General features: G+C 32.2%; 13 protein-coding genes and 1 long non-coding RNA gene across 39 annotated transcripts; 9 read left to right on the top strand and 5 right to left on the bottom strand.

Moving 5' to 3' along the window:
* Positions 1 to 4,660: 4,660 nt before the first annotated feature.
* On the bottom strand, positions 4,661 to 32,522 carry LOC148620767 (allantoicase-like). The gene is made up of 13 exons (XM_088574569.1): positions 32,446 to 32,522; positions 21,924 to 22,008; positions 21,304 to 21,366; positions 19,491 to 19,605; positions 18,885 to 18,980; positions 17,472 to 17,560; positions 17,075 to 17,195; positions 16,347 to 16,417; positions 14,162 to 14,296; positions 13,689 to 13,743; positions 10,909 to 10,958; positions 8,104 to 8,161; positions 4,661 to 7,624 (listed from the first exon to the last, which is right to left on the bottom strand). Exons 2-13 carry the CDS (start codon positions 21,996 to 21,998, stop codon positions 7,386 to 7,388), a joined length of 1,167 nt encoding a protein of 388 aa, XP_088430695.1. The 5' UTR covers positions 21,999 to 22,008; positions 32,446 to 32,522; the 3' UTR covers positions 4,661 to 7,385.
* LOC148620768 (uncharacterized) lies at positions 25,986 to 31,092 on the top strand. Its single transcript, XM_088573927.1, has 4 exons — positions 25,986 to 26,097; positions 29,738 to 29,929; positions 30,302 to 30,583; positions 30,896 to 31,092. The coding sequence occupies exons 2-3, from the start codon at positions 29,824 to 29,826 to the stop codon at positions 30,532 to 30,534; spliced, it is 339 nt and encodes a 112-aa protein (XP_088430053.1). The 5' UTR covers positions 25,986 to 26,097; positions 29,738 to 29,823; the 3' UTR covers positions 30,535 to 30,583; positions 30,896 to 31,092.
* Positions 32,523 to 32,566: 44 nt separating the features above from the next.
* Positions 32,567 to 41,357, top strand: LOC148620766 (4-hydroxyphenylpyruvate dioxygenase-like protein). The gene is made up of 5 exons (XM_088574568.1): positions 32,567 to 33,287; positions 34,319 to 34,476; positions 35,251 to 35,402; positions 36,715 to 36,827; positions 39,177 to 41,357. The coding sequence occupies exons 1-5, from the start codon at positions 32,638 to 32,640 to the stop codon at positions 39,334 to 39,336; spliced, it is 1,233 nt and encodes a 410-aa protein (XP_088430694.1). The 5' UTR covers positions 32,567 to 32,637; the 3' UTR covers positions 39,337 to 41,357.
* Positions 41,358 to 44,699: 3,342 nt separating this feature from the next.
* LOC148620765 (poly [ADP-ribose] polymerase tankyrase-1-like) lies at positions 44,700 to 74,127 on the bottom strand. The gene is made up of 27 exons (XM_088574563.1): positions 73,896 to 74,127; positions 70,744 to 70,968; positions 68,787 to 68,882; positions 67,317 to 67,429; positions 66,249 to 66,343; positions 65,457 to 65,523; positions 63,797 to 63,983; positions 63,154 to 63,269; positions 62,547 to 62,638; positions 62,167 to 62,245; positions 61,644 to 61,815; positions 61,053 to 61,132; positions 60,562 to 60,713; positions 60,110 to 60,176; positions 59,418 to 59,516; positions 58,493 to 58,712; positions 58,111 to 58,220; positions 56,606 to 56,728; positions 56,258 to 56,323; positions 55,487 to 55,608; positions 54,437 to 54,762; positions 53,009 to 53,100; positions 51,856 to 51,924; positions 50,241 to 50,424; positions 49,787 to 49,895; positions 48,836 to 48,992; positions 44,700 to 47,520 (listed from the first exon to the last, which is right to left on the bottom strand). Exons 1-27 carry the CDS (start codon positions 74,086 to 74,088, stop codon positions 47,446 to 47,448), a joined length of 3,486 nt encoding a protein of 1,161 aa, XP_088430689.1. The 5' UTR covers positions 74,089 to 74,127; the 3' UTR covers positions 44,700 to 47,445.
* Positions 74,128 to 74,283: 156 nt separating this feature from the next.
* On the top strand, positions 74,284 to 91,755 carry LOC148620764 (trans-1,2-dihydrobenzene-1,2-diol dehydrogenase-like). 3 transcript variants are annotated; one of them, XM_088574566.1, is made up of 8 exons: positions 74,284 to 74,354; positions 77,477 to 77,593; positions 80,670 to 80,784; positions 81,368 to 81,531; positions 83,977 to 84,226; positions 85,232 to 85,359; positions 85,925 to 86,072; positions 89,590 to 91,755. In XM_088574566.1, exons 2-8 carry the CDS (start codon positions 77,486 to 77,488, stop codon positions 89,682 to 89,684), a joined length of 1,008 nt encoding a protein of 335 aa, XP_088430692.1. In that variant the 5' UTR covers positions 74,284 to 74,354; positions 77,477 to 77,485; the 3' UTR covers positions 89,685 to 91,755. The 3 variants fall into 3 exon arrangements, with proteins under 3 accessions (XP_088430692.1, XP_088430691.1, XP_088430693.1); XM_088574565.1 differs by having other exon boundaries at positions 74,316 to 74,404; XM_088574567.1 differs by having other exon boundaries at positions 74,333 to 74,386.
* A 15,183-nt stretch (positions 91,756 to 106,938) lies between these two features.
* On the top strand, positions 106,939 to 119,951 carry LOC148620763 (trans-1,2-dihydrobenzene-1,2-diol dehydrogenase-like). Of its 3 annotated transcripts, none has more exons than XM_088574562.1 (8): positions 106,939 to 106,962; positions 112,133 to 112,280; positions 113,219 to 113,330; positions 113,637 to 113,800; positions 116,526 to 116,775; positions 117,671 to 117,798; positions 118,987 to 119,137; positions 119,754 to 119,951. In XM_088574562.1, exons 2-8 carry the CDS (start codon positions 112,176 to 112,178, stop codon positions 119,849 to 119,851), a joined length of 1,008 nt encoding a protein of 335 aa, XP_088430688.1. In that variant the 5' UTR covers positions 106,939 to 106,962; positions 112,133 to 112,175; the 3' UTR covers positions 119,852 to 119,951. The 3 variants fall into 3 exon arrangements, with proteins under 3 accessions (XP_088430688.1, XP_088430686.1, XP_088430687.1); XM_088574560.1 differs by lacking the exon at positions 106,939 to 106,962 and adding an exon at positions 108,928 to 109,014; XM_088574561.1 differs by lacking the exon at positions 106,939 to 106,962 and adding an exon at positions 109,337 to 109,479.
* Positions 119,952 to 123,207: 3,256 nt separating this feature from the next.
* LOC148620762 (trans-1,2-dihydrobenzene-1,2-diol dehydrogenase-like) lies at positions 123,208 to 138,409 on the top strand. 5 transcript variants are annotated; one of them, XM_088574558.1, is made up of 8 exons: positions 123,208 to 123,281; positions 128,316 to 128,464; positions 130,252 to 130,363; positions 130,753 to 130,916; positions 132,991 to 133,240; positions 135,524 to 135,651; positions 136,241 to 136,406; positions 137,735 to 138,409. In XM_088574558.1, exons 2-8 carry the CDS (start codon positions 128,351 to 128,353, stop codon positions 137,830 to 137,832), a joined length of 1,032 nt encoding a protein of 343 aa, XP_088430684.1. In that variant the 5' UTR covers positions 123,208 to 123,281; positions 128,316 to 128,350; the 3' UTR covers positions 137,833 to 138,409. The 5 variants fall into 5 exon arrangements, with proteins under 5 accessions (XP_088430684.1, XP_088430681.1, XP_088430682.1 ...); XM_088574555.1 differs by lacking the exon at positions 123,208 to 123,281 and adding an exon at positions 125,719 to 126,138; XM_088574556.1 differs by lacking the exon at positions 123,208 to 123,281 and adding an exon at positions 125,720 to 126,138 and having other exon boundaries at positions 136,241 to 136,391.
* Positions 138,401 to 166,546, bottom strand: LOC148620760 (enolase 4-like). 6 transcript variants are annotated; one of them, XM_088574548.1, is made up of 16 exons: positions 166,194 to 166,546; positions 163,104 to 163,148; positions 162,362 to 162,445; positions 161,212 to 161,405; positions 160,567 to 160,710; positions 160,203 to 160,226; positions 157,691 to 157,856; positions 156,685 to 156,813; positions 154,003 to 154,065; positions 153,367 to 153,441; positions 150,280 to 150,444; positions 147,820 to 147,885; positions 143,441 to 143,566; positions 142,721 to 142,916; positions 140,590 to 140,657; positions 138,401 to 138,812 (listed from the first exon to the last, which is right to left on the bottom strand). In XM_088574548.1, the coding sequence occupies exons 1-16, from the start codon at positions 166,338 to 166,340 to the stop codon at positions 138,582 to 138,584; spliced, it is 1,923 nt and encodes a 640-aa protein (XP_088430674.1). In that variant the 5' UTR covers positions 166,341 to 166,546; the 3' UTR covers positions 138,401 to 138,581. The 6 variants fall into 6 exon arrangements, with proteins under 6 accessions (XP_088430674.1, XP_088430676.1, XP_088430675.1 ...); XM_088574550.1 differs by lacking the exon at positions 147,820 to 147,885 and adding an exon at positions 145,854 to 145,871; XM_088574549.1 differs by lacking the exon at positions 160,203 to 160,226.
* Positions 161,401 to 165,682, top strand: LOC148620761 (uncharacterized). Of its 2 annotated transcripts, none has more exons than XR_015920951.1 (3): positions 161,401 to 162,054; positions 162,958 to 162,992; positions 165,272 to 165,682. It is a non-coding gene; the product is annotated as an uncharacterized LOC148620761 (long non-coding RNA). The 2 variants fall into 2 exon arrangements; XR_015920950.1 differs by having other exon boundaries at positions 162,958 to 163,195.
* A 2,244-nt stretch (positions 166,547 to 168,790) lies between the features above and the next one.
* LOC148620759 (kinase non-catalytic C-lobe domain-containing protein 1-like) lies at positions 168,791 to 220,664 on the bottom strand. Of its 9 annotated transcripts, none has more exons than XM_088574538.1 (24): positions 220,425 to 220,664; positions 216,134 to 216,467; positions 205,831 to 205,851; positions 196,751 to 196,806; positions 195,196 to 195,942; positions 194,140 to 194,254; positions 192,838 to 192,974; positions 192,253 to 192,411; positions 191,147 to 191,239; positions 188,490 to 190,231; positions 186,661 to 187,333; positions 185,697 to 185,829; positions 185,201 to 185,295; positions 182,190 to 182,395; positions 181,632 to 181,742; positions 180,976 to 181,123; positions 179,258 to 179,398; positions 178,591 to 178,611; positions 177,219 to 177,422; positions 176,795 to 176,898; positions 175,902 to 176,052; positions 175,551 to 175,733; positions 174,388 to 174,545; positions 168,791 to 173,340 (listed from the first exon to the last, which is right to left on the bottom strand). In XM_088574538.1, exons 2-24 carry the CDS (start codon positions 216,423 to 216,425, stop codon positions 173,118 to 173,120), a joined length of 5,913 nt encoding a protein of 1,970 aa, XP_088430664.1. In that variant the 5' UTR covers positions 216,426 to 216,467; positions 220,425 to 220,664; the 3' UTR covers positions 168,791 to 173,117. The 9 variants fall into 9 exon arrangements, with proteins under 9 accessions (XP_088430664.1, XP_088430668.1, XP_088430669.1 ...); XM_088574542.1 differs by having other exon boundaries at positions 220,437 to 220,664; XM_088574543.1 differs by having other exon boundaries at positions 191,156 to 191,239; positions 220,425 to 220,662.
* Positions 220,665 to 221,835: 1,171 nt separating this feature from the next.
* Positions 221,836 to 231,658, top strand: LOC148620758 (uncharacterized). Of its 4 annotated transcripts, XM_088574534.1 has the most exons (3): positions 221,836 to 222,083; positions 227,455 to 227,588; positions 230,668 to 231,658. In XM_088574534.1, exons 2-3 carry the CDS (start codon positions 227,574 to 227,576, stop codon positions 231,235 to 231,237), a joined length of 585 nt encoding a protein of 194 aa, XP_088430660.1. In that variant the 5' UTR covers positions 221,836 to 222,083; positions 227,455 to 227,573; the 3' UTR covers positions 231,238 to 231,658. The 4 variants fall into 4 exon arrangements, with proteins under 4 accessions (XP_088430660.1, XP_088430663.1, XP_088430661.1 ...); XM_088574537.1 differs by lacking the exon at positions 227,455 to 227,588; XM_088574535.1 differs by lacking the exons at positions 221,836 to 222,083; positions 227,455 to 227,588 and adding an exon at positions 229,010 to 229,100.
* A 1,932-nt stretch (positions 231,659 to 233,590) lies between these two features.
* Positions 233,591 to 238,472, bottom strand: LOC148620757 (uncharacterized). Its single transcript, XM_088573926.1, has 4 exons — positions 238,407 to 238,472; positions 236,590 to 236,919; positions 235,791 to 235,962; positions 233,591 to 235,089 (listed from the first exon to the last, which is right to left on the bottom strand). Exons 2-4 carry the CDS (start codon positions 236,911 to 236,913, stop codon positions 234,809 to 234,811), a joined length of 777 nt encoding a protein of 258 aa, XP_088430052.1. The 5' UTR covers positions 236,914 to 236,919; positions 238,407 to 238,472; the 3' UTR covers positions 233,591 to 234,808.
* Positions 238,473 to 242,214: 3,742 nt separating this feature from the next.
* LOC148620756 (actin-interacting protein 1-like) lies at positions 242,215 to 259,530 on the top strand. The gene is made up of 16 exons (XM_088574533.1): positions 242,215 to 242,331; positions 242,628 to 242,749; positions 243,033 to 243,123; positions 243,481 to 243,628; positions 245,380 to 245,560; positions 246,551 to 246,628; positions 246,957 to 247,034; positions 247,585 to 247,676; positions 248,072 to 248,213; positions 250,153 to 250,234; positions 251,001 to 251,154; positions 252,204 to 252,285; positions 252,958 to 253,068; positions 254,022 to 254,192; positions 255,462 to 255,606; positions 257,856 to 259,530. Exons 1-16 carry the CDS (start codon positions 242,313 to 242,315, stop codon positions 257,954 to 257,956), a joined length of 1,797 nt encoding a protein of 598 aa, XP_088430659.1. The 5' UTR covers positions 242,215 to 242,312; the 3' UTR covers positions 257,957 to 259,530.
* A 3,713-nt stretch (positions 259,531 to 263,243) lies between these two features.
* Positions 263,244 to 278,767, top strand: LOC148620755 (TBC1 domain family member 14-like). Its single transcript, XM_088574532.1, has 12 exons — positions 263,244 to 264,620; positions 268,414 to 268,641; positions 270,301 to 270,383; positions 271,908 to 272,025; positions 272,388 to 272,494; positions 272,853 to 272,936; positions 273,627 to 273,721; positions 274,371 to 274,442; positions 275,097 to 275,225; positions 275,762 to 275,871; positions 276,542 to 276,645; positions 277,455 to 278,767. Exons 1-12 carry the CDS (start codon positions 263,584 to 263,586, stop codon positions 277,634 to 277,636), a joined length of 2,349 nt encoding a protein of 782 aa, XP_088430658.1. The 5' UTR covers positions 263,244 to 263,583; the 3' UTR covers positions 277,637 to 278,767.
* Positions 278,768 to 285,572: the final 6,805 nt, after the last annotated feature.

Raw genomic sequence — 285,572 nt, 5'->3', positions numbered from 1 at the left:
CTGCTTGTTAAAAATAGTCTCTCTCCGTCACTCAAAATATTATTATTTGCACTTCGAGCAAATTTTAAAAATGCGCCGAACTAATGAAATCTATAATTGTGCACATCTACTTAAAAATATCAAACTGACAAACTACACGGTAAATGTAAAGACTGCGGTAATAAAACTGTAATTTAAAAATTAATTTTACGTTTTATTCGCTTATTTCAAAGAAACTTTAGCTTTAAATTTCTCAATTTGGATCCAAATTTTATACAAAGTGAAAATAGTAAAAGTATCCCTAAAAGCAGGAAACTAGTTATAAGTATATGATCAAATCAAAAACAGAGAAAGTTAGTAACCAGAAAGGAATCAAATCTCACAACAACACCAAAAATGGAACATCCTATATCTTGTTACAGCCTAATGAATACCCATAAATGATTGCTAATTCTCAAAAGCTCACTTGACTGTCTGAATACGTATTGAAAACAATTGTGCTTTTTAGTAGTATCAAAACTCTTAAATAGCTTTCAAACTGTATTGTACCATCTATGAAAGCGGCGACACGTTTTTGTTTTTTTTTGTATGTCCAGTTCAAGTGAAATGAGGACAAAAACTTTCAATATACACACACCCTTTTAAACCATTCTGACAGTCCCTACACCTGCAGTAACTCTTGAAATAAATAAAAGGGAAAATAATAGTAAACGGAACCGGGATTCGAATAAAAAAGCAAAATAACAGAAGTCAAGGATAACGACTAGACGGGAAAATAGACACACGCAAAAAATAACATGAAATAACTAAAATATATGTAACACGTACAAACAAACTAAAGTAAATGAGCAAACAGGACTCCAATAAAGCTAGAAGCATGGAACGGATTCAACGGTAAGGTTCGTATCCTCTTCTTTTCTAGAAGCTCCCATTGAGTTGCTCATAAAATGTCACGACAAGGGTAGTCATACAGGGCGCCGAATGGGACTCTTGTGGTTTTGTACTCAAAATTCAATTTTGTACAGACATAAGTGAATTTTGTTCAACAAAAACGAATTTAGATTAACGAAATTTATAACATATTACAAATTTTCAATTTTGTGTCACAAAAGTCAATTCTGTGTCACAAAATTCAATTTCGTGTCACAAATATCAATTTTGTCAGACAAAAGTCAATTTTGTGTCACAAAAGTCAATTTTGTTTAACAAAATCAATTTTGTGTTTAAATCAGTTTATATAATCCATTGAATATGCAAATGAATTCTCTCATCACGATTTTGTAAGAATGTTTCTCGCATTGGATATAGTAACCCGCAGGTTTCCGATTACTTTGAGCAACGCAGGACGGTTAAGGCCGTTTTAAGTGAAACTGAAAAAATCTTTCTTAAAAATTTGCATTCTACAGTAAAACTGTTTTGAAATGAGTAAAATTGCTATTATACGTTTTCTATGAGATTTGTCTGATAAAACAGGTTTTAAAATACGCGATTTTTCTACTTTCGATTTAGTGGAATTTTCCCTGGCGAATCACGTCATCATTTCTTGATTAATCGCAACTAAAATGTTAATGTATTTGGCCCAAATTTTGTTGGAAAAAGAAATAAATCGTCAGATTAGCCAAGAAAATCATATTAGAAATATATTGTGCGGTGAAATTTGTCAATCTGTCAAAGTCGGCTAAAGATTATTTTGTTCCACTATCCCTCACGATTTTTTGCCAGATACAGATAGATTCCTGATTTCATTGATGTATGACACAAGATATTCGGTTGAGTGGAACAGGTCGGGCGAGATGAAAAACCGACATAGCACGTGTCTAACTTTCGTTTCCCTTTTGTTTACAAATGCTCAAATGATCTATCTTTAGATTCAAGAATAAGTAACACATTCGTAACTTATCCACTGTATTGCAGTGAATGCTTTAAGTTTGTAATACCTGTGTACATGATCGATGCTGCACATTTTGAATTCATATGCATATCCAAAGAATTCTGTAAACTATTTTACATACTAAATTGTCTTTTGTGACACAAAATTGAATTTTGTGGTACAGAAATGAATTTTGTGACACATAATTGACTTTTGTGACACAGAACTGAATTTTGTGACACAAAATAGACTTTTGTCTCACAAAATTGATTTTAATCACAAAAAGATCAAGTCCCATTCGGCGTCCCGAAAGTCAAAAGAAGAAAGAAGAAGGAAAACTTTGGCACAATGGACGAATCGGTTCTCATGGTGCAGACGGATACACCATAACGAACTACGAGTTCATGATGACGACCATAAAAATTTTGTAGTGTTGTCTTTAAACTTGTAGCAACTTAATATAGTCCCAGAACCATAATTGTAAGAAGTCGAGTATGCACAAAAAGTCCGCATACTATCGGCAACCTCTGGCATAACGTATGGGTTGTGATATGAAAACTCTTTGCGCAGTTACCACTGATGAAAGAAAAGTTGACATACGAAAGATGTGTTTATGAAAGGGTTCAACTTGACATGTACCGATTGGAAACCCGGTTTTGTTAAGAATGACAAAGTATTTACCGGTATACCGTAGTTAAACACTTTACAGAAAGGAGAGAACCTACATATACTATTATGATACAGATCTAGTATTAATAAGTACTAATAAGTACATACACAAGGAAATGGAGTGTTTGATAGGTTAAATCACAGGCGCTTGTTTTGTATAAAAAATAATAAGTACAAAGTACTTTGTACTTAATATTTTAATTTTTTTATACCAAACAAGCGCCTGTGGGTTAAATGTTGACATCAATAATTTCAGGTAACTGTAGGTAGCTATAAGGAAGTGTGAAATGTTGGGAGTTCATGCTCACTTGTCAACGGGTGCTTTGGATGGAACAGACCATATTCATTCTTCTTCAGCGTATGATGTCGCTCCCCGTTTTCCGTTGTTCACATTTTAAGTGATTTAGTATTTTGTTTGCTGTCATGTTTCCACAAATTCAGTTTTTACATGAACACGTAATTGTATTATTCTGTTATCTACATTATGTAAAAGCCAACTGAAAATTATATTATACAGTGTATTTGAAAACTATCAGGTCAGGTTCAGCAATTACCAGTCTATAGCTGCAACAAAAGGTGTGTTTGAATAGTATGACTTCAGTGTTTTCAGTTACCAGAGAAATGTAAAAATAAATAAGATGCACAGCTTCCATCATCTCTTAAAAAGTAAGATCTAGGATTAAAGATGTTGATATTAGAAACAATATAACACTTGAGGACAAAATAGAAAAAAAACATGAAATACATCCCACTTATAATTTAATATGCAAAATATAACATACACTGATTAACAGATCTACAGTTTATTTAGCAAATATATAAAGGTTGAAACAAAATATGGAATAGAGATCAAAAAAAGAAAACTAAGTCTTAACATTTAACATAAAAAATATCCTACGACAAACAAAAATATTCTCAAAAACTACACTTTGGCTTTAACAAATGGGACTTGTTTCTAAATTCTTATTTAAGTAAATATTAATAATACTGTCAGGATTTAATTTGTGTTAACCAATCAAAAACACTGAAACTTATCTTTAATAATGTACAGGATAGGACCACACTTAAAATGTAACAATTACACAAATGTAACTGTTTCATCCAGACCTAGGGTAAGGGACTTAACTCTTGAAATCAGTGATATGATTGTATCATATTCAATTTCACCAAATCCTATTACACTTTCATTTAAAACAGAATGAAACCAGTCTAAGTTACTTTGATGCTTACATAAGATTGATGTAAAATGCTGAATACAAACATTACAATGATCTGTAAGAGCTGTGTCCCTTACCTTAGGTCTACCTTCTCAAGATAAACCAGGTGAAAAATTTTAATAACTCCAGTTTGCCGTACACATTAATTTTATGTGAGTAGTTTTGAAATCCTGATTTTATGAGGTCAACAAGCAAATAGGAAATGAGCAAAAATGGAAATAAATGTAAATATACATTTAAAAAAAATGAATCATTGGGATAATATATGCAGAGAGTGGACATCCAACATACAATCAAGTCTGGATTTTGTACCATTTTTCACAATAAAGCTGCCCACTTTTAAAAAAAAGTTAAAATTTACATACAAGTACAGCAAAACTGGGTGGAAATTGTCCTTTAAATTTAATTCAATACACTATTTAGATTGGTAATGAGCACATTCTATTATCAAATTTCCCAAATTTCAAAGACACAAGCAAACAAAGCCAAGAGACTTGTCTTTCTGCAAAGAACTACTGTCACCCTCATCTGGATGATAACTTTAACAATGGATACAACCATAACAATTGTGTTACAACTACATTTTTGTGTGTAACTCTACCCAGTACACATACCATTTAAAAATTTGAGGAGTTCACCAGATGACTTCATAAATTTCATAAAGACATATGTCTATAATTATAAAATAAACTTTCCAAATAAAAAAACACAAAAAATATTATATTTAAGGAGGTAAACCTAGGGTAAGGGACATAACTCATGAAATCAGTGATATGTTTGTATCATATTCAATTTCACCAAAGCCTCTCAAGCTTTCGTTTGAAGCAGAATAAAATGAATCCAAGTTGATTAGATGCTTACATAAGATTGATGTAAAATGCTGAATACAAACATTCCAATAATTTTTAAGAGTTGTGTCCCTTACCCTAGGTCTACCTCCTTAACTAAGTACTGAATGCCTGACAGAAAGAAAGCATAACAAGTAAAGCATTAAAATGAATAATAAAGCTACATGTATATATAAATGGAATTCAAAATTATATAAAGCATATTTTTGGCAATGTAGTTGTACATATAAAAAAAAATTGAAATGTCAGATTAAGACATATATGTACATGTGTATATATATTTTCAATGGCAGATAAAAAAATTCAGAAAAGGGTGTGAGGAGGGGGGTGTTGACTGCTCTACAATAGAGGGCCCATCCAATTTTTTCTCAGTAATTTTCTATTCAACCAAACTTTTTTTAAAAATATGGGGGAACCTTGGACTCTCCATCCCTCACTTTGATCCAACTGTGATATTATCCCAGGTAGATTATCCACATAATTGGATGATAAATTTTGTTAGGTGAAGTGAGATGTATGAAGAGTGTAAACAATCTGAGAATTAAATAAGATATATTCCCGGTGATCAGGATTTATTTTTAATTTTCATCTTTGTCCCCTCCTAAAAAAGTGATTCCCTCATTGGATTTCTCCGAAAATAAATCCTATTAAAGATTTGAAGGTAATTATTTATAAAGGGTTGACATAAAAAATAGTTAGATATACACAAAATTAATTAAAAAGAGTTGACATAAAAATGTGGATATAGGCAAATTTAGTTAAAATGTGTTGACACAAAAAATGTGGATATAGGCAAAATTACCTGGTAGTTGCAAAAATACAATAAATAATATTTGGGTGGTGAAAGCTTAATCCTTTTTTAAGAGGGCGAAAATTCTGAAGATTGTCACTAAATTCTACTGGCTGAAGGGCATGTTAATAAATCATACAATAAAATTGAGCAAATAAAAACAATACTTATTATCACACTCTGTAAAAATATCTGTTTTTTTTATGTACTTTTGATGTATGATTTACTGATAAAACCAACAACACTAATTATACAATTATTTGAGCTTTTCATAGTATACATGTACTAATAAAGCAATAAAATGCTTAGTACTACTAAATATGAGAATCAGGAAGAAGTTGCCACATCTTTAATTTTAAACTCTTTTAATGTAAAAAAAAATACATTCAGAGCACCTGAAATGCACACAATTTAGAGAAAAAATTTGACTTAAACAATTTACTTAATTTTGCATAACTTTAATCAAAACCTAAATTTAAAAACCTAAAATGCCCAGATATAAATATAACACTTTAAGGAAATAAAATGTCTTGTAAGAATATTTTCCTTGACCCTGCCTGATACAGATATAAAGTAGTACCTACAAGTAATACATTGTAACAGACCAATGTAGAATGAATGATTGAAAATATTGAATACTGGCTTATATCTAAAATATTCTGTTCCAAAAGACATAAAAACAAAACTCTGTATGTATCTGAACAAATTCTAAACACTTAAGAGGGTGTCCACACCAGGCAGTGGGTGGCACATGATGAATTTTGTTTTCCAAAACTTTTCATCTATTTCATATTGCAAATGCATTTTTTTTTAAGTTGAATATTGGTTTTTGATTAACTGCAACAGTCAAAGAGAAATAAATTACATGAAAACTCATTGAAATTCATTGAAAAAGGGAGATAATTCTTTCATTAAGTGCAAAATTTAGTTGCTTTCTTAAGGCAGTGTAAAATCATTCTCAGAGCTATCCATTATCAATTTAAAAAAAAGTCTTTGTACTAATGAACATATATGTAATATAAACATTACTTAGGAAAAAAGAATTCCATGGAATAAAATTTACCATGTGTCATCCATGTCATAGGGAAATGCCTGGCTTCTAAATGGACAATCTAATCAAAAACATATAATGTATAATCATACCAATAATTTTGTCCTTGTAGAAACTTGGAATTCAAGATCAAGTTTTGGAAATTCACAATTACACAAAAAAACAAACACTTTAGTAATTAATGTATTTTTTTGCAATACATGTAACACACATCTAACAAAGTTATATAATATCATGTGATTAAAGTTTTACATTTTTAAATATTTATCGGTGTAATCACATATAAATGGATTTCCCTGAACCTTTAAAAACACCATAGTAAAAATACTATAATTAGGCACTCATTTACATTTAATTTTGGGTAAAATTTTCATTTTAATTTGTGACACAAAGTATGGCAAAACAAAATATAAAGTAATAAACTTACAAAAATGACTATAAAAAAAAAATAAATATTTTAGATCAATATCTTTTTTGAAAAACAGGTTTACACCAGCATAGCAAACACCAGTACTGGTAGACTTAAGTATAAAATAGAGAAGTTATAATGATAATGAATAGAAGAAAAAAAAATATTTTCAGGCATATAGGCAGCAGGGGTTCAAATTTGCTTTTGACAATGGAAGGTCCAGAACCTTTGTAGATTTCAAATCAAAAGTACACCTGATGTAAACCATAGATCCTCAATAAATGTTCAACTTAATACTTAATCCCTGACTTTAATGAAATTGAACAATCCTAGGTAAAAAATGGAGAGCACAGGACCTCGAAACTACACTAATTTGAACCCTAGGAAAGCAGAAAGTCCTTTTCAAATGACCCTTTCCCTAAAAGGCACTGCTTAATAAACCTTTGATAATTGAATTGAAAATGGTGGTGAACTCTCATTGCAGTTAATAACATAAAGCACCCATAACCATGAAGATGAATCCAATTTACTCTTCTACTGTGCATATAACCTTCACAATTTAGCTTGTCTATTTGACTGTTTATATCCCAGAAGTCTCATCCTGCTAATACCACCATCTGGTGCCATAGATAGTCTAACATGGGAGATAACTCCACAGTTATTGAGGTCATTTCCTGAGTAATAATGCCTGTGGTGAGCTCTTAGTTTCTTAGGTGGTAAGAGTGTTTTCCATGGAAGACCATTATGTATCTGTTTGACTTCCTCTTCCTTTTCTTCATCAATGTAACAAGCTAAGAAAAATAGGATTAAAAAAATAAAAATCTCCAAGTTTTGCCTGTACAATTATATGAAATTATATGACCATTTCATACATGCTCTACCTACAACTCATGAGAATTTGAAAACATTTATCAGGTGTCACATACAACCCTGCATTCCTAATTTATTTTAGTGAAACCATGCAAAGTGCCATAACCCACAAGCAGTAAAGGAGACATATATTGTAACTGAACTTAACCTGGTTTTTATGATCGATACTACTGTGTAAAATTTGAAAATATTTGTTTGAGAAGTTAAAGTATTTGTGGGTTTTGTATAATTAGCATTTTCAAAAGGTATCTATTTTTGTGACTTAAACGAATATCTAGTGTTTCACAGATGAAAAAATCAATTCGGGTATAATTTTTCTTTTTGCAATTATTGATCCCCTATGGCAAAATTTAGAATTCACAGCAAGTGCTAAGTTATTAAAAATCCAATAAGGACTTACCCTCAATTCTACAGGAGTCAGGATAGTTTCCTTTAAAATGATTGGTGTCAATTTCAATCTGAAATGATTCATCATTGGAATTACGAGTGCTATCAATGTCTTTTAGTGCACAATGCAAGTAAATATTGTACGAGTCTAAGCAGCTCTTCAGATATGAAAAAGTGCAATATTATCTATATTGTACACTAAACTGTATCATAACCTATTCCTTACAAAGCTATTACCAAAAAAAATTATAATTTGTCCTGTCACACAAGTCCCAGGCATTTACATTTTTTGTAAGTTCAACTTTTTGAGCGTATAATGTCAAATTCATATCTATAGTTCTGGATTGCAATAACTTAGGTTGTGTATACCAAACCTTTCATCTTGAACTTTAAATGACTATTTGATGAGAAATATTACTGAAGGATAATTTAAGTAGTAGTCTTTGTAAGAATCATGCAAATTCTGTAAAATGTGATACACCCATAAAAAGGCTACAAATTTTTATTTTTGTTATTAAGTTGCTTTATAGGTCTATATCATAAAATGTTTAATTATTCATTCCAATCTTTCTGACCTTTGCAGGTAATCCACATTGAAAAGACATCAGTTTCTATAATATTTTAGTGTCATTTGCAGAGTTATCTCTTATAATTTTGAATTCTACAGTACATTCTATATATTTTTTTATCTCCAAAGAACAGGGGTTATAAGAAAAGCCACATGTTAATTTCTGTTTACTATAACATTTTAAACAAAATATCAAAAATAATGATAAGCTTTCCAACCATGAATCACATTTTGCATGATTCTTACCTGGAGTGCTACTTAAATCATATGTAAAAGGGGGCAGAAATGCTAGTTAAAAATTCTAAATAAAATAAATTAAGGAGTGGAAAAATAGAATATAAAATTAATCATAACACCATCACCAGAATATGAATTAAGAAGTCTACCTGCAGAGCAACACCATGACTGGTGGATGATAGCAAAGCTGGATACCAGAGATAAGAAAGCAGTATTTCCAAACAATCAAAGTGCTTTCAAATCTCTAAGAAACTGATGACAGCAAACAGCAGAGGAGAATAAAAAACTATGAAGAAGAAGACAAGAACTGGATAGGCAAAGACAAAAATAAGCACATTTTTTTTCAATTTGGTATAAAAATGAAATACAAAATGCATTTACAGAGCTTACAATGTTGATGTTCATGAGATAGAACAGGTTTTCCGTTGATTAAATCACCTGTTAAACTTCCTTAGATAGTTGAATTGACCCAATTGAGAAGATGATTTAAACCTTCAATCATTCCATTGGTATATAAATCTTTGTCTTCAACTCTTCTCCTGAACATAATTATTGTATGTGCTGTAATTTGTGGATACTATCATGCATTTCAATGTTATTCTGTACATTTGGCCATAAAGCCTTAATAATTACATAAATAGCATATAGGTAAAAAGGTAATAGAGCAGCTTGTTCACCATTGAAAATCATGAGGCTATATCCCATTTATATAGTTCAAATAATAACAAGACATTGCCCCTAATAGGACTAATACTCTGGCAGTCTGTTGAACCCTGTATATTTGGGGACCAATGTGGACATACTATTCATTTGGGACACAATTCTCAATGGTAGATAGACTACACACTATTGACACAGACTGTGCTGCCATTTCTAAAACACCCAACTCCAAACAGCAATCAGTATTTTTTGTTGAGAACACAATAACAGAATATGACTAATTCCTGACCATATGCACACCTCCAAATGGTAATCTAACACTCCATTGAGTTTCATAACAATCCTGCAAGTTGTTAAAGAGGAGTTGTGAACAAAGTATTAGACCAGGTTTTGCCAATAAAAGTTCCAATGTTCATCATTTCTACAATTATAGTCCAAATATAATTTTCTGATAATATGTACATCCCAATATGGTAATTTAATACCCCATTAAGTTTCATAACAATCCTGCAAGCAGTTCAGGAGGAGTTGCAGACAAAGTATTAAACCAAGTTTTGCCAAAAAATGCTTAAATTACAATGGTCATTTCTACATTTTTTGTCCAAACATCAATTTCTGACAATATGTACATCCCAATATGGTAATTTAAAGTTGTGGACAAAGCATGAGACAATGTTTTGCTGAATGCCACTGAAGTGCAACAGCCATCATTTCCACAGTTTTTGTCTAAACATTACTGGTAATTCTTGACAGTATGCACACCTCCATGTGGTGATATTACACCCCACAAAGTTTCATAACAATACTGCAAGCTGCTTAGAAAATAGTTTGGACACACGGCATGACTGACATTAGCGTGGGGTATAATAATTTGATATGTTAATGAATATGAACTTCAGCAAAGTTTTGATAGTAAACTGTTTTATGTAGAAAATAGGAAACCAGGCCTTGTCTGTTCTGGAAACATTCAAAAGTTTAATATTAAAATTGAAATATAGTCTTTTCTAAAACAAATTTAACAAAGTAGGCTCATACCCCCCAAATTAGCAAATGACGTACTGTGATCGTCCTTTTGTTAGTAAGTATCAACTTTCATGGTTTCTGACAAGTGAGTTAGTTGGTGAGTTGTTTTAATTTGTAAGTTTTGCAAATTCATAACTGCTGTCAATAAAAACTTTGCCTTTTGTTGGGAAAACAAAGAAAAACTTGTACCCAAGAGAAATAGCTCTTTTACGTTTTTTCTAAAGGATAAATAAAAAAAAACTTTCAACTCAAGCCTGACTTCAATAAAAGATGAGCAAGAGAAGATAAAACAGGTGAGCAGAGAAACTAAACAAAATCATTACTCATTACTTTAGTTATGACTCCTGGATGGCCTAGTCTGAACATACTCCAATCCTGACCTACAAAATAAAAATAATAAATCTTACAAGTAGGGGTATATGACTTGCATGACAAAATGCATCAAGAATAACTGTAAGCAAGTTGAGTGTCAAGTCTCTGTAAAAATCAGGCAGTGGGTGAAATTTGGTATGGAAAAACCCACAATTTTGAAAGTTTAATTAACTATTTGTACCATCAGAATCAAGGAACAAAGACAAGATTTTCTACATCGTTTTGGCAGATTGAGTTATAGTTTGATTGAAATGCAATGAAAATGAACATTTCAAGGGCAGATAACTCTGTCAAAAACCTCATTCTTCCAACATTCTACTGAAAATTTTCTGAGCAAATCCAGTGATACAGAGATCACATAATGGTCTTTTAAAACAGAAAAAAACAACCTTGAGTGAAATTATATTGTCAGATTGGTGGGTTTTTGATGTGCATGCTTCCCAATTTTCCCATTTTGTCTGACTCGAACAAAAACTTTCACTTAAACAAGAGGCTCCCAGGAGCCTGAATCGCTCACCTGGTTGAATTTTGTCTTTCAAGGGCAATAAATTTAACAAGAAGTTGACCAACAATTTTGACTCAAGAAGACTTTGGTAGGACTTATCATAAGGACCATTTCAGCAATTGAAAGTTCCTTTCTATCTATCATAGTATTCAATTTTGGCTGAAAACTGTTAAGGGCAAAAACTCTTACAAGGACTCGTCTCACAACTTTCATGCCTGAAGACTTTTGTAGTCCTAATAATAAGGATCATTTCAGCTACTGAAAGATCTCGGCTAAACCAAACAGATTAGGATATATATGCGAAAAACTACTGTCTTACCCCTATGTTCTATTTTTAGTAACAGCTGCCATGTTTTTCGACGTATCGAAAATCCCCACTTCAGTTCTATTAAGGATACCCTGAGAAACATTCATACCAAGTTTGGTTTCAATTGGTAAAGTAGTGTCAGAGGAGAAGATTTTTGAAAGAAATAACATTAAAAATAGCAAAAAACGTTGAAAAAAGGCAATAACTCCAACATGGCTCAACAGATTAAAACGGAAATTAAGCGCACATAGATCTCATCATGCTTAACACTTTTACCTGTGTCAGAATTTAGCTAAACCTAACTGTTTAGGAGATATATGCTAAACAACTACTGTCTGACCCTTATGTTCTTTTCATAGTAATGGCTGCATGTTTTTCAACAGATTAAAAATCCCCACATCAATTCTATGCACGATACCCCTAGGAACATTCGTACCAAGATTGGTTTCAATTGGTAAAGTAGTGTCAGAGGAGAAGATTTTTTAAAGAAATTACATTAAAAATAGCAAAAAATATTTAAAAGGGGCAATAACTCCAACATGGCTGAATAGATTAAAACAAAAATTTGACTGCAGGTAGATCTCATCATTCTGAACACGTTTATCCTCATCAGAATTTAGCAAAACCTAATGGTTTTGGAAATGTATGTGAAAAACTACTATCTGACCCCTATGTTCTATTTTTAGTAACAGCAGCCATGTTTTCATACCAAGTTTAGTTTCAATTTGTCAAGTAGTATCAGAGGAGAAGAGTTTTGAAAAATTGTTAACAACGACGGACGACGATGACGGATGCCAAGTGATGGCAATAGCTTACATGGCCTTTGGCCATGTGAGCTAAAAAGAAAACCCCTACTTAGACTTGTGTAAACCCTTTAGTTGACTTATCACCCCTTATAAGCCTGACCAAATATTATCTTCGTCCATGCAAATCTACATTTATTTAAATCTACATTTATTTAAAGTTTCGTTAACTTCCATTGAACTGTTAAGGAGTAGATGTATTCTATACATGAAAAGCCCTTACCATACATGTCACAAACAATGAAAAATGTATATTGACTGATAAGTTGTCCCACATGGGCCAGAATGGCACCTGCAGAATTTTTAAAAAAGCCATGGTAATTTAATCAGGAGGTAGCCTCAAATCATAGAAATCGAATCCCTGATTCACCAGAAAACTAGTATGAGCAAACAAGGTTTTGGTAGTGATTAATTATGGTACAGTCAAATCTCGGTAGCTTGAACTCCAAGGGACCATTCGAGTTATCGGAAGTTTGAGAAATTGACGTTCGTATATTTCTTGATATTTTTCGTTGCCAATCTGAGTTTGACTTCATCATTAGAAATTGCTTACTTCCTTTAAAATTTTTTGTTAGTTCATGGATCTTTTTTATTCACTTTTGGAAGATTACGTTGACTTGTGGACATTAAAACTGCTGTGTTTGCCTTTAAAAACATTCAGAGTTCGAGTTCCTTGGTCAATAATTTATTTTCATCTGATTTTCTTTGATGCTTTCATCATGCCGACTTCGGAACATTCTCAAACTTCAATCAGTTCTATGTTAAGATCAAAACTACCTAACTAGTGATGACTTAAATATTACCTGCAATTAACTAAAATGACACTAATTAATGATAGTGTTTAAGTTTTTCACACCTTTTATTACCCAAGTTGACAAAATGGCTGACGAGTCCGAGTAAGTGATGGTTATTCTCTAAGATTTAATCCTGAACGGACCGACTAGTCAGTTCAAGTGTTCCAGAAATCCAAGGTTATTTATACTGATTGTAGAGGAGAAAATTTTGGTACTTTGAATTGTGTTCAAGAAATCCTGGTTTTTCGAGCCAACCAAGTTTGAGCAAGTGAAGTTCTGTATTACTAATTCATCAGTCCTAAAGCCCATATATGTTATTATTCACTTACCTGGAACTTGAAGTATCCCTTTAGAGTCTGCTTCTAAAATAGCTGGTCTACCAGGCTGCAGAAAATACATGAACATAGTCAAGAAAATCAATTACATTTTCCTTACAATTGATCACTAACTGATAAATCATGTTTCATGCATCTTAAAATAGCTCTCATTTTACATTTATAAACAAATGATTCTCTTTTAACGTGTGCTTTCACATTCTCTACCCTTCAAATCGACAGTAAAATATGACCTATTGTTTGACCTAGATTTGAGATAACCTCATGATCTATCTTGACCTCTGACTTGCCCTTCCTAGTATCCCAACCTTCAACAATGTTCTCTGCTTTTCCAAGTTGTAAAGATTTCTAGTGTGATCTTTTGACCTTAGATCTACTTTTCATAGCAGTTTCAAGTCAATATCCATAGTTCCTGCCCTACTGCATTGTATAAAATTTCTACCGTGATCATTTGGCCTTTGACCTACCTTTCTGGCAGTTTCCCATCCATCAGCCATAGTTTCTGCCCTACCAGGTTGTATAAGATTTCTAGCATGACCAAAATGAACATTACTGTATCCAACACAAATACCACCATTCTCCATAGCTGCTAGATCTATCATCTGAAAAATAAGACTTGTACAAGAATATTGTAAAACAGTACATTGACACAAAAAATAAAGACTTAGGAACTTATTTTGCTTTTAAAGCCCTATATGTTTAAATTTAAAATGAAAAATATGATAGCTATGTCAATAATAACAGAGGCCCTTTAATTCCTTTGCTTCATAGATATCTGAAATGACAGTACAGTGAAACTTCTTCAAACGGCCACCATTGGGACAAGAAAAAATGGCCAGTTTATAGGGGTGGCCTGTTTTGTGAAAAATAGCAATGCATTCTTAGAGCTGCTTCCATTAATGTGTTCTATAACCCTACACCTTGTCAATTTGTTGGTTGAGACATGTTTAATGCCAATTCAAAGCCTTTGGCCTTTTCTTACATTTCAAAGCTTGCATCATTTGTAAATAATTTGATTTTACAAACAGCACTGCCGACAAAATAATGTTCATGGTTTTGAAAGAGTGTGTATTAAAGATCAAAGGGCTATTGATGGTAATTAACTATTTGTATTGTATTTGTAAATTACCTATCAACAATGTCTAATAATTTCGCCCCTATGTTGTTTTGGCTTGGGTACAGGTCACATTAATTGACATTTAAAAGATTGTAGAGATCGTACCATCAAATGACCCCGTTTGCCTGAAGTGTGTACACACCAACTAACAGCCAACCAGTGACAAAATGTAATGTCTAGATTAAATTTGTTGTTTAAACTACTCTTCCCCTTCAATTATCATCTGTCCACTGATGAAATGCAAACTGGTCAGTTAATGAATTATTAATTATGTAATATTACGTAATCATTTACAGTTTTGTTGACACATTTATTACAGGTGAACAATTACCGGGCGGCCGGAATTGAGAGGTTGTTTTTATTTGAAATATGTAACTAAAAGTGTGAAAAACCGACCGATGTACAGTTTTAGGGGGTGGCCGGTCTATTGAAGACAAAACACACAGGATTTAAGGTATATCGACCGGGACTTTTGAAAACGGCCAGTTTGAATGGAAGACCAGTTTTTTGAGGGTCTGGTTTGGACAAATTTCACTGTATACCATATTATGTCTATGAAAATATTGAAAAAATAATGCTTTTAGTTGATGTTTATCGTAAGGGACTCAGACCTTTTGAATTGATTTTTAAGTGTGTAATGTGTTTTCCACAATGGTCAGATATTAAAGGGGAAGGGTTGTGAACTCTAACTCTGCCACATTTTTTGCACCTGTCCCAAGTCAGGAATTTCTGGCCTCTGTATGTCTTGTTTCGTTTTTGCCTTTAGTTTATTTTTTTTTATTAACTCTTTTGCTGTACCTATGTATAAAACAGGAGTCTTGATTCCCAGATGAATATATCACATAGATAATTTCATTCCTAATAAAAATTACTGATGTATGAAGGAACGCCTTTTAAATGTCAGTTGTGAAATGCATACATATGGCAATGTATGCAAAAACAAAGATGCTTATGTAATTTTTGTTTTTAATTTTTCTTCTTACCACAAAAATTGATACCCATGCAAAGAAATAAATAACACAGTTTTTGAAATTCGTCTTTGCCAGATCAAAGGGCAATAACACCTCAATGATAAATCAAAACAATACCACACCTTCATTCAAGGCCATTCAAAGTTAATTTCTTCGATCTTAGGCCAATTGTTAACAAAAAATTAGGAAAAGCATTTGTTTTTAGCATTTCATTGCTCCAAGAAAAATTAAGGAGCTTTTTACATAGTTCAGTAAGTTAACAGTAAAAAATGAGAGAGCAGCTGTTTTATTTTCATTTTATTGATAACAGAAAATAACAGAAAAAAGATAATGTGGTAACCCATAGGTGGATCAAAAGAGGGGCCCAGGGGACCCCCACCCTTTAGATAGGAAAAATATTGTTGATTATATAGGAAATCACTGAGCCATGACAGAGCCAGCCCCTCATTTGAGAATCTCTTGATCTGCCTCTGTATCCTCTGAAGAGAAAAAAAGAGTGCCTGAGAATGAAGAAATTATTTTGAGTTGGCCTATCATGATATTCAAAATGGCTAATTGACTTACTTGTTGATACGATATTTTACTCCAGTTAGGTGAAGCTCTTCCATATACTCTAAATCGAGCAATACCACCATCTACAATTATAAACATTTACAATTACAATTACAAACATTTACAATTACAGTTACAAACATTTACAATTTTATTTACAATTACATTAACAATTATAAACTAGATGAGATCTCAGTAAGTTACATGTTGGTGAAAAAATACAATATTTTTACAACACAAAAGATAAGGATGGACAGAAAGCTGTTAAAAAACAACTTTAAAAGTCTTTGTTTGCAATACATATACCAGTAAATAAAAAATAAGTATCATCATACCTAAACTTGCCTGACAGCAGGCAGTTTAGAGGTCTAAAAGATAAGACAATGTTGGGTTTAATCTATAGTGTTCAATGTTCATGTTTCAATGACTTGCAGAATTTATTTTTTCATAGCCACTTGAAAATTGAAAAGGACATAATTCCTACTGAAAATCAACCGCTTCCACAGACCTAGGCTATCAGGACTTCCTAATTTACTAAATATCACACTGCTATACAGGATGTGAAAAATATCACAGCCACATCCAATAATCATTAAAAATCAGTGAAACTTAACTAATTTGCATAAAGAGGCAGGGTTTAGTACTGAGTATGGGAGAGGTATAAGTCCGTTAAAATACCTCAGTGCAGGTGATAGAGTGCAAATTCAGTAATATATTATGTGTTATATACTTGTATGTACCTGGAAACATATTTAGCCTTAAGTGTGTGACCCTCTTGTTGTATTTTATGTTAAAGAAGTTATGACAGGATGTCTTGTAGCCTGGTCTGAGATCTGTCATTGGTAATATTTCATCCCAGTTCTGGAAGGAGAAATATTTTAAAAAACAAATCATAAAAGCCACTATCTCAATACAATTCTGGAACAAGAAATGTGAAACATTTCTCAAATGACTAAGTCTCATTCTTGAATTCTTTATTTGGTGCCTCTCTTGGAGGTGCAAACTTAAACATATCAAAATATAATGTAATGTATGCCAAAATTGTGAGTTCAAGAAAAAACAGAAAACCAGAACAAAATGTGCATAAAAAAGGTTGCTTATTGAGCAAAACAAAACTATGTTATGTATGCTTCAAACCTGTGAGCCTAGCCTTTTTATAATCCTGAGTTGATTTTCTGTTGCTGCAGTCCCCATTTGGCCTTTTCTGTCTGGTAATGACGGAAGATCTACAATGATTTTCTTTAGGTCTCTATCAATTTTTCACCATGGAAATGCAATAACACACAAAGTCTAAATTTTGTTTTACTAATCTATCAGTATCCATTGTACTTTTGTGAAGATTCAATCAAATCTTATTTTAATAAAATGTTAAAACAAGTTGGAAGGTATAGGGAGAATTACAGCAGCATGAAATGGAGTGATTCCCATTTCAATACAAACCTAGGTAGGATACTGAGTATTTAAATAGCTCTCCTCTGGTAAAAATATGCCCTACATTATACTAATGTGTCCTTTTTAATTACCACTGGATATATGTGTGATATTTTGGACACTGTTTTAAAAGTTGGAATAGCTATCAATAATGATGACCTTAACCTCTAAATTACCATCTACCACTGTGTTTGGGTAGCATGTACTCTCATGATTTAGTGATTTAAATTACTCAGTAGTCTACCTTGATTTTTATTGGGATTTGAATCATTCAATTTCAAGCTGCTGTAACTCATCAATAGACAGACAAAACCAAAACAATATGTTTCTTTTATCAGCCGTCCACAACTTGTAACACTGAATGAAAATTCCAAGTGTGACCACAACAATAAAAGAACAGCGTTCCAATGTCCCCCGCTAAATAAAAAAGTGTGGAAAACTTAAAATTCACTGAAATTTTCTAAGTCCAAGGGCCATAACTTCCATAAAAATCAATCAACCACAACAGTCGAACTTCACCTGTAACTTCTAATAGTAATACTACATACAAAAGGTAAAATCAATTGGTAAAAGCATTACAAAAAATGTGCAGAAAACTGTAAATTACCTGAAATTTTCTAAGTCCATAAAAATCATTCAACCGTAACCATGGCCGAACTTAATCTGTAACTCTTCATAATACGGCCACATACCAAAAACAAACTTATTTGGTAACAGATTAACAAAAAAAAAGTGCAGAAAATGCTGACGGACAGACAGCATTTCCATGTCCCCCGTGACATGTCACGGAAGACAATAATCCCTGCAGTACGTGGTATTTTTGGATTTAGTGCTGAGCTCTTGTGGCTTCACACACCATAGTTTGGGTAGTGTTTTCTTTTTCCATCTTAGTGATATTTTAAGAATTAAGTGTGAATTCTCATCTGATTTAAGGGTTAAATATTTTTTTTAAAAATACAATGTTATTATGACAACCCATGAAACAATCAGTTATTAAGCCACATATGAATTTTACGCAACAAAAAATATGTTCTGGCCTGACTCTATAAAATATCATCATAAAAAAAAAAGCTGGGTTTTTTATTTTTTTTCTAAACATAACTAAATCAACAAACTTACTTTCTAAACAAGCTGCCTGTATAGAGGCTTGAGGTGAATAGTTTCCAGTAAAAAAAGAGGTGTCGATATCAACGCCATAAATAACACCTGGAACTCCTGTTAAAACAAAAAGCAAAAAATAATTATAATTTGCTTTTTCCAGTACTTAGCAGCAGGTTAGATATTTCCTCCAAGTGAAAGCCTTTTTTCCTAACAACTAAGATTTTCCTTAGAAACTTTACTATAAATAAGGTTTCTTATATTTATGGTAATGATTCTTGAGAATTTAATACATAATAAGTATTTGCTGTTTGACAATTTGCCTGCTATAATTTCTCAAAATAAGTGAATTATAATACTTTTGATACATATTCACCCAAAACACTTTGTCATTCTCCCATAATAAGACTGAGTCCAGTTTATCTTCAATTTTTTCAGTTTGAATCATTCTTATTAAATTTCTTGCTAAAACTGTTAAAGTTTACTAGGGTTCAGTTGTAAAAACAAAAGTTACAAACATTTTTGTCAATAAAAAATCTTTTACAAAAACACTTTTCCAGATCATTTTTACACAATGTTATGATAAAAAAAACCCAGATTTTTGTGTAATTATTGAATTCATCTAACCTAATTGTATGATACACCAATCATGGCCTGGTATCCTTTTTCTCCTGGTTTCCCAACCATCCATCCATTTACCATATTCAGTAAAGACACCAACTTTAAATACAGGTTCATCTGTCTATTATGTAAAGTAGTAAACATTGAAATAATGAAAGTAATTTATCAGCAATCAATGAACTTTAATACTTCATCTTTTAATCTTTTTTTTTTACTTTGTGTAATAGGTAATTTTTCTGCATCTGAGTTCCAAAGTTGGAGAAGTAACTCTGAGATAATATGATGAAGGTGAAACCTATTAACGCTCCCAAGGAAACATTAATAAAAACAAATTTTTGTCAGCTCTTATTTGATATGTTATACCTTCAAGTATGGTAAATTTTGTAATGATATAAATTTGCCCTAAAGCATTATACTAATTGTCATGGTCTGATATGTCTATTGGCCAAAATGTCCGGCATTCATAAAGAATTATCAGTTTTTGTGGTACGAAATGTCTTTGGGTCGAACTGTCTGGCATTGGTTAACATCATGGTTTTTAAAATTTGCGAAACGTCTTAAAAGATTTCTTTTACTGTATTTGGTTTCGCTGCATTCTGTTTAATTTAGTATAGTTTACTTATGTTTTTGTAACACTTTGATTCATTTTATCGAATTATTTCGTTTCAATTTTTTCTTTTATCGATTATTTCGTTTCCTTTTGCTTCGTTTTTGTTTCACAATTTTTATGACCCGAGAATTATGGGTAATATTGATGATGTAATTTTCGTAAACATCCGGGAGCTATATTGCAGACTATAATGACGACCCTATCTTGGAAAAACTATGATTCAATTTGTTTTTAATTATCGAAACTAGCAAATATTTTCCAAGACTGGTTTGGCACTCAATCGCAAATACACAAGTATACGCAAATGAAGCTGCCATTATGCTGTTTTTCGGCTCCTGAAAATGCAGGTACAAACCGGATATTGATGCATTTTCTTGCCATAAGTATACAGAACCAAGTTGATAATATAACCATAAACGCTCCCTTTGGGAGCGTATTAAATATGTTTCTTTCTAAAAATAAAGCAGGGGTTGATTCATCATATCTCAACAAAATCAATGAAACTGTTCAAATACATTTGTTACGTCTTAAAAACAACTCTTCCTATGTTCATTTCTTTGAATCTGCCATATATAGTGAGATATTTTTGACAACTTGTAGTGTGAAAATTCTGGCAGGAAATTTTTTCTGCTTTTCTGTAGTAGAATGTAACCAAATTTTAAGTGTTAATATCTCCAGTGGGCAACTTTCATTTGCACTTTTATTTTTAAATACAGTTTCCATGAAGCCTACTGGAGGATTTGGGACTAAAAAATGCAAGAATCACTAATCATAAGCTTCTGCCTGGTTTTAAGGCAGAGCTGTACTTAAGATTTGAATTTGGCAACCTTTTTAAAATTTCCAAAAGCCTGGTGAAAATTTACTACCACCAAGTGCTCTAGAATTTTTATTCTGCCTTCTTGTGCATGATAATTACTTCAAAACTTACAAAAATAACTCTCCCTTATCCTTTTTCCTTACCCTACCGTTGAACCTTGTCAATATTCCCAGTTTTTAATGGAATCCGAGTTGCTCACTTGCTTTTGTTACTTTGTATGAATGAATTTAGTTACTTTATGTTCTTTGTTGTGTATGTCTGTTTTCCATGTCTGGTCTTTGTCCCTGGATTACATTCTTTTGATTACCGCTATAACCTTGGTTCCATTGATTACTAATTCCTACCTTTCACATTTTTAGTTTTGTTGACATTCCACAGTAATATAGTCTTACCTTTAATAAATTTTCAGCAACAGCAAACCAATCGTCTGTTGAAAATAATATTTTGGCCCCAGTCTGTCAAATAAAAGGAGTCAAGCATTTTAAAATATCGATTACACTTTATCAAAACCATACCTTAAAAAGAGCAACATTCAGGTTATTTCAAATAGCCTTAGACTTTTATCTTTTTTTATCTATTGTAATTTCACAATCCTTGTTATTCTTAAGTGAACTGGCAATCATCCTTAACATTCTGTTCATTGTGATGCTCTTATATGTCAATTATTATGTAATAAATGAAGAGAACAGTTCCTGTAATTACAGTATTCATAATCAATATTTATTTGTATTTTTGTGTTAGCAGAACCTCACATGCTGAAGTGTACTTAGGCCAAATAAATCATACCTACCCTATTCATATGTGCATACCCAAAACATTTTTTGACCATTTGGCTCGAAGAAAGTTAAAGTATTGATTGTTTATCTATTGTCTAAATGTAAAATATTTTTTTGAAAAATAAAGTAATTTCCTTAAAGCTACCTACCTATCCTATTTTTTTCTTACTGGTAGCAGAAAACAAAACCATTTGTTTTTTGGCCTTAAAATAAAGAAAAAAAGGGGGGTTACAAACCTGTTCTGCTATAAGGTTGTTGAGATCAGTAAACTGAGGAAAGCTCTGTTGCTGACTGGAAGGAGGATCTGCCATTCTTCAATTTCTGGAAAAGAAAGTAAGAACTTAGAACACACTGCTATCCAAATGAAATCTTTCATTTTAATCCAGAGATTCTAAAAAGGTGAAGTGTCCACAAAAAAGGAAAGTTCAGGGTTATTATTTTGCACAAATTATGCTCAAAATTAACATAATTTTCAATATAGGGTGGTTATAACCATCAGTGCCCATGGATCTACCTCTGACATTCTTCACCATGTACATAATACTGTGCATAATTGTTCATCACCAACAAACTTACAAGGTTTCTATCAGATGAAACACAAATTTGAATACATATATGATAATCAAAATATACAATTGAACTTAATTTTTTCTAATCCATGACAAAACTAACATTTAAGAAACACAGAACTTCCGCAGGTAAAAATAAAGTTAACTAGCAATTTATTATGAAATGTTATCTAAAAATGAAGAATGTAATTTCAAAACTTGTTTTCACTTTGCAGTGACAATTTTGTCACATTGCTTATTTACCTACAAGTAAATTTTACAAAGTAGCACCTGTAGGGCAATACAAACACAATACTTCAGTGTCATTATGATAACTTATTATAGTAATATACAAAATGTCTACAGTATAGCATACATTCAGGACTATACATGCCTATATGCCACCTCCCCATTGACCTTTAGCTATTCAACTTAATCATGAATGGTAAGTTAATAAGAATGCAGGTGTAATGAATGGTGAAAAAATTGTAACAAATCCACATGGTAAAAAATAAAGTTTTCTCGAAATCAAAATAAACCTTAATCTCTAGTACTTGTATTTGACTTGACACACACACAAAAAAAAAACAAAACAAAACCACCGATCTGGTTAATTGAAACTTTGGTAAAATAAATTATCAACCAAAATGCACTGCACATGAAAATTTTCAAGGGCAGATAACTCTGTGAAAAATCTCAATTTTCTAACATTCTAATAAAAAGTTCTTAAACAAATCCAGTGATGCAGAGATCTAACAGCAGTTCATATAGAGTAAACCATATTATGGTGGTACCATTTCTTTTTATTGGAAAATTTGTCATTTTTATGTGTAAAATTGATAAAAAATGGGAAATATTGTCCTAGTACCCCCTTTTTTCTGAGGAACCCCTGATGGCACCCCCTCCATTCCAAAGCGTCTGGATCTACCGCTGTATTATCAAATTGGTGGGTTTTTAGACCTCAGATTTTTTTCCATTTTGCCTGATTCTTATAATACAAAGTATCATACTAAACAAAAAACAGGAAGGCATTACATAATAGTTACAGATCTGTAATTCTTGAGTTATCATACATTAAGGATGATAGATGGATAGGCATAATTATACCACATTATATACTTCAAAATGAAGGTCTATAAATATTTTTTTCATCACTATAAAAAGAAATCAATTTACCAACATTCATGTATCAGCATTATCAAGCCCTTCATAAAAAATATCACTTTTTAACAAAAGGAACTTATATTGCATCTTCACATTCCTAAACCTTATCATTTGTTGTTTATATTGTATTTGAAATTTTGGTGGTTTATATGTCATGCCTTGTTTTTTTTTGTACAAGTAACATTTCTGTAATTTCCGTAATTGTTAAATACTGCACTTCATGCATTTGCATACAAAGGTCAGAAATAAGAATGTCAACAGCTTTCCATTACTAAAAATATTAATGGCCTCCAAGAGACTCTCTTTATTTCAGGTCAAATTATGCATTAAGTAAAGTTGTCTATAGCCCTGAAGATCATTCTTTTTGTATCAGGACTTTTTTTTGGTGATTTATGATGGCATGTTAAGTTGTCCATTAAATGGAAAGATTTTTTAGATGGCACTAGGACAAGTTTTTGCTACATTCTCCTTGAAACAAAGTATTATGGATATGTTTCACTTGTGTTTTGTAATCCAACTAAACTTATCCTTAGCCATGCTGGCATGACTAACCCCCTTTGTAAGAGTGAGTTTTTCTAATTATTTTTTCACTCATTTTCTTAATTGAAAAATAATTTAAAATTCAAATAATACCTTGTTTGAGGACATTTTCAATACATGTCAAAATAAATGCATGTCATTTGTATATAATAGAGTGTGCAATAATAAGATGAACATCAATGAGTGTATCTTATAACTTTAAGATAAGTAGTCTCCGACTTCACTTTTTTTATAACTATCGACACGAAGTTCAAACCTTTGTTCTTCAAAAATGACTTCCCTCATTTTTGTGGCAATGAAACCATAAATTAGACATTATTATTTTTTTTCCAGTGAGCATTGTAAAAGCACCCTTAGCATACATTTTTTTAGGTGGGAGAGGGTAATAGAGTAATAAAATGCTTCACAGAGCGCAGCTTGATACCCTCACAGATGAACAAATGTGGACACAAAATTCAAGCTTGACACAACTCTGATCTTGAATTGTAATTAAATATTTGGCAATAAAAAATACAAGAATAAAAAGACCAAAGTTACATTAACTCAACAAAGTTTCATAAAAATTGCTTGAAGCATTCTAAAATTATTGTGCATTAATAAAAACAAATTTATGAATACTGGTCAAAATCAATGAAAAGGAAGCTTATTTATCAATATCAATAAATTATATTCCAAAGTTTCATGAAAATGTATACAACCAGTACTGAGTTACAGTCCAAAAAAATGTGAAATCCCACCTTTTTTTATGAAAAAGACCCAAAATTCTAAACCATAAATTTGGAAATTTACATTTAGAAGAGAAATTACATCAATATAAATAATCAATTCACGAAAGTTTCAATGAAGAGATTTTTGAGTTATAGTCTGAAAACAGAAAATTTTTGAATGAATATACAGTATCTAAACTTAACCCTTAAGAAGGAAGACCTAGGGTAAGGGACCCAACTCTTAAAAATCATTGGAACATTTGTATTTCACATTTTACATTAATCTCATGTAAGCATCTAAGTAACTTAGGTTGATTTCATTCTGCTTCAAATGAAATTTTGAGAGGTTTTGGTGAAATTGAAAATGATACAAACATATCACTGATTTCTAGAGTTATGTCCCTTACCCTAGGTCTACCTCCTTAATTGTCAGTCCCTGTAAAAATCAGACAATCGCTGAATAATGGTATGAAAAAAAAACCCAGCATTTTGAAAGTGTAATTTGACTATTTGCACCATCAGAATAAAAGAAAACAGACAAGATTTTCTATATCATGCTGGACCATTGAGTTATAATTTCATTGAAATGCACTGAAAATGAACATTTCAAGGGCAGAAACTCTGTCAAAAACATCCTTTTCCTAAGATTCTATTGAAAATTTTCTCAGCAAAGCTAGTGATGCAGAGATGAAATAATAGTCTTTTCAAACAGAGAAAGTATCCTTGAGTGAAATTATGTCAACAGGTTGGTGGGTTTTGACATGCATGGTTCTGATTTTTCCATTTTGCCTGATTCTTACAAATACTGACACTTAATTATTCTAAAACCAGTTTAACAAAACACTTTTTTAAAGTCATTTTATACCAATATAAACGTGTTTTGGACCTGGATAAATTGACCACCTGTCTAAACTGAACCAATTCTAAATTCTAAAAGGGGTTCAGCTTAGACAGGTCTCACTGTAGTATCATATCTTAAAAAACAAAATAATTTGAAATTCATAAAATTAAAAATGGAGCAGCTCATATCAATAGTAAGAAATAATTCACCAGAGTTTCACAAAAATTGGAGATTTATTGTGGGAAGTGTGGATCTATAATTTTGAAAGGAAGGGCCTATAAAACTAAAATATCTTAATCTACTGCCAAAATTTTTGGGAGCAGAATATTTATTTTAGCAGTTTAGAAAATTTACTTTCAACCACATTATTTAATACCAAAAACTGCCAAAAACCTTATCCAAACATCTGCATATTAAAGAACATAAATTTAAGTTTTTGTGCTCTTACTTGACAGACACATACATGCAATACCATTTGTAAAAAATGGTTTAACTTGTGAACTTACCGGGTATCACAACGTGAGGAGAAAGTTAAATAACATTTGAATAATTTATATGTTCATTGAACTTTGACCTAATATACATGTAAAAATAAGTTCTTATAACTAAGGTAAGCATTTTATCAACACACGTTTCTTCATGCAGGCCTCGTATGTGTCCGTAAAAGTTACATAATACATTGTATCGATATGTAAATAAATTTTACTATGTACATGTATTCAAGTTGAATTATATTGTGTGTATTGTATGGACATATTCCACTTTATGGTAGATCATTATACATACACGTCATATTTTTATCATTTGATTTTTCTTACATGTGACATTGGATAGACATATTTAAGTACTTAGTTTTACAAATTTCAACAAACTTGACTCTGAGATAATGGATGACAGTGAATTCATATAGAGATTTCTCAAACAGTTAAAAAAATGGTGAATAAAATTTATATAATATTTCAAAAAGTACATTATCATAGTTATTTAACATACTTTCACATGAACTAAAATTATTAAATGAAACTTTGGGTTACACAACTTATTACCTCCTGATGTTTACAAAAAGCCAAAATTTATAAAAAAATAAATTTCAATACAAAGGTTTCCTGTCAATTACCTCCCATTGAAAAGTTTTTTTTTGTAATTTGAACTATGCCATTCCAAATGTTTTTTTTTAAAATGCTTTTAGTATTACATATAGTACTATTTTCTCCTTGAAAATAAGTACTCAAATTTGCAAAAATGCTTAGTACCGGTATAAGATGGCGCATTCACGTTTTCATTGACTTCTTTTAAAAAGAAAAGTCAAATAAGCTAAAGTGTTGGAATCTGGTGCCCTATAATAGGCTATAATTTAATTTTTGTATCAGTATTCAGTGAAAACATGTTATTCATTCACTTAAATTCACTTATACAACGTTTCCTGTGAATAATTTTATTTTGAACCTTATCCCACATCTCTCAAATATTATTACAAATATAAAATAATAAACAATGTAGGCAGGTGTTCAAATTTTATTATTTAATTTTATTAATCGCTAGACTTCTTAAAATTAGGCTTCTGGAACAGAGTTATGTTGTTACAAGATTGAAGTCATCACTATAGAAGTTTTATGGTCATCATCATGAACTCGTGGATCATTACAGTGTATCCATCTGCACAATGGAACCTGATTTGTTCAACATGTCATAGTTTTCCTATCGTCTTTCATCTACCCTGGACTTGACTTTTTATGAGCAACTCGGCCAGTATTTCTAGAAAAGCAGAGGACACCGACCCTACTGGTGCACCTGGTCCATGCTCCCAGTTTTCAATGGAGTCTGAGTTGCACATTTACTTTTGTTACTTTGTATGTATGATTTTAGTTACTTTATGTTCTTTGTTGTGTATGTCTGTTTTCTATGTCCAGGATTTGTCCATGGATTACAATGATTTGCAAGATATTGACCTAAATTGGTACAAAAATCAAAATAAAAATTTTCTAGGGAGGGTGAAAAAAAGGGTCGAGAGGGAATGAGAATCTAGAATATTTTTTTTGTTTTGGCCTTAACAAAGGTAAGTGTTAGAAATTCATCAAAATCTATATATACTGACACAATAACAAAATAAAAACCCTAAGTACTAAGTAAGGTACTATTAACTAAGACATATGATAAACAGAATTTGACCTCCTGTCAAGGAGAGATAAGAAAGTTAAATTGCTTACTAAAAATACATGTCCTAATGACTCACATTGTGTTATATGTGTATTTCACAAAACTGATTTCAATAAGCTGTATCATATACATGTTACAATTTTTTCGATAGCAGTCTTCAGGGGCGGATCCAGGATTTTAGATTGGGGGGTGCACAGTTCAAATTTCGCCGAACTGAGCGAGGTAAAAAAAAATTTGAGGTTATACTTTTGAAATACTACTGGAGTGGGTGCAATGTAGATATCTTTGGTGGTAAAATTAGCAAGAAATTAAAGTTTCAACCTAAAACTGCGTAAATCTATTCCTGACAACCAATGCTTTGCAAATTTTAGGGGGCGCCCGCCCACCACGCCCTCGCCTAAATCTGCCTCTGGTCTTGAGATGAAATACATATAGATCATACATGAAATTGGTACTTTGCAATAGTTATTGTACAAGGATTCTGTTGATAGGAGATATATGCATGGTTTTCTCAAAAATACAGACAGGACTATGATTATGTAAATATATGGAATCTGCAGACTGAAAAAGCATTGTTCATTCTGAGTTAATTTTTCTGTACCATAAATCACCTCTTCCACTAGCAGTGTGGGGATTTTACATGGATAGGAACTTTAATTCACAATCATTTATAACAGTGTAATACAATCCATTCGCAACAATTTATTTTCACGTTACAGGTCTTACTATAAACAGAAAATAGCCAAATTTTTCCAGTTTAGTTATATTCATAATGATAACAGACAACATTCTAGTCACAAAATGACAGGAGTTTGATTACCAGCAGCCTCTAGTTGAACATTCTCTTACTGAGTTCTTCTTTCATGTATCCTGAAGGCTGGTCTCTTCCAACAACATTTGTTGGTTTACCACAGTCTACTAACAGAAAATACTAACAGAATCCCCACAACAATAGTTAAAGACCATAAAAAAAGACCATAAAAAAGACCAATCTGGCAATCATTAAGGATATGACAAGTTTCAAACGGATGAGTCTGGATTAATCTCAGTAACCAAGGCTCTTTCTGTATAGATGTAGTCTGGGTTCGATAACAGAACTGTAATGCTGTTGAATACATATATGTGTACTAAAGACCATTTAGCAAATATTAAAATATTAGTTTATGGTCACTAGGCCAGTGGGTGGCCGGGAGAGAAGCCAAAGTCAAAGTAAATGACTAAATCGCAATCTACAGAACTCAAGAATTAGTAAAAAATGTTGCCTGGACAAAACATTTAAAAGACATCTGTTTTCCTTACTAAGAACTACTCTGATATCTTCAAAAAGGCTACTTCCGGTTCAAGAGATTATGATAAATCGTCACATTCTAATCTATGCAAAACAAAACCTTATTTGGCCGATAATTTTAGATACATTCAGAATATTCTTTGCAGGCTCCCAATGATGGAAAGATTCTGATCAAACACAGCAAAATTGATTAATGGCATGAATTAAGTCTTTTTCATAATTGTAATTTATGCTTCCTATTTAGCTCAAGTATTATGTTATATAACAAGCATTGAGTAAGAGTTAAGGAATAGGTCAGTAAGTAGAGAAGCACAATTTAGTCCCATTGAAATGTCCACCATTTGTTGAAAAATGTGTCCACCACACAGGACACGTAAGTTGTCAATAAAAAATTCCACATTTTTCCACAATTTTGAAAACATCTTGTTTGGTATATTTGGGAGATGATTTGGAATCCTATTTTTAAAAGAGTATGAGGAATCTCTACCAAACATTAAATATTTGCATCTAGGTGTAACATGGTATCAGGTCTGTTTGCCCTAATTACATCTTCGCCATGGGTCCGTTATCCCTATTTTATTTAATATATTGTTATATATGAACATAATTTTTTGTAAAATTCAAAAAAAATGAACATAATTTTTTGAAAATTTTATTTATTATAATGTTAATTAATTTGCTTTATTAAATTTGTTTTTATAAGCAACTCAGTCTAAATTACTTTTGATTGTAATTAATTGTTGATCAGGTATAATTATTATATCTTCGTTCTTACTGATTGCCTATTAAGAAATTTATTTCACAGCTTGGCTACTTTGATCTTGAGTGTTTTTTGACAAAAAAAGTATATATGGAAGTGGAATATGGAGCCTTGTCATTCTTCCATAAACTATGGTACAGTACTTGTGTATTTCATGTGACAGAGTGGTTCAACCTCAACATCACATAATTTCTTGTGATGTATGTGAAAGGTGGCAGCACAGACTATGTGGTACTGGTAAGTATTTATGTGTAGAAATGAATCAGTTTTCATTAAGAAAGAAATATTGGGTTGAAAAAGTATATGATAAGCTTAGAATATAATGTTTAATTCATCAAGAAATCCACACTATTAGCTTAGCAAGAATAATATGTTTAAACAATCAGGAAAATAATATAACAAGCCTTCTTGTTCATATGACATAAGATGTTTATACGTATTAGAAACAACCATTTCTCATTCTTGTTTATAGATATTCGTCCTGTTTCAAAAATCTGTTTAACGGTAATTTTTTACAAACATGATCAACACTGTAAAGCATCTGATGTTATGAAAGAAATGCAATAATATATTTAAATAAAAACTTAATATGATGTAATTGAATTGCAGGTATTTCCCTACAAGCCTACAAAGATGCCAGACATGGTAATGAATTGCAGTTCATTTGTGCACCATGTGAGCAGAGAAACTGGCCAGAACCAGCAGCAGATTCTGAACCAGCAGTAGACCCAGAACCAGCAGCAGATCCTGAACCAGCAGTAGACCCAGAACCAGCAGCAGATCCTGAACCAGAGCCAGCAGCACCACTGCAGCCTGACCAACCAAATCCTCTGGCACACTGACATTGGTCACAGGAATGCTGATGATCCATCTGAACCCATGGACACATAAGTATAATTTTAAACTATTGATTACAAATAATAATTAAAAGTATTATGAGCAAAGTAGTCATACATAGATATGAGACAGAAAATATTATCAACAGGGTTTGCGAACATGAGACAATAAAATCATTAACTTGATGTATGATAATGTAATATTATATTTGATTGATAGATTAATGCAATTTAAATTTCTTAATTAATTATACTCAATCTGCTATATACACATGTATAGCAATTTCCGTACAAACATTGGCAGATATTAATGAAAAATTTTTTGTGTACAATTAATTATTATATGTCAGTCTAATTATCTTTTCAGATCACTGAACACAGATCCAGACCTACCAGATGAGATCCTAGAAGATGACCATATCATCCATTACAAGTGTTGGAGAAGGGTAGTAAATGTGGTGGTCGTCTACTTGTTGCCAGCAATGGGTACATATTTGGAGTTAAGGTATTTATCTTTTATTAATCCCAATTTTATTAAGTCTGACTAAAGTTTAATAATAGATTTGATGATATTTCTTATGAACAAATAAAATTAAGATCAATTTAAATAACATATTAGTTTCTTCATAGATGAATTTAAAAAAAACTTATCACACTTCTTTAATTATTGTTGATCATTTATGATACCTTTTGTTATTTGATTGAATATTTATTTAATGTTTATTTGTAGATTAATAAGTTAATTACTCTTGCATTGTTTTAGTGCTGAATTGTCAGAAGTATCATTATGCATTGACTTTACATGTGTTGTGATTGACAATTTTTTATGTTTCCGTGCTGTTTCTTTGTTTTGTATATTTTTCTAATGATTGTTGCTATAAGTTATCTTATTAGTGCTTGTCTTTGTATTTTGTCATGCTTTTGTTAATTAATTAGTGAGAAGATGAATGAGATATGTTGTGAGTGTGATGGTATACACGTACAACTGTTTTTGAATGTTTTGAATGAGTTAATGTTAAAACGTAATGAAAATATATTTCTTTCTTGTTTTGTCAATGAATGATGTATCATAGTATGTTGTATGTTGTAAGTGTGATGGTGTACAACTGCTTTAAATGATTATCAATATGTTGAATAAAGATGAATACATCATATCTTAGTCTTCATTTATTCATGATTTAATACAGTTATATGGTATATACCTCTGCTGCCTTTCTAGACTTGGATAAACCTGACAATTTATTTGTTTAAACCAATGTCATGAACCTTTTTAAATATGTCTCAATTTAATTTTGCTGTTCATCCATGATATTGTCAGTTCATGACTGAATTGTCTTCCTTCCCAATACAGGAAGTAATATTTTTGAAAGTAAATTACTTTTTTTATTCTGCCATTTATATCATTCATGTTTACTCAGAAACATTTCATTATATAACAAAATGGCTATGAATACTGGGCGAACGGACCCAGGGCAAATAGGTATTAGGGCGAACGGACCCAGTGCAAACAAATATTAGGGCAAACATGTATTAGGGCGAACAGGTAGTAGGGAAAACGTGAATTAGGGCGAATGGACCCGAATTTGTGTACCATCTTAATAGGAGTATCAACCATGTATAATGTTTTTGATGTCAGGATTTTAACTTTAAGTATGGGGAATAGAAGAGTTGAGAAGTAGAAAGAGTTGAGGTTGAATTAGTTCTATAACATAAGACTTCGCATTCTGACTATAATTATAAACAAAAAAATAAATTTTCCGATGAAAACATGAAAGTCAGAAAGATAAACATAATTTGCGTGGTTTTAAGTTATATAATAGAACTAAGCCTTAGTCTAAGGTTGAATAACTTGAAACCATACGTTCATTGACATGTTCTTAATATGCACATAAACATAACTGAGAATAGCAACCTCACCTCAGTTAATGTTGGCAAGCACGGGATATAACAAGCTTCTGTTTGATAATGACTATATTTGTTCTTAACCAGCTTCAGTGACGAAGCCCCTGACTATAAGCGCTAAAACGACTTGTAATAATTTGTTGTTTTCACACAGAAGAGCTCCACAAGCAGCCGATTTTTAGCAGGACACTCGTGCGTGATGAAACAATGGAAAGTTACAGTGTACATCACGCAGAATTTTACGTCAGAGATGGTGAAAATTTTACAAGAGAGCTGACAAACAAATTCAGATTTTCAAATAGTGCCAAAAGAGTAAGCAAATCACACATTCAATGGGTATTGTGTTCTGGACAGGCAAAATTTCTTATTACGCAACCGAAGTGTACAAATACGAAAAATGAAAGATCTGTAGACCAAGATGATGAGCCATTCATTTCAAACGCGTACCATTTTGCTTTAGACCCTTGTGCTACAGGTAAATTAGTGAAATCTAGAAATACATGTAGCAATGTAGCACTGAAGGTCAAAGATGTCACAGCTTGTGTCCAGAGGGTTTGCAGGGCTGGAGGTACAGTTTTAAAGCCACCAAGAACAATTTCAGATGATAATGGTTCAGTAGAAGTTGCCACAATAAAGTCCTGTGTAGGAAATGTCATCCACACTCTTATAAATGACAGCAATTACAAAGGTTGTTTTCTGCCTGGTTTTGAAACGGTTGAGTCCCAGATAAACAAACAGGGTAACCCTCTGGTTACCCATATTGATCATGTTACATTTGCATGTGGGATTGGAACATCAGCATCAGTTTTGAAATGGTACGAGGACAATCTTGGAATGAACAGATTTATGATCAATAGGTATAACATTATATGTATAGCCATGAGCAGGTTTTCTAATTGGTATTACAGCTGATTGAAAAAGACCAGTTCCAATTTCAATACAAATTCATTGAGGCTAGTGAGTAATTTAAATAGCTCTCAAGGTAGAAATCTGCCCTACATTATTTCGATGTTTCCTACTTAACTACTTAAGAACACCTGTGTGGTCTTTAGCACACTGCCTTTTAAGTTTGAATAGATGTCAGTAATGATGACCTTAACCTCATGTTAAATGTTAATGAATGTTCCTTAGTGTGTTCTGCTGTAGGTTTTTTTTATTCCTTGAAACATGAACATGGGATCAGACAGATGTTTTTTTCGCATATATCTCCAAAACCATTAAGTTTCCTCATTATAAAGCCATTAAAAGTTTGAATTAGATCCAAGTTGTTAGATGACTCCTTGTAAGAGTTTTTGCAGACATATACAACAAAGAACATAAAGTAACTAAAATCATACATACAAAGTAACAAAAGCAAATGAGCAACTCAGACTCCACTAAAAACTGGGAGCATGGACCAGGTGTGCTGGTAGGGTAAGCGTCCTCTGTATTTCTAGAAACACCCGCTGAGTTGCTTATAAAAAGTCAAGTTTGGGGTAGACAAACGAGGAAAGGAAAAGCATGACCTGTTGAATAAATCAGTTTTCATGGTGCAGATGGATACACCATAACGATCCACAAGTTCATGATGACGATCATAACACTTCTGTAGTGATGACTTCAGCCTTGTAGCAACATAACCTGTTCCAGAAGCCGATTTGTTAGAGTTCTAGCGTGATACAAAAAGTCTGTGTAGTTTCGGCAAGCTCTGGCATAATGTATGAGTTGTGATATGAACACTCCGAAATGATTCTTATGATATTTCCTACCAAAGTCTTCTTTGAGTCAAAATTGTCAGACAATTCTTTGCTAGAGTTATTGTCCTTGAAAGGCAGAAATTTTAGCAGGTGAACAATTCAGGCTCCTGGGAGCCTCTTATTTTATGATTTTCATAATTGTGTCTTTTAAGTGATGAAGATACAGAAAATGGATTTGTTATTGACAATGATGATGTTGGAATTAGATTGAAAGCATTTGAGTACTGGAAATGTGCTGAAACTGGGCTTTATTCACAAGGACATGAAAATAGTCTCAAATTTGTCATTGCTGAAGCTCTTGAAGGACAGGGTAACATCAATATAATTAAGTACCAGTCCACATAAAATTCAGACACTGTCAATGGTAAAGTTGTTCATGGTGTAGAAAAACCAACCAAACATACTATTCTTTTAACAAATTTTCACCTAAAGATAGTTATTTCTGTATTCAGTCTGCACTTTTTAGAAAATCATACATCTACAATGTATCTTCCACTAAAACCAACCAAATAAAATAAAATAAAGAACCATAACTCTTAATAAAGTGCCAATTTCATGTACAATCTATTTAAGTTTTATCTCAAATGATCAACCAAGTAAAAAACTAAGACTTGTTATGTGATCAGTAACTGTTTCTGAACAAGAAATAAAATTGAATTTGGTGGGTTTTTGACATGTATGAATCACCTCCTGCCTGATTTTTATAAAGACTACTGCTTAATACATTCTCCATTTGCTTCTTTTGTTTTTTATTTTGTCATTTTTTTCATGTATATTGTGTTGTGTATCTTAGGCTTTTGTAATGGCTAACTGAACTTCACAGTCATCAGTTTAAAATTGTTTGAACCAACTTACAATGATTTCACATTGCACATAGTTGATATAAAAATCTTTTGATTGATTTGGCTATCAAGTTTAGAGTTACTTATACAGTCTGACTGGTTGCACAAAGTCAAAAGAATTTTAATTGTTTTTTACTTGAAGCTTTGGGTTTTGATCAAATTAAACAGAAATAATGGTACCATGCATTTGTATACTGACAGGGGCTAATTTATATTATGTATTATTATGACTACCTGTTTAGGACCAAACCAAATAGATACCTTCCTTGAAGAACATCTTGGTGATGGCATACAACATATAGGTTTGCACACAGAGAGTATAGTCAGCTGTGTTTCTACTCTACAAGAACAAGGTGTAAACTTTGTGGAACCACCATATACTTATTATACTGAGGTATGATACTGGGATATCTGTCAGTTCTACTAAAAAAATTAAAGTAAAAAAAAGTCATATTAAGGAGGTAGACCTAGGGTAAGGGATGCAACTCTTACAAATCATTGGAATGTTTGTATTCAGTATTTTACATCAATCTCATGTAAGTATCAAAGAAACTTTGACTGATTTCATACTGTTTCAAATGAAAGCTTGATAGGCTTTGGTGACATTGGATATAATACAAACATATCACTGATTTCAATGGTTATGTCCCTTACCCTAGGGCTACCTCCTTAAGGAGAATAATAGGTTTTGTGTAAATTGATTATGATGCCCCAGTGATTTGATCATTTTTTATCCATATGAGAATTAAGAATATTTAACACAGGTTCCATAATGTCTGAATTCTTGTGCAGTTAGGAACAACACAAGGCCACTTTAATTATTAATAGGTCCCCCTTTAAGGCCAACTTAGACCCTGGATACTTTGAAATTAACCATTCAAACCAGGGATTCTCATTCTTGCAGAAAAGAAAGTGATTAAAAAATTCATTGAATTTTTATAAATAAAATTTATTTTATTACCTTTTGATTTAATACTCTGGTGGTTTTGGTGATTTAAATAGGATTTTGATGTCTGTTCATAAAAAATGTTTGATTCCCACCTTAAAGATATTTGTAAGAGTTGTGTCCCTTACCCTAGGTTTACCTCCTTAAAAATAACAAGGATTGCAAAGGGTTGTGAAATCTTTTTAGTATCTCTCATGATAGAACAATTTGAAAAGTAAAAAATGGTGGGTCAATGGGCTCGTTTTTGAGATATAAGCATTTGAATTTTGGTGAGAAAAGGATTTCTCTAGATTTTCCAAAGGTTTTGTCCTAGTGGATTTTATCTATTAAAAACCCCAAAGAAATAAAAAAAAAAATCAACAAAAACTTCTAAAATAGCAAAACATATTTATGCTATGAAATGGATAAAACCAGAGGAGTCCGAAAATCTGACAAATCTGACCCAACACGAGCAGCAAATGTCCATAATTTTTCTACCCATGTTATGAACTTTGAAAAGTGGAACAGTGTCTTGCCATACATCAGTACAATTATGACCAATCTCTTTTTAGAAATTGTATAATAAGATTTGTCTGTGATTAATTGAGCATAAATAGTGTTGAGTAACATAATTTTGGGGAAACTTTCATGTATATTGCAGTATAAAAACCCTGCTTCAAGTACATTATTTATTACTAGTACAATTGAACCACCCATTAGTTATTTCTCATCTCGATCACGTCTGGAAAAGCCATTTTATTTTTTTTTCACCCCTATCTAGGTGGGCAAATTAAAGGAAATAGAAGAAATACAGGAAGATGTAGAAGTTCTGAAGAAATATGGAATACTTGTTGATAATGAAGCTGATCCAGATATAACTACTGATGAACAGAGGTAAAATATCTCATGGGACAATCTAAATTGAAGCCCAGTATGAACACCCAAACAAAACTAAAAAATTAATTTAGTCTTTCTACTGATACAACACAGGAAAAAAATTATGTGAATTTTTGTGATTTTCATGTAAAATTCACTTTACATTATTTTACATAAATTACATGTGAAGACTCAGTTTTCTTGAATTTTTATGAAGTGCGGCACAAAATTTTATTTTCTCAATTCAGATGAAATTATACCTATGACACATTTTGTATAGCACTGAGCAGCTAGTTTTTTGTTTGTTTTTTGTTTTGTTTCAGTAAATATTGGAAGTTTATCTGCCTCCTTTAATGCCTTTAAAGTTGGCATTACAAAACACTGGCAGGAAGAATAGGTATAAATATCTCGTGGAACTTTCTTTTTTTTATCCATCAGCAAAGTAATGCAAAAAAAATTCTTTTGTATTTAAAACAAAATTTTAAATACTGTAATTTATGTATTAATTTTTGCTATGTACCAATTTTTTGCTGTTTTTGCTGTTGCCTCAAAAACACAAAAATTAGTACCCATGAAAATGTATTCACATTATCAAGTCTTTTGACCATTATAATCATGGTTTCCACAATTTTGAATAGAAACATCATTTTATGCAAGGGTTGTATCATTCAATGCAATCAAGTATGAATTTATATTAAGTCTATTATAAAAACATATAGGATAAAAGCATGTGAGTTATAATTTCTGAATTCGAGATCTTGTTTACTTAATTATTTGTATCATTGGCCATAGAGTAACTATCACATCAAAGAAAGAAATCAATACTGTGCGAACATTCTATTAACAAAAACAAATTGTGTCAAACACGTACACACTACAGGTAACCACCAATAAAAGATTACCGTTAGATACACAAGTTGTGATATGTCTATAAAAAATTAATTCGTGAACATGCAATTAAATTGTCAAAAGTTAATCCCTACAATAAGGTATGGCTTGGGCACTTAAGTGAGTTTGTTTTAGTTTTAAATATGAATACACTGTTGGATTAAAATGGCCAGAGGAAACAATATATGTTGACTTGTCCATTTGTTAATGTTATATTAATGGCCATTATTAATTTACTGTAATATTAACAGTAAAATAATTGATTAAAGAGGAATCACACACTACCGAGACTGCTGTAAAAGTATTAATTTTCGCTGTTGCTAATTTTCACGGATTCTGTCAAATGAACATATTCGCTGGTATCAATTTACACTGATTGAAAAAAAAAATGTTTGGCCTGATATAGTGTTAAATATCAATTTTGTGGGTACTATTTTTCGCATTTTTATATTCACAGGGAAAATATCGAAAATACATACGCCTCAAAAATTTATACTTTTACAGTATTGGAAAACTTTATTTCTTCAACCTCAAATACTGCGGAAATTGATACCCACAAACGTTGACTTTTCAGAAATCGTGAAAATTAGTTGCAGCGAAAATTGATATGTTAACAGTATTTTGCTCTAAAACATAATTATTACTAGTCTTTCAAAAAATTCTTGGTGAATTTGTCAATTTAGGCTATAAAAAATTGTGCTTGAAATGATTTTAATAATTATAGATTTATTCCAAAAAAGAAATCCTACAGTTTTTTTATAATGTTTTTGACCCGTCAGTCTGTCAGTCCATCTTCAGTTTTCCAGACTTTTTTTCTAAACACTTGCAGATAATGACATGATTTTTGGGATATAAGTTCACCATGATAAGTTACAGGTCAAGTTTAACTTTCGTTTCGCTCCGGCGATTTTTACTGAAATTACAGGCCTTGAACTTAGCAAAATTCATAGAAATAACAGTTTTCCTGACTTTTTTTTCCTAAACGCTTGCAGATATTGACATGATTTTTGGTATATAAGTTCAACATGATAAGGTTCAGGTCAAGGTTACATTTCGTATTGCTCTGATGATTTTTACTGAAATTACGGGCCTTGAACTTAGCAAAATTCACAGAAATAACAGTTTTCCTGACTTTTTTTTTCTAAATGCTTGCAGATATTGACAAGAGTTTTGGTGTATAAGTTTACCATGATAAGTTACAGGTCTAGTGTATGTTTTGTTCCGCTACAATGATATTTACTTTTGATTAACTAAAACTCAAAGAAATCACAGTCTGGAGTTTGAAACTACCATTCTGAGTAATAGAATTTAGTTAGAAGATAAAGGTCTAAAGCCTAAAAATCATTCTTATTCCTCTTTTTATAGGAGTCCTTCTACATGTATTTCTCTTACAAACAAATTTATTTGAGTATCCAACATGAGGACGCGTGGGGTATGTGAGCACGCTCACTGAGGTTCTTTAATTATTTATACTTACAGGTATTTGATGCAGAAATTTACTCAGCCTTTATTTGAAGAGAAAACATTTTTCCTTGAGATCATTCAGAGATTTGGGGCTAGAGGTTTTGGATCAGGAAATATAACTGCTTTGTGGAGATCATTACAGGCCTACCTTTCTGAATCAGTGGTCAAAAGTTGATGTACACTTAACATTAGACTCTTAATTATGGAATAAGTCATCACAATTAAAGTGTATGTCCCTCCCTTAAAGTACCAGTCCTTATAAAATTCAGACACGCCTATGGTAGAGGTAATTTATGATGAAGAAAACCCACCCAAAAAAAGGTGATGCTTTTTCAGTCTACATATGCTTTAATGATAGTCCTGGTTCTATTCAGATCCAAATTTTTTTTAGAAAACCGTACATTCATCTCCAAATAAGATCAACCAAATCAAATATATCAAGAAGGACCACTCTTACAATTTCAAGCACAATCTATAATTATTTCCTGTTGGAAGGAAAACTAAAAGACTAAGACTGGTATTGTGGTCAATAATAGTTTCTGAATTAGAAATAAATTGAATTCGGTTGGTTTTTGATATGCATGAAACACCTCCAGTCTGATTTTTATAAAGACTTCTACTTATAATTCTGAACCTCAACTAAATTTTGTCCTTTGCATTCTTCATAATTGATTTATTATGGTATTGAACACAATTTTCTTGGAATTTATCATAATTTTAGCTTGCCTCTATTTACTCACAATATGACTAAATATCCAATCCAGTCACAAAATCTTATCTTCTCCAATTTGTCAACAAAAAATGGCGAAAAAATAATCCTAAATTAGACACTGAGAAAGTACTATTGTTTGTGGGATACCAATTTTGGGGGTTTTTGTGGGTAGGTCAAAGATTTCCATTAATGTGTGTACTGAAAACCTCAAACCCATGAATTCAAGAATCCACATACTTGTGTTTCTTCCTTAATCTACCAAAATTGGTATCAATGATTTGTAGTATTTTTACAGTATTAAAAGTATTTCCCAATTGGTAGTCAAAGAGATGGTGATTCTGTTCAATAAATTTCACTGACTGATTGTTTATGAGTTATCTTTTTCTTAACATCCTCTATAGAATTAATCTTTTTAACTTCAAATTCAAGGTTTTGTATGCATTTCAAAATTCCCAATTTAAAAAAATTTAGCATATTTTTCCAATAAGAAAGAGATGAGGTAGTTTTCATGAAAGCCAACAGTATCACTTAGGGCTGTATCAGAAAAATGCCTCTGGGAGGCAGAACAGCAGTTGATTTATTTATGTATTGGTTGGGTGTAAAATGTGATTTTTTCTTATAAGACAAAGGTATTGCATCTTATTTTTAATGTGTTGGTGGTGACCCCAGGACACACTTTTAGTGAGTGGATCTTAAAAAATGAAAATCATTGAATTATATTGTTTCTTTAAATTGCAAGTCTAGGTTCTTGTAAATAAACATAGTATAAAGAATAAATACATGAACATAAGTTAAATTATCAGATTTAAGTATGATGTGATAGTCTTTGTAAGAATCATGAAAAATCTGTAATATGTGATGCACCTTGAAAAAGGCTACACATTTTTATTTTTGTTTTAAAGTTGCTTTATACATCTATATGATGAAATATATAATTTCATTTCAATCTGTCTGCTCCTAGGAGATAAGCCACATTGAAAATCCAACAGTTTCTATTGTATTTTAGTGCCGTTTACAGAGTTATCTCCCTTAATTTATGAATTCTGCAGAACATTCTGTATAATTTTTATCAGTTAAGAACAAGGGTGATCTGAAAAGCCATGTGTTAGTTTCTGTGTACTAAACTATTTTAAACAAAATATCAAAAATAAAAATATGCAGGCTTTCCAACCATGAATCACATTTTGCATGATTCTTATCTGGAGTGCTATTTAAGCATTATCTTACTTAACAGAAATCTTGCAAAATATTTTTTTTAATTCTGTTTTTTTGTTTTTTCATTCTTAGTAGAAAAAAAATTAAACCTCAGTTTATGTATTTTTATGTTTGATTGATAGGCATGTTATTTTATTATTTATATAAACCGGTGTTATATGTAATGAAATTATTTTTGATGATGGAATCTGTATTTAAAATTATAAGAGTTTATTGGTGGATTGCAGTCATTTCTATTTTACTTCAAGAAATAAAATAATTGTAAATGATGTATTGAATTGTTATTTGTTACAGATATAAATTGATATTAATATCATTTTATTTGCATATTTTTATTTCAAGTAGTCTGATTGGATCAGTAGCAATAGAAAATTCCAAATTTGATATTAAAATATCATAGCCCTTTAAACATAAGAAGGACATTGGGAAAAGGATAAAGTTGCTGCTGAATTATGGTATTTACTGGTAGCTGTCTTTCTATACTTTGTATGGTAATTCAAGAGCCATTTAAAGAAATGTAGAATTTTTATACAACTGCAAAGAATTTGCTGTCGTATAATGATATGGTGTTGTCATCGTCCTTTAACACTTGGTTTGGTGTGATAACTTGAAATTAATTCGTCAATCCGAACTATGAAAGGATAGGCATAAAAATCATGTGGTGGCCATCTGTATTATGGAACATGAAAAATCAATTAAAATGCATCTTGACCTCCTGCAAGTTGTGTTAAGAGATCTTTTTACATCTAGTTGGCCTCATTTACTTTTGTTCCTTTGTGCTTGTTATTTTGGTTACTTGTATTTTATGTTTTGTTTTTTTTGTTTTTGTTTTTTTTGTTTTTTTCGTTGGTCTAGTTGTTTTTCCTATATATTGTTCTTTTTAATTACCTTTCTAACACTGGTTCTCTTGAACATACTGATTTCATGATGCAATATCTTTGGGGATCTTTATAAAGTTTTATAACAAGTTATAGATTTTGAGGGTTTTGGCCCTAACCATTTTTGAATTAGGGCCTAAAACAAGCATTTCTTGGAATTTAACTATATAACTCCAATAAAAGTGTAATAATGTCTATGATATTGTTCCACAATATTCTATACCACAATGGTCAGACTTGGATTTATTTTTTAGTTAGAGACTTTAGCCTTTTAGAAATTTGGGGCCAAAATGGCAGGCTAGAAACATGCATTTTCCTGATGTCCAGACAATAATTTGACTATTAGTGAATGAGTTTTTTTTTAAATTGAATTACAAGTCGCCATACCACAAAAGAAATACTGGAATTGATTTTTGGGGTTGTGCATTGTAATTAACAGTAACTCCCTATGTTTAGCATGTTAAAAACTAATTATCTGTCCACACTAGCCTCAAGTGAAAAAAGTTCAACTGGCTGCGGTTGTATCATGCTGCACTTTGCTAACCTATTATCATTTTAAGCTGACTCATTCCTGAATATCGTCTGAATATAGCTGAAATATTGCTGCTCGGACGTTAAACCCCAACAAACAAACAAACGTTACTGAATGTAACTTACTTGGTTTCTATTTTACTGCTTCATTCCCTTGCAATCAAGGCTGTTTCCCTCCAATTATGGTCAATAGTGATCTTTTTCATCCACTGCTAGATTCTTACTAAAACTTCTTCATTGTACTTAAGAACCAGTCTGTATGAATTCAGGCACTGCCTATAGTAGAGGTGATTCATGGTGTAGAAAAAAAAACAAACTAACAGGTTTTTTCAGTCTACATATGCTATATTTTTATGTAACAATAGCCCATTTTGTATTTTTTAGAAGATCATATATTCATCTCCCACTATCATCAACCAAATCTGACCAAATGAAGAACAATAACTCTTGTAAAGTGCCAATTTCATACACAATCTACCTATTTTTTTCTCAAAAGTGCAAGCAAACCAATGAATAAAGATCCTCGCCGAGCAAAGCATAATATGACTGCAGTGGTCAAACCCTGAACAGTTGGGGCAAATGTGTACACAATATTAGTTTTTGACATACTTAAGCATGAGACTTACAATTAATCATGAACACAACAACTGGTTTGAACACAATATAACACAATTTTAATTTTAATTAAAAATTTTTGAAGTCTAACCAAAAATCAATATGTCGATATTTTCCTTATGGCCCCTTCGACTCCTTTAAACTCAAAAACTGTACTAGGTATCTGAAATCGAATTGATAAATGCAGTCAGGGATTTTCAAAGAATCAAAAAAATAAAATTTTTTTGAAATTGGACCAAAAATGTAAAAAGTTGATTTTTGGGGATGTGGCACCTTTGACCCCTTAAAACTCAAAAGCCAAAAGAGATATCTGAAATCTGATCAAAATTAATACGGAACCCAATTAAAAAAATTTTCAAAATTGGACCAAAAATAAACAAATTATTGTTTTGACATCAGCCAAATGCATGTTTATGGCCCCTAATTTCTGACAGCACCATACCAATCAATATACAATCGCATTTAAGCAGTCTTCTAAAAACTAAGGCTGATTATGTGAACTGTAATTGTTTCTGAACAAGAAATAATAGTGAGTTCGGTGGATTTTTGACATGCATGAATTGCCTCCTGTCTGATTTTTATAAAGCCTGCTACTTAAATATGCATTGGTATCATCAAACTAGGGGCTCCTCGTATGACCAAAATAAGAAATTTGTTTCCTGCTACCAACAAGAAAAAAAATGGGGTAGGTAAGTAGATACCTAATTTTTAAGATACATTTTATATTGAGTTGATGGGGAAACAATCTACACTTTAACAGTGCTTGAGCCAAAATGACCATAAAATGTTTAGGTTAGGTAGGGAACGGGAAACAGCCATACTTTTGTCTTGGATTTGAAATTCATACGCAAATGTGAATGAGATTACCGTTCTTCATTAGAGGATGAGTATACCCTTACTCCAATCGTTATGGTGTATCCATCTGTGTCATGAAAACTGATTTGTTCAACGTGTGATAGTTTTCCTTTCCTCTTTCGACTACTCCAGACTTACTTTTTATGAGCAACTCTGTGGGTGTTTCTAGAAAAGCAAAGCTTACCCTGCCAGTGCATCTGGTCCATGCTCCCAGTTTTTAGTGGAATCCGAGTTGCTCATTTGCTTTTGTTACTTTGTATGTATTATTTTAGTTACTTTATGTTCTTTGTTGTGTATGTCTGCTTTCCATGTCTGGTCTTTGTCCCTAGATTACATTTTGATTACCGCTAGAACCTTGCTTCCCTTACTCTTCCACTGTAGCAAAGTCCATTAAAGTGGTTAAGAAAACCCTTACTCCATTAGAGTGGGTGAGAATACCATTACTCCATTAGTGGGTGAGAATACGATTATTCAATTAGAGTGGGTGAGAATACTATTTCTCCTTAGAGTTGTTGAGTATACCATTACTCCATTATATCAGGTTAGTAAACCTCAACTCCATTGTAGTGAGAGTATACCCTTACTCCATTAATGTGAGAGAATATACCCTTTTTCCATTATTGTGAGAGAGTATACCCTTACTCCATTATAGTCGGTGATTATACCCTTATTCTGTAATTGTGGGTGAGAGTAGAGTGGTTGTATAATGATAATGATAAAACACAATAAAAACAAACTTAAAGACTTTTAATTTCATTCACATAAATTGACAAAAGGTATGATAATTTAGATTACATTCTATATACAATGTATACAGTCAAATACAATGGTAAGCTAAAACAACTAACATCTTAGAGAAAGGACAGATAAGGGAGAATTAAAAACAAAAATTGTGTTCATAGGACACAGGTATTTTTTTGTCTTAGTAGGTATCCCAAAAATAAGAGTGGGGGCACGTAACAGGGATGCTTTTACAAGGTCAACAAACAAAATGGAAATTGGCAAAATCTAAAGTAAATATACTGTAAAAGAAGAATGGTAAAATCTGGATTTGAAATAGCCAAATTCCACTAAAAAGACAGAAAAAAAATCATCCATGACACAATATTAATTTCACAGAAGTAACTATGATAAAACTTGCCCAAATGGAAAAAAAAAACTAATACTTCTAAAATGATTTTTTTTTTCATAATAACATTTATTTAATGTTGATGATAACTTATCCCCTCTTTAAAAAATCAAACAAAGTATACATTTTATCATTCCAAAAGTAAAGGTGGTACATGTAGTAGAGTAAGCCTAATCTAGTCTACTTTGAAAAACATTGTTCATCAATAAAAATAGATTAGCACATTTCAATGCAAATGCATTAAACATTTAAACAGTTTTTTTCTTTTTCTGTCATCTTTTTTTCCTGAATTTACCAAGTTTTTCAAATAGAAAATGGACTTAAATAATTCAAACTTATAAAACCAAAAAGGTAACTAAAAACAATCATCTTCTGTGTCAAACATTAAAAATACCAAATAAAAACAACTAATTAGTTTCAGCCTGCAGAATTTTTTTTGTGTTACCATCTGAAAACTGAAAGAAGCATCCACCTTCAACTTCCAGATTTTTGATGCAATGGAAAAAAGAAAGGATATGGTGAAACACAATAAATGCACCAGCATATGCATTGTAACTTAAATCCAAAGCTGTTCAGAAATTGTATATAAATTCATTAAAAAATAAAGTGGGAAGGTAAAACAAAACAAGATCAGTAACCTTTCTTCAACAGGAAAATAAGGGTTTAGATTCTAGCAATATTTGTCTACACATCAAAATATTCTCTCAGATAAATGAACACGCAATACTACAATAACAACACACACACACAGAAGGATAATGAAGAAAATGCTTTCACAAACAATTTGACAGTTTGAGCCTACATGAATATAAGGTTTGTTTGTTTGAATATAAGGCCATTCTGAGTTAATATTGTTAGTTCTTATACCATATTACTTTTCAATACTGCCCATAACAAAGGATGAGGTTTTTTTTCAAATTGTTCATAGTGAAAAATAATATTAATGGAGTTGCCTTTTTTTGTTTATATTTTAATGATATTGTGATAAAATTGTCACTCTCTAACCTGAGAACCAAGTTTTTTTTTTCTAAATCGGACTAAATATAGATATTTCTAGATACAATGGAATGGATTAAAATACCTTAAACTTTTAAACTTTAAAAAACTTTAAGAACTACAATTTTGATATGAATCAATCATGATGTATCAGGGGAAAATCGGCTAAAAAAGCACAGATGATGAGTTGGAAAATGCTCATCTTGAAAAAACAAGAAAAAAGATGTGGGATGACCTACTACAACAAATCTGAGACTAATTGCACTAATTAACTTTTTAAACAGAATTTTGTGTTGACAATAAATCCCAGCAATTGGAATGGCACTTTATGTGTCAGTCCCTGTAAGAATAAGGCAGTTGGTTGAACATATCAAATTACAATTGACTTTGACACTGTATTTTTGCACCAATAAATTCAAGGAATAAGGACAGATTTTCCATGTCATTTTAATAATTGGAGCTATAATTCATTGAAATACACTGCATATCCACATTTCAATGATAGATTACTTTTGTTAAAACCTAACTTTTCTGACATTTACAGAGATCAAATAATGGTCATTTCAAAAAAGAAAAGACTTCCTATGGTGAAATGACATTGTCATATTTTTATTATAAGCATGTTTCCAATTTTTCCCATTTTGCCTGATTCTTATGAAGACTTTGCTAAAATGTCTAAACACACACAAACACATACTTGCACAACAAATCAGTCCGATTTGACAATTTCCAGATGCTACAGAGAAAGTTTGCAAGAGGGGGGTTCATATTCTAAGCTTTGCTCATTATGAAGAATGAAAATGGTTTTTTGCCAACTAAAACTTAAAAAATCTAAACTAATACATGTACAGTAATTTTTTAGTGAAAGCTGCTTATGTGTTAAAAATACAATCATTACATTGAAATTTAATAATATTACTGAATAGAAATTTGAAGTGAAATTTTTTATCAATTTTACCAAAAAATCAAAAAATCACATTTTGGTATAAAAAACAAAAAGAAACCCCAATGATAAATGCACATATTAATATCTGAATTTACAGTATTCATTTTTCTTCCTCATAATCAACATGGTAGAAAAAAAAAAACACATTATCTGTCCAAAATGCTGTGCATTTTATAAAATTCTAACAAAGTCACGAAAACGTGAAAACCACTTATGACTCCATAGTCTACACAAACAAACAAAAAATATGGACACGTAAAACTAATGGTTGAACATTGTACCCTCCTACTATGTAGTGTGAATACAGGGTTTTGATTGGATGAAGACCAAAACATGATTACTGTCAATAAAATACTGTCCATTTCAGCAGATCTTTATTTGGTTTTTTTTTGTGACTTTCATTCCTGCTAGGATTTCTTCATACTATCATCTGTGTTGTCAGGTTTGACAATTTTGAATGTTATAAGGTATTCTGGATAAGCCTGTGTAAAATATAAAAAAAAATTAAGTCAAACATTTTTGTCAAACTGGGTACAAAATCTACAGAATAACGGCAGTTTTGAAGTTTATACAGGAAATTTCACAGTGAGCCCATACATGGGAGATGTAATGTTCTGTTAAGACATTTAAAACCTATTGTTAATGTCACAATTGATTTGTCATAACATGCCTATATTTTTCAGTACCATGGCAGTATTATCAGGCAGTAAGAACTATAGAAAAACAATAGAGTTGCCAATTAAACTTTTGTCAACATCTTATATGCTATGTATATCAAATGTCTATAAGCAACCTTATGGGACAATGCTGTTTGAACAACTGTAAGTGAATTCTCTCATAAAAAAAATTCTCAATGCAAACAATGCTGATCAAAAGTAGTTAAAATAAAGCTGAAAATGTGTACTTTAAAATCATTTTTGTAATTTACTACAAAAGTGAATGAATATTGTTTACATGTGTGAGTGATTTGCCACCATGCTGTCAGTTAGCAGAAAAGGTCAAAATGTTGATTTTCAGTTTTTTTTATTCAAGTAAATTTTGCGGAGAATTTCTAAGGTCATCGTACCATTAGAATAATGATTTTGAAAGCCTTCTTTTCCAAGTTTCACAATGGTATGCAACTTTCAGGCGTCATTTGTCTTGGGAATTCACAGTGAAACATTGAAAATTACTAGGTCAACATGTGAAGTAATAGAAACTTTAGAGGTAGATTGTGAGACCTCATCTGACAACTTTTATCCCTGAAGACTTTTGTAGTTCTAATTATAAGGATCATTTCAGCTATTGAAAGAATTTGGCTTAACCTAACAGTTTTGGAGATATATGCGAAAAACTACTGTCTAACCCCTACACTGCATGTTCTATTTCAAGTAACGGCTGCCATGTTTTTGACGGATAAAAAATCCCCACATCAGTTCTATACAGGATACACCACGGAACATTCGTACCATGTTTGGTTCCAATTAATCAAATAATGTCAGAGGAGAAGATTTTTGAAAGAAATAACATTAAATATAGAAAAAATCGTTGAAAAAGGGCAACATCTCCAACATGACTCGACAGTTTAAAACCAAAATTTGACTGTAGATAGACCTCATCATGCTAAACACTTTTACCCATGTCAGAATTTAGCTAAAAAAAAAAAGGGAAAATGTTTGGTTCTATAGTATAGGAATACCTTGGTATTTGATTAAAAATTGATACAAGGCATACAAGACACAATGTTTGAGAAAAGACTTTGAGTGGTCAAATTCCACATTTTACGATACATATTATATATAATTTTAAGAAACTTACCTGTTCTCCTCGATAAACAACATACTCAGGAAACATCAATCCACCACTACTGGGTCTCCCAATAATAGAGTGATGACCGGGTGGAGAATGAGCCATCTTTATTGCACTGAACTGTAGAAACGACTTCCCTAATGTCACTCGACACAACAATAGTTGTCTGAAAGAATCAAACCATACAGCTAGTATAATAAAATACAAAATAGTTAAGAATATACAGTTGGTAAGCCAAGTAAATTTTCAGACCTAATTTATCAGGATCTAATTAATATTATCTCATTACAACAGTCTATAACAACTATCTATGATGCCTAATATAGGTTGGTCCCTACAATGCACTCCCTCCCTCCATTAAGAGTCCACATCTCCGTTCTTCAAATGTACAATTAAAAGGCAAATAAGATTTACTTTTTCAGGTAGATAGTAAACAATCTTAATTAAAATTAGACCTATCCAATTGTTCCATTCAGTCACTGCATGTAAGATGTAACAATACTCTTCAGAATCCTCAGTTTTTTTCCCTTTGTATAATGCTTTCAAAATCATGAAAGACGAAATCTGATTGGCTGATCAGAAAGGTCATCAGATAAAAAATAAAATGGAGTGTTGTAACATTGTACATGCAGTGACTGAATGGAACGATTGGTAGGTCTAATTTTAATTAGATAAGGTAGTCAAGACCTGACTGTGGTCAATTCTTTAACAAGAGAGCACTTTTTTATGTATCAATTTATTGATGGATTGGTTGGCTTCTGACATGACAATTAGATATGATAAATTCTGCACAATTCTTGCAGATTTGTATGCTGAAAATCCCTACATCCAAGTCTTTCAAACCAAAGGTTCTGTCTAAAAATTGAGTAGAATGCAATTATTGTGTGACTAGTCAAGTAAACAACTTTATTTCGAGCTAACTAGGTCCAACACAGGAGGTTAGTCAACAGCTTCTCTTACCTTTGACATATATAACATGACCTGTCCTTATGAGCAGGACATCCGGTACCCCCTCCAATACCATACACATACTGGTTACTTTTTGATGAATTCTCAGCAAAATAGATTCCTACAACAAAAAACACATTTAGGGCTAAACAAAATTCTACTTCATTTCACTGCATACAATAATTCACTAAAAGGTGCTTACATGAAAACAATTTGAAACTAAAATTTAGTTCCAAAGTTCAAAGGGTTCATACTCATATAAAATTCAGTAAAACAAAAAATTCCTGGTAATATACACAGCTATACATCATGTCCTAACTACTTACAAAGTTTAATTTGAAATTTTGTGAAATAGTTTCTGAGGACTTGCACTTACTAAAGTGTGATGGACACGGCAAAACCACTATATTTCCCCACCAAAGTTGGGGGGAGACTTAATTAGTTAAATTAAATAAAAAATTCTTACCTGCTCCAAACATGCCACCAATATATGCATGCCTCTCATCAAAACCTTTCTGTACAATGGCATTGAGGAATGGTGAGCCATGAAAGAGAAGCCTCTCATTGTCATGTTGGTGGTTTTCCTCAGCAACCTCCTTCCGCCTGTGACAATACCTTGCCCATAATCTTTTGTTGCTTATTTTTTGTATCTGAAAATAATACAAGGGAATATATTAAAAAGTTCCTAAAAAAATATTAAAAAAATGAGAAAATGCACCCATTCTATATATTCCACTTTATTCTTGTGATAAAAAAATCTTACACAATGAAAACAGAGGACACTTATCCGCTCATTACATGTGTACATGGTCTCAGTGTTCGGTAGAGTCCTTAAGTTGCTTATCTACTTGCAGTTTTCTGCTTTTTTTTTTTTGAATTTCTCTTTGTTTGTTTTGCTATATCTATCTAACTTGATTTTTGAGCAGTGCTTTGATTGTGATTGCCTTTAACTACAGTCCCCTATATATTAATGACAAATTTCTAACCTGAATTGATATACACAAAAAAAGAGAATTATCATTTACTTGTTTGTAACTCTCAATTTCAAGAATTAAAAAGTAGAGAATCATGCAATTTCTGTAATATGTGATACACACCAAAAAAGGCTACATATTTTTATTATGAAATGATAATTATACATTCCAATCTGTCTGCTCTTGAAGATAAAACACATTGAAAATCCAATAGTTTCTATTGTGTTTCAGTGTCATTTACACAGAGTTATTTCCCTTAATTTAGATTTCTACAGTACATTCTATATATTTTTTATCTCCTATGAACGAGGTTTATATGGAAAGCCACATATAACCTTCTGTTTACTATGACATTTTAAACAAAATATCAAAAATAAAAATATGTAGACTTTCCAACCATAAATCTTATTTTGTATAATTTTCGTTGGCATACTACTTAACTGATTAAGTTTACAAGGCTAATGACTGGATAACTGTGAAGTTGCAATGAAGAGTGAAGAAAATTAATAGGATAATTAATTGGAAAGAGTGAATAACCAAAATATTCACGATAACCAATTGATTATCCTATTTATTATATAGATTTCCTCCATTATTCATTGTAAATTTTCAATATAAATTTAAAATTTTGTGAACGGCAGATTGATATTCGTGCTGTGATGTTTTGGGGGGAGAAGGCGAGAGAGTGAAATTACTGAATTTATTTCACAGTGTGAATTACCGAAAAAAATTACACTGGGAACAATCCGTAAACACTGCTATCTATATAATAAATTCAATTCTTTTAGGACACAAACAAAGAAAGAACTTATTACTACAGATCTGTTTATATTGCTTGATAAAAATCTGTATTTTTCACAGTATTCTTTGGAAATGATCTGTAAAATCCTGCACTTTCTGAAATTTTATCAAAGGTACTATGGAGATATTCACAATCCTTAAAGCCTAATTTGCAGTCAAAATCCGAAGAAAATACAGAAATTCCCTATAATTAAACACCTCTGTTACTATATATCCATCCACGTTACAAAAGGGGGTATAGGGGGGTATAAAAGTGAATGTGATAATTTTTATACTTCTCTCAGTTACATGTATAAAAATGGTTACCTTTAAGATATTATATCTATTATAATTGCCTCCCACATTGTCTTTGTGTTCTCGTACTGTACTCTGCATCTATGAAACAGAAACATTACATTAATTATAAAAACAACATTAAAATCCAATTTAGCTAAATAATGAAATAAACATAAACACCAGTTATCAATGCATGCATTTATTTTTTAAATTTAAATTATTTTGCAATATCAGGCAGATTTTTTTACTACACTTATGAAAATTAGGCAACAATTTCTCAATTTCAATAATTCATATCTGTCTCTAAAACATTTTTACATTACAAGTTCTGAAAAATGAGTCAAAGACAGAAATTGCCAAAATTTGTTTAACCAAGAAGTTGACAGGCCTGATATAATATGGGAACAATATGGGACCAGTACCTCATGCTACCAAATAACAACAGGCTGCGATAATTAGTTACTGAGAAAAGTGTTACGAATTCCGCTCTGCTCATCTGACATTCACCATACTTTAACCCAATTTTCACTGTGAAATTCTGCTGAAAATGCCTTTTATTAAGATTTCAATTATAAGATGTTTTTTCTAGAAAAGTAAAATTTTTTCCATTCCAATGGCTTTAACAAAACCAGTGTGATACACATAAATACAGCATGATGAGTGATGCCTTATTATTGTGAAAACTAGTTTTAGACTGTTTTCTGTTATAGTCTTTACTCCAAATTAAAAAATATGTGTGATTCCAGTCACCTCTTAATAAAGAGGGTCAGTAGGCTGGTAAAATTATTTTTATTTTTACTTGTTTCAAACAACACATGAGGTCGGCTTGAAACGTTGCTAAATCCTGCAGGGTTCAATGAAAACATTAATTACAACAACTGATCACTAGACAATCATTGTAAACAAGAATGAAACATCTACAAGCTGTAAGTTGTCTCTTGACAAAACAGGAAGCAGGTGTCCAGCCATTGTTGTTTACTATTGTAAATAACAAGTTGGGTCTAGAAAATTTACAAAAATAAATCTGGATTACCAGAAGTGGTTAGAGTAGGTTGTTTTTTAATATTTTTTTTCATTTTGGCAAAAAAAAATATCTAGGGTCAGCAGTTAAAAGTAGGATCAGTCAGGTGACTGAAACCACACATATTTTTTTAATTGGCCTTAATATTTGTAAAGAACTTACTTGTTCATCAACAGAAATGTACTCAGGATCATCAAGAGCCAGATCAACAAGAACAGTTCCTTGGTGTGGTACTGGAGTCAGCATTGAACTTCCTTAAATGGAAATAAATTGACTGATTGAAGTTTTAAGGAGACTGATAAACATTTCATACACTCATGTCAAGAACATTATATTCTTTAAACAGACCATGCTTTTTACTGAACCAAACTTTGAGCTAGACATTCTTCAGAAGCAACAAGGAGAAAGACATGCCACTCCACTTTTGAGTAGGTAGATTACTTACAGAATAGTTAATTATTGTGAGGGAAATATTGCAAAATGCAAACTACCCAAGAGTAGTGATATGGACCATATAAAGTGATATTGCCCAAGACAAAGGCATAGCATAATATCAGTTTTCTGGTCCATATTGCAACCAGTGAGCCATCCACATTTGATGATATTGCGCTCCCCATCATTTACTACTATATTTATTGCATTGACGAATCATATACCAATATACACTTCTTGTGTTCTTACATTACCTGTTTAGTTGTCATATTTGTGGTATAACTACAATAAATTGTAACGTTTTATACATATACATACAGCCAGACAAACAAAAGGGCTAACTCGATTGCAGTGCTCTCAACACTATCATATTTCCCTTGATTTCACATTTATAGAGTCCTATACCACTATTCAATGCAAAATAAAGTCATAGTTGGGAAGCACAGAGAGCCTGACTTCAGTCTGACAGGAAGTGTCTTTTGAAGCATCCCATACAAACTTCAGTATTTTCGTATCTTCCTCATTACAAAAATGTTTATTGTATGGTTTAAATAATGATTTAAATTCAGAGACTTTTTTCGTTTCCAACGTGCCATAAGAGTAACCTTTTCTGACTTTAGAAGTCAGAAGTACAAATTTTAAGTAAAACTGGTCTCACTAAATAGTGACAACAAGTGTCAAGATGCATCAAAAAGTGACAAGAACGATCCAAATGTCTTGAAAAAGTGACAGAAGGGGAAATAGCAACAAGCTGATTTTAAAATATATCTAACTATTAAACTTCATCCCTTGATAGGTTACATCTACCTCATACTAAAACACTAATTTTTATACATTTTTTTCTCTTTTCTTAGTGTTGTTTTTTTTTTTTTGGTGTTCTTCACACTTCATTTTTTTTGTGGTAATTGGTAATTAATTGTCCGAAAATACATTTGTTGTTTGCTAATGACAATGATAATGTAAAAAGCACGGATGCATTTTCATAAGGGGAGTAACTACCTATAAGTAGCAGCCAATTTTTTCGTAATGACCATCAATACTAGATATTGGACCTGTCACTTTCAATACTTTGGAATTCTACACATCAGCTGATCAATGTTTATAAAGCAACATAATCAATCTACGATACATTTCCTAAGTCAATGACTTCAGACTTACCTTTGCCTGACACCATCTTTTCTAATCCTTTAAGAATTTTATGTCTATGTCCATATGCATTAATACCAATGTCTTTTAATTCATCATGTCCCATTTCAACAAGAATATCCATAGTTATTTGTTCTTTTTCGAAAATATCACGTAACTGTTCGAGTCCAATACTAGTTAAGAATGACGAAACACTAATATTGTCGACAGTTCTTTCTCCCTCTGCCATTGTTCGTTCCATGTGAGCTCCATCACCCATTTGAGGACTAGACGGTATGCCACCTGAAGCCATCGATGTTCCAGCAGCTGCTCCTAAGTCTGTACTTGTAAACATTGTGCTACAAAATAAAATGTAAATTAAATTGATTGCCATCAATAAAGCCTTATTAAGATACATTCATTCGAGAATATGATGATAAACTGTTAATGACAGAGGATCTGGACATGTCACTGTGTGTATGTGTAAGGAATACAAGCAGAATTACAAAGACAGATCACATAACACTAGCAAATATTAACTTAAGCAACTGCAAACTGCTCAAACAATCTTAAACAAGATCCAAATTACATATAGAACAAGAAAATGTGTCACCTTAATGTGTTTTGCATTCTTGGTCAGCAAACAACAATGGCTTTTCATAATGTATATGTTCAGTAAGTATAGAATAAAATCTTCAACCTTCAACTTTAAAGTCAAAAACTAAGGTAACCAGATGAAAAATATAAGGAGAATGGGTATGGGGAATATGTCAAAGAGACAAAAAAACCCACAAGGATGAAAATTGTCAACTCAAGGCCACTCATGGGTCTTCATTCTTCAACAAGGAACCCTCACACAACTAGGCAGAGTGCAGCTGGCCCCAAAAATCATAAAGCGAAATAGCTGCCTCTATGTACTCCAGAAAAATACCTGTTTTGTTGATGCGATATAAAATACTGAAGCAATCATGAGAACATTTTATACCCACAGAATTAAATCATATTTCCTTCCAATTGAATTTTCTGGAAGTATATAATGTCTAGATACCACAAACCAAAAATTTCTATGGACTGTATCTATACCTATTTCCAGAGGATGAGCTGGTATCACCACCAGCTGAGGTCATCAGCTGTGATTTCTGTAATGTGGGAGGTTGTGAGACAGGGGGCATGGCATCTTGAATCAAAGCTCTGACATCATCAGCCTACAAATCAATACAATAATAAAACAAATTCCGCCCTTTAATGTAACATACAGTTTTAACATTACATGAAGCTTGTATCAAACTGTATTAAATTCCACCCTTTAATATAACATACAGTTTAAACATTACATAAAGCTTGTATCAAACTGTATTAAATTCCGCCCTTTAATGTAACATACAGTTTAAACATTACATAAAGCTTGCATTAAACTGTATTAAATTCCGCCCTTTAGTGTAACATACAGTTTAAACATTACATAAAGCTTGTAATAAACTGTATTAAATTCCCCATTCTAAATAATGGTTTCTTGTATCATATATTAAGTACATTCTCTGTAAAGTTGATACAAAGTGCAAGTTTGTTACTTGTGGCCATTTCTACTACTGCCGCAATTAGAAGTTGTTTAAGTCCAATAACTACTGCTAAGTCTCTAAACAAAAACCGACAAAATCTGAGCTATGTCTTACCACTAGTCAAAGAAGAGAAGTGCAAATAATGTACCAGAAACAGACCAATACAGTCACTGTCATTTCAAAGGGGTAATTAAAATACACCAAACATTTTTATATAGTTATTTAACATTATTAATCAGATATGGCTTCTGGAAAATGCAAACGTTAAGTAATCAAATTCTTCTGTTTTACTTACTGTGGCTAGATCTAAAGGAGTTTGACCTTCTTGGTTTTTCATAGATGGGTCTGCACCATGAGCAAGCTGAAAGAGATGAATATTAATTGAATTCACAAATCACACATATATACTAAATTCTTCCACTAAATTTGTAAATTAGCCTGACCAGTTTCAATCCTTGTAATGATCTTCATCTGAAGTGTGTCTGTGTGCTGGTATTTATACTCATTTATCCGGTTATCTGGTAGTGTTATTTTGTGATCTGGTGATGTTGTATGGCCGTGTTTTCAAAGTAGTAAGTGCTGAATTTTGTAAAAACTAACATGCTAAACAAGATTTGTAGTATCTTCCTTTAAAACACCTTACCAACAAAGCACAGAGCTGAGTTCTGCCTTTCTGTGCTGCTTCATGAAGTGGAGTAAAACCCCACCTATCCACAGCATTCACACAGGTATGATACTTAATCAATAGAGCTGCAATATCCACATGCTGAAAAACATTGATCATTAATTTATAAATTGATACTGAAAGTATTTATCTCATTTCATGGGTGGTACGTCTTTTAAAATTCAAGCCCACCAGTTGAAAGGGTACTCTTTTTTTCTGAAGAAAATTATTATATGTTTCCAGATTATTACCAGATTACACTTTCTAAATTTTAGTCTTTTTTGTACCCTTATTCAATTGAACCAATTTAAGATCCATTTACTAATAACACTTTGTTTGCATTAAAATAATCCATAATATCTGTCACATTATAACCTTGAACTAAGTGATTCTTTACCTGTAGAGCTCTCTATTCACACTACTAATCAGTAATGTTTAGTTACAGCCAGTTGAAAAGGACCAGTCCCAATTTCAATACAAATCTTGGTAGGCTATTAAGTAGTTTAAATAGCTCTCTAGGTAGAAATCTGCCCTACATTATACCAATGTGTCCTACTTAACTACTTCAGAACACATATGTGACCTTTTTGGACACTGCCTTTTAAGTTTGAATAGCTGACAATTATGGATGACCTTAACCTCTATATTATACCATCCATCAATTTGTTTGGGTAGCTTGTACTCTATATACAAGTGTTTACTTGTTACTGATTGGATAACACTGTTCATTTTATTTAAATATTCATAGACCAAGCCTATTTTTAGTTTCAATTACTTAACTGAACTGAATGCTTAAACTTTTTAGAAAGAATTTGATGCTCATATATTGTTAAACTGAGATTCTTTCTAGCTGAAGTAGTTTTAAGGGCTTAAAAGTTATTGTAACATTCATTACACTTTTGCAAAATGGCCATGTTTTCAGTTTGCATGCAACAGTCCTTCTAAGGACCTTCTTAATATTAAATAGTTTTAAAAAAATTATTAAAGAAATCTTGTAAAATGATTGTAAATACTAGTATCATTTTCAAATTTTTTTTTGGTTTACAGTGTTTTTATATGATGCCCTAAAACATAAACTTGAAAATGTACTAGTAGAGGTTAAGGTCATCATAATTGACAGCTATTCAAACAAAAAAGGCAGTGTCCAAAAGATCACACAGGTGTTCTGTGGTAGTTAAGTAGGACATATTGGAATATTGTAGGGCAGATTTCTACCTAGAGAGCTATTTAAACTACTCAGTAGCCTACCAAGATTTGTATTGAAATTGGGACTGGTCCTTTTCAACTCGCTGTAAAATACATGTATATGTACAAATACAAATCATTTAATTTACAAGGAAGTCATAGCAATAAAGACTTCTGCACTTTTTATGACTTAAATTTTTTTCTATATATGACCTATCAGTTGAAGGAAGAATGCTGGGATCCTATAACATTCAGGTTTAAGAAAGTACCATCTCTGGCCTGTAATATTGAAGTCTTACCCCGTAAGATGAAGCATTATGTAATGGAATTAGTCCACCTTTGTCCTGGGCATTGACATCAGCACCATTCTCTAACAGAAACTCAGCTACTTCTACATTGTTGTATCCAGCTGTAAATATAAACATAATCACAAAGTATTAATAACTAATTACACTTGAGTTTAGGAATGTCATAATTCTAACTGGCAATGAATATGTGGTAAAACGGAGATCAGTAGACAGTTATGCATTTAAATTTTTACAAGTTTCAAACAAAACTTGACAAAGAAGAATTTCATAACCTAAAGCATACATTTACAAACTGAAAAAATCTTAATTACATACATCATTCCATTCAAGAATATATTAGCCAAATGAAATTGTTCTTATTTTTTTACAATACCTGCAAGATGAAGTGGAGTAGAGTTCCTGCCCTGGTTGTCTCTACAATTAATGTTTTCTTGTGTAGATAATTTCTGAACCCTTGACAGATTTCCTTTCTTGGCAGCCTCTAGCAAGGCAGCATCACCTCGAAGAAGATCAGCTACATCATGATCACCTTCTTTTACCAAATCTAATGGTGTGTTACCGTCTCGATTCTTTTTGTTGGCATCAGCACCATGCTAAAATTCAGATAAGCAAATTATATGTTTTACAAACTTATCAATATATTATTGAGGCCATGACAAGATTACTTCTTTTCATATCAAATTGTACAATTCATGACAATACCTCTTGTTCTCTATGGCAAATCATGTGACAGCAACAGTTTGTTTCTAATAAGTTAACAAGTTTCGATTTCCTGACCAAACCACTGATGAATATCAATGAAAAACTGTTCCCCACATAGTTCAAAAAGATGACTCTTGAAATTAGGTTAATAACTTATGCATAGATTGTTTTTTAACATCACAATACCATTCATTTAATTTGTTTGTTTTTAATCCAATTTTCAGTAAGATCACAAAGGGAGGGTGGAATTTTCAATGTCCTTAAACAGTAATAACAGTGCTTACCACTACGAAGAGGGATGATGGATGAGCTCTTTTTTTATTTTGTTGATTAAATATTGCTTATGACTTGAAAGAGGCATGACGAATGAGCCCTTGTTTTTATTTTCTTGATATAGCAATGAAAATGAGTAATAAGGCAACCTTATAAGAAATGCCTGAAAATTAAGAATTCATTTTTAGATGGCCTTTTTGAAAACATAACAATGAAAATGTTCAAGTTTGAAAATTCAAACATATTTGAGCAAGGGAAGAAGTCACTTCTGATTTCTGAAAATTTACTTTTAAATGAAATTTGACAATAATCACTTTACTTACTTTTAATAAAAGTTTACAAATCTCAAATTTGCCTTTTGCAGCAGCTTCATGTAAAGGTGTAAATTTCCATAGATCAGCCACATTTACACAGGCTCCATGCTAAAATCAGATGTGAAACATTTTATGGTTAGATTGTTAAAAAAAAATTGTGAAAAATGTACATGTATTTACATTATATCCAAACAATATTCATGTATAAGGGATCAACAACAAGGAATTTCAGCACATATCTTGTCTAATAAAAAATTTGATTGATTGATTGATTGTAGTTTAATGTCTTTATATATTCAGGATGAGAATGTTTGACCAATCAAACAGAACACAGATCAGACCGACCTTGCTTTGTATTTGTTCAACAGGCTGACCCTGACCATTATTTCATTTTGCTAGCTCACAGAAGGTACAACCCACTGGTAGGCATGTAACCCTTCTATTACACATTCAGACTCAAGCCAAACAGTTTTCCCTCAATTCCCTTATTACTGTGTGTTTGGGGGGTAAGCAATGACTACCAATTTTTACTCTTTCATGTGGCTTTGCCATGGATCTACCACTAAAGGCAAGGGCACTACCCCTGAGACTTAGAAACTTATCAAAAGTAATCAATACATTTCATTCTAACATTTCATAAGCAAGACACACGAGAATATTAAGATAATAAAAACATCACTTTACACATCTAATTTACTTACTTTTATCAATAATTCGGTAACTTCATAATGTCCATAGCTGCATGCATTGTGTAATGGAACTAGTCCCCTGTAAAAGCAAAAAAAGTGTCTTTATAAATCCTGACCACCGAATCTTCGGGCAAAACAATGACTATGAATCTGCATTTTATAAAGAAGGACAAAACTAAATGTTTACTATCTTCATAACATCTTAGCATTAGGGGTAAACACTCATTTAATGAATTACACTGGACTATACACAGACATGATGCCAACAAACAAAAAAAACAGAAATTTATGTAAATTGAAAGTAAATACACAGTAATAAAAGAAACAGAACAACAAAATTCAGATTGAAAAAGCATAATTTGGTTTTAAAGTGGAAGAAAATGATGCCTGTACATCTTAACACTAAACCATTGTGCCATCTTGCAACAGCCAAAATGATTTGATCCCTGATAATAAATCCTCACCCTTTGTCTTTCGCATGTACATCAGCACCATGTTGTAGTAAATATTCTACCACAGTGACTCGGTTGTAGCCTGCAGCAAAGTGTAATGGTGTCGAATGCCTCCCATCCAGGTCTCGACAGTTTACTGAATGTGGATTGGCAGATATCAGTTTCTAGAAGACAGTGTGTTTTACATTATTAGAAATAACAGAAAAAAACATAACATATTGAGAATAGCCTTAATGAGTCCATTATAAAGTATATAAACAGATGATTAACATTATATGCCCATCCCCCACTCTGTTTCAGTGTTAAAAGTTCCTTCACTGGAAAACAACAGAATATGTAAGTGAGCTTTCTTCACTATAAAAACAAAATATACATTACAAATACCATGTGATTTTAGATTGTTCAAGCCCATAGTATAAACATAGGTAATTCTGGCTAATCACTTCATAATTTGAGATTTAAGAGGTATTATTCTAAACATTCTTTCAATAATTAACATTCACCTTGACTACTTCCATATCTCCAGCTTTGGCAGCCTCCAGCAATTGTATATCTACATCAGTCCCGCCAACAGGTGGATCCTCTGTAAATCATAATAGAAATACAATTAACAATCCTTCAACCATTGATTAATTACCTGAAGACTTCAATCAAATTGTCCATTGAACCCTCAATTAGCTAATTTTTAGTGAGCCTGAAGAAATACTACTCATGTTTAATTTGGAAGCATATTATTAAAATCAATCTTAGAACTACTGTGTGGGAAATGAAAACAAATCTGTTTATGTCACCAAAATTTCAAGAAAACATTTTTTTTTCACAGTGAGGGAATAGAGTTGTCTTCCCTTAACAGAAAGATGAACTTAATTAGGAAGTTAATTGGACAACTGACAAAGACAATTAGAAATACCTATGAAATAACAGAAAGTTTTTATCTCTTAGTTAATTACATCGGGCAGTTTATTGGGTAATAATCAATAAATCAAGGGAAATCTGTTAGAGCTTTGCATAATTTATAGTGCTTTGTAAAATAATTACGGATTTGAAACTCAACTTCTGACATATATTACAAACTAAACACCACAAACATCTACCTTTCAGCATTTTCTGTATATTTTCTGTAGCTAACTGGGCAGCTGTATAACCATGTAATGAGACAATAGATGCATCAACACCATATGACATCAATAGTCGACAGGCTTGCATGTTGCCTTGCTGGGCTACTCGATGAAGTGCTGTCTGACCAAGACTATCTATTGCATTCACCTACAAAACAAAATAAACATAATGTCAGAGCAAGAGTAATCCATAAGAAGAGCACTGTTGTATTATTCTAGCAAACTTTCATATCTCTAAAGGACTATTTGTCATCAATTTTAACCAATTATTAGTTTCAACCCATTTTTTTAATTACTGCTAATAAAGCTTTTGAGCTGAGACAAGCCTAAGTTGTAAAATAATAAAATTTAATTCCTCCGAAAAATCATGCCATAAAATAATCTTAAGACATACAATTTTAGACATTCTTGTGTAAGATATGGTGAAAACAAGCTTAGACTTGTATTAATGACAATTTTACATAAAAATGTGCAACAAGTATATATGATTTTTACTTACTTTAGCACCATGTTTCAGTAAAACATCCATAACATCATAGTGGGCTTTGTCAGCAGCAACATGTAAAGGTGACAACAGTCTGAAAATGTAATAAGTCATTCACCTCCTTTTCAAAATTACTTTTTGGAGACTTGTACAATTCAACATGAGTTATGTTATTAACTAGAATATGAGTTTCTCTAATTAACAATTCATTAAAAATTACCAAGTATCAAAGTTAATCATCATTTTTAAAAGTTCCATTTATTTGGTATGTGTCCTCACATCCATTCTTTTCTATATTGTTTAAATACATGTAATAGAATTCCTTCCAGTCCCATAATAAGTAAATAAGAAAAAAATATTGAGCAGCAAATACATATAATTCTAAGTGTACTTACTCTTTGTTTTTATCATTCAAGTTACCTCCCTTTCTGATTAAGGCTTCCATCACTTGTTTTCTCTTTGGAAATGGAGAAGCTGCTGTACAATGCTGGAAGTATAAAACAGATTTTAATGAAAAAGAATGACAGCCACTTCATATTTTCACATTCCAGAATTCCCTAATATTTTCAACACGAAATTAATATTATCTTTCGTAATACATCAATCATTTTATTTACTACAACAAACCTAGATCAATCAGAAATAAACAACTTAAAGAATTTACAGTTTTGAATATACAAGGTGATATTGTATGGCAGGTGTAAAATTTTGCAATTTTAAAGCAAACCAGTATTCAAAATATTTGGGCATTTCTAATTTTGGTGGATACTAAATGGTGCACTAAGTACTTAAGCCAAGAGTTAATACTTTGTAGAATTTGTTTTGGCTTTTTTTAGAAAGATGTGCAAAAATTAGCATCCTGCAAAAATTTCCCACCATACTATAATTTGTCATAAATATTCTGACTGGAAATAACACATTCCAGAAGTAGCTGGTAGAAAATACAAAAAAAAAATTCCTCGTCTAACAAAGTGCTATTCAAAACTTTAAACAAAAACATACTAAAGCAGTTTCTCCAGTATATGGGTGTTTGAAATTGACTACTTCTAAATATTTCTTCACTCTGGCTAAATCAGCTTGCCGACAACCCTCCAGTAAAGAATGGCCTTTAAATTCATCTGTAAAGAGGAAAAGTACAAATTTAACCACCTTACTTTTCAGAAGAAAAATGAGTTCTAAATAAAAGGAACAATGGCTTTCATATAACATCCGTATGTGTGTTATGCTATGGTATGCAATGCTCCTAGTTCTCTACATCACATCTTAAAACAAACATTGTACTTGAGTCAAACAATCATATTTAAATCATTTAAACATGTATACTTTATTCACATGAATATTTCTGGCTAATACAGTTTGATTCAGCTTAATCACAAACATAGAAATCTATAATTTCAGTACAGGGTCAGACATGAATGTGCATAAATGACTTTTTTATTGCCACTATTAATAGTTGCAAACTCACAGCCGAATCTTAAATTAAGGTCCTCTTAAACTACAAGGTTTTGAGTCAGCCTCATGGGCTAGGAGATAAAGTTCCACTGTAATCTCTCCTGGAGTTCTCTGGTAGGAGAAACATCTATAGCACTTTTAGAATGACAATTAACTAAGGTCGGGTCAGCCACATGGGCTAGGAGGTACTTACACTGTAATCTCTCTTGGAGTTCTCTTGTAGGAGACACATCTATAGCACTTTTAGAATGACAATTTACAAGGGTTGGGTCAGCCCCATGGGCTAAGAGTAGTGAACAGACTTCTACACGAGATTTAGATGCTGCTTCATGCAGTGGTGTGAACTGCCACAGGTCCATGGCATTGACACTAGCACCAGCCTGGATAAGAAAGAAAGCACACCATTAAATACTATTAAATACAAGAGTTTATACCCACTTTAAGCAATAAAGCTACACATTATATTTCAGTTTTACTTAAATGTACTTTCCGTATACAATAATAATAGCTTAACACTACATCATTATTTACCTTTCCTTATTAGAAAATCCTATTGCAATTCTACAATTTTATTTAAAAGCGAAATATTGTTGACTTAACTTTGATCCTAGATTTTCAAAAATTCTTCTTTGACATTTAGATTATTTCCCATTACATAAAAGATAAACAACCACTTGCAAAAGAATTGAAGAGGCTGTCCATTTAAAAATATGTTTGGCACATAGTAAATTTTAAAAGATTTCCCAATGTGACAATGGATAGCTCTGAAGACAAATTTAAAGTTCCCTAACAAAGCAACCAAATAAGGTCTTACTAACCACTTCCGGCTAAAATGGCCACCCCCCCCTATGTAGTACCAATAACACACTGAACCTATATCTATGCATTGTAAGTGCATTATTTCTGTGTATTCTGGTCAAAAGTAGTCAAAATATAGCTGAGAATGTATATATACTTTAAAATCATATCTGAATTTTACTACAAAAGTGTATGAATATTGTTTACATGTGTGAATAATTTGCCTCTATGCTGTCAGTTAGCTCAAAAGGTAAAAATGTGGATTTTCAGTATTATTTATTCACGTAAATTTTGTGAAGAATTTCTACAATCATCGTACCATTAGCATAATGATTTTCAAAGCCTTATTTTCCTAGCTTTGCAATGCTATGCAACTTTAAGATGTCATTTGTCCAGGGAATTTACAGTGAAACTTTGAAAATTACTTGTTTAACATGTAAACCAATGGAATCATTAGAAGTGGTTAGTGAGACTTAAAGTTTATGTAGAGTTATCTCCTCTTTTCAATGAATTTCAATACTTTGCAATGTAACTTTTTTTCTTTTTAACCATTGCAGTTAATTAAAAGCGAACATTCAGTTTTGTGAAAGTATGCATTTACAATATGAAATGGATGGAATTTTTTTTAAAAGAAAATTTTTTTATGTGTAACCCACTGCAAGGTTTTTGCCTGGACACCCTCTTAAGACTGGAGGTTTGTTGCAAAGTTGGTTTTAGTCAAAACATTAGGTAACAGAAAATCACCAATTTGACAATGTTAGTATTGCATTGCCAGACTAGGATTTCACAGGGTTTGAACAATCTGATATTAAGGGAAAAATATTTATATAGAATACAGAAACACAACTTAATATTGATATTAACCATTTAATCACAGGTAGGTCTGTAATATTTTTTCCCTAAAATTCAATACATGCCACAACCTCATAAGCACAATGCAACTCCTGACATATAAACGTATTACTGGCAGAAATCCACTATCTATTTAACCTCTGCATGTTTTTTTTTCACAATGAAACAAAATTCTCTTCCAAACTGAGAAAATCTTCACTTACCTTAAGTAACATCTCTGTAACTTCAAAGTGTCCATATGAACAGGCATTGTGTAATGGAACCAATCCCCTGGAAGACATAAGAAATATTGGTACTAAAGACACAACACCCTGAAAAAAATATTACACTATCTTCTTCCACAAATGTGAATGTAACTTTTGTTTTTACAACAGGTTACCACCAGTGTAACATGTACAGATAATATATGCAGTAGCATGAAAAGTTTGAATGCATTCACAAATATACTGTATAGCTTTTTTTAAACAGTTTGAGGTGTACTCATATGTTATCAGAGATGTGAAATTACATGCAGTTGTAGATCAATAGACTTAGATACTATTCAAAGAGAATCATGAGAAATTTTATTTTACTATTTTAGGCTTTGTCTATGATGGACTGAGCTAATTTTACTCAAATTACCTCATACTTTATTAATAAAGTGACTCTATATTTCAGATATTGATCAACAGGAAAATGTGAGATTTCTTATAACATATGCTATGAGTATGTACTCAAACAATCACTACCTAACTGCATACCATATTTCCAAATCATGTCTTTTCTGACAGAAAGATGTTTCAGAGCATTTTAGCATATAGAGCATCACCGACACTCTGCCCCTAAGAAATGAAATGAATATATCAGCCAGATATGAATATTTTTAATATTCTTGATATAAATTTGGCTTGTATTTTCTTAAGCTGGACTGTACTTTTCAACCTGGCTTGTGGCTAAATTTGAAAACTGCTTGTGCTAAATTTTGACCCAATACAGTGTTTACACTGTAAACCTACCCTTTATCCTTGGCATGTACATCAGAACCATGCTGTATCAGTAACTGTACAATCCTCGTCCTATTGTAACCAGCTGCTAAATGTAATGGTGTGGACTGCAAACACACAAACACCAATTTCATCAAATAATGTACATACATTGACAGCAAACAAAATAACACAAGGAAAATAAAAACCAAGGCTGCAAAAAACACAATGGCATAAAACAGCATGGTTAGGCTATATTTGCTACTGAGAATAATGCACTTGAATATTTCTAGATTTATTTCAGACATTCTTCAAGCTTGACATGGGCAAGGAATACTTAGGCAAAAGAAATCTGTTTCACATTTTGATCTGCTCGCTCTCAAGGCATTAAGACTTGTTGATTGATCTTCACTCTGATTCTTTATATCCACACTAATTAAATGACATTTCCTCAAGGAAGTATTTATGGGCTTAAAATAAAACTTGAATGTACCCAAAGGTCATTTTTCATATTGACTTATCAATATGCACAAGATCATTTCCAATTGCATTCCATAAAACAATACTAATTGTGAGCCTAAAGGTTATATTACAGCATTTAAATATTATTTCTGTTATTTTTATTTTAATTTAAGAATTAGTAATGTCTAAAACCATTTTCTCCTCTGGATGTAAATACATGTACTTTGTATTAGTGTACTGCCAAAAAGTACATGATCAGCTGTTTTTTTTTTAAACAAGCAGTTTAATACAATAATACAGCATACATGCATGAAAATCTCGGTACAAGATAAGCTTTTTTCCTTTTTTTTTTTTTGCTTTTTATTATACAAGCAGTTAAATACAATAATACAGTGTATATGCAGGAAACTCTCAAACTATGAAAAATCTAGAACTCTCAGCAAACTCACTAAAGTCACATAGAATCATCGGCCCATTAAATCAATATATATTGTAGCAACATTTCACATTCATACTTTCAGTTGAATGATTTATTTCCTCACCAATCTAACAGTACCACAAAATTCAATTGCATGTACCTGCATCTACAAGCTGTGGATTAACATGTCCATATATTGATAGTTACATGTAGATACCAACCTTTCTCCCATCACTAGCATGACAGTTAACATTGAGTGGAGTCAGTAAGGACATCAACTTATCTTCATTCCCGCTTCTTGCAGCTTCCAGTAACTCATCTTTTTTGTATTCACCTGTACAAAAGAAATTTGATTTTTTTTTTAAATTAAGATATCTAAACCACTTGATACTTTAAAACCCCAAGGGATACATGTATCTACATGTACATGTATTCAACATACAATCTTTTCTTTGCAGAAAACAATGATGAATGAGCATTCTTTCAATAGATAAATAAATGTAGGTTGTAACTTGGTAAAAAAAAAACACTACTGCAAACATACATATCACAATTATTATAACATGCAAGTACACAAAAATACGTAATTTTGAAGCTTGTGACATGCTGGCTTTTTTTTTCTTCACAAAGTACAAAAATGTATGTGTACATGATATATACAATAAATTCACTATGAATTCAAACACAAATTCTCATCAAATGTACTAGCTATATATTATTACATGTATTTGGGAAGACTATATTCACCCTCTTTCATTGTATTATGGGTATTATTCATTTCAAGTTGTGTATCTTCTTTTTAATATAACCATTTTACTATCATTTAATAATAAAAAAAAAGCCTTATAATGACTGTTTTTTTTTTTTTAAATCTTTGAATCTTTAAAAATCTTAAGCCAATGACAAACTTAAAAACATACTCTTTTTTTGTGGTACATAATTTAAATACATCTTTCTTATCAACATGTATTTTCAAAGTACATGCATGTACATTTCAAATTTGTATGCACCTTTTCCAGAATTCTTGTATGGACTAAATAGATTACTATACACAAAAATTGAAAACTAACTTTGCATAATCTACCACTAATAAAACAACATGATATAATAATTCATTTGTTGATTAAGCATTAATTTCACCAATAAATATAAATTGAGTAAACATGGTGTTTACATCTCACTGAGCCAACTCAATAATTACTAATAAACCCCATATGGCCAGTGACACAAGTATAATACTTCACAGTGTGTTTATTGCTTTTCAGATGTTTACAAAGATAATAAAGTAAGGTACCTGATTAAGGGAGATTATAACTAGCATTATGGAAGCAATGATGATGGCACACTTAATCTATAATCCTAGATTAGGATAAATAAACATTAGTATTTCCTCCTGTCTATAGTTATTCCTGTGTTAGTTAAATAATAAGGTGAAAATGAAAATGGTGTAAATAAGTACACAAGTTTGAATAAATACTCATGAAGTGTAATGTGCAATGACATTTCTTAAACTCCATGGTCTGAATGGAGGTGGTGCTACATGTAAATCTTCTCAGTCTAAACTATTTTTGGAAATTTTTTAAAATAAATATTACTTGTCTGTAATTGGAATTTTTACAAGCCTTCTAGCATTTTTACCAGGCTCCCGTTTCTGACTAAAAGACTGAATGCTTCTACAGACTGTAAAATACCTGTGAGAACAGCTTTGGCAGAAGGGTCTGCAAGATCAAGTGCTGTCTTCCCGTCTGTATTTCTGATGTTAGCATCTGCACAGTGTTGTAGTAAAACTGAAGGAGAAGGTGGACATATACTAGAAATATCAGATAAGTTAATATCAATAGCACTATATTCCACAATGTCAGGTACAGGCCTTTGGTTAGATTTCACTTTCATTTTATAATTTAAATTCCACTGTCAAGCATGTGTTGATCATAAAGGATATTCATCAAGAATCTAACATCATCAAAGAAAAAAATAATCCATGAGTATCTACACAAATCCAGCAGAACACCTATTAATCATAAATATTTTCCATAGCTGCAAATTCATTCAACACAGGTCTTAAAAATCCACTTGAATGTAAAAAAATATCACTTCAAAGTAAGTCATCCATGCAGAAAGACACACAGGTCCAAAGGCAACAACTTTGATCAGTGGTCAAAAAAATTATTGGACACCTTCAAAGTGACAAACACCACTCAAAAACCTGGGGTGACATGTGTCACAAGGGACCATAAAACAAATCTGTCATGCTTCACTGAACATATATTGATTAGTTCTTATCACCTTGTTTAAATCAATTATCTAACAATGATTGTTAGAAAAACAACAGTGGCCATTGGCAGGTTCCATAAATATTGAAAATAAGTAATATTCTTCTTTCTTAATGTCCTGCTGTCAAATATTTCATCATGTTGGTGTTAACATTTATGTGACTAGAGTATGGTCTGCCATCAAGTGAGCTGTTTGGATTGCAATGTACATGTATGTATATGAAAAGTGAAGGAACAATGTCAAATATACAATTTACCATGCACATGAATTTACAGAAAAAAACAGCAGAATACATGTTACTACTGGGTGAAATGTTAAATGAATGAAAAAAAAGTTCAATCTGAACACAATTTCACTTCATTCATGTACAATTTTATAGTTAACTTGCATGTATATGTACATTAAGGGTAATCAAAGGAACCAAGATTCTAGTGGAAATCAAAAGAATGTAATCCAGGCAAAAAGACCAGACATGGAAAACAGACAAACACAACAAAGAACATAAAGTAACTAAAATCATACATACAAAGTAACAAAAGTAAATGAGCAACTCAGACTCCACTAAAGACTAGGAGCATGGACCAGGTGCACAAGTAGAGTAAGAGTTCTCTGCTTTTCTGGAAACACCCCCCGAGTTACTCATTAAAAGTCAAGTCCTGGGAAGACAAAAGAGGAAAGGAAAACTATGACACGTTGAACAAAATCAGTTTTCATGGTGCAGATTACAACAAATTTCCACTACAAAAGCAGTTGTTTTCTGTCACTTTTCAAATTACGGGACTGAACCCTTGTACAAGTACATAAACATGTTTGTATACATGTATATTTTTTTCAATAAAAAATGAAATAAATTTAAAAAAAAGATTTTGATACAATGTTATGTCTGTGTACTTTGCCTGAGGGTTAGTGTCTGACACTGCAGTTCACACCAAAAGTGTCAACTTTAACATAACTTTCAAATTAACTAAAGCCAACACAATTTTCTTTTCAGTTATACCCCTTACCCTAGGTCTATGTCAATGCATTCAAATTTTTAAAAAGTTATACAAGTTGTTGGAAAGTTTTTATATGAATAGAATAATTTGTTTTTCTAATTTGCAGACCCATATAGAGCATATAAATCAGAATCAATCCTTGCAGTGGAAAGGGAATTAGCAGTTACCAAATCCCTCCCTATAATATATTTTAACTTTCCTCCTAATTGGTAAAGGACAAAAAAAAACTGCTCACACCACTTCATGTGCATGGTAATTTATGCCTCTGGGCCCTGTCCACCATCAAACAAAAATTGGCAAGATATTAAAAAAAAAAGAAAAAACAACCAGAAATGTAAAAAAAAAATCAAATAAATAGGGAAATCTATGTAAAACTTACCAATACAGACATCAATTTTTCCTTTGATTGCAGCTTCATGGAGAGGAGTATAATTCCAGTTGTCCCTTGCATTTGCATCACCTCCACTCCTGAGTAAGAGCTGAACAACCTCTGCATGTCCAAAAGAACAGGCATTATGAAGTGGAATCAAACCTCCATCATCTTTGGCATGTACACTGGCACCACATTCAAGTAAATGCTCCACAACATCCTTTCTGCCAAACCCTGAATAATTGAATCAATGCTCAACTGATTATAACCTCCAAATAGAAAAAAATAATAGGGAAATGCCTACAATGTTCCAACTGCAGTTCAGGCGAAATAGTTGTCCTGAGGTCGCTCACTTCACCCTCAGATGACACCAAAAGTGATGTCATGTCTCCTTCTCATTTTCAGATATCGCCCATGATTGGGACTGTACTTCATCTTATAGTGGTATTTTGACCTGAGTTATCCCTCTTCTGATAACAATTCAAACATAAATGGTACCCATTCTTGAAAATAAATAGTAAAAATCTTTGAAATCTATTGAATTTTCAGTTACAAGCAAGCTTTTTGTTTCAAACATTTGTTTACAGAGTGAACATTTTTACTTCAGGTTTTGATCATTCATGTTTTATCGTTCTTATTTTGTTACTAAACGTGCAAATTTCTTATGTGGTTTCTTGAAACTACGGTTAAATTTATCTCAATAGATAATTTGGTAGAAAACCTGAAGCGTTTTCATACATTTGTAACTGAACAGTAAATTATCCATTTCAACGGAACATTTCTTAAGGTTGAGACAAATTTGTACCGACCACTACGATATGTGTCAATAAAGTAGCATTCATCTAGATTTTTAAGTAATAAATTTTGAACATAATTATTGATACTCTTGATCAACTTATATCAAGATACTGGATATTTTGAACAAGAAATCATCGTCAAAGTGGGACCTGGGAAAAAACAGAGCAAAATGAAAATTCCAACAGAATGTCACTGCCTGAAATCTTCTACTCAAGTACTGCTAAAAGACAAAATCAATAGGACAATGCTTGGCAAGAAGTTTTACTTGATTCAGTCATATATTAATTTTGCTGTGATAAATTTGGTAAGGGGCAGAGGTATAGATTAGAAATCAAATTTCATGAATATATGAAAGTGCAGTCACAGCCAGCTGGCTGATTTCATTTTGTCCAAGATATTTATACACATGGATATGCCTGCTTATATTGTGTGCATGTAAGTAAACATATAATACATATACTTTTAAAAAATCCAGAAGTAAATGATGCATGTACGCAACAGTGTTCACTTCCCCCTTCACCCTAGTGTCTCCCTGTTCTTCTCAAGTAGCATGAGCCCTGGTGAATACTAAGTTGGCCGGTGTTTCTAGAAAAAGCAGAGCGACGCTTAACCTACAGGTGTACCTGGTCCATGCTCCCAGTTTTTGGTGGACTCTGAGTTGCTCATTAGCTTTTGTTACTTTGTATGTATTATTTTAGTTACTTAATGTTCTTTGTTGTTTATGTCTGTTTTCCATGTTTGGTCTTTGTGGCTGGAATGCTTTCAATTGATTTCTGCAAGAACCTGGGTTCCCTTGATTGCTCTTTCAGCACATGTCTCATATTAATACCAACAGAAGAATATGTCTGGATATACATTTTGTACATTTACATGTATGAAGAAGTTGGGATGCAAAAAAAAAACATAATTGCAGACCATATCAAATTTATTAACATCTTGTGTTAGTACATGCACGTGTACATGTAGCAAGCAGAAAAATAGGATGTAAAGACTCTGAACATATCTTGTCACACTATAAGTCACTTCTCCTGTCTGCTGTGACATCATACTTTAATTTGATTGACTAATTGAGGAATGGAAATTTACCATTTACTGACATGGATACATTTAAATCCATATTTTTCCAAAGTATATATCAGAAAAATATATACAGTGTAAATGAACATTTTAAATAACCAAGATAACATACCAACTCTTCAGCTTGCCATAGCTTGCCGAAACTACGCAGACTTTTTGTATCGCGCTAGAAGTCTAACAAATAGGCTTCTGGAACAGGGTTATGTTGCTACAAGATTGAAATCATCACTACAGAAGTTTTATGGTCGTCATCATGAACTTGTGGATCGTTATGATGTATCCATCAGCACCATGAAAACTGATTTATTCAACGGGTCATAGTTTGCCTTTCCTCGTTTGTCTACCCCGGACTTGACTTTTTATGAGCAACTCGGCGGGTATTTCTAGAAAAGCAGAGGACGCTTACCCTACCCGTGCACCTGGTCCATGCTCCCAGTTTTAAGTGGACTCCGAGTTGCTCATTTACTTTTGTTACTTTGTATGTATGATTTTAGTTACTTTATGTTCTTTGTTGTGTGTGTCTGTTTTCCATGTCTGGTCTTTATCAATGGATTACATTCTTTTGATTACCACTATAACCTTGGTTCCCTTGATTACTCTTTCAGGAATAAAATTAGCACCAGTAGCCCATGGCTATTATATTTTGAGCTGGGCCTGGGCTACCAAACTTTTGGTAAAATTTAGCTAAACATTTAGAAAATATTTAACAAAAAAAAAAAAAAATGGTCTGGGCTACCAGCTCATATTTACTCATTTTTACCCCTGGTCTACATACTAGACTGTCTGGAAAAATCTTATACAAATAACAATAGCTGCAACTGATTTGAAATGTACTCTTAGTGTAAAGTGTAACCTTGCTTCTTGGACTGGTCTAGGTTTTTGAAGTGCCTGAATATTAAGAAGTACAGAACATGAGGAACTGGGCATTGAGTGTATACTTAAGCAGCCACGTTGGGTACAAACAACATGCAACACTAACTAACCTCCTTGTACTTTTCTTTATCATGTTAGGGTATAAAAGTCCAAAGGAGTGTTATGGAGGTCAATTTTTTGTGACCAGTATTATATCAAAATTTAAAATGCTATTTTCACTGATTCTATTAAAATTCGAAACATTTCATCTGTCCAAAATTATGTCTGGTAAAAGGCTTCGTATAGGCTATAAATAAGCTAATATGGAATAACAAAAGTCACCATTATTCATTACAAATACATTCTGCATAATTCTCTATGCCGAAAATTGCAAATTACAAGGCAAATTCAAATAAATCATTTTGTCAACAAACCTGCTGCGAAATGGAGGGGTGAAGACTTCCGTCCTGCAGTGTCTTTAGAGTTTACATTATGGCAATTGACAAGTTTCTTTACTTTGTTTAAGTCCCCATTCCTACACGCTTCGAAAAGCTCTCTACCAGGATCATTTTGAGACGGAGAACCTCCTATTTCACTTTGGAGAAGCGAGCGACGGGCAGTCGCCATCTCCAAATTTCATATTTCTCGTACGATCTCCCAACAAACGAGACTCATTAGAATAAAAGGCTGCTTTTTAATTTTTGAATATTTTTAGCTTAAAAATGCCCCCTTCCATATTCACTATTCTTAATTATTTTGATTTTTCCGTCAATTAAATAAATTATATTACTTTATCCTAAAAATCATTGAATCGTTATTATTGCCCTCGAAGACCTACGCGATTTAAAAATCACCCTTTTATTTTTACGAGACAGGTGCTTGCAGCTCGATAGGTTGTCTGCTAAAAACAACTGACAGATTTACTGTTACTACTTTTAATTAAGTACTTTTTCATCACATGCTGATATTATTTACGTCAAAATCTTATCCATATTGCTGAAATTAGTGTACCATTTGGCTGTCATGCTATTAATTAAGATTATTGGGCATTCAGTACACGCGTTCCATTGTATCTCAGTATGACAAGTCAAAGGTGTAAAGATATGGAACTCACATATTGTTTGTTACATTTTCAATATATTTTTCAACCATGATAGGGGACACGCATAAGCTGTCAGTGTCAGAGAATGAAGCATCAAGATTAAAGTAGTTTTGACAATTAATATTTACCTAAATCCCCTTTGCCGCTTTGGGATTCAGTTTCGGGGGGCTCTAGGCTAAAAACCACTAATTCCACTTCCCATAGGCTTCTATGCTAATTTCACAATATTCAATGGCTTCTCTGGACTTTACCTTAACTTTAACCTGCAGATGACTATATATCAGCATGATTCTACATATGTCAGCTCACAATCCTCAGAATGGCATGTGGGGTTAGCAGACTTGCAGTGCAGTACTGGTCACCGGAAGTGAAGGGTCTATAAATAGCATGGGAAATCCCAGTGTTTTCACAAGATAGGGGTATATTTAAAAATCATTATGGAGATTAGGCTTCACATCACAAGAAGCAAAATGCACCTATAAAATGTACAGAAATGTTTTTCCTTTCAGAAACTGTTTGAATTTTTTAAATAAGATGAGAACTTTTTTCACAGCACTATGAGGAACAGGGGTAATTTCTGCGTAGGACTATTTTTGCGTACGTTCCAAATGCTCATTGGTTGAATTGGTGGTCTGTAACCTAAAGAGTCACTTTTTGTCTTAGAAAAAATAAATAACTATACAGGTATCTTCCTACACACATACTGAATGCATTTGCAAAGTTTCAGTGAAATGTGACAAGCACTTTTTTAAATATTTAATTTTTAAATATAGGGTAACCAAGTTGTGCGAGCAAAAAAGTGAAAATATTCTACCATACTGAAATGCATTAAATATTTGCAAAGAACTTTTTCTGACTTTTCAAATAAAAAATATCAATCACAACTTGTTTTTTAACAATATTAATGAAGAAATAGTTTTAAAAGTAATCATTTTCTGAGAAATTGGTCTATTTTTAAAAATTTATTTCTGACATGCCTCCCCCTTTTTCTTGATCACATGTCAAAAATCCTAAATCTTTAAATTTTCACAAAAGGTGATATAGTTGGCTTTAAATTTGTAAATACAGTGTTTTCACATTAGAACATGACCAGTAAAGGGCACCTAAAGCAAAAAAAGTGCTCAATAATGGATTTTCCATGTTGCCATAGGGGAATGCTTATATTGCCTTAACCGCAGTAATGAAAGTGAGTTTTTCCTCATTTCTAACCTAATTTTTGCTCAAATCTACACAAAACTTGATTTCAAGTGCTTATTACTACCATATTTAGGTAAATATAGCCCTCAAAGTTTAATATTTGATATTTTTACTAAATTTTCTACACTTTTTACAAGATAGGACATAAAAATCAGCCAAAAAGACCAATTTTCCATAATTTGGACCTATAACTTAAAAAAATGCATATTTTGAAGGATTTTTGTAGTGTATTCCTCTCATGGCAAAGTTAACAAGATCTTCAAGTAGTTTAAAGCTATTTCAAGAAACTTTTCATTTTGCCATGGCTTCAGCTTAAGGCTAAAAACCACTAATTCCACTTCCCATAGGCTTCTATGCTAATTTCACAATATTCAATGGCTTCTCTGGACTTTACCTTAACTTTAACCTGCAGATGACTATATATCAGCATGATTCTACATATGTCAGCTCACAATCCTCAGAATGGCATGTGGGGTTAGCAGACTTGCAGTGCAGTACTGGTCACCGGAAGTGAAGGGTCTATAAATAGCATGGGAAATCCCAGTGTTTTCACAAGATAGGGGTATATTTAAAAATCATTATGGAGATTAGGCTTCACATCACAAGAAGCAAAATGCACCTATAAAATGTACAGAAATGTTTTTCCTTTCAGAAACTGTTTGAATTTTTTAAATAAGATGAGAACTTTTTTCACAGCACTATGAGGAACAGGGGTAATTTCTGCGTAGGACTATTTTTGCGTACGTTCCAAATGCTCATTGGTTGAATTGGTGGTCTGTAACCTCTAGACGGGTCTAGTGCCGTAGTGGGCGGCCAAAACATCCCAGGACACTGGATCCAAAAAGGGATTAAACATTTTCTGTGCTGACTTAATTAGTAGGCTAATTTTTATTTTGCTTGGTCACCACCCTGTGAGGCATTAATGTCAGATTAGCAAATGTTACACTTGTTTGGACTGCGATAAAAAAGTAGAATTTTTTTCTGTCAAGATTAATCATGCTCTTAATAGTGTTTTTATGATGTGGTTTCTTAGTCAATTTTAAGAAAAGTCAAAGGTGTAAAAAATGCATGCAAGTTCTACTAAAAACTATGGGAGAATATAAATTATATAAATGCAAAATTTACCATCACTTCTGTTCTGATTTTTTTTAGACAGCTAGACTGCTGGTTAGTATCCTTGCTATCAGAATTTTATTTATGGCTTAATTATGGCTGCATATTATGACATCAAATATACTATAGACTAGTTTGAATATTTCTTACCTTGCAACCTTTTTCATCATCATGATGTGCCATACAGAGCATTTGGAAATTTGTACAAATGGGGTAAAAATTAACAACTAAAATAAAGTCTTGGCAAAAATTAGTACATGCTTCATCTGCATAAGCATGCTTATGAGAATGAACCTGGAATAAAACTTGTTCTGCATGATTACAATAGGAGAAAAAATGTAGAAGTGTTGTACAGAGTACAGTGCCACTCAAATTAAGATTGTTTGCTGTGACTTCAAATGCAACCAATAAACAAGTAGCAATCCAAATAAAGAAAGAAGGCTTGCTGGGTCTAGAGGAAATCATTTATGTATTTTTTTTCCTGACTAGTTTAACAATACAGTGTTGTAACATCCAACAACATAGTATCTAAATTGGCTTAGAATATGTGTGTTGTCATGTTAGACAACTTCTTGCCTGATTAATTGATAAAGTTTGTTCCAGAACTGAACCATGGCTGATGAACCAGTCCTGCATTGGGGAATATGTGGAGCTGGCAAAATAAGTAGTGACTTCTGTGAAGCAATGTCTACCCTGAGCAAATTTGAAAGAAACCATGAGGTAGTCATATTGTAGTTAATGGCATTAGACCACAATTTTCACAATTTCTGGAATGTCATCAGTCCTTTCATCAAAGAAGGTTTAGGCTTTTTACTTTCCAAGAAGTTAATTTAAAATTGTACAAGATTGCTTAGGAATATAGCCATCAGTTTTTAGGTGAAGCAGTTGAACAAAATTCATAAGATTTTATGTTTTGAATGCTCCTTTTACATCCTGCTCACTACAGCTATGACATCTGAAGCTTAAGAAAGGTAGTTAATAATCCTATAGTCTGCCATAATCTGTGACATCCATGTTAACTTTCTAGAATCATTTTAATTGTTCCACACTTTGTAATACCATATTTTCCGGACTATAAGTCAATATTTTTTTTCAGCAAAATGTCAGTCTCAACTTATCGTCCACTTCAACTTATATTAAGACTTTTCAAGAAAAAATGTTCATCTACAATGCATTTCATTAGATTTGATTAGTTCACTTTCGATAGCTTTAATTCAAAATATTTGGTAAACTGCAATCAACAAAAGCTGTCACTCAAACAGTCAAAAAGGTGATTGAATTCGAATATTATCGATCATTGCGGCACAGTCATGAATGAATATGATGATGTTTATAGAAACTTTGAAACCGTTAAAATAAATAAACAAACATTAGAAGATACGCTAACGAAACTCTTTTTATCTGGAAAGACATTATCTAGTGTTCTGGAGTTATCGGTCCTTTAATATGCAAATCTTTACCCATTTACAGTATGTCGTAAAACATTACCGCTCGTAATTATGACCAATTCATCAAACAAATTTCCCACTTATTACACACATGGGTGCCCACGTTTGACATGTTTACAATTTCGTACACCTGATGATCTAAAGCTTCAGAGCCATTGACGCACCATTCAATAAAAATAATTGAACTTGCGAACAAAGTACACCTTAACAAAAACAAAATTATTAATTTAATTCAGAAATATTATACATGTACTTACCGATAGTAACATCACTGGAATAATATGCTGTTGAAAACGAACGGCTCAACTCGGATTTCCGCTGATCTACAATATAAATGCACACGTTTGACCCTAGACTTATCTGCCAAATTCGACTTATCTATGTTTTTTTCATTGATTTTGGTCAAAATTAGCCAATTCAACTTATACTCCACATCGACTTGTAGTCCAGAAAATACGGTACTTTGATGATTTAAAAAATTTGAAGTCTATTGTTTTCCAAGATCATAATAGATCGACCATCAGTGTCTCATAGTCAAATTAATTCCATAACATTCTTGTAAATGATTGAATGGCAATGGATCAAAGTTGGTAAAATTTTGTAGATACTTAGTCCTTTTGAAAATTTAGAAACCTTGTTGGTTTTTCAAGGTCAAAAGGTCAAATTTGTTCCCCCATACAATCCTTCAGCACAATTACAAGTCTACTTGTTTCAAAGAAATATGGTCATAATTAATGCATCATACAATATTACAAGATAACGTCAAATGGGCATTGTTTTTTCAAAGTCAAAGGTGGAACTTAACATCATGTGGTCAGGCAAGGTAATGGCTTGGATCAGAAGAGGCCATGCTGAAACTATTCAATTAAGATTAAAATTTTCTTTTTAAGTGTTCAGTGTTCATTCCAGAAAATTGCAAAAGGGGGTCAGTGGCCCCCTTGACAGCAAAACGGGATCGTTTTCAGAATAAAGGGGGCCAATATGGCAGTATGATAAGGGATCATTTTTAGATAATAGGAGAGATTTAACAAACAAATAAGTTAACCTCAGGTTTGTATACACTTTTTAATTTCATTTTAGGTGAGAGGTAACAGGTACATACACTCCAAATGAATAAAAAGAAATACTAGTATATGTTGGGTTTTTTTTTTTTATTAAAGCACTATGTTGACTCAAATTGTAATTCAACTTGATGTTGCAGTTCCACTTGAATCTTTCTGTTCTATCAGAATCGTATCCAACCCGTCCCAGGCCCACGGACAATGAACAGTTGCATCTTCACTCGAAATTCTCTAGGTGCGCCGGCCATGTCCATTTGTTTTCTTTCAGTTGGCTCAACTGAAATTTTCTAGGTCCTGTCAATTGATTAATTGATTGTTGGGGTTTAACGTCCGAGCACCAATATTTCAGCTATATTCAGACGATGAACATGAAATGATGATGAAATGAAAAATGGGATGGGACACAAGGTAATAGGGTCGTCAAATTTTGATTGTGACTAGAAAAAGGGAGGGATGGGTAAGGTCGGGCCTCCTGTGGCAGAGCGCAAAGGTTCCTACTCCTATCAAATACCACAGCAGGGTTCTTTAACGTGCAAGGAATGTGGCATTTTTCCCAACACATATTGTACCAATATGGTTTGCGGTCAGGTTTTCCGTATTATAGCATGACAACCCCAGCATGTAACATGCCAGGGGTACCCCATCCCAGTTGCTCTGTGGGCAGAGCGCCTAGCCCCCAGCTAGGTTCCTGAGCACTATTTAGTCGCCTTTTACGACAAGCTTAGCGCTGCTGCAGGCCTATTCTTTTTCAACACCTGGACCTGCAGGGGGCGGTCCCATCAATAGGATCAGGGGAAATGATCATGTCCCCTGCACGCAGCCTGCAGTTTCCCTTAATCGTTTTTGATCCATTGGCGCTTTTAGACGAATACACGTCTGGACATGGAACAGAAAAAAAATTAAGAAATTCATAGATCAACTTACGGAGTACTGTGCGCTGCTGGGCACATGCCACACTTTTTGTGCGCTATGCATAAAATATTTGCGCCATTGGCACAAGGACGCAGTCTAGAATGAACACTGATTGTTAGTGAATGGCATTAACATTACCAAATTTCTTTAAAATTGGCCTATTCTCAAAATCTTGAATATCCAAACGTCTGGCAAGGAATGCTAGTTAAGTTTTTTTTTATGTGACAGAACATTTTCATGTACATAAAACTATTTAAGAATTTTGCCAATCTGATAATAATAACTTAGAACTTCTTAAATGGAGCAAATAGATTTGGTTTTTAAAAAATACATGTAGAATCTACTTTTATATAGAATGTATTTCTGTGTTTACAGATAGTCGCAGTTGCTGCCAGGTCTAAAGAGTCAGCTGAAAAGTTTGCAAAGAAGTTTGGATTTATAAACAAATCATATGCTTCTTATGAAGAAATTGCTAAAGACCCTTTGATAGGTATATATAAATAAAATATGCTTTCATGAAAAGTATGATGTAAGAAAATAAGCAATACTAAATTTTACACAATAACATTGTATTTGCTATCAAGCCAGTTTGATGAAAATGGTAGACCTTTTGTTTTATTTTAAATTATTTTCATTACAATTTACTGGCTTATGGTATATGCTTTTCTAGAAAGAGAAAGCATGAAACCTCCATTTTTTTTATCTTATTGTGCTTAAGAAGAAAAAAACTGCAGTTAAAGTAAGCTGATGGCATCTCCATATCTGTTAATCCTCCTGCATTAGAGGAGACTTCCCCCCCCCAAAAGTTAGATTTATAAGTGGTTTTTGGTAAGAATTACTATAGTTTCTGTACAAAATACTAAAACAATTAGTTTTTACATCAAAAATGTGCTTCTAAGTGTCAGTGGAGGAGAATGTTCCAAAGATTAATAGGTATGCGCCATTCCAAAGCATTAAAATTATTCTTTCCACAGAAAGTGTGCATTCTTTGGAAGTTACATTCTACGTATTAAAACTTTGTTCCAACTTACAGATGAAGTTATGAAGGAAATTTCTGTAATTTTGTATTGTAGAGATTGTTTACATTGGTGTTATTCACACAGAACATGTCAGACTGAGTATGTTGATGTTAGAGGCAGGAAAACATGTAGTATGTGAAAAACCATTAGCTGCAACCTGGGAGGAGTGTAAGAAGGTCTTGGATTTTGCTAGAGAGAAGAAGTTACTTTTTATTGAGGTAATAGCAGAATATATTTGGCAATATCTGTGGATTTAGATACATCTTGACTGGGAATTGAATAAAGATTAATAGCCATTGTAATTAAGCAGCACTCCACATACGAATCATGCAAAATGTGATTCATGGTTGGAAAGTCTACATATTTTTATTTTTGATATTTTGTTTAAAATGTCATGGTAAACAGAAAGTAACATGTGGCTTTTCATATAACCCTTGTTCATAGGAGATAAAAAATATATATAATGGACTGTAGAATTCAAAATTAAGGGAGATAACTCTGTAAATGACACTAAATACAATAGAGACTATTGGACTTTCCATGTTGATTATCTCATAAGAGCAGACAGATTGGAATGAATAGTTATTCATTCAGCATATAGACTTATAAAGAAACTTAATAACAAAAATAAAAAAAATGTAGTCTTTTATTATAGGTTTATCACATTATACAGAATTTGCATGATTCTTACATAGACTGCTACTTAAACATACATAACCTTGATTTTGCAATTTTCAGTTTTTTTAGGTTTTTTTTTAATGAAAATGTGATTTGGTTTGAATAGGATCCACTATTTACTTAGACAGTGGAATGTTTTCTTATCCTGAACTACAGTGAATCAAACAAATAACAATTTCTTCTACATTTCTTGATAACAGTGAAGTAAACTAAAGTAAAGTTTATTTTACTTTTTTTGATTACGGTGAATCAAACTAATTACATGTCCTTTTTTTAGCTCACCTGGCCATAGGTCAAGTGACGTACTGCCATCACTAGGCATCCATGTTTGTCGTCGTTGTAGTCTGTCGTTGTCTTTAACAATTATACAAAACTCTTCCCCTCTGAAAGTACTTGGCCAACTAGAACCAAACTTGGTATGAATGTTCCTTGGAGTGTCCCCCATAGAACTGTTGTGGGGATTTTTGTTTGGTTGAAAAACATGGCCACTGTTACTAAAACAGAACATAGGGGTCAGACAGTATATTTTTTCCACATATATTTCCAAATTTTACATGTAAGAATATACTAGGCTTTAATTGAAAATAAGTTTGTTTGCCGTTCAAAGACCAACCTGATTTGATGGGCCCAATCAAAATTATTTTATTGCCAAATTTCTAGCCTTATTTTTAGCTCACCTGGCCAAAGGCCATGTGAGCTATTGCTATCACTGCGTGCCATCGTCATCGTCGTCCATCTTCGTCGTTAACAATTATACAAAACTCATCTCCTCTGAACCAAACTTGTTATGAATGTTTCTTGGGGTGTCCTGCATAGAACTGATGTGGGGTTATTTGATTCGTCGAAAAACATGGCCACCTGTACTAAAAATAGAACATAGGGGTCAGACAGTAGTTTTTCACATATATCTTGTAAACCGTTAGGTTTAGCTAAATTCTGACATGAGTAAAACTTGTCAGCATGATGAGATCTATCTCTTGTCGAATTTTGGTTTTAATCTGTTAAGCCATGTTGGAGTTATTGCTCTTTTTCAACAATTTTTGCTATTTTTAATGTTATTACTTTAAAAAATCTTCTCCTCTGACACTAGTTGACCAATTGAAACCAAACTTGGTATGAATGTTTCTTGGTATCCTGCATAGAACTGATGTGGGGATTTTTGATCCATCTAAAAGCATGGCCGCCATTACTCAAAATAGAACATAGGGGTCAGACAATAATTTTTCGCATATATCTCCAAAACGGTTAGGTTTACCCAAATACTTTCAATAGCTGAAATGATCCTTATTTTTAGGACTACAAAAGTCTTCAGGCATAAAATTTGTCAGATGCCTTATTGTCCTTGACAGGGGAAAATGACAGGTTTTTTTTTTACAGTTTTCTGTCAATGTCTTGAAAACTATGATAGATTTAGACTTTCGTTTACTGAAATGATCCTTATGATAAGTCCTATCAAAGTTTTCTTGAGTCAAAATTGTTCGACAATTTCTTGTTTAATTTATTGCCCTTGAAAGGCAAAATTCAACAAGGTGAGCGATTCAGGCTCCTGGGAGCCTCTTGTTTTAGTTTTCAGTCAATATCTTGAAAGCGATGATAGATTAAAAGAAACTTTGAATTGTTGAAATGATCCTTATGATAAGTCCTACCAAAGACTTCTTAAGTCAAAATTGTTGGACAACTTCTTGTTATATTTATTGCCTTTGAAATGCAAAATTCAACCAGATGAGCAATTCAGGCTCCTGTGGGGTTCTAGTTTACTTTTCTTGTTATATTTACCACCTTGTGTTTCACAGAGTAACTACAAACAATTTATTTCCCATCATGACATATTGTGAAATAGAGATTATCAGTAGCCTTTGGTAAATGTTCTTCTGTGTCTCTATCTTTTTTCTTAGTTTTCTGTTGGCTTAGAATTCAAAATTCAAGATTCAGGCATCTCATGTTTTTAAGCATAGTTGTTAAGTGCCTTGTTGTCCATTACTCAGGCTGTGTGGAGTAGATTTTTCCCAGTGTATGAAGCCATAAAGAATGAGGTAGAATCTGGTAACCTTGGAGAGGTAAACATGGTTACAGCTCAGTTCTGCGTTCCTACCATGTCCGTTGAAAGGGTATTCCGGAAAGATTTAATGGGAGGCTGTCTCTTAGACATTGGTATCTACTGTGTGCAATTTGTCACACATGTTTATCGTGAACTTCCACAGAAAATAATTGCTACAGGAAGTCTTAATGAAGAGGGTAAGTTTTAGTTGACGTAAATTATTATACAAGGGAGGCCTAAGGACCAGGGTTCAGTTTCATAAGAAATATCAAAATTTAGATTTTCTTCTAATGACTCAATTTTTAGATTACTTAGGTAGTTTTTATTGAGATTGAGATATACCCAGTCCTAATGTGATGTTAGTGTCAAATATTTATAATAGATCTTATTCTATTTATTAGTGATTAAAATTGGTGTAACATTTCCTGATTGGCTGTTCATTTTTTCCCTGACCCCCACCTGTAGCCCTCGGGGCATTAAATTTGACTGTTGACTAATATGAAATGATCCTACTGGTTAGGTCTATAAAAATGTCCGCTCCATTTGAACAAAGTTGTATAACAATGCCATAAAGTGTTACTGGCTTCGAAAGATTAAAAAATATCTTTAAATTGCTGTTTTTATCTCAATACATCTTGGAAATGTCAATGAATATAAAGAGAAACAATTAGCTAATGTAGAACTGAGCAGGAGTGACATGAGATGAGAAAGGTCAACATAAAGGATTAGATTTTTTTTCCTTTTTGATCAGTTATATAGCCATTAGATTTTTGATTTACCATGTAAACAGTTAAGGCCTTCTGGGGCCTCAAGATTAAGATACTGTTGATTTAAAGGGTGTTGTAAAATTGTTATTTTAAATCTGTAAATGAAAATATATGCCATTGTGGTTGTGTAATGATGTTATAACATTTCGTTTTTTTTGTATTTTCCATTTAAACAATGTATTTCTAACACACCCATACTTTGTGATATTGCACGCTTGCCATTTTGATTACAGGTGATATTTTTATGGCTGAAGTCAGCTGTTTACATTCACAATGAAAGGATAAAAGTGTTTATTTGAGTGAATATGAAATGGTTAAATATATATAGGTATTTGTCTAAATTTACATACTTTTAAAAAGGAGCATCCAAAAAACAAATACATTCAAAAAGTGATGATACATATCATACATACATTGTATATTATTATTTTAAAGGTGTTGATGAAGATGGTTGTGTAATTATGTTATTTAGTGGTAATAGGAAAGCTAATATAACTTACAGTGGGAAAACAAAAGGTGACTATAACTGTGCTACTGTCATGGGAACTGAAGGAAAAATCCACGTAAGTTGTTTATATAAGGCTAACTAATGGCTTAGGCCATTGTCTGTTTTGAATGTGCCTCATTCCCAATATTTATCATCATATCTTTTAAATTAAGAAATAGACACTTCACCTTATTATTTGTTCTGCTTGTGAACAATGTATAGAGGACCCTCATCACAGTTAAGGGGCAGTAAAACAATCTTTAAAAAAAGTACCTCACTTTATCTGATTTTGGTTTTTATCAAATGGCCTGAGAATCCAGAACTTCACGTCGAGTGGATTAAGACAAGATGAATTTATTGTAATTCATGAATCAATTAACAGCAATCAACATGAGATCTACTAATTTTGCATTGGTTGTTGTTCCAACTGTAGAAATAGGTTCTCCTCTAATCTCCTCTACATTGTAGTTCCATTATAACTCTATTGAAAAGATTTGCAATTTTGAGTTAACTTAGTGTACCAATCTTTCATAGGTAATTTTCAGAGATGCATGTTCTTAAGCTCAATTTTAAGTTTTAATAGTTAGATCTCCAAAAATTAAATCCTTTCACCTTTGTGATTTCATTTCATTTCTTCTCAGGTAGAAGACTGTTTCTGGTGTCCCAAAAGTGTAAAATTGTTATCTGGTGTATTGGAAAATAAACTACCAGACGGAGATTTCAACTTTGCCAATAGCTCAGGATTACGTTATGAGGCTGCCCACGCTCATGATTTGATTAAAAAAAGTGGTTGGTATTTTTTCTATTGTTAGACAATATCAATTTTATTAATACCTTACTGAGGGGAGGGGGCTTGGATTTTTTTATTTGAAGTATTATTATTGTAAATTATAGCAAAAAAATTTTACGTGGCCATTGATAGAAAAATGATAAGATTCAATATTTCCCCCCGTTACGTAACAATGTAGATTTTCAAAATTTAAGTCAGGTTTAAAAAATACATGTATTTAGTGAATTGAATCAACATTAGTAATAGCCCCCTAAAGAAAAAAATGTTCTGTGCCTTTAAGTGTTATTATTCAAAGAGTTAATATTTTGGTGTGAACTGTAAACAATTTGATATAAAAAAATATATATACATACAGTGTAAACTGTGTAAAAACTGAACCCTGAGAAAACTGAAGCACTCTTAACCGAAATAATTACAGAGTCCTGTGGAATTTCCTATTAAAACCGTAGTAATTTTACCAGATTAAACTGAATCCCTTCAATTTCAAATTTGGAACACTTTCTGTATCCCTTCCCTTAATTAATAAAATTTCTTATCTGTATAAATCGACCTCTGCCAATCAAAAAAAAACTAATTATTTTGCTAATTGATCCTTGCCATCTCAAGACAAGACAAGACAATTTTATTGATAACCTCAGACACAATAGGTGTACAAGAGTACACTATCATATCATACAAATCACACAACAATACATACAGTAATTACAAAATATAAAAAATAATCCACAACACAGTGTCCTTTTCATGCTTACACAAAAAGAATTAATGGAATTCATTTCTGATTCCCTGCCAACAAAGATGACATATTCTTTGACATTTTGGTATCTTAGACCATCTACATGTTTCAAACGGTATTTTTAAGGAGGTAAGGTAAGGGACATAACTCTTGAAATCAGTGATATGTTTGTATTATATACAATTTCACCAAAGTGTTTCTCTGAAATAGAATGGAATCGGTCCAAGTTACTTTGATGCTTACAAGAGATTGATGTAAAATGGTGAATACAAATGTTCCAATGATTTGTAAGAGTTGTTCTCCCTTACCCTAGATCTACTTCCTTAAATTAGAGCATCTCAGTTTGGTGATTTTGGTGCATTTCACCTACTTTAAATTTTAACAAGTATGATTCTAACTTAAATTCTTTTTCAATTCAAAATAAAATTCGCCTCTTGAAGAGTTATGAGCATTTGAGAATCATGGTTGAATGAATTAATCTTTTAACTGTCGTTCAACAAGGTTTTTCAGTACATTTCTATCCATAGATTTTTTATCCAAATAAAAATAAGTCCTAAACTCGTTTAGGACGGACTTAGCAAATGATGTCCACTTTAAATTCTTCGGATTTCTGAGATGCAGAGCAAACATTACCTTATACATGATAGATGATAATTTTTTATTGTCAGTCAGTAAACTATTTCAATATAAAATAAGTCTGCTTTTAATTATTATTTCTCTGGAGCCAAATTATAACATGGGCCAATTGATCACTCACTTGTAATTAATGAACAGCCAACAGGTAAGTACCATGTGGGTGATTGAATTAATTACAACATTAATTTAAAAAATCTTTTGTACAACTGATTTTAGTTATCTAAATTGTCTTGAGTTATTGCCCTTTTTCCACATTTTTTTTTTTTTTTTTGCTATTTTTAATGTTATTTCTTTCAAAAATCTTCTCCTCTGACATTACTTGATTAATTGGAACAAACTTGGTATGATGTCTTGGGGTATCCTGCATAGAATTGATGTGGGGATTTTTTATCCATTGAAAAACATGGCTGCCATTACTAAAGATAAAAATATAGGGGTCAGACAGTAGTTTTTCGAATATACCTCCGAAAAGGTTAGGTTAAGCCAAATTCTGGGTAATAGTGTTCAGCATGATAAGATCTATCCATGGTCAAATTTTTGTTTTAATCCATTCAGCCATGTTAGAGGTATTTCCCTTTTTCGAAGTTTTTTTAAAACTTTTTTAATGTTATTTGTTTCAAACATTTTCTCCTCTTGACACAACTTGACCAATTGGAACCAGACTTGGTATGAATGTTCCTTGGGGTATCCTGCATAGAACTTTAGTGGAGATATTTGATTTGTCGAAAAACATGACCGCTGGTACTAAAAAATAGAACATAGGGGTCAGACAGTAGTTGTTCACATATATCTCCAAAATGGTTAGGTTTAGCCAAATTCTTTTAATTGCTGAAATGATCCTTGTTATAATGCATACAAAAGTCTCCAGGGATAAAAGATGTCAAACCACTCCTTGTAAGAGTTATTGCCATGGAAAGATGAAAATGATGGTGTTTTTTTTTTTTACAGTTTTCAGCCAATATCTTGAAAAGTATGATAGATAGAAGAATCTTTCAATTAGTGATATGATCTTCATGATAAGTCCTACCAAAGTCTTCTTGAGTCAAAATTGTTGGATAACTTCTTGTTAAATTTATTGCCCTTGAAATGCAGTTCAACCAGGTGAGCAATTCAGGCTCCTGGGAGCCTCTTGTTTTTTCAATCTCTTGACATGTGTGGTTGATTGACTATGCATGCAAAGTTCAGTTTTATCTCTCTGCCTTACAATATAGTTAAAATAACATTTCAATCTTTTTATTTCTCCTTATATGTCTTATCTGTCATGTATTGCCAATTCAGTTTACAATCATAATAAAGTCGCTTGACTATCTGTTTACCACTCTACCTGTCCACCATAATATTATATTAATCGGCAAACCAGTTTTGGTAACAATTTGTCAATAAAATCTTCAGAAATAACATCTTAATAACAGTTTAAATTTGTCATAACATTATAGACTAAACACACAAATCTTGGCCTATTTGCAGTATAAAATTACTGCCAAATTACCACTTTGAGACCTTAAAGAAAAACGACACTGTCAGGTTGTAAATGACACTGTGAAAACCTAACACCTGTCTAAACTGAACAAGTCCCCTTGCTTTTCCTTTTGGACAGGTTTCACTGTAGTAAGGTTACATCCCTTCTTTCTGTTCTACCAGCTTCCCTTTCATTAGACCCAGTCAAACTCTTCATTGTATTTGGACCTGACTTAGTACATACTTTTTACCTGAGACTTCGGGAATACTGAAACATCTGAGATTTTCAAGGGTCATAGGTACAAAAAAATATTAAGGTCAGAGAGTCACAAATTTTCATTCCATAACATTCTTGTCTGCATCCTTGATTTGAATTAGGCTTTACCTTGATACATACCAGTAGTTTTGAAAATCTAGTATTGTATTGATTCAATTAAAAAGGTCAGGGATCAGGATAAAAGAGCTTAGGCCTTTGCCTTGTATTCTTCTTATCAAAAGACATGTTAACATTTGTACCATTTTGCTCACACACAGTATATAAGTTTGAAAACATTAGATTGACTCTATATTATACTACAAGAAAATAATAATAAAATGAAATTTGCATAATCTGTGGTGTAAAAAGAGTCATAGGTAGTCACATGAACTAAATATTTGGCTATACAGTACTTTTTACATTATTTTAGGTACATTTGAGAGTCCAGTATATGGGTATAAAGAAGTTGAATTGGTTCACAAAATCATGGATGAAATTCAGAAACAGATTGGACTTAAGTACTAAATCTGTCTAGGAATCAGTTTACACATGTACTTAGAACAGACAAAATAATGCAGTTCAAAATTGACTTTTTATACTTTGGGTTTTCAAAGTTCGTCATCGCAGCTCCTCTGAAACTATTAAACCTATTTTACGAAAAATCCTCCTTATTACCTTGTCAGTTTAAATTCTCTGGAACTACTGAACTGATTAGCACAACTTCTCTGCAGCCTCTCAACAAAATTTTATGAAGCTGTTCAGTGGATGTGATGGATACTGCAAGTGGATCCAGTTTGTGGGACAGGGGTAGACATATAATTTTGCCGACAAAAATAAACTTTAATTTGTAAACTATTTGATATGCTTTAATGAGTTATTTTATTCTTGAGAAAATATTACTTAATTTCGGGCATTTCAAAAGGGGTTGACAATTTCGTAAATTTTTAAGTAGAGTTCAAAGTTATACTGCTTAGGTCATTCAAAGTTACATGTTACTTGTTCTGAAGCCATCTTTTTAAACAAAAACCATGAAGGATTTTTTAGTGCCATCAAATAGTGATGGGAGTTGCTTTTTACATTGTTATAGCCAAAAAATGATGGTGTAGCTTTTTGTTTAATTATTTTTATATCATTAATTTTTGTAATATTTATGAGTGTAAGGAGGGGCTGATATTTTTTTTATAGTACTAGTACTATACAATAAGCATTTTATTTGCGGAAACATTTTTTACTTAATTTTCAGAATGCCCTTAAATGAAAAGTGTAATACATTGTTAGCTTACCTGGCCAAAGGCCATGTGAGCTAGTGCCATCACTCGTCTTCAGTCGTATGTCAATTTTTCCAAACTCTTCTCTGATCAGTTAAAAAACATGGCCATCGTTACTAAAATAGGATATAGGTGTCCAACAGAAATTTTCGTATATAAATGGTAAAAGTGTTCAGCATGATGAGATCTATCAGTGGTTATATTTTCATTTTAATCTGTTCAACCATGTTGCAGTTATTGCCCTTATTCAACATTTTTTCCATATTTTTCATGTTATTCTTTAAAAAATCTTTTCTTTTTTTACTACTAGACCAATCAGAACCAGACTTGGTATGAATGTTTCTTATGGCATATATCACCAAAACCGTTAAGTTTAACCAAATTGTATTAATTGCTAAAATGATCTACATTATAAGGCTAAGAAAAATCGGCATTGGGTCAAAGTTGTCAGATGACTTCTTGTTAAGAGTTATATTAAGGTGAAAAATGTTTTTTATACAGTTTTCAGCCAGTATCTTGAAATTTATGATAGAAACAAACTTTCAATTACTGAAATGATCCTTATGATAATGCATACACAAATGTGTGGAGATCTAAGTTGTTGCATGACTTCTTTTTAGAATGATTGCCATTGAAAGATGAAAAATGATATTTTTAGCAGTTTTCAGCCAATATCTTGAAAAGTATATAATAGATAGAAACTTTAAATTGATGATATGACCTTTATAATAAGTCCTACAAAGCCTTCTTTGAGGCAAAATTGAAGTTATTTTAGAGTGGAAATTGTCATACAACTCCTTGTTTAAGTTATTGCCCTTGAAAGGCAAAATTTTAACCAGATGAGTGATTCAGGCTCCTGGGAGTCTCTTGTTTTATATTATAGATTTTAATTGAAAACAGATAATACCAAATTACTGGAAAATAAATGTTTTATTATTGCAAAAAATTTTTACATTGGTCATTTTGTTCAACTTAGGACTATCCCAGAAATAAATTGGGGGGATTGGGGCTGGAAAGGCACTTATTATTTGACCTTATCATACATACAATTTTAATTGATTATTTTCTTTCATTTTTAAGGCTTAAGAAAAACCAACCTCCATCAAATTTTAAGAGGTGTCTACTGATCCCCCAACAAGTTCCGAAATAGCTTTTACTGTTTCTTCATATACTTACAAATCAATCTTGTGTGATAATTAAGCATTAATTTGTATATTGATTAAATGACATTGCATGCTGCTATATTTTTATTGCTAGTATTTTACATGTAATTTATATTTTGTGGTTTATAATGTTTACAATAGTTGAATAAATTGTTAAGAATATAACTTTTTTATTGTTTTTTTTTCACCTCTTCGAAAAGAAACCGTATACCGTAGCAGTGAAGTGGAATATAAAAACTATTCTTGGCAAGAACAATGTAGTTATGATTGTTATCTATCGATTTTAGTGGTTTATTTTAATTATAAAGTTAAGGATATAATGTAACATTTGGAAATAAGTATTGAACAAAACCTGTTATATCTCTGGTATCAGCTTTGAAGTTTTTGATCTTTTGTTCTTTCATGATTACATTAAACAGTGTGGTGGTTTCTGGGTTTTCACCTTCATATTTGTTACACTGACTTTCCTTTTTGACAATTCCTTTTGACTGTTCATGGTTTAACCCACCATTTCCACACGAAGTGGCGAGGAATTTTGTGATACCCTCCAAAAAGTTGTGTATCCATCTATCCCCTGACAGTTTCCAGATAATCTATTAAGTGAAAAGTTGTTTGTCCTTCTATCCCCTGACAGTTTCCAGATAATCCATTAAGTGAAAAGTTGTGTGTCCTTCTATCCCCTGACAGTTTCCAGATAATCGATTTACAATTTTTCACAGTTGTTTAATTCCATAAAAAAATAAGTTCAATTTTCAACAATATCTCAGAAGTTATCAGGTTAAGCCTTTTTTGAACATTTTGCCATCCCCCTTTTTTCACCATTATGTGACAAGGAAATATTTAATTTTCCATCAATGCCCTTTTTATTTTTACTATAGAAGAATTGATTATGGGTTTTAATGATCTTTCATGATTTGGTTTCGTTCAGTTGTATACTGTCAACTGAATTAGTCTTGTATTCTGTTTTTTTTCCTCCTTGGTCACCAACAGTCCAGTCCATCCATCAGGCTGTCATGCCTAAGGGGTACCTATTTTGTGTAAAACGCATCTCGAAAAGTATTGGATAAATATCATTATACCTCCGCAAACAAAGTTTGGGGGAATATAGGAATCACCCTGACTGTCTGTATGTCTGTCCGTCCGTCTGTTTTCATTTCACTGTAAGCTAAACTCCTCCTAAACCACCCAAAGTAAATTTATGTCATTTTTGGGAAGGTTGGTATTATATGTAGATGTGCATGAAGGAATATAACTCAAAAGGGATACAATCCAACTTAAGGGTTTTACATGTTAAAACCTCATAAGTGCAATCTCATCCCAAACTGGTCTGAAAATTTTGATGGAATTTTATGGGAAGGTTGGTATATATATATCATATGCAGATGTGCATGAAGGAGGTATAATCACTGTAGGAGGACTTCCAAGGGAGATAATCCAAATTAAGGGTTTTACATGTAAAAACCATGTAAGTGCAACTCCTTCTAAACTGCTTCAAGGATTTTGTTGACATTTTGTAGAAAGTTGGGTATTATAAGTAGATGTGCATGAAGAAATATTATAACTTTCAGAGGACTCCAAAAGGAGATAATTCAAATTAAGGGTTTTACATGTTAAAACCTCATAAGTGCAATCTCATCCCAAACTGGTCTGAAAATTTTGATGGAATTTTATGGGAAGGTTGGTATATATATATCATATGCAGATGTGCATGAAGGAGGTATAATCACTGTAGGAGGACTTCCAAGGGAGATAATCCAAATTAAGGGTTTTACATGTAAAAACCATGTAAGTGCAACTCCTTCTAAACTGCTTCAAGGATTTTGTTGACATTTTGTAGAAAGTTGGGTATTATAAGTAGATGTGCATGAAGAAATATTATAACTTTCAGAGGACTCCAAAAGGAGATAATTCAAATTAAGGGTTTTACATGTTAAAACCTCATAAGTGCAACTCCTGAATCAATCAAGGGATTTTGATGTCATTTCATAGGAAGATTTGGTGTCCTATGTAAATGGGCATGAAGAATTATAATGATTACTATCAGAGGACTCCAAAGGGAGATAATCCAAATTGAGGGTTTTACATGATAAAGCCTCATAAGCACAACTTCTAAACTGCTGAATGTTTTCTAATGAAATTTTATAGGAAGGTTGGGTATCATTTGTAGACTGTCTATAAAGAAATATGAAAAAAATACCGTTGGATGACTCCAAAGGGAGGTAATCCAAGAAAGACTTAACATTGATGTCCAACTGAAGCTTGATCACAGTATTTCTAGTCTAAAATTTCCATAGTATTTATATTTATATTAAGGATGTGAACCTCCCATTTAAGATGCATTTGAATAATTTTTCTTACATTTTTAGAATGTTGAACTTAGCCATTATTTTGGTCACTATATGCTGTAAAACGTACTTACTTTTGTGTTATCTACAACTCAAAAAGTATCAAACTAATGTCATGCAAACTTTGCGCAGTGTTTTTTTTTTTTTTTTTTTTTTCAGCAAAAAAGTACTCATTAAAACATGTACAAAATTTGTAATGTACACTGTAGTTTTAATTTGCTTAGTGGTTCTGTGATATGTAAGGGTCTTGCTATCCTTAACATTTACTGTATGTATGTTTGTGCTCTTGAGATTAGGTGATGGACAATTAGACATTGGGTCTTTATACGACTCTCTTTTTGTCTGGTCTTAGGTTTATATTCATTTTGAAGAAGGGGTTACCATTTCATCTCAAAATCTAGATCATATAAATACAATGTATTATCATGTGATCTAATGATGTAATCACGTGATCTAATGATGTACTCATGTGATCTAATGATGTACTCATGTAAACAAATGATGTACTCGTGTGATCTAATGATGTACGTCATGTAAACAAGTACCAGTCTTTATAAAAATCGGACAGGAGTTGATTCATGCACATAAAAAATACACTGGGTTCAGTTTTATTTCTGGTTCAAAAACAGTTACTGATCACATAACCAGACAGTTTTTCGTTTGGTTGTTGCACTTTTGAGATAAAAATTATATAGATAGTACATAAAATTGGCTCTTTGCTTTTTCTTTTAGATTTTGTCTGATTTGGTTAATTTTTATGTGAGATAAATGTATGATTTTCTCAAAAATTCAAATCTGAATACTGAAATGATTATCATTATGTAAAAATATAGCTTATGAAGACTAAAAACATTGATTGTTTGGTGGGTTTTTCTACACCATGAATCACCTTACCAATGGCAGTGTCTGAATTTTATTTGGACTGGCACTTAAACTATAAAATAGTTAATCAGTTTCATGTACACGAACTTGCAGGAGTTACAGTAATGAGCATCTACACTTAAAACAACTACATGTACATGTATTAATCTTAATGGTGAGGAAGGGCTATTAGGGTTGAATTATTAGCTTTTTGGGTGGGGTTAGGCAGTTTAAACCCCCCTTATTTGCCACCCTTATTTGAAAATTTGTGCATTTCTAGGACAGAAAGTTATACATTTGTAGATTATAGCCTACCAACCCCCATTTTTCCCAAAATTTCTGGATTCACTCCTGAGAAAAGTATTTGAATAACTGCTTGTAGTCCATACGCATTCTATGTTTATGCATATGTACTGAAATGCTTAGAAAACCTTCAACATGTGAGAAATCTATGTAACTGAATATTTCCTATAGTCTTAAATAGAGATCTGTTCCTTTATCTAAAGCCTTATTTAGTTTTTAAAATGTTTGAATTGTGGAATGCAGTCTATGGAAAATACTAATTCTTGCCACAAAAAGAGGAAGGAACAATCAAGTTGAATTACACAGGCTTAAATGAATTTAATTTGATGAATTGATAATTAAATGAATGGACTTCAGAATATGTCTGGTTTAGACAGGTCACTGGTTTATTTAGGGTTTGGTTAAGACAGATTGCTTTGTATATTCATTTTTTAAAGGATTACTAGGGAGAAAAACATACTGAGATGGGGTGTTTGTGGAGCTGGTATGATCAGCAACGATTTCTGTTCAGCTTTACTGTCCCCCAAAGAACAAGACAGAAAACACAAGATACCAGCTTCTCTTTAACAGTCATTTATAAGCATATTTAATGGGGGTCAGGGCCTAATCTAGAGGGAGAAATGAAGAAAACTTCTCCTTGTTTGTGCGCATCTCTCCCATTTGTCTTTGATGAAGAAGTTTTTTGTGATTATTACATAGTCATAATATTGTTAGTTTTTTAAAACAAAATTTACTTAAACTTCTCCTTGTCCTTGATGTCTAGATTAGGCCCTTGGGGGCCTGTGGCTTGTGCTAAAAAAGTTAAATTGACTATATAGAAAACAGCTGTCACTCAAGCACCAGAAACGGGAGATATTCCAAACCAAACTGAGGGTTTTTCATGTCAAAACTCAAGCTCAAGATACTTTGATGAAATGTTTTATGAAGATTTTCTACCTTATGTGTGAAGGAATATAATTTCTATCACAGAACTTTATGGGGAAATTAACTAGGGTTTTATATGTTTAAATCTTGAAAGTGCAACTCCAAATCACATGATTTTGGTAAAATTTTAAAGGAATTTGGACATCATATAACAAAATGTAGATGTTCATGAAGGAATTTAAAAACTGTGGGAGGACTTCAAAGGGAGATCTAACTGAAATGTTCCTAAGGTCTCACTAACCACATCCAGGTCAAAAGACCATCCACTGTGTAGTACCAAAAACACACTAAACCTAGATCTATGTAAGTGCATAAATTATGTGTATGCTGACCAAAAGTAGTGAAAGTAAAGCTGAAAATGTGTACTTTAAAATCATATCTGTTATTTACTACAAAGGTGTATGAATATTATTATTTGTGTGAGTAATTTGCCCCATGCTGCAAGTTAGCAGAAAGGTAAAAATGTGGATTTTAAGAATTATTTATTCATTTATTTTGTGAAAAATTTCTACAATCATTGTACCATTAGTATGTTGATTTTGAAAGCCTTATTTTCTAAGCTTCAAACTGTAGACAGCATTAAGATGTTATTTGCCCTGGGAATTCACAATGAAACTTTGAAAATTACTTTTTTTCTAGTGGTTATGAGACCATATGTTGAAAGCATATAATCACAACTCCTCTGTAAATGCTGAAGGATTTTTATTAAAGTTTTTTCAGAAATATTTGGCATTATAATGTAGATGTGCATAAAGCAATAAAATTACTACCAGAGAAATCCAACTCAAGGCATTCCATGTAAAGCCTTATACATGCAACTCCTCCTAAAATCCTCCAGGAATGTTTTATAGGATGTAAGGGGCATCATATGAAAATGTACATGAAGGAAGAGTAATCTAGGAAACCAAGGTTATAGAGGTCATCAAAAGAATGTAATCCAGGGACAAAGACTAGACATGGAAAACAGAGATACACAGAACACAAAGTAACTAAAATCATACATACAAAGTAACAAAAGCAAATGAGCAACTCAGACTCCACTGAAAACTGGGAGCATGGACCAGGTGATAAAACTCATTAAGTCCCTTTGAACCTTGGTAATTGGAAAACCAGTCAAACTGAACAAATTTTAAAGCCCAGAAACTATTTTTAAAATGTCCTCACATTTATATTGAATTGGTTGAGAACTAGAGATATAAGTTTTCAATAACTAAGTCATGTAAATATGTACTGACAGTGTTCTAGAACTTCACTTTTCCTTCAGTGACCTGAGGCAAATTTGGTATGGGAAAGATGTTTATTATGCCCCACTTTCCTTCAGTATAAAAATTAAATTTTTTTCAAAGGATTTGTTAAGATTGAAAACCAAACTTCAAGTTAATCTTCATGTAGAGTTTTCCTGTGGAAAGCTAAAATTTAGAAAATTGTACAACATTGTTAGTATAAATTTTACATATGTGTGTCATATGTTGTAATATTCAACACCAGTTGTAATAGGCCATAACATAATGGTGATGTAGTGGTAATGTTCACTAGAGGTGCTCGCTGATTGGTCTGCGATTTCCTCCGTACACATCTTCCACATTTCTCAATCCATTCCACAATATCCTTATGCATCCCAGGCCAATAAAACCTATCTCTTACTAAAGATGTAGTGCGATCTTTTCCAGGGTGACCATAATCATCATGCAAAGTCTCAAGAACAGTTGGCACATGAACAGTTGGCAATGCTAGCTGATTCCTAGTCCCATCCTCTGTTGTTGTTGACCGGTACAAAACTCCATCAAAAGGCGTAAGTGACTGAACTGTTTCCTAAGCAAATTAGTTCCGATCTGTTTGCTGGATGGTTTAGAGTTTCTCTTAAGATGTTCCAAACTAGTCCTAATGTCTGGATCTTGTTGTTGTACTTTCACCCAGTCGATGATATTACCAGTCTCCAATCCAGTATGATATGTGTGTCATATGTTGTAATATTCAACACCAGTTGTAATAGGCCATAACCATTTATTGTAAATGAAATTGTGCTCAGGGGGCAGATCCAGACATTTTGAAAAAGAGGGGTACCTCAGAAAAGTGGGTGCTACGACATCACTTGTCATTTTTTAATGAAAAGGAGGGGTACCAACCCTCAGCACCCTCCCCTGGATCTGCCACTGGTGCTATTTAAGTGTTATATTGGTTTGGTTTAGACATAATAAAATTTGCTTTATAAAATTTCCGAAGTTGTATGTATGAAACCATGTTGGGATCCACAAAATAAACATGGATGATTTAGGGTTCTTTTATTGATAAGGCAGATTGGAATCTGTTACAAATAAATTAATTGACCCTCTCAAATAGATGGAAAGGTCAGGTTAACTGTCTGGTATAATACAGTACTTCATAAAGTATGACACATCATATAAAACCTCAAATACAAGTTCCAGAAACTCAGCAATACAACTAAACTTCCAAAGTAGATTTATGTTGAAATACTAGGCAGAAACTATAGACTAAGTTATAAAAATCTCAAGGAAATCAATATGTCTGCCATCCAGCTCAGCAAACTCAAAAAGAATAATACTCACATTCCAAAGGAAACCCCAAAGAGAATTCTAAAGTACATGTGACCTGAATAGACCAATAAATAAAAGAGAAATAAAGAGTTCTATAAATAGCTCATCAGCTTATAGGTAAATCCATCAGTCAGAGTAAATGATTATCAATTACATTGATACAAGTAACAACATGTATACATTTTAATATAAATGTGAGTAAGTTTTAATAAACATATAAACCATTCATTTATTAATCTCAAATCAAATATCATATAATAAATAAAATACAATACATAAATATATTGAAAGAGTAACATTAAATGAATATTATATCCACAGTCAATTCCTGGTTAAATTCCACTCTGCCACATACTCCCCCGGGCCGGTAAATGACGTCTCGGCATTTCATTAATGTAATAGGTGAGGTATGTGTCTCCAATATCTTGAGAATTGAACGCCTGCCTCTGTCTGCAAATCCTTTAGTAAACTAGAATCAGAAGCTAGAGTTGTAATGAACTTAACTTTCTTTTCCCAGTGACTTTGTGGTTTTCCTATTGCAGACTTGGTCATAAGGTACTCACAAGATCTAAATCTTTCTGGTGGCCTCCGTTCTCTGGTGGAACGTCTCAGAACCGGTGTATCTTCTGCATCTGTATCCGGAGAACTATCACTACCAGAATGGTTGATTTCCTGAGTAGTCTCCTCTTGGTCTGTTGAAGCGCTTCTGTTATCCTCAACATCAGACTGGCTATCGTTGACAATGATGATATCTTCCGATTGATGGGCGTCCCCTTCAGTCTCTGTTGACTCCTCATCAGGTCTCTGAACAGAATCCACATCAGCGATAACTAAACCACTGTTGCTCTGTTCCTTTTCCCCAATGACATGATGAACCCATACTGACTCTTCATCTGATGCAACATCCTCTGTTTCATAATGTTTGGTCTGGTCCAGTTCTTTGGCAGGTATCAATCTTGCAGGTGTTACTTTCCGTGGTGCAGGTGTTAGTCTGTCTCGAAGTATTCCAATAGGTAAAAGTAAGTTGTGATGAACAGTCCTGGTTCTTCCTTCCCCATTCTCCTTCCTCACCACAAAAACTGGAATGTCCTCATTCTTCTGAGTAATCACCACATATAGCTCATGCTCCCATCGGTCAGCAAGTTTATGTTTTCCCTCAAAGGCAACTACTTTCACCAACACTCTGTGACATTCTTTCACTGTTCCTCCTCTAACTTTAATATCATAATTGTCCTTCTGCTTCTCTCTAGCTTTCTCTGCAGCGGCCTGTGCTAGTCGATGTGCCTCTGCTATTCGTTCCCGCAACTCCTGGATAAATTTTGATGATGGTTCCTTCTCATTCTCTCTAAAGCCAAACACTGCGTCAACTGGAATTCTTGGATTTCTGCCAAACATCAAAAGATAAGGTGTTTGCCCAGTGCTTTTATGTCAAGTACAGTTGTAATAATGCACCATTGGTCCAACATGTGCCTTCCAGTTGATTTTCTTTTCCTCCCCGAGTGAACCAAGCATATCCAGAAGAGTACGATTAAACCTCTCGGTCATTCCGTTTTCCATCGCATGATAACTGGTAGTGCGCGATTTCTTCATGCCGGTGATGGTACATAACTCCTTCATGATCTGGCTCTCAAAGTTGGCTCCCTGGTCACTGTGTATCCGGTTTGGTATGCCATAATGAACTATGAATTGGTTGTAAAAAGCTTCAGCGGTGGTTTCAGCAAGTTGGTTTCTTGTTGGTACTGCCACAGCAAATCTGGTGAAATGATCTGTGATCACCAATATGTGTTGATGTCCTCCCTTTGATCTTTCTAAGGTCAGATAGTCCATACAAACCAATTCCAATGGTGCTGTAGTGGTAATGTTCACTAGAGGTGCTCGCTGAATTGTCTGCGATTTCCTCCGTACACACCTTCCACATTTCTCAATCCATTCCACAATATCCTTATGCATCCCAGGCCAATAAAACCTATCTCTTACTAAAGATGTAGTGCGATCTTTTCCAGGGTGACCATAATCATCATGCAAAGTCTCAAGAACAGTTGGCACATGAACAGTTGGCAATGCTAGCTGATTCCTAGTCCCATCCTCTGTTGTTGTTGACCGGTACAAAACTCCATCAAAAGGCGTAAGTGACTGAACTGTTTCCTAAGCAAATTAGTTCCGATCTGTTTGCTGGATGGTTTAGAGTTTCTCTTAAGATGTTCCACAATAGTCCTAATGTCTGGATCTTGTTGTTGTACTTTCACCCAGTCGATGATATTACCAGTCTCCAATCCAGTATGATCTTCATCATCTAGTATAACATCCGCTATTAGTGACATACTCTCCACATAGGACTTTGGGATCACAGAGTTGCATATTGCCTGCACCGACTCGTTGTTTATCGTTGGTAGACGACTCATGGCATCAGCATCTGCATTGTTTCTTCCAGGGCGGTACTTGATGTCAAAGTCAAATGCTACAAGCGAAGCAAGCCAACAGTGTCCAGTGGCATCCAACTTAGCAGTGGTAAGGACATAGGTTAACGGATTGTTGTCAGTCAGGACTGTGAACTTCTGGTCATCTGGTCTGAATTTGGCGCTAATTGCCCATTTCAATGCCAGGAACTCTCTTTTGTGTGGTGGATAGTTCTTTTCCGCTTTGCTGATTCCACGACTGGCATAGCTGATGACTCTAAGCTGTTCTCCTTGTTGTTGGTAAAGGACTGCACCAAATGCGTCTCCTGATGCATCTGTATGTATCTCATATGGAAGGGAACTGTCAGCATATCCTAGAATTGGTGCTGTGCTGAGTCTTTCTTTTAGTGTCTTAAAGGCCGTTTCTTGCAGCTCACCCCAATCCTTGATTGGCACCTTTTTGCTATTGTCAGCAGTATCAAACTTATGTCCACTGACATCTTTCAACTCTGGTCTACGCCCTGTGTACAGCATTTTGTGTAGCATGTTGTTCACTTCCTTGGGCAGTACAATTTGCTTCTCCACTGCTCTTCCAAGGATCTCTTGCAGTCGGTTACTCCAAGTAGTAACATCTTCATCATCCTTCTGACGTGCACTATAGAATTCCGCAAGGATCTGTTCTTTATTTTCTACGTTACCATAAACACTGTCAAGAGTTGCCAGTAAGTCATCAATGGTCTTGTGGTCCTGGTACATCACCATTCTAGCTGCTGATCCAGTCAATGACCGACGAATAGCTAAGTCTTTCTGTGTTGTACTGTATGAAAGGTCCTTTTGTATCATCCTAACTTCGTATCGCCTATGTCGTAAGGAGTTTTACCTTTATTGTCTCCACCAGAAAAACTTCTAAGCTTGGGTGATGAAGTTGTGTACACCACTGGTTTGGTATCCATCGCATAAGTCCTCTGCTTTGGAATAGTTCCAGTAGCTGAAGTTGGTGGACCTGTTGGTAATGTAAGTCCGTAAGTCTCCTGTTTCTGCCTTGTCTGGGCTGTGTAGTCTTTTCAAAATCCTCTGGCGTATCACCCTTTGGGTTAAGGCCCATCATCTGGAAAGTCTTAAACATGGTATTATACTGTTGCTGTAAAACTGTTGGACTTGGAGGTTCCTGTTTAGTATCATCAGTTGATGTCATGATAATGATTTGTAGGTAACCAAATATCAATAATCTCTGACCTAGATATACAGTTACAAATATATAACTACTTAAATTCCAAATAAGATACTGATTTACAAAAGTATATACCTACCTTTACTATAAATAGACAGCTAACTTAATACATATATAAAAAAATTGGGGTGAGATGTTAAGCTTCTACGTTAACAAACTCATAAAGTGAGGATAATATTACACAAACAAGTAATGGAAAGTCAATGGGGCTGAATGTTTACTTTGTACATACATTGTATACATATGAAACTCTTTTTTAGGGTTTTCTGCATAGAACTGATGTGGGGATTTTTGATCTGTTGAAAAAAAAAATATGAAAGTTGTCACTAAATATAGAATGTAGGGGTCAGACAGAAGTTTGCATATATGTTTCCAAAACAGTCAGATATAGCTAAATTCAGACATTGGGGTAAAAGTTTTTAGCAGTATGAGATTTATCAGTGGTCTAATTTTCATGTAAATCTGTTAAGCATAGCTGGAGTTATACCCCTTATTCAAGTTTTTTCACTATTTTTAATGTTATTTCTTTCAAAAATCTTCTCCTCTGACACTACCAATAAGAACCAAACTTGGTATAAATTCTGCATAGAACTGATGTGGGGATTCTTTTCATTTGTCAAAAAACATGTTTGCAGTTACTAAAAATAGAACATGGGTAGTCAGACAGACGTTTTTCCGCATATGTCTCAGAAACTATTAGGTTTAGTCAAATACTGATGAGGGTATAAGTGTTTAGCATGATGAGAACAATCATTAGTCAAATTTTAGTGTAAATCTGTTAAGCCATGTTGGAGTTCTTGTACTTTTTCGAAGTTTTTTGCTATTTTTACTGTTATTTTTTTCAAAAATCTTTCCTGACACTACCAGACCAATTAGAACCAAACTAAGTATGAATGTTTCTTATGGTGATCTTCTGTGGGGATTTTTTTTCAGCCTTTCAGAAGATTTTGAAGGATTTCAAACTAATTTGGGGTAGAATGCTTGTGAAATATGTCCCTTTTGGTTTTCAATTTGATTCATTTAAATGCAAAAATCAATTTTAAATGTGACTTGGGACCATCATTTTCTCTTTAAGAGTAGTCAGGGCACCTTTTATGATCGGACAGTGCATACAGTTAGTGTTTAACTTCCATATAAACCTGTTTACGCATATTCTAGGCTGTGTGGAATCGATTTTTCCCTGTCTATGATGCAATTAAACAAGATATTATAAAAGGCAATCTTGGTGAGGTAAACATGATTACTGCTTAGTACTGTACGCCGAAAACTTGTGAAAGGAAAGATTTCAAGCAAGATTTGTGGGGAGGATGTTTCTTGCTCCTTCGTATATACCCTGTTCAGATATACGAGCATGAATCAGAAAGATAATTATACCTATCATGACATTATACCTAACTTTTGTTCCCCTTATTGTTGCACTGTTGTGTCCATGAGCTGCCTTCCCACTGTATATAACACTGGCTTTTCTATTTCTACTGAACAATATGGTAATACACCCATCTTCATCCATACCTAAAAAGGAATTCAACTACAATAAAATGTTTACAGTACAATAACTCCAATTAACTGAATAAAAATCTGCACAAATGCACATGACATGATTGTCCCCCTTTATCCCATAACTTGAAACAAACAAAAAACAGTCAATATACATCAGTAAAATGATATGAAAAATACTAAAAAAAAATTTAGTATAAATTATTTAATTTTTTGAGTAATTTTACAACATAGACAAGGAGATATTGGATGGACAATGATTAAAAGTATTTTTTGTTGAAATCACAATCTAGTTGCAAAAGTGATCATAGCAAATATAACATACGTACAACAAATATTCATCAAAACAATAGATACACATATAAATATCTATACTAAAGAAGACTTAATAAAACTGTATTTTAAACCTAAATTCACTTGCACACTAATGGAAAAACACTGTCAGTATTTAAAGAGTAGATAAATGCACAATCAAATAACATAAAGTTTACTTTCCTTGTTAAAGGGAAGTACCATAACAAAGTTACCAGCGTTTTATCAGGAGTAAATAAATCATTTTTATTTTGCCATCATAGATATATGTATTACAAAAATTGGTCTGCTTAAATATAAAGAGGGTACTCCAGAAAATAGTGAATTGCATCTTCTATCACCCAACTGCTGACTTACTTACGTGAACCACACTCCATAAATTGGAATAATAACTTTAAAAGTTCGTATGGATGCAGTGGAGGACTAAGCAAGAAAATGGGTAAAATGAGAACATGAAGACATTGATTCTCTGTCAGAGTGGTTAAAGGCCGTGAGGTCTTTAATTTTGTAACGAATGAAAGTTTTAAGTAGGTCAATGAGTGGCAATGCTACATCAGTTTTCAAAGACCCCTATGTAGCAAAAGCATTGTCTACTATTCATAACAAATATGTTGTTGTACCAGCAGACAAAGCCCAAAACAACATTGTTTTAATCTGTAAAACTTTTTACATCCAATGTTTATTATCAGAGGTATACGTACAAAATAATGGCATTGATAAGATCTACATTGCTACCACACTCTCCAAAAAAGATATTGTGGAAAACCATAAATCTGTGCTATCCTCTTTTGGTTTCTCTACCAAGGACGATGATTGTGATTTACCGTCTATGTACTGGATATACCACCAACGAATTTGAGATAAAGGTTAGTGTAGACACTGTGAAGTCAGTCAGCCTCATATCTTGACCTACACTTAAAGGAAAACTATTGACCAAATTTTACAACAAACGTGATAACTTTTCATTCAGAATTGTCAACTCTTTTTTCATCAGTGGCAACATCCCTTCAGCACCTGCGTATCGAGTTTTCATATCATAACTAATACGTTATGCCAGAGCTTGCCGAAACTACGCAGGCTTTTTGTATCGCGCTCAACTTCTTACAATTATGCTTCTGGAACAGGGATATTTGCTACAAGATTAAATTCATCACTACAGAAGTATTATGGTCGTCACGGTGTATCCATCTGCACCATGAAAACTGATTTGTTCAACGTGTCATAGTTTTCCTTTCCTATTTCGTCTACCCCGGACTTGACTTTTTATGAGCAACTCGACGGGTTTTTCTAGAAAAGCAGAGGATGCTTATCCTACCGGTACACCTAGGCCATGCTCCAAGTTTTTAGTGGAGTCCGAGTTTCTCATTTACTTTTGTTTCTTTGTATGTATTATTTTGGTTATTTCATGTTCTTTGTTGTGTTTGTCTGTTTTCCATATCTGGTCTTTGTCCCTGGATTACATTCTTTTGATTTCCGCTAGAATCTTGGTTCCCTTGATTATTCTTTAACATAGCAAACATGGACTTTATCATTTGTGAATATTGGGATATGGGGGACCCATGCCTTATCCATTACTCCTCCTACATCACTGAATGGAATTGAATAAAACTTTCATAGAATTTTTATATAATTCGATTGCACACCTGTTTTTTTTAGATTTCAATCAAAATCAACACAGAAGTTAAACGGTGCATGTTATTATATGGGGGAGTAGGGGTATCAAGTAAGTGAGCATTGATCACAGTTTTTGTAGTCTAGTTGTGTTTTAATTTTGACTCTACGTGAAGCATTTTGTCAGAAGTTATCTCACTTATTCAGAACAAAATCTCAAGGAAATGTCTTTCTAGTTGTATCTTTTAATATGCCTTGCAACTTAAACTTGGGGGCATGTTGATTTACCCTCAACTGTATGTCCATGCCATATATTTTCATATGATAACTCAAAAACATTGGCAAAAAACTTTTGTGGACGTGTATATAAAGAGAATAGATATGGTGAGTATAGCCCCAAAACAACATTACAGTAAAATAATGCCCTTATAGACTCCAGCAAGATGTACAGAGGCCAGAAATTCCTGACTTGGGACTGGCACAAAAAAATGGGATGGGGTTAAAGTACTTTGGTGCCATCACAAACATTTCAAATCTGACCACTATGGAAAAAAATAATATATAATTTAGCACACGTAATAATCAGTTAAAAAAGACTGATTCCCTTGTAAAAACAGAAATAAAGAAACTGATTACAAGTTACACAAATGCACAAAGACATTACTACTAGCAGTTAACTGATATGCCAGTTCTAGACCAGTTTAAACGTACAAAAAGTTGTCCTCATCATATTCAATATCAATCCCAATTTTTCCCATGTGTGGATTGAGAACTATGGTACATCATAAGTACAATACAATAAAGACAAAACCCAGGTCATGCCAAAAAAAAACTGCTTTCAAATATAGTGTTATTTTTTATGCAAAGGCTCTGTGAGCAAATTAATGTTAAGAGGGAGTCTATGCAAAAACCAGATAGTGAGTGGCACATGACAAATTTTATTTTCAAAATGTTTCACCCATTTCATATCGCAAATGAATCCTTTCTCAAAGTTGAATGTTGGTTTTTTATTGACTGCAATATCTAAAAGAGAAAGTATCGATATTCATTGAAAAGGGTGATAACTCTTTCATTATGTGCAAAATGTTGTTGCTTTATAATAATTTCTGAGTCATTCATTCTAGATTCAAAAGAAACTTTATACTTTTTGACATACATATGGTATGTTCATTTCACTGGAACAAAACATTAGTGGGATGAAATCAACCCTGTGCCACTTACATCATAGGATCTGCCTGATGTTTACATTGGCAGTTTCTTAAAACTAAAAATGCTATCTTTAACAATCTGACATCAATATCACAACTATATCCCAAAGGAAATGGTTAATTTAACAGGTAAGTCAACTCATTGGGTGAGTATTGAGATTTCTGTGCTTTGTGAGGAATATTGCCATAGAATATAGGGTGGGAGATACCTGCACGTATTAGTCGTTTACAAGTTCATTTGTGTGATAGAATGAGTTTCTTGTATCAGCTGGACAATTTTGTGAATTATTTTTATGAGCTTGTGATATAAAAAACCTTGTAATTTCTTGGTCATATAAAGATTTCTTTCATTAAAATCCAAAACACTTTTACAAATACAAGCAAATCGAACCAAATGTGATTTGTAAACACCGATAGATATCCATACTGGGGAGCTCCCTTTAATTTCTTTTTAAATTCCTTTTTTTTTCAAGTTATCGACAATTTTTCATAGAAAAGGTTGGTGTTTTCCCGTTTTTGCACAGTAACTCGAAATGCTTCCGTCATTTCTAATGAAACTTTGAGAAAGTTATATATCTATAGTGGGAAGCTCCCTTTAATTTCTTTTTAATTTAATTTTCCAATTTTTTTTTATGAGTTATTGAAATTCATTCATAAAAAACTGGGGTTTTTCCTATTTTCCCACAATAACTCAAAAACGCTTCCAACAATTGAAACGAAGTCAAGGGGTATGTGGAAGGTCTCTTTATTTTTTAAAAAACAATTTTGTTGTTTTCAAGTTTTGCAAATTCATTATAATAAAGAGAAGTTTTTGCACAATAACTCAAAAATGCTGTCATAATTAGATTTAAACTTTTGGAAAGTGTATATATCTAAATTGGGATGCTGCCTTGATTTTTTGAAATTTATAATAAATTGCAGATACTTGTGTTGTATGTCAACATTTTTGCAAAGGTATTTGAGCCAAATCAGCATTGTAAAACCTATCTTTTAAGTACTTCTCTGTCTAAGAATCGGGCAAATGTATATTAAGTGTGGCACATGAAGGAACAAACGCAAAGATTTTATTGCAATAACCAATTAATCATACCTGATAACCACCAGAAATAACCATCAAAATGATTGTAAAATTTGGCTTTCTAAGATATTTATAGCTCAAATTTAGTTGAATTGCACTATGGAAAAATGACGGGAAAATTTTCCCGCACTCTTTCCCTATGCAAGCAGTCAAAAAATATCAATTGTGTCCATGTGGAGTTGGTGAATATTTTCTTCCTCTTCTCTTTAAGAATAATTATTAACTCCTTGTCTGTTTCAATGCTAACTTGTTTTGGAAAAAAATGATTATCTCATATTTATTATATTAATTACTTTCCCTAGTAAAATAAATTTTCAAAACCACAAAAAGTGAAATTTAGTTCTAATTATACTTTTCATCAAAATTTGACCTAATATTAGATATGGGGAATGGTTATTTTGAGAAAATTAAAAACTAAATTAGAACCGGGGTAATTCCATTTACCTTTTATTTAAACTGTATACTGATTGCATGCACTTCATTGAATTTTTCATACAGGACAAACTGTTTTTATAATTTTGTTTCGATTTTGTACCTAGGTGAAGCTATCTCCCCTATTTAATAAAAAAAACCTTTTATTGTAACATTTTAATGCCTCGAGTTATATTCCATTACATTTGTGTGCGCGCAAATTCTTTGATTGCTATTCGTTTGATGTTTAGTTCATAAGAGTAATCAAGGGAACCAAAGTTCTAGCGGAAATCAAAAGAAAGCAATCCATGGACAAAGACCAAACATGGAAAACAAACAACTAAAATAATACATACAAAGTAACAAAAGCAAATGTGCAACTGGGACTCCACTTAAAACTGGGAGCTTATTTCAATTATATTCTACTTGATATAGGTAACATTTCTTGTAAAAATTACATGTATCAGGATAAAGTAAATAAGTCAAATGGAATTTTCGTTATAATAATAAAGGTTCGAGATTTATTAAATCCCTATACATGTACAAGATAGTAAACTGATTATAACAACAATACAAATAAACATTTAACAAAGGTAAGTGAACTTTTTAACGAAGCTCATACATGTACTTGTAGTGTACCGTCTAGGTCTGATAACTATATCTATACCTGGCTTAGGATTTCGTTTAAATAGGTAGGTCCCGATGGTCTTTTTGTGTGATAATATTACTACATAGACCGTATAATGAAAAAGATATACGATGTACATGCAATGACATTTTTTGGTTATGCTGAAACCCCTTGGGGACCCCTTATTGTCTTAATAAAATTGTTTTCCTTGTAAATGAGTTCTTGAAGGAAACCTTCTAATATCAATATAAGATGATTTTTTTATGTTTGATTCTTTACATTTTTTGAATCTTTGAAAACTATATTCCATTTTCTACCCATGTAATATAAAGTACTGGTATGTTTCTTTTTGTACTCATGCAATATAGTGTTGGGCAAACAGACTTTGGGTTGGACATAGGTCAGTGTCGTTAGATATTTTAATCCCCTACATGTTTACACTCTGTCCTTCGTCAATCTGTCTGGCTGTTGCATACATGTTTTCCTGACTTTTTTAACCAATCAATCTCAGATGTTGAGACGAATTCTTGTGAGTATTAAGTTATTGGTTAAAGATCATGTCTAAGTTTGGTTCAGGTTTTGTTTTAAAAAGATCTTATGTAGGACATATTACATTTGATTTAATGGAAAAAACTTTCAAATTTGCATGCCATTTCTTCACATAATTTAAGTATACATCTGGGAAACATTGACATGTTCACTCCGCCCCCAATTTTTCCATGAACAGATCGAAAGGGGGCGGGGGGGGGCAACCCCTCCTTATCAATATGCAAAAAATATTAAGATAGCACATGTTTGTGTGATCAAAGTAAAAGACAACCTACCTACATATACCTACTAGCTACTCTATTTTTTTTCAAAGTTGTGCGGCCTAGAAAAAGAATGTCTGTTTGAGGTTACATTGGATGAAAAAATAAGGTAGATAGGTACATTTTTCTTGTAGGTAGAATCAATTATTTCATAATATTATTAAAAGGATTCCTTGTCTTTAAGAGTGATCAACTAAAAATCAAAGTTCAGCGGCATTTCATACAAAATACCAAGAAAATGTAGGCAGAAAAAAATACGGTAGGTAGGGGAACCTAATTTTTATCTGGCCTAATAGGAAGCACACATTATTATATTTTTGGCCTCATATAAATAATAGTGTAATGTTTGGAGACCCATTCTCCCCCCAGAATATTTTGTACATTGACCAAATACATGTACACCTTTACAGGAAATTACATTTGTTGCTGGTGCAATAAAGTAGTTACTAAATAAACACAACTCCAAAACTAGATTTTCCAGAGATAAACATTCATAACATGCATGTGCAAAGTTAAAAGCTTTGTTGTTTTTACTGGGATTAGGACCCTTATCACTGATTATTTATTTTTAATACTCCTCTAAGATTCAGGTTAAATGTGTATAAGGTGTAGTACATGAAAAAAAAACGCAGTAGTTTTGTTGCATTTTCTAAGTATTTCACCTTATTACATCCAAAATTATCAAAGTGGTGAACTTGTAAGTTTGTCTCTTCAAAATATTGAAAGGTCAAATGAACTATGGAAAAAGCAGGACAATTTCCCCACACTTTTACCCTATATGCAGTAAAAATATCTACATCACAGATGCTTCAGAATTAACTTAGCTACTTGTTTAGTTGTTTTCTAGATATACATTTAGGTAAAAAAGACCAAATTTAGAAATATGATGTGCCACCTTTTGCTTGATTCTTACACGGAATGGTTCGTAAAATAAAAGTTCTATTTTCACTTTGAATAAGCAAAAAATAATACTTGGAAAAATTAGAAGTAAGGCATACATTTAGGGATAACCATAGGCTCTGCTAGTTTTGAAACCAAAAAAAATGTTTGTTCGATGAATCTTACTAAAGGCTTTAAAGCACTTTCTCTAAACGAAGCAAAAGTCTGTGAAAAAGAATAAGTCAAAGGTATTAATAGGTTAATATTTTTATATATCTAAGTACAAATGTAGTATGAAAACAAATTATGACTTATCATTTGATCAGGGTAATTTTTTCCAAATTGAGATCGAAGTTATGAGTTAATTCATGTTAATAAATCCACCCGTACTCTAGTAATAGTTCGACTACTATTTTGGAAGACAAAACGCAATGGTATTAGCGTAAAATGAGAATGGTGAAAATTGGAATCTGATAAATATGGTTCCAACAGTCTAGAATTCTACATTTAAAACAGCTTGACTAGAAACCAATTTTGGTGGGAAAAATGTATATCATATCTGTTGACGTTAAGGGTTTGGAACAGCTCATGAGGGATATTCTCCCCAAATGTCACTGTTTCATGTGGGAGATTTTTATGGAACAGCAATTGTTTTGTTGTAAAAATTAAATTCTTAATTATTTTTTCGCAGAAAAATGAAAGGGTGGGGAACGGGGATTATGGTTAGGAACCAAAAACCATGGCTAAAATAAAAGGGGTAGAGAAGTGGTGGTAAGGAATGTGGGAGGTTATGGTCTAGGGGGAGGGAAGTGGGAATGAAATACCGCCTGTCCACCCCTTGTAAAATTGTATATCCTCCACTCTAATTAATATCATTGCATTGTTATAGTTCCTACTTCCACATGTACCGTGTAGAACAAAAAATAACATGGTTAAACGTAACAAATGCACCAGCTTATAACCTAAATACAAAATATATTTGTAGATTGTTTCTTTTAAGTCATTTTTAATTGCCCTGTGAAAGTTTTCCAGCTCAGTGGCAAATCATTATCCTGTTTGCCAGAACAATATGTTGATATTGTTGGTGTCTTTTCCTCATGAGGTAAAACATAATGCACTACAATTTATATGTATTTGACATAACGCTTCTGGACCATTTTGTATGGTTTTCTCACAAACTCTTATGTTTAATTTTTTGTTGCTTGTCTTTTTGGTGGATGACTTTCTCGTTGTCAAGCATACCATATCTCCTATTTTTATATCTTAAAGAACTTGTGAGTCCCATCTTCATCTTACCATGCCATAGGCGTAACCGAGGTGGGGGTGGGGGCAAAGAACCTGGACCCGCTTTTTGCTAAAAAAATTTTGTTGATTATATAGAAAAAAAAACTGTGAATCAACCTCTTCCCCCAGTTAGTACCGCCCCCTTATAGAATGTGAGGATTTGCCACTGCATACTAAAAGTAGATATCATTTTAAAATTCTGAATTCAAGACCATACAACTTGAATAAGCAGAAACACACATCCGTGGTTACTATGGAGAAAGATGTACTAAGATGGGGTATTTGTGGAGCTGGTATGATCTGCAATGACTTCTGTTCAGCTTTATTATCTCCTAAAGAACAAGACAGAAAACACAAGGTACCTATATCTAATGTAAAATCAGAAATTATTGTATGAATTCACAATCAAACCTTTTTTAGCAACCACCTGTATACAGCAATATAAAGAGAATGGATGTGATGAATATGTCAAAGAGACAAAAACCCCAGAGGGATGAAAAATGTTAGCTCAAGGCCAACGATGGGTCTTCAATGAACGACGAATAAATCCTCACACCAGCAGGTGTAATTAAGATATCCCTTTGTAAGGCATTCTATAAAAAAATAACATATATAAAGACCAACTGTCATAATTTGACCATGAATTGCTCTCCCTTGGAGGGTCACTTAAAACTTATTTATTTTTTTTATTTCAGTTTTGCTTTTTTCTATGTTATCTTAATTCCAGTGAAATAAAAAAAAATTCACTGAAAATTAGTATAATTGTTCCTTAGGTATGACCATTAGGAATTTTTATCCAAGAAAAAACATGGCTGCTTTACAAAAATAGAATGTTGCTTATCAAGCCAGGTGAACCATCCATGCTCTTTAGAGCCTCCAGTTCACATTGTGCAATATTTTTGTTGCAAGATAAAATGCACCGACATATGAAACCTGTTAACCTTCAAGACTCCTGTTGCAGAAGATCTCCAGCAATGCAACTTAAAATTGTAGATTTTGTTTAACTTAGATATCAACTCAGTATTATTTGTTTGACTATAAATTATTAAAATGAAATATATAGAAAATTCTTATGATAATATACAATTTGTAACAACAATTTTTAAGGAGATGCTGCCCAGTACACAATTTCTTATAGCAAAATATTTTATCTCAGAATTGTAAAAAAATCTTTTGAGTCTTTTGGAAACTGCATATATGTTTCATGAAAATGAGAAAGTTCATTATAATTTTCATGGTTCAAAATCCTGAATGAAATCTAGAAATAGAAATATTTCAGGCTGTGTTTTATTGCAGTTAGTAGCAATCGGAGCAAGGTCTAAGGAGTCCGCAGACAGGTTTGCTGGTACATTTGGGATTCCTAAAGCCTATGGCACATATCAAGAAATAGCAGATGACCCTGACATAGGTAAATGTGTATGTTAAAGAATGATGATTTTCAAGATTCTGATAATAGGGCATACAGCTGGAGTATCGGTAAGGAACTTTCTTACTATAAATTGGGTAGGAGAAGGTATATTGCCCTCAACATTTTTCACAATGTTATATTGCTTTTTTTAGATATTAAAGTAGGAATCATTGCCATGCTGTTGAATTCATATTCAAAAGAAATACTTTTACTTTAATAATACTGAAGTAGTAATTCTAAAGTAACCCCATAGACAAATGTACTTGTTGGGTAAAAGTAGTTATTCATTTAAATGGATTATTTCAGAGGTTGTTTATATAGGAGTTATCCACCCTGAACATGTCAGATTAAGTAGGATGATGTTAGAAGCAGGTAAACATGTTCTATGTGAAAAACCATTGGCTGAATCATGGGAAGAGTGCAGAAAGGTTATTGACTTTGCAAGAGAGAGGAAGTTACTACTAGTAGAGGTATAACAATGTATCATATTAACTTTTTTTTTGAAGATTTTTATAGAATAGGGTTGAACGTTTACTTTGTATATACATTGTACACATATGAAACTCTTTTTAGCTCACCTTGTTTAAAGGGCCATATGAGCTGTTGCCATCAATTGGCATCCGTGGTCATTAACAATTTTTCAAAACTCAATTAGAGCCAAACTTTGTATGATTATTCTTTAGGGTGTTCTGCTTAGAATTAAGTTTTTCACATATATATCCAAAATAGCTACATATAGCCTTTCTGCTATTTTTACTGTTAATCTTCTCCTCTGACAATACTAGACCAATGAAAACCAAACTTGGTAAGAATTCTGCATAGAACTGATGTGGGATTTTTTATTTGTCGAAAAACATGGTTTCCATTACTAAAAATAGAACATGGGTGGTCAGACAGCAGTTTTTATCGCATATATCACAGAAACTATTAGGATTAGTCAAATACTGACGTGGGTATAAGTGTTTAGCATGATGAGATCTGTCAGTCAAATTTCAGTGTAAATCTGTTAAGCCATGTTGGAGTTACTGTACTTTTTAAAGTTTTTTTTTCTATGTTTACTGTTATTTCTTTCAAAAATCTTTCATGACACTACCATACAAATTAGAACCAAACTTAGTATGAATGTTTCTTAGAGTGATCTCCATAGAACTTCTGTGGTGATTTTTGATCCGTTGAAAAACATGCTGCCATTACTTAAATTTGAACATTGAGGTCGGACAAAAATTGTTAAACTTATCTGAATTCTTACATAGGATTAATGTTGAGCATGATGAGATCTATCCATGGTAACATTTGCACGTAAATCTGTTAAGCCATGTTGGAGTTTTTCAATGTTTTGTTTTGCTTTTTTTAATGTTATAACTTAATTTTTTTAAAAAAACTTTTTGAAGATTTTGATAGCATAGGGTTGAACATTTACTTTATACATATATTGCACACATTTGAAACTTTTTTTAGCTCACATGGCCTAAAGTATCGCCATCACTTGGCATCCATCGTCCTGGTTGTTAACAATTTTTCACTCTGACACTACTCTGACAGACCAATTAGAACTAAACTTTGTATGAATGTTCCTTAGATTGTTCTGCATAGAACTGATATGGGGATTTTTGATCAGTCGAAAAACATGGCTGCTGTTACTAAAATAGAATATAGGGGTCAGACAGAAGGTTTTGTTTACTTATATCTTCAATTACTTTAGTTATAGCCAGATTCTGACTGGGTAAAATGTTAAGCATGATGAGATCTATTTGAGGTTAAATTTTTGTGTTAATCTTTTAATCCATGTCTAAGTTATTGCCCTTTCTATCGTTTTGTTTTGTTGTTGCAATTAGAACTAAACCTGTATGAATGCTTCTTGGAGTGTTTTTCTTAGAACTGGCGTGGGGATTTTTGATCCGTTTTTGAATGACCTTAAGTACTTAAAATAGAACATAGTGGTCAAACAGAAGTTTTTGCATATATCTCCAAAACCTTTAATTATAGTCAAATTCTGACATGGGGTAAAAAAATTATCATGATGAGATATATCTGTGGTGAAATTTGCATGTAAATATGTATAACCATTTTGGAGTCATTGCCCTTTTTCGACAACTTTTTGTTCTTTTTATGTTATCACTTTAAAGAGGAGGCACCTTTCAGTGAGCTCACTCACATATAGTTTTTACAGGAATGGGTTCATGAGATTTCGGGATAGAGGTACATGCTTGAATAAACAGCAACCTGTAAAATTAAAGTATGGCAGATGTGATGTTGCCTGAATTGAGCTGTGAAGGCGGAAAACATACATTTAAGGAGGTAGAGATAGGATAACGGACATAACTCTTTAAATCAGTGATATGTTTGTATCATATTCAATTTCACCAAAGCCTATTAAGCTTTCATTTGAAACAGAATGAAATCTGTCCAAGTTACTTTGATACTTTCATGATGTTGATGTAAAATGCTGAATACAAACGTAACAATGACTTGTAAGAGTTGTGTCCCTTACTCTAGGTCTACCTCCTTAAAAGGCAACTGAAAGAGTAATCAATGGTACCTAGGTTATAGCGGTAATCAAAAGAATGTAATCCAGGGACAAAGACCAGACATGGAAAACAGACATACACAACATAGAACAAAAAGTAACTAAAATCATACATACAAAGTAACAAAAGCAAATGAACTCAGACTCCACTAAAAAAACTGAGAACATAGACCAGGTTCACCGGTAGGGTAAACGTAAGCGACCTTTGCTTTTCTAGAAACACCCGCCGAGTTGCTCATAAAAGACAAGTCTGGGGTAGACGAAAGAGGAAAGGAAGACTATGAAATGTTGAACAAATCAGTTTTCAGCTGTATCATGAATGGCTTAAAATTGTTCTCTTCAAAGCGAAGTATTTCAGAAATGGTGTATACAGAGAGGAATTGATTGAATTTGGAATACTAAATTTTTGAACATCATAAAAATTGATTCAGACAAATGTAGCCCTTCTGTCTTCACATCATACGACGATTAAAAAGATTTTGAAGGATTTTAAATTAATTTGGGTAGAATGTTTGTGAAATATGTCCCTTTTGGTTTTCATTGTGATTCATTTCAATGCAACAATCTACTTTTAATGTGACTTTGGACTCAGATAACATCAAATTCTTCTTTAAGAGTAATTAGGATGGTATTTAACATTCATATAAACTTGTTAGCGTATATTGTAGGCTGTATGGAGTCGATTTTTCCCTGTTTACGATGCAATGAAACAAGATATTAAATCAGGCAATCTTGGTGAGGTAAACATGGTGACTGCCCAGTTTTGTAAACCAAATATTTGTGAAAGGAAAGATTTCAAGAAAGATTTGTCGGGAGGATGTCTCTTGCTCTTTGGTATATACCCTGTTCAGATTGTCACCCATGTTTATGGTGAAATGCCAGAAAAAATTATTGCAGTTGGGAGTCTTAATGAGAAAGGTAATGTACATGTGTAGTTTTGGAGTAAATGTATTTGAATGCTGACCCTCTTCATGTAAGATTAAGAACAATGTCCTAAATAAGTCAGCAGTTGAGTGATAGAAGATGCAATTCACTATTTTCTGGAGTACCCTCTTTATATTCAAGCTGGACAATTTTTATGATACATATATCTATGATGGTGAAATAAAAATGATTTATTTACTCCCGAATAAGTATGCAAGTTATTTAGGTTTAAAATACTATTTTATTAGATCTTCTTTAGTTGATGTATAGATATTTATATGTGTGTATATTTTGTTCACGCATGTTAGTTGTACGCATGTTATATTTGCTATGATTACTAGGGAGCAGAAAACATGAGTTGGTAGAACTTTTGTCCGATCAATTGTTAATTTTGAAATAAAATGTATTTACTTAACTAAAATAAACGTATTTGTAATATGATTTAACTATATTGTAACTAGTTAGCGAGTTCATCAAAAATATATTAATTATATATTCATTTTGGAATCAAGGAATTTTTATCACTATGGGAAAAACTTAACACTTGGTTTTGTCTGCTTGTCAAAAACTGCATGTACATTGTATTATGGTTTACCGTCTTTCTCTCTGTCTGTCTGTCCGTTTATCTGCTTGTCCATGTTGTACAATTACTCAAAAAGGCTATGAGGAATTTCAATAATTCATACTAATTGTTTTCCTTATAGAAGGGAGCTTCATTTCATTTTTCATTTTACAAATGTATATTGACTGATTTTTTGTTTAAAGTTATGGGACTTTGAATAAAGAGGGATGATCATGTCATGTGCATTTGTGCAGTGTTTGTTCAGTTAATTGGAGTTATTATATTGTAAACATTTTAATTTAGTTGCAAATTTGAATTCCTTTTAAGGTATGGATGAAGATGGGTGTATTACCATGCTGTTCAGTAGAAATAGAAAAGCCAGTGTTATATACAGTGGGAAGGCAGCTCATGGACACAATAGTGCAACAATAAGGGGAACTAAAGGCAAAATTCATGTGAGTCATTATGCTATAATGTCATATATAGATATAGGTAAAACAATCTTTCTGATTCGTGCTAGTATATATAATGGTTGTACTGTCTATCTGCTTATACATATGCCCAGTTCTAATCCACAACTCCTCTCATACTGCTGAATGGAATTTGATGAAACATCCACACATTCTTTATCACATGATGTCATTGTGCACTTGTTTTTTTTTTTTTTTTCATCATAATAACTTATGGGGTTCCTGTGTGGTTTCTTAGGAGATGGTGGGGGTTTAAACACGAAACAAGTTTTGCTCTCAGTTTTCATGTTACTTCAGTTTTCGCCAATTTCCGCTTCACAGTTGTTCCTCATATTTATCCCATGTAAATAAAAGTTTGTCATGCATAAAATATGGTCTGGGCTGTCTACAATGTCATGGCTGTGACCTGTGTTCAATAATGCTTTCCATGAGTGTCAAGAAATCATTTCTGTTCCTAGATTCTTTATGAAAATATCATTTAAGTTCTACACAATGGATGTTTATTATTTAAGTGCTTGTCTTTGAAAAAAATAATCGTGCAAAGTCTGGAAAATCTGAAACATGCATGTAAAAAATCAAACCATATTAATGTATATTTTCTCTCAAAGAGGTTATTTTTTAGTCAATACAAATGATCACTATTTTATCTCCACAACAATATAAAAGTAAGCAGAATTTTCAATACATTTTTTGTTGACTGAGTTACCTACATTGCAATATATCTGACACCCTTAATATTTAGTTCACAACATTTTGGTCATTATTTCATATCTGTATTTTGTTATTATAATTGTCATTTATGTGAAATGTAGCACAGATCATCTTCTCGTATACTGTCTCAGATACAAAGTAGAAAACCATTTTATGCTCTGTCTTTTATTTTCTTCCATTTAATACTGTAAACGTATTCATTTTATGCTCTGTCTTTTATTTTTTACTGTAAACGTATTAATTTTTATAGTTGCTAATTCTCACGGATTCTGTCAAATCAACATATTTGTGGGTATTAATTTTCGAGGATTCAAACAAAATGTTGTTATGTAAAAATCAGTTTCGCGAGTACTATTTTTTTGCAGTTTTCTATCCACCAGGAAATTGCTAAAATTAGTATACCGTGTACGTTTACATTATAGTACTCCATGGATGAATTACTAAACTTTGTTTTTCAAACAGATTGATGACTGTTTTTGGTGTCCAAAGGAGGCACTGTTGACAACTGGTTTAGTAGAAAACGAAATACCAAAGGGACCAGTTCCTTACATTTATGAAAACAGTGGTGGCTTGATTTATGAAGCAGACCATGTTTATGAGTTAATTAAAAATGGTAAATGTCTTGAAATCACTTCGGGGGTAATTATTCCATTTTATGAAGTGAGATCTTGAAAGAAAGGAAAGTGGCAGGGAAAAAACACCACTCTTAACCAGACACTTTTTAATGTCATAGCATCTTGATTGTATTTTGAACTTAGGTAATACAAATATCTGTAAAAACCAAACAAAATCTATAGTCCACATGGGATAAAAGGATGACAGGGTATGCCATTGGAAAAGTAACAATTTTCAAGCTTTGGAATTTGTAATAAGGTTGGACAAAACAAACATAATTACCGGTATATAAGTCAATAAAATTTACATTACAAATTATATTGATAGTAAAAAAAATCATTGTCCTATCTACTGTTGCAGTTATTTTTATAAAAAAATATATGAAGAAACAATGGTCTACATTTTTTTCAAAAGCACAATGTGTGATTATGTAGGGATTACAGAATCCCAGCAGCCTACTCTATCAAAAAAATATTGGAGTGCCCCCCCCCCCCCATCATCCCCAAAGCTTGTAACATATTTTACTTTATAGTTTTTAAGTGAGGTATCAGCTGCAATCACATACGTTGGTTTCATGGTGTGTAAAAAAAATATATTGTTTGATGTAATTACAGGTCTTTTGGATAGCCCAATATATGGATACAAAGATGTAGAAATGGTTCACAGAATTATGGATGAAATCATGACCCAGATTGGACTTGAATATCACTGAAGTTGTTCTTCAAGATGAAAAGCTGCTACTTCTGTATAGAATTAAATTTATGGGAACAGTAGCTTTTTTTGCAACGAAATAAAAATTCAGATGATTCATAGTGGTGTGTTTTTCTTTTTCTATTCAGCACCAATTTTGGATAGGTATTACGTAATACCCTTAGTTTAATAGACAGGTATGTGTCTGCATTTGCTGCCCTATGGTTTCCAGAAGGTAACTTTTAAGAACTGATTAAAGATTTTTTATCATGTTTGATTTGGTGATAAAATAGAACAGATGAAAGGATTCTTTTTAAACCTTGCACTGCTGTTATGTACATGTGCTATGAAAAATGGATTTGACTTGTTTTGCACAATTTATATATTCACCAATCCAAACAATTGGCTATATAATTTAAAGCCACAAGTATCAAACTGTAACAACTTTTAAATTTCTTCCTGTGGGATTTTCTATTGCATATGGGAAGTAACTCTTGCGGATGGTATACAGTGATAGGGATGTCCATCTGTCCTTCCGTCCGTCCCCTCTAACCTTTCCCCATTGCACAGGGGGGGGGGACATCTCTTGTCCATTACGCCTCCTATACCACTGAATGAAATTGAATGAAGCTTTCAAAGAATCTTTATTACATGTTCCGTTGAGCACATCCTTTTTTAAATTTTGATCGGAATCATTTTTTTGGGTTTCACATGGCAAAACAAGGACTTCGACATTTGTGGATATGGGGTCATTAGGGACCCATCTCTCACTTCTCCTACACCACTAAATGGAATTGAATGAAACTTTCACAGAATCTTTATTACATGTTCCCATCGTGCATCTCCTATTTTTTTTTAAATTTGATCCAAATCAATTTAAGGGTTTCTCATAGCAAAACATGAACTTAATCATTTTTGAAGATTGTGATATGAGTGACCCATCTGTCATCCTTTACTCTTCCTACACCACTTAACTGAATTTAATGAAATTTCCACACAATCTTTATTACACAATTCCATTGAACATGTTGATTTACCTTAACAGTCTGTCTATCCCACACATTTTCACATGAAAACTCAAAAACATTGGCACAAACTTCTGTGAAATTGTATATAAAGAGAATAGATATGGTGAATATGTTAAAGAGACAGCAACCCCACCAGGGTGGAAAATGTAAGCTCAATGCCACCCATGGGTTTTCTATAAACGACGAGGAAACCATCATACCAGAGAGCAGGCTGCATTATATTTATGCACATCAAAGTAGTTGCCTTTATTGACTCAAGCAACATAAACAAAAATTGAAATACAGAGGCCAGAAATTCCTGACTTTGGACAGGCGCTAAAAATGGGGCGGGGTAAAGAACTTTGGCGTGATCACAAACTCTGCCCTTTTTAAATCTGGCTACCGTGGAATAAAAAATATAATACAATTGAACACAAATAAAAATCAGTTAAAAAAAATGTAAAAACAAATAAAGAAACTGGTTATAAGTTAAACAAATGCACAAACAATGTACTACTAGCAGTTAACTGATATGAGATCGTTTACAAGTACATCTCTGTATGAGAATGAATTTATTGTATCAGTTGAAAAATGTTGTGATTTTCATGAGCTTGTGATATTAAAAACCTTATCATTCCTTGGTCATAAAAAGATTTCTTTCGTTAAAATCCAAAACATTGTTACAAATACGAGCAAATTGAATCAAGTATGATGTGTAAAAACCAATATAAACCCGTATTGGGAAGTTCCGTACATTTTTTAAAATTTTTTTTATATTTTTTTTTAACAAGTTACTGACCTTTTTTTATTGAACAGGGTGGTGTTTTTCCGTTTTTGCACAATAACTCAAAAACGATTCCATCAATTATAATGAAACTTTGAGAAAGTTTACATATCTATAGTGGGAAGCTCCCTTTAATTTCTTTAAATTTTCCAATTGTTTGTTTATGAGTTGTTGAAATTCATTCACAAAAAGGGGGCGTTTTCCAGTTTCCGCACTCAAAAACGCTTCCAACAATTAAAATGAGACTATGGGAAATGTGGAATGTCTTCATTATTTGTAAAAATCAAATTTGTTGTTTTCAAGTTTTGGAACTTTATTCATAATAAAGAGGAGGGGTTCAAGTTATTGCAGAATAACTCAAAAACGCTGTCATAATTAAATTAAATCTTTTGGAAAGTGTATATATCTAAATTTGGATGCTCTCGTATTTCAACTTGTGTGATACGTCAAAATTTTTGCAATTGTGTTTGATTCAAATCAGAATGGTGAAACACCAATCTTTTCAGTATTAATCTTTCTTAATTATATTTTCATCTTAATTTGTTCTTCTTCTTCGTGCACATGCATATGTTTATAGACGACTGGTAATAGAGAATCTACTTTCCTGCTCACAGAAAAAATCTACTTACCAGCTCACTGAAAAAATCTGATTACCAACTCATCGAAAAGCCGTTTATTGCCTTGTTTAAATTCAATAGACATACATTTCTTGTGGGAGGGGTGGGTGCATTATCTGTCTTACTAGTGTCTTGGCTAAACAATTGTGTCCATGTGGAGTTGGGGGCGGGGGTATTTTCTTCCTCTTCTCGTTATAGAATAGTCTGTTTCATTTGCTAACTTGTTTTATAAAAAAAAATACGATTATCTCATATTTATTATATTAATTTTTGTCCTTGGTGGAATGAATTTTCCAAATCAAACCAAGTGATATTAGTTTATACTTGCACTTTTCAACAAACCTTGACCTATTAATAGATATGGGGAATGGTTATTTTTAGAAATCAAAATTAAATTCCGATTATGAAAACGCTGTTATAGTATATATACCGGGTTAAATTCATTTACCTTTTATTTATACTGAGTGCATGTACTCCATTTGAATTTTTCATACAGGGAAAACTGTTTTTTATCATTTTGTTTCGATTTCGTACCCAAGTGAAGCTTTTTCTCAGCAGTTATCTCCCTTATTCGATAAAAAACCTTTGATTGTAACATTTCAATGCCTTGGGTTATTTCACCACATTCGTGTGTGTGGAAGCAGGTAATTTAGAATAGTTCGTAACCCACAAATCACCACAATATCTTTTACTGCAATTAGTTTAAGGTTAAAATTAGTGTTTTAGTTCGAACTTTAATTTATTTCAATTATATTCTACTTAATATATGTAAAAGTTCTTGTAAAAATTACTTGTATCAGAGTAAAGTAAATAAGTCAAATGGGATTTTTGCTATGACATAAAAGAGGCTATGATAAAAAAAAATTGACATTTATAAAATTCCCTACACATGTACAAGATAGTAAACCGACTATAACAACAGAAGAAACAAACATACAACAAAGGTATGTAAACGTTTTAACGAAGCTCATACATGTACTTGTAGTGTCATCTAGGTCTGATAACAACTATATTTATACCTGGCTTAGGGCATCGTTTAAACAGGTATGTTATAATGGTCTTTTTGTGTAAGGCTATCATTACATATACCGTAGAAAGAAAAGGATATATCCTAAAGATTGCGATTCTTTTGTAATGTTGAAACCCCTTGAGGGCCCCTGATTGTCTAAGTAAACTTATATTCCTTGTAAAACAGTTCTAGAAGGAAACCTTTATCAATATAAGATGATTTTTTAATGTTTGATTCTCGACATTGTTTGAATCTTTGAAAAAAAAACGATATTAAATTTTCTACCCATGTAATGTAAAGTACTGGTATATATCTTTTTGTGCTCATGGGTTTTGGACATAGGTTAGTGTTGTTGGATATTTTAATCCCTACACTTACTTCTCATAAACTGCCGACATGTTTACACTCTGTCCTTCTTCAGCCTGGCTGTTACATACATGTTTTCCTGACTTTTTTATCCAAACAATTCCAGATGTTGAGACGAATTTTGGTAGGAGAGTATGAAGTGATTGGTTAAAGATCAAGTCTAAGTTTGGTTCAGATTTTGTTTTGAAGAGATATTAATGGGTCTAGGATAAAAGTGTACAGAGGGGAAACAGTGTCATGTTCACTCCCCACCAATTTTCCCTTGGGCAGATCCAAGGGGGGCACCCTCCCCTTATCAATAAGCAAAAAATTATCAAAATTATTGAAATACTATTAGAACATAGAACATGTGCCATATTTTTGTATGTAAATGCATGTATAGCAAGGTGATTCAACTGTTGTAGCTACTATTTGTTTGTTTGTTTGTTTTGTTTGTTTTTGTTTTTTTTTGGGGGGGGAGGGGGCGGGGTGATAGCAAGAATTACAGGCCCTTTAGACCAGATTTTTTAGCCTTTAAAGAGTATCATTAAGGTAGATCATCTCTTTTACACATAGCATTTCTGTCACCTTGCTAAACCATACATATTTCAATTATATAATAAATAGTATTTGAAATGATTTAAAAAAATGTACAAGTATATGGTAAAATTTAAAGTACATTTGTATTAATTCTTTCAAGGCAGGGGGGGGGGGGCAAGGGGTCATCTTAGAGAAAATTTAGGAAAAACATAGACAAGAAATATATGATATGACCTACCTTGAATCATTTGGTTTTTCATATTTGAACTATTTGATGACTTTAGATAAAAAAAATCCTCTAATTTGAATTTGAATATAGTATTTATACAAATTCAAATTTAAATTAGAGGATTTTTTTCACAATATATAGTCATAAAATAGTTCAAATATGAAAAACCAAACGATTTAAGGTAAAATTTTATAAATGCTCTGAAGTGTTGAATTTTTTTTCGATCATAAAATTGGAAGTTTTTTTTCAGCATGCGCAGTTTTACCACTTATACACACTATGGTTCATGATATTTATAATAAAGTTAAAGATAGTAGTGTGTGAATGTCACAGTCAAAAAGTTGTAGAATAATCTAGGTTTCAGCTATCTAAATCTGAACCTAAATAACATTGAATTTTACATAAATAAAATTGAGCAAAGAATAATTGATCAATCTAAACAAAATATAAATAATTTGATATCAGCATATCTTTTTTTTCCGAAAAATCTACACACCTTCCAAACGAGCTGCTTATCTGAACATTTATAAAACTAAATCTGACAGATCCATCATTTGTAAATTCTGTATAGTTCCTATGCTTTAGCAATAGAAAAAGGGAGATTTAATAATATAAAGATACAAGATAATTTATAATTCATGTAATAATGGTGATTTTGAGGACGAACACTACTTTTTTCTCAATATGTTCTCATTATACACAACAAAGAAAACACTCAATTCAGGCGCGGATCCATGGACTGGCGTACCGGGCGTACGCCCCCCCCCCCTAAATCGGTAGGAAATTTTTTTTACACAAGTTTCGCCCCATAATATATTTTTGCCTTGCTTTGCACTGCATTTAATTCAATTAACGTCCCCCTAAACTCAAATCCTGGATCCGTCCCTGCAATTGAAAAACTGAAGAAAAAAAATCAGTAGTTTTTCGTACTTAAATTGATTTTTCTCAATGAAAGAATTAATTTACTAGAAAGCAGCTCATACAGCATACTTAAACCAATAATAAACTTTATGAAAGAATGTTGGGAAATCAGAATAAATGTACAAATATTTCGGTAAAAGTTAGGCCACTGTCACACTATGCTCATGAAAATTTCATATGTGTGATTAACCAATGTGTGTTAATATGTTGCTTTGTAATTCTTTACATTACATGTCATAACCATTCAATGTAAATGTGTTTGAGTTGATAATTATTGTCTATTGTCTACCATTATGTATTTGGTAAATCATAAGATCAGAAGTAAACGATTCTCAATCAAATGTACATTTATATAATCTCCGTTGAGATACAGTTTGTTACTTCATTTAAAATGGTCCGACTGAGTGTGAATGATATTTCCATCCCCATACTTTTCTTACCCTTTTCGTTATCTATTCGAAAGTGAAACTAGGAATTTAATCACAGTTTTAGTCTTGTTTGAGTTGATACAATGACATGTTCTTCATTGGGATCTTTATGCTAGATGTAACTGTTACTGAAATTCCACAGGAAATTCCTGAAAAGTTCTAATAGATTTATTAATGACAAACAGAAAATTATTAACGTTTTTTTTTTGGATTACAAATTATAGAAGTCATGGAAATCAAAAGGATATAGTCTGAATTCACTGTGTAAAGAGTAATCCTTTTAAAATACAATCACTACTCTAAAAATGAACCCAATGAGGAAACTAAATTGCATACAAGTAGTGTCAAAAGCATCAAAACAGCTCTTTCAGTCCTCAGTATCAACAATACATTCAGATAGATACAGAAATGCAACAGTTACATGTGCAGGCAGGTTTTTTTAGATGCTTTTACTATGTGATGATTGAAAAACAGTGGTCTGTGCACTGTCAGGCCATATAAAAAAAGGGTGTATCTTTATACCCTACCACCCTAATTTGGTGAACCATGAAGTTTTGTTCTTGTTTTTTTGGAGGGATGGGAGTGGGGGATGGGGGAGTCATTTTTCAGTAAGTACTGTTTTAAGATGTTTCTTCCATAGGCTCAAAGTGGAAAAAACCTACCTGTATATACCTAATGGCTACTCTATTTCTTTCAAAGTTGTACGACCTAGAAAAGAAGGTAGGTTGGTACATTTTTCTTGTAGGTAAAATCATTTATTTCATTATATTATTTTATATAGACACTTATGTGAGGATTCCTTGACTTCATAAGTGCTCAGCTAAAAAATGAAAGTTCAGTGGCATTTCATGCAAAATACAAGAAAATTTGCTAAGGAAGGCAGAAAAAAATACAGTAGGTAAGCCTACCTATTTTGTTTTCTCTTGCCTAATATGAAATGCACATTATTATATTTTTGGCCTCATATGAATGGGAGTGTAATGTTGGGAGACTCATTTTTGTCCCACAGAATATTTTGTACATTGACCAAATACATGTACACCTTTACAGGAAATTACATTTGTTGCTGCTACAATAAAGTAATTACTAAATAAACATGTGCTCCATGATTCGATTTTTCAGAGACAAAAATATTCATAACATTTGCAAAGTTGAAAGCTTTGTTGTTTCTACTGGAATTAGGACCCCTTATCACTGCTTATTTATTTTAAGTGTTCCTCTGTCTAAGATTCAGACAAAATGTGTATATGGTGTGGTACATGAGAAAAAAACACATAGATTTTTTTGCATTTTCTAAGTATTTTTACCTTATAACATCCAAAATTATCAGTCAAGGTGGTGAATTTGTAAATTTGTGTCTTCAAAATATTGAAAGGTCAAAGGCATCATGGAAAAATAGCAGGAAAATTTTCCCCCACTTTTTTTCTATATAAGCAGTCAAAAATATCTACATCACAGATGCTTCAGGATTAACTTAAGTACTTTTTTCAGTTGTTTTCTAGATGTAGTGAACACATTTTAGGTAAAAAAGACCTTACCAGTGCACCTGGTCCATGCTCCCAGTTTTTAGTGGAGTCTGAGTTGCTCATTTACTTTTCTTACTTTGTCTTGATTTCCGCTACAATCTTGGTTCCTTTGATTACTCTTTCACACCATACACTTTTCCTTTATGCCAGTGTATTTTGAAGTGTATAAAACTACAATGTTAAAAAAGGGGCCTGACATTCAAATTCTATGCAAAGATTTTTCAGTATATTGGGAAACTTCTTTTCTACTTAAGTAATTTGAGTTCAATGTGTGGGTGGACATTGGGGACAGGATTTAGTGGCTGCAGGGACGGGGAACAGTGGTGGAGGGGACATAGAAGTGTGGTTGATAAGGTGGGGAATGGGGAGTGAAAAATGCCAGAAGTGGGTATTATGGTTAGGAACTAAAACAGAGGCTTAAATAAAAGGGGTCGGGAAGCAGTGGTAAAGTAAGGTGGAAAGCTGTGGTTTAGGGAGAAGGAAGTAGGGATGAAGTACCCCCTTGTCTCCCCTTAAATTGTTTGTCTTCCATTCTAATCCATATCATTGCATTGTTGATCCTACTTGTACATGTACCATGTAGTATAGAAAAAGTTACATTTGTCTTGTGAAAGTTTTCCAGCTCAGTGGCATATTAATATCCTGTTTTCCAGAACAATCTGTTGATATTGTTGATGTCTTTTCATTATGATGTTAAAAAAACCCTAAAATTTCTATGTAATTGACTGGCTTCTGGACCATTTTGGTTTTCTCATTAGCAAGCTTTTAAGTTTAATTATTTGTTGCTTGGCTTTGGTGGATGACTGTCTCATTGTCAATCATACCACGTCTCCTATTTTTATATCTTAAAGAACTTCTGAATCCTTTCATCTTACCATAGGTATGACTGGGAGAGGGGGGCAAAAGACCTGGACCCACTTTATGTTCAAAAAGTTTGGTTGATTATATAGAAAAAAATGGAAATCACCTCCCCTACCACTTTACCCTCATAGGCCAGTTAGCACTACCCCCTACCTTTTTTTTTAGAATTCCTGGATTTCCCACTACATACTTTAAGGAGATATCATTTTATAATTCAAGGACTTACAACTTTAATAAACAGAAACACACAGTCAATGGATACTATGGAGAAAAGTGTATTAAGATGGGGTATTTGTGGAGCTGGTATGATCTGCAATGACTTCTGTTCAGCTTTATTATCCCCTAAAGAACAAGACAGGAAACACAAGGTACCTGTATCTACTGTAAAATCAGAAATTATTGTATGAATTTACAGTAAAATCTATTTTAGCAACCACCTGTATACAGCAATATAAGGAGAATGGATTTGATGAATATGTCAAAGAGACACTCAACCTCACAGGGATGAGAAAATGTTAGCTGAAGGCCACCCACGGGCTTTCATTGAACAACGAGGAAACCCTCACACCACAGGGCAGGCAGCAGCTGGCCCAAAACAACATTATACATGGGTACAGTGAAATAGTATCCCTTATAAACTCAACAACATGAAAGTAAACTGAAAGTGAAAACTAAACAATACATACAGTAACCAGAATCTGTCTTAAAAGACTGTAATTAAAATATTCCTTTATAGAGCATTCTATGAAAAAATAAATATGACCATGCATTGCTCTCCCTTGGAAGGTCACTTATGACTGGTTTCATTGTACCGGGTATTTATTTATTTATTTCAATTTTGCTTTTTTCTATGTTACCTAAATGTCGGTGAAATCAAGAAATTGCTGTTTTACTCATGTTACAAACTTCAACATCTGAGTTCAAATTATTGTCACAGTGACCCTGTTAACATATTGGCAATTACAAACAAATTCTAATTTACAGTACATTTCACTTTGTACCTATACTATTAACATTTTAGCTAACCTTGCCTATAGGGCCATGAACATTTAAACTCGCCTGGCCCAGATGAGCTATTGCCATCACTAGGAGTCTGTCATCTTCAGTCTTTGTTTACAATATTTCAAAACTCTTCTCCTCTGACATTACTCGACCAATTAGAACCAAACTTTGTATGAATGTTCCTTAGGGTGTTTTGCATAGACCTGATATGGGGATATTTTATCAGTTGAAAAACATGGCTGCCATTACTAAAAATAGAACATAGGGTCAGACAGAAGTTTTTCGCATATATCTCCAAAACTGTTAGGTTTAGCCAAACTTTGACGTGGGGATCAAAATGTTCTGCATGATGAGATCTATCTGTAGTCATTTTTTTGTGTTAAGCTTAAAGCCATGTTTGAGTTATTGTCTGTTTTCAATGTTTTTTTCGCTAATTTTCATGTTATCACTTTCAAAAATTTTCACCTCAGATACTTCTGGACAGGATTCATTGAAAATTAATCTGGTTGTTCCTTAGGTATGAGCTTTATGAATTTTTATCCAAGAAAAAATATGGCCACTTATACAAAAATAGAATGTTACTTATCATGCCAGGTGAGCAGTTCAGGCTATTCTGAGCCTCTAGTTCACATCATGCAATGTTTTTGTTGCTATTTGAAGATAAAATGCATAGAAATAGGATACCCTGTTAAACTTCAAGACTCCTTTTGCAGGAGATTTCCAGCAATACAACTCATGCAGCATAAGATTGCAGATTTTATATACTCAACTCAGTTTGACTATGAATGGTTAAAATGAAATATTTAGAAAATTCTGATGATAACATACAATACATAACAACAAATTTTTTGAGGGGATGCCACCCAGTACATAGTTTTTTTGAGGGGATGCTACCCAGTACATAGTTTTTTTTTAGGGGATGCTACCGAGTACATAGGTTTTTGAGGGGATGCTACCCAGTACATAGGTCTTTTTATAGCAAAATATTTTATCTCAGAATTGTACATCTCAGCCTTTTTGAAACTGCATTTATGTTTCATGAGAATGAGAAAGTTGTAATTTTCATGATTTGAAATTCTTATTGATATCTAGGATTTTCTGCCAAGACCGAACTTGATAGCAATGGAATATTTCAGGCTGTGTTTTATTGCAGTTAGTAGCAATAGGGGCAAGGTCAAAGGAGTCTGCTGAGAAGTTTGCTGGTACATTTGGGATTCCTAAAGCCTATGGCACATATCAAGAAATAGCAGATGACCCTGACATAGGTAAATATGTATGTTAAAGAATGATGATTTTCAAGATTCTGATAATAGGGCATTCAGCTGGTGCATCGGTGAGGAATTCTCTTACTTTAAATGGGGAAGGGGGGGTATACTGACCTCAATATTTTTCACAATGCTATATTGCTTTTTAACAGAGTGTTTGTCATCCCCACAACACAAATATTTCTAACAGAGAAGTTGTTTAAGTATTGAAGTAGGAATCATTGCCATGTTGTTCAATTCATATTCAATAGAAATAATTGTACTTCAATAATACTTAAGCAGTAACTCTTAAATAACCCCACAGAAATTTATACCCTTGAATAAAAGAAGTTAATCATTTAAATGGATTATTTTGTTTCTGAAAAAAGAAAATCTTTATAAAATTTCAGAGGTTGTATACATAGGAGTTGTCCACCCTGAACATGTCAGATTAAGTAGGATGATGTTAGAAGCAGGTAAACATGTTCTATGTGAAAAACCATTGGCTGAATCATGGGAAGAGTGCAGAAAGGTTATTGACTTTGCAAGGGAGAAGAAGTTACTACTAGTAGAGGTATTATAACTCCACTCAACAGAGAACCTCATATATGTCTGTCTGTCTGTCTGTCACAGTTGTAGTTTCTTTTGAGAACTGTTCAGCCGAATTTTTACCCTGCTGGTGCACCTGATCCATGCTCCCAGTTTTTAATGGAGTCCGAGTTGTTCATTTACTTTTGTTACTTTGTATGTATTATTTTGGTTAATTTATGTTCTTTATTGTGTATGTCTGTTTTCCCATGTCTGAATTTTGTCTGTGGATTATATTCTTTTGATTTCCCCTAGAATCTTGGTTCACTTGATTACTCTTTCGTACTTCAACAAAATTCTGCTTACCGGTTACTTTTTTGTTGATGTAATTGATGGCTTCTTTTTAGCCTCCATACTTTTTTAACAAATGAATACTGTGAAATCAGAAAATAATGCAGTTTTGGCATATTTTTAAAAAATATGTATTTTTTGTGGTTTTTTTTCAGAATTTATTGTATTTCTCAACTATCAGCCAACTTTACATTGTTAAATACTCTTTCATCTGTTATTAACATTAATAAATTATTTACTTCAGGCTGTGTAGAGTAGATTTTAGAATGCGATAATAAATTTATGCAATTATTAATTAACTAGAATATATTTGACTAAATATGGATAACAAGAGGCTCCCAGGAGCCTGAATTGCTCACCTGGTTAATTTTTTCCTTTCCAAGGCAATAAATTTACCAACAGTTTTGACCCAGGAAAACTTAGGTAGACTTATCATAAGGTTCATTTCAGAAATTGAAAATTTCTTTTTATCTATCATAGTTGTCATTTTCCCTTTCATGGGCAATAATTCTTACAAGGAGTCATCTGACAACTTTTATCTCTGAAGACTTTTGTAGTCCTAATAATAAGGATCATTTCAGCCATTGAAAGAATTTAGCTTAATTTGAATGGTTTTGGAGATATGCGAAAAACTACTGTCAGACCCCTATGTTCTATTTTTAGTAACAGCAGCCATGTTTTTTGACGGATCAAAAATCCTCTCAACATTTCTATGCAGAATATCCCTAGGAACATTCATACCAATTGGTCAAATAGTGTCAGAGGAGAAGATTTTTGAAAGAAATAACATTAAAAAATAGCAAAAAAACGTTACAAAAGGGCAATAACTCCAACATGGCTCAATGGACCAAAATGAAATTTTGACCACCGATAGACCTAATCATGCTGAAAACTTTTATTGTAGTCAGACTTTGACTAAACCTGAGGGTTTTGGAGATATATGCGAAAAACTACTGTCAGACCCCTATGTTTTATTTTTAGAAATGACAGCCATGTTATTCCACGGATCAAAAATCCCCTCATCAGTTTTGTGCAGGATACCCCAAGGAAAATTTCATTTTAAGTTTATTGATTAAGGAGTGGCAGAGGAAAAAATTTTTGAAAGAAATAACATTCAAACAACAGAAAATATTGAAAAAGGGCAATAACTCCAACATGGCTTAACAAATTAAAAAGAAAATTTGACCACAAATAGATCTCATCATGCTTAACACTTTTATTCCTGTCAGAATTTGGCCACACTCAATGGTTTTGGAGATATAAGTGAAAAACTACTATCTGACCCCAATGTTCTATTTTTAGTAACGACGGCCATGTTTTTTCGACAGATCATTAATCCCAACATCATTTCTATGCAGGATACCCCAAAGAAAATTCATACCACGTTTGGTTCCAATTGGTCAAGCAGTGTCAGAGGAGAAGAGTTTTAAAAAATTGTTAATAACAATGGACGATCATGGATGCCAAGTGATGACAATAGCTCACATCAATAATATTACCACATTATTTCAGAATTGATTGTAATTAACAACTCTCAGCCAACTTCACATTGTTAAATACTGTTTTATCTGTTATTAACATCTTACCATATTTTTTTCAGAATTTGCCGTATTTCACAACGATCAGCCAACTTTATATTGTTAAATACTGTACTATCTATTATTAACAACAATAAATTATTTACAACAGGCTGTGTAGAGTAGATTTTAGAAGTGTTGAGTAGATTTTCTACTGTCAATGTTTACAATGGTATGCATATTATACTTCAGGCTGTATGGAGTAGATTTTTCCCTGTGTATGAGGCAATAAAAAAAGATATCAAATCAGGCAATCTTGGTGAAGTAAACATGGTTACTGCCCAGCTCTGTAAACCAAATATAAGTGAAAGAAAAACTAATCGAAAAGACCTGATGGGAGGAATACTTTTGCTCCTTGGTATCTACCCAGTACAGTTTGTCATGCATGTATATGGTGAAATGCCAGAAAAAATTATTGCAGTTGGGAGTCTTAATGAGGAAGGTACTAAGCGTAAAGTTTTGAATTTATTGCAACATTTGATTATTGCAGTTGAGAGTTGTGACTGTAAAACAAAACCTTGCAATAAAGAATTTAAAAAAAAAAACAATTGATTAATATGATTGAAAAAAATGATTATGTCCAAAATATTGCTATAATAATTCCTGAATTAAACAGAACTTTTACTATGGAAGCATTTTATCGCTTATACTTTGCCAATTCAGTCCTATGAACATATTTGTGAGTATATACATAATACAACATTGTATATATATGTATAAATGAAATTGTTTAGGTTTGGGGTTGAAAAGGTCTCAGTCTTGCATAGTCTTATGTAGTGAAGTGCATATCTTCAGGATTTAAAATAAAATAAAGAACTGATTTAATAAAACTTTCACTCACGTAGCACTACTAAGGACATGTAGAAGTTTAATTTTCTGCTAAAAAAAATAGGGGATGTTCACTAAAATTGTGGAGAAAAGTAGTAGACTGTAGATAGCCATTTTCTCTACTTTCACTTTCATATTGTATTCATCACATATATCTTTTCAGGGAAGCATTTTTATGTTATAATTTTAAATTCTCTTACAAAAAGATATTGCCATGTCATATTGTGATGTTTGCTCTATTTTATAAGTCATAGTTCATATTTTTGGACAAAACATTAGTTTGTAAAGCAACAAAAAGAAAGCACATTATTTTAATACCGTCCATGTTTTGACTACACCGGCTCATTGATATGAAATGCAAGACTGGTACCAACAGCAGTATGGGAAAAGATTTACAGAGTAACTGTTCTTTGTGCTCTATGATATGTACATGTGAAATTGGTTTGAAGATTACCCAACTGAATACCATATTTTGAACTTTTCTTTTATTTGGGCAACTGAAAAAAAAATTTTTAAAAGGACAGAAGGCATTTTTACCAGACATGTCTGTCAGTCCTGCTGTACTTCATTTTCACTGCTTTGATACTGTTAGATTATTTATTATTTTTTCAGTGAGAGGGAGTTTCTCATGCTGATCTCGTCCAACGGCTTTGCCACGAGATGAGATGAGCATTAGAAACTCCCGCGAGTTTAAAAGATATTTAATAATTTGTTTATTGCTAATTTGCTGAATTATAAGGTATTAGTTTTCTTTTATTTTCAGTTTTTTTTACCTAAATATGTAAGTTTTATAAGCGCTGCCAAATTTCCTTTTGGGATTATTTTTCAGCGATGTGCTACGTGATGTCACATATGTTGTGCAGCTGTGATACGCATTTTTTTTTTTTTTAAATCAGTTAACTATGACTGTCGCGTTTAAAATTTGTGGAATAATTTTATTCATTCTAATCGGGTAAGTTACTGTATTTAATCATTTTCCATTGTAGAATGGAAAACATTGCCACAAATTAACCATTATTTCATATGCAGTAAACAAACAGACGGTCATTTGGGTAGTCAAATATTCCTACACTGTTGCTTGTATGTCGCGCCAGGACATAGAAACTAGCGATAATTTTCATTCTCACTCGACTGGCGTGAGATTGTAAATTATCGTATAGCAAGATCAAAGGGATTTTAAACAAAATAGCGATAAACAATTATAGTACACTGCAAAACAAAGCCACATTTGAAGTACATGTAGTTCAGTTTGTGAAATACTGTAAACCTATTAATTTTTGTGGACTCTGTCAAGGGATCATGTTCATGGTTGTCAATTTTTGCAGTTTCAAAAAATAATGAGCACTATGTAATGTTAAAAATTGATTTTAAGAAAGTACTATTTTTTGCGCTTTTTTGTCTAATGCAAAAATAGTGAAAATTAGTACACCACAAAAAATAGTATTTTTACAGTAGCCAAAATCAATGAAGGTTTGACATTTTGACCAATTACACATTCTTATGGTAAACTATAACATTTTCATATTTTCCTTGAACCATAATGAATCTAACAAGCTTAGTGTTGCTATAGATAACAACTGCTACTGCATGGAAAATGAAAATACAGTCATAATAAACAGGTTATAGATATATGTGTTTTACCAATAAGTGAGTAGGAATTTCATGGTTATGCATATTTATCATATACCAGTATTGGAGCATATTAATTATATACCAGTATTTGAGCATAGGATCCTCACGATATCAAGGTACCTGTGTCCTCATGCATCCATGGGACTCATTTGAGGGACACAGGAGCTTTGACATTGTGATGATGCCCACGGGGATTGGAGGAGCAAAGACCAGAAGAAACAGATACTCTTTCTTTTCTCTTATACCTGTACCAAATGTTTTGAAGGTGTTGATGAAGATGGGTGTATAACCATGTTGTTCAGTAGAAATAGAAAAGCCAGTGTGATATATAGTGGGAAGGCAGCTGGTGGACATAATAGTGCAACTATAAGGGGAACTAAAGGCAAAATTCATGTGAGTATTCAGGTTTCATGTCTTATTTTAAGTACCGCAATCTGTTGAGATAAAGCATTGCCTTTCTATGCATATAATTATCCCCCCTGCAAACAAAGTTTGCCCAGATATAAGAGTCTGTTTGGTCCATTCATTTATCTGTCCACTTATCATATGTACTGGTAGATGAGCATGAAGGAAGATAGTTGTTATAAGATCCTTGTAAGGGGAAATAATTCATCATAATTGCAAAACATCTTGGAAGTCCAGATGGAGGGAATATTTTGATGAGCTTCTTCACAATACTTCCAATGTAAAACTTCCATTAATAACACACAAAATGACAAGTCAGTGAAGATCATACAGAGATTATTACATGTATCCAGACTATCCTTCAGTTTCGAGGGAGTATAAGATTTCTCTATTTAAGATAGTTAACTTTCAGATTTCAACCCATGAGCTTTAGCTTAGAATGGGAGAAATAAGTTTTCATTTTGGGAATGGACAGACTATGCTTAAATCTATATGTCCAATTGTTCCTCAGTCTTTAAATAAATGGCTCAATTCCATGACTAAATTTTTGACACAAATTTGTTTTTTATTGAAACAGATTGATGAAAGCTTTTGGTGTCCATCAGAAGCAATATTGACAACTGGTTTAGTAGTGAACAAGAAACCAGAAGGACCAGTTCCTTATGTTTATGAGAACAGTGGCGGTTTAATTCATGAAGCAGACCATGTATATGAGCTAATCAGAAATGGTAAACATCTTGAAAGTGCGTAGGGAGTAACCATTCTATTTTTATTATGGACTTCGATCAAATTGAAATGGAAAGGGAGAATTCAATATGTTAATATTTTAAACAGTATCAACTCTAGTTTTTAAAAAAAAATTAAAAATTCAACACTGTTCATGCCAGACGTCAGTTTCACAAAAAGTCGTATATGTAAAATTGATCGTTAGAAACAACGTAACAATACTATTTTCTGTTATGACGTCATTATTTACGAACAACTTTACATTTACAACTTTTTGTGAAATTGCTGCCAGGAGGCTAAATTGTCCGACCCTTCCCACCTCTTCCTAATTCCAGTGGCAATCAAAATTGTCGAACCTATTATCCTTGTGTCGCGTCCCATTCTTCATCATCATTTCATGTTCATCACCTGGATATAGCTGAAATATTGATGCTTGGGCATTAAACACCAACAATCAATCAATTTGTTTATCCAAAGAGCAAATGCCTGTATTTGGTCTTTCTGTCTGTTACACGTATATGAGTATCCATAGGTAACATTAAATTGCACTCTAATTAGTGGAAATTTAAGGAAGTAGACCTAGGATAAGGGACACAACTCTTACAAATCATTTGAACATTTGTATTCAGCATTTTACATCAATTTCATTTAACCATCAAAGTAACTTTGACTGGTTTCATTCTGTTTCAAATAAAAACTTGATAGGCTTTGGTGAAATTGAATATGATACAAAGATATCACTGATTTCAAGAGTTATGTCCCTTATCCTAGGTCTACCTCAAGTTATTTCATTTGTAGAGTAGTGTGATTTGTACAACAGTAAAAAATCTAAAAATTTGTACTTTTTTCCCTACTTTACACAATTGAAAAAGATATACATGTAACTTTTTTCCCTACCTTACACAATTGAAAAAGATATACATGTATTAATGAAGGTCATAGAGCCATTTGTATTCAGTACCAATCTCTGTAATAATCAGGCAGTAGATAAAACATGGTCTGAAATAGAAACCCAGAAAGTGACATATGACTAACAGTATTTGTACAATCAGAACTAAGTTTGCCATATAATTTTGGTAAAATGAGTTGTATTTTACATTTGTTACTGGTACAAAACAGGGGCAGATAACTCTGTCAAATTATAAAATTTTCTAATTTCTTTTGAAATATAACTTTTTGGATATTTAGAGTAATGATGTTAGACAATATTGACAAAGTAGACCACTATGAGTATACATGTTTCATTGGGTTGGTGTCTTATAGATATGCATGTTTCAAATTTTCAAATTTTGCCTGATTCCCATTTGAAACTATTACTTAAATACAGTGTATGATATAATTCCAGGTCTTTTGGATAGCCCAATATATGGATACAAAGATGTAGAAATGGTTCACAGAATTATGGATGAAATTATGAATCAGATTGGACTTAAATATCATTGAAGTGGTTCTTTAAGTTAAAAAAGCTGCAAGTTCTATATAAAATTTACTTCATTGGTACAATAAGATTTTTTTCATAATTAAATAGAAAAGGTTCATATAATTTGTTTGGCAGCCTTCACTCTGTTTGTTTGGTAACGTTTGTTCTATTGCAATTGATAGATTTTATTTGACAGTTTAATTTTTCTATATTTTTTTTATGTTTGTTTGTTTTTTATTTGATATTTGTTTTTTTTTTTAATCAAAAATTGAACCTCACTGATGCTTCTCATTTAATGTCTCGTGATTGAAAATATAAAACCAATTGGAGATTGTATCAGCATTTAACCTCAATACATTATAAATTGGCAATCACACTGAGGACTATTTATTGATATGATTATGGAATACACCCAAGAGAATCCGAAAGGTATTCACCTTGATCCTGGACGTGACCTCCATTAGAACTAAGTTAGAATTTCTGGGCTGAGGGGAAGATTTTGAAGATTTCATTTTAATAGGACTATAATGTGATGGATTGATTTTTTAAAGAGTCAAATGAGACTTACAAAAACAACAAATAAATCTTAAGTTTTGTGAATTTTTTGTTCTTTTATTTACATATAAATAACAATATATGATAAATCCTCATTTTATCACAGAGAGAAATATCAATCCAACAAATATCACAGTCTCCCATATTCAGTTTAAGTTACTTTTCAAAGAACATTTCACTGTGACTTCACTATCATCAACCATTCTCTAGAACAGGATTACTTTTTCTTTGCATCCTTTTTTGCCTCTTCCTCTACTTCTGCCTCTCCCTCCTCAGGTTCAGGTAATGGAGGAGGTGCTATATGAGGGAATGCATTAGGTTCAAGAGGTTTATATTGTCCTGTAGCCTCTAACATTTCCTCTATTTGTAACAGTCTGTTTATATGGACAGTTCTTTCACCTCTGACTGGGGCTCCTATTTTTAAAAACCTTGCACCAATCCCAACAGCCTGTTTGACAAGTACAAGGAAAAATATTATATGAAGTACTTTGTGCTATTGCAATGTTTTTAAGGTAGCAGTCTTTGTAAGAATCATGCAAATACTATAATATGTGATACACCTCAAAAAAGGCTACACATTTTTTTATTAACTTTCTTTATAGGTCTATATGATGAAATGTGAAATTATTCATTTCAATCTGTTTTTTCATAGGAGGTAATTCACATTAAAAATCCAATGCTTTCTACATATTATACAGTATCTATAGTATTAAAGTCACTTACAGAGTTATCTTACTTAATTTTGAATTTTACAGTACATTCTGTTGAATTTATATCTCTGATGAACATGGGGTTCTATGAAAACCTACATGTTATTTTTCTGTTTACGTAAACATTTTAAACAAATACAAAAAATAAAAATATGTAAGCTTTCCAACCATGTATCACATTTTGCATGATTCTTAGCTGAAGTTTACTACATAAAACCTACAAATTAGGTATTCTATGTGCATCAATCATACCTTCCATCTTTTTGACTCGTGTAACTGCAGGGCTACTTAAATATGTATTTTGTTTAAGAAATGTACATAAACAAAAACAGTTGGAGGACTGAGCATTATTTTGGTTACCATGCATTGCTTGGTTAAATTTCAATTTAACATACTTAAATGATGGTACAAATATTTTATTTACGATGTACGCACAAAACAGAAGGGAGAGGGGCATTGCAGATTCATGGAAATCTGGAGAAACAGACTCTAACACAGTAACTCATATGAAATGTTCTTTCTCCACACATTCCAGGCAATGCAGTATTCAATGGTATATCACTTGCAGATTTAGGCATTTCGAAAATGAATGATTAATTACCATTGTGTAAGAATCAGGCAATGGGTGGCACATCAGTTTTTTCTATTATTTTTTTTTGCCTCAAATACAGTGCATTTTTTAATAGCAAAAATTGAGGCAAAAACATTTTTTTTGTAATGCTTTTACCAATTGATTTTATATTTTGTATGTAGTCTTACTATGAGAAGTTTCAGATTAAGTTTGACTTTGGTTATGGTTGAATGATTTTTATGGAAGTTATGGCCCTTGGACAGAAAATTTCAGTGAATTTACAGATATCCTCACTTTTTTTTGTAATGCTTTTACCAATTGATTCCAAATTTTGTATGTAGTCTTACTATGAGAAGTTACAGATAAAGTTTGACTTTGGTTATGGTTGAATGATTTTTACGGAAGTTATGGCCCTTGGACTTTCAGTGAATTTTAAGTTTTGCATACTTTTTTTTTTTCACAGGGGACATTGGAACGCTGTTCTTCTATTTTTTTGGTGGTGTCAGTAGACAATTAGAATCTAATTCAGTTTGCAAAATATGACGCGACACTGTCCATTCACACATTGTCTCACCTTCAATTTCAAAAGTTGGCAGGTATGCAATAAGAATACAAACATACAAGAAAAAAAAAATGAAGAAAGATATTTCTGACTTACTGCAAACATAACTCTTAAAAAAAACTAAGATCAATGTCCCTTTTCGGTTAAAAAAAACAAGCTTTATGGTAAAGTGCCCTCTTCCCTGTGCCCATCTATTTCCAAATTCCAGCTAGGTCACTGTAGATGCATACAAAGAGGGTATTTGTGAAAAGGATTTTTTAACACACAAACTAATTAGTCTCAATTCCAACCAATTTTTTTTCAAACTGAAATGACTGACTAAACTGAGTTTAAATGAATTCTAAGACAATAAAGAGAGTATAGTTATAAAAGTCTAACTTACAAAGTCTGTTATGAAAGTATCAGTTGTCTCCCCCTGGCAAGTTGACATCACAATCTGATTATCAGCCTCTGTCAGATGGAAAGAAGAATCATCTATTTAGTCCACATTGGTTTCTAATATGTAAATTAAACAATAAACAAAACATGTTTTGATTTAATACAATTTCCAATCTCATTTAAATGATTTTTTTCAATATTGGCCCCCAATTGTCTTTTCATAGAAAGGAAAATCTACCAACACCCAAAATACATTTCATAATAAACTAACTTCTCAACATTTAATTCATTTTAGAAAGAGCTCCCATAGAAACTGAATGTTAACTCTCCTATTACTTATTCAACAAGAGGAAAACATTTAAGGTAGATTGGTATTGAACAAGTTTATAAAAATGGCTTCCAGTGAGTATTATAGTATCCCTGTTTACGTCGAGCATCTTGTGTTCAAGTGGGGATACAATAATATAAGTAGTAGTCTTTGTAAGAATCATGCAAATTCTGAAAAATTTGATATACCCCAAAAAGGCTGCATATATTTATTTTTCTAATTAAATTGCTTCATAGGTCTATATGATGAAATGTACAATTATTCATTCCAATCTGTCTGCTCTTAGGAAATAATTCACACAGAAAATCTAATTGTTTCTTTTGTATATTAGGTCTCACTAACCACATCTAATGTTTCCATTACTTTACATGTTAAACAAGTAATTTTCAATGTTTGACTGTGAATTGTCCTGGGGACAAACGACACCTTAAAGTTGCATACCATTGTGAAGCTTGGAAAATATGGCATTCAAAATCATTATTCTAATGGTACGATGACCATAGAAATTCTTCACAAAATTTACTTGAATAAAAAATACTGAAAATCAACATTTTTACCTTTTCTGCTAACTGACTGCATGGAGGCAAATTATTCACACATGTAAACAATATTCATACACTTTTGTAGTAAATTACAAACATAATTTTAAAGTACACATTCTCTGATTTATTTTTACTATTTTTGATCAGAATACTCACAAATAATGCACTTACAATGCATATTTCTAGGTTCAGTGTGTTTTTGAAACTACATAGGGGGTGGCCATTTGACCTGGAAGTGGTTAGTGAGAACTTAAAAACATTTTATGAGTTTTTAAATTTTTCTTTTTTTTACATTTTATGAAAGCTTGTGGTATTGTGAGTCTTATAAGACCAAAACTATCAAAATCAGACATGGGACTACAAAGAAATGGTTATTTTTATATCATGCCCCTCAGTGATATTGTCCCTAAATTACTAAAAAATTACAATTATAACTAACTTGTCACACCAAATTGATATCTATAATAATTCAAGAAGTTGTAATAGTAAATATCATTTATCATTATGAAAAAAGGGCAGATTTCAACAATTAATATCATGCCTATTTCATCACTGTGTGATTCTTAGTCTGTGCTGTATGACCATTTGAGTACTTTGAATATCCCAAGCAGTGATGTTAGGTATTTCAAGGATGATGTCAAGTTATGACAAATGACACCTGAAAGTTGCATACCATTGTGAAGCTTGGCTTTCAAAATCATTATTCTAATGGTACGTTAACCATAGAAATTCTTCACAAAATTTATTTGAATAAAAAATACTGAAAATCAACATTTTTACCTTTTCTGCTAACTGACACCATAGAGGCAAATTATTCACACATGTAAACAATATTCATTCACTTTAGTAGTAAATCACAAATATGATTTTGAAGTACACATTCTCAGCTTTATTTTGAATACTTTTGATCAGAATACACACAAATAATGCACTTACAATGCATATTTCTAGGTTCAGTGTGTTTTTGGTACTACACAGGGGGTGGCCATTTGACCCGGAAGTGGCTAGTGAGACCTTAGTGTCATTTACGGAGTTATCTCCCTTAATAGGAATTCTACAGTGCATTATATATAATTTTTATTTCTTACAAAACAAAGGTTATTGAAAAGCCACATATTACTTTCTGTTTACTATGATATTTTAAACAAAATATAAAAAATAAAATATGTAGGCATTCCAACCATGAATCACACTTTGCATGATTCTTAAGTGGAGTTTACTACATAAAACCTACAAATAAGGTTTACTATGTTAATCAATCATACCTTCCATCTTTTTGACACATATAAGAATATCTGATACCGTGTTGATTTGTTCTAGTTGAAAAACAACCCCACTTGATTGAAAGTTTTCTGTAAGTTCTTCGTCTTTCAATAAACCTGGTCGCTGATATGCCCGCCCTCCTATCACAAAACATTTGTCACTGATTTTATCGCATAATCTCATCCAATGTTCATCTTCCTATAAAAAGTAAAATAAATGTGCCCTATATTTCTAGTATTGGTGTGTATTTGTAAAGAAAATGGTAGAGCTGTCAATTTATACAATGTACATACTTACACAAAAAAGTTTTTAAAAAAATTATTTTAAATGTGTAGATATGATACTGTTGAGCTGCTTGGCATGCTAAAGTCAAAACCAATAACTGTATACCAGACAGTTTAATCTTTTGTTATGATTTATACCTGTTTCTAATTGCATCAAATGTCAAAATTTTCATATAGGTCTTCAATACTATCTTAGATATAACATTAACAGAGCTGGGTTTCATAAAAAAAAATTTCAAGTTAAGAATTCCCTAAAGAACTGTGTTTTTCCTCAGATCTTCAATTTCAAAGACAGACAACCAAAAATCAAGATGAAAGACATTAAAAACTAAAAGCTTGAAACATTTTTGAAACAGTAGTACATTGTACTTACTTACACCACCATATACAGATAAACATTTACCTATTTAAACTACATGTTAATACAAGTACAAGTACCTGTTTTCTTAGAGGATCAATCAGTGCGATGATTGAGGGATATCTGTTGACTAAATCAGCCCAAAACTCAACAACATCTTCAGGTACTTTGGCTAAACCAACCATTAATTCATATTTCCCTTTCTCCTACAAAAAACAAAATATCACATGTTTTATTAAAAGATAACACTGGTGTTTAATACAAGCAGGGTTTATGGGTATTATTAGCTCTATGTACTATGTAATATATAGATTAACAAGTGGTCTTTCTTATATTTTCCTCGTTACCAGCCCTCAATTGATATTCTCCATCAGGGCCGATATCAAGGTGGTTTGGAAAAATGCACTGTAGCTACAGGTGAAATGTATGGTAAGATGAAGATGTGTTTTAAAAGAAGTTAACCATTTTGTAATGATCTTTATAATAACTGGCATGAATGTTGGATTCATCTTAGTATTAAGAACCTTAAATTCAACACTAATGTGGAAGTTTACCTAAATGCTGTTCCTAAACATTTTCTTTTGTGGAATGCAAACATAGTGCAAGATGGTAAATAGCATTACAATTGACAACAATCTTTATATGCAAAAGAAAGTACGTTCAGTCTCTTAACAAACATCAACAAACAAAATTGAGGTTAGGAGGGAAGGGAATAGAATTGTGAGGTACAAATCTATGCAGAACATGTTAACTCTTCATAGAAATAATATTGTGTGCATCAATTTCAAACACTAAATAAACCCGAACTCCTGTCAGAAAATTCCAAGCACAACCCTTTGTATCATCTGTATGTACTAAGCATCTACAATAACTGAAGCAAAATTTTTAGTCATTATGATTCAACTTAAATTCGCCTAATGACAAAAAAGGTATTCTGACATCTAAAAGTAAATCAGTTGTTAGAAATCTAAAATTCTATCCACTGAAGCTAATACCCAGATTTTAAAGGGGTAAGGGACATAACTCTTAAAATCAGTGATATGTTTGTATCATATTCAATTTCACCAAAACCATTCAAGCTTTCATTTGAAACAGAATAAAATCAGTCCAAGTTACTTTGATGCTTAAATGAGGTTGATGTAAAATACTGAATACAAATGTTCCAATGATTTGTAAGAGTTGTGTCCCTTACCCTAGGTCTATCTCCTTAAAGGGGTGTTTGCATTTGGTTGGTAACTTAATTTTTTCCACCTAAAATTATAATGTAAAATCTCCTAGGAAATTAAGAGGGGATGCATTTACACCCATTGATGTTCCATTCAGTTGACTGGCCTGCATATTTTACATGGATAGAAGTTTTCTTCCTCTATTTCCGTGCAGCATATGTACAAGGTTCACAATGCACAAGTCTGGCTAAATAGAATGCTATTTAACAAACAAAACACGACTATGTCACTTTGACTTAGGTAAGCATAGCATCTAATAATTTAATAACTTACTAAAAATATAACACATTTGAGAATATTTACATGTACCTGAATTTAAACACTGATGACAATTTTCTAAAAGTTCAAAAATTCATCATTGTTAACACTGAAATAATTTGATACTTTGCGACTGTCTCTATGTAAATTTTTATTATTGATTTATCATTAAAAATGTTGAATTTTTATTCCAGCAATAAATTCACACTCTCTCCCTGAAAGAAAAGAATTAGTGTTACCTCAGATAAGACATTTAACATATTCCACATTCCAAATCACAGTGAAACTCTTCCACATCAACATTGAAGTACCAATCCTTATAAAATTCAGACACTGCAAATGGCAGAGGTGATTTATGGTAAGAAAAACCCACCAAATAAGTTATGCTTTTTCGATCTACATATGCCATACTTTTAGGTAACTATAATACAAAAACTGTAACTGCATACAGATCTTTATTTTAGAGAAAACTATACATTCATCTCAGGGGCAGACCCAGACACTTAGAAAAGTCAGGGTCCCTCGAAAAAAAGGGGGTGCCAGGTTGTCATTTCTCATTTTTTGACAATTTAACGCATGAAAATGACAAACTTAACAATAAAAAGGAGGGGTGCCAACCCCCTGTGATCCCCCCCCCCACCCGAATCCGTCACTGCATCTCTCACTTAAATCAAGAATGATAATATGACGATACCTACAAAGTGCCAATTTCAAGTACATCTATATAATTTTTTACTCAACTGTTGAAATAACTGAATGGCAAACTAAGACTGGTTATGTGGTCCATAACTGTTTCTAAATCAGAATTGGAAGTGAATTTTGGTGGATTACCAATATGTATGAATCACCTCCTGTCTGATTTTTATAAAGACTACTACTTAACTACAAAACATCAAGATAAATACTAAACAGCATTTTTCACGTCTCTCGATAAAATTCTGACACATCATCATTGCACTAGTCAGCTAGCAGCTATTTTGGCATTTTATTTATTTTTCACTCAACGTACCTCTGTTTCTTGTGGACTCTGAATTAAACATACCAAACTATTAACATTATAAAGTTCACTTTTGACCACCCTTAAGTCATAAATATAATGACAAATATAATTTTTAAAATGATCCAAAAACTCATTTTTTACGGCAGGCTTCAAAATGATTCAACTGGCTCTTTCCTAGTAGGTAGAAATCTGCCCTGCATTTTATCAATAAGTCCTACTTTATTTCCATTGGATTTGAATTGCTTTGAATATCTAAATCATTCAGAATCTTAGCCACATTTGTATTGAAAGTGGTATCCTTCTTTTTTAAATGACTAAAAAGCAGAACAGTAATAGAACATTAAGTGATAACCCGCAATATAATATATGGCATTTTAAATATCCTACACAAAGCTGTATATAATGATAAAAAGAATAGATTATGCTTTCTTGTTTCAAATACAAAGTCTGAAAACATTTAAGGAGTGAGACCTACGGTAAGGGATATAACTCTTCAAATCAGTGATATGTTTGTATCATATTCAGTTTCACTGCAGTCTGTCAAGCTTTATTTGAAACAGAATGAAATCAATCATAGTTACTTGATGCTTACATGAGATTGATATAATATACTGAATACAAATGTTCCTATGATTTACAACAATTATGTACCTTACCCTAGGTCTACCAATGTATTACAAAACAATACTTCATTTCTTTTCCTTTCCATGTCTCTGGTAAGTAAATTATCAAAATTTTCAGGATACTGTTAATTCAGAAATAATTGCATGCACTAATTATTGCAATATTGTTATTTTAGCCAAAAATGTTATTTTATTTTTTTTTTTAATTCCAAATCAATAATGTTAAAATATTGCATTATGCTAGCTTCTTTAATTGCAGAACTAATTCTGTCATATTTTTTTTCCAATACAAAAAAAAAACCATTGCAATAATCTCTTAATTTACTGTTGCAATATGTGTATTTAAGAGGGTGTCCATTGAAAACCAAGGCAGTTGGTGAGACATGCCAAAAATTGTTTTAAAAAAGTTTCCATCCATTAGAGATCACAAACCTATGTTTCTAGGAAATGAATGCTAGTTTGTAATTTACTGAACCAATTAGTATGAACTACTTTACGTAGTAAGCCTGTTTAACTTTAAAATAAAGGGAAATAACTCTTTGATCTGTTCATAATTTAGTTGATTTGTTATGTAACTTCTGAGTCGTCAACTTCAAGACATTTACTTCTGTTGGGACAAAGCTTACCATGTGCCAACCAGGACCTGACTGGTTTCTACATGGACAGTCACTTAAAATGTTAATTGTATTTTAGGAGTAGAACTATTTAACTCCATTGAAATACCCATTTGATTTAAGGAGGTAGACCTAAGGCATGGGACACAACTCTTGCAATTCATTGGAACATTTGTATTCACCATTTTACAACAATCTCATGTAAGCATCAAAGTAACTTGGATTGATTTCATTCTGTTTCAAAGGAAAGCTTAAAAGGCTTTGGTGAAATTGAATATGATTCAAACATATCACTGATTTAAAGAGTTATGTCCCTTATCCTAGGTCCACCTCCTTAAGTAGGCCTATTTCCTTGAGATCTTGTAAAAAGTGTTATTGTTTTTTTTCTGTATTAAAGACAACCAACTTAGTTACAATATTCTGATGAAAGAATATGGTATACATATTGCAAACTAAGTCACCCACAGATAAAATAATTACAGAAACTGAATAATAATTGATAGTCACCAAAATATCAAGAAATAAAATTTAAATACTAAAAAGTGACTTATATATACTTCAGAAAAGATGTGGCTACTTCATACAGTCTAAACATACATATACAAACACACTACTTTTTACAATATATAAAACCATAACAAAAAAAAAACACATTAGTACAAACCACACATGACTACGTGATTCATGAGCGTTAAATAACAAAACACAGTTAGCTTTCATAGGGCTACCAATTACTACCTTGTGCATCTCTTGACCAGGGAAGTTAGCAGCTTTGTCAGTTTTGCCAGCCATTGGCACAGGATCCTAAATTTGATACACAACATATGTAATTTTTTATTGCATGACAGGGACAGGTCCAGATGGGGGCGTTATGGGCGTATGCCCCCCCCCCCCCTTTTCACAGAAAAAAAAAAACAAGCAAAAGGCTATTGTAATCTGCTAAATATTGTATAGAAAATGGCAATTTATCGTATTCATTCATGTCATAATCTGGTTTCCTTTTATAGCGATTCTCATAATTCTGCCTCCCACTTCATGAAATCCAACCATGTGGCTATTCAGAGTTCATTTCTTTGTTCTAAAGCTATTTTTCTAATTTCAACAAGGGATGCTTTCTTTTTTTTTCTACTTTGTTTAAATATAATGCATTTCACATTGTACATAACAAAAATTAGAACTCATTGCAGCCAATTTCAACCAAACAATTTATTAAAATAGTTTCCTTTACCTCTGGACTTTAACTGTGAGAATTTCTAATAACCAATGTCCAGTATAATCTTTATATTTAAAGAAAAGTGCAGTGACAATATTTTTCCAAGAATGTTCTTTTTGTACAAAATTTTAGTGAAAATATCTATTTCTACTGCAATTGAAAGGAAAATCTGGTAACTGTTACTTCCCTTGTAACTTTTTTTTAAAAAGACAAAAAGCTGTCAAGAAAAAAATATGTGTATGGCATTTAAAACGATAATTTAACTGTGCAATGGTATTTCCAATATAACCTCATTCAAATCATTGCATGTCAGGAAATCAATTTTTTTTTTGCAAAAACATATGAATCATTGCTAAATAATTAAGTTGAATAATTATTTGTTAGTGGGGTACAGACATTCCTGGTTTCCATTTTCAGTCAAACAACAAATTCAATTCCAAACAAATTAAAGTGTTGAATTTAATTTAAAACTTTTGGTCTTTAAATCTTAAATCAGTTTAAGAATCTACAAATGACAAACCAAGAAATTACAGCACATACAATGGTAATGTTCAGGGGATAGAGATTAAGGAGCAACAACTTGATTGCCTTAGGTAGTAGTTATATCAGTTGAGTCAGATTGTTCAATAGATTTAAGTTCTGCTCAATTTTCCAGTCAACCACATGTACCCAAGAAAAGTCACACAGTCCCTTAACCAATCCACACAACTATTTGACAGACAGATGACTGCTGACCATTTGATAACCAATGATCTGTGACTGATCTGATCACAGTTTTTTTTTATGTAAAATGACAGATCATTAGTTTATGTAAATTTACGAATTTCCATTGGAACTAATCTAATATACTACCATATTAATTTTACCTTAAATTTAAGATATTAAATCCACATATTGTATTTTGTTTTAAATTAAAACAAATGTTAAATAAAAGTAATCAATTGATGTTCAAATCTATTGCATTATGTAAATATGAGTGAAAATTGACAAACAAAACAACAAAATCTGTAAAATATTTTGACCTCTCTGAGGTCAAGTGAAGTGATCACTGATTTAATTGATTGGTTTGATGGATCGATGACTGATCAGAAACTGATCAGAGATCGATGAATGATCGCAATTTCAGTTGCAAGAATAGGTTCTGGTACTGTAGCTTGGGCGGATCCAGGATTTTAGTTTAGGGAGTGTAAAAAGAATGAAAGGCTGAGCAAAGCCAGACAAGAAAAAATTTTGAAGGTAGAATTTTTGGAAAATCAAGATTTTGTGCAACAAACTTTTTCCCAATTTTAAGGGTAATTGTCAATGCCTGAGAAGACCAATTCTATCTCCTGAATATCATCATTGTATTTGCTATAAATATGCTAAGTTGCTTCCTCTTACCAAATGTGTGTAAGATGGCTTGAAATTAGTTATGAAATCAGCTCAAAAGAGCAATTTTTAATTTTAATACTGCCTGAAAGGATGTCAACACTTTATCCAATTATAAAACTTAAAAACCATAAAAAATGTCAATATATCAAACATAAAACAATAAAATAATTCATGAATGCAAAATACCGGTGACTGCATAGATGACATATGATAATGTGTAGTTATTTAAAATGGATATAGAATTTGTTTTTCCTCTCATTATTCAGTCTGATGTCACAACCTTCCATAATCTGTATACAGCTTTACAATGTTTATGAAAATTTCCAGGGTCAGAGTTAATGAAACATCTCAATTTAAATTTTCCTCAATTCATTCATATTATTATGTTCAAGTATACCAATCAGGAACTCAGTTTCTTAAAATCTTAAATTTAAACTAAGAGATTCCATGAAAAAAAAATAGACTCATTGAGAAATTTTCCTTAAATAGGGAGTTTTCCATCTCTTCAATTTGAAGCAATCCAGTTAAAACTTTAGTCAAGGGTGATTATGAGGTAAAACTCCTTTTTTTTCCATGATACTGGGCCTGGCCCTAAGATTCTTGGTTTTACTTACATAATCAAAGATCTCTGGTCCTGCACAATTAAGTCCAATGAAGAAGTCTTCACCTGCTGTTAGTCCACAGTTTGTGATAGCCTCCTGCAGTAAATCTAGACCTTGTTCTGGTTTATCAAATGTTGGACACATTGCACCAATGTCATTCACTAACTTTGTTGCTGTCTAAAATATGAAGAAAAAAAAGACATAAATATATGAGCTCTGATTTACTTTTCAATAACTGAAAGATCATAATGATTTAAGTACCATTCTGTATAAGAATCTGGCAATGGGAAGCACATCATTATTTATGATTGTTATTTTTCTGCCTCAGAAAACAAATGTAAAGCTATTTAAATTTATTCTGAAGCATCTCTCATACAGATATTTTTAACTGCTTATATAAGGAAAAATTTCCCATCATTTTCAATAGTGCATTTTAACTTTGACCTATCAATATTTCAAAAAGAAAAAAATTTTACAAACACTTTGATGGTTATTTCTGAAGGTTATCAGGTATAAATACTTGGCTAATACAGTAAAATCTCTGTGTTTTTTCCCTTCATGTGTCATACCTTATACACAATCTGCCCGATTCTTAGATGGAGAAGTACTTAACAAGGTCTGTGTAACACTTAGCTTTATAGTACCTGGGTGTATGAGTTCTAAAAAATCCAAAAAATCTACCCTTGTCAAAACAAAAAACATCCATGCTATCTGGGAACAATTGGAATTGAATTTCATTACAACCGTCAATCAAGGGATATTTTAAACTATAAGTACTGATGTGAGTAAAAGGTAATCTCATATAGGTTTGGTGTCAATATGTCTGTTTTCATTAAAAATTTCAAATATTCTAACTTGATATTTACTAGTTAGTTAAATGTCTAGATGGACTTAATAAACGTAATTAATTTAGGGATAGTAGTTATCCATTAATTTGACAAAAAAAGGACAAATCTCTGAAGAGATACATTTTCCCCATTTAACATAATTTTTATAGATTTCTCTCTGAGAGTTTAGTTGTTGTAATTTCCTTGTTTTTGTCTATGCTTTCTTGATTTTGTCTTTATTCTTTAGCTGCAAGATTGGTTTATTATTCCAACCACTGTATCAATTGATTTTAACTTTTACTACATGTTGAATCAATATAAAGCTGATTGTCAGCCAAGATACATTTCTACAGTGTCTGACATTTTTGTCTTGCACACTTAGTGGTGTAGTATCTTTTCAATTTTAGAAACTTCAACCTAGATACTTTTCAGAAGATGTCAATAGAAGACCCAGGCAGACAGTGGTACATGCCAAATTTACTTTAAAAAAAATATTAATCCATTATAGACCATCGAAGGCAAACCAAAGCTTGTAGCTACAAAAACTTCTGCCATCTTTTTTTCTATTCCTTGATCATTCATACTTACCATCCTACACTACAAACCTACAGCAAGAAAGATCTATGGACTTTAACAGCCAAAAAGCTGATAATGATGTACATTTGTATGAAGATCACACTGAGCCGAGAGTTGAATAATCATAGGTCACAAAAAGCTATCTAGTCCAAAATGTCAGTGTGATTGTTGTTTTATTTTACCACTCTGTAACCGAAGCCTGGATTTTAAAATTATGAACCTTAATTATTGTTTATTTGAAGTATAAGGATAAACTAAAGGAATGTAACATTAACATTCATTTAAAACAAATATCATGAACAAACAAGACCAAGTTCTTCAAGTATACTAATTTAATCTTATCCATAGCTACCTTCCCAGCTACCTTCCCAGCCGAAACCTACAATGGTGCTTCAATTTGTTTGGTGCTCTCAAACACAAAAATAACTCTATAATAGGCTGTCAAAAAACTACCGCCACAATGATTTCTGTTTGACCTCATAATTTTTTTTTTTTTTTTTTTTTTGGGGGGGGGGGGGGGGGGGGGGTTTTTTTTTTAATACCTAGCCTTACTTAATTGTTTACTGCAAACAAACTTTTTTTCATGGATAAAAAAAAATGCAATCACAAATACTTTTTTCATCAGTGCTCTTTATCACACCCACTTGCAAGCTGAGAAAATAAATTGAAGCAAACCAGACTATGTAATAAAATGCAACATAAAATACATGTATGCATGAAAGAAGTCTGTTTATAGCACGTATCATTATTTGAAATTCATGCAAAGTTTTTACTATTATGAAAAATCAGACAGGGTGTAACGATAAAAACTTGCATTATTTAAGTTTTAGCATTACTGAAACAGAATTTTCTCAATATCGCAAAAATTAAAATAACATTTTCCCAAAAATGGTAATAATAAATACATATACTAATTTTCTGAATATACATTTTTGAATTCATTTACTACACAAATGAATTGTGAGGTCAAACCTGAACACTTTTACCACTAAAACTCACTTCTTTAGCTCTCTGAAAGGAAACATCGCAATTTAAAATAATAACAATAAAAGCTTGTAGTATACATGACTTGCATATATTGGTTTACCATTATTTGCGAGTAGAACTTGCTTTTACAAGGGTTGTGTACAGAATTCATCAATTTGTTAGAAAAAATAATTTTCAAATACTAAACAAAATGATCTGATCAACATTAGGACCCAGTATCCAGTCTTTATTTACTATGATGGAATAAAAACACAATCATGAAACTTGATGCCTTACTGTTCTTTGTTTCCACCTGTTTTTTTCAACTGTTAAAAATGGGTCAAAGACAGAAATGGCCAAAATTTTGTTAAACTGAAATCATACCCTAAGATACAGGGCCCATACCCAATGCTGGATACCAAATATCAAGAGACTGTGATTAGTAGTTGCTGACAAAAGTGTTAGGAAAATAATTTTCCTGCACACTTGCCTGCTTGGTCGACATTCACCATACTATAACTCGATTTTCACATGTGAAATTCAACAAATTGATATTGCAAACTTGACTAAATTTAAAAAGCTACCTACACATTTCTACAAAAAGCTAACCTCATTTAAGTCATTTTCAACTAATAACCAAGTTTATCAAGTAAAATTGAAACAAAAACAGCATTTTGCCTAAATTGACTAAATTCCATCATCCATGAAGCTACAAGAAAGAATCCTATACCCTTGGTATTAGTTGTTCATCAGAAATCTCATCTGAATTGACTGTTATGCCATTCACTGGCATAAACCTGGTCTTCTAACAATTGAAATGAAATGCATTAATACTCTACACATTTTATTTACCAGTAATTCTTCATGCAACAATACTGTAAAGCAGGAAATTTTTCTGGATTCCTAATTTTGCGATTGCTCTGTGAATAGGGGTACTAAATTTTCACTGTTGTTATTTTTTGTATCTTTAGATTTAAAAGAATAAAAGTTTTAAGTAAAATACCAGGACTTGATTTTGATGAGCTTTTTAATTTTAATTCCCCATACCTCATGAATATACCCCAAATTGGAACCTCCCGGAAATTTCAGAAGGTTGCATCAGAAATATTTTTTTTATTCAGAGAATTGAATACAAGTATTACTTTAAGATTTTGACCTACCTCTACAGACAGGAATTGTACAATGAAAGAGCATATACAATTAAAAGTCATTCAGTCTTGTACCCAGACTTAAGATTTCTAGGTGAAATTCAGAAACACTCTTTAATAAACCGCTAGAATATTGAAGAAATTGGCTAGCAGTGAGTCATGCATTCTTAGAAAAAAGTTCTGAGAATTAGTATTTGGTTCATGTACTTTATACTTACCCCTCCTTTAGCAAAAAACTGTTTAGCAACATAGTTATATATTTGCTGAATGTAAACCATGCTCTGAAAAGGAAAAATATATTTATATCAATTAAATAGCTACTTGCTTAAAACATTAATATGCCAAAAGGGTTTGTACTTCTCATTCTAGTTTCATGTTTCATACAGGAAATTCTGATGTAGAACATAGTGAAATCTGTAGACAGATCTGCATTTTATTGTTTACTTCAAGGATCTCGAAACCCTGCATTACAGTCCAAAATCTTCTCTTTATTGCATTTCCCAACACTTAAATCAATTCAAAATATTTTTGATTTACCGGTATTATAAGATGCTTGGACTATTATAAGATGTAGAAATAGATATTTGTCATTTGGTATTGGTATTTTTACATTGATAGATTGGCTCCCTTTTAATACCTTTTATAAAAAAAATACATGAATTTTAATGGTAGCTTAGGACCCAATTTCTCCAAACCACAGAGCCATGTGACAAGACCTACAAACCCTATCAGGGTTGGTGCAAGATTTCTGGGAGGGGTTAGTAAAATATAATTGGTGACCATCACAATGAATTTCAGGGATTTTACTTGATGCAAATCAACACCTGTGCTAAAGGGCATGATATACATCCTTCAATATTTTTTAAAAGTTTAAAAGTCCTTTCTTATGAAAAAATAAATTAGAAAATAACAGAAACCTTTCTTACAAAAAATTCAAGATATTTTTTAGTCACAGGTATTATAAGATGTTTGGACTAAAAAACAGAGGCATACCATACAATAATTGATATTCTCATTCATTAACAGACATACATTAATTAAACAAATGAATTTTTTTCCAATTTTAGATAGAAAAACAAAGTCCTTACCAATTACAAAATAGCTAATCATGTTCAGATCAAACAAAACTCATCATCTTAAAATAAAGGTTGCAATTAAAATTTCATGTTTCAGTTTTTAAATGTATCTTGTACCAGTAAACTTTTTATGAATTTGTTTTTTAAAAATTTCAAATTTTCTCTAAACTTTTTAATTCAACCCATTCATATTTACTATACCAGGTTCGTATAATGTAACAAGAGGCTCCCAGGAGCCTGAATCGCTCACCTGGTTGAATTTTGCCTTTCAAAGGCAATAAATTTAACAAGAAGTTATCACAATTTTGACTCAGGAAGTCTTTGGTAGGACTTATCATAAGGATCATTTCAACAATAGAAAGTTTCTTTTAATCTATCATAGTTTTCAAGATATTGACTGAAAACTGTAAAAAAAAAAGACATCATTTTTACCCTTTCAAGGGCAATAACTCTTACAAGGAGTCGTCTCACAACTTTGATCCCTTAAGACATTTGTAGTCCTAATAATAAGGATCATTTCAGCTATTGAAATAATTTGGCTAAACTAACGGTTTTGGAGATATATGCGTAAAACTACTGTCTGACCCCTATGTTTTATTTTTAGTAACAGTGGACATGTTTTTCAACGAATCAAAAATCCCCAAAACAGTTCTATGCAGGATACATCAATGAACATCCATACCAAGTTTGTTTCCAATTGATCAAATAATGTCAGAGGAGAAGATTTTTTGAAAGAAATAACATTAAAAATAATAAAAATTGTTGAAAAAGGGCAATAACTCCAATATGGCTTAACAGATTAAAACCAAAATGAATGATAGTTCTCATCATGCTGAACACTTTTAGCCATACCAGAATTTATTTAAACCTAACGGTTTTGGAGATATATACGAAAAACCATTGTCTGACCCCTATGTTCTATTTTTAGTAACAGTGGCCATGTTTTTCAAGAAATGAAAAATACCTAGATCAGTTCTATGCAGGGTACCCCAAAAAAAACATTAAATACCAAGTTTGCTTTCAATTGGTCAAGTGGTGTCAGAGGAGAAGATTATTTTAAGAAATAACATGAAAAATAGCAAAAAAAACATCAAAAAAGGGCAATAACTCATACATGACAACGGATTATAACGAATATTTGACCACAGATAGATCTCATCATGCTGAACACTTTTACTCAGCCAGAATTTATCTAAACCTAATAGTTTTGGAGATGTATGCAAAAAACCACTGTCTGACTATTGCTCTATGTTAAGTAACAGTGGCCATGTTTTTCAACTGATAAAAAAATCCCCACATCAGTTCTGTGCAGGAAACCCCAAGAAACATTAAATACCAAGTTCAGTTTCAATTGGTCAAGTAGTGTCAGAGGAGAAGATTTTTGAAAGAAATAACATGAAAAATAGCAAACATCGATTAAAAAGGGCAATAACTCCAACATGGCTTAACAGATTAAAACCAAAATTTGACCACAAATAGATCTCATCATGCTGAACACTTTTACCTTGCCAGAATTAAGCTAAACCTAGTGGTTTTGGAGATATATGCAAATATATATATTTGCATATATAGTCTGACCTCTATGTTCTATTTTTAGTAAAAGCGGCCATGTTTTTCGACGAATCAAAAATCCCCACATCAGTTCTACACAGGATATCCCAAGGAACATTCGTACCAAGTTTGGTTCTAATTGGTCAAGTAGTATCAGAGGAGAAGAGTTTTGTTTAATTATTAACAACGATGACAATGACGGACCCCAAGTGATGGCATTAGCTCACATGGCCTTTGGCAAGGTGAGCTAAAAACCATTGCTGTAAAACCAACCTTCTTTAGGGGCATATCATGTTTAGGTATGACCATGAACTCTTTTACACAGTTAAGTTTCCCTGGAGCTGCTCTGCCACTCTGCATAATGGTTACCATTGGAAGTGGCACTGAAAACTTCTCTGATACCTGAATCATAAATAAGAAAATGGGTCAAAAACAGAAATGGCAAAATTTGTTAAACAGGAAGTAGATGCCCGACAGGCCTGAAATCGGTTCTACAATATGGGACCCATACCTGAAGGTGGATACCAAATATCAAGAGACTGTGATTAGTTGTTACTGAGAAAAGTGTTACGAAAATTATTTTCCTGATATTGAAACCATCATTCACATATCATATATAATGTTAGAAGTAATTCCAATCATGTGTTTGAAAGATATGGTGTGACAAGAGGAAAAAACATCCTTCCAAGAGTGTAAAAGCTGAATAATTCCGAAACAAAAAAATTGTATTTTTGCCAAAAAGTATATAGATCATTATAATAAACAGCTGTTTATTTAAAGTTTGAAGCAATTGAGATATAGTATTTTTTTTTTTGAAAATTTTGTAAAATTAGAAGAAAAAATAACAAGGCACTTTTGAAAAAAAAAGTTCAATTATTTATTAACAAAAAATATCACCAACATATAAACAAACTTTAAGACCATTATAATCCACAATTCTATAAAGTTTGAAGTAATTTAAATATGAAGTTTTATTGTCATCATCATGAACTCGTAGATCGTTACTGTGTTTCCATCTGCACCTTGAAAACTGATTTGTTCAACGTGTCATAGTTTTCCTTTCCTCTTTCGTCCACCCCAGACTTTGACTTTTTATGAGCAACTTGCCATGTCTGGTCTTTGCCCCTGGATTACATTCTTTTGATTTCCACTATAACCTTGGTTCCCTTGGTTATTCTTTGACACTCTTAACAGGAATTAGAATACTAGAAATAATAAATACATGTATTTCTTTATCTACAGTAAACAATTAGAACTTACAACAAGTTTAAAGACTCACCTGACCATATTTAAGACAGGATATATGCTGATACAACTGTATTTGTTTTATTTGAGCTGCTGCACAACAAATAGCCTGGCTTATGGCTGTGAAGGCATTATTCCCACACAAAAATTTTTCTTTTGGTTCTTCAGGAATATATACAGCTGTTTGACTCTTGCCTTTCCTTAAAATAAAACAACATTGCATGCATTAATGTTTCATTTTTTTTGGGGGGGGATGGAGGGTTGATTTTTAACTTCAATATCAACAATTAATTGTCAGGTTTGATTTACAAATTAAAAAAAAAAAATTAGTATATTAAATGTATTTTTTTAAAACTTGTTTTTTTTTAATCCATCTGTTTAATAAATATATTTGCAAGTTTCTTTCCTTCTGCATTTTGGTTTAATTAGTAATTAAAAGATTTATTTTTTCAGTTTTAGCAAATTCTTAAGTCTGGCAAAAAATACTGGCGGAGTTCAATTAACAGTGTTTGATATATAAGTGCTAGATTCTGTAAGAATCAGGCAAAATTGAAAAATATTGAATCATGCTCAGAAAAATAATGAATCATGCTAAAAAAACACAAATTTGACAATGTGGGCACATGGTATGTTGTCTATAAAAGACAACTTGACAGTTTGTTCATCTTAGAATTGTCAGATGATGCATGAAAAAGCAAGTTTAAAGTTACAATAGAATCATGAGGGAAAAGTGAGTTATCTCCCTTTGATGATGAAATTGCTATGCATTTCATAAAATTCATACCTAAAATTACTAACCCTTATAATAAAAATGAATGCCATTTCTGCATTTTAGATAAGATTTTGAATAAGATTTCATGGAATGATTTGCGTATTTTTTTTTCCACAATGATTCACCCACTGCCTGATTCTTACAGTGAATAGCACTTAAAAATCAATCTGAAAAACATATCATTACCAGTTAATGTATGAAAGAAGTAAACTTAAAAATGAATCATAATATGAAATGATCTTCATTTAGTTTTTCTGGTCAAAATGTTAAACTAATAAGCTTGTCACTAGCTGCTAGTGTATATTATAGATTTGCAGATACACTGGCATTAAATATCAAACTAATTTGATAAACAGTGTATTTATAGGTTATCTGCTTTGAACAAGGGAGAAAAATACATATCCAGTATATTTTCAAAAGCAACATAATTTTGAATAAAAATTAACTGTTTAGATTTTCAATTCTCACAGATTGATTAAATGAAGGTTAACATCCTATGGCAATTATTTCATGCATTTCAGGACAAGATTCATCACTCTACTTCCTACATGCTGTGTGCTTATTGAAAAAAAAAACAGTGACTACAAATTTAATAGTGTCTCATACAGGGATTGTACCCACTACCTGAAGTACTCATGGCTAGCATGCTACCACAAAACCATCATTGTGTTTTTCTCAATAATGAATTTAAAAGTAACAATTTAACTCAAACTGAATATATAACAAGTATAATATGTGAAGAAGAGCATGCAATGAAAATAAACAGATAATTAGTTAAAGCAGTTTAAAATTATGCATAGACCTGAAATAGTCAGATTGAGACAGGTGCTTTATCCATTCACATGTACAACACCTGTTTGACAAGTGCAGTGATGACTTAGAATTCTTATTTTATATTTTGAAAGAAGCATGCAATATAGCATCAACATATACAAGGGGAGGTAATATACCCTTGTAATAATGTGTACAATTTGTAAGGCACCTGTCAATTGTGTTTTGGTGTAACCACCTACAGTGTAGCTCCTACATATATTTAAATTTTTGTAAGGATGCCTAAGGTTAAAAGTTATTTAATTCTCATACAAATTAAAATAAATGTGCAACAATGATATAAAATCACATTTCTCCATGTCATTTAAATCAAACAACTTGTAAAAAAGTGTCCCCAGGAAATCACTCATAATAATGAAATGCATACCACTGTTAGAGTATTATTACTCGTGGAATACTAATTTTCGTGGTTTTCATAGGTAGTCTAAACCATGAAATTTGGTTTCCAACAAACAAGAAATTTCCACTGAAGTGTATACTGAAAACCTCAAAACCATGAATTCAAGAATCCAGTAACTTGAGTTTTCTCCCTAAGTAATCCACAAAAACTGGTATCCATGAATTAAAATACTTTCACAATAATTAGGATTCCTCAATTTTAGCTGATGTAAATTTTCAGGACAGAAGTATAGACAGTACTTGAATTCAAAATTCAAAAGCCCAAAATGATAAATTGGAGACATAAAAATGGACTATGACAAAGAAGAAACAGATTCTATAGTTATTTGAAACAGAAATAAGTATGACATGATAAAGATGTCACTTAGAGAATTAACTTTGACAGAAATGTTTAGAAGATGTTGAAACTATATCATACTATATTATATTATGTTCCTCAGGTAAGAAGACTAGCAATGCAAGAAGATTTCATCAATTATCTTTCCACAGAAAGTTCTTAGATTGTCTACACCATAACCTTAAAACTACTATTGCATTAACTCACTTTTTATTAGGACCAGGTTTATCACTGAAAATTGTCACAATCTTTGAATTTACACCAGAATTATTAAAATTAATATTTCAAGGAATTAAATTTCATATATGAAAATACTGAACTATAACAAAAATATTTCAAGTTTAAAACCATGGAATAAAGCATCCACAAAACTTATGCAACTCTGTTTTTGAAACTAAATTCTATTTAATTTTCATTTCAAAGAATAAAAGAAGACTACATACTAGAAATTATTTTCTAAAAATCTTTGAGCTTCCAAATTTTTTAACCACATCAGACAATCAATTACTGGTATCTATTTACCATAAAAATCTAATTGTTATAAAACCTGTTAGTATTTAAAGAATCATACTTAGCAGAGTTCTTCCCCTTTTTTCCACTAGATACACTGGCTTTATCATCATCTCTTGCTGAATCTCCTTCCTCTTGGGCCATCTCAGCAGCTTCTTTTGCTAATCTCTCATCCTCAGCAACTTTTAATTCATCATAAAGCTTCCTAATATGAGAGAGCTCTATCATTACATAAATAGACTTTTGTCAACAAAATATTGAAGTAGAATGTTCGCTTAAAATTGATGCCGATTACAACAACTTAATTTTTATTAGGACCAGATTAATTGATTCCTTGATAAAGGTGATCATGTATAAAAACCTGCAATACTGATTTTACACTAAAAAATTTTTCAGTTTTATTAACGATCATTTATTGATAAAAGTTCACTTTTGAATGATTAAATGATTAAACTAGTTTTTACTACCTTCCAGTTCATGAGGACATTCTATCAATACCAGTCACATAAATTTTTCTCCTTGTATAACTTCTCTGGTGTATAGGTTTCACTTTCAAGAATAGAAAGACTTTTTTTTTGTTAAAAAAAAACTTGGAATTATCAAGTCTGTTTCTGATGATAACTTACAGAAATTAGTTATCCTTATGATCCCATAATACCTAATTTTCTGAGAAACCCTGGAATAAGTTACATTGACAATATCTTACATGATAACATCATCCAACTCTGTCTGTTGTGTAGGATCTGTGGTGTGAACTCTGTTATTAATGTCATGGTTAAGAATAGTTAGGGCTGCACTGATACTTTCTTGTCTCTGCTGGTCATCAACTTCTCGCTCCTCGACACGTACATTGTCCAACAATGCACTGTTTGGTGTAGCACTGACATGTGTATAAGACAACTGTGCAGAAAGAAGATATTAATTAAAAACTAGAAATGTACAGTGAAAACAATCTAAACTGCCTCCCTTTTGGATGAGAGATTTTTTTACAGTAAAAGGTGTTGGTTTTACACAGGAAGAGGTCACACTTGGTTGAAAAAAATATGTTTTGGAAAAAAATGCAAACCCTTTAATTTTATGCATGCATGTAAAGAAATTCTGCATGTAATACTATTTTGTCAAAACTAGTGTGGTTTGATGAGTCCTCAGTGTTCATATGCAAATTTCGTACGACCCATTTATCATCAATCAAGTTCTGTTTCAAATTAAAAAAAAAGAATTCTGAATCGCTCTAAATAGTTGCCAAGTTCATAGGTACAAAAAAAGCATCAAAACTGATAAAAAGGGACTTCAGACAATGTCCAGTTTATACAGGGTTTGGTTGTCAGGTTTTACCGTAGTCAACTAGAAGAAATAGAGTTTATCGTCCCTTGGTGGAGTAGCAATCACCTGATGAAATACAATGTATACTACATCTTAAATGGACGATTAACAAGGAGATTCAAACTATAATTTCAAATAAATATTTTAAACTACGTTTGATAGATTTTCTTCTCTTTTTCAGTCCAATTTCTTAGAATCTTAAGCAAAGCCTCCAACAGTATCTAAGGTAAGTAGTTACATTGTTATTATGGTGTTTCTAGAAAAGCTGAGGACACTTACCTTACCGGTGCACCTAGTCCATACTCCCAGTTTTTAGAGGAGCCAGAGTTGTTCATTTACTTTTGTTACTTTGTATGTACTATTTTGGTTAGTTTATGTTTTTTTTGCTGTATTTGCCTGTTTTTCATGTCCTGAATAACATGTTTTCTGTGTCCTGAATTACACTCTCTTGATTTCTGCTAGAATATTGGTTTCCTCGATTACTGTTTTATAAAGACTGCTACTTTTTAAAACCAACTACTGAAATCAATTACCTTTTCTTCATTTTTCACTGTACAATAAATTTCTGTCTGTACTGTTGGTTGGCCTTTACTGTCATATGCCTGTCTAGCAGCTATCTAAAAATTTATAAATAAATGTGAAATCATGGCATTCATTGTGTCTTGTCTCATTAACTTTAATACTATGAACGTATTAATTTTGGCAGTTGTTACTTTTTGCAGTTTCTATAAAGTGGACATATTCCCAGGTATCAATTTTCGTGGTTTCAAAAATGATAAGCATCATATTTATGTAGTGTTAAAAGAAAATTTCACAGGTACTATTTTTAGAACTTTTGTGTTCACTGTTAAAAATAGCCAAAATTGGTACATCGAGAAATTAATATTGTTACAGTAGTCAAAGAAGTTTTACTTACAGGTTAAAACTTTTTGTAATTTTCATAGATTTGTATACTACTAGAATTTAAAACTAATGCTTAATTTATATCTCACAGCTGACTTGACAATCAATGTTCTTGTAATCCATTAAATGTGTATTAATTTTGCAGAATAACAATTAAAATATGTGGGTTTTACCTATTTTGGGCTATTCTCCATACAATATTAACACAAAAAATTTTATTTTGCAGTCAGTTCAACACATCAAAGTTGATTATGATGAAAGGTACCCGCCAAATATCACTAAGTCGTAAGCATGAGAGGAAAGTATTTCATCTTTCACGTCATTAAAAAAAATTTTAGTATTGAGTAAGATTATACCAATGTAACCACTTACCTTAGACACAGTTGGAGGCTTTGCTAAAGATTCAAAGAACTTGGACTGAAAAAGAGAAGAAATCTCTCTACATGTACATACAAATGAATATAGTTAGTCTATTTTGACCTCTTTTAAAATTCAACAAAAACATTAGCAGTGGTTTGTTTAAATGGACCATTTTTAGTGTTTTGTATTAATCAGGGGTTGGGAAGGCAGGGGACCATGGGACATTTGCCCCTTCTGATAGAAAATGGCCCCTTCACATAAAAGAAATTTACATGATTTATTAACAAATGGCCCTTAAAATTCTGAGAATTTTTAAGATACCTGAAAATAGCCCCTTCTCAAAATTCCCTTCCCAACCACTGATTAATAAGTAAAATTTTAATGAGTCAGTTGTTTAACACTCTAATTGAATCATATTTCTTTAATGGGCAATTTTAAGCTTTGTTGTGCCTATGGCTCATGGTCAAGCCTTTCAAAATTCTAGATATTGTATAGTAGAATTTAAGTTTGTTTGGTGTTAAAGACTGAAATTTAGTGAATTTTGTGGTACTAAATCTTTTTTATTGTAAAATATTTTTACAGTTCGTCGTAAAATTTCTTTCTCATTTAAGTTCTGATAATTTCAAAGTTTACAATTGGGGGGAGACTTCATAAATTTAAGTTTAATACAAATGAATTTTCTAATTAAAGAATGTTATATATAAAGATATTAGGATTATTTTGATCACTTTGACACTAAGTGACATTTTACAGTAAATGAAAGATTTCCCTATCCACTGTATTTTTCAAGATACTATAAGCCACAAATAGCAAAAAATGTTATTAATACCAGGACAATAACTCTGGTAAAAACTTGTCATACAACTTCAAACTAAAGAAAACTGATGTAGAATTCTCCATATTAAATAATGAAGAAAACATTTATTTTTCTGTATCTCTCAAAGTTTTACAGATACCTCTTTGATTGAAAAAATTGAGAGACATGACAAATGTATTCAGTCACTTGTAAATTTTATCCTTGTTTCTATGCAAAATCATATTTATTTTCAAAAATTATTTTAAAATTATTTCACAATTAATTTTCATGATTTTTTAACAAATATTAAAAAAATATTTGAAATTATACTGTTTATTTTGAAAGAGGTTTTCTGACTGAAAAAAAGATGAATATTGACAACTAAATTACCAAGAAAATTGATGACATTACAATTTTACACTATTTCCTACTGAATTTGTGACACCTCATTTTTTTCTGTACTAAACTCTATGACACTTCTAAAAATGATACTGTAAAACAGCATCAAAATACAAAATTTAAATTCATCATTCTTTTTAATAGTAAAATAATCATTACAATCAGTTGAGAAGTATTCCACTAACAATTTTTGGAAAAAGTATGATCTTACATAGAAAGTAATAGGAAATTTACAAGCGACCGGATACTTTTGGCACATCTCTGTACATTGTATGCCGGCCATGTTTAGGCTCCAGATAACACTACCAGTGACACAAACTTTAAAGTAAATATGTACACATATCAAAAGGATGCTTCTAACAAATTTGGTTACAATAAACACTGTAGTTTCAGAAAAGAAGATTTTAAAATAAAAATGAACAACAAGGGCTTCAAATAATGGCAAATTATATGTTCATGTGGGGAGCTAACAGATCTGTAGAGAAGTCTAAAAGGTCAAATAAAAATGCAATGGGTCTGAAAAAAAATCCTGCAAGATATTGGAAAAGGGGTTTCAGTCACATGAATTTACTTCAATTCAAGCGATATAATGATGTTGGACTAAGATCAGACCAAGCAGGTGTGAGACTACATGAAATTGGCTTGAACATTGTTTCTCACTAAAGAGATAAGGATATCCATAATTTTAGCCATGAGATTTCCTTATCTCACCAACAGGTGAGATAAAACAAAGGATGTTTATGACATTACAATAATCTTGAAAATTCAAAGAAATTTTGACAAGCCGGGCATTCTGAATTTGTGTACTAATAACAAAAGCAGTTTTAAATGTGAGAAAAAAATCAAACAATGACAGAAATGCAAGACTAGGAAATCTCAGACACCCACTGTAGAGCCTCTTTAGAGAATATCAAAATCTTATCCTAGAGTGTCTAAGATTTCTCTGGCATTATCAGCAGTGTTAGATTCTTAATTTCTTTTTCAGGTTTCATTCCATTTCGTATTATGCTCCCAACAAAGTAAATCTATTATAAAGAAGTTGAAAAATGGCAATATGAAAAGTAAGGATCTGGTGTACATGGACATGTACCGGTACTACATTGTACATGTATGGGCAAAATAAACTACTGGAAGACGTTGGAATAGGGGTTAACAGCACATTATAATGAATTTTCTCCAACTCAGGATATCATGATGATGACATAATAAAACATGTAAAATGTTGGACCAAGCAGCTCCAGCTGTCAGTCAAAAGCTCAATAGAGCTTATGTTTATTAATATGTATTTCATGTCGACTTTTAAATAAAACTTATTTATATTACATCATATTATAGCTCCAACACTTATCTTTCTTTGGGAGTATTTTGCATTTTACCAGTTTCATATAGATGTAGAAGCCACTGATGAAAATATCATATTTTCCTGTTATTTTGATACTGAACTCTCCAGTCTTTTCAACTGAAAAATTACTGACATTACAAAGAAAAGTTACAATGTCAAAAGATGTTTCTGTAACAAATATGGGATGAAGCAAAATGACAAGTGTGAATTCATGTAATAGCTTTGACAAAAGGGAAATCAACAGCAACTATCATTGTAAAGGTAAGTTTCATTTAATATTGGTGAATACACATGCATGTACAAATCAACAATTGAGCTTTTTAAACGGTGGCAAGATTTACGACTGTATGGCTAATGTGAGCTTCTTGCGTGGTCACCAGGCTTGTGGTGAAAATCGGTGAAACCCCTGGGCTAGGGTAAGTGCCTGGTAACCTAGACACATGTGGGGCTTGGACTCTAAGCAGTGTTGACCTCGTGATTTTTAGTCCAGAACCTTAAGCACTTGCGTAACACAGCCATTAGGCCCCCTTATTAATGACCCAATTTAGTGTTTGTACCATCGTACCAAGTAACCATAAACATCTGCCGGGTTATCATAAAACATAGAATTCATTATTTCCTCAATCTTCTTTGGCACGCCATTCTCGTTGTAGTATTTGACTGCCTTTTGCTTAGCTTCGTACAACTCCCTTGCTTCTCGAGAAGACGACATGACTTTGGCTTGTCTAAATATGGATAGTACGGACAAGTACAACAACTGTTTTAGAAAACAAAATGACCAAATGCTTGTTCAGTGTGCAATGATGTTCTGGGATTGAAATGCAAGGCACAGCACTGTTTGTTTACAAATTAATTTAGAGCATCGGAAGTTAGACGTCCATTTTGAATGTTGCTAGGGATACTCGGTCAGTAATTTCGAACTAGAAAATAAAAAAAGCTATCTGTAAGCAAAATTTCTGCAGTTCAAAATAAAATTGTTTTAATGTGATTTGTTTAGCATCATTTTGGAATTTAGTGTTATGTCCACGCTATTTATCGGAGAACAAACTTTCTACGAAACAAGTAAAAGCTGGTGCTTGAAATATCTCATAACCACTCAAGAAGTAGGTACAAACAAAATTCAAAACGGACGTACTTGAAATTTAAATAACGCATTTTTGTTCAAGGATTGCATTTTTTAGTATTAATTATTGCTATAATTTACTCCTTATGTATTAAATTTGAAGTAAGGTCCTGGATAAGGCTGAAATTCCATCAATAAAAAAGTTTATTAAGGTTATTTATTTAAATTGTGACATGGGAGACAACTCACAATTTTAACATATCTTGATTAACATAATGGTCCACACAATTCGCAGCATGACTCAACCAGAGAAAATAAATCGTAAACAGTTGTTGCAAGAATAGGCAGTATATATATTTTTTTCTTTTGGGTATATTGTATTCAATCAGACTTTTGATTATTATATACTTAAATACTATATAAATGATTATGATTAAATTTTAGACAATATAGGTTCATCATCAGGTGGAAGTGTAATGGTCTGAAGTACAAAAAAGTGAAATTAGATCCAGCAGAGCAGACCAAACTTCTGTTGAAATCAAACCATCATCTGATTTCAGATCATGACATGTACCTACTTAAAAGAGGGCAAAAATAGAATATATATTAGATTCAGCAAAGATCCCTGAATACTCATTTTTCTTTTTAAATCAAGCAAAGGTGTGTACCAATTAAAGAATTAGACCAGAAAAGGAAAAGTAATTCAGTATAACAAAGTATTCCAATGACATTAGAAAAAAAATGAGCAATGTATACTATTTTGATGAAATTGTTGCTATTGGCTGCTTTAGTCCATCATTTTTTAAATTTTTGGGCCACAACCCTCAAGATAATTCCAATATTTTCTTGTGTGGTAAAAAACCTTGTGCTAAAATGTCTTATAACTGATTTTTTAAAGTGTTTACTGTGTTCTTGTTTTGTTTTATTATGCAAGTATCAAATTTATTGTATTTATCCTACACATTTATAAGTATATAAAGGTAAATATTGTGAATTGATGCTCATAACAATTCATGATGCAAGGGTCATATTGAAGTGTATAGACTGTTTTGTAGCTAAAAAAAGTTATTTGGACTGAAACATAACTGAAATTAAGGCAGTCTTCTACCTGTTTATTTTGTTGATTGGCAGCATTTTTATTAAAACATTGTGAAATCGAAAAATGAAATATTGTAAGTACAAATGGAGTAATATATTTTTTGTCTTTACTCATTTTGTATGTATTTTTTCTATTAATCCAAGTTACCACTGGTTTAAACTTTGAACAGGCAACATTTTTAGTATTGCAATATAGTACATGTATATCATATGGATTATGGCAAGTATTCCTAGATTAGTAATACATTTGTGATATTCTATTATGAGTACAAGTTTGTATCAATAATTTGTTTCTAATATTAAACTGTTGCTGGTTTGCATTTGTGAACCAAGGCAATTCCAAACAAACATAACACCACGAGGTAGTTCGTCCCAATACGACATCCAAAGTCATATCCACTCCAATTGTCTCTTTTAAATGTAGCAAATCAAAACTGTTTTTCAAGCTTTGTGTTTTTAACTAAAATTTAGAACTCCTTGTTCTTTATTCCTGTATGGATGTTGTACATATTTATACTATAACAGTTACATGTGGTTGAATTGACATAAATTCTCTACTAGAATCATAGATTTATGAATGATGTGAAACTAGAAAAATTCAAAGAATTATTTTTTCTCTAATGGCACACATGTTCAAGTGGAAATTCTATGAGAAATAATACCAGCTTCACTTAAGATGTCAAACATAAAATACTTAAATAAATCTCCCCTTGCAGGCATGACATAGAACAATCAAACCATACCAAACAAGCTTGTGTTACAAGATTTGAACTGTCAGACAGGCAACAATAACCTTTCCATTCATGTCCATATTCACATTATAATGCCTAGCTTAACTATAAAATTTCATCAAAGTCCTTTGAGCAGATAAGATGGAGTTGCACTAACAAGAAAAGAAGACAAGACAGACAGACAGTCCTATATCTATACCCAAACTTAGTTTGCAAGAATTCATTAAAATATTTAAATTAATTAGCAAATGGCAAATAGAAAGTCAAACAAAAATTGACAGAATTTATTTTCAATTTTTGAATAGATATGTAACAAGTTCAACAATTTTATATGATGTCATATACATCATCACTGGAATGTGTCACTGTATAATACATAGTTGTTTGATAAGGTACATAGCATTTTTTTATTTTGATTTGAAACATTTTGTTTATTCTATAATACAAAAGTAATATATCATCAGACTAAGTGTAATATGGTATATGTATTTTGTAATATCAGTTTTGTATTTCAATAGATTTACAAAATATTTTTTTCTGACAGTCGGTAAGGACGCTCCTCTATGGAAATGGAAATCACCTGATCAGAGTTCTTTTTCCTGATTGGCCAAATACTGATAACTTAGTGGCGTTCGAAAAAAAACTTTATTGGAACCTTAAAAATTGTGTGCAATGTGTTATTTTCTTGAAAGAAATGTAGGAACTTAGAAGTAATAAAGAGCAAAATTTTACTGCGGCGGCTATCTTTTTTTTTAAAGATAGTACTTGTTACCTTTAGAATTAAAATTAAAATTAGTGAATAAAATGTGTTTCAAAAACAATTTGATTTGCTTAAACAAAAGTCAAAACAAGTTAGGTAAAATAAAATCTTCTATGTAGCTCCCCTTTCAATGTAGTCATATAGAACACATAATAAAATTCTGTTGGATGTCAGAGGTAAACATGAATACATTTTGAATTCTTGCAAAAATAAAAAAAAAAACAAATCAATACAGTGTTAGTGTGATGGTGAAAATATATGTAATATGATTGGTTCATTTAAATTATATTCATGTGAACCTATTCCATGACCTCCATTGGGAGACTGTTAGATCTTTTACCAGAGAAGATTTAATATATAATTAGACCAGTTAAAATTGTTACCTACTATTTAAAGAACTCCTAAATCATAAATAAAGAAAACCATCTAAAACCTTCTGTGTCAACATTTGTACATACCTTCAATAAATTTTAGAGAATAAATGCATAAACAGATTAAATGCATTTAATTTAACAAAGTAAAAATATACAGCAGTTAGAATGTAAAAATACAAAATAAAAAGATATAAATAAATATATATAGTATATACAATATCACAGATAAATAACAGATCTATTCACAAAATCACAACATGGTTAGCCCTTATCCCAATTAAACAAAATTCTATCACTAATTCATAAGTCACATGACCCAAAATTAAGAAACAAGTTGTCTCCCCTATCGACTCAAAGCCTGTTTAGTTAAGTAAAACATGCCTTCATTCATCGAAGTAAGTGGAAAAATGCAAAATTACACTGACTGTAGGTGTATACAAGAAATTCCAAAATCCAAGTAATACAATAGAAGTTTTTCATATTCCCAAAGTTGACTTCATTTTGTTCAATTTTGAGCTAAGGGAAGTAACTTTCCAACCCAACAGACTGGTTTACTTTCCAATTGGAGCAATGGACAGCAGTAGACTTCAAATTTAAATATTTGACTTATTGTAGCTGTGGTAAGTACTCGGTTACTTTTGAATAATTATTTTCAAACCATTTAGCTACTTACTGAAGTGTAAACAGTTTTTAAGTTTCAAAGAAAAATGTTTACTGTTCTTCCTTTCCCCAATGAGACCACCAACCAGGTAGTCAGGTGTTGGTGGGTTATGTCCCTTTGAAAAACTTACTAAAAAGGCTGGCATTCCATAAATATGAAAAATGACTTAATTATTTTGTTAAAATGAAATACCAAATGTGATTTAATGAGGCTAAAAATTCACATAAATATTTGTAATATCATAAAACTCACATAAAAATATAAAATATTCTATAAATAGGATGTGTAATTTATATACAGTGTATCACACATATATTGCATCGAAATATCAAAACAAAATTAAAATATTTAATGCAAAACAATAATGTAATTTGCAATGCCGAACTAAAATTTTGATTTGTAACAAAATATTTTGGCAAGTAATATATGTCACGGCTGACCAAACTTTTAAGTTGAGCTGTTATTGTACAGTACAAGTGTACAGTCATTAAAATACTGCAATACATATAATTTCTTAAATTTACAAAACGCACATACCAATTAATAAGTTATTCAAGACCTTTCAAAGTTATGTAAGTTCTTATTTCTGTAATATTTTCAGTGAATTACGACAATTTCTTCAAAAAGATACAGGCTATTAAGTTATTCAAATAGCTTTGAACAGAATTCTGACCTACATTATAACAATAAGTCTTACTTTATTATTTATTATCACAGTACACCATTGTGTCTTCCAAGAATAGCTGTCAAGTAGGAGTTCTTTATAATGAAGTAAGAGACATTGGTATAATGTAGGGCAGATTTTTAACCAAAGAGATATTTAAATTAAGAAATAAATCACAGAAACTCCTTTTTATCATTGTTTTACCACAGGGTGGCCATATATGTTCAATTGTTTTACCCCAAGGGTAGTGAGGGCTTTATTAATGACATAAATGGCCAGCCTGTGGTAATAAAATGATAAAATGGAGTTTCTGTGATTTCTTTTGATTCTAATATGACTAGTTTCTTCATATTTTTGAAAACATGCAGCCTATGTGTTGCATGAAATGTTGGTCGTGTGTTATCATTTTTTTACCACGGCTGTTGTCTAAAGAGCTTTGAAGCATGTCATATTAGAATGAAGGGTACCCGTAATAACAAAATTACTGAGTCAATAAAATCTAGGTTGTAGACAAAATGAATAGTCTAAAAGGAAAGTCCGTATAACAAATGGATCATGGTAAAAACTGAAAAGTTAAAAAAAAAAAAGACACTCAATAGCCTAGCTAGACTTGTATTCAGTATCATTTTTTTTTCAAATTGGTATTAAAACAGTGAAAAAATGTTTTAGAAAATAACAATCGCAGAAAGATTTGATCAGAAGTCTTAACAATTATCTACACAAATCTAAAATCATTCTTTGAAAGCTTCAACATCATTCATGTATGTGATGGCATCAAGTTATAAAGGAATTGGTAAGTCAAATACAGACAATGTTGTCTACATTACATTACTACCATTAATAGTAAATACTCATGCTGGTTATACAAGTAGTAATTACCTAAATGTATATATCTGTTAACAAACTGTTAAGAGTTGATAAAAAAAAAAACAGCACTTTATTGTACATTGGAACTATCTTTATTTGGCACATGTAAGATATATTTCTTATCTAATACTGAGTATACACGAACTATAAAATAAGACACATTTCAAATCTATAAGTCAGCTGATATGGTCGACACTTGAAAAACAATTTTTTGTCTAAGTTTCTCACTGTAAACATTTAAACATTATGCATGTTTTTAAAGCAATTTGATATAAACTTCTGACATTGTTGAACTGAAATAACCCAACAAGGTCAGAAGCTTGGGTCAAATTGCTTTAAAACAAATGTAGAATCAATACCTGCTGAGCTTTGTATCTGCAGAATATTTATTATTATATTTGATTCAAATGTCTTTTATGCACTTAATTATGATGAGGCATGTTATCTGATTGTTGATTTTTAAAATGCACGATCTAAATTTTAAAACTTCACCTTTATCCATAATTCTCATAGAGTGTTTTGTTTTTATGTTAATATTTGAAAGCTTTGATATCAACTTATCCTTTTTTTTTTAACTATAGCAAAGGTTTCTTAATGTTATATTTTTTTCTCTGCACTTTGAAAGGGTAACACTGATGATACATTGTACTAGCTCTAAGTACCATTCTGTGTAAGAATCAGGAAAGGGGTGGCACATCATAATTCTCAATTTGGTCTTTTTTGCCTCAAAAATACATCTAGAAAACAACTATTAAGCTATTCAAATTTCTCCTGAGCATTGGTGACGTAAATATTTTTTGACTGCTTATATAAGGAGAAACTTTGGGAAATTTTTCCCACCATTTTTCCACAGTGCATTTCAACTTAATTTGACCTATCAATATCTTAAAAACACAAACTTTACAAACACTTTGACAGTAATTTCTTGATGGATTGAGGTATAAATACTTCGATAATGCAATAAAATATCTGTGTATTTTTTTCTTCATGTGCTACACCTTATACACGTTTGCCTGATTCTTAGACGGAGGAGTACTTAATATGTCTAAAATGAACCCTGAATAACAGAAACCAATGTTCAGTTTCATTGTGCTTTAAAACTCCTCCAACCAAACTTGTCTAAATTAGTCCTTCAGTGTAAAAGTGTTTGAGTAAAGACCAGCTTCACTATAGTAATAGACCTCACCAGTCCAAAAGTCAAGTTAAATGAGATTTTATGCTTTGGTCATTGTAATCAAGTTACTTCCAAACTACTTTGAGATGTTCCATTTCTACTTTGAGAGCTTCCCTTTCATTTTCTTGAAAGCACCAACAATGCCACCTGAAGACATTCTGTGGAAGTTGGTGTCATGTTGAGAAGCAATCACATGAACATCCTGGTCACAGAACTCCTGCATCCTCTGAACAAGTACTTCCTGCAGGTCAAGGTCAGGGTCAAATCCATACAGATGGTTCTTGAATATTCTTATCTGGTCAATTGCATGACATATTGACCTGTAAGAGAAATCAAGTCATTAATATAGATTATACAGACACAAATTAAAGGGATCTAATTATTATATAGATAGCAGTGTTTTATCAAATGTTCCCAGTGTAATAAATTTTTAATTCACACTGTGAAATAAATTCAGTAATTTCACTCTCGCGCTTTCTCCTGCCAAACGTCACAACTTTGATATCAATACGCCAACCACAGAATTCAAAGTTCATATTGAAAATATTGATAAATTATGAATAAAATGTATATAATAAATAGGGTAATCAACTGGTTATCATGAATAACCAAAATATTATCAGTTGTGAGGATTTAACTCATGTGCAAAACAAGTTCTGCACACTCGTTAAATCTAGTCGTTCTTCGGCACTCCTGATAATATTTTGGTTATTCATTCTGTCCAATTAATTATCCTATTAATCAAATACCTGAAAAAAAAGGAAGAAAAAAGAAAAAAGCTAGCTTCTAATGTTGAATATTTACATCTTGCTGTTCTTAATACTCAATACGGTTGGTACAGAGCAAATCTTACTATAATCTATAGCTAGTATAGATAACTGTACCAAAATCTCACAGTAAAGAAAGTTTTGAAGGGGAAATCATTACTACTATAGTATTTTATAAGCCCGTGGAATGTTGTAGATGGATCCTCTAAACAATCTCTATGTTTAGAGGTTTTCTGCCTATGTATCTTACCTGAAAATGAGACAATGCTACATTGCAGTTTACTTCATACTTAGGTTAGAAATATAAAACAGCATACTGTCAGTTCAGATACTAGTAATGATGTATGTGACACAAAGCATCTATAGGTCCTAAGAACTAATGTCAAATTCTTTTACCAAGTTATTTTGTGAGCTAATTTTACTAGGATACAAAAATAAATTGCCACATATGAGCTCCATTAGTTATTACAGAATATAATTTAAACATAGTGTGTAAGTCCTGAAAATAAAAAACAGCAGAACTGAATTTATATCTTGAAAAGCAAAAAAAAAAAAAATCTGTTTCCACAAAAATAATTTACTTTACTGTATACTATGTACCTCATTTTGCTCCATTTGTACATGCCATTGGCAAGCTTAAAGCCACCAATTTCACACTGTTGAACATGAAGTAGCAGAAGTAAGACAGATGGAATTGTGGGATATTTATGACTGTCTTTGTTGTTCAATAATGCAGCTACATCACTCTTCAGAAACATCTACAACAGATATTGATATTATTTCATTCCTTTCAAGTGTGAAAATATGATACATATATTATTCGTGTCTGCATAAAATTTAGCATTTTTCTATTTTTTATTTTTCAATGGTAGAGAGGCTGAAAATGGATGATTAACTTATTGGCTTTTATCTTTTATCTACTAAGGGTTAAGATTAACTAAGTACGTATTGTACTTTTATTCATTAGTGAAAGACCAAAACAAAAATTATATCTAGGTCTTGCTACTTCTAGTTTTGATAATATATTTGGCACACAATGTACTCATTTTTTTCTTTGACTGAAATGAATAACTACAAAATAAAACATTAAATGTGTGATCCATGGCTCATTAGTGATTTCCTAACTTTCCAGCATGATATATGGACAGTTCATTTTTTTTTCTGGCAAACAGGAAGTGGATGTCATGTGAGTACAAAAACACATCTTGTAACCTATAGAAAGCTTAGTACAATATATCAGCAATTTGTGATTAATGGAAGCTGAGAAATATGTGATAAAAATTGTATATAATGAAAACTCAGGTTTTTTTGGCAAACAGGAAGTAGTTTGCATACAAGTATAAAAACTCATCCTATGATACAGTACATAGATAAGAAGCTACATACAATATATCAGAAACCTTGATTAATAGTAGCCAAGAAATATATGAAAACAAATTGTGTATTACCACTATATATGGAAAATTCAACCAAAATTTTGGGCAGACATATGAGTACAAAAATGCATCCGATGATTTGATATGGCCATATAAAATTTTGTATAAAATATCAAGAGCCTGTGATTAACAGAAGCTAAGAGTTTCGTTATGAAAAAAATGTGTTACAGAATGACAGACAGGTAAAATAGTAAACCCCCCTTTCCAATGGAGCAGGGGTATAAAAATCTATAGTGGATTTCAGGGAACAAAGTATAAATTCATACGGAACTTTACCACAACCATTTTTTTCTGAAAATATTAGTCATATATTACATTATGTCTTACCCTAGTGGAAGTCAGATCCTCCATGACAGTGACACATTTCCCAGGTAAATTTTTCCAGATTGGTAGCTGTTTAATCACCAAGTTTTCAAGACCCTCTAATATGGACATACAGGTAGCATAGTTCCTCATGTCCTTACAGGCCTGGGCAGTGTACAGAAGCTTGCTTAAAACCATAGTCTGGCTCTGTGAAAAAAGAAAATTTAACACTGAAGTCCTCATGGCTTGTTCTACTAAACATCATTAATTCTAAGTAAGTAAAGTTTTTCCTATTATACTATTCAAGTTATGAAGATCTGAAGTCCTAGACATAAATAATCCAATTTCTATATCTAAAGATTTAATACTAATTACCTTAGACGAAGAACAGCTAACAATTTCAGCAGCAACCCAATGTGATACTTGGTTGGAAAATTCTATCATTTGCTGAATATTTGACTGATTTCCAACACCACAAACCAACAGACTGGATTCTGGAGGACTTTCTTTGTCTGGGTTATTCAGTCTGAATAAAGAATGTTCATAATTTAAAGCTATGAAAGAATGTTTAAATAATCAGACCATAATAAATAACTTTTGTATTTCTAAATACTGGTAAAAAAATTTAAATTGAAATAGCATGTGCACATACCAAATGCTTCTTCATTTTTGGAAAAACAGCTCAAGAGAGTCATTTGACGGTAAGAGATTTTTTAAAAATAAATCCCAGTTGCCAACACTCCCTCAAAGTTTGAAGGAAATTTAGCATAAACGAAGGCAGTATCAAGACGTCAAATTAAGGAGGTAGACTTAGGGTATGAGACATAACTCTTGAAATAGGTGATATGTTTGTTACATATACAATTTCACCAAAGCCTTTCAAGCTTTCTTTTGAAACAGAATGAAATCAGTCCAAGTTACTTAGATGCTTACATGCGATTGGTGTAAACTGGTGAATACAAATGTTCCAATGATGTGTAAGAGTTGCATCTTTCACCCTATGCCTACTACCTTAAATCTTTGAGTTTTACCATAGTATCTTCTCAATGGAATTCTGTAAGGTATTTATTAAAGCTCAAAGTTCTTGGTTCTCAGGCCATTTCTCATGAGGTGGGGCAGCATTTCTTTTGGAACCTTTTGCCTCAAAAGGGTTATTGATATGGTAATAAAATGGATAATGAGGAACCCTCAGGAGAGAAAAGGGTGGGCCTGAGAGCCAAGTATTTAACTTTTGGAAACATAATATCCAAAACTATGGCAATACTTACTTGAAAGTAGATGGTGCTCTGGTTTTGTTTAGTGTCATAGAGACACCAATACCCTGGTATTTTGAGTTCAAAAAATGGACTGGATGTGTCTGGTGGAATAATCCCTAGAAAGTAATGTGTACATTGAACTATTTTTGTCATTTATCAGATCAAAGGAAAATAACAAGACCAACCAATGAGTTTGACATTTTCTATAAAAATTTGATGGTAGTATTTAATGTGGGGTGGTAGTCCTGAGAGCCAAAAAAAGAATTTTGTTTTTGAATACTGTTTAAAAATCCTTGCCCTCAAGTATATAGATTATCTCTTAAAGCTGCAATTTTCCCACTCTTTTTCTCAATTGATGGGTCTTGGGCTCCTTTCCTAAAACAATAAAAAAAAACCACTGAATTTTGATGATTTAAAAATTGCAATTATGTACTACCTGCTCCATTAATGTTAATTGTTCAGCTAATTTCTGTGGTGTATAATCAGCTAAGGTAAAGTTATCAGTTCTTCGTGACAGCTTCAGCTCCCGATCAATGTTACCATGGCTCCCTCTACGCTGAGGTTTTACTGGCCCTGGTTTAACAAGAGGTAGGACAGACTTGGCAGTTTTCGGTTTCATCACAGACTTCAGTGTGTCCCACTGCAAGTGTACATAAAAGAAGATTCTAAGATATCAAAAAACATATTTCCTTTTAAAATATATTTAAGCTTTCAAATTGAAAAAGAAATTAAAATGTAGAACATGTTTAGACCTTTTACTAACCAGTAACTCACTTGTTACTGTGAATATTAGCTTTTGTAGGATTAAATAACATAACAAAATTGCAATAGCAAGCTTAAAAAAAATGTCATAAAATATATTTCATGAAAATATCCATCTACCAAAATTAAAATATCAGTATATAAAAAGGAAAAATATACAAAGTCCCAAAATCCCATGAGACATAAAATCATCAAAAATATTGACATGAAAATTTTCAGAAGAAATGAATAATAATAAAATGAAATGTGACATGTATGTTTTTGATAGGGGGAGATTAAACTCTAACGATTCCTGAGAGAGAAATTCACTGTGTTTAAACACAGGTTGAGAAATAAATTAAGAAACAGACAGACAGACAGGGGTGAAAGAGATGTTGACAATGTACATTGGGATTTAAGTGATAGATTTCTGGCTAGAGGAGCATGTGAAGAAAAAGAGTGAGACATAGTGACAGCATAAGATTTACAAGGGGGATCAGTGTATGTGCTAGACTTAAGTGCCCTTCAAATAGTTTTGGGATTAAATTAAATTAGGACTGAAAATTGTAGAAGTTAGCAATGTTAAATGTTTTGTTGGTTAATTTCATGTAATCGTTTTCTTTTATAAGAGAGAAGTTATATCTTTTCTTATGAAGAGTAGGGTTTATGTTGACTGCAAGTTTCAAATTTCACATTTGAAAAGCCTAAACAGAGCTGCCAACCCAAAGTTAAGTTCCTAATTCATCCAACATAATTTAATGGCCTAAATTGGCTGCCTTAGACTAAAGTAGTAAGGGTTGGCAGCTCTGCCTTAATTTTACAAAAATAAAGGTACAGACCTCAAATTCAATCTTAATTTGACATTTGACATTATCAAAACATACATACTTTACTTTTGAATTTTTGGATGTCAGCAATTCAATGATAAATATATTTGTTAAGACAGATGAAAAAAATAATGAAACAGATAATAAATGTGAATGTAAAAGTTAAGACCCAGTGCAAAAAGAATCAATTAATAAAACTATATTGGGGTCAGTGGATTTTACCAGCTACATGTAAATTACCTGAGGTTCATCAATAGCTTCCTGAATTAAATTATGCAAATTACCTGAGATAGTTTACAATCAAATCTTAAATATAATTACTAAAAATTTCAAATCAGAAATTTTTGATAATTAAGTTTTAAGACAATGTATTTTTAGCAAAGTATTCATGATTTATTATTTAAAAAAGAATACAAATTTTGCACTTTACTTTTCAAAGCACAGAGTAATCCAAACATTTCAAAATATAAAAGAAATATAAATATTCCATATCAATTTACTGTGTTTCTGTCACTTGTGGCCAGCCAAAATTGATTTGGGCAAGTAAAGTTTTTTGCAGTCAGATTTAACTTAAAAAAAATATTTCTTGGTTTTCGACAAATGAATAAAAAAATGTCACATCTTACTTCACAGTTATAGATACTTGGAAACATAATATCATTGCATTTCTTAGTGATTTTTTTTTAGTAATTTCACTGTTGAAATTACCCAGACAAAAACTTGGGAGATATCATTAGACCAACATTACTTTCTCCTTTGCTTCTAGGAGATCCTAATTGGAATAGTCCTTAACAAAATATTTTGGAATAAAATTTAAAACCCATTACATTATATTTAGTTTCATGCTACAAAATTTTAACACAAATTTTGCATCTAAAATTAGACAAGTTTTGATGATGTTATTTACCTTTTTCTGATTTCCTGGTTTAAAAACATGAATATTATCCTCTGTTGCCGTGGATACCAAATCAATGCTCTGACCAATCAAACAGCTATTGAGTAAATCCTGTAATGATGGCTCTTCATATTCTGAAGATGGTTTGATACTCTAGAATTATAAATATAGGTATTTTAAATTTTAATATACATGTAAAATAGAGTATTGAGTTTTCTATCTTCGATTTTATAACTCCTTTAAAATTAGAAAAACTAAGCAATGCTCACTACTTTGGTATCCCACAATTCCCCATTTGATAACATGTACCTTTTAACCACTATATTGACTTGGATCAAAATCTAAAATAGGAGATGCACAATGGGAACAAGAACATGTCATTAAGATTCTTTGAAAGATTCATTCAATTTCTTTTAGTGGTGTAGAAGGAGTAACAGATAAGAGATGAGTTCCCCTGTGAAATGGAAGGAAGAAAGGAAGAAATGAAGGAAGGAAGGACATACAGACACCCCTATCACTAAGTACCCCCCTCCCGCTTTGCAATGTGTCTATATACCCCCCTCCCCACAACTTTGCAATGTGTATTTTCAAATCACACATAGACATTTCCTGAAGTCCATTTCTGTCAATTGCAATGCATTTCCAACCAATGTAAACAATAAACAGCCCTTATAGGATTTGGTTTAAAAAGATTTCATTGGAGTAGAAGCCCTTTGGTTGAGAAACAATTATGTTAGTTTCTAAGATGGTTGATTGAAGGCAGCATGATCAAAGCATTTTATCGATCAAGCACACTGCCATATATTGAATTGCGCAACAGCATTTTATCTGGCCTTTCATAAACAAGCCCTGCTGGAAAATGACAACAACTTGAACACTAAATTTTATATCATAAATTTAGCTGCATTCAGACATTTTTTCTTGGCTTTTTAAACATAATTTGTTTAAATTCAGAATGAACTCTGATAACTTATTCTGTGGTAGATTTTAAATAATGTTTGGTTTATTTGTACTAGGCTACCACTCTGAGAACATATCTAATGTACAAGTTCACAGTAGCAACAGGCCCCAGATAGATATGTCATCCCACTCAGACACATTATTCTGACTTCAAGCCAATCAGTCATAACTCTGTCTCCAATAAGCAGCATGCTTGGCAGAGAAGCAGTGATTACCAATTCTATAGAACATGACTCAGCTGGGGATATAACCCATGACCTCCTGCACTCAAGGTGTGGAAGTACATCTGCCTGTGAAATGATCAGGCTCATAAGGGTAGAGTTGATAGTCTCAACCTGAAGTTGATGCACACTCAGGTGACATAACGAGAGGGAAATAATATTGATGTTACAGGTTGGGTGCTTTTAAGCCAATTAGGAGATAACTGTATCATACTTATACAATTTGGAGGTGTCAACAAAACAGGGTTACATTTACCATCAAATTAAGGCAATGATCAAATGGAATGCAATTATCTATATTATGATGCTGAATACATCTATGAGTATGGTAATAAACAAGATCTTTGAAATAATCTCATACATTAAAGTTAAAGGTGTTTAATCATGGAATCGATACTCTAATATTATGTCATCCAATGAAATTTTAACCTGACATCAGATATCCAATTAGCTATCTTAATCTAAACATATTAGCACTATAACAGTGCCAAGTAAAGTTCACTGCAATTTAGCCAAGGGAAGCAGATACTACATAATGAACAAACTTACTGATTCCTCTAGAAAGTCCTGTAGAGTATCTATAAGGTCTGAGTTATCATCAAAATCCACTGAGTAAAATCCTTCAATCCAAAAATATAACAGATCTATAACTCTCTGTCTAAGTCTGGAAAGATTAGTCTCCCCTGACTTACCACTCCTAAAAAAAGGTAGAAATTAAGTGAACAAACTTTTCAGTTTTTTGTAATGAATTTGAATTCAGATATCTAAACCTAATCAAATGAAAAAGGACCAACTATAATCAATTTCTTGGTTTTCAGACCATCTTTTGTCCATTTCATTTATACATATTTTTTTACTTTTGCCATATCAATTAAATAATAACAAGAAAGCATCCTTTTTTCACTGGCTATAAACTATGAACATCCTTTTTTCACTGGCTATAAACTATGAACAAAGTACATGTCATGCAAAATTGCCCATGAAACATGAAATTTATTCTCAAAGGCCTTGCCTACATCTCTTGTGTTTTAATTCCATTGAAGATAATTGATGTTTTGCTATGTAATAATTTTGTTTTTAATTGCCACATGATCCAACTTAATTTTAAATAATACTTATTACAGAAAAAAATGTTCAAAGAACACTCAGTTATGTTTCCTCTAAGAATAAATTATCATAATGGAAACCTTATATTTGATACATACACTTTGGCACTTCTGTATTTAGAGATGAGGAAATTGAGGACATCTTCCTGAGATACAAAATATCGGAAGCAGAATAAAAACTGGTGAATGTATCCAAAACTTAAAGCAGTCCTGAAAAAACAAAAGAGAGAACATGAATAAATTATACTACAGAGTCAACTAACAACAAACTCAATACCTGAACTGAGCACTTCATTTATATCAGTTTCCAGGTAAGGATGGGTGTGCTTGACTTCTTTAAAGAAAAGAAATCAGGTAAAACTATCTATCTTACAGGTATTATAAAAAGCTTCTTAAAAACACTTTAAGCATAATAAGTACAAATGAAACAAAATATTTCAATTACAACTGATGCCAAAAAACACAACAAACAAACCAACCCTGAAATCATAACAATAAACCTCACACTATTTGCTTTTACTCAATTGCAATATTCTATAGTAATATCATGACCTTGCTATGACTTTTTATGAAATCCACCACTGATTCTTATCTTATGGTAATGAATTATTGAAAATTGCACAATTATAATCCTTATGTTTTTATTTTTAAACTTACGATGAAAACAAATACGCTAATAGTCCCTCAGTTTCACCAGCATTCAGAGCTTGTATTTCACAACCCGTCTGTGGTTCTCTAAGGATCTGGAACTGTAATAAGGGGTTGTCCTGACAGGGCTTCAGTTTCAGTGTCTGGTCAGGGTCACAGGTCATAACTGAGTACAGATAAGTTGGGTGGATACTTGACAGTTCAGTCATACACATCTGAAAAAATATCAATATTGATTGATTGAATGTGGTTTAACATCCTGTGTTAGGTATTTAATGCATTTCAGGACGAGAAAATTGGATCAATTGATCAGATCTCACTTTAGTCTGATATGTTTTTTTGATGACGGGTCAAAAAAATATATTTTTGCAAATATCTCCAACATCATTAGGTTTAGCTAGCTTTTGACAGAAGTTAAAATGTTTAGCATGGTGAGATCTACCTGTTTACCAATTTCCATGAAAATTAGAGAACTTATCATGGAGTTTTGCACTTTTGATATGATTGTTCCTTAGAGTTTCCTGCAGAAAATCACCATGGAGATTTTTAATCTGTGAATAAACATTGCAGCAGTTACTAGAAATAGACCATAGGGATCAAAATACAGAATTTTGCAAAAAACTCAAAAACAGTTGCATTTAGCTAATATCTGGCAGGAAGTATAATTGTTCAGCATGATGAAATGGACCTATGACCAAATTTTCTGACAGAAAGACCTCTAGATAGATGGATGTTTGAGTTATGGGTCTTGAAAAGGATTTTTTTCTGAATTTTACATTTCCAGCTTTAAAAATCTTTTTCATCTGAAACTACTCAATGGACTGTAACCAAACTTGGCAAGACCGTAACTTACAGTATCTTTAATACAGTAGATTCCGCTTAATTGCATAGCCTATTTGCCAGTAAAAATTAGGCAAATAACCGGGCTATTCTTATAACCGAAATTACGATTTTACCGGAAGTGTGAGTTCAGGTAAGACAACGATACTGTGGATCAACCAGGGATATCACTGTTCAATATTTCTGATCTGGTATTTAATTGTTATAGACCTTCTCATTGTATTGTTCTTTTATCAATAAATAATAATATATATTGTGTTTGTCTTGTTTATTGACCTTCTTTACGTTGTGTGTATTTATAAGTAAAACCACGTGTTTCTCATCTATAAATAGTCAAGTAATTTCCTGACCTTTCTACGAAAGCAAATCCCATATTTCATATTTCAGGCAGGATTCAGTGTAATATTCATCAATGTTTGCAGTTTTTGGGCTTTTGAAATGGTCTGTGTGTTTTTATTCCTCTGTTCATTGTACACTGATAGTCGTGTATTATACGCGTCATTGACCTCGATATATTCCTATGAAGTGTGGATAGTATGGGGCACCTTAGGGTAGTTGAATTTCATTAGACATTGTAATGAATGAACGACTTTTAATTTTCGTATGATATTTATGCCTAGTAACCCAAGCTCACTCAAAACTGTTCAGCTCATTAAAGAAAATTAAATTTACATTGATAATCATTTGTAGTCGGAAGAATTTAAATAGGGACAAAAAATACCCCAAGCCGAACCTCAAGCCGCATCATAAGGTGATGTTCGGCATGTCGTCAGAAGTCATTGTTCACCTAGGTGCTTGTTTATTTTAATGTAATTAGAAATCATTTATATTGTCTTTTATGTCCATGATTTTTTTAATCCATTATTAACACCTCCTGATTGATGATAATCTAGTTTTTACAACAATAAATATGATTGACATATTTATGACCCGAAGGCTTAAAATAGAATTTGGGAAAACCTGTCTTTACCTGGACGAGGCAAAATTCTCTATGCAATAAACCGAAATGCACCTCCAAGGCCTATGCAAATAAGCGATTTTTTCCCTAATAGAATAATAGGAAATGGTTTTGTGCAGGAGAAAATTATGCTAATAACCGAAATATGCAATAAAGCGATATGCGATTAAGTGGAGTCGACTGTAATAAGTGAATGGATATTTTTGATCTGGCAAAGCTCATGACCACTTTTACTGAAAATAGATCATAGGGGGTCAAATTGAAGATTTTTTGGACGGTTGAACTTTATTCTGACAGGGTAAAATTGATCAGCATGGTGAGACAGACCCATGCCAAAATTTTCATAAAGATCTTTTGACTGATATCAGAGTTATTGTGCTAGAAGAGCCAAAATATAACTATGTGAGATCAGTGATTCAGCTTGAAATTTCTTGGTTCAGGACTTTAGTCGAAAATGGATTTAAGATTTTCCAACCTTTGGAAGGGTTCTCCTGACACACTTTTAGGCATTGAATTAGTATCAAAATATTACTTCAAAATGCAAAAAAAATTAAAAATTGGTGTTCACCTCTGGTAGAAAACTTTTTGTGACTATCATTTATAGTCAATGATATTTGGTTTGCATTTACATGATGATTTGGCATTCCCCTGTGTTCATATGTTTACAGACAGGTGAGACATTTACAGTGTCAATTGTGTAAGTTTGAGAATATGCATGTTGCAGGTGAATGACCTTTGTCAATAACAAACCCTCGATTGAAAGAAGTCATTTGATTGGTTTGAATAAATTGGAAATCGGATTTCCACTAATCAGATGCATTCTTTTATAATGATTCGGTTTAAGTTACATGAATTCTAAAAATAACGCAGGGGAATACCAAAAATACCACAGATCTAAACTTTGATGGCCAGAAATTTTAATCAGACGGAGGACCTCCATGGCAGTTATGTTATTCAACCGGACATGTACAATTTCGATAGGTCATTGAATGATGTCCGACGCCAATCTGAATCACTGAGAGATTTATTGCATAATTTGAAAACCGACTGGAAAACTAAGAAGCTCTCTATTGATTAAATGATTCTTATGACAAAAGTACAGCAGGGTCAGTCTTATTTTGAGTTTGTGCTTTAGAAGGCTTAAAAGACAGTGTTTGACCAGGTGAGCTATTGAGGCTCTACTACTGCTTTTTAGATAATGAATGTACTCATCTAAATTTACCTGAACATGGGTTTGACAGAGCTGTAAGAAGTGTATTTTGGCAGCCATTTCATCTAGATCTTTACACACTTGCTGTAATGTAGATTTCTGCTCGGCTAAAAATGAGAAATAAAACAACATATAGATTCGTTCATGTATATACTGTGAGACCTGCTTTCAACAGTGGGCGTGCCCAGAGAATTGAACACCACATTTTGTTAAAAAATGAAAAAGTATGTGTATTATTTTGGCCCATGAAGCCTAAACCCCTTCATAAAATTTTTGAATTCACATCATGCAAGTACAATAAAATATTGAGATATCTGTCGAAAATCTTTTTATCTATTTCTTTGTATTCAAACCTAACAAATATCTTAAATATGCAACTTAAATCCTTGAATTGTGCATTTGCAATTAAAAAAAAACAGAAATGTAACTCCTGATTTATTTTCAAATATTTCTTACTGACTAAACTTTGATTTAACATGTGCCTTTGAATACAAAATACTATACTAACCTTTTTCAGTCTTTGGACTTTCAGTCAATTTGAAGTAGAAGTTTTCTGTTTTCTTTTTCTGTCGTTTTTCCATCATAATTTGTTGTTCTAATGAAGTTAATTCAGCCTGAAGGGCACTGGAATTTTCTTCATCCTGAAATATCAACCAAAACCAGAAATAGGACTAGAACATAGAGAGACCTCAATACGTTATACCCCCAATTAGGCAAAATGAAAGGACACTTACCCCACCAGTGAACCTGGTCCATGCTCCCAGTTTTTAGTGGAGTCAAAGTTGCTCATTTGCTTTTGTTACTTTGTATGTATGATTTTAGTTACTTTATGTTCTTTGTTGTGTATGTCTGTTTTCCATGTCAGGTCTTACACTCTGGATTACATTCTTTTGATTACTGCTATAACCTTGGTTCCTTTGATTACTCTTGCATGTGTAGTGGTGCAAGGTAAAACCTCTACTGATACCATGTACGGCAATCTTGAAAAAACAGGAATTTGATAGTGTACAGCTTACAATGTATACCCAATTGATAAAAAGGCAAATTCCAAATTATAAATCAATCCCTTCATAGGAAATTGAGATAATTACCACAAAATTCTAATCAAAGGATTTAATGAATGATTGGTGGACAAACAAGATGATTCCAATTTCCTATCGAATCACTGAGAGGGAGTATAAAAAAACCTTCCTATGAATGATATTATTTTGCACATCTTTGACAGTTATCTTGCTTTAAAAACTAAATTGTAAAGATTCATTAAAAATCATTTAATATTTTAGTTGTGCTTTATAAAATCAATGTGAAACTCTCTATTTGGATTATCTCCTTTCACAAGTATCTGACAATAATTATATCACTGCATTTTATATTTAAAGTTTAATTAAAATTCAATGAACAGTTTGTGAAGATTGACACTAGAAATACAAGTGGATTCACAAATGAACACAGCTATTCAACAGTATACTTACAATGTTTTGAACAAATTTCTCAACCTCAGGTGAAAAATTCAGCTGCATTGTAGCATAATGGAACACAACATTACACTTCCTTGAATGAGTTGGAATTTCTGATCTTACATTATCCACTAATGATAATTGAGACAGATGTCGAGTCAAGTTACTTCCCTTTGACAATAATCCAGTATCACATGACACAACGCGAGACTGAGGTCCTTGTTTATTTTTACGATATTTTCCCTGTTCTGATCGTTCATTTTGGCTGTCAGATTTATTACTCTCCTCAGTGGAATCATGATATACTCTTAAACTATCAGAATTTACGGGCAATGTTGGTTTTACACAATTTTCATTTACATTTTGGTTTTTAGTCACATTGTTTGCAAATGTTTGCCCATTTTCAACTACCCTGCTGTTAGAATGATCAGACACAAGTGTATCGTCACTATTTCTATCATAATTGTTTAGAGACAGAGGTTTATCAGTTGAAAGATTATGAAGTGACGAACTTTTAGCTTTTTCATGATGACGTCTTCTTGGCTTTCGTCGTCTCTCATATGTTTCATTGTCAGTAGAATCTGATGTTTCAGGATGAAGTCGTGCATGAAGTGATAATGGACGCTGACTAGAAAAGTCTCCTTGATTTTGTGGGAATGAATTCTCCATTTGTTGCACCTGAGGTGACCTGAATTGAAAAAAGTTCCAGATTAAAAATTCTATGGTAAAGAACTAGAAAAATAAAATAGTTTGGGCAGACCTGACTTCCTGTAACTAGCTTACAAAAACATCAAGTACTCTTTTGAAGTAGGTACAGCTTCTTGTCGTTTGTTCTATTTGTTAAGGTATTTGTATTTTGTTTGATCTCAAGTTGACAGATTGTTACAATTTGTTTTAATGTGTATTTTCCAACCACTGTCTGAGGTTAGAGGGAGGGTAAAGTGCTCACAAACATGATTAAACCCACCACATACTTTAGGTGCCTGTTCCAATGGTTGTCACTTTTTTTTACTTTAATTGTAATTTGTTTTACGTTTTTTTTCTATACATTAGGTTGATTTTCGTCTTTAATGAATAGTTTCACATCACTTATTTTGGGCCTTTTACAGCTTGCATAATGGTATGGTTTTTGCCCATCATTAAAATAAGTTATTTTCCAATTGAAAGGCCAAGTGCTGAATATGGTTCTTCTGTTCAAAATCAGCCTGATTTTTTGGTTTATGAGTTGTCTTTTCTCGTTATCCTGTATGAGATTAATGACTTAAACCACAAATTTAAGGTTTTATACTATTATTTCAAAGTTCCCTACTTTAAAAAAAAAAAAAGGAAGATATTTTCCTAATCAAAATTGATTGATTGTTGGGGTTTAACGTCCGAGCAGCAATATTTCAGCTATATTCAGAAGATCCTAATCAAAAGAGGATAGGACAGTTTTGAAAAAAAAAGCAATCGATTTCATTTGGGACAAACTAAGTAGAAATATTAAACAACACAGGTAAAATGTATGGTATAAGGGATAAAATCAAATGAAATGGTAAAAACTTAATACAAAAGGGAAGTAACTCCAGAAATGGAAATGCAATGAACACCATATTCAAATATCATGTTTTTTATGGTTCTCAGTAGTGTGCAATTTTTTTTGTATAATTTCCTGTTAGTGTGAAAGACAGACAAATGAACACTTTTATAGACACAAGAGTCACTGCATACTCTTATTCCAATACACATCCATACCCTTTGTCATGTATATGAACATATCAGTTGTTAGGTACATGAACAAAGTAATGAACAGCTGTACAGACCTTAAATCTATATACCACACACACCCCTATATTTATGTTTACCTATTTGAAGCATCATTGACTGCATCATAAAGACTCATGAGCAGATCAGGTGCCCAGTAAATATCACAGTACTTCTCAGTTATTGCACTAGCAAATGTCTCCCATTTTAAACTTCCTAACGAAGCAATATATTCTGCAGTCACTAGATCCTCAACACCATTTTCCATGTAACCATCAAATGCAAATTCTTCCCTCAACAAGAGAATCACGCGACTCAACTTTTCTTGTTGAGAGCTATGAACATTGTTCAATAATCTTTCAACCATACTCCCAGCAGGGGGAGCTTTATAAGCACCATTCATACTACTTATTCCACTGTCCTTAGAAGCAGACGGAGACGAAGATTGTGACTCTGATATTGGAGGTTGAGTCACAACCTGATTATCTCCCCCTGATTGAACTGGAGGTATGTGTTGATTGCTGGAAGGCTGTAGTGAGTTGAACTGTGAACCATTAATGTTTGAATGATTATTTCTATTTACATGAAGAACTGTGTCATCAAAGGAAGACCCTGATTTGATATCAAATGCTGTAAAATGACTAGAATGCCGTTTAATAGATTCACCATCTGAATGAAATTGTTCGTCATTTAGAACATGGGCTGACTTTGACCTCCACAGATTGGTCGTCTCAGCCATGTGATCAGGATTTCTCACACTTTGCACACGCCCAGTGTTTTTTGCTCTTAAATTGGCAGTCTTCTGAAGAAGATTTTTGGCAGCTCGGCCAGATCTAGCATTACGATTTGCATTTGGAAAACTATCCATATCACCACTTGTATTTAAAGGAGAACTGTTCAAATTCTGGAAGTTTTCTTGCATCATTTTTTGGCTCTTTCCAGAATCACTTATATATCCATAATCATTAACTGTTGGTTGAGGGAAAGGAACAGGCATCCCAATGGGTACCAATTGCATGAATCCAGTCCGAGGATCCTGTTGTAATTGAACTTGCAGTGGATACCCAGGCAACATACCCCCACCATATTGAGGCAGGGTCACAGTCTGACCTACCAAATGTTGTTGATATTGTGACGGGATATTTAAATTAGGCCACATCTGAGGTGGAGGCATAGGTTGTTGATTCATGAACTGATTATTTTGGCTCTGCACCCAGTCTTCAGTGTCATGTGATCTTTTTTGCTCAGATTTAGCCATGGACTTTTGTAAATGCTGAGCAATAGCGGAAGCTAGTGTATCAGTATCAAGTTGTGTTCCTCGCTTTTGTACTTCTGATAACAAATTTTCTAGAGCACCCATTCCATCTTTATTTTTCTCCCCACTGTCATCAATTGATGGTCTTTGACTACTTGATTTTCTCTGACTGTGACTATGTTTAGGTTTTGGTGACCTTGGAGGAGACTTAGGAGGTTCTACTTCACCATCTTTACCCCCAGATGGCTGACGATGTTTCATTAGATTTTCTTTCAGTTCTTTCAATTTTTTCACAACTTCTTTATCTTTCTCATTGGACTGAGCATCATTAACAGGACTGGCTGCTTTCTTAGATTCTTTCTTCTCTACAGGTGTTTCAGTTCTGTGGATCACGATTGGTTTGAAGTGTGTTGCAGTAGACCTGTAAGCTGTCGGAATAGGCTTTACAGTTTCATCAGGTTTGACTGGAGTAGGTTTCTTTGGCACAAAAGCTGATTCAGAATCAGTTTTGATTGGTCGGAAGGCTGAACCAATTTCAACACTTGTTTTCTTAATCTCCTGCTTGGTTGAATTCTCTTCTACTTCAATCTAAAATATGAGTAATCTATTGGTTACGAACATATGTATTTTGTTAAAAAAAATTTGTTTAAGTACCAAAAAGCAGGTAACTGACATGGATGCAATATTTCATAACTTTATCTTAAAAGAATGGTAATGGCATAAGAAGTCATAAATATTAATGTGAAAAACATTTGAAGGCGGGGGGAGTAATTCTAAATACAGTGAAAACTATCAGAACTGAACCCTTTTCAGACAGTAATATTTGTTTGGTTTAGACAGGTATTCCATTTATCCAGGTTAAAAATACATTGGAAAAGATAAAAAGGACTTTAAAAAGTGTCTGGCACCAGTGCCACGAAACTTAAAAAATTTCTTGTCTGAGGTTTGTGATGTTATCCATTTCAAAGACATTGATTGGAGCAACCATGGAAGTTAATTGGAAGTTAATAGACTTCAGAATTTTTTGCAGTTTTGTGGTGCTGGGTCCAGGTTTAGATTTACGATTTATTTAGGGTTCAGTTTAGACAGGTTTCACTGTTAGTAATAACCAGTTAAAATTTTAACACATTTTTCTAAAATGAATTCAGGTTCCACTTTTGATTATTAACAGTAAACAACTAAACTTATTAATCATTCAACCAGTTTTTAACTATCCATTGGATTGAATACTAATTCCTATTGTCTATAACTGTAATTAACAAAGAAACATTGAAAGAAACATGAAGGCAATTAATTAAAGTGCTTAGGAACATGATGTACTCCCTTTAACTCCCACAAGCCTAAAACAGGAAAATTTGTACACTTCCTGTCATGGAGACAGTCATTTGTAAATAACTGTTATTAAAATCCCTGTCAGCCTTCTGAGGTATCCTACAAATTGTAGATGGGAAAACAAGACAGACTAACATAAGGACAGCGGTTTATCATAGAAAATGTTCATACAAAACTTACATATCTAAGGTGAGCATCTTGGAAGAGCTGTTGTAATATCATTGCCGAGGACTCTCCTGTCCTACCATCATGTATGCCACATATCTGAAAACACAAATTGAAACTATTGTTAATGTACTCATTTTTGCTATTTTCGAGATGGACTAATAATAGTGAAAATTAGTACCAGCATGAAACACTGATCATGTCTAAAACCGTGAAAATAGATACCTGTTAAAACGTTCACTTGACAGAATCTGCGGAAACTATGAAAATAAATATGTTTACAGTACATTTACAGGTACAACACAATCAAATAATTATTGTTAATATAGGCAGGTACTCAAGAATGGTTATGTAAAAATGTAAAAAAAATACTCATAGCTTTGTCTTGTGGTTTTTCATTGCATTCAGAAATTCAACCTTTTTACTTCCATTAATTGATTGATTGAAGTTTAACTTTCTATGGCATGTATTTCAAGAATTTTAGGATGTGAATGATAGACCCTGCATTGGAGTAGCCTGACATGCTGTGCCGGATTTTTAACGGGCTAGTACACAAAAGCAATAGCCTACAAGAAAAGCAAATTACTCAACTCCAGAGTTTGTGAAAATTGCTGGTCCTGCCAGTCCTGACAGGTAAAATTTGGGTAGGACCAGCTTTTCAACCTCTTGTGCTGGTCCCATGACTAAAAGCGGTTAAAAAGATTTTGTGAAGTCTGATTACATGGGACCAGCAAATTTTCAGTGGAACTGACAAAACGTATGTCTTTGTCAATCCTATGTCCGATAGCAGAAAAAAAGTTTTCACAAACTCTGTGAGTCAATACAAACACATCATTTTGTCTTTGACGTAACCATTTGTTACTCTACTCCTAATTGCCATGTGATTGGTCAGGACACAATGGGTAACAATTTTAATTTATTTTGTAAGACCCTGCATAAGACCAAACTCATTACCTCCCACAAATATGGCAAGTAATGCTACCATGAGACCTAAAATTAATGTGTTGTACAAAATATAAGGATCAGTATAGATCATATATATATATAAGAATAAAAAAAAAGAAAATATATACAAAAATTACAAAAATGCTAAATAATAGTACGAGACATACCTCAAGTGTATCCTCTATATTGGGTCTTTGTAGCATGTCTGGGTGAACCAACTGAGATAACAATTCCTTCAATTCTGAGGAAATATGCATCGACTTCACTGAAGATAACTTTCCTCCACCAGCACATTTTAAAGTAGTACCTAATCCATATAAACAAGCCTGAAATACAGAAATAGTTTTCACTAAAATGTTTATTTCAGTATCAAAGTGTACAGGAAAAATTTAAAAAAAAACGACCTGTTGCTATGGATACAGATAAAACAGAATTTTTTTCATTAAAGTCTAAACTATTGAATAGAGGGTAAATTTCACCAGTGTTAATTCTAGAAATAGCAAACATGTTTATACTACTTGGTGACAATCTGTACTTTGGACTGTATTTCATGCAAATGATCCATAAAATCCTGAACTTTGTATGTTTTTACATACATTATGGAGAGATTTACAACTTGTAGAGTGTAACTAGCAGTCATAAAACTACCAAGATTCTGTAAAAGTAAAGCAGCTCTGCAATTGTTCTATGACTTAAGCTATACAAAGCCTTTATAAATATCTGCAAAAATAAACAAATTCACTTATTCTTACCTTATCTGAGAGCTCTCCTTTCTGTTGAAGTTCAGGTGACATGAATATAACTTCCAGTGGTTTATCTTCAGGGATGGCTTTAAATGTAATACTGCCATTCTCTCTTACTAACAGGGTATCCAATGACAGGTAGGCAGCTAAACACATATACAAAAGAGATTGTCAGTTGCCAGTTGTGGCAGTGTTCTACACTGGCAAAGTTATTTCACATGATTTTCACACGAATGAGCAAATAAACTTCGTGACAGTTTACATGAAATTCAATGTGGATCACGCCTTCACATGAAATTTACACGAGTTGTTTGCATGCAATTCACGTCAAGTGAATTTCACATGAAAATCATGTTAATTTCATGTGAAGCTCGATTAACATGAATTTCACTTGAAAAATATCTGCCTGTGTAGGATTCTACTATCCCCATCACCCAGGGCATATGAAATTTTGGTGTGGGAAAGTTGATTATTATGCCCCAGTTTTTCTTCGATAAGTAGAAAGCTTGAATTTTCTAAATGATTTGTTAAGTTTGGAAAGCAAACTTCAAAGTGTGGGAAAGCTAATCCTCGTTTAGAGTTTTTTTTAAACCTAAAATTTTGAAAAATCCTAGAACACTGTTTGGAGGTAAAAAAATATTAACCACTTAAATTGATTGATTGATTATAGTTTAATGTCCTTTGGCAGATATTTTTCATATTTTAAAAACAAATTTAATGATTAGGTGAATAAGCTGTGGGTGAGACTCTTCATTAATGGAATACAAAATGACATTTCACAAGGGTTTCCATAGGACTTACATCAGAAAAGAATATTGTTTTTGAAGGATTTTAAATTGGTCCTAAATATAAAAGATGACATTTTACTGTGAATAATAATAGAATAATTAATTGGAAAGAGTGAATAACCAAAATATTACGACAAGTGCCGAAGAATGCCTAGATTTCATGACTGTGCTGAACTTGTTCCGCACATGAGTTAAATCCTAAAGTTCTTGGCACAAGTTATCATATTTTGGTTATTCACAATAACCAATCGATTATCCTATTTATTATATAGATTCTCTTCATAATTTATCAATATTTTCAATATGAATTTTAATTTCTGTGATGGGCAGTTTGACATCAAAGTTGTGACGTTTTTTGCGAGAGAAAGTCTGAGAGTAAAATTACCAAATTTCTTTCATAGTGTGAATTATTGAAATTTATTACACTAGGACCATTCAATAAAACACTGTTATCTATATAATAACATATAATATCTTATAAAATACACCCAGTTCAATCTTTATCAAGCTGAGCAGAACTTACGCAGATGTTTCTTTTTCCTCTGAAGAGAATAGGCACCTTCTTTACACACAGCCCACATCTCTTCCTCTGTTAAGCTTCTCTCAATAATTCCTAATACTTCATTTATTGTAAAGCCCTAATAAAAAAAGAACAAGAGGGATAGAAATACAATCAACTTTCGAAAAACAAAAGAAAAAAAAACAACAACCAAAAAACTGTCTGAATTAGGTCTAATACTTCAGGAGAGTTTTTTTCTCTTTATTCCACATATTTAGTGAAGTTTTAAAATGACAGTGGAGCACTGACATCAATCTTTCAATTTATGAAAATAAACAAAAGCAACATATTTTTTTTGTCTTCTATTTTAATGTCTACCTTTTCCATGTAATCACTAAAGTGACATTATGACAAAGGTTTAAACTAACTACCTTTCTCATAAAATGATGTCAATTATGAACTTGGACAGAAATTAAAGGTGGTATTTTTTTATATCAATTTCATGAAAATCCATTAAAAAATTTAGAACAGATCTTACAAAATACATACACACACTAAGATGGAAGCAAAGTTTTCATACATCTGTCTCAAAATTGGAAAAAAGATGGAATAAAGAATATACCAGATTTGGTTTATCTTGGATGAAATACTATATTTATTCCTTGAAATTGTCAAGTTTAAAAAGATTCAAACAAAATTGAGAAATACCTTTGTATTCTATACACCTAATTTAGAAGCAATTTTTCATAACTCAAAATTAAGCAGAATGAAAAAAAATGCACAAATATCTTTTCAACAAAATGTTCGATTCCGTATAAAGTAGAAGGTTTTGTTTTTAAGTCTTCTCTTTTTCCTGATCAAATCTAGTTCTATATAGTATACAGCAGGAGATACAAAAATGTATACACAGTGTTGGGATCCTGACTATGTCATTAGGTATTAGGAAATAAGGAAAAAAAGCTCCAAAAAGTTTTAGCCTAAATTTCTCTACAGCACAAAAATTAAGGATTGCTAAAAATCAGTAACACACTTTTGGAAAAAGATGAGAGAAAAATACCTGCTACTATGTAAAACACAGACCTGTTTTCTCTTTGATCTACTTGTCTTTGCCTCCCCATTTTCCTTTGATGGAACAGTCTCTGAATGTTTTCGTTTCTGAGGTACAGGTTTGGCTTTGGGAGTATTTTCATTACTTTCATTATTGTTAGATAAATCCATATCAATAACACCAGAGTCATCATTCAGACAATTTTTCAAATTTGGTTTCTTTGGAATCGGTGGTTTAAATCCCAATGTATCGTTTGAATTTTCAACACTAGAAGTTCTATTCTTATTTTTCCTGTTATGTGGAGAACCTTGTTTTAAATTTCCTGTGGCAGTTGGTATCCCAGTATAAGCAGCTCTCAAGGCCATATCTTCTGTTGGGTCAGCAGACAACACTTGATCAGGAGAGGCAGCAGGAGTAGAGTGTTGCTGGGGATCAGTTAGATCAATACCTCCTGAGTCAGGCAAAAGTTTTGATTGAGTTTGTAGGTAATTTGCTATTCCAGCAGTCACATCAGCTAAACTGGAAGAACTGGCATCAGGAGCTGGCGAAAAATGTGCTTGAAATGATCCAATTTTACAACAAATTTCTGCTGAAGATTGTCCAACTAATTCCTCCTCACACTGAATTATTACTGATTCCAAGTCAGGTCTTTCATGTGGTTTTTCTGATGTCATGTACCCAAACAGCTGCCGAAGTTCCGAGCTTATTTCCGGTCGACCAGGTTCACCATTGTATTCTGCAGCATACAGTAAAGTCATTCCCAAGGAGAAAAGGTGTGACTGAAAACCAAAAATAAAAACAAAATCAAATCAACTAATATCAAATTCTAAAAAATACAACTAAATTTTCATCTACCTAAAATGCTCAGAGATTTTTACCCACAGAAAGGAACTTATATATCCCTCGGTAGACAAAACATAATTTAAAACCATAAATTACAGTTTCATTTTCTACCCTATTGTCTAACCTATTGTATATACTTTGTAAATGAATAAAAACAGATAGTGAAAAGTAATAAAAGTCCTTTTAAAGTTATAGAGAACAAATCCACATGCTGTTTAAAAAAAAAATGTTTGGCAATACTTCAATTAGAAATATTTTCCAGACATGTTATTATCATGCAAATGGTTTCTACATAAAAAATAGAAAAAACTGTGAACACAGCTCACTCCACCCATCCTAGCCAAGCTAGCTTATGTACTGAGACTGTGACTAGTTAAATAAACTATCCTATATTTAGCAAATAGTTCAAGATGTGCTGATGGTCATATAGACATGTTGGTCAGCACAAAAAATTATCTGGACTGAAGTGTAGCTGAGGACCATTGAGTTTTTGTGAGCCACCAACCAAAAAACCTTAAGTATTGTGAAATAACTGCTTTATTATATTATATTTTCAAATGAAGTTTACTCTGATGTATCAGTTTGGAAGAAAAGAAAAAAGCATTTACAACTTTTAAAATTATGACGTCACATTCTTAATTTGAAAGTGTGGCAGTCCATATAACATTATAGGGAAATATATATAAAAAAATGTACACAAATAAAAATATTAAAAGTATAATATGAATGTTTAGAAGATAATACCTTATAGGATTGTTCATTGTGTTCATACTCTGGAGGTATATACAGTTGTTCAGGCTCTGTAAATACAAAAAGGATTAAGTCCGAGACAGTATTGGCCAAATTTTGGTAAACAGGAAGTAAATGTCGAAAAGGCCTGAAATCAGACCCCATGATATGGGACCCTTACCTGATGCTGGATACCAAATATCAGAAGGCTGTGGTAAGAAATAGCTGAAAAAATTGTTACAAAAATAATTTCCCAGCAGCCTGACCAACATTTACCATATCTGATTTCCACTATGTGAAATTCGGCCAAAAATATGCAGAATTACCTTAGTATTTCTAACACTTTAAATTACTAGCTGACTTTGTAATAAGCTTAGTTTGCATGGACAATGTTCATTAACTTATATGCTATATGTACAAGTACTAAAGCTGTATGGTCTCAAAGAACCATCAATTCTAAAATACTTTAAAGAAAAATATAAAATAAAAATCAAGAAACACCCAAAAACCCAGTTACATACCAGTATGACTGATATGAAAAATATACCCAGTGACTAAAAATTCTATAAAATTTTTATTAAAATTCTATCAGTGATCTCAACTCAACAGATTCAAGAAACTACTGTTGATTCAAAAATAATTGCATGTAATTCCTGGGATTTTGTCACTTAATACCACTTTATTAGAAATTAACCTGCAAAAATTCAAAAATAGAGTTTAAGTAATAAAATTTCATGCAAGTTTTGACTATTGTGATTACATCCAAGTCACATTTTTTGAAGTAAGAATATTCCAACAATTTCTAAATATACAATATCTCAATGATCAGATACTTTCTATTCCTAGCCATACTAACAGATTGAAGAATTATGGGAAAAGAAATTAAAACTCCTACCCCCTTTTTTCCTACACTTAATTCCGACTTAGTACATCAAAAGTAAACTTAAGGTTGCATTTGACCGAATCAAGTATTTCAAATTAATTTTTAATTGATAAACTTAAAATCTGAAACATTTCTGTCAATCCAAATGGCTTATCAGACAAACAATCTAACAGACAGACAAACAGCATTACCTTGTTACTATGTATAAAATCAAGAACCATTCAGGGGCAATTAATACTTGAATAACATTGTGTGAACAGACATATATAGCTTCACATATTTAAATTCCTACAGAGAGTGACAAATAAATTAAACTTAATCACCATAATTTTAGGCAATTATTTTAAATAGCCACTATACCTAAAAGTTTATTTATGACCAGTTTAGTACCATTTCTTTAGTGACTAGTTTGATTAAAGTTCCTAGCTTCTATGACGTGTCACTCGCTAATTGGTAGCAATGACTTTAAATTTCATTCCTATATTATTTCAATATGAAAGTTAAAGTGAAGGTTTTATGGCTGACTTTACTTACAGAAGTATTTTTATTGGACTACATGACTAACACTCTTAGTGCAACAGCAGACATTCAATTCCTCTCTTACTAACTGCTGCAGACAGGCATTTCAAAATTCTTTGACATACTCAAAATCAATAGCCATTTGATAATGTTGTCTTAAGGAGGTAGACCTAAGGTAAGGGACATAACTCTTGATATCAGTGATATGTTTGCATCATATTCAATTTCACCAAAGCCTATAAAGCTTTCATTTGAAATAGAATGAAATCCATCCTAGCTATCTTGATGCTTAGATGGGATTGATGTTAAATGCTTAACACAAACATTCTAATGATTTGTAAGAGTTATGTCCCTTACCCTAGGTCTACCTCCTTGAAACATTCATTTGTTTGATTCTTATATTTTCTGAGAGGACTATCTGCAGCATCTAGTGTGAGTTCAGATAGCCAGAAGTTGTTTACATCATTCAGAAATGTTGTTTTCCTTAAATTACATAATAAATAAAGCTGTTTCCCCTGTTTCCTTAGTGATTTTCCAACCCTTTTTGGAGTCTGAATTTAGGCCCCATACCCAAAATGAAATACGCTCCAAATGCTCCAAGTTTCCCAAATTTCAGCAGTGTAGTTCCCAACTGTTACTGAAATGGTCAACATCAAGGATTTTTCAAAACCCTTGCCCTCATGTACATGTATATAGATTATTTCCCAAAGTTGCAAAGTTTTCACGATCTTTTCCCAATTGCATGGGCCCCAGGCCCCTTCAAAAAAACAGTAGGCAAATCACTGTCCCTAATATGTTCAGAAAATGGCTAAAGTATTATCAAAAATATGATATTTTTTTATTGGTAGCCCAAGTGCTGGATATGGTGTTTCTGCTAAAAATCAACATAATACAGTGATTATGAGTTGTCAAGTTTTGTAACCCTTCATGATACAAATGATTTTTATTATAAATTCCAAGTTATGTACAATACTTTATCAATTCAAATTTCCCAATTTAAAATTAATTGATGAGTCTGTCATTATAAAAAAAACACCTTCCTAACATTAACTTTGAATTACAACTACACCCCCCCCCTTTTATGCTGTAAACCAGTGTCTACAAAAATAAGTAAAGGTGGAAATATAGAAAATGAAAAGTACAAGAAAATATACATGTACTTTATATACTACATCTATTGTGGCTTTTCATTACAAAGAGTTTTAGCATGTTAGTGAAAAATTTCATATTTATATGATTAATAAAAATAAGTAGTAAATGCCTTTCAAATTCTGTCAATACTCTGAAATAATACACCTTACATGAAAACCGTTTTTATGTCAACCATTAAGCTGACAAAAGAGTCCTCAGTTTTGTCAAAAAGTACAATTAAAATATATAAAACAGTCATGTAATAATGGAATTCTATAGACATTTCTCTTTAGTTTCTTACCTTAAACAACATGAGAAAGAATAACACTAAATTTTAATGTCCAGAATTTGACATATCTTGTACTTAATCCACTTATTACATAAAAAGAATTGTTAACCATATAAAAACAATTCCACTCTACAAAAAAAAACTGTCAAGTTGCTGTCAAATCATTCCTATCTGTTACTTTCCCTCTTGGCAAAATTCCTACGCCCATTTTTCACACAATAAAAGATCAAAAACAGAACTTAATTGCACCCGTATTGTTTACCGAAAAGTTCCACAATCGTTAACAAGAATAGTAAAGTTATATGTTTGCGGAACTATATATTAGTTACGACAAAATAATTTACCGCAATTTTCATAAATATACTACTACTTAATCTTTCAAGTTAATGAACACATCTTAAAACTAGACTTTATTGTCTTTTTATAACTTGTATGGTACCAACAATGAACTGGTTCTGATATTAAATGATGTAGAGATAATTTGTTAATACCGATAGATTTGGACAAAGATATTTGCCGTAATAAATCCATGAGCCGATTTGCTAAGAGTATCTGTAAAAGGGTTTTGACATATTTAGATATGATTATGCTTTATTATCAAGATGGCTATTGTAGAAATTATCTGTAATCAATCATATTGATAAACAATCGTCAAAATTCAATGTTCTTTATAAATTCAGACCAAATATTGACTGTTGAATAAATGACTTTTTAACGAACAATAAAAAAATTTCAGGTGTGATATAATCAATGACTGGAAATAAAAATCTTTGGTAAAAAAAGAGATCAACTGTTTTCTGATTATGTTGCTCTGGCTTGTAAATGTTGGAAAAAATTATCCACGAAAAAAAAGTTCACAACGAAATGCTTTAGCATTTTTTTATAGTCTTTCAATCTAGAACTTTTGAACTCAAGAATATAAAGTTCTTTTTAAAATTCAATAACAAAGAAAATAACAAAATAAATTGTACATTTACACTTTTCAGAAAATATATCAAATATGATTAATAATATAACTTTACGATTTTTACACAAATTGGCGAAACTTGGGTAGAAATTAAGAAATTTGTGAAAAATGTTAAATTGACTCACCCTAATATTTCTCACACAGATCCAAAATATTTCGGTTATTTTTGCATTCAAAGAAATTATTTATCTAACTATTTTGATTGGCACTAAGCCCTGTTGATTCAGGAATACACTAAGAATGAAAGCAAACATTTTGACAACAATGCCACTTATTATTTTATCTTAACCTCCTTAAATGTATCGACCAATTCCACTGAAGTATAAGGGCCTATCATGTCCACTAAGGCCCACAAAAGATCAAATCAACACTTTAACCTAGTGGCACTGTTATGCAGTATTTATGAAGATTATTGAATTAAAAGATAAACAATTCGGGTAACAACACCAAAGACTTGATTGTCATTAAAATCTTTTGAAGTTTATAGAACTGATAATGGAGTGAAAGTGAATTTATTTTAATATGGGTAGATGCTCACCTGTTGTAAATCCAGAAATGGGGGGTGGTGGTGCTCATAAATGTCATAAGTCAATGAATCAAAAAGTGAATGCCTGATAAAAAACAAAAAAAAGACAAGAAAAAGTTCTAATACGTGTCCCTATTGAATATCTGGCATTTCTTCCACTAGTGTGAACAAAAAAAAAAATTCTCTCATAGGTGGAAGAAATCAGTTTTAATATGGTCATGTATTAGTACCTAATTTGTCCTGAAAAAGGCTGCATTTATCGGTGCATACACATCAATCTCTTAATAAGGTCTTTAGGCTTTGAAATTAAAAACTTCTAGAATGCATCATCTAGCTAAGAAGTTAGTAGTATGAAAGCGCTTTAATTCGTGGATAAAGTAGGAAGTATATTTTATTGGTTTATATCAATTCAGTCCCTTTGACCTACATGTGAATGGTCAACCTTCAAAAGAAAAACATCTCAGCAGGGGTTAAATTTACTTTCAAGAGTGTAAGGTGCAAGTTTCAAATCTAAGTTCATCTTGAGGAATAAAAACAATTCCAATAAAAAGTGTCAATTTAAGGGTGGAAACTCCAGGACCCATGTAAAGAAAATTTCAAAGGTCCAAGGTCATAAATTGAGGGTCCTGGACCTCAGACCACCATTAATTTCAACCCCAGAAGTGGACATAAAAATTGTTCATAATAGTCAACATAACAAAACATACCAATTTAAATCCAAGACCTAAAAGAACAATAGTCTCCTGAGTATAACAGACCAAACAATTTACCTACGCCTATTAATATAATGTATTTTATCAAGTTGTCAAACCTAGACAAATGTTTAGAAATAATATTTGCACTCAATTCCTTGTCTAATTGAATTTGAAAAAAAAAATTATTATTATATAGAAGAATACCATAATTAGCTCGATGCTTGATTACGCCCCTGTATGCAGGAGCATACATGCATGCATGCACACTAAGGTCTAAAAGAGATAACCAAGGAAGATAACTGTATTCAATTCATTACTATGGACTGTTTTGGAAGATTACAACCAGCAGATTGATCAATACTAAGTTTTGAACTCGTGCAGGGGGTTGATAGGATAGGTTGCTATTTGTTCCAACAATAGCAACTTAAAGGATGTCACTCAAAGCAACCTTAAATGCTGAATAAAGAAAAAATTAGTTTTTTTTTACCATAATTGTAACATCATTTTTAGCATTTTGCTTAATTGTTCATTGGCCAATCACTCATAGAATCTAGCTCAATCAATAACATTTCCATACAACGTTTGCTTTAATAACAAAAGACATAAAAGGCCATTCTAACAGTTGATGGATCTAAAATTTTAATTTCCGTCTTAGTAAATTAACCACACAATGCATAACAAAATGAAATTCCTACAATACTGTTTTTCTGAATTATTCAACTGATACTCAATTTTCTTTTATTTTGATCAATTTATTTATAATGTCTCATTATTTCAATATCGTAGCCATGCTTAAAAAATTGGAAAGTTTTTGATGTACAAAATCCACCTCATCTACAATCAAATCTTGTATTCAATAAACATGCAACACAATCAGATAACTAAAAAGAATTAAATATAACCACCAATTAAATATTTATTACCGCACCCTACAGCATCCAACACCATCAATTTTGTCATTTTTACTGCCGATTTTAAGAACAGATACAACCAACCACCGATTAGCAGTAAGTGCCCCGAGCAAGGATAAACATATACAATGTATTACTGTTGTAAGATTTGACTTAAACATATAGCTGAACCAATCTGACAACTTATCTAAAACTAGATTATAATATAACATATTAAGACTTGGAGCACTTCAAACTGAACAAGAAGTTTTTATGGATGTGTGGAGGACTAGGCAAGAAAATGGATAAAATGAGAACAAGACACTGATTCACTGTCAGAGTTGGTTAAAGCTGTGAGATCTTTAATTACTAAAGTTTTACAAAAGGTCAATGACGTAGTGAAACCTGTCTAAACTGAACCCCGAGTAATCTGTAAAATGGTCTAAAACAAACCCGAGTCATCTATTAAACTGTTTAAAACAAACCCTGAGTCATCTGTAACCCTGTCAAATCCAGACACATTTTATAGCCCTAGTATATCAATTTAATTATTTTGAACCTTGTTAAACTAAACATTTGTCTATAGAGAGTAAAATTTTGAAGTCAAAAAGGAGTTCTGTTCAGACTGGCTTCACTGTATATCTAATACCAGGACATAAGAAACTTAAATTTGTAGATTAAAATATTGAAAAAATGCACCTCAGGCATAATGGATAACTTCGTTGTTGAAGACATGCTGATAGTTACCCCCTTTTAAAATGCATCACAGATGTAGTGGATGACTTGGATGGTAGATATGTTGATGATTTTGTAATTATTTTCCTAAGTTTTCCTTCCTTAAAACCTAAAACTTATGAGCAAGTTTATACAAAAAAGACAAATTAAGCTGAATTGTTCTGAATGAATACAAAATAAAAAAAAAATTAAAATTACCAGAAAGTGTGTGTACAACAAAAATCACATTATTAAACAGAAACTAACTCTGTATAGGCAGACAGGCAAACTAATGGATACATATTTTTCCCTTAAACTACTGTATTTGCATATCAAAAATCAAACATTTTAAGCTCGTGAGCAAGTTTATGTTTTGGCAAGTTGCTAAAATAAATTTTGCAAAATTATTTCAAACCCTTTAGAATTAAATGTAACAAATGAATCAGCATAATTCAACAACAGTATTAAAACATTATGCGTAGACAAAAAGACTATTTAAATGTAAATATGGACTACTTTAGGTCCCAGTAGAAAATTCATTTATGCTCTTTCATAGTTATTTTGTCAAGTCATTCAATTATAGGCCACAGTCTTGTAGTCATTTCCACAAATCTGTTTTTATCTTTTTTGACATTTGGTGATCATTTTCTCTTCATTTGAGGACCTGCCATGATAGGAAGGACCACAGTCCATTATATTGCTAATTAGTCCATGTCCATCTCAGGACCCCGTTTGACAGGTAGATAGTTTGTTATACATGTCACCTCTGGGTATGACATGGTTTTATACTAATTAGCCGTCCACCTGGTTTATAATTGTAAGTCTTTGTAAGAATCAGGCAAATGGGAAAAATCAGAAACATGCATGTCAAAACCCCTCCGATCTGACAGTGTAATATTACTCAAGGATACTTTCTCTATTTGAAAAGACCATTATTTGATCTCTGCATCACAGGCTTTGCTTAGACATTTTTCAATAGAATGATCTCAGAAAAATAAGGTTTTTGACAGAGTTATCTGCCCTTGATATGTTCATTTTCAGTGCATTTCAATGAAATTATAACTCAATGGTCCAGCATGATATAGCAAATCTTGTCTGTTTTCCTTGATTTTGATGGTGCAAATAGTCAAAATACACTACCAAACTGACAGATTTTTTCATACCATGTTTCACCTTCTGCCTGATTCTTACAGGGACTGACACTTACTGAACATGAAGTTACAACTTTCTCATGAATCTACAATACTTCTTAAGGTTGTGGCAGTTTTATTCTGTGGACGTTTTCTTTATTTAATTAAAGGAGAGATGAGACCTTTACTATCAATTGAAACATGAATTTAGATTGCAATCATAGTTTAACTTACTCAATTTGTATAACCGTTTGTTTTCAGTTTATTCATATTTAACAAAAGTATTTAAAAGGCAAAAAAAATCCATATTTCTTTCTTTTCTTTTTTTTTTTTTTTTTGATTTTGTAAAAAAATATACATAAAAAATATTTAAATAGATTCAAACAGACAAATAATTCCACCAAGTCACTTTAGACAAAAAAAGGCCCATTATGTAACTCCAGTGACACAGAAGTCTAGTATGTAACTCCAGTGATACAGAAGTCTAGTATGTAACTCCAGTGACACAGAAGTCTAGTATGTAACTCCAGTGACACAGAAGTCTAGTATGTAACTCCAGTGATACAGAAGTCTAGTATGTAACTCCAGTGACACAGAAGTCTAGTATGTAACTCCAGTGACACAGAAGTCTAGTATGTAACTCCAGTGACACAGAAGTCTAGTATGTAACTCCAAGACACTGAAATATACTATGTAACTACAGAGACACCAATCTCTACTTTGTAACAGCAGAGACACAGAAATGTACTATGTAACTGCAGAGACACATAATTTTCATTCTTTGTCACTCCAGAGACAATTCATTATTCTATTATGTATTTCAAGAAGTCCACTAGGTTATGTTAGAGACATACAGTAATTCTTCTATGTAACTCCAGAGAATGAAATTCTATGTAACTCGAGAGACTTGAAATTCTACTAAGTAACTTCCAGACACAAATGACTACAACACAGAATTTACATGATTGTTACATGCAGTAGCTGTCTACTTGTTAATTAAATAACTCTTGGTAAAAGGGAAGAGCTCAGAAGATAGTTCTACACAAAGAATGGTACTTATCTTATATTAAAAAAATAATTAATTCATGAGTAAATACAGCAAAACAATTTCTATAAAAAAAGAAAACTTGAAATAATACATGTATGATAATTATTTTGCCTCATTTATCAAGAACAAACAGAAATTAAAAATGTTGGTATCTAATGTAAAAATGATTAAGGGCACAATGAGGAAATGAATGTACATGCTGTTTTAATGAATATGATATGATACATTCTAGAAAAATAGTGTAAGACAACAATGCTACATATGCGTCACACAACATTACGATGACAAATTTACTACACTTACGGTCCATAAATGGATCCCAGCCTGTTGAATTGAAATAGAAAACGAAATTTTAAATTGATTTTTTTAATAAAAAAATAAAGATAACAATAAAAAAACAGAATAGAAGACATCCTGACACATGTTTACTAAAGAGAAATAGTACATCATTAAAGACATTACACATCAAATTTGCTACTGTGAGAGTATTTTAATTTGTGGATATCAATTTTCGTAGATTAGGGAAGAAACACAACTTTGTGGATTCTTGATTTGTGGTTTTGAGGTTTCCAGTACACACATCAATGGGATTCTTCTTTTTGTTGGGAACCATATTTCATGGTTTGGCCTACCCACGAAAACCACAAAAATTGGTACACCAAGAACAAAAGTACTTCCTCAGTACATCTCTTTTAATCCAAAATTCTAAATGAAATCTCCACAGAAACCTCAGTTACTATGTGCCTAATATTCTACTTGCCATATTATTTTAACAAGTATCAGGATTCAACATTTTATAAACTATAAAAAAAATCAAGCAATCTTTTACATCATCTTACAATGAAAATGTCCAAAGTTGTGCTATTTTAAAATAGACCCTGGGGAAACTTTTTCCTTATCAAGCGATTTCCCATCTTTCCATCCATTTTTTGTTTGCTCAATTTTGTACATTTATCATGTAAAGGGAGATAACTTTTTTTCAGATCTGATCAACTGTTTAACCCAGGTTCAATTAATACTATGTTTCCAATCTGTACCTAAAACAAAGGATCTAAAGGAGTTTTTGATCCTACATAATTTTTTATTTCATCCACACTTCAACATTCCATTAATTATAAAGAGAAAAATGTGTTTTTTTCATACCCCCCTCCCCTCGAATCTTGGTTCCATTGATTAATCTAATATCTGCTTTTATCCTCTTGATAACAACATCAATTCAGATATTGATACCTTAGATGAGCAAAGGGAATATGTCATTGCAAGAACAGGAAAATACATCAGGCAAATATCAGGATAGACACAGAAGTGTTGAAAACCAAAAACTTTTAGATAAGCTGTTCATCACATTTTTCATAACAATATGTAAGAAAATCAAGATTTGAAATTAACAATTTCGGCTGTAATGATTCAGTAGCTCAATTACAAACACCTATTTTTGTCTTGAGGCATTTTTCATATCAATTTAAAATAATTAAGCAAAATCTAAAACCTTTACTATGCAATAATTACTTGAGAAATTGAATTGTACCAATTCAAATTTATAACCCATTCTTGACCTTACAGTACATAACCCATTATAATAAATCAAACTTGGGCCCAATCCTCCATACTTAAATTACAAATAATTAGCACACCTTTAAAAAGTGGTACAAAAACATCCATTTATAAACTATATATTTCCAATATACATATCCTGATTGTATTCAAATATATTGATCAATTGCCATATGGCTGAAATAAATTTCTTTTCATATATAACTTTCAAAATTAAATTGCTACAACAAATATTTGATAAAATCATTTGTACTTAAGAAACTTTTTATCAACAAATTTACAGCAAATTCAGTTAAACTTTCCACTAAAGACTTGATAATTTTACAGCAGATTCAGTAAAACTTTCCACAAAACATAGTTGATAGTTTCACAACTGGTTTAGTGTAACTTTCAACATTAAAAAATCCTAATTCTTCAAAATAAAGCGTTGCGGAAATTGTCATGCTAAGAATACCCTTACTCATTTCAAATCCTTTAATGGATCGTTACACTGCAAGTCAAGGACTTTATGAATTATAAATGAGAGAAAACAGAAAAAAATCATCATTTCAGAGTTAAGCAGGGTACCAAATGTGAGATCATTCTGTCTTGTAAAAGCTCAAAAAAAGGAGACCAGAAATAGAAAGTATTATGTTATAGAACAGCCCCATCTTACAAATGGGTTATAACATATTCAATATTCCTACTCCGGTGCTCGCCTTTAGCCACTAGCCCGGAGCCTGGGGCTAGTAAAAATTCATTTTGGCTACTGAAATGATATGTACATTTCTTGTTTCGGGCTAGTTGAATCCTATACAGTCCTCTATTATTTGGGCTAGTTGTTAAGAATTTTGAAGGAAAGGACTGTTTGCAATGATTTTATGGAACTTAACTTTTGTGGAACACCTCTCCTAATACATTCACTGTCAAAATTGCTCTGGTCATTTAGATTGATTTGCTGGACTACTGTTTTACAATGTCCATATGCAAAACTGTTGATGAATCAAGTGCACCCTTCTTGTACTAAACCTCTATTCTAGACCATAACTTAAATGTGCCAGCTCACACAACTGCACCCAATTCAGTCACATTATTTTCATCAGAGTTAACTTTTGTCATCTAAATTTCCTCTGTATGCTACCAAATGGCTAAACTAGGAGACTAAAAGGGTAGCCTATCTTCAAGAGTTTTCAGACCATAAGGGAAAGCCTAACAGCCAACCAAAATCTGTGGATAGTACACTGCTTCATTTATGTTTTTAATACCCCATCTGTAGATTCTTTTTAGAATGCTTCTTGGAGCCACCATTGACATAAAAATTCACCATCCCTACCCATCCTCTTATTTTGATAGTGGCAGTCAAAGCTTTTTTTACCCCACTTCCCTTCACATTTGCAGTTTCAAAACAGATTATGTGTCAATGAAAACAAGAGTAAGTAAACAGTCAGATGTGTTTGTTTGTCCTATTCTCCTGGAAATGAATAAAGCAGATTACACAAGGCCACATACCAGTAGTTTTAATCTGATAGCATTCACTCCATTCTAAATGAGATAACAAAATATTCAATTTTTATAACAAGACATTATTTACAAGATCCCAAGGTACAACTTTGTGAACTGAAGGTAGTTAAATACCTATTAGTTTTTAATAAGTGGAAGTACTATTGAAAAGCACTTTGAAATTGCTAACATTTCTAAAGCTCATGCAAGATATCAATTGCTATCTGCTAAAAACAAGTACCAAAATTCAATGATACAACTCTGTAAGTAATACATGCACTACAATTTATTTACTTCTGTTTTTGCAAGCATTCAATCAATCAAGTGAACCCTGTAATTTTAGTGCTACCATAGTTATATTAGTTTGTCCAGGAATACAAAAACCTGCAGGGTGTCATAATACCCAACTCTAGACTACAAAATGGCCCAAAACTGACCATTTGGTACCCATTTTCCTATAGTCCCCGCCTAAAGCAGAGAACCATCAACTCTGCTTTTCAGTCATTAAAACAGTAGTCAACTGTGCATGAGTCTCATAAGACTGATATTCTGAACTTCAAAGTGTGTCAGAAAAAGGATAAGGCATAACTTTAAATACAGTTTTTATTATAAGGCCAAAACACATAAAATGTTCATTTCCTGCTTTGAGACCTGTCTTAAATTAATGCACTTTTTTTTGCCCGACCTAACAAATTTTTAGTCTAGTTCACTTGGAAAGTGATGTCAACTCATGTTATCCACATCACATAGATAAATTACCTTAATTGATGTAGCAGGCATTCACACTGTATTGCATGTATACTCAGATACAAATTTAAGTCAGCTTAGCATTCACATGTGAATGAGGTTCCATTTGAATTCACAAGGAAACTACTGATATCCACTGGATTCAGTATTTAGATTTGTATGTTGCTACATTCATATACACCACTGTCAACACAAATTTTAATTTCTCCACTCTCCACAGTGGAGTCACCATTTCAAAAATTGTTTGCAGTTTAATAATTTCGCCTAAATTATAACAAGGTATATTTAATGGTGCTAGCAGTTTAATAACATTTCTCAGTTAAGAACAGAAAAAAAATACTGAAAAGTAAAGTGGAGCAACTTTATCCTTTTTTTCACTTTGGAGGAGTCGCAGTGGAGTCACAGTGGTGGAAATAAGTGACTCCATTGTGGAGAGTGGAGAAATTTAAAGTTTGGTTGACGATAGTGTAACTGATGAATGTGTATCCCAATACCTATTTCAAATTTTCATTATTGAATTCAAATCAATTCACCTATGGATCTTCATCACTTGTGAAAACATGCACATTTCTTTTGCTTTCAGTGTATGCGTAAACTTGGTATAAACATCTAGTCTGAGACCCCTATAGAGTTTATATCAAATATTTTCTCAAAATAAAATGGTTTTATCTACCTACTCAAACTTCTAAAGCCAGGTTTACAGGAAACAAATCTTATTTTGTTTTGGCCTAATAAAGACTAGGATCAGAAAGAATTTCAACTTGGCAGCTGGCCAGATATTCTGATTCATTTGTTACTTGTAAACTGCCAAATAAATTAATTCACCATTCTTAACTGCTTATGAGTTACCCTATCTTATATGTGCCTTCAAAAGTTAATACCTAATGACTCAAATGCTTTCATTTAAATTTCCAGTCCAAAAAATTGATACCATTGCAAACAATTTATTTTCTTAAATGTCAAAGGACCATATCTAAATAAATATCAGAAATCAGAAACAATATTATTGAATGATTAGTCTCCCTAACAGAAATTGGAAAACAGGGCTTACTTCAATTTTTCCAATATTTTATACTTTTTGAATGTTTTGATTGGTGTTTTTTGGCAACTGATTTAAATAAACTAAGAATGTTTTAATGGCAAAGCAGTACAGTAAAAAAGTGTATTTTTTACGCACTTCACAATATTTATAGTAATTCTAATACATGCATTATTTTATTTATTTTCAATTTCTCATTTTAATCCATCAACTGACACAGATCATACATCGTAAAGCTATTCACAGACTCAAAATTAAGTATTACAGATTTTTTTGGCAAGCCTCCCCCCCTTTTTTTTTTTTTAAATATTGTGAACAAGAACATAAAAAAATCTCAAATTCCAACAATGGTCTCTATATAAAGTGAATACAATGCATTGACACATTTCTCAATAACAGCATGAATAAACTTTTTATTTTATACAATACATCCCCATGAAATAGACTTTACCATCTGCATTGAAATCACCACATATTGTAACAATAAACCATAAAAACAAGTTCTACCATTGAAATTGTGAACAAAAGATGAAAAATATGGATCAGTTTTCAAAACAAAAACCTAACTACAAAAGTCTTTTTTGCCTTTACCTACATTGTATGATATATGATCTAAAGCTGAATGTTTACTTGGTATCAAATTACAATTCACAAGAAAGAAAGAGTTATCATGTCATGTCAAGACAAGGAGTATTAAGTTTTGTGTCTCAAAACTGTCTGAGCAATATTTTTAAATGACACTGACTGCAATAAATTGATTTTAGATGAGAAATTATGGAAGTCAAACTGATACTTAAGGAAAGTTGCTATAGTTTCTGACATAAATTACACAGGTTTTGTTTCTCAATTGAACCTTTCCATATAAAAAAGATTGTGTTGTCTTAACTGTGGGGGAGTATATCCAATGTCATGAACTAACATTTTAATATTGTAAAACTTGCACAATGGCATCTTGTGAAAGAGAATTTGTGAAAGTTTCATCAAAGGCCATTCAGCAATTTTAGAGGATTGCAGATTAGAAGGAAACCCTTTTGGTCAACTAATGATTGCATCAGGAAACCCTAAAATTCATTCATATGGAAAAAGCAAATAAGAGGTGCACTATGGCATAAAGTGATAAAGTACTTTCATCAAGAACCACTCAGCAACTTTATGGCAGTTGTGTACAGTCAGCATGATCATTAAATACCTCCTGCTTTCAATGCAGAATCTGAATATTTACTGGACATTTGGTTCAACTGATCAAAAATGTTTACCAGACCAAGCTAATTTTTTGTAACAATTTTACTGATTTCTGACAGATCTTCTGACTACCAAGACTTTTTTTATCATGACATGATTTGAACCTGATATAGGGAGACTCCTGCCAACCAAATTAACTTTGTCATATTAGTATACATTTAATATCCCAAACAAAGATATATATTCATGATAAACCTATCTACACAACTGTCTATTGTACCACCATTGTGTTAAGTCAGACACTCGTAAAAATTGATCCACATAGCAAAGAAATAAATGGAAACTGATGGCAATACTGTCAGTTTGTACAAGGGAAGGCCAAAATTTTAAATATTAATGTCAAATGGCTGTGTATCCCAGGAAGAGAACATGCTCATTTGGTATCTTGATTCTTATTGTATCATTGTGCCAAGTTTCATAATGATGTGATTTATCATTCAAAGCAAAACTTAGCTAGGGCATTGGACTGGATACAAAGTTTATGTTGGAAGTGAAAGAAAAAGCACAATTTTGTTTGCTAATTGTTTGAGAAAGAAGAGAGGACAAAAACATACCACTGGTTCTTCTGGTTCCTTCAACCGTTTTTTTTTTCAATTTGTATCACAGCATAAAAAGACAAAGTAATTATCTGTTTAAAAAATTGAACAAATGCATTTTAAATGATATGTTTGGGTTTACTTTCCTCTGGGCTCAATATGGGATATTTTTTAAAACAAGAATATATATATTTTTTAAATCTTTCTCCATCAAATGCTATGGTACGGTTATCATGAAAACAGTTCTTTGGACAGTTAATACAAATCTCAAATTTCTATCCAGATGGTTTATTTTAAGAGTATCCTTTTTCACACTTGGAAGAACGTTTAGTGTCCACCACCTATAATCATCCGATTATGAATAAGAAATTTAAACTTTTTTCTTTTTAAATTCAGTTTCCATGGATTTTCAAGTGTGTAATTTCTATTGAAATTAAATATGCAAGTCACTGTCAACTTTTTTTTTATTTCACAGAATTTAACATTTGTTATTCATTTGAAAATTCACACAAAAGATTTTTTTCAAATATTTTTATAAGGTGAACATCTGATAATAAACTTTTATGTATCACATTAAAATGATGTTCCAGAGTACATATTTTAAACAAAATGAGGGAAAAATTGGTCAAGACAGTACAAATTTCTGACACCAGAATACAATAGAGGATAAAAACTGAAGTTCTATCGTAGGTTATCCATATCTTTATACAAAGTAAGGCAAGGAAATATTTCCACAAAATATTGTAAAATCAACGAAAATTTTAATTAAGAAAGAAAGTGTAGAAAATATTCATGTCCATATTGTCTTCCATGGCAGATTTAAAAATAAATAGAAGAACACAATTAGAAAACCATACTTCCACATCTCAAAAATCTTTTTAAAATGCATCTTCCAAAGAAATGACATCTTTTTAGCACCAATAAAATTTGAAGAAGACAACCAATCCAGATTCACTCTAACAGAAGTAGAACCCTCATCTCAGATCTTTTGATAAATTTAATGTATGGGAGTATTTCCACCATATAGGTGGAAATTTGTTTGCCAATTTGGCGAGAAGCGGACATAAATTTGTAGATAATGTTTACATATACCTCAGGTTTGCCATAAAGTCAGGTAATTCAAACAGTATAGGTCTCAAACTTTAATAATCAGACAGAGAAAGGTCAGTCAGGAGGCAGCTTGATGGATACACAAATATTCTATTCTATATTCGGAATGGGAAGGTATGAAATGAGAAGTATTGGTAATCTCTTTCTGGATTCCAAAGTAAATGCACTACATTTTGGTGTTTACTACCCTGTAGTTAAAACACCATTTTTCATACAATGAAATACTGAAAATTGCAAGTTTGTCATTTTAGTTAAAAGGTAATTGTATTTTTAGTGATTTTGAGAAAAAATCAGAAATCAGTAATGCTAAAAGTCCCATAATGCAAGTTTTTATCACAATTTCATGTATTTACAGTATCTTATCCTGTCAGAAACTACTGAAAATGTGTTTTTTATAGAATAGCTCAGAAAACATTAAACTGATAGCTTTCTTTATACAAGGGTAGGAGGTATGGGTGTACAGCCTCACTAAGCCCTGTACCCAGCCTTTGTTAAGTTTTTGATAAAAAAATTAAAATTGCACAAGCTATAATGGTCAAATACATAGTAAAAAAGTATATCATTGAAGGACACAGAAACTAACAAACTTACATCCATTTATAAATAAAATGGATTATCCCTTTAGAAAATGTCAATGACAATATTTGACATAAAATTACCAAATAAATGGTCCCCATTGTAGTTCAATAATATTTTTTATGGAATTCATTGATTAAAAGTATTAAAATCTCTATATCCTTTAAAAATCCATCATTTCTTAAATCATGGTAAATACATTATCTCACAAATATTTAATCAGGGTTTAACAGACAATGGGGGCTAACACTAATGATGTCTCGCTCCATGGGTATCTATTGTGCCCCGAAATAATCACTTTTTATATAGACCACTTAAATTAGGGAGTTTTAAACCTAGTTTTTAAGAATTAAATGAATCAAGATGATACTTAAGTGGGTATAAGTCTAATAAGTGGTATAAATTTTCATAAGGAAAAAGATTTGTAATAATACATAGCAGTACTTCTGAAGGATTTTGCTCTTATGATAAAATTGTGATATTTGTGGAACATTATGGAATGGATAACTTTATACTTAGTCTACGTGTCTAAACACCATAAAAATATTGCACTAAAATTCATTAAAAAAACTGTTAGAAAAATCACAAATCTGAGATAATTTGTGAACATTAGCGAACACTATGGCAGTTTGTGCCTTAAGCCACTAGCCCAAAGCCTGAGACTAGTAAAATTCCAGGTTTGAGAAAAATCTGAGAATTTCAGTTGTGTTTGTAAGAAAAACTACTGAGACTGACTGTTTGGGCTAGTAGTTGAAAGAGTTCATGGCACAGACTGCTATGGGATGGACAGCTTTATACTTAGTCAATAAGTCTACAAAATACTATAAAAGTCATTGCATTAAAATTCAGTTAAAAAATCCTATAAAAACCACAAAACATTGGTTTGCAAAACACACAAGTTATTGCCTATCAAATTCCTATACAAGTGTCAAATTTCTAGTCAAAACTTTTGAATAATTTAGCATTTTCGCCTACTGGTTCGAAATAAACAAGACTTAATTCTTTTATTCTATCAACTGCTCAATACAAAATGAGAGAAACATGTCACAAATATATAAATGATTTTTTGCAAAATGACAATTAATTATATAACACATATTTTGCATTTAGAATGCAATTTCTATCAAATATGTATGAGAAGTCACAATCCGTCCTTTCAAAAAGAGAACTGAACTTCATCCATGCACTACACTAGGTTCATTTGATAAATATTGGTATGATCAGTATGCATCAACCACAATTTAAATTCATTTTTAATTAAGGTGCGTTTATAAATGATCTATTCTTAATATTGCATTTTCAACATTCAAACACACCTTAACATGAATTACACATTTCACTTTTACTCATATCTGCTTTAATAATGTTTTCTAACCAATACAAATTAATAAATATTTCATGAATACAGATGCTTCATTTCAACCCCTACAAACAAATTAGTAATTTTTAGGCTTAAAATAAGTTTCAAATGTTATATATTTTAGGTACAATGTAATTTCAAAGGACAATTAAGTTACCAGTATCTTAGGTAAAAAAAAAAACAATATATCTGTTTCTTGGTACCCTACCTACCCTAGTTTTTTGTGTCTATCCTAAACATTTTATAGCTTTTTTGACTCAAACTCTTTTAAAGTATAGATTGTTTCCCCATTAATTCAATTTAAAATGTTTTTGAAAAATAAAATAAATTTTCCTACCTACATACCCTATCTTTTTCTTGCTGGTGTCTTAAATAAATCATACACTTCTTTCAATACTGTTTAATGGAATAAAGCACACGATACAACCCCCAGCCCCCCCTCCCCCCCCCAATTCCTACAAACCCCAATCCCACTTGTCTAAATTGTTTGAACTTCAAAACTCCAAAATTTGAAACCAATTATAAACAAAAGGAACTGTCCTTCCATAATGGCAAACACTGCATGTATTAAAATATATTAAAATTCATCAAAGTTTTTTTGATTATAGGACGGACAGTAATATACATCATATTAAGTTCTTCATAAGACAGGTCAAGAATGACTGAGCAAAAGTGTATCAAACAAATTATAGCGAGTAAAATGGTCAGCTTTAGGAAATAGAGTTGGTCATTAGTCAAATAGACCATTACCTGATAAACTGCATTAGGTAGTTAACAAGACAATTTAACAAGGATATTTAAACTAATTTAATTAGATATATATTGAAACACCTATAGTGGTTCACTAGTAATCAAAAGAAGACCAACTTCATCCACTAAAGTGAACTAATTTACTCATTGTAAAAACAAAAAGATCCTGATAATCACTTCTCATTCATATGCTCAAAGCCATGTTTACAATACCTGTTTCTAAATCCAGGAAGCACACATTTCCAGAACCATCAAATGCCACAGTGTCCGGTGTTATACACAGAGTCTGGAACATTTCTGGTGAACATTTTACTACATCCAAAACTAGGCAGCATTCACGACACAAGGCCCATAACTCTTCCTCAGATAGACTGAAATCTCTTGATGAAAGGACATCAGAAAGACTTATGGTTTCATCTCCTTCTCCATCAATATCTGGACTCCCATCAGGGCCTTCCTCCACAGCCTCAACATGGGCCGTTTCTAATGATGCTAATTCATCCATGTCTATTATTCCATTGCTATTCTTTTGATCTAGTAATCTGACCTGTAAATTAAATTTTAAAATGAGCATACTGTATCTCTTAAGTTTCATACTTTACGAAACATGACATAGGACATTCAGTAGGTGTTTCTAGAAAAGCAGAGATTGCCTATCTAACTGCAATATCTAGTCAATGCTTTCTGAATTATTGAAGTCATCAAGCAAAAAAAAACATTTTGAGCCACTTTTTTAAGTTTACTTTCAATCTCGTGCCTATTTCATCAAAAATACATTGCTTTTTGAAATAATTTTACTCAATGTTTCCTTAAGGAGGTAGACCTTGGGTAAGGAACATAACTCTTAAAATCAGTGACATATTTGTATCATATTCAATACCACCTAAGCCAATCAAGCTTTCATTTGAAACAGAATGAAATCAGTCAAATTACTGTGATGCTTACATGAGATTGAAGTAAAATGCTGCATACAAACATTCCAATGATTTGTAAGAGTTGTGTCCCTTACCCTAGGTCTACCTCCTTAAAATACAACTGCAAGCATAACTTGCTGTTTTCAAAATTCAGTCTTTTTGATTCAAACAAAACATTGCCTGTACAAATCAAAATTAGAGTACAAGTGGTTTCCAAACCCAATACTACCTTATTCTTTGCAAACTGTTATATACATGTGATAAATAAACTTCCTTAACAGACAACTTACATGCTAGACTCATAAAAGTACTTAACTAATTGGTTATGATGAGTTTGTTGTAAAACACAAATCTACATGTATGTACCTATTAGTACATGGTATATATACATTCCTAAGGCCTGTACATGTAATAGTACATTCTGTGATATTAATGGTTAATGTGTAGCTCTTTTTTGCTATCGTGCAAAATTGCATTCTAGTTAACATTTCATGAAATAGTTATTATATCTCTTTTCCACTATTTCACTAAAATGTACACTAATTCAACATTATTTAGTTGAAATGTCCACTACATAAGTGCATAAGTCTAGCACAATCTAGCCAGTGGATAGTCTTTAAAAATGGGATATGTCAACTCTGTTTCAGAGATCACTTTGGATTTCAGAACTATAACCCTCCATCTTGTCACCCTATCACATGCAATACTAAGGCCTACTAAAGTATAACATAAAAGCTGGTTTGTTTCCAAATCTGTGGTTTGTTCGAATCAACCCATAGATTTGTGTTCCATTATAGGTATGAACCCAAAAGTTCATTTCAGAAGATGTCCTATACTTATTGGGAGTAGAATTAGTGAAACTTATGTACTGGTTAATGGGAAACAAGTCTGTATTGTCCATGACAATAAAAAACTGTCAATTACTTAAGTGATGGTTGAACCATCAATGTTTAAAAGAAAAGCTTGCTAGTTATGAAAAATTCTTTAAGACTATATAAATTTTTAAAAACCCAAAATATAACCATATCCATATTAAAACTGCAAAGAACCAAAATACCAGTACATGGTGGTGTTCCTTGGTGTTCCCCTCTTACTTGACAAAACTGGCTCCAGTTATTCAAAGAAGGTCATGAACCCAGGGGCAAGGAATCCCATTGTAGATATGTTTATATGCCGATATTTATAACTGATCAATAATCCTGATATACCAAAACAAAACTAAACTATCAGGTATACAGATCAATATTTAAGTTATTCGGCAAATTTAAATCTGTTTTCTTACAATAAAGTCTTTCACTTAGAAATAAGGACTTAAAACATATTCAGTAAACACTGCAACAACTTAAATGAAATTAAAACATAAAACTGTTTGTTTAATATTAACTTCAAAATTGTGGCAATTTTTTTCTTTTTAAGTTATTTTTCAATACAATGGCTACTGGTTTCAATAGAAGTATTGGCATGTTATGATAAATTTCTTAGTCAATATGGACCAAGTTTTCTTGGCAGATTTCACTAAAATGATAACACATATATTATAGAACAGTTATTTGTGACCTCTACAGAGTTTAATTTATCAAAACATATCATTGAAAGTATTGTTCAGTTTCATAATAGGATAATATGTACATTAAACCAATATTATTAAGTCCACCAAAAACTGTCCATGTTTGGAAAGAATTTTCTGTTAAATGCATGAGAAATATATATAGCCTGGTATAAATATTAGTCTACAAAAATTTGAAAAGGGAAAAAAAATATATAAGCATTGAGCTTCTTTTTCAAAGGCAATGGTTACTTCTTACATGTTTTTAATATCTTTCACAAGAGTGTAGATAACAACAGCATCTGAGATACAGAAAAACTATGATTTACGAGGGTTGATATATCTGGTTAATATAACAACTTGAAAAATGCAACTTTGATACAACCTTTACATAAATTTCTTCGATATTTCTTGAAGCTGGTCTTGAGTCATTTGTAATTGGACTCAGCATATAATTGCCCCCTCTTTTCACAGATCTACCTGATAATGATGGGATTTGTTGAAGGTCCTTGACCACTCTCACGAGTCTTGCACAGAGGAACAGATCTATCTTGTAAGTATGATAAGATAGTAACTTCAGAGCTTGCTGGGGACCATATGGTGACCTGTGAAGGTATTTACATTTTTGGATTTAAGTTATAAACTGGTGCCTTTGTTTCATTTCACAATATATGTCCTTTTTCACTTTCCATATACATTGTTATAAGAAAATGCATGATCCCACAACATGTTAATATTTGGCAACCTGCCAACATGGCAGGGATGGGTAAATGTTTAAGAAGCTTGTTTCCAAATCCACTGTGTTTAACAAATAGTTTCCTAATGCTTGACAGTGAAGATATAGGCCTAATAAATCTGATGTACAAGTAATCATAGTCCTTAAGCCAAGGAGGACATTGTGATACAGTGTTACTTAACCATGAAATTGATTAATTTTCTGAAGATTTGGTCCATGAATATAAACAAACAGTGACAATTTTCTCACTTAATCATTGCTTTAGGCCCTAAGGGATTTTTGCCACAGTCATTATAAGTGTCCAAACATTCAACTATCATTCCCTACTAAATTTTATTTTTCCAATTAAAAATGAAGTACCAGAATTTTTAATTATCTTATTCAACCTTTTACATGGTACTACCAAAAATTGGATAGTAATTAAAATGGTACCAATAAGATTATGTCTTTGCATAAGTTACGTAGTAAAAGCAATCTCGTCAGTTTTAAGGAGCCACTTTGTTTAAAATTTATAAGTAAAATGGTTCCTAACTTTAACACCTGAAATCAATTATGAACAAATGCATGAAATTGATTTTTATTAACTATTTTTTAGTATAACCAGAATGGATATGGTGAATAAGTCAAAGATACAACAACTCCATCAGGATGAAAAATGGCAGCTCAAGGCCAGCCATGGGTCATCAAACCCTCACACCACAGCTAAACACAAAACAACATTAGTAGTTTACTATAAAAATCCTTGATTTTACACTTATTTAAAAAAAAAAACTTTTTAAGACAGTGAAACAGTTTTATCTTCTACTGGGATTAGAGGGGGCCACTTGCCCTTTATCATATTCCATATGAAAATTATATTGTTAAGAAAGACCTATTGAAAATCCCAATCACTGTAAATTCATAATATCATAAATAATGCATCTTTTAATTGATTGAAAGGACGATGAAATATTTAATCAAGTCAACATGCCATTTTTCGTCAACATCAGTATTTCAAGCTGTGATAAAAAAAAATGATTGGCCAGATCTTCTCTTTGTAACCAGTAATATCTTAACAAAATATTATAAAAAAAAATACTATATACAAAATGAATTAAATGTTTTAAAATCAATCAGAATACAATTAACAACTTGTTTCATACCATAATAAAACTAACCTGACCTGAGAATGAAGTGTCTTCAGTTCCCACTATATCTATCTGATTCCAAGTTTATTGACACAAGTTTGTTGAAGTTATGTATTTAATGCCCAACTTTTCTATCAGGAGAAATCAATGAAAATAATGAATTGACCAATATTTTACTTACCTGAGAGCTTACCTTTACAGGTGTAAAACTACAGGTAAAAATCCTTCATCTCAAAATCAGCTGAAATTGACAAAAGATATGCACTGATCGAATTGTAAAATAACAAATGATTGAATCTCTGCCAAAATTTCTTACAATATGTAATAGTCTAGTTAATGTGCTAATCGGTTCAAATATTGATGGTTCCACATGAGCAATTACGCTAAAGTAGTACACTACCCGTCAACTCAAGCATGTCAAGACAAGTTTGTCAACAATCCTCTAAAGTTCTTTTTAAGTAGTGATCATTATAAGTGTCAGGCACAGGTGTAATTTTTATTGATTACCTTTGAGCAGTGATTTTTTTTTACAATTTATTAATTAAACACGCATTTTATATTATACAATATTAATAAGCCAAACAAAAGGAGGGATGTGTTAAAATGGGGAGGTAATTGAGTTTTCACAATTTTCAGAAAGCTATACACAAGTAGTAACAGACAGGTCAACATATCCCATTAGATTTTCTAAAATAATGTCAAATGTAAGTTTAGAAAATGTTTATTAAATGCAAAGACATCAAATACAATATATAATATATTAAGGCAAAATTTATTCACTAAGTATGACCAAAATTATCAAACTAAATTTGCAACTTAGATTTTTAACTTTGCTTTTTCATACTGACAATTGATTCTATTCTGTAGTCATTTCTAAATATCTTATGGGAAACTTACCAGTATTTCTTATTATACCAAAGTTGCTAACTAAGTTTGGTTATACAAATTGAGTGGATGGTTTAAGCTGCAAGACATTATTTTCCCTGTTTTTAGATAAAAATAAAGTGAGTATCCTTTTCCTATGCTTTAGATAGGGACCAAAATATTGATGGTAACTCGGTTTCAGGTGAATCCTGTTTGAACTTGTAATCTTTTTAATTAGGAACAGGTGTCTGTATTTAGCTGTAACTTTACTCAAATGCATAAAACTTAACACAGACATACCTGTTTCAATACAAAAACATTTGGCATCAAATTCAACAACCTTTATCAATGATCTGCCTGACTCTTAGGAGGGCAATTCTTTGTAAACAGTAGAAAAGGTGTAAACAAACCAAACCAATAATTGAATTAGAAAGAGTATAGGTAATAAATATGACCAAACTTAATCAGTTTAATTTAAAATAAATAGCATAGAGAATGATTGATTTACATAATAGATATGTATCAAACAATTTATATGTAAATATAGAGTAAAATTAATTAGCTTCTGGTAAAAACAAGGTGAGGATTTGATTTGTAAAATATTTGTTAGATTAAAATACTTCAGTAGGTAAGAATCCTTGCCAAATTAAACATTTTGTATTTATATTTATACACTAAAGGACATTTGTCACAAGACTCCATCACTTAGGGGTTTGGAATGAGGATTTGGGGTATACCATGTAATTATAGGGTATGGTAGTTCTGAAAGCAGATAACTCAACTTGTCTCACATAATTCCTGCTTAGGTTACTGGTATTATGTATGCAAGAGTTGGTAATATGTATACAAGAGTTCAAATGTCAAATTTGAGGATGCAGAAAAAACACAAACCAGAAAATACTTACAAGAGAAAAAATGTACTATTTGGATGTGAATTAAGTTTTGGACATGTTTCAAGATAGCTTTGTGACTACATGTAAGTACTCCCATACACAGAAAAACTGAAGTAAAAAATAATAAATTTTACTTAAGCTACAGAATCCTTGAATAAGAAAGGAGGTTAACTTAAATAGCCTAACCTCAATTTATGAATATTTGAAAGAATTCTAATAGAACAAAAGGAACTTACTAAGCACTTATGCCACCCACTTATACGTGTAATACTTCTTACTGCCATGCAGAGTTAATTATCGACTTTTTAAACTTGAAAAATTGAGAGCAAAAATCACATTAATTTAATACCACTGATAGTTCAGTGTTTTTTTAACCTAGTAAATATCTAACCAAAGACTTTAAATATCTCCCCTTCTCTGCAAGGCTGGGTACACAACATATAGGAGGAAGAGTTGGCTCAGGATAATATGTCTGAGCAAAATAATATGCCTTTCTGCAGACTGTTGCTTCAATGAAAATTTGGTTCAGGGCACTGAACTGATACAAAGCTGGGTCTATTTGATTGATCAACCAATCTCATCTTAAAATACCTACCATAGTATGTTTTAAAAGCTTCAATCAATCAATCAATCAGAAATTGTTTCAAATTGAAGAAATTTCTTCCTAGCAGAGTAATTTAAGAATTATGCAAAATTCCCAAACGGTCATATCTATGATCTCGAACATGATGGCACCAACAGGCATGGTACAAAATTTTCTACATTTTAACCTCATACTTTAAAAAATGTATTATCCTACAAGGTGCTTTTCCTAAATCCATCTTTGGATAACTTCAGACTTCACAGAAACTCAAAGTTAAAACTGTTCTAGTTGTAAACAGATTAGGAATGTAAATGATTCATAAATCCTTTTCATATTTGTAATTTTAATTAAAGTGGATTAGCATATTTTCTCTTCTACAAATCCATTCAAACTAAATAAAAATTATCCTAATTTAAGTTATAAATTACTCAAACTATGTATATCAGAGCCAAACCAACATAGATCACTAATGCTTGTACATGTAATTAATTAAATTATAACTTATTTAAAGTGCTTTTTACATCACGTTTCATGGTCTCAATTCATAAGATCCAGAAATTCCAAAATGGGGAGGGGACCCATTCCAATGATTCCCAGTGATTTTCTATAATATCGACGAAAAACTCTCAAGTATTAGCCCCCCTTTAGACCCACCTATGGAAGTGCCCCATTTTAGATCCACCTATGGAAGAACCCCATTTAGACCAACCTATGGAAGTTACCAATAAAAAGAAAATATAATATGTATATTGGAGCATCAAAAACTAATTATTATTATGCCACTGTTTTTACAACATTTTTGATAAATACATGTACACATCTGATATGAAAAAACTTCTGGAAAAAATTTCAATAAGGTTTACAATAAACTGATAATGTTTAGGATTTCATGAGTAAATTCAACATCAAATTAACTTTGGAAAATAAATTTTGGCTTCCAGAACTTTATAAATCCTTTAAGAAAATCAAGTTTTCTACTTGCCAACTGGAAAGTAATATTTTCTCACCAAAATTTCACCTGCCCAGAGAATTGTTGGAGCAGAAAATACTTATTTCTTTTCAAGTTTCTTCCTGCTTTAACTTCCTGCAAAATATAAAGATGCAATGTAGACAGAAGTATCTGGTCTATGACAGCCAGGAAAGTACATGTAATAGAACACCATCAGGAAATATATTTTGACTTTGATAGCCTTAATAGACCCTAATTCATTGACACTATTATTTCACCCCAGGTAAGTTTTATCAGTAAAGTACAATCACTCTTAGCTAATGCATATAAAATTACCTGTAATATTACTATTATATCCATTTATAGTCAATTTACTTAAGTGAATCTTCCTCTCAAGGGGGTAATAACTTTCTTATCAGCCGTAGGTATAAGGGAGATAACTCTATTTCATTTGAAAACGATTTTAAATTAAAAAAAAACAGCAGTCACATGATAGTGACATATAGTAACCAATGCATTTGAAATGTGTTGTCATTGACCATATAGACTATCAAAATACATCTTATTATTTACACGTTGGGTAGTAAAAAGGGGTAGGTGCTATTAAGCCTAAAAGCGGCCCCAAAATAAAATTAATTTCTACGGTGTAGAATATATGTGTATTTGAACTTCTGATAGACAGTCTTTCTTGTTTTACAACTTGATAATGATTTTAACATTACAAAACTCAAATTGAAAAACAGCATCATGAATATGGGTATTCTGGTTCAATCTAAATGCTTTTTATCAGTCTTTCATTGTTAGAAGACTTGCATATTCTTATTGTAACAATATATGAAAATAATTTGTTGGTGGAAAACTGTAGCAGTTACTATTTTTTCTAAAACCAATGTAAATATTATAGGAATAGAAATTTTTCCATTTCCAACAAAATACCCCTTATAGTCAGTGTTCTAGGATTCCACTTTCCCATTACCCACAGCAAGTTCAATTTTGGTGTGAAAAAATTGTTTATTATGCCCCATTTTACCTTTGCCAAGTAGAAAGCTCAATTTTTTTTTAATGATTTGTTAATAGAAAGCAATCTTCAAGTGTGGGAAAGTTAATCTTCATTTAGAATTTTCCCATATAAACCTAAAATTTTGATTGATTGATTGATTGATTATTGGAGTTTAATGCCCAAGCATAAAATTTGAACAGGTAACTACTTTACAGTTTTTAATATTGTTTTATTATCATCAATAAGTTTATGTACATGTACTATCACAGTAGATTCAAGTGTGAATCATGTAACACAAAATATCATAAACCATAAGTTTATTTACTATCAAAGTGGATACCAATGAGAAACATGTGACACAAAATAGCCAACTGAGTTCAATTTCTGTGGGAAAATAATACAAAGAGACAAATCAGCTCCTTGCATACAACCATGTTTTGCATATACAAACATCACAATTTTAAAACATCTAACAACTATATATGAGGTGTGACATATGTTAGGCCAAAAGAAATAATGTCTGTTTCTTGCTACACTACCTTCCCTATTTTCTTGTGCCTACCCTAGACATATCAAGGCCATTATGACTTAAGCATCATTAAAATTTAGGTTGTTTCCTCATTAACTCAATGTAAAATGTTTTAAAAAACAAAATAACCTTTCTTGCTGATAGCAGGAAACCAATACTGATTTTTTTGGCCTTATATGATTGTTAATAAGGCCTTAACTCCTTCATTTAATTTGAAGGCACCCATATTTGCAATATATATATTTTATCTGTGTATAGGTCACCAACGGTGATAGCTGGTCCGGTAGCCACTTGACTCCATACATTAAATTATGAAAAATTGATATGTTTAACATGCTAAAAACAGACACAGATCATATATGTATGCTTTGTGAATGCCCCCAACTCCCCCACCCCCACTCCCACTAAAATGATGAAAAATAGTTCTTTTTGCATGCTGCTGATGTATCAATTAAAATTTTGCATCTTGCAGATCTCTTCTATCTGAAGAGATTGATAGAGTCGATTTTTACAAATTTGTGACTGCATCGGACATTGGTTAAACCACTATATATTGGACATAAAAGGCCTGCCTGCCCCTCAGAAAAAATGTAGTCGGTGTCTTATAGTAGGTGCACATCTTTAATATCGATTTAAACGCTGTGCAAAGTATGAATACAATACATTATATGAAGTGGGTACGGACGGACAGACGGACTTATTAGTCGAATGGTAACTATACCTACTATATTGCTTTCACCACCAGTAAAAAAGTAAGACAATGTCCCAAACGACAGTGTTGTTGGATATTCTTCTACATTACTTTAAGCATCCTGCACTGTTTTTTTTTTAACAAAAAAAAATCTGCAGTTGAATACTAATCGTCGGTTCACATTTCCCGCCAAGTTTTAAGGTATGGTTGACAACCAACAACATAAATAAATTAAAATATGTGAGAGCGGTCCTAATATATAACAGATATTTTTTTAAGTATGCGTGTGTTTGTTTGTTTGTTTATTTATTTGGGTTTAACGTCCGAGCAGCAATATTTCAGCTATATTCAAACGATGAACATGAAATTGATGATAAAATGAACATGAAATGATGATGAAATGAAAAAGGGATGGGACACAAGGACAATGGGGTCGACAAATTTTGATTGCCACTGGAAATAGGGAGAGGTGGGTAGGATCGGGCAATTTAGCCTCCTGTGGCGGAGCCCTATGGTTCCTACTCCGGGAGAATACCACAGTAGGGTTATTTAACGTGCGAGGAACGTGGCATCTTTCCAAACACTGTGCACCACTATGGTTTACGGTCAGGTTTTCCGTATTATAGCCTGACAACCCCAGCACGTAACAGGGGCACATATCACAGTTGCTCTGTGGGCAGAGCGCCCTAGCCCCCGGCTAGGGTTCTGAGCATTATTTAGTCGCCTTTTACGACAAGCTTAGCGCTGCTGCAGGCCTATTCTTTTGTCATCCGGACCTGCACGGGACAAGTATGCGTGTGATCTCTTTAACAACTCTGCATATATGCTATAGACAGTCATTACAATGTCTCAATCACTGCAGGCGGAAACAGATGAAAAAAGCATTTTATTTCATGCTATAAAAACCTTTCAAGTTTTATAGAAGATCTTTTTAAAAAAAATAGATATAAACCCCAAGTGCTGACTTAAACTCTAAGAAGGATGACTTTAACATAGTTTTTGTCACACTTTTATTGCTTTTTTGTTGCTTTTTTTTTTTTTTTTTTTTTTTTTTTTTTTTGTTATTATTTTCTGTGCTTCTGGGGCTGGGGTTTTTCATTGTTTATTTGTCTTGGATTTTGTGTAAATTAGTCCTCTTTTTTTACGTCAATTAAAAAAATAATAAATCACATTCCTCAAACATACAAACATATTGTGAATAAAATTTCATCTCGAAAATCCTGGAGTATTTCATGGTAATTCATTTTCTCTAGTAAGCTTGCTTGTTGGAGAAATGTCCAACCCTGTGTGTCGATCATAAAAATGAAACTTCATAGTATCACCAAGGATATTTTTTTTTGTAGAAAAAATTTAAATCCTAATTAGTAACACCTTTTTCGATACGGTCGAGTCTTGCGGATATGCCATCCCCAAATGTCTGTCACCCTATATTTTCATTGACTGCATAAACAAAATAATGTCATAAATATGGAAATCATTTAACCCTTTCAAATATAGGTTGTCAACAACATGTACGACATATCAATTTCATCATCTATTCATAAAAGCCAGTAAAATTTGGAGAATCTTGGACAAAAAGGCCTCTAGCAAAAAAGTCAACGATTCACATGTACATTCTGTTTGTTGCTATCCAATCTTCTGTTATATGACATGTCTGATAACATCTAACACAAACGTAATTGAGAAATTTTATGTTCATCAGACAGATTCAAAGCATGAAACAAAAAGTTATCAGACAAATCGAACACACCCTGCGGCCTGCCGATCACGTGCTACTCATTTCATTCAAATTCTTTCCAAGGCTTCGACTGAGGTGGAACAATGAAAAGTACAATTGTAAGTTGTGTTTATTGTATTTATTTGTAGGTAAACGAAACGTTTTCAATTCTATCTATCTTTTTTCATATGTAAAGACAGTAAAAAAAATTTTCGGTAAAGTTAGAAGACACCAACCCGCTCTCGATTTTATTAGGAATAAAATTGGAAATGTTTCAACTTGTAACCAAAAGAAACAAACGCTCGTAGCTTTTAATCAAAGGAGCTTGAACTATTATCGATATTTTCTGTAAAGCTTTAATGGAAAAAATGTCTGACGTGGGAAAGGTTTGGTTGATTATATTGAAAACATTTGAAATCACTTGAGCGCCCACCCCTTTTCGAAATTTCTAAATCCGCTACCAGTACACTATCAGAGGGAGCTTCTATTGCTAATCTCTATATACGTTCTTCTCTTTATGGAAGAAGCTCCTCCCTATAGTGAATCCATATATCCAATGATCCAGAAAGATGGTTCTGGGGAACAGGCACTTGGGTCCAGGATTAAAAAAATCCTGGACCCAAGTGCCTGTTCCCCAGAACTTTCTTTTTATTTTATTTTAATTTTTTATTTAAAAAAATGAAAATTCATCGTTTTTAATCATTATTAGCAAGTTCTGACGAAACATTGCCATTTCTCGCAATTTTGACCCGCCCCCGAAATTCATATACATTTGTAAATGTATATACCATGCTATATTATATTTGAAGTTAGGGGGGTCAAAATTGCGAAAAATGGCCAAATTTTCGTAAGAACGTGCAAATAATAAAAAAGATAAACTATCGATTGTTTTGGGAAAAATTTTTTTAAAAAATCCTGGACCTAAGTGCCTTGTTTTTTTGGGTCGGAACCCCGCCCGCCCTTTTGTTGGATAATTTTGTTACTTAGTGCAAATTTTGGGCAAAAATTAGCAAATAATAGCCTAGAATCCCCTCTTTCCTGGATCTCCTTTTCAAAATATCTGGTTCCGCCACTGGCATTAGAGCTTTGCATCATTTATTGATACCTGTGTTTTTTTTTTATCCCCGATGAAGTTAGTGGCGGCAGATGCTGTGTAAAACCTAGATATGATGATAGTGCGTTGCCGGTCCGAGGTTCTAAATACAACCCGTTACGAGACGGGTCTAATGCATTTCTTTGATTCATCATATTAATTATACGTGTTTCACAGTTATTCTACTAACAATATCCTTTCAAGGGGTTCAATGGACAAAAAGTACTTCGAACGCACACACGCAGGTCCCAAGCCGTGATAACCAAAGACAAACATATTTGTTTACAGTGTTATTTCCACATGTCGCTAATAGAAAAAATAAATATTGGTGGCTTATAATTAATTTTCTTAAACTTCACCCTAATTCTTGCAGACACTATGGAGTGTCGCATTATAATATATGTATTTTCTACGCATTATTGCGCAATCCGTACACAGTGCATGGGTATTTCTATCCAAACTATGGTGGTGAGATGCGATCAGCCAATCAGAAAAAAAGTTGACCTAGATTGGTTTCGTTTAAATGAAAAATTTCAAGGTAAAGCCCTACGGACACACTAGACCAAAACTACCGTTCACATGTGCTTCTTAATTAGGAAAATTCTCATTAATGAGTAAAAGTATTCTATATTTACTCAAACTTTGACACAACAATTTTCAAAAGACAAGCATTTGGGACAATAGTGGTTTTACAGCATAAATTAAGGTAAGGACGCTTTAGTGAATGTCTGTATTTACATTTGGCAAACTTCACATTAGAGATTTTGATTTGAAATTTATAGAGAACTTTCATCGGGGTGTCGAGAAACCAATGTCAATCCCAATTATGCACCGACAATGCATTTTCGTGGCTCCATGGAAGGTAACATAAACGCTTGACAAAAAACATTTACTATACACAAACGACAAAGTAGGCTCCAGCCGAAAGGGTCGCGTTTTTTATTTTGCTTTTGTTTTTTTAAAACTTCTATTGTGTCGTATAATACAATATTGCTAACAGACAGATGGCATTCGTAATTGATAAATCATTAATGTAAGTGTGAAGATCATAACATATTTTGACCAATTTAGGTATCCCAAATCTATATCTCGTATGTAAGAACAGCACTTAAAGGAGCTTTTTTCTGTAAGTTATTGAATCATATATTTTTTTTTCAGAAATTGTTTTTTTATCTTCATATTTCGTCCGTGTATTTACCATTTGTATTAACAAGTGTAAATATTACTCCTCGTATGTACCTAAAGTGGTAATTGAAATAAAGACTTTTTACCAAACTGTACTATTCAGGGATAAAAACACAGGATAGCAACATTTATTTTCGTCTCAAACCTTGCTCTGAACTTTTATAAATGGCCCACGGTCAAGCTGATGAATAGGGATTAGGCCGAAACTATTTGAGGTTCAGCCGTATCCACAATATAACCGTCATGGTCGGTCACTAGTTATTTAAACAAGCAAACAAAACTCGTACATATACATTAGCACCCTACAGGCCTATCCTTAGGTAAGACAAAAAATGTGTATAAATTTTAAAAAATGACATTTTTATTTATATTATTGTTACAATTTTAAGTAACGCCGATTATCAAAAATTGAGTTCACATGTTTGTAAAACCATCAACACAGTAAACACACCTGGGTAGAGTTCAAACCACAAGGTGGAATGCGAATGTATGAAAAATTTGAATTTTTATCACCCGCTCTTGATAGCTTGTGGAATGATCATTTACTAGGTTTTATTAAAAAGATCTCAGTTACATGTAATTGCGATGGAGAATTTTTGGTAAATTGGCTTAAGACTGCCTATTATTGTTCTTCCCTCGTGGTCGTACCAAATATGAAATGTTACGTCGAAGTCAGTCTGAAGCTCAACGAAAACAGTTAGGAAATTATATGGATAAAAAAGGCTCAGAAAGAAATGTATATGCACCGGGTTTGCATTCGAAGAACGGATTATACACCTTGCAAAAAAATGAATATAAAGTACTCGGTAATAAGTTATACCATCGTAATAACTCTACCTCTTAACGTACCGGTGTGCATAACATTGGTGTCACACCGACACTATTAACTTGTTTTTTTAAAGACTTTTTTCTGTTTTCAGAATATGCAACCGACAACAAACCGAGGATTTTCAGTAAGAGCCTTTTCTGAAGGAATAAAGAGAAAACTATCGCCAAAAGAGAAGCAGAAGGTAGAAACACCAAAGGGGATTTTACGACAAAGTTCTGTGGAGTCGACTACATCTTCGAACTGCAGCTATTGTGAACAGAATAATAGGAGCTATAATTATGACACATTGAAAAGTAGAATAGGCGCCATTCCTGGATGTCAGATATGCGCGATGACAAATAATGATAGCTTCGCAAAGAAAAAAGTAACTTTCGACACAATAGTCAGAGAAAGAAATTATCTTAAACCACAGGATGAACTTTCAAGCAGAAAAAAGTACAGAAAACTTTCGCAATCATATCATAGTGCTAAAACTGTAAAACCATGTTATCAGAGTGCATTGTATGCTTGTAGTGTTTGCAACATTACCATGGCAACAGAGAGTGATTTTATCACCCACCAGCGGCAACACGGAATGAGTCCACATCTTATGCAGTACCCATTTCCCTACCAATATCAGAACTATAAGTCTGTTTCGCCTTTAATGTTTGTGCGACAGTGAAATATTGTGACTGGTAATTTTTTTTTATTTTGGAACTTAATCGTATATATTCCATGAAAACGTGCCGACAGGAGCATTATACATAATTTATGCATAAATTGCTCCGAAGTTCAGGAGTTTGATTTTAAAAGACTTCATGGTGGCTAACTTAGAAAGACATGAACATTTTTTAAATATTCTTGAGATGCATTTTTAATAGTTTTAAAGATACATATATTGAATTGAAGATTTAATTTATCTATTTATATCAAGTTTTACATGATTGAGAATTAATGAATGGTTTTTCGGGCGCCGTGACATAGTGGGGAACCTGCTTGATTTTTAAACCTGTTTAACTTGAATTTTATGCGCCATGATTTTTCATTCATGTTTTCTTTTTAAAAGTAAAAAAAAATAATAAACATTTAATATTTTCTTTTTATTTGCTTGTCTGAGTTTGTGTAGTTGTTACATGATGTCTTCATTTTCGACCCACATGGTCTCTGTTTGGCTTGATTGGTATGCCTCTTCGAAATACCTCTACCAACAAACCATGACTTCCGATAGAGCTTGTTTGTTTGACGTAAGAGATACAGGGATCTCTGTTTCGGAGATTGAGAAAAAGCAAGAATCTTGCTAAGTCGGGAAAAAGTGACTGATTTTATACGACGTTTTTCGATTGTCAAACGACGTATGATTTGAATAACGCCCGAGAATTTCGGAAGACCTGTCAGCAGCGGTTAATAATAGAGTAAACAAACGTCTTCCGCTACGTGGGGCATATTTTTAGCGGAGTCCGAGTACCTCATTTATTTTTGTTACTTTGTATGTAATATTTTGGTTCCCTTGATTACTCGTTCCATGTCAAAACGCCCGGAGCACTTGGGTTTCAGTAAAAAATATCTTAAATTTGTATTTTCTGTTAAGTACTACCACGATAGATACTTCTGGGTTTCTTCTTGGTGACATCTGGCGACTTTTTGTTTCTTCAACCTTCTTTCCGCATATGGAAGTAAATTCACATATATAGGTATCATTAGGATGCCCAATATCTCAGCTTCCTAGTTGCAGTTTGTGAGTTACATGCAATAAATGTACCCAACCCCACCGAAAAATCTCTAAGTTGATATTTTTTTAGGTCTGCCTCGTTTGCCATCATTTTCTTTTTTAGACCTGTTCGGTCCAACTGCATGAAATTCTTTGATCTTGTAGAAATACTATGTTGAACATAAATGTTTCGGTCTCATGTTTTTTTTTCTTCGGCTATTACGGAGCAGAATAATTTCCTAATTGTTAGGTAGCTTTGACAGAATGAGATGTGTCCGAGTTTTAATTTCTTGTTTGGGAAACATTTTGCCCGACAGTACATGAAACTTATTGAGACAACTGAAACTGAATACTATTTGTGCCAGAATTCTAAATTGCATAGTCTGGAATTTCTGATCGACAACATATTCGGCCAGTGTGGTGGACGCGTTTTTCAACAAACGGTCGACATTCCAGTGGGAATAAATTGTGCTCCTCTACTTTCTGACCTATTCCTTCATTTTGATGAAGGTGATTTTATAGCTGATCTGATCCAAACGAAGGAACATCGTTTAGCTAGATCCTTTAATCCCAGTTTCAGCTATATACATGACGTATTATCGTTAAACAATCCTAGTTTCGGGGATTTCATACATTGCATCTACCCTACAGAACTTGAGATAAAGGATACAACAGACACTGTGAAGTCAGCCTCATATCTTGACCTACACTTAGAGATTGATGGTAAAGAAAAACTATTGACCAATCTATAAGACAAACGCGATGACCTTTCATTTCGTATTGTCAACTTTCCTTTCATCTGTAACAACATCCCTTCGGCACCTGCGTATGGCGTATCAAGGGAACCAAGGTTCTAGGGTAATCATAAGAAGGTAATCCAGGGACAAAGACCAGACATGGAAAACAAACATATACAACAAAGAACATAAAGTAACTAAAATAATACATACAAAGTAACAAAGCAAATGAGCAAAGAGCAACTTGGAGTCCACTAAAAACTGGAACATTTTATGGTATGGGCGTGACAGGTCCGTGTTTACAGTACCCGGAATGCAATGAGATGCCGACGACTTTGTTTTTCCCTCGTCCGAGTTCAATGCTGAGATTTTTTGTTGCCATATTCAATGCAGCCTTAGACATGCGATAGCTATACCATCCACCTAGACCTGCACAAAAAAATTGTAATGCATAAAATGGTACTCAAATTTCATAAAACAAAATGCAGCCAGGCTTAGTATCAAAAAATAGTCTTCATAAACCGTCAAGTAAAGATGATCTTATATACATGTTGCATATCTGAAAACAAACACTTCAGTCAATTATTGAATTTTTAAAACTTTAATTTCTTGTTAAGCAACATACTTTAAATGCTAATATAATTGAATCTAGGTTAAATTCCACGAATTAATGAATTGGACCATTTTGACATCGAAATGATAAATGATTAGATTTTTCACTTTTAAAAACACATGCATGTGTTTAGCGAATTTTTAAGGTTTCATCATATACAATTATGAACTTTTGCATGAGGCCTAAGAAAGGTTTTAACATCTGTTTGAAAATCGTATTGTGCAGTCGAGATAGCGAAATATCATATTTTAACAGTTCCTGGGTACAATAAATCGTGCCTGTGTATATGACTTCACATAGAGATGAAATGCGGATCTTCACACTTAAGGCTAAAACCACTAATTCCACTTCCCATAGGCTTCTATGCTAATTTCACAATATTCAATGGCTTCTCTGGACTTTACCTTAACTTTAACCTGCAGAGGTCTATATATCAGCATGATTCTACATATGTCAGCTCACAATCCTCAGAATGGCATGTGGGGTTAGCGGACTTGCAGTGCAGTACTGGTCACCGGAAGTGAAGTGTCTATAAATAGCATGTGAAACCCCAGTGTTTTCACAAGATAGGGGTATATTTAGAAATCATTATGGAGATTAGGCTTCACATCACAAGAAGCAAAATGCACCTATAAAATGTACAGAAATGTTTTTCCTTTCAGAAACTGTTTAAATTTTTTAAATGAGTTGAGAACTTTTTTCACAGCACTATGAGGAACAGGGGTAATTTCTGCATAGGACTATTTTTGCGTACGTTCCAAATGCTCATTGGTTGAGTTGATGGTCTGTAACCTAAACGGGATGATGGCAAATGGGCACACTCACTGAAAGAAAAATATGTATATATGCCCCAAACGTTGGTGCTGGCACTTTGAAAAGGGGATGACACTCGAGGTTCTTCAGAAAAAGGGGATGCTAGGACATTATTTTTTTCATAAATTATTATTTATAGTTTTTTTGTCAATTTTGCACATAAAAATGACAAATATTCCAATAAAAAAGGGGTGCCAACCCCCTACACTCCCTATGGATTCGCCACTGTGGTTGGTCATTTACAAATATGAGTACAATGTCATTTGCATGTTCCCCTAATATCTTATTTATTTCTCAACACAATACATAAAACAGTATATTAAATCTATTACAGGCTGCTGCCTGAAACAGGATGAACATAACGAAAGTGCTTTTTAAAAAATTAAAACGGCAGTTCGGTTCTATCATACGCTAGATATTTCCCAGTGTCTTCAAAAGTTAATGAATCAACTATTTCCAACATCATTCTCACAGACTCTTCACAATTAAACAGTTTTGGAACATTTTTATGGTATGGGCGTGACAGGACTGTGTCTACAGTACCCGGATGCAGGGAGATGCAGACGACTTTGTTTTTCCCTCGTCCGAGTTCAATGCTGAGATTCTTCGTTGCCATATTCAATGCAGCCTTAGACATGCGATAACTATACCATCCACCTAGACCTGCACGAAAAATTGTAATGCATAAAATGGTACTCATATTTCATAAAACAAAATGCAGCTAGGCTTAGTATTTCATTTTTACCGCAGATAAATATAAAAAGAAATTTAAAACCACATGTAGTATTTTACTATGATTTTTTAAAAATTATTTCAAAGGTGCCTTCATTTAACCTGATCCTTAAGCCAAAACTACTATATTTGGTGACATGCCCTGCATGCCTGCCGGTAATACGGGTATCAATTGATACTAAAAATAGGTGGGCGTTGTAATAAAGTGATCTTTGCCTCTTTCAATTTAAAACTGCAAACTTTGATTTTCTCCTAACACAGAGTACATGTATGAAAGTTCTTCGTTCACAAATTCTGGTCTTACATTTTTATTAAAGAAATGCAAATAAAAAATAATAATAATAAAACAGCGTTACCTGCCAAAATCAGACTTTCTCCAATATATGAAGCTCAACTAGTACAAATGAACTGAACTTACTTATACACTGTACTATATAGTCGTTTGGAATCCGACGACTGTTTTGACAGCACTGTATTTTGCAATGTCAATTACCTTAACAATCCTACATAACCACAAAATACAGATCGAACAAGACGACAACTGCGAGGAATAAATTGCAGTATTAAAACGCGTAGAGTTTCAGTATTGTTCACTGACAACTCTAATATTTAATAAATTAGCCCTTACTTACCATTGTCTGCTATAGATCCTACTTTAGCAGACATATTCACTAGAATTCCTTTGTGATTGGACTTAGAACCTTGCGTACCAAAACCTCCGCCCCCTTTCTGTAGAAGAGGTCCAAAATTCTTCGCCATTACCAACGGGCCTACCGCATTAGTAAGCATAGTTTGTTCGAGCCCCTAAATGTATTAGTAAATATGTATACAGTCAAAGAATTTTATTAGTGCTATAAATACGCAAGATGTTAATTTCCCCTAGATTAAGTTCATATAGCATACTATAACATCTAAAGTCTACAAAAACGAGTTCATGTCTCTTTTGAAATAAAAAAGAACACGTGCAGTAAGAGTATTGAACTTAACATTGATACTCTGCATGCATGAGGACTTGATTCGAAATTCTGGTTTATATATACAATTTTAATGTCCTCATTTTTGATACTTTGAATGATCCCTTAAAATAGACACCATCTTTAACTCTCAATGGTACCCTCTCAGTAGAGTCGACCGACCATTGTGTTATGTCTCAAAAGTTTTGACCGCTGCTATTTCTGACCTTAATCCCGTCCAAATCCGTTTTTTTTTCTTCAAAGCCTCTTACCTTCTCCAACATTCCTTTTTTCGAAGAAGCATGACATTGCATTTTCAGTTTCCATTTTTCTATATCTAGCCTAAGAATTTAAATTAAGATTGATACGAACTCCCTGTTATGACACAGTCATTACCATTAGCAACATATAAGTTTGCTCATTCTAATTCAAAGAGATCAAAAGTAAGAGACAATTTGCTATGGATAGTCTAAATTACCTCCATTGTGACATCTCTGAGACTTGTCTCGCCTCTTCCTGACGGATGAAGCATTCCTGCAGAATTGATCAGGAGATCTAGCTTTCCGAACTTTTCCATGGACAGTTTGCAAACATGTTCAATGTCTTTAGATTTAGATACATCTAACTGGTGAACAAAGAGTCTATTTACGTGTTCTTGCTGTAATTGTGATAGAGCGGGGGCATTCCCTGGATTCCTACACGTTGCTAAGACTACACTTTGTGAGTCTCGAGATAACAGAGACTTGCAGTACTGAAGGCCGATGCCCCTACTCGCACCCTGGATCAGCGCTATTCTGGTCATATTTATCTTGTTTCAAAGGAAAAATGACAGATATTGATACACATTACCGTACATTAAAACATCATCTGAAAGTATGTACAAACACATACAATATTGAAAAAAGCTACGTTTTCAAGAGACAAACAAAGGGTACTTCCCCTCCTAGGACGCATGTTTTTTTATGAGATCTAGACCTCAGGGATCCCTGGTGATTTGTGAATCTGGATCGTTGCAAAATAATATTTACTTAAACGAGAAGACATATAGTAAAACCGAAGGTGCAACAGGGGCAAAAGCCTTGGACAAGACGACACAGAAACCAACGTACAACACAATAACCGAAAACTTCGAAATGGTGCATAACCTCTACATCTTGCAAGACACCAGCCGTGCTGCAAATTGTTGGTCAAGTTCGGCGAGGTAGGATGACATCCGTGACATTTTATTCAGGTCATGGCCACCACCTAAGTTATACTTTTGACACATCGTCTTTATTATGTGGGCAACATATCGTTGTCCCAGTAGTTTGAACTTGCCAATCAATTTACAGCCAAGTTTAAATTTTGACGTGTACATGTAATCGTCTGCCTTTGACACATTGAAGATTAAGCCATTATACTAATGCAACACGTGCAGGAGAGGAATTTTGAAATATTTTTATAAAGATTTCAGAACAATAATTGTCTTTTTTTTTTTTAAATATTTTTTTTTAACTTAAGATAAAACTGAATAGTGCACAACTAGGTGTGATTTCTTTCTACTGTCTTAATTTATACATTTAAGTAATAAATCACGGAAACTGCACTTTATCATTGTTTTACCACGGGCTGCCCATTATGCCACATTGTTCTGCCTTGAGCAATAGCCAGGGTCTAAAAATCGACATAAATGCATGGCCAGTCCGTGGTAAAACAAAGATGAAATGGGGTTTCCGTGATTTACTTCGATTCAAATAGGACTAGCTTCCATCTATTTTTGAATAGAACCAGCCTATGCGTTGCACGGGTCTAAAGAGCTTTGAAGCACGTCATATCAGAATTGATTTTTTATAACAGTCGGATGTCGTAAATCTTATTGGATAAGGACACTTCATATCTCTCGCCTTGCAGGTCATCGTGGTGACGGTCGTAGATTTTTTTTTAAATTGACGAGCTTCATTCATGAATAGATCTTGGTCGCTTCAATTTGACAAACGCTAGAATACTTAAACGGCAGTAGTGGGGTGAACCGATACTTTCACAAAAAATCTTTCTAATAATTATTATGCTTCCATTTATAAGCGTCACTTAAAGCTGTATTAGCTGCCAAATTTGTTCAGTTTTGATTCTACTGAATTTTGCTGAATCGAAAAATGGCGGGAACGCGGTTGTCTCCCCATTACACAAACACTCGAATTCGAGGTGGTTGCAAACACTGTTTTATTGAAATGCTTTCTGTGTAAATGTTTTATTTTATTTAGCTTCATCCACATTGAGTAGTATAGATCCATTAGTTAAGAATTTAAAGCAACTTACATTATATTCAAGAAGGTCTTCACTGAGCTAGTTGGGATCAACACATCCAACGGGAGACAACCCAGCATGTTATACAACAAAAGTTATATAACTTTAGTTGATACATCAAGATATTTTGTCGCCTTTTTATTTACAGGTTTTACACCGAAAAAAACATTATCTGCTTCGTTTAATTTATTACTTGAAGCAATTGAAAGCAATAGCCGTCTGAATGTGAATTAGATTGTGACATGGGAGATAACTCTATTTTACATATGGAAAAAAGGGGGTTCTCTTTACCATTTGTTTTTGAAAACTTACTTTATGAGGTTATTTTCGTGTTTTACATTGTATAGAGTTGCTTTTTTAAAATTCGGTCAATATCCTTTTTTGTTTTTGTTTTTTGTTTTTTGTTTTTTGTTTTTTGTTTTTGTTTTTTTGTTTTGTTTAGTTTTGTTTTGTTTTAAAGTTTTTTCATATTCAGCTAGAAACATTGGTGACTGATACGGCTATTAGTCTAACGTATTTTTTTATTTGCTTTTTGAAAGAGATAATAATTAAATATGGGTCTACCAAAATAATAGGCAGGTGGTGATTCATCATTTCGCAAGATAACAAACTCTTCCTAAATATTAGGATTCAGCTACCTAAATCTAAAGATAAACATCATTGAATCTCACATTAATAGAATTAATTGTCTCTAATTCATTTTTTACAATGAAAGAATTAGTTTCCCTAATAAACAGTCGCTCATTCAATGTAATCAAACTAATTACAAAATTTATGAAAGAATGTTTTGAAATCAGAATAAATACATAAATTTATTAAACTGTATACTACTGTTGCACCTTGATCAAATTATTGCTCATATCAATATGTCATATTACTTTTATTTGCACTTTGTTTTGTATTGTACTATGCCATAACCATTTCATGTAAATGTGTTTGTGCTAATATATATTGTCTATTGTCTATAACACGTGCACGTATTATCACGGAAGTCCGGCCTAATAAAGGCCAGAAAGTCTTGATGGATTAACAGAAGGAGAGTGTATGTCGTATAATAAGAATAATCTAATCCTATATTTTACTGCAAGAATAAAGATCAACAATATGGTTATTTTTTTAATCCAACACTTCACAACCTTATAACAGTATAGGTGCGACCATTGTGTCAAACATTTGTACTTGAAAGTCAATAGGTAATCCTAGATTTCTGCATTTTAGTAACATACTTGCTTGAGAACCGCGAAAATTAATACCTACGAACATGTTGACTTTTCAGAAACCCGCGAAAATTACCTGCCGCGAAAATTAATATGTTAACAGTATTTTCAATTTTTTTAAAGAGCTTTCAAAACTTCACAGTCTAATTAAAATTAGATCTCGCACTTGCTCCCCATTCTTTGATATGTGGCGTGTGACAAATCAATTAACGGGGAGCAAGTACGAGATCTACTTTTAACTAGATTGAAAATTTCATGTACGCTTGGTGTTTAAACGTTTAATATCGTCACTATCCATACAGCGTAATTAACGTAAACCGCAAAACCATGCGGTCGTATAATGGTATGACGCTAGACCATCATCGTTCGTGTCGTCGTCCGTAGACACTTCATCGTTTCGTTCGAGAACTTGATTAGTTTGGTGATCTTTATAAAACTTTACAACCAGGTTCCAAACCGCAACCGCAAGGTTAGTATTGATATTGGGTGTTATTGCCCCAACCGTTTTGGAATTACGGAACAAAGAGGGGCAAAAAACTGAGCTTCAGTGAAAGCATTTTGATGTCCACAATATCCTACACCATAAAGACCAAACTGGGGTTGATTTTGGAGGTTAAGACTTAAATCATTAAGAAATTGGGATCAGAAACAAGCATTTTCCTGATATCAAGACATTATAAAGTAAATGCACCTCTTTTAAAGTGTACCACAAGGTTCTTTACCTTCAAAGGAAGGCGCAGATAAATTGTGAAGCTTGTGACTTGATCTAGTTAGGAATTAGAAGTCGAAAACAAGTATTTCATAGAATTTAATTTCCGGTGTATAAAGTTCTCATGTAAATACACATGGATGTTTAATAATATTGTTACACAAAGATCAGCCTAGGGCTGAATCATTAAGGAATTGTAGTGGCCAGAAAGATGGTCAGAAATAGGTATTTTCCTGATGTCCGGACAACAAAAAGTGAATGGATCGCTTTGAAACTTTACTACAAGGGGCCATATACCACCAAAGGAAGGCGATGGTTAATTTTCTAGGCTTTTTTGCTCTATCCAAATCGAAGTTAGGGAGCCAAAAAGGGCAAGGAGCAAGCATTTTTCCTGATATCTGATTAAAGGCTATGGATTTGATCTCTTTGAAATTGTTCAAAAATATTTGCTGTAACACCAAATGAATGATTCGATTTTGATCAAATTATCCTGGATCAAATATGTGCCTAATCACAATCAAAAGAAAAAAAAGTTTGTCAAACTAGCTTGAATGGTGTTCCCATACTTGCCCCAACAGTTTTGGGTTCTACCTGTTCTTATCAAGCTGCGTACTACGAAGCATTTTATTTTACTGATGCATCGGAGGGTCCATATAAAGACAGACATTGCAAGTCGAACACAAAGTCGAACAGAATAGCATAGAATGGAATGTTTTATTTTCCCAAATTACAGGGTCCATAAAGAGTATATAAACCAAGTACAATTAAGAAAACTATAATGCTTTACACAGTAGTATCCATATATCATTATATCACCATGTATATATCTTAGTCAGAATCAGAGTCATAATAGAAAACACATTGATATCAAATAAGAACCCTTCTTAGGTCAAATTAAAGAGCTTCTGATAAATTCGCCGATTTTATCCATAATAGGCTGTCAGAAAAAATAAATCAATATTCATCTAAATAATCAAAGTTCTGACAGGTGCTAGAAATATACTGAAAGAGTTCATCCTCAAATCATTATAGAATGAGCATTCGATTAAGAAATGATGCTCATCCTAAGCTTAATTAGTTGTACAGTTTAAACAGTACCGCTCAGATCGACCAACAGGGTTTTTTGGATACCTGGCTGTTTCAATTGTTAACGATTAAGTACGGTTCCTTAATTTACATAATGACTGCCTTTTTTAAATCAATGGTATCTAAATATTTTTTTCCTTTTCGAATACTATCTTTAAATGAAAAATTGGTGTCAAGTTTGCCTTTGTCAGTGTTCATTTTTTGATACCTGGGATGATTCCATTATTTAAGAAAATTGTTTTCCAGAAACTTACACGAAGTACAAATTTGGTAATAGAATTTCTTATTGTTTTAAGTCTATTTTGGAAACTCTTTGGACAGATTTAGCTATTTATTACACCTGAAGACATCACTGAAACCCTCTATAGTCTATGACAAGATTAATTACTGTAAAATAAATAGGAAATCTACCAATGTCTGACACCACAGCTTGATTTTCTATTAACTCAAAGAATCATGTATATCATAAATTAAATTTACTATGTGATCTTACAGTAGTATCTTGAGATAAGACCTTTCTATAATATTTTCATTTCTTTTCTCATATGCAGCAGAATCAGAAGCAAGCATTCCCCTTATTTCAGAATGTACAAAGATGTATAAAGATATATTAATTTTTCTTATCACAAAATTAATTTCCATAATTGGCTGTGTTATTATAATGGTAATTATATAATGAATCCTATATACATTCCAGTTATTTTTAAATGTGATCACTTGAGAAAAATATCAATCGGAACAAGAATACCAAATTTGGTAACTCAGTCCAAGACAAGCATGCGCAAAGCTATAAAACTGAATTTCCGGTGAGTATAAAATCACTTCCGGGGTTCGCCGGTTCAAGAAGAAACACCTTTCACTCAATATTACTGCTACTGATTAAACATAACATAACAACTCGGAGAGATGACTGAAGTAACTCCAAGTAAGAATAAGCTTTGACACACAAGTGTCACTGATTAGATATCGACGACCTTGTGCAACATAAAAAAAACCAGTTTTTATCTCTTCTGTATTGTCGTACTGCTATGTAAGAAATAAACCAAAGTTTTCCGGTTTGTTTATTTACATTTGTTTAAATCCAAAAGGCAGTAATTACGGCTGTAGTGTAGATTAACGTGTCTAGTAATATATTTCATACTATAATTCGAATGTATTCTCGAGTTCAAACTCAAAGGATCAATACGTAATATCCTCAATTCTAGTTCGTTTACTTTTCAGGATGTGTATTTGCCTCCCTTCCAAGGACAACTAGAGGAGTTCCCATTGTCTTAGGAGGTGACCCAAAGAAGAAAAATTTCCTTTACACAAACAATAACAGTGTTTTCATCAGAGATGTTGCAGTAAGTAAACTTTATAAATCACATACAAATACATGTACCACCTTTTTTTTAAACAAAATATTGGTACAGAATGTTAGTTTTAGGAATGAACTATCTTGAATGCCTATAATATGTTTACTCCTGTGAGGTACTATATAAGTGCCCACCATAATCAGAGGGCCATTATGGCTTTCTTCATAAGACTTATATTGCTGTCAGTTTTAATTTGACTATGAACCACAGGTTTCTGACCATGATGCAGCCTATTACTATGATATTTTTAGTACTGTTCAATTGCTTTCAGAACCCATCAGAATGTGATGTCTACACCCAGCATCAGTGTCAGGTTGTTTCAGCCCAGTATTCTCCAAGTGGTTTCTACATTGCCAGTGGAGGTCTGTAACAGTCATCTGAAGTTTTATTCAGCTCAAGTAAAGCCAAACAAATAGCTAATTTAACATACTGTTTTGAAGGTATCATCCTGAAATGGCAAGAAAAATTCAGTGAATATTTAAACAATCATGGATTGAATTTTATATCTATAAAACTAAGGCACAATATATATCTCAACTAATGAATCTCTCTCTCTGTAGTCAATTAGTCCCAATAAAACCATCATTTATGTTAAACCTTATTTTTAATTTTTTCATTTTATGTATATAATATTTCACTAAATTGTATTATCATAGTGAGGACAGTACATATTTTTCTATCAGGAATAATGTTTTTTTTATATATATAATGAATTACAGATGTATCTGGAAAGGTCAGAATCTGGGACACAGTCAACAGAGAACATATATTGAAGAATGAATTCCAGCCACTTGGTGGAACTATCAAAGATATAGCTTGGTCTGGTGACAACCAGAGAATGGCTGTCTGTGGTGAAGGAAGGGAAAAGTAAGATTTTCTGCATAAATGCAGGGCTCAAGCTACTTGAGAAAAACAGGGAGAAGTGATCTCTCTTTCAGAGAGACACTAGGGAGAAGTGAACGTGGTCACACATCATTACTAATGCTTTTTAAAATTATGTGTTTATGTTACTTACATGCACACAATATCAGCAAACATTTTCATGTATTCATTTTCTTTTATTGAGATAAATATTACTTTTTCTTTAAGCTACATATGTAAGTAACTAAATATTTTGGACAAAATGAAATCACCTGCTGACTGAATGATTGACTGTATCATATATTCATGAAATTGAATTTCTAATCTATACCTCTGCCCCTTACCAAATTTGTTACAGCAATATTAATATACGATTGAGCAAAGCAAAGCTTCTTGCACTGCACTGTCCCTTTGATTTGTCTCTTTCAGCAACACTAGAATAGAAACTTTCAGGCAGTGACATTCTGTTGAAATTTTCATTTTGTTTGTTTTTTTTTCTGATCCCACTTATTCCATAATGATATCTTGTTCAAAATATCCAGTCTCTTAATATGAGTTGATCAAGGGTATCAGTAATCATGTAAAAATTTTATTTCTGACAAATCAAGACTGAAACTCTATTGACACATATTGTAGCGGTCGTAACGAACTCATCTCAAACTTAAAAAATGTTCCATTGAAATAGTTTCGACCAAACTATCAATTGAAATGAATTTAACTTAAGTCCAAAGAACCTGCACGACAAATTTGCATGTTTCGTAACGAAATTTGAACAGTAAAACATGAATTATCATAAGTTTAAGTGAAGAATGTTCATTCTGCATACTTACTTAAATGTTTGAAACAAAAACCTGATTAAAATACTTGCTTGTAACCGATAATTAGATAGATTTCGAAATTTTTATGATTTATTTTCTCGATTGGGTGCCATTTTTGTTTGAATCGTTATCGGAAGAGAGATAACTTTTGTCAAAGTACAGCTTAAAGATGGAGTACAGTTCCGATCATGGGCGATGTCTGAAAATGAGAGGGCAAAGTGAGCGACTCCATGGCGACAATTTTGCCTGAATCGCCCAGTAGCGAGAGCCTTGAAATGTTAATTTGCAGTCTCCATGATAAACTTTTTCAGACAGAAGCCATTTAGACCTCCGAAGTTACAAAAATTGGAGGTCCGAATGATTTTTCAGTGGCACAAAAAAAAAATTGAAATTATATGCAAACATTTTTTTAGTCCTAAATCATCTGAATCTGTGTCTAGTAACAAGAATATCCTGTTATAATGAAATTACATAACAACAAACACTCATTTGATTCAGACTATTTAGATATGTCTAAGAACCCCAAAATAAACAACACTACAACACCCCAAAATTTTTGGAAGTCCGTTGGGCTTCCTAAGAACATAATTTTTTATTGGCCTGGGCCACTGGGTCCCTGGCTAAATTTTAAGACTGAATTTGTAGGGCAAGTTATAGGTATTATGTATTATGTTACCATTTTAACAAGGTTTTAGTACACTTGTTTAAATGTGTGTTTGTCTGTTCATTCAACTTTGAATCATTATTCTTATTTCTTTTTTACCTAATCTATTTATCCATGATAAGTAAAAACAACATTAAAGTTAAATACCATGAATAGTTTTTCACTGTTTTTAAACAATCTAAAAACTTGTTACCAGTAATGAAAGGTGATAATTGATCCTAAATCATTTCTGAGCATTACATTAGCTAAATATGACCTGCCATATTCTGTTTTAGGTTTGCCCATGTTTTTGCTGCAGACACTGGAACATCTGTTGGTGACCTTGGAGGGTCCAGCAAATCTTGCAACTCTGTATCATTCAGAGCAGAAAGGCCATTCAAGATAGTGATAGGCAGTGAAGATTTCAAATCCGCCTTTTACCAGGGACCTCCATTCAAATTTGTGAAGACAATGAATGTAAGAATGACAAAACAGAAAAAAAGACATTAATTCTATGTTGCCCTGAATAAAACATTTGTGTTTGCTAATCATTAATCTTTACCCAGGAAAAACAATCAAGATATATGAACATTATTATGAGGTGATATCTTTCCATAATTTGATTTTTGGGATTTATAAGAGGGATAATTATATCCAGTAATGCAATTTTTATACCCCGCCACATGAAGTGGCAAGGTATTATGTGATACCTAAAAGATGCATGTCCATCTGTCTGTTCGCCCCCCGGACAGTTTCAAGATGTTAATTTAGAATATATCATCAGATCTTTTTCAAACTTTGTATAGTTATTCAGTGTGATAAAGTACTGATCAAGTTTAAATTTCACTTACATTAGATTTATTACATGATAGTTAAAGCCATGATTTTAAGTTGTTTTTACCCAGAAAAATTTGTTGATAAATAGCAGTTGTCTTTATTTGAATATTAAAGAATTGTGAAAGGTTTTTCAAAGTCAACACAATATATAGGGGTATCATTTGATTGCCCATTAAATGCCCCATTTTTAAGCCACATTTTCTATGCTATATTGCACTCTGGTAGATTTAAAAAGAAATAGCAAAATTACATCTGCAAAAATGTGCATCATAGAGTTGTTCATTTATCTTATGGAGGTAGACCTATGGTAAGGGACACAACTCTTACAATGCACTGGAACATTTGTATTCAACATTTTACATTAATTTCATGTAAGCATCAAAGTAACTTTGACCGATTTCATTCTGTTTCAAAGGAAAGCTTGAAAGGCTTTGATGAAATTGAATATGATACAAACATATCACTGATTTCAAGAGTGATGTCCCTTATAGGTCTACCTCCTTAAAAAAGATTTATGTATTTTGCCATTGTCCATGGTCAACTGAAAAAATGAATAAAGAACTGTTGCTGCTGAAGTTTCCTTGTCTGTCAATTTTGTTTCTGAGCCTTCTTTTTTTTTATTTTTTACAGGAACATACAAATTTCGTAAATTCAGCCAGGTATGCCCCTGATGGAAGTGTTTTCATTACAGGTGGTGCTGAGGGCAAGGTAAATTAGCTTCTTTCTAATATTTCATATGATTTATGGAATCGGGATAAAGAATATTGGTGTTTACAAAATGAAATTTTACTAGTATATGTGTAAAACAGAAATTTGTAAATTACTAAAACATTTAGCTGCCTTGTTAGTAAATCATAATCCACCACAATTTAGTTACCTTTGTTTTATATGTTGTGTATTTATGTATCTCTTTATTTTATATTTATTTTGTGTGTTTTGTTTTATGTATTATTGTTGCTTTTACTTTTTTATAGAAATTAATTACTTATCTCAGACTAGGCTCACTTTTAATGAAGTCATTCTTTATATATTCCAGGCTTATGTATATGAAGGAAAAACTGGTGACCTTTTGGGTGAACTTGGTTCTCCTGCTCATAAAGGTGGAATATATGCAGTGAGTATTAGTATTTTATAGGAATTTTAAAAATATTTTCGGTAGTATAATGGCATCATCCCATCACCTTTGTTTGTATCAGTTAAATTTATTTACAATGACTTGAGTAAAACTTGAAATGTTAGCACATTGTTCCATTTTTGTTTATTAGTTTTACTTTCACATGAAACAGTTTTTCAATGTTTTGGATGGTGTTTCAGAATTGTACTAGAGAGTAAGATTTAAGTGCAAGTCTTTCGAAAAAATAAAAAAAAATTTCATCCTTCCAAGTCAGGGTTTTGAGTCCCCCTTTGGTCCCTCAACTCAAAACCCTGAAGTGTGTAATTTTAATGTTCTTAAAAATGGGCGGGCCTCGTTAAAAAACTTGAAATCTTACTTTTTGTTGTCCGAGATTTCTCTGCTTGCACTCTCACTTTTGGAAAATGTTAGTAATGTTAAAAGGCAGCTTGCTTTCATTTTTCATTGTTTTTGCAAAATTTTGAACATTAAAACGTGTGACAACAGTAATAATTGTTAGGATCTGTTTTGTATATGTCATTTTGTTTTTTAGATATCATTTAGTCCCAACAGTTCAGAGGTATTAACAGTGTCTGGAGATAAAACTGCCAAAATATGGAATGTGGCCAATAGAGAACTTGTCACGTAAGGTTCACAGAGTGTATGATTAAACTTATTATAGCTGAAAAAAAATTATAATTAAAATTTGTCTGTAACATTTTGTGTTGCATTTCAAAAAACCTAAATTTTCATTTTTAAACTGTAGTGACAATGTAAGAGCATGTTATATGGGCTATTAGGGATATATTTAAATGATTTTTTTTTTGGATTTTTTACTGGAAGTGCATTCACAGTAAACCTTGTGATTCTTCATTGGAATATGACTGCAAAAAGAAATTACACTTGGCTTGTCTTTTTTTTAGAGTTAGTCTTTATTGTATCAAAGAAGTTTAAAAAATTTACAATGCAATATGACTTTCTCCACATCTAATTTTGTCTTCCAATAAAGATAATACATGTATAATGATTTCTTATTCTAGAACTTTTGAAGTTGGTAAAACCGTTGACGAGATGTTAGTAGGATGTTTATGGCAAGGAGATTTTATCATGGGTGTAGCTCTATCTGGTTACATCTATTATTTTAACAGAGATGACTCTTCTTCTCCACCTCGTGTTATTGTCGTAAGTTGATTTTCTTCTCCACTTAGTGTTATTGTTGTAAGTTGATTTTCTTCTCCACTTAGTGTTATTGTTGTAAGTTGATTTTCGTCTCCACTTAGTGTTATGCCTGTAAGTTGATTTTCTACTCCACTTAGTGTTATTGTTGTAAGTTGATTTTCTTCTCCACTTCATGTTATCCCTGTAAGTTGATTTTCTACTCTACTTAGTGTTATTGTTGTAAGTTCATTTTCTTTTCCACTTCGTGTTATCGTTGTACGTTGATTTTTTTCTCCACTTCGTGTTATCCCTGTAAGTTGATTTTCTACTCCACTTCGTGTAATTGTTGTAAGTTGATTTTCTTCTCCACTTCGTGTTATCCTTGTAAGTTGATTCTATTGGTATAAAACTGCTTTTTTTTTCTTCGATCATGTAGACAAATATTTCTCTATCTCTTGTACACGGCAAGATATTTGAAATATATCTGTCAAAAAATTGGGAGGGATTGTGACTTCATTGGATTTTTAGACTTTTTAATGGAAATGATACCATACACCAACAGTGTGTTGTTGCGCTATAAGATGATTTTTTACACAAAAAAAGTAGCCCAAAAAAACGAAAGGTACATTAATGATTTAAATACAATAATTTGATTTTTGATAAAACAAAATGATAATTACTTTATATTTTGATTATCAGAATATCTTGTTATATATTTCCACTTGTACTCATGTGCATGTCGAGATATTCAATGTACTCATTTGCACGTCAAAATATTCAACATGATATTCTCAATATCAAATCCAAAGTAACTATTATTCTATATGTATCAAAAAGAAACTCAAGTTCTGAGTTGGGCATCTTGAGAATAAATGTTTTTTATTTTGTTTGTCAGGTTAGTTTTCCACAATGATCTGTTAGCAATTACGATGCTAAAAAAAACATTTGAGGTTTCATCTGTGTTTAACTGTACTGGATAGTCATGGTTATCTTTTTGGCTAAAAAACCTCCTGTTTGATTTCCATCGAAGCTTGTATCTATGAAGAAAAATTCACATGCCAGAAATGTTCCTTATTTTCTGAATTATTTACATAAGCAGACTTTGATCAAACTGAATGCATTGAAATGTGCCATACATGATAATCATATGTTGAGGTTTACGTATCATTATCACATGATTATCATATGATAATCATATGTGTCTCACAAACATATTATCCTATGTTTCCAAGCCCAAGTTAACATAATTAGAATCCTATGGTTATTATATGTTTACTATATATGACCTGTTTGGCTATTTATCTTGCAGGGTATTACGTCAAAGTGGCATCATGATCTTATAAGTCAATGGCTTCCAGTTTCTTTACTCCACTTGTACATTCACACTAGCATCGGGTTTAACTTACCCTGCTTAAAGCAGTGTCCTATTTAATTCAGATTAATTAAGTGTCAGCACTTGTAAGAATCAGGGAAAATGGGAAAAATCAGAAACATGCATGTCAAAAACCCACCAATCTGACAATGTTATTTCACTCAAGGTTGCTTTCTCTATTTGAAAAGATCATTATTTGATCTCTACATCACTGGCTTTGCTCAGAAAATTTTCAATAGAATCTTAGAAAAATATGGTTTTTGACAGAGTTATCTGACCTTTAAATGTTCATTTTCAGCGTATTTCAATGAAATTGTAACTCAATGGTGGAGCATGATATGGAAAATCTTGTCTGTTTTCCTTGATTCTGATGGTGAAAATAGTCAAATTACACTTTCAAAATGATGGGGTTTTTTTTATACCATGTTTCAACTGCTGCCTGATTCTTACAGGGACTGACACTTAATTAGGATTGAACCAGATTTAAAATAGCATAAAGTGTACAGGCTAAGAGTGTTCATTTCATGCATGGTACAATTAATTTCTGCAATATATGTACATGGAGCATTACTGTTTTTATTTATTTTACAGGGACACAACAAACCTATTACAGCTATGGCTCTGAGCGAAGACAGATCTACAATATACACAGCAGATCAGATAGCTAGAACTGATATCCTTTTCATGTAAAATATCACAAAATATGTTTCTGTGAGGAGAAAAAAAAAACAAACAAATTGTCTGTTTTCTGCTACCCTACATACTCTAGTTTTTTGTGCCTACCCTAAACATTTTAGAATCATTTTGGCTCAAGCACTATTAAAGTCTAGATTGTTTCCCCATTAACTCAGTTGAAATTGTTTTTGAAAAATGAAAAAATTTCCCTACCTACCTATCCTATTTTTTTCTTGCTGTCAGCAGGCAACAAGACTACCATCTTTTGAGCTTGTAAATTTGATTAACCAGTCAGTTAGCTTTAAAAATTTTCAACAGACAATTTTAGTTTTATTCACTTTTTCTTTAGTTAGCCCCCATATTCAATTGTCCTTTAGTTTTCACTTTGTCCTTATGAATGTCCATGAAATAGATTTGTGACCTCATTATTATACATGATTTTGTTACATATTTTGTAGATGTACCTATTGCTCAATTTTAATAGTTTTTCAATAAGTGAGAAAACATGAATTTTTACTAAAAGTTCTTGTAAATGTTAACACCTGACAATTTTTGCATTTAATTGTTCATTTGAACCCAGTTTTGTAATTTAAATGTACAATAAAACTGGTCTAAACCAGAAAGTCCTTTTATATCAATTTTTATTTATTTTAAACCTTGGTAAACAGCACCTGTCTAAACTGAACAAAAGTAAAAGTCCATAAGGGCTTGGTTTAGACAAGTTTCACTATATATGCATATCATCTTCCTTAATTACTGCTTACTTTGTTGGAATGCTGCCTCAGGAGAAAACTCTGTGTTCTCTGGTAAAGGTCATAGTAACCAGGTACAAGACATGGCTGTAACAGATGGCAAATTGGTGTCTGTGGGTATGGACGATACAATCAGATTCACAGATCTTAGCAACAATCAATTCGGGTATGATACTGTGATCTTTCAAACTATTTGTAATTCAATCCAAATCATTGTGCCAAAACACATAGAGGAGGCTGGAGTTGATTTTTGGGGTTGTGTATTGAACCAATTTGGAATAAAGGGACTAGAAAAAGCATTTTCCTGATGTCTAAACAAAAACTGGAATAAAGGTTTCAGGATATGTCTGAAATTATACATCAATCTGTCATACCACAAAAGGAAGTAATTTGTTGATTTATGGGGTTGTGTATTGTATATTAAACCCATGAGTAATAAAGAGCCTAAAGGGGGTCAGAAAACAAGAATTTTTCTGTTTTCTGGACAAGAACTTCAGAAAAAGTGTATGGATCTTTTTGAAATTGTACATCAAGGTGCCCTACAATAACAGAAGCTTTTTTTGTCATTGTTACATGAACTGCTTAGGAATTAGGACCAAAAAAATTAACATTTTCTTTGTTTCATAGCATAAACTTGAGTAACAGTGTTCGATATCTATAAATTATACTATAGTTAAGTTTTGATACCACAAAAGGTTTTGTTGGATTAAATAGGTAATGACCCTGATGTTTCAAGAATTAAGGGCTAAAAGGGGTCAGAAATAACCATTTTCCGCGACTTGATTTTTATTGTCTAATTGTATTTTTAAATTTCTTTTGCTGCTTCATCTGGTCAGAATCTTAAACTATACCAGCATTGGATCACAATCCCAGCAGAGTTATATCAAGTTTTAATGTTGTGTCTATACTAGTCTAAATGGTTCTGGATTTGAACTCTACCGTTGTATTAAGCTGCGCCAAACAAAGCATTCTATTATTACATCTAATCATCTGAATAATCATTTAGAAATACAGATTTATTGAGGTTGTTGCAAGGGATAAATTATTTCTGGATAGTGGGTACAAATTAATAAAAAAATGTACTTTGTGAATTAGAGGTTTTAAGAATCATTTGTTTTAGTGATGGTTGTTTTTTTTTTGTATTTTCATCATCTTGATTATTTTATACAACTTTGTAACTGGGAAATGTTATTTAATGTTATTTTTCACTTCCAGTGACAATAGTATGAAGTTAGATTCCATGCCAAGAGGAATTGCTGCCAGAAGTTCAGTAGTAGCTGTAGCCTGTATAAATCATGTATGTAGTGACAACATTATTAAAGTTTTGTTGAAGAACTAGTTTTTAGGTCAAACAACATAATAACTATGATTGTACCCAAAGTAGATAATACCTGAGATGAATCTTTCTTATATGTTACTTCAATGGTTAACTGTTCTTGTATTCCATTGATTTGATTTCTAGTTTCATTGAAAACATGAACAAAAATTAAAATATTCCGTTATTCTTGTACACCCAGCTCCTTGTTCTGATGGTTAAAAATTGGCAGCTCTCAAAACCTGTAGATAGTGATTAAAACTAATTTCATTTAGAAATTATAGTAATAACCATAAGTTATCAATATTTGTTCAAGATTTGACATTGACACATTCAAATTGGGATTTTTGAGTTTGACTGACAATTTAGTCATTTGAAGTGGAACTAACTCTCAATATTTTCGAAATTTTATTACTAATTAATTTGAAAAAGTTATTCTCTTGACTTTCTCAGTTTTAAAAAAATCATTTTTTGTGTAACTGATGGATATAAATATACATATACTTCAAAAGTTTTTGTTTGAAATCTCAATATGTATCACAAATGATGATGTCCAGTTTCAGTTGAGTTACTTCCCTTGTGTGGTAAAGTGTGTAAATTAAAAAGAAACATAAGTCTATCATTGGCAAATGATAAAATTTGTTTTTTTTTCAGGTTGTAGTATTTAAAAATGGATCTAAGTTATTATCTCAGGGTGTAAAATTTGAACCCTTAAGTGTAGATGTTAGCCCAAATGGCAGTTTAATAGCTGTAGGTGGTGATCAGGTTGGTATTATTTTAATCTATGATATGGGAAATGCCACAGCCTAGATTGCAAGCTAATTAATTATATAAAATTTCTTACCAAAAGACAAACACATAAAATTTGTGTAAGATTAGTCATCTGTACTGCAGTCTGACTAAAGCCAGCCCCTACTATCCACTGTGGTCTGACTGTATGGTGGTAGCAGTCAAGAATTTTGTAATATATATGTATATGTCTGGTTCAGAAATAAATTGATTTTATGGTATAATATTATTGTTATACTTCACAGAGGATGGTTATGATGTCAACTGGTGTATGTAACTCAAGTGGAGCCGCCAGACAATTTGAAAAGGAGGGGGTGCCACCTGGGTTTGCTCAGAAAAAGGGGGTGCTAGGACAGTTTCTATTTTTTAGTTAATTTTATATGTGAAAATGACATGTTTTCCAATAAAAAGTAGGCTTGCCAACCCCCTTCTCTGCTGGAACCGCCACTGTAACTTTTTGTAGTGCACCATGAACACATTCTAGTTTTCAATTTGTATACTATATTAAAAAACTTGCTTTGCTCATATGGTTCAAACTGGTCTATGTAAACAGCAGTACAGGCCCCCAATTTTTTCCTTACGTTGATAATTGTATAAATAAACAAGATTGTAGAATTGGGAGGTAGACTTAGGGTAAGGGAAATTACTTTCGTAATCAGTGATGTGTTTGAATTGTAATCAATTTTATCAAATCCTTTCAAGCATTTAGCTGAAACAGAATGAAATCTATCAAGTCAAAATTAAGATTGGTCCCTCCATCAAAGCCTTGTTTAGTTTGGAATAATTTGAATTGGAGACTGCAGACCAATCGACTTTAATGATGTTACAGTACCAAGTTAGATTATGGAAAATAATCAATCTGGCCCAGATGAGAAATAAACAATTAAATTAAATTACTTTGTTATAGTTTTGAAAATATCATATTACAGGACAGGAAAGTCCATATTTTTGACATAAGTAGTGGAGGATTAACAGAAGTTAATACAATAACATGTTCGGGATCACCCACCTGTGTCAAATTCTCTCCAGATGGACAATATATAGCTATTGGAGGTGGCGATAGATATCTTCGATTGTATTCCATGTCAGATTTAAATACAGTAAGTCAATGGTACCAAATAATATTGTTGTAAAGGGAGAAAGTTTAATTTCCTCAATGGTAACCAATCTTATTTTCACTTTTGTTTATCACAGATAAAACTGGTTCACTTCATTTTCAATCATAAAAAAAGAATTACAATTCTTCCTGATTGTACAAAATACAGTGAAACTTCTCCAGACTGGCCACCACTGGGACAAGAGGAAATTGCCAGAGTTATTTCTGTTTATGTGTTCTATAACTCTACATGTTGTCAGTTTGCTGGTTGAGGCAAGTTTAATATCTTTTCAAAACTTTGGGCTCTTTATTACATTTCAAAGCTTGCATCATTTGTAAATGATTTGATTTTATTTATAAATGGAACTGCTGACAAAGTAATGTTCACGGTTTTGAAAGAATGTGTATTTAAGATCAAAGGGCTATTGTTGGTAATTAATCATTTGCATTGTCGAAGTTTTCTACCAATCAACAAAATTTAATAACTTCACCTCTTTATTGTTTTGGCTTGGGTACAAAAATTGACAGTTGAAAGATCGTACCATTAAATGACCCTGATTGCCTGACGTGTGTACACACTAATTAACACCCAACCATTGACAAAATGTGATGTCTAGATTAAATTTGTAATTTAAACTACTGTCTCCTTCAATTGTCATCTGTCCACGTATGAAATGCAAACCGTTCAGTGAATGAATTTTAATTACGTAATCATTTACAGTTTTGTTGACAAATTTATTATAGGTGAACAATAACTGGTCAGCCGGAATTGAGAGGTTGTTTTGACTTGAATTATGTAGCTTAAACTTCGAAAAACTGGCCGATGTATGGTTTTAGGGGGAAGCCCGTCTATTGAAGACAAAACACAGAGGTTTTAAGGTATATCGGCCGGGACTTTTGAGAGTGGCCAGTTTGAAGGGAAGACCTGTTTTCTGAGGGTCCAGTTTGGAGAAGTTTCACTGTACACATTTTTTTTTGTGATCTTTGCAGTTTGGTTTCAAAAGAACATGTTAATGTAAATTGGATAATTTCTACACTATTAAAAAAAGGAGCATTTACTTGGAACATTTGAAGAGAAGTTTCAAAACTAGTTTTTCCTTATGCACACTGTGACATAGAAAGGCAAATATTTGGTGCACTGTAGCATCTGAAACTTGAATTTGCAACAGAATATTTTGTGTTACATTGATCTATTTTTCTAATACATTTTTTATTCCCTTCTAAACCTTTTTTTGTTTGTTTTTTTTATGAATGATAAATATTTGTTTTATAGACCATTATAGAATATATGGGACACACTGCTAAAGTAACTTGTGTTGCATGGAGTCCTGACTCATCTCGACTTGCCACTGGAGGGTTGGATTCTCAAGTTGTGGTATGGGATCCCAAAGACCCAATGAAACCAAAAGTTTTTAGACGTAAGTGATCCTGTAGTTCCGTATGTTACTGGTTCCAATATCCAATTATCCAGCTGTCTGTTGGTTGAGCCAGCACTCCACAGTTTAGTTTAGTTTCACACTTATGGCTTGGGATGAAAAATGACATTAATGGAAACCGTTGGTTGCTATAGTGATTAAAAATGAAGAATCTATTGTTGATGAAACATTTTCTGAAAAAGGGGACTTTTCAAAGTATTTTGCAATGTTTTATATATTTTCATATTGAAGGGGCTTTTTTCAGTGACAATTTGACTTCATTGTGAAAGTGAAAGTAAGTCAATTTTTTACCATGCTGAATTTAATAAGTGGATTACAAAGTGAAATAGCTCAAAATCTAACCAGTGATGCCCATATGAGGATGGGATTTTCGAAGGAAAAAGTTTGGACAGTTTCAGGGCATGAAATTAAAATTTGAGATATTTTGCGGGAAATTTTATATTTTTAAACCTGATTTTATGAACTTTTTTTGCAAATTTTCGCATATTTTTGAATGGTTTCTATGGTAACCCTATTTGCTGTGGGTAATTTTTTTCCAGAAAATTTTTACTGCACCCTGAAAGGCCTTGGTTTGAGCTATTTCTAGATATATAGATTTACAGATGCTTGACAATTTTTAAAGTGATAAATTTTACAAAGCATCAGATTACAAGACCAAAATTAGGCAGTTCTACAATACTGTGGAGTGCTGGCTTAATGGGAGCTGCCAATACCCCTACACATTGAAAAAAATGCTTCATATCTTAGAAACTAGTGTTTTTATGCTATGCTTTGATACAAGGGTTAAAAAAATGTAACTTATGGTATGGACCTATATTGTTGTTAGCTAAGAAGTCCCTAGCAACCAATTATGCTGATTTTTTGCAAAGTTAACAGAACAGTCATTGAACTGATTCATGTTTGAATATGGCTCTTGCCATCACAACGAATGGAAAATATTTTTAAAAGCTAAATATTTGTGCAGGTTACATGTAAAATAGTCAACCAGGCAATTTTTAAGTGCACAATAAGCAAAGGTTTAATAACCTAAGACTAGAGTAGGCTTTTTAGTATTTGGTTTTCAATTCATTCAGATTTCTGATTTTTCATGCGATGAGCTTCAAATGCACTATTTTAGCGTAAAACCTGTGTTAAAAGCTTACAAAACCCCAAATTTAGGGTTTACAAGTACATATGGTTGTCATTTGGCATGTTTTAAGTGGAAATTTTTATTTAAAAGATGATTATAGCAAAACAAGTGAAATGCATATCTGCACTTAGGTATAAGGAAGGTTCTCCACTAATGAAGAGGAGATAGCTTAGTACATGTATGAGAATGCCTCTAAAATTTTTATGAATTGTCCAATTTTTATAAATTTGGTATCATTTTACGCGTAAGAAGGTAAGCTTTTAAGAAATATTACAATATTTAATATTGCATTCTGCTTGATCCATCATTATGTTGATTTTCTGTTGATAGTTTAGAAAATGCATAACTTAATTTATTAATTTTTTTTAACATAATCATAACGCAATTCAAGTGTAATTTAGGTGTATATTGTATTAACTGCACAGAAGTCCTTTTTCTCCAAAAAAATTGGATGTGGGTATGACTTTGATCACCAGAGCCCAGCTTCTGACAATTGTGTCCTCTGGATAGATATTCATTCTAATAGGATAACTTGTATAGATTGTACCACACATATCAATTGGATAACTTATGTCCAACTGATAAATCTTTGAAGACTGGGTCCTTACCAGATGTCGAGTTTTTTATGGAAAGAAGGTTTTTTAAAGTTTGATAAGTGTTGATGGCCATCCGCATAAAGCAATTCATCCTTATCTGTTATCTCTGGTGAATATTTTTTCATCTAACCAAGGAACATCTACATTGTTATTTATTTAAGGTATTCTTTTTAAAATCAATTAAATTATTGATTTTTCAGAAGATATGTAGTGCAAATGTCATTGTAACTAGGTGTGACATGGGTAAAATATTTATTAAAATTTTAATGAAGGGATTTTACATTTTTCTTGAAGGGTATTGGAATTCCTATTGATTTGATAATACTGCAAAACCTGTCTAGACCAAACACTTTTAAAGTCCATTTACATAAGTTTAAATTATTGTGAACCTTAGTAAACCAAACATTTGTCTAAACCAAACCAATCTTATATTGTAAAGGGGTTTGGTTTAGACAGGATTCAATGTTTTATGTAAAAGTTTATAATGCATTTACATTTCTTTTCAGGAGCCCATGCTGCAAGTTACGTCAATAAAATAGCATGGTTAAATGACAGTGTTGTAGTATCTGCTGGACAAGATAGCAATATTAAGCAATGGGATGCCTAATTAATCTGTATATATCTATTTCTGTGATTTGTTGCTGGAAATCATGTGATCAACCATTAGTCATGTGATTGTCATGTGGTACTTAAAAGACTAGCATATTTTCATAATGTAATATGTAAGTGAGTGTTTACTGAAAGCTTGTAAAGCTTTATCAAAGAAATTTGATAACTATATGTATTTTTATGAAGTCTGCAATATTGTTTAGGTTCATTTTATAATTCAAGAACATTATAAATGACACAGTAACTGCAGTCAAATTTTCTTTTTGTAATTTGTACTTTTATAAACTTTACAAAATATTAACCATTTTTCTGAAAAGTGCTATAATTAAACATTACTGGGTACTTTCAAAAATAAATTATTTAAACTAATTTTCTTAATTCTTCTATGTTGTATAATTAAAAGAAATATGTAATGCTTTTCTAAATATTGTGTATAAACACATGACCATATATTACATGATATATATTTATTAATCATGAAGTGACAGTGGCCAAGGATTAACAATAAAAACATCAAATCTAATTGAAATTTAATCCTTGATTACAATACTCTCCTGAAAAGTTTTTAATCACAAAACAGTGGTGGTTAGCACTTTTATCTAACTGCATTGTGGCCTCATAGGACAGTGACAAATTTGAAATCCAATCATAAAGGGAGGATAGTTCAAGTGATGATTTTTATTTTATTTAGATTGTATGAATTATAATCACATCTTCATGTACATTATAGTCTATCAATTTAAATATTTTGTTTGATTTTGTTTGTTATTATTTAGTTGCTTTTTTTTTTCAACTAATGATTTGGTATCTGGTAAATGCTTGGTATATAAATTGCTACTACTTGTGTATAAGCCTTCATAGAATTTTAATTGCTGCATCAAAAAGTTTTAAGTTGAAATGCTTTTGAAAAAAAATTACTTCTAAATTTTTTTTCTGTAAATTATGTATATTTTAGAGGTGCATGTATATGTATTTCAAACATTGGTGCAACCTTAGATGAGATTAAAAATGATATCTTGATGTTGTCATCATGTGCAAATTTAATGCCATATACTGATATCTATCCAAAAATGAACACAATTGAAAATTAATGATCTTATTTTTTTTAATTTGATTTTTGCTGGTCATTGTTGTAATTTTTTTTTTAAAGATGCAACATTATTTTCCATTCAAATTTTGTTAATTATAATTTAATAGATAGTGCAGTCTTTATAAGTATAATGCTATGAGGTTCAGGGATTTTTTTGTTATTTCACACCAAAGTGTTGAAAATTCTGTTCCTAACCAAATCGACAATGCATGGATTCCACAAATCAACTACATTTTTATTAACCAATATGTTTGCCTTTGTGAATGAAAAAGGATATTTTGATTATGTTTATTTACATGTACATTGTACCATGAAATTTAAACAAAACAAATTAGAATAAATTTATGCAAGTGGGTATGGAAATGATATTATTTAAGCTATGTAGCTTATAAGTGCTAATGTGGTATGAATGTACACAGTTTTTGTATTAATCGAATGTCTTTCTTTTTAGCTAAAAAAAAATAAATATATTTATAAATGAGTTTATTGTTTATGCAAATTAGAGCCTCTGGCAACTGTCCCTCTATTCAGTGATGTTACATGAATACTATGAGTATCCTCCATTTTCAAAAAGTTACAGTACTGTGATCAAACAGTTGATGGTCAAGGTAATATTATTATGAGAAAGGTGTATCCTCATTGTCATGGGCAGGTTGAGAGAGGTAGTAGAGGACAGTCTTCATAATGGTAATCAATGGGAATTTAGCCTCTGAGCTTGGAAGCACTGAGAGCTTGATTTCAGTCTGACAGGAAGTTTTAAAACTTGTAATACCAAGGGTAATACAAAGGAAGGATCTCTTTTAGTTTAGTATCTTTAACAGCATTAAATGTTTGTAGCTTGTGTTTTAAAGTTTTGTTATTTCTTTAAGAAGAATAAATTCTTGTTGATTATAACTGTAAAAGGCATTATCATTTCACTGTTCTAGGATTCCTATTTCCCGTTACTCAGGGCAAGTGAAATTTGGGTCAGGGAAAGTTAGGTACTTAGTTACACTTTCCCGTGGCTAGTTGAAAACTTCATATTGTAAGGATTTGTTTTGTTAGGAAAGCAGTCATTGACTGTGGGAAAGTTGATTTTATATGGATTTTTCCCAAGGAAACCTCAATTTCTGAAAATCACTGTCATTTTCAAAAATATCAATATATTCATCTTCATCAACTTACAGATTACACTTGCCTCGTATTATTTTCTGATGGGGTGAGGGTTTTCCTCATGTTCCGAGCAGAAGTATTGTTTTGGTTTGTATTTTTTACCTTGACCAGTCATAATATGAACTACTCAGTTTCCCGGCTTAAATTGAACTGTAGTCATGGCCTAACCAAATTTCTTATGAGTGACCAGCCAATGCAGTCTGCTATTACTTGCAATAATTTCGTCAACTGTTTGTTTCAATATGGTGGTCATAGTGCTAATATCTACTTCATGTCATTTTTAAAAATTCTTTTCCACAAGAAATGGTTTTATTATTTGCTGACCTTCATATAACCTTTACCTTTAACATTAAGGTCTATAGAATTCAATTTCTATCTAATATTATGCAGAGCCGATAAGTATGATTGCTATACTGATGGTATGAAAGGAGGACAGACCAGAATAATTAAGTTTTTCGCATATACAACTAAAAAAAGGTGATTTTTGTCAGTTGATGTTACCAAGTTTGTGTTGAACAGATCTACGAATCTTTGTTGACATGCAGAGTATTGAATAACTTGTAAAGTAGTTTGCATGAAACATTTGGCAATGTAGAAAATAAAGGCTTTTAGTGATTCAGAAATGCCAACATTTAGATTAAGAGGATGAGAAAACAAGAAATGAATGCTGCTAATTTTGATTTCAAGACAGGAGAAAAACAGGCTGAGCAATTCAATGTAAAAATCTAGGATGAAGTTGATGAGATATGAAAAGCATAAACAGAGAATTATCTCCCTTGATCATGGATAAAAAAGTGAGACTTCACAGGGAAGCTTCCTAGTAGGCATACTTTGTGGAATGAATTAGTTATACCTTAAAAAAATTGAGAGAATTGATGTTAGGATGAAAAGTATAGGTTAATGTAAAAAATTACAACATCAAGAAAAGAACCACTTGGCCCAAACTAGATAAAATGGTACTAATTTAAAGAAAATTGAACTCCTTTATGTAAAATAGTCTTTCATGTATACTGGTGACCATGAGTTTTAAAAGATCCAAAACATTCATCAACATGACATGCTGCATATGTCTACTATTAAGTTTTTTTTTAAATATCCCAGACTACCCTTACGAGTCTCACACAAACTACCCAATTATGAGGGCTTTATAATAAAGTTATTTTTAAATTTATTTACAATTATAGTTAAAAAATCGAAAGAGAAAAAACAATTAAATAGTAAATAGTTAAGTAATTTAGTAAAATAAAAATAATTAAAAAAAATAGAATAAATTAAATATAGTGAAATAAATTTGAATAATAATAAATTATTGAATATTTTATTTCAACAGTGAAACAAGAAATAAGTATGTGAATTTAAAATAATGTAATAATAAAGGTGATTTGAGAAAGAAAAAAACTTGTGGATAATAATTTAGGAATAAAAATTAATGAGGGAAAAATAAAAAAATGGAATGGCAGAAGACAAAGCAGACCACAGCTGGACATATGACCTGACCCGCAAGGAGAACGTGAAATTGTTATTTGCCAAAAGGTGTATGGATTTTGGAGTCAAATGGGTAGCCAAGGGTGAAATGTAAATTTGGAAATTTGTAGTGTTAGAATTTTGAAAATATTAAAAGTGTATGCAACTTTAAGAACGAAAATTATATAGTTAAGCCAAATAGTATATATCCACATTTAGACTGCCTTAATTAAATGCTAGTACCCAGCGTTAGTATGCAGTTTTACTAACGCTACACGGGACCATTCCAGCCCATGCATCTGGTTAATGGCTTGACCAATGTTGTTTTAGAATATATTTTATTTGTTATTTTAGATTAAATTGGTTAACTTTTAGAATTTAACAAGTGTAAATATAAATCCAAAATTTCCATATTAACTCAACAGTCAAAATTATAGCCAAAGAAGCAAAGTAAAATATGCTATAAAAAAAGAAGAATAAAAAATAGTAAATTATTTATTGATATTATGGGAGTTTAGCAATGAGACTAGTTATGAACAGGATAGTTTAAGAACGTGTGTGACATTATACTACTGGCGGCTGGAGCTTTAGTTAAGGTAGATAGATTGAGAAGCATATGTGTACATAATTAATAAAAATAAATAGAAAATAAAAATAAATAAATTAATTAATTAAAAATGAGAGACTCAGTGCTGCATATGTTTATATATCTTTCTTCTTTTGTGTAAGGTAGATCAAACCTACTGCAAGGAGCATTATTTTCTGTCTTCTTGCAAAATCATACAGAAGTATATATATTCAATGTGCAAATTGTATCTGAAAAAAAATGCAAAGAAATGTCTGTAAATTATTCAAAAAGATATTTTGGTATAAACCTAAATATTGTAAAATTACAGTTAAGACACTCTTTCAAGGGAAGATAATTGACAGAACAATGTTCTGTAGAATTGTAATAGGAATTTTAGTTTTTTTAAAGAAAAAAGTTTGATTACTGCTACTTTTCTTTTTGAAATATGAAATAAAAATAATGATTCCATAAATTTAAAAAAAAATCAAATCTATATGAAATGTTGTAAAAAATCAACTACGTTTTGGAAAATATATCTCGAAATTAAGTTTGGTGACCTACGTTTTGTATCTTAAAACTTTACAGAATGTTTGTTCAAGGAAATTGGGAAAATCCATCTATTAGTATGATCTACTTTAAATTATTTTAAATTACATGTTTATTCGAATTCAGTAGATAATATTTTACCCTTTTTCTTTTGCTTAAATCAATTGGAATGTTCAATCAGTGGATAATAGATAGCAAAATGAATGCAATGATTGGTTCGTTTTCTAAGAATTAAAACCGGATATCTCCGGCATTGCTTCAGAAATACTGTATTGCTGTTGCATTGTGGGTGATTAGAGGGTTCGGACCTTTTTCAGAAGATTGTGGGCAATTTAAGTACATTTTGAAAGTAGAAACCAACATTGTTGATCTTCCATCAATATGTGTTGTGTTCTTTGAATCATTAATTCAACCATTAACTTGCGAACAAGCCCCTCATAATGCTCGTGATCCACCCCCTAATTTACATACGAACAAACATGGCGGATGTTGATCTGTCAACTGGAAGGGAGGACCAGAAACAAATCGTTTCTTATTAAATTATAAGCACTTTGGGTATAGGAATGAATCGGTATAGCATAAACCGACCCTGTGGTTGTAACCTAAGCGAGTTTTTGTTCGCTATGGAGTTCCAAACCCAAATTTAGTCTTACTCTGTGGCTGTGGTGAAGCATGATTTCCTCGTCTTGATTCATGTGATCTGTCTACTTCAAACTTTATTAACAAAACCATTCTGTTTGGGATATGACACAGAAGCACATCCAATGTAACTGTATTTTGCTGAAATTGAAAAAAGGTAATAAAAATGCGAATGGGAATGTCTGATTATACAGAATCGACATCTAGTGTAAATTTAGTTCGTTCACCTAATGAAATGGGTCCAACTGATTCACTGCCGTTTGATCATTCTTCATCCAGCAAACTTATCCATAAAGAAGCAGATAGGAGTAAGTTTACATTACACCTCAGGAATGAGAATGAGGGAGACAGTTTGTTGAAACAGTTAAATGAAAGTGTTGATATATCAAGTAGTGAGGATGGTTCACCCATAAAGGTGAATGTTTCAAGTGTAACAGATGAACAAACTTTTAATCACGTTGATGAATCTTTTGCTAATTCAGAAGGTGATAGTGATAATGAAGAAGGAGCTAAATTAAACATGAAACAAGTGGACTCGGGCTTGATCATTTCTCCGATTCGACTGACAGAAGACCTACCAATTAATGTAGAAGATGAAGAGAACAAATTTTCCTCAGTAACAAGTAATATGCAACAAAAACTTTTCTACATACCTACAACCCGTCAACTAGTTGCAGAAAATTCCTCCAATTCTGATACTCAAAATAACCACACAAGTAAATCTGATATTGAAACTGAAGGTAGTGAAAATTTAAGTTCGTCCACAGAAACAATATTAAATGAGAGTGACAAGACAAAGTTGAGTATTCAAGTGAATGAAACATCTAGTCTTGGTGGTGAGAGCGATTCTTTGCTTCATCTAAGCCTGGGAAAACTAAAAGATTATGATCAAATTTCATTGAACAATTCTGAAAGTGACATGCATAGAAATACAACCTCTGATTCTTTGCTTCGAACATTTAATGATACTACTAGTCTTTCTAGTTTAAGCACGTGTACAGATTTTTCAATATCAGCAGCATCAATTGATGAAGGTTGTGATGGCACAGGTTTGTGCATTGACACTGGGGACGGAGAGTTCATGGAAATAAGCTTGCACTCCAGAAATTCTTTTGAAAGAAAGAAAAATCCATCTCAAGACAGTGGATTTGAAGACAGGGGGATTAAACCTAAGAGGAAGGGATTATCTGATTTCTTGACAAGGTAATTTATGAAACTGCTTTTGGTATCTCAGAATTACATATACAATTGTATATGGGAACATGTATACATATCAAGTACTTTGTACTTGTGGAATTAAACAAAAATTGTCAGTACTCAGTACATGTTGATGTATATAAATTTAAGTAAAGGTTACCAGTAAAAGAGCTACATGTACATGTATTCTCTTGACATGTAGGCTTGACACAAATAGGACCACAGCATTAGTAGACAATATATGGATGCACTGCAGTGTTCTTCCAAGATCAACATACTGTGTTGTCACTTGTGCAGCATTTTATTATTCCTGCACAATGCACTTAGAAATCATGTAAAAAATGTATTCATGTACATGTACATGTATGTGTAATTACATGTACATTACACTGGATTGATTTGGAATGAGTAGTAAGATTAAAAAACTTCTGATACACCATGACCGATTAAATTCACCTTTACTGAACATAACTTGTACATGTACGTGTTACATGTATGTATAAGTATTACAGATTACTTGCATTGTATGTGTGCATGTGTAAATACATTGTAGGTTATTCTAGTGTTCACTGAACTTTTTATACCCTGTCACATGAAGTGGCAGGGTATTATGTGATACCCACCCAAAAAGTTGTGTGTCCATTCATTTGTCTGTCACCCACACATTAGGCCACTTTCAACATTTTGCCACCCCCTTTTTCACCATCATGTGGATGGGTATCACATAGTGTTCCATGAATGCCCGATTTTTGAAAAAGGCAGGGTAATTCAGGTTACAAAGGGGCACCTTAGCATATTGAATGCAAATTCGAAGGCACATCATGTACATGTATACATTGCATTCACAGTTGAGAGAAATTGACTGAAGAGAGCAGGATGTTTATAAAACCAATAAAAAGGCCAGGGCACCAGCACTTTTCCATTGCAGTCTGTAGGGAACACTATTAATTATACTTGTGCATCTATGTTTTAATATGTTAAGCGTTACATAATTTGTAAATGTGGAAACATACCAGTAAGTTGCATGAAAGTTAGAAAGCCATAAATCAAAAGTTTTTCTTGGTTTTCCTTTGAAGTGTATAATGTGTGAACTGCATTTGTACATGTACTGGTACATGTGTATGTACATTTCTCCATAGTTTCTACAGAGCAGATACCGTACATGTACATTTGTACTTGTACATTGTGTTTTGACTGAGGAATATTTTACATGTACAATATACATGCATTATAAAAATATGCACATGTATCACTTTTCAGGCCTTTAGTTCTTAAAAAAAATACAATGTACAAATGTGCATGTACATGTACGTGTCATCTGTAATATTTGTTAATGAAATAAACCAGTAATCTGTTATTATGGTACACAAACATAGACTGAAATTATCTTAATAATCCAATTCATTGAATCTTAAAGGTCATATGAACCTTAACTTGATCTTCAAGTCATAAAAGGAAGGAAAACTAGAGATTATTTCCTGTAACTCATTGTATGAAAATTTATTAATAGTTACATAAAATACGAGATTAATATAATTATCTAAAATGAGAAAGAGCAGCATAGAAAAGGATCCATTAATATTTGTGTATCACTCTAATATCCCCTATCTGTAAGTTTTTGTTTTGTTTTAAAATAATTATAATTACTTTAGTTTACTGTGAAAGTACTTTAATTTGTGGATACCAATTTTCGTGTATTAGGGAAGAAATGCAAGTTCGTGGATTCTTGAATTTGTGGTTTTGATGTTTTCAGTATACACATCAATGAGATTCTCCTTTTCATTGGGAACCAAATTTCATTATTTGGCCTCCCCTCGAAAACAACGAAAATTGGTACTCCATGAACAGTAGTACTTTCACAGTAATTTGACTTTGTAACAGATATATATGTTGCTTTATTTGGCTAAATATCAATACAGCATGGACTACAAAAAGATGTACAGTTGAATGTACAGCTTTGTGATTGATCATGATGTATTTCTTTGATTTAGTAGTTACGTACATGTTTGTACTGAAAAGATTCACACGTATACAGTGAAACCTCCTTTTCACATGTGTAAACCAAACTCTGAATAATCCAAACACCTGTCTAAACCAGACACTTTTTTTGCGTCCCTTTTACATGTATACAGCAATGTAAATGCATTTTAAACTTTGGTAAACAAACACTGTCTAAACTGAAAACATTTTAAAGACCAAAAGGGGTTTCATTTATAAAGGTTTTACTGTATTTGTACTGAAGTTGGAATTGTTTGGACACTTGCAAATGGTGTACATGTACATGTATGAAATTGGGTTTTGTTCAATACATGACCATGTACATTTGTACATTATGTAAATCTGATAATTATCTGCACACATTGTCCATTAATTAACAGTGTTGTACATGTTTATTTTGACCCAGTGAAATATTGATTAGGCTGATAATTTTGGTTGATAAGGTACATTGTACAATGTATAGAGTCCAGTGGATATCCTACATCAGTGGACTAACTGTGAACAGCAGTTTTCCAAGATTTTAATAAATTTTAGTTTTCCACAGGAAAAATGAAGAGTAAAGTCTTCTTCCTTTAGTCAATTTTTTTTTCAAAAGTTCAAGTTAATATCTACTTGCCAGAAGGAAAGTCACTTTTAAGTGTATCATACAAAATGTACATGAAAATATATTAATTGTAACTCTCCCACTCCAAAGTTATACTCGTCTCGAAAGACGGGAAAGTGGAATGCTAGAAACCATGAAGCATAAAAGATCTAAAAGATGAAGTATACACGTACATGTACAACGTAAGGAGGTTGATAATTTATATTCTTACTTTCTTCAGTTATGCATTGTATTATACTCTATGCAGTAACTGTACAGTACATTTGTATGTTTATGAAGATTATTCACAGATAGACATTTTCTGAGTATTTTTTTAACCTCAAAATGTACTGTACATGTATGTATGTACATGTACATGTACATTGTAGAATAAGAAAAGAAAATCAATTTTCTTCTTTAACATGTTTGAGGAAAAATATACCTGTTGTATTGTGTTCTTTGAATTATAACTTCACACATAAAGGAAGTACATGCATTAGCATGGCAGATAGCTATTTATAACTGTGGAAGTACAATAGTATTGGCCTCACAATGTAATTTATGCCAAAGCACATAGATTCGATTCAGTATTTTAGATGACAATCATAGTTAATCTATTGTATTCTGGGGTACATTGTTTTGGCTTCATTTTTGTTTCAATGCAAATACATGTTCATGTAATTTATTGCTTAATTTGAATGATGGTGAATACTTTAGTTGATCTACTGATGTACATGTACTTTTTTGGAATGGAAAGGAATGCATAATATACATTTTGCAGTTCGAACCAGGTTAGCTTTTGAGATTCTTATGCAGATTGTGAATTAGTGCTAATTTTTGAAAGGTTATTAACCAAATTGTGGACATACAGGGGACAATTACAATGTATACTAGTACATGTACATGTAATTCAGATTATTGAGACAAGTACATGTACAAAGTCTCCAAGGCTCTAACAGTGGACAGCAATTCACATAAGCCATGCATACAACTTATTTCAATTTTATTCATATGTACATGTACATGTGCATGTGTGTTCAGTACAGTGTGTAGTTTTGTTAAAATTCACAGAAAGTTCTCTATTAACTGAACTCAGTCATAAATGGTCACAAATAAAAGACAAAAACAGTTGATTGAATATATGTTTAGGTACAATGGATCTTTGTTCTTTGCTTCAGCACTGTTGTTTTTTTTTAAGAAGTACAAATTTGTTTACAGAAACTTGTTCTCCAGAAAGGCCAAGGAGAATGAAGAAGACGATGAGGGAGAACAGGGCTGGAAACTGTTTGGGAGAGTGCCACCAAAACAGGCTCCTGATAAAGACCCTCAACAAATAACTCAGGAATTTCAACACAAGCTACGAGCAGCTGCCCCACCAAAGCCAACAAAAAAGTCTGACATTGAAGTCATGTCAACTACTGCATTAATCCTAGAAAACAGACCACAGTGAGTTTGTGACCCTTGACCTTTATACATTTGTATAAAATTCTGAAACCTGTCTAAATCCAAAGCCAGAATAAATGTAGACTTGTCTAATTCAGACACTTGTTGAAGTCCTTTGTATGTTTAAATGTATTGTGAGCCTGGGTAAAGCTGCATGTGATTCCTGTCTATACAAAACAAATATCTACAGTTCTATAGAGGTTCATGATAGACAGGTTTCACTGCACACTATATAATATCAGTGGTTTTTTTAGAGCTCATCATGTTTATCATTTATGAAAGACTTTTTAGGATGACAAAAGTAATCTAGTCTCGTTTCAAATACTAAGTATACATGTATCATAGACCATGAGATATAGGGTAAACTAATGGAGTTGCATAAGGCTACATTGGCTATCTAAGATGTACATTTCAAAATGATTATCCAGGTCAATCATAATTGTAAGCTCTTACACACTGTATGTTTGTCCTCTTCCACTATGGAAAATTAGAAGGGCAAAAATCTCTGTCTTTGGTCCACTTCATGTAACTGACACCAAACAATATTCTGGGCAGACAGAGTAGGTTTTGATCAGTGAAATAAAAAGATGTGAATAATATTGAAGACATGATTTATATGTATAGGATATATTTAACTATTTTCTCTTGAAAAGTGTTCTTTATTTTATTTTATTTTGTGCATTCCTAAAACTAATGTTGAATTATTTTTGTTTCATTTAACCAGGAAACATAGGTAAATAACTCAGTTCAACTTCTTTGTTATATAAAATAGAAATCCACTTCTAACGTTTTTATATGCTCTTTTGTAAGAGGGGTTAGTCTCATTAGATTTTGAAATTACCGTAATGGCTTACTGTGAAAGTACTATATAATGTGGGGTACCAATTTTTGTGGTTTTCGTGGGTAGGCAAAACAACGAAATTTGGGTTCCAATGAAAGGGAGATTTCCATTAATGTGTATACAAAAAACCTCAAAACCTCGAATTCAAGAAGCCACAAACTTTTGTTTCTTCCTTTACCCACGAATATTGGTATCCATGATCATTGGTGTCCATGAATTTAAGTGCTTTCACAGTATCTGTCTGAATATGTTTTGGTTACTTTTTTAACAGAGCAAAATGATTACACATCTTTTGTTAGCTTTGATCATATTTCAAATGTATAGATATTACTATGACCAGGACAATTGTGAAAGTTCAGTGATATTGTTTGCCTGAAATTACTTTTAAAATATGGTTGTTTCCCCTGATGAAAATTTACAAATTTGTCAAAAAAATGGCTAAAAAAATAGTCTCAAACAAGATCAACTATTGTTTTTGAGCAAAATTACACTGATTAAATATTTATGACCTGTCTTTTCCTTGACACCCTCTGTACAATTTATCATTTTAACTGCAGATTATTATTAAAGGTTTTGTGTGATTATTCCAAATTTTCCAATTGAAAAACAATGACACACATTTTCCCAATTAAAAAAAAAGGATGAGATAGTTTTGAAAAAGGCCAACAATAAAAGGGAGATTTCACTGACTCATAACAGGCAAATGTTTTTTAGATACAATCTACATGTAGATAACTGTTTTCAAACACTGTAAAAGTGTTTATCTCTGTAGCAAAGAAAGTTTGTGGAAGAGAGTAACTAATGGTAATTATCTTTTATAGAAATTTACCATCAAAAGATCCAGAGGAGGCAGAGAAACACAGACTACAGTATGAAGCCATGGTAGAAGCTGCTAGGAAAAAGGGTAAGGAAAAATTAGGAGACCCTTAAAAAATGGTTGGTAACTGCTGTCATATTCACAAATCTTGGGTGTGAGTAAATAATATGAAAAAATATTTTAAATTGCTTACAAACCCAAAATTACATAAATTTTTTTCAAGTATTTGATTGAACTGAGAAGATCAAAGCTTTGTCAATGTACAAATTACCTACATGCAGTGTTTTCCCCATTAATTAAGCACTGTGTAGTATAACACTATACTTAATTTACTAGGAGCACTGTGCTTTTATTGTTGGCCAAGGCCAAGTTGATAGTGCTTTATTGTCTGTTTCAAGTTACTAGTTCTGTTGTCTCATTGCATTTAAGAATAAATGTTTAGAAAGGCACAGGTTATGTAAATCTGATTTTTTGTTCATTTTTGAGTAAGAGGTACAAGTGCTACATGTATGTTTCACATTGTACATCTCCATTTTTTTTGTAGTCATGTTTTTGTTAACATGTATATTTTCCACATACATCTTGTGAAATAACTACATTCCATAAATGGTAATTTGGCTTGTTAAACATCTACACTGATACATCTAACATGCCAGAACATGTAACCTGTATTAAAATACACGAAGGACCCATAAAATACTTGTTTTAAAGGTTGTCATAAATTACAAGACTTGTAATTGAATTCAATTTTGACTGTTGTTTGGTAAGGGGAACTTTTGTTAGTCAGATTTATTGATATGTTGTGTTAGAACTTTAAAAAATTGATGTACAAGTACATGTATATAGGATTTAAAGTATGGAAGGTCACTCTTGACATAACAAAATAAACAAAAGTCATTTTTTTTGCATTGTTGTTGTGTTGTGTAAAAATCTTGTACATTCCAGCGTTTAACCTAAGTACAAAAAAAAGTTGATACTTTCAGATATCACCAAAAGGTCCATTCTTTTTATACCCCTGCTCATTGGAGTGGGTATGCCATAAATTGCTTGATATCCACCAAAAAGTTACATGTCAGCCCTTCTGTCTGTCACCTGACTGTTTCCAGATGATCACTTGAAAACTGATCAATAAATTATTTTGAAACTTTGTGTAGTTGTTTATCACCATAAAATACAAGTCAAGTTCAATTTTTCAGAAAAAATCAAAATTGTAGTTTTTGAGTAATACCGTCTTCAACATTTTGCTTTCCCTTTAAATTTTTTCAACATCGGCATTACATGGTTGGGTATTTCTTAATGTTCCATGAATGCCCTACTTTTTATTGATGAATGAATTTGAAATAGGACCTTCCTTAGCATATTTCTATCTTTGCATTATGTTACAAGGTCCTCATCACTATTTGGGACAATAAAATGGTAAAAAGAAATAACTCCCTTTCTCATTGGTTTCTATGAGGAGTGGTCTGAGAACCAAAAAATTAACCTTGAATAGCCTGAGAACCAAGAAATTAACTTCGAATGGCCTAATGCAGTACAAATATTACTTTGAATGGCCCAATGCAGTACAAATTTTACTTTGAATGGCCTAATGCAGTACAAATTTTCTTTTAGAACTGAAAGATTTAAAGATGAGGAAAAAGATGATGCAGCAGCAGCGAAAGCATGAGGACCAAGTTGTTAATGCTGCTAAGAGGTGGACTGATGAGATATTACCAAATTGGGAACAAATGTAGGTTTATATTCATGTAATTGTGGCCTTTAGACTCTATTGATTTAGAAATTACCATATTCCTATGTCTGATTATTTATATACTTGAGTGTTTGTTTCTCAAAGGGTCATCAGAAACTATTTCAATATATACAAAGTAAGTTAATCACTTACTTGTCATGACTCAAACCTAGTCATGATAACATTTTGAATCAAAGAAAAATGTCTGCCCATAAATGCAAGAAAAAAAGACCAGACAGGATAATTTGGGATTATTGTTCACAATTATTGAAAGTGTTGATTTTATTATTCATTTTGTTAACCACACAAATCCTGAAAAACAACCAACTTTTCTCTAAGGATGCTGCATATATTTTTTTTAGGAAATCACAGAAGAGAACAAGAGACATGTGGTGGAATGGTATACCTACAAATGTCAGGGGGAAAGTCTGGAAACTGGCCCTTGGGAATGACCTCAATGTAACTCCAGGTACATATTTATGAAACTTCAGCAACAGTTTTGTTTTCACTTAGTAATTGCATATGATATAATTTATTAATTTTCAAAATGTATGAACATTAGCTGTGTCATATTGGTATGTAAATCTATATGCCTGTTTGACGTATACAGATGAAAATGTCAAAATGCTTGATCATACAGTCTGTTTTTTTTTTTATTAATAAAAAAATCAAATAATTGATAATTAAATATTGATAGGAATTATCATACTGGTTATTCAGATGCTGAAGTTTTTGATTGGTGTTTATTCTTCTGAAATCCAGATCAGTTTTCTTTTAGAAGAAAATTGTAACTTTTAGATAATGTAAATTTGTTACCTAACTTTCAGAGCTGTATGAGATCTGTGTTAGTAGGGCTGAAGACAGAATCAGACAAACAATTGAAATGACAGAAATATATGGTAATTCTGAAAGTAAGTACTTCTATATAGTTAAGACTATTTGAAGAGTAGTTTTGCAGGTTAGTGCATTTTATCAATTAAGATGGTTACAGAATACCATCATCAGATTTAGTTGAAGAAACTTCTTATGACAACAAGCTGTGAAAAAAGCATGGGGCATTCTTGATCTTTTGCCATTTTAGTTTTAAACTATTAAGTTTTGGAATCTGTGATAATTAGGCAGAATTGAAAAATAATGAATCATGCTAAAAAAAAAACACACAAATTTGACAATGTGGCATATAGTTTTATGGTCTATTGACAACATATTGATAGTTTGTTCGTCTTTGAAGTGTCAGAGGATGCTGAAATGCAATAGAATGATGGGGAAAAGTGAGTTATCCCCCTTTGATGATGAAATTGCATTGCATTTCAGATAAATCTTTGAATAAGGTTTCATGGAAAGAATTGTTTTTTTATCACCATGATTCACCCAGTGCCTGATTCTTACAGACAATATCACTGAAAAGATTAATTTTGTGGATTTGACTGAAGTTTCTTTTGGAGTTGTAGTCTTGCGTAATTATTGCTGACTACTTATTAACAGTTTCTAGGGGAAAGTACCAAAAATGATAACAGTGAAAACTTGCATAAATAATGGTAAGTTAAACTTCAAATTGTGTTTGTATATTTCACAGAATGTGTACTTAATTTTTATTACAGCATCCTCTGAGCCTCCGTCCAGTAAAGAATCTAGCGTAGAGCTTATTAAGTTAGATGTTTCTAGAACATTCCCACAACTTTGTATATTCCAAAAAGTAAGTGTGTAAGGCCAACTTACATTAATTTCTTAGTTTCTTATGTGGGATTTTTCTTAGGATTGGCAGGTGTCCACTTCTACAAATCTAGTTTTTACTCTGATGATTCTTTGTTTTAATTTACTTTTGATTACCTGTGATTGTTTCTCTGTTGTTTCTCGTATCTCAAACCTGCTGTAGACACATCTGGTGTTTACCTTTTTTGGATTCTCTGTAATTTGTTCAAATTTTTACTGTGAATTACGCATACTGATTAGGAGTCTGAATTTACAATCAATAGATAAAATTTTGGGAATCACAAAGTTCAGGATTACTGGAAACATTCACATTTTTGCTATTTTTGCTGTGGAAAGAAAAGTGCAAAAAAGAGTACCTGAGAAATTGATTTGTATCACTATATAATTATTTTTTGAAACTGTAAAAATTAGTGACTAAAAATATGATATGTTTACAGTATTTCATGGAGATATAGATATTATTACAGGAAGATATACATGTAATTACTGGGAGATATACACATAAGAGACTGAATGTCAGAGTTTTTGATGAATAAATCTGGTAATTTGATGATGAAACTTACATTATTTACATTTGTACAAGAAAGTAACACTATAACATTTACTTGTTATATTTTTGTCTTCATTTGTAGGGTGGTCCTTATTATGATTTGTTGCACAGTTTACTAGGTGCCTATGCATGTTACAGACCAGATGTTGGCTACGTAAGTTCACCTTTTCACACCTTAAAGAGATGTCATGCATGTCCACGGTCAGGATATATTTTGGTCATTAATGTGTCTGTGTCGTTATTTTACTTTTTAGTTTCATTTTTCTTTGCTGTGTTAATGTGGATTTTATTACCTCTGTTGTCAGTTCCTTTCAGAACTTACTGTAAGGTATGTTAACAGTTATTGTAGAGTATTTGGTGACTTCTGAAAATATTTACTATTATAGGTTATACCATGGTGCATTCGTTGTATTTCACCAAATTTGTTCTTTTTCCTACTATGCTGTGTTTAGTTTTGTCTTGTAGAAACTTTCATCAGTAAGGAATTCTGGTCACAATGGTCTCAGTTTTAACTCAGCTTAATGAAATAGAATTCATTATTGTAATAATTCTGAACTCAGCTTAAAGGGTTTATCCAGCTATTAACTCTGATAGGACATGATGTGTTTTCATTGTGTCTATTATCTGTGTATGAAATACCATGGTAGTTAATCATTAAGAAATACAAATTTTCTGCAACTTTGAATTTTATAAAAATCTTTGAAGGATTAAAAAGAAGACGTCCAATCACTGATGTTTGAATCACCCTGCATCATCAATTATGAAAAATAAACAAAATTTATTAACTTGATCTTTTTTGTTCTAACAGGTCCAAGGAATGTCTTTCATAGCTGCAGTCTTACTTCTCAATATGGATGTTGCCGACGCTTTTATCTGTTTTGCAAATCTATTAAATCGTCCATGCCAAGTCGCCTTCTTCAGGGTAGATGAAAGTCTGGTAGGTTTAAATAAACTGTGTTCATGGGATCTGATTTTCTTGAAGTTTGGTTTATTAAGTACACTGATGTTGAAAAATTTTGCCATGAAATTCATGAAGCAAAAATCACATTTACATAAAGAACTGTTTTCATTTTGAGAGCTGTCCATACATATATACCTCCATCTTTAACATATCTCAAACATTCTGTTTTAGTCTTAACATTTCTTTGTGGGAGAAAGTTCAGAATTAAATTTTTCTTTTATCTTTTATTTTTGTTTCCATAATTTTCCGTTCTAGAGTTATGGGTTTCCAAACAAAAAAAAGGTGGAACTGGTGTATTATTTCCTTTGTTTAAGCTTTGTTTTATGGGTGTTATTAGATAAAAACAAATTTAGTAAACATTGTATGCAATTTTCTTTATAACCTACTAGTTTTGCTATTTCCAGAAATAAACTATAATTTGTTGATTATGACTTCCAATTATACTTTTGAATAAAAAAAAAAATCTTGTCAGTTACAATTTTTAAAATCATTTATTTTTCATGTTTTTGTAGATGAAGATATACTTCGAGACCTATCAGGAATTTTTTGAAGAAAATATGCCTGTGTTATACTCCCATTTCAAAAAGAACAAAGTTACTCCAGATTTATATATCACTGATTGGTATGACTTATATGTATTATAGATGGTGCTTTGTAATATAAGAAACACAACAGGAATAGTAAGAAACCAATCAGCCTACAACACAGATTCTCACACCACATTTCTCACTTTAAATGGACCTAAAATTGTACATGTTAACCTTTAGAACAGTTCATGTAGGAGATTCTACCCAATTGACTCTGTCTCATGTATTTTACTTAAAGCTATTTTTTTATGTAAAAGTTCAGTTATTTAGTGATTTCACAAAAAAGATAGTAGTTTTAACCAAAACCTCCTACAAATCTTACATTTTTATTATTTCCATGTTGGAGAATGATTTTGTGGGAGTCTCCCCATTGATGTGGGAAGGTTAACAGGTATGCCAAACTAAAACAACAAATGACTCAGGCTGGTATATTCAAGGTTTCACTTGTGAAAATGGTTCAAACCTGGGCATTTCAAGCCAATAATTTGAATAAATCTTTCAACATTATTTGCAGGCTTTAAATTAAAAAAGTCTGATTTTTCGCAGTATTTGGGTTTGGTATACTTTATTCTGTTATTTTTATTACAAAAAATTATTTCAGCTTATTTAAGTTTTATGTGTGTAATGTCACATTTAAATAGATAATGTTTGAAAAAATATCTGTATTATTTCAAAAATTGTTTTATCTCATATTTGTATTTTCAGGATATTTGCCTTGTTCAGTAAATCCCTGCCTTTAGATGTAGCTTGCAGAGTATGGGATGTCTTCTGTCGAGATGGTGAAGAATTTCTCTTTAGAACAGCATTAGGTAGACTAATTTAAAGAATAAGTTGAAAAAAACTTTGTTGTTTGAGTATTTGTGTTTTATTTAAGTCTAACAGAAGATTTTTGATTCAATTACTGTCACATAGTAATGAGGGTTTTTGATGACTTGAATTTTTGATAGAAGTTGTTTTTATACAAGCACCATCAAAGTTTCAATGTTGCGTTCTTATTTGTCCCAACTGTTCAGGGTTAAACCTTTGCAGTCGTATGAAGCTGCATCCCACGAAGCATTTTATTTGTAATGACAAGGATAGAAGTTTTAATATTTTTTTTCATAAGCAGTGTTCTTGAAGAAATTTGTTTAAAGATGAGTTTCCAAGGACAGAAAGCTACACTTCTCACTTGGCCATGTATGTTCAGAAATTTTAAAGAGGTGACCTTAATATTGTGCTTGTAGTAGTAAAAAACATGGTACCAAAACAAAAGTTGAAATACTTATGGGGCCCAAAAATGGATTGTAAAGGGACTGAGTTCAGAAAATTGTAGTGTGTACAAATACACATAAAACACTACTTTTCATTTTTCCAAGAAAACCAGTTGACACTCTATCCCCTGTAAAACTGCATGCTTGGTGGAGAAGCAGTAACTACCAATTTTAAAGTTTTTGGTCTGAATAGGTTAAGGATTAAAACTACAACCTCTTGCACTCAAGGGGGGCAGGCTAACTAGAGACCATTGAGGCGATTTTCAGGGTGAACAGTAGTAAAATAGAGATGTGGGGAAGTGTATTAGAAAACTTTTAAATTACCATGACTAACAGTTCAATTTTAGAAATGACTTGATATTTTCCAGGTATCTTGAAAATGCATGAAGAGGTGTTGCTACATACAGACTTTTGTCACATGGTACAGTTATTGACTCGCTTACCTGACGATCTGTCAGGAGAAATGTTGTTCAAACATATAGAATCCATACGGATGAATATTGACAAGAAAAAATTTACTCAAGTGTTGGCCAGTAATAAAGAATCTTGATAGCAGCCTTAATGTAGCTGTTTTGTGGTTTTCTAAGTCATGTGCTATTCCAAAGAGAGGCTCCTAGTTAGACTGGGTCCTTGAGGTGTGTAGTGGAATGGGGAGTAAGCTATTGTAGCAGAAAATGGTTGTACTAGTTTGACTGGTATCCTGTTCAGATTGAGATGTACGGTAGAGACCTGAAATTTGTACCAGTTCGAGGAACAGTAAACAGTTCTGCACTAGTTTAACTAGTGATTTTTTTGTTTTTCAGTCCTTGAGATACTGTTATATTTAATGACTGTTCCTATTCATTCATGTATGTTTGAACTGTTCCATTGAAAAATATTAGATATGGGGAGAAGACACTTATGCATCACAACAGTGCCAACTCTCATGCATTTTGAATCTGATTTGACTGAATTTTCCTTTGATTTTTCAAACTTTTGTCTGATTTCACACAGTTAAACTTGAATGCTTGACAGCTTTGACATGATTTGTTTTCAAAACTTGTGGCAAACTGAATGAAATACATGTTTTTAGACTTCACTCAAAATTGATTCTGTTGGTAAATCCCATGGCAAAAAAATGTGCCTTCTCCCAGTACCATATATGTTTTAATTGAACAACCTGTAGAGATAACACTAAACATTGTTGATTTAGTTTCTTTCGTTCAGTTATGTTACATTATAATGTTACTTCAAGTAAGTTGCTTTTAATAATGATATCTATTATTTCTCTTTTAAGTGTCAGTCTCAGCACTTTTCTGACTATTTGCACCATCAGAATCAAGGAAAAAAGACAAGATTTTCCATATCATTCTGATAAATTAAGTTATAATTTCATTGACATGCATGTTTCTGATTTTTCCCATTTTGCCTGATTCTTATAAAAACTTACATTAAATCACTTGTGTAGTTCACCCTGCAAAATTTTAGATTGAAAAATCATCTAATGGGTTTTATACTATAGGTTATAGACAAAGTGAAAGTATAGCCCCAGAATAGCATGTCTGATTAGTTATGTTCATTTTCCTTCAGATATTGTATCCTTCCTTAGCTCAGTCAATTGTTGTGCAATCTCTCTACACTGATATTATCTTCTTGAAGAATATATTACCTATGATCAGGGTTTTTTTTGTAAAATTACAAATCAATACAGTTGGAAAGTTTTTTTTTGTTTTGGTTCTATACATGTATTTTCATTCTCCTACAATCAATTCATTTGCTTTTTTGCTTAAACATAGAAGCCTAAAAATTGGTAGTGCAGTATTAAAGTGAGTTCATGCACAGCTTTCATTTTTCATCATTTTCCCCCCATTGTTACTGTAATGTTTTAGAAAGATTGCATTAAAAGAACAAACACAGAACTTCTAGGACCACCTTTTGTTATTATGATGAAATATGCCAAGCATAAAACAGTCTTTCAATTTTATTGAGATTATGTATAAATTAAATCTTATATATACCTTATAAAACTTTAATTTTATACAATGCATATTCCATCAACATGTATTATGTAGAAATTGGTGCACAATTAACCTTTGCAATTGACATAATTTGTATATAAAATGATTCCAATATCAATGTTCTGGCCAGAAAGAAACTGAGGGGGTCCTGCATCTGTCCTCAAAGACCCATACCCTTCTGCCATATCTTAGTGCTCTTTGTCCCTTTATATGATTTCAAAGTGCAGTGATGAAGTTTTGGTCAGCAGTGCAATCTCTATTTGAAATAATCGTTGCAAAAAAAAACCTTATTTTTTCAGTAAATGCCATACTTGCTAGGTGTTATAAAACAAATTGACAAATATGAGGGTCTGCATTATGCCTAGCACATTACAGACTGAATTAATCTCCTCTTGTACCCCTCTTCTTTTTTTTATTCTACCTTGAACATTGATAATTGTTTACTGCACTTTATGTATATTTTCATGTGCATATTAATGTATAGAAATTTTATAGAATTTTTTCTGGTTTAAAAGCTAAGTTTTCTCAACTATTGAAACTAGTTGGTCTTACTAGTTTTTATTTTTCCTAAGGTTTAATAACTAAATTTTTTTAACTACTGAAACTATTCATTCTAGTTAACTGTCAGACACAGAATCTTTTTTAAAGTACCAGTAGATGCTGTACAAGTTATTATTTTGAAGGATATAATTTTTTGGGGGTATTTCTTCAAAATTGTATTGGTTTGTTCAGTGGATGTCTATATGCCTTAAATGTAAGCAAATGATAAGCCTTTGATGGCTGTAATAATTGAATTTGTTTTTATAGTAAGCAATTTGATTCTGTTAGTTTGCCCAATCTTGCTATCAACAATGTGGAAGACACGTAAGTTATGATAAGTTTTACCAAATCATTTACCTGTAAAAGAAAATGGTAGTTCTGCTTTATGGGTTTTGATCTTTATATTCTGGGTTGTGATCTGTCATTTTCATATCAGATCATTTTCTCCTACAGTTATATTGCAAAATAAAATATATTGCAATTATACACACTTCATTAGGGAAAATTTTTGTGTTTGGCAAAGTCAATTGAAATTTTAAGATTTTGGAGGTTGTTTGATTATGTATGTATTCAACAGGAAATGAAAACTTGTTTTTGACTTTCTTGTTCAGTTGACTTTTGGAAAACACCAATTTGTATAGAAACATTAATTTTGATTTGTACTACTGTCTTGTCACTTGTTTAACACACTTTTCATCCATCAAGATTACATATAATTGGGGTAATTTGTTTATCATGGCTATATTTGTACAAGTATACATCTACCTAGGTTAAGGGGCATAACTCTTACAAATCATTGTTATGTTGGTGTCAACCAAAATCATGTAAGCATATAAGTAACTTAGATTGATTTCATTCTGTTTCAGCTAAATGCTTGAAAAGCTTGATGAAATTTATTATAATGCAGACATATCACAGATTGCAAGAATTATTTCCCTTATCCTAGGTTAACCTGCTTAAAGATAGTGTTTTTTTTCACAATGCTTGCAGCAAATCAAAATAAACTTGTCTCATTTTGTAGAAAATGTATTTTGCCATTCCTTTATTGTAATCACAATATCTTGACCTCAGTTTTCTACAAGTTTTTCAGACCCACCGAAACTGATAAAATGAAATTTTACAACTGTAAACCTGGAAATTTTTTGTTGTAGTTTTATTTTCTCAGAAAATTCACTGAAGCAAAATCTGCAGTAAATATTTTTATTATTGTATTTTTATATAATAGTAATCTGACCAAGTGCACAAACTTAAAACTGCTCAAAAGTATATTGATTTAAAAAACACAAAATAATTTCATTGTTTACAGTATCTTAATTATTTTGAGTATTTAGATTATAGTGGTTGCATATTTTCTATTGCTCTGCTCAATTTCTTCTCATTTTCTTGCTTGTTTATCTTCATTAGTAATTTTCTAGTCTTGTTATAGATTGATTCTTGATGTTGCACTTTTGCAATCAAATCATTGGTTTGAAATTTTTGAACCAGTATCTTGCAAGTCTGTAGAGTGTGATTGTGATTAAAGCACAGAGTTTAATAGAATAAAAATTTCCATGGAATTAACATTATGGACTGTAAAATGTCTGAAATCGTTTATAAATCTTACTTTGTAAATAAAGTTTTGCCTATTTCAAGCAAAAAAAAAATTCTTTTTAGCCTTTTCCTATAAAAGTTGCTAAATTGTATTATTCATTTTACTACTGTTCAAACTATATTTCTGTTGTCACTGAAGAAACATCAGTACATGTCTACAGAGTATGATGTAGTAATGACAGTACCTTCAGTACCTAAATTATACAATAAATTGAATCCGTTTGACACCTTTCAATGGACTGCTTCTGCCTAAACCATACAGTAAATTGAATCCGTTTGACACCTTTCATTGGACTGTTCTGCCTAAACCATACAGTAAATTGAATCTGTTTGACACCTTTCAATGGACTGTTCTGCCTAAACCATACAGTAAATTGAATCCGTTGGCACCTTCCAATGGACTGTTCTGCTTTAACCATACAGTAAATTGAATCCGTTGGTACCTTCCAATGGACTGTTCTGCTTTAACCATACAGTAAATTGAATCCTTTTGACACCTTTCCATGGACTGTTCTGCCTAAACCATACAGTAAATTGAATCCGTTTGACACCTTCCAATGGACTGTTCTGCTTTAACCATACAGTAAATTGAATCTGTTTGACACCTTTCCATGGACTGTTCTGCCTAAACCATACAGTAAATTGAATCCGTTTGACACCTTTCAATGGACTGTTCTGCCTAAACCATACAGTAAATTGAATCCGTTCGACACCTTTCAATGAACTGAGATGATTTTTGTTATATTTTGATTTTTCCGTTGATTCTACGGTAGGGACAATTCATCTGTGTGTTTGAAACCCAAGGGCATTACTTAGTGTATTTCTGTGATCTTAGTCATTATAATAAATTTTGGCACTATTTCTGTAAGGCAGGTTTGTGTTTCTGTTGTGAATCATTGTTTCTTAACCATTTTCTAGTGTGTATTGAAAGGGTGTCTAATTTGAACATTGCTATTCTACAATCTAATACATTGTAGATAATTATATTCAAAATGCACACTAAAATGATCTGACAGGCTTAAAATGAAAGTAATGTAACATTGTTGGTCAAAACTTGAAGTCAATTGTTACATCCACAAGTTTCTGAAACGGCAAATAAGTGACATGCTTTTTTGTGCATTTTTTCTACTGTAGTACTAATAAAAAAAAGTGAAGGTTTATAAAATCACATGCTGGCATGTAAATGCATTTTGTCTTAGTCTATTATTTTGAAATATATTATAATCAAAGTTGATTGCTTTCTTGGATTATTCTTGCAACTGTTAATCTGTTACCAAGCGAAAGAATCTCTAATCAACTGATACATTGACGTAACTTTTAACTACTACTCCTTGAATGAATTAGGCAAATTCACAAAAGACAAGTGACTCATGTTTATTTTCATTTTTCATAAGAATTCAGACTTACAAAAAAAACAAATGTTTGAAAGATCAACACATTATTTTTATATACAAAATGAATTTTGATCCAGTAGGCTTTTAAAAAAAATCAACAAAAAAATTAATTTAAATTCTACATTTACAAGTTTTGGATTATATTTGTGCTTTTTTAAACAATACAACCAGTTGAAATTTATCTTTGATGGTATATACTCAATGTTTAGATATTTTTAAGTAACATATGTATTTACCATGCAAAACATTGATGATTCCTTGTACCTAATTCTTATGTTGAGTAGTATTTACATGTGTAAGTATGTATAAGAAATATATCCAGGTTGTTTTGTTGATGAAAAAAATACTGGTAGGACCAAAAAGTGAAACTATCATTATAGTTACTTGTCTAATTTCAGCAGCTAGGTTTAAAGTATTTGACAATATTCAATATGCATAAAATGTTAATGAGGCCAAAGAATATTCTTGTATCCTGCTACCATCAAGAAAAAAATAGGGTGGGTAGGTAGGGAAATTGTTTTATTTCAAAGCATTTTACATTGAATTAATTGGGAAGCAATCTACAAACAAGTGCTTGAGCCAAAATGGCCATAAAATGTTTAGTGAGGCACAAAAAAACTATGTAAGGTAGGGTAGTATGGAACACTAATTTTGTTTGGCCTTATAGTATAGATGGACTAGTTGTGTTGCTGTTCATATTTTCCATACATATTCAGTCCGAGATCTCTAATTTCATTCTCATTTTGCATTTACAAAAATTCTGATTTCCCTTTATATGTAGATATTGAATTTATGTCACTGATGAAATGCAATGCAATATTTATATTTTGCATGAATAAATCTTGTATAAAACTTGATCCTGTTTTTTTTCTTTCTTAATAAGGTTTGGATTTGTATGTTATTTTTTATGGATTAATTGGTAAATGTTTCCCTATAGCTAAAAAATGATTACATTCATCAAGTAATGGTTTCCAATGCAAGATACATGCATTGGAGGAAGGTCATGGACAACCTCAATCAAACCACCTGTACTTGTTCCCGCTATAAAATACACAATATAAGTACTGGGAGCAAGTCCCTGTGAACATAGCAATACGTGAAATTTGAAAGTCCAGAGATGAAAGTTGGGCTAAGAAAACTGTGAAACAATTTTCAGCATACAGATTGAAATATTATACCTAACTACAACAAAAAAAATACTGGGAGGTTGAATCAGGTGCCAAGGTAGGATAAACATTCTGTTGGTATCATGGTTGGAATAATTTTTCTTGAATAAAGAGGCAAAAAAAAAGGCAGAAACTTTTAACAAAAATTTAACAGGGATTTTTCCACTAAAAGATATTTTCTAAAATAAATCAGCATCTAGGAATTCTCCAAAAACCAGGGAGCATGGACTAGGTGTATTCAATGGGAGTTAAGTCTATCTGTCATTGGTACCAATTGCCAATGCTAGTGTCACCAGTCAGCAGACCAGTTGTACTGCTGCTTTCCTTGACCAATTTTCTTTTATGGAGGCCAGTTTTATTTACTGTACTTCTTGGACAGCTATGAAATTAAGGCATCCTATATCAAATGGGTTTGAGTTAATGGGTGACAAAATCATCATAATTGACATAAAATCGCTGTTTTGAAATTTTAGAAAATTTACTATACTTGGGCATATATTGTGGAAAAAAGTTATAGCTGTGGGTAGTGAAAATATAAAATTACCAAAATAACAATTTTAGTTACATCAATTTTGGCCTTTTTTTAATCAACTTCATAAAAAAAGCCCCCTTTTTGTGATATGAACTATCCCAGCTAGCGAAATTGATAGTTCGTGTATTTGATTGGCTGCCCCTGTGACTTAAGTTGAGATATTTATGCTACACTGTTGTATTGTACAAAAAGAAATCGGAAGAGATTTAGGGTCAACAATATGCAAATATTTGATTTGAATAAACATATACATGCTTTATCAAACAGCACAATTATCTCATTATATACTTTGTCCAGTTTCAAGATGATGGCAACTCACAACTGCAGAGGCTGCTGCTGAGAGGTTTAATTGCATGAATATGAGTTGATATTATCTTATTTATAAATAAGACATTTATAAATACGACTTGGTGAAGGAAGCAATGAACTATATTTTGTGAGAGGAAATACATTTTGGTTAATTAAATCAGTTTAATTAAAATATGGTTATTAACTTAGATCAAGGATTTTCAAAGAAGTCTACTACTATAAAAATCCTTGCTCAGATTTAGTCAGAACCGGAATCACACCATCCAACCCACCATGCCTTTTAACTGAAATGGGATATTATAATATGATCATCACTGACAACATTTTTCGTGGGACAAAAAAATAAAGAATGAAGTTCACCCATCCACCCCTAATTTTAAAAATTGTTGGATGAGAATCTAGGATTTTTTTTATGATGGCCTAAACATGCTTAGTATTGCTGTAGTACTATATAATATTTTTATTTGTTTACTTTCTTAGAGATATATGCTTGTCCATAGTTACATGAACCATATCAGCTTTTCCATAGTTACATGAACCAACTGGCTTTCAAATTGAGAAAAGGCTTCATGATTTAAAAAGAGATGTCCTTTTTTCTCTCTTCTGTCATAAGCCTTTTGGACCAGGATTTTATTTCTTTTTTTTCCAAGGGATTAGTCCTTAAAACATCATTTGCTTTGAGCAACCAGCTGGTCCATATATATTGCCATTTGACCCTCAGCATCATGAAATATTTGCTAAACACATCAAGGATTTTTATGGTCTTCTAAGAATATATGTATTAAGTATCTGGTATTGTGAGATTTTTCTATTAAACAGAGCATCCTTTTCTGTCATCTTGCAAAATCGCTTAGATTAATTATTAGCATTTGAAATGATGTAAAAACAATATGTTTGAATTATTTTAAAGAATATTCGACCTGAACATAAAAATTTGTACAGTAAAATTACAAAAACT

The sequence above is a fragment of the Perna viridis genome, chromosome 3 (genome assembly GCF_037379345.1).
Source record: "Perna viridis isolate PV_CMFRI_1.1 ecotype Kerala chromosome 3, ASM3737934v1, whole genome shotgun sequence".
Taxonomy (NCBI): domain Eukaryota; kingdom Metazoa; phylum Mollusca; class Bivalvia; order Mytilida; family Mytilidae; genus Perna; species Perna viridis.
The sequence above is the reverse complement of the archived record's forward strand: the minus strand, read 5'-3'. Positions and strand labels throughout refer to the sequence as shown.

What these genes read in the sequence shown, in the direction of transcription:
- LOC148620756 (XM_088574533.1), top strand. An exon ending in TGTGGTGAAGGAAGGGAAAA is followed by an intron (nt 243,629 to 245,379) that starts GTAAGATTTTCT and finishes ATTCTGTTTTAG; the next exon opens with GTTTGCCCATGTTTTTGCTG. An exon ending in CTTAGCAACAATCAATTCGG is followed by an intron (nt 251,155 to 252,203) that starts GTATGATACTGT and finishes TTTCACTTCCAG; the next exon opens with TGACAATAGTATGAAGTTAG.
- LOC148620768 (XM_088573927.1), top strand. Translation starts at nt 29,824, where the DNA reads ATGGTACAGTACTTGTGTATTTCATGTGACAGAGTGGTTCAACCTCAA. An exon ending in GCACAGACTATGTGGTACTG is followed by an intron (nt 29,930 to 30,301) that starts GTAAGTATTTAT and finishes ATTGAATTGCAG; the next exon opens with GTATTTCCCTACAAGCCTAC.
- LOC148620762 (XM_088574555.1), top strand. Translation starts at nt 126,015, where the DNA reads ATGAACCCAATGAGGAAACTAAATTGCATACAAGTAGTGTCAAAAGCA. An exon ending in TGCAACAGTTACATGTGCAG is followed by an intron (nt 126,139 to 128,315) that starts GCAGGTTTTTTT and finishes TTATAATTCAAG; the next exon opens with GACTTACAACTTTAATAAAC. An exon ending in GAACTAAAGGCAAAATTCAT is followed by an intron (nt 135,652 to 136,240) that starts GTGAGTATTCAG and finishes TTATTGAAACAG; the next exon opens with ATTGATGAAAGCTTTTGGTG.
- LOC148620760 (XM_088574548.1), bottom strand. Translation starts at nt 166,340, where the DNA reads ATGTCGTCTTCTCGAGAAGCAAGGGAGTTGTACGAAGCTAAGCAAAAG. An exon ending in CCTGTCTTAAATATGGTCAG is followed by an intron (nt 156,814 to 157,690) that starts GTGAGTCTTTAA and finishes TTTATGATTCAG; the next exon opens with GTATCAGAGAAGTTTTCAGT. An exon ending in ATGATATGCCCCTAAAGAAG is followed by an intron (nt 154,066 to 156,684) that starts GTTGGTTTTACA and finishes TTTCCTTTTCAG; the next exon opens with AGCATGGTTTACATTCAGCA.
- LOC148620757 (XM_088573926.1), bottom strand. Translation starts at nt 236,913, where the DNA reads ATGACCAGAATAGCGCTGATCCAGGGTGCGAGTAGGGGCATCGGCCTT. An exon ending in TCAGAGATGTCACAATGGAG is followed by an intron (nt 235,963 to 236,589) that starts GTAATTTAGACT and finishes TAATACATTTAG; the next exon opens with GGGCTCGAACAAACTATGCT. An exon ending in AGGATCTATAGCAGACAATG is followed by an intron (nt 235,090 to 235,790) that starts GTAAGTAAGGGC and finishes TTTTTCGTGCAG; the next exon opens with GTCTAGGTGGATGGTATAGT.
- LOC148620767 (XM_088574569.1), bottom strand. Translation starts at nt 21,998, where the DNA reads ATGGCAGATCCTCCTTCCAGTCAGCAACAGAGCTTTCCTCAGTTTACT. An exon ending in TAAAAAGGCTAGGCTCACAG is followed by an intron (nt 17,196 to 17,471) that starts GTTTGAAGCATA and finishes TTCTCCTTCCAG; the next exon opens with AACTGGGATGAAATATTACC. An exon ending in GATGGGAAACTGCCAGAAAG is followed by an intron (nt 13,744 to 14,161) that starts GTAGGTCAAAGG and finishes TATTTTCTGCAG; the next exon opens with CCTGGTAGACCAGCTATTTT.
- LOC148620759 (XM_088574538.1), bottom strand. Translation starts at nt 216,425, where the DNA reads ATGGATGAATTAGCATCATTAGAAACGGCCCATGTTGAGGCTGTGGAG. An exon ending in AGAAATTTGTTCAAAACATT is followed by an intron (nt 185,830 to 186,660) that starts GTAAGTATACTG and finishes TTGATATTTCAG; the next exon opens with GATGAAGAAAATTCCAGTGC. An exon ending in AACCAGGAAATCAGAAAAAG is followed by an intron (nt 178,612 to 179,257) that starts GTAAATAACATC and finishes AATTTAATTCAG; the next exon opens with GAAGCTATTGATGAACCTCA.
- LOC148620765 (XM_088574563.1), bottom strand. Translation starts at nt 74,088, where the DNA reads ATGGCGACTGCCCGTCGCTCGCTTCTCCAAAGTGAAATAGGAGGTTCT. An exon ending in ACATTTCTGTTGATGAACAA is followed by an intron (nt 51,925 to 53,008) that starts GTAAGTTCTTTA and finishes TCTGTTTCATAG; the next exon opens with ATGCAGAGTACAGTACGAGA. An exon ending in TCATGTTATATATGTCAAAG is followed by an intron (nt 48,993 to 49,786) that starts GTAAGAGAAGCT and finishes TGATTCTTTCAG; the next exon opens with ACAACTATTGTTGTGTCGAG.
- LOC148620764 (XM_088574566.1), top strand. Translation starts at nt 77,486, where the DNA reads ATGGCTGATGAACCAGTCCTGCATTGGGGAATATGTGGAGCTGGCAAA. An exon ending in TGCTAAAGACCCTTTGATAG is followed by an intron (nt 80,785 to 81,367) that starts GTATATATAAAT and finishes TTTGTATTGTAG; the next exon opens with AGATTGTTTACATTGGTGTT. An exon ending in AGAAGTTACTTTTTATTGAG is followed by an intron (nt 81,532 to 83,976) that starts GTAATAGCAGAA and finishes TCCATTACTCAG; the next exon opens with GCTGTGTGGAGTAGATTTTT.
- LOC148620766 (XM_088574568.1), top strand. Translation starts at nt 32,638, where the DNA reads ATGGAAAGTTACAGTGTACATCACGCAGAATTTTACGTCAGAGATGGT. An exon ending in TGAAGCTCTTGAAGGACAGG is followed by an intron (nt 34,477 to 35,250) that starts GTAACATCAATA and finishes CTACCTGTTTAG; the next exon opens with GACCAAACCAAATAGATACC. An exon ending in CATATACTTATTATACTGAG is followed by an intron (nt 35,403 to 36,714) that starts GTATGATACTGG and finishes ACCCCTATCTAG; the next exon opens with GTGGGCAAATTAAAGGAAAT.
- LOC148620763 (XM_088574562.1), top strand. Translation starts at nt 112,176, where the DNA reads ATGGAGAAAGATGTACTAAGATGGGGTATTTGTGGAGCTGGTATGATC. An exon ending in AGCAGATGACCCTGACATAG is followed by an intron (nt 113,331 to 113,636) that starts GTAAATGTGTAT and finishes GGATTATTTCAG; the next exon opens with AGGTTGTTTATATAGGAGTT. An exon ending in TTATGAGTTAATTAAAAATG is followed by an intron (nt 119,138 to 119,753) that starts GTAAATGTCTTG and finishes ATGTAATTACAG; the next exon opens with GTCTTTTGGATAGCCCAATA.
- LOC148620755 (XM_088574532.1), top strand. Translation starts at nt 263,584, where the DNA reads ATGCGAATGGGAATGTCTGATTATACAGAATCGACATCTAGTGTAAAT. An exon ending in AGAAGCTGCTAGGAAAAAGG is followed by an intron (nt 270,384 to 271,907) that starts GTAAGGAAAAAT and finishes ATTTTCTTTTAG; the next exon opens with AACTGAAAGATTTAAAGATG. An exon ending in TCTCTTTAGAACAGCATTAG is followed by an intron (nt 276,646 to 277,454) that starts GTAGACTAATTT and finishes GATATTTTCCAG; the next exon opens with GTATCTTGAAAATGCATGAA.